General features: G+C 46.3%; 1 pseudogene; it reads left to right on the forward strand.

Moving 5' to 3' along the window:
* The first annotated feature begins 8,286 nt into the window (after window positions 1-8,286).
* Window positions 8,287-239,941, forward strand: LOC146796874 (extracellular calcium-sensing receptor-like; annotated as a pseudogene).
* The last annotated feature ends 48,417 nt before the right edge of the window (window positions 239,942-288,358 follow it).

Here is a 288,358-nt window from a genome sequence, read left to right on the forward strand (position 1 = left end):
AGTCCATACACAAGCAATAACATCTAACTAAAAGTAGGGTGTGGCCATGCATAAAGGGCATTTTCTTAAAGAAAGAATCAACATGAGTCTGGGTTTAAAGTACAGTAATGCTGATGTTTCCAGCATTAGCCATGTTTGATAGACAAAAGTAGCCTATGAAGGCTGTTTGAATAAATAAAATGATGGCACATGTTTGGAAAAGAGTAGAATCTTTTTTCTGTCTCTGGGTCAGTAGCAGGCTCTGTGTCATTTCAGAGCTCTATTAGAGGCAGCCATCTTAATCAGCCCTGCCTACCCATAATGTCCCCTTAACTATGTGTGCTGTGCACTCTATTACAATCAATGCTCTGTTCACACTGGAGGCAAGAACCATCAGCTGCCCCTTGGTGAAAGGCAGGCTGGCTTTTTGAAGCCACCATTCTGCTTTTCAATGAGGTGTAGATCAGGTTTCCCCTTCAAATGGGGGAAGTGATCCTCTCAGAGAAAGGTCCAGTGCATGCAAGGCGAGGCCGGTTAATCCATGGAACTCCCATGTTCTTCTCTCAAGGTGTGCCCTCAGGAGACACACTGGCTGAATATCATCTAATAAATAACACCTGAAGGGCTACTTTAACACTGGTGCAGGACGTGCATAAGCATGAACCACATTACACAGGGGGCCCCACAAATGCCTCTGGACCCTTCTGTAATACCATGGTGCCCCAAGGGCACACATTCCTTTCACACCCTTCAACATTGAGTTTAATACAGGCACTGGTAAGCTTAATTCTGTGTTTCTTTAATGCATTTCTGAGGTTCCTGCAAGGAATTATTTGGGTCATAATTTCAATAAACATGCATGTTAATCGTAAGTATGAACATTTAAAGAGTAAGAGCCATGTTAACCCGTTTGAGAGATAAACTTGGATCACCCTTCTTTAAATTCTGGAATGGCCTTATCTCTATTGCCAGAACTCTAAGAGTTATTACCTTTGAGGGAATATCATGCTCAGAAAGGTATGCTTCTCTTTTGAGGATTACAGCCATCTGACTGGCAAGCAGGCATTAATTACAATGTTCCACTTTGCTCCTGCTATTACCCTGACATTACCACCTGTAGGATGTGCCTGGAATGGAGGGTGAACCATCTAGGGACCAGCACAGGCGATTATTCAGAAACCTTGTCATTTGCTGTAGACCAACCTTCAGAGATAAAACCATATATAAGTGTTCATCATGCAAAATGACACAGGGTTAATCTTCATTTCACTTTATACACACTGGGCTCTTTTTACAGAACACGATGCCTCCATCCTCCACTGGTAACTGAGTAAGTGAGATTTATTTGCCTCAAAATGTTTTTTTACTAAGCTACATGCCTTCATCTGAATGAAGAGAAGGTGTGAATAATGCTGGGCCATAAAACTGTCTTTACAACTTGATAACGATTTAGCCGGGCTCCATTTAGTGAAGTGTGTTTCATTTTGCCAACCACATTTGCATGTCCAAGATAGGTAACAGAATTATTACATGGAAATAGATGAACTGCTCCATTAATTAGATCCACGTGGATTTCTTCTTTTGGGGGAAACAAGCCTGAGAAAGGAAGTGAGCAAACCCTCCATATGATCTAAATATGTCCCATCCACTTCACTACCTGTGAATGATATCTTAGGACATATGTCACGTTTGTGATAGAGAAACTCTCTGCCAAACTTCAAATCAGATCTTAGATTTAAAAAAAAAGTGCTCAGACAATATTTCAGTTGAAGTAGCATGAGATACATATCAATAAACTTTCTCCAAAGCAGTGCGGATGAAAACAGACATGACATCACAGATGATATTACGAATGACAACATTAATGACCTAGACAATGACATACAACACCATACAAAAATTCATATGTGACAAGACTTAGAGATATGAGGTTGTAGTACTACTTGGTGTTCCCACTGCCACTGTATAGAGGGAAGAGAGTTTATTATGCAAATAAAATAACATTACATACTTGTTGTCAAGGTTATCATAACAGAATAGTGGCTACAGTTTTACTACACTAACTCTAATCACCACTATAAACGATCCGACTACCTAAATATCATTCGCAGCATTTAATAAGGAGATACAGTTTATTGAATCCCAGCAGAACTTTTTAGATAAACGCCTACATTATTTGATGATGTTGAGCTACTTTTGATAAATATAAAAGTACATCATGTACAAGTAAACAATAACATTAGGTCAGGACTTCGTCCTTAATTGACTGCTGCAATACTGCGGTGGAGAACCTGTTGGATCTCTCTGCTGCATGTTATACCATTGACCATGAGGTGCTGATCAAATGTCTTAACGTGACTGAAATCAGGAATATAGGGTTAGAACGGTTTGAGCTCTCCATGTCCACCCTTTCAGACTCTTTTGCTCCTCCACTCCAAACATATCAGCCATTTGGTGTGGTGTGCTACAGGGCTCTTCCTTCTCACTGATATCTTTCAACATTTTTCTACAACCATTGTTTATTTATAAAGTTTTATATAGCGCTAGCTAGACCCGTGGGTATCAGAGTGCTTTACAAACACAAAGGAAAAGAAAAGATTGCATAACATCGCAGGACATGAGGATGCATAAATATATAAAAGCAAAGACATAATACTTATGTATCCAGTGAGGGAAGAAGGACGCAGGGGGCTGACACAGTCAGAAAACCATCATCCTTGAAGGTCAAAGTGAGTGGGGAGTCCATTAGTTTATTGATGCCTAGGATGGCTGCCAAGGTCGGTAAAGTATTGGTTCAGGAGAAAGAGTTTCAGGTCCTTTTTGACGCAAGAGAAGGAGGGGTTGCATCTGAGGTCGATAGGGAGTGCGTTCCACATCCTGGGTACGTTGCCAGAGAGGGAACGGCACTGGGTCGTTTTCTTTTTCAGTTTCGGAGGGATAAGAAGAGAGTTGGTGCTTCTTAGAGTTCTGGATTTTCCTGCTTTTACTAGTTTGCTGTTTAGATAGTTTGGTAATTGGGTGTGAAGGGCCTTGTGTGTGATGCAGGCCAGCTTGTAAATACATCTACCTTCCATGGGAAGCCAGTTCAGTGCGTTGAGGGTTGGTGAGGTGTGTTCAAATCGTTTTACACCAGTTATGAGTCGGGCTGCCATGTTAAGGACTGACCTTAGTGGGGCTAGGTGAGCTTTTGGTGACCCTGTTAGCATGGTGTTTCCATAGTCCAGTTTAGAAAGTACTAGGGATTGTACAATTGTTTTGATATTATCTTGAGGAATGAAAGGTTTAATTTTCTTGATGTGTTTTAGAGAGTAAAGCACACTTTTTACAGAGTTCTTGATGTGGCCCTTCATTGACAAGTTTTTGTCCAGTGACTTTACTGAGTCGGATAGGACGAGGGAGCAGTTTAGAGCATCAAGCTCCTTGATCCAGACATGAATTGGTTGGTGGTTACCTTTCGGAGAGAACAGTATTAATTCCGTTTTGTCCGGGTTCAGTTTTAAGTGGTTTGCGTTAAACCAGGTTTGGATCTTGGTTAGCTTGACATTGAGGTGTCGGACGTCACTGGGCGATTTGATTTTGTAGTATATTTGTGTGTCATCAGCATATGCGTAGTAATGAACCCCTGCTTGTTTCATTATAATTGCAAGGGGTTCCATGAAGAGATTGAAGTGGGATGGTGAGAGGAGCGATCCTTTCTGGACTCGAAGTTTGACTCATGTTGGTACAGAGAGGCAGGAGTTGATTTTAATCTGTTGTGAACGGTGCTGAAGGAAGGAAGTGAACCATTCTAGTACTGTGCCATCAATGCGACATCGGCTTTTCAGAGTCTCAAGTAAAGCTCGAAGGTTAATGTGTCAAACGCCCCTGATAAATCAATGAGGAAGAGGAGGCAGGCTTCACCTTCATCTAAGGATTTGTGGATATCATCTGCAATATTGAGCATCGCTGTTTCGGTGCTACAACTTTTCCTGAAACCCGACTGAAAGGTGTCCAGGAGGTTGAAGTCGTCAATATGTTTGTTAAGTTGTTGGAGAACGCACCCTGGTTTCTTGAGTATAGGTGTGATTTGTCATAGCTGAAGGGAGTCTGGGACACAACCTGATGTGAGAGAGGAGTTGATGATTTTTGTCCAGAAAGGGGCCATGATGTGGTTGAGTTTTTTTACTATTGTGGATGGGAGGGGGTACATAGTGTGGGAAGAAGGATTAAGCTTGCAATTATATTGAAGACTTCTATTTCCGACATGGGTTCGATGTTCGACCATTTAGCGTCATTTTCCAGCCGGAAGCAGGTCTGGATGCCCGAGGTAAGATTTTGATCTGTTTCGTCAGGGGTAGTTAAAGGGGGGCAGGTTGCAAGGGAGGGAGGATTTGATGTTTGGATGAAGGATTGCTCAATTTTTGTTACTTTATCTGTGAAGAAGCTGGAGAATTCTTCGCATCGATCTTTGGAGGCTTTTATTTCTTGTGGGGGTGTGCTGTTTGTTTGACTTTTGACAATGTTGAAGAGTTCTCTAGGTCTGTTCTTTGCCTGGTCTAGTTGGCTGCGGAAGAAAGTGGCCTTTTCTCTAAAAATGTGTTTTTTATGTGCTGACCGGGTTGATCGAAGTTGTGCTAGGTGAAGAGACGAAGGGTTTAGTCTCCAAGTCCGTTCTGATTGTCTGAGTTGTCTTCTTTTGTTATTAAAATCCACATTCAACCAAGATTTAGATTTGTTAGATCGCAAATGTTTGAGTTTGAGAGGTGCTACTTGATCTCACATCTCTGCCAATGTGGAATTAAAATGGGCTGTGAGGTCATCGGCCGTCTTATTGGAAGGCTGGGGTTGTAGATGGGCATGAACCCTGGATTCTGGTTCAGTTATGAGGACTCCTTTGATCTTCCTGGTCCAGTGCTTAGGTTTTTCAGGTTGTATTGGTTGGTTTCTGACATGTGAGTCAATATTAAACAGTATGAGGTGGTGGTCAGACCAGTCAATGGGAGAAATCGATCTCAAAGAGACCAGCTAATTTTTGGTGATGATCGTATCCAGAATTGCTCCTTTGATGTGTGTTGGCTCATTGCAGAGTTGTTTGAGCTTGGTAATTTCAAGCAGGTTGGAGAGGTTTTGGGTTGAAGTGTTCCAGTGGATATTGAAGTCACCCAGGAACACGTCTTCTGTGTCTGTTAGGGAGAAACAAGTTATTAGGTTGGTTAGTTCCTCAGCGAAGAGGGTACGTTCACCAGGAGGATGGTAGATGGTGTGAAATTTGATGGGCGTGGTTTTGGTGATGGGTTCAACAGTACTCAAGAGTCAGGTATTCTGTGGATTTAAATCTGGTAAGCTGTATTCCGTCTTTATGGATGATAGCTAGGCCGCCACCTGTTTTGATCAGTATGTCGTGTCTGATGAAGTTGTAGCCTGGGGGGAGTTGAGAAGGTCTAGGATGGGGGTAGAGTGGTCATTGAGCCAGGATTCTGTGCGGAATGCGATGTCTATTTCGTCCGCGAGTTTAACTTCAGGAATCTCTGTGGCGTGTTGTACTGCTGATCTATGGTTGAGGAGCATGCACAATAGAGGTCGGGGAAACTCAGTGGTGGTGTGTGCTGTATGTATAGAAGTGTATTGAGCAGGGGGTCTGGGCGAGAGGACAGGTCCAGGGATCCTATTAGTGCTCACTGAAACTGGGATAGCAAACAGGGCCGAGTTCTGGCTAATTTCGAGGAAAGAGTAGTTGATATCATCTGCTTCTCGGTCTGAAATGGGTAGGAGAGCTCGGTTGGGACAATGTGCCTGATTCCTCATAGGATTGGTGGGCCATGGGGTGCCAAGTGGGGCCATGGAAGAGGCTGTATGGGGGGAAGGTGTGTAGTTACCCGCATTGTGTGAACAAGGAGGCTTAATCCAGTTGGGAAGGCTTTGTTGTAGGTGTAGGTGTAGGATATCTGTCGCTAGGGAGTCTATATTTCTGCTCCATTCGGGTCAGTAGCAGGGAAAGTGTGCTGAAAGGGCATGTTTTCTTTGTCGGGAGCAGTGTATGACTAGGGTCTGTGGAAGGAGAGGGTATTAGATTGTGATATTGAGTGGCATCATTGGGGGTAGGAGTGGGGATAGATTGGACGTGAGGAGTCAGGTCGTTGTTGCTTCCGGTCAAGAGATTAGGAGGAGGTGTTGTGGGTCTTGGGTCCAAGGGAGGGGAGAGAGCAATGGTAAAGAGGAAGTCCGTGTCTAGGGGATTGGCAATGTGATTAGAAGTGGGTGCGGTTAGGGCAAGTGGTGGTGAGTCGGGGGAGTGAGCAGTGGCTAGGGGGAGGTCAGTGTCTGAGGAATTATCGATGGCGTTGGGTATGAAGATGGTTTGGGCAGGTGGAGTAGGGACAGTAGTGGAGTTGAGGATAATTTGCAAGGGTAGAGTCTGGTCTCCTGAAGTCGAGGGGGGATACCTGTAGTGGGTTCAGTCACAGAAAGAATGTCTTTTGAGTCCGATCTGCCTAGCTCAGGATCAGCCTTGTGGTGTTTATTACATGTGCATTTGCTGGACCTGGTGGTATAGTTTGAGGCCATTGTAGAGGGTGTTTGACGGCGGAGTGTGATGATAGGGGTAGTGAGATTATAATTAGTGATGGTGGATGTCCATGAGTTGTAGCGTGGGTCATCCGGGGAGGGAGATTGGGTCGGTCCCAGTTTTTTTGTCAGGGTGGGGGGGCATTGGGTTTGATGGTATTGATGAGTTAGAGAGGAGAGTAATGTTGGTAAGTGCCGATCAAAAATGGTGAGGTGCGGGTCAGTGGCCTGTATGAGAATGTTTCCTGTTCTGAAGATAGAAATTGTGAGTTCCCCTTTAAAGGTAGGGGTGACTGTTGTGGAGATTTTTTCGCATAAGGGACATTTACTGATTTGGTGACTTGAAAGTGAAGACGGAAGGTGTTTTTCCACTTAGTCGGGCAATTTGTGTAAAAGATTAAGTTAGTTTTCGTATTGCTGTTAGTAGCAGTGTGGTAGTTGTCTACTATAAGTGTTTTCCGGGTGTTGTTGTAAGGTACTTTGCTTTAGGTTCTTTTTAGCATTACTTGTCAGATTTTCTGGGTACTTTATGGACCATGAGTTGGGTTCATAACGCACGAGTTTAGAACTCCGGGTGGGGTTTGGTGGGTGCATATTTAATGGCTGAGAGTTCAGGCTGCATATGAATCTATGGGAGGAGAGGTTGGTTGCGCATTTGCGTCTTGTTGTTGTGAATTGTTGAACTAAATAATGAGAGAAGTGCCAATTATTGATCAATCCAAGATGGTTGCTATCTCCTTTGTCCATAGGTTGTCCCCTTTTTCTAATTCCATGGAGAGATATAAAAAGTCACTCCATGTATGAGTGTGTAGATAGGCGGATGGTGGCAATTGCAATTGCAGATTAACTTGAATTAGATAAAATAATCCGTCCATTGTTCAGAGGGGATTTACTTTCAGCAGAGTAGATTGAGAGGGCTTTTAATCGTATGCCCAAGCCAAGATGGCCACTGCAGAAATTCTCTCAGTCCTCTTTCTATTACAATGCTGCTCTTGTTGGATCTGATTAGGTGTTCAGGATGAAAAGCCTAGACCAATTCCGACAAGACACAGATTACAATCCAGCTGGAAGGAGGACTTCTCTGTTTGCTTTGAGACTGGTGGATTGTTTGGCAATGTGTGATTGTATTGCTGGGCCAGTGGTTCTGTTGAGAGCATTTACCTCTGTCTCTGACCTTCACAACGTGGTCAGATCTCTGTATTCTTTAATTCTGGAATCCTATGTTCATGAGATGGCTTTGTGGTATAGATGGATTCTAATATTGAGCTCTACTGGCTGTACTTTACTTGTCATTCCTGTTCTTTTTATTTTCTTCTCAGTGTACTCTGTGTCAAGTTGTATGGATTGAGTTTGCATTGGAATTTTGTGCCTCATATCCATCCTTAAATGTCAGAAATGATTCATGGATGTTAATAACATAGTTATCAATGACCCATCTACAGATTTGATGGTATAGAAAACACACCATCAATTTAAACAGAGAAAAGTGAAAACTTATAATTGTGAACATCCTCACAAACCTCATGTCCTCAGCCTATTTCCATCATGTTCAGAAAAGTTCAATTTCCTTACTATTTCTGTTTAAACTAAGACCCAACAGTACCTATGAAATCAGGAGTATGAACAGAACACAATGATAATGATAAGGGAGAACTTGTGGTTACATTTAAAATGATGCTTGAATCTCAGTTATTCACTGTTGCTATGTGTTTTAGGGCCAGTGCCATCTACAGACTGTGCAAAAGCTACGCACTATAGACAAGCATGATTAAGTCTCAACATGTTTCATCCTTCAAGATGTTCCTGACACATGTGATTATGCTACTACATCTGTGGAAAATGGTGTCCTTTGCTGCAGCCAACGGGCAACCACCTCTCTGTGGACTCTCCACACCAACCATGGAAAGCTATTACAAAGATGGAGATGTGACATTTGGTGTTCTGGCTCCTGTTCACTTGGAGACCATTATCTCTTCAACTAACTTCTTGTTCACAGAACCTCCTGCTTCCAGACGTTGCCAAAAGTAATTACTCATCCTTTGTAAATGGTGTCTACTGAACAACCTGCTGATTGATGCAGTGAGGTTCTTTGTCATAGAGCTAAGTGGAAAATAGCCAAAATAATGTATTTCTTGTCTTCTAATATATTTTCACATAAATATGTATGTTGAGCCTCTGAAAGCCAGTAGAAATGAGTAGACTATTTCCACTATGTATATCATATTGCCAAGTATTTAATCTAGGGAATTCTATATTCAGAATAGGTACTAAGTATGACTCCTCTAGACTCATTGGGATCACTTTGGGATCACTGTATCCTATCCAATTGACTCTTTCCAAAACATATTACAGAGTCTAGGGGGGGGTTCTTCCCTCTAGTGCCTCTGCCTGAAGGAGCGTGAGTCCCTTCCTCAATGGCTTCATATGCCATGCAGTATTCTGCCTTTTAGGGGTCCAGTTTTGTCTCTAGTTGGGGCAAATCATCTATCTTAGATACTAGTTCCTCTCTTTGAGAACAGAATACTCGTTAAACTCAAAACAGTTTTCTGCTGCTACAATCGGACCAATCCATAGCCTGGCTATTCAACCTACTGTTTCTGATCATGGTGAAAGCTTTTCTCAGAGGCATACCCTATAAATAAATAAATACACACGCACAAACACACACATACAACCCCCAAGGTACGTATAGGTGGAGTTAAGTAGAGAAAAACTTTACAAATGTTCCTTTTGATATTTTATCCTTCAACATTCTGGTGACCCAGCGATATTGTGATTTCGATACTTCTAGCCCACACTTTAAATGAGATAAAGAAATGTGGTGTATCAGTATCAGTATTAATGGATACAGAACACATAGGACCATATTTACAACCCTGGCACACAATACAGTGAAGCACCCAAAGCTGCTGTGCTACATTGCGTGACAGGGAGAGAGGAGGAACTTGCCATATCTACAGAGATTTGGCACTCTTTTTCCCTTTCCTTACCATCAGTGCATCAGGTTGCCATGCATCACACACACACATTTGAACCATAGTTCAAGAGTCTCTGCGTGAGCAGAACATCAGTGTAAGGGTAGACAAACTGTAAAACGTTTCCTACTTTGTACATGTGCTGTACAGTGCAGCACACAGGCCAAATCGGAAATAAAAGGAGAAATAAAGATATTTCTCTTTTTAACACTTGCTTCAAAGGGGTGTTACTTTTCTGTCTATTATTGTTAGTAGATAGGTTTTTGCATCAAAAGCTAGGTTGTAGCAAGGGAATGCCCATGTACCATCCATGGAATGCTTATCTGACGCGGAGTAATGCAAAAAGCTCTTTGCCATGCTTTGCCTTACAATTAGGTAACACATCAGCACAAAACAAGTCTTGCACTGTAAAGCAAATCCAACAAAAAACATTTTGCACAGGTTTGTGTCACTTTTGTGATGCAAACACAGTGCAAAAGTTTTGTAAATCTGGCCTAGAGTATTAGAGGTGAGAAAGGTGTAGATAGTGGATGACTAAAAGAGGATCATAATGAAGAGATTGTAACTGTTTGCTTTATTTACTGCAGTGATATAAGGAAACAAACATTTCGAGTGAAATCTTTGATGAAATTTAATGAAACAAGTTTGAAGTGATTTTTAACACAGTGCAATTCCTTTCAATTTACATACTTAGAGAAACAGACGTTTAACATAGAGAAGTAAAGCAATATGAGTCCAGACATTTTAAGCAAGGTAACAACGTTTCCCAATTAATAGTTGTATGGCAGACCATTTGCCTGGTGTACAGCAATTACGTTTTTTATTCACAGATCAAAGACATATATATTTTTTTCTACATATTTAGCCATCCACATTGGATCTTCATACTAGTAATAGAAAGAGTTTAAAATCTTTGCTGTTGAAATATATCGGCAGTCAATAAGCCGCTACAGTCAAGAGGGTTCTATGTGAGATGTTATTAAGGGACCGCTATCTGAACTACTTGATGATAAACTCCGCCTTATATATGACTGCTTCATGTCCATCGAGAGCGCTTTGAACAGCATCAGTAGGCCCTCCCGACAATATAATGAAGGGTGAAGTATAGAGAAGAGCTGTGTTATGCTCAAATCTAGGCGAGTACTAAAAAGGGTGGCACCTCTGGGGATGCGTGTGAAGGGGAATCTTGCAAGGTGGAGAGTGTTTATGTCACAGCTGCTGCTCTTCCTATGGTAGATCCTAGAGCCTGCTCAAACATTAAGCAGCCAGAGTTAGCCATGGTATCCACGAGAGAGCCTGTGAGTCACACTCATGAAGAACCCCTCCCTTCATTAACCTACCTCCTGGTGCTTGTCCCTATGTGGCCATCTTAGTCAATGTCCCCTGCTGAACCCCTGGCAAAACTGTGACCACCTCTCAAGTTAAGAATAAAGTAGTACATTGGATATATAGTAATGTGGGGAGTAGATGCAAGCTGCACAAATAAATCATCTTCATGCGGAGGGTAGGTGGACTAGGGCCACTACCCAGTCAATTCCAAGTGAACTGTATCAATAGCCTGCCATCACGCCCCCATTTAATTCTCGCTGGGGACTTTAATATGACATTCAGGCCTCTCAATATCGATGATATTGGGGTTACAGCAGATGAGGTCAAAGTGTGTCCATTCCCTGTTTGAAGATTGTCCCAATTAAAAGGTAGACGCAGGCTGCTTTACATTTGAAAGCCCTCACTATTGAATTGTGTTTCAGGACCACTAATAGCCACTCATAGCCATGGGAAAGGGAGCCCCCTGGTTTAATGAGAATCTGAGAGAAAATAAGCAAAGAATCCGCCTAGCGGAGGGGCAGTGGTGAAAAAACTATGACACAGCTAAACTAGCAATATATAAAACCCTACTTACCACCTATAAAAAAGCCATCCTAAACAGGAAAGCTGAATATTATGAGGCAAGAATCACAGAGGCGGCAAATAAACAAAAAGAAATGTTCTGAATACTAAAAGAACTTAGCCACAAAACTGAACCTGCATCGGCAACTGCAAGCATAGACTGCAACGCATTCCAGTCCTTCTTCTTTCAAAAAATGAAGGACATCATCTCAGAGATTGACAACACCCCTATCATTCAGAGCCCTCCAGTGCAGCATCAGGCGCCCTCCCAGCGTCGGAAGCAGCTCACCAAATTCCCTTACCTGGACTCAGCCACCCTAACCTCACTAATGAACCGCACCAAATCAGGCTCACCTGCAGACCCCTGCCCCCCGAGGATCTTTCGAATGGCCCTCCCAGGGATGGAAAGTCAGATTCTCAAGGTATTAAACCACTCCCTGGAGACGGGCTATCTACCATCCATTTTGAAAGAGGCCAGAGTAACCCCCTGCTAAAAAAAACCAGGAGCTGATGACACTAATTTAAAGAACTATAGGCCTATCTCCCAACTACCATTTTTAGCAAAGGTCAAAGAACAACACGTTCTGAAAACACTCTCGACCTTCTTGGAGGACAACCAGCTACTCCAAGCACAACAGGCGGGTTTCCGAGCCCACCACAGCATGAAGTTGGTGATGCTCTCTGTACTCAACGACCTCAGAACCATGGCCGACAACAAAATTCTGAGTGCCCTGATTTTATTAGACCTATCAGTGGCATTCGACATGATCAGCCATAAACAACTACTGACCCGTATCTCGAACTTGGGCATAGGTGGAGGAGCACACAAGTGGCTAGAATCATTCCTGTCAGGTAGGTCACAGAGGACGCAGCTGGGGGAGCAGGTATCGGATAGGGTCTTTCTCAACTGCGGAGTCCCCCAGGGCTCTGCACTATCCCTGCTCCTCTTTAATATATACATACAGCCCCTGGTAGCAGTCCTAGCCCACATGCACAGCCGTATCTTCAACTACACGGATGACACTCAACTCATCCTCAATATTGACAGCTCTAACTACTCCCAGGAGCTGGTGCAAAACATCCTATAATTTATAGTGAATTGGATGACAACAAATTCACTAAAGATCAACCCAGATAAAACTGAAATCCTGGTGATCCCAACAAAAAACAACCTTTGGAACGATCTCTTCTGGCCCCAAGACCTGGGCAACAGCCCCCCACCTGCACCAGTCGTGAAAAGTTTGGGCATCAAAATAGACTCCCAACTATCCATGGCCAACCAAGTCACAACAGTGGTCGGAACCTGTATAGGGCTCATGAGACAGCTACAGAAGCTTGTCCCTATCCTCGCAACAACATCTCTTCAGTTGATTGTATCAGCCACAATTGTCTCCCGACTGGAGTACGGGAATGCCCTCTATATCGGCCTCCCTCAAAACCTTATCCATAAACTACAAGTGGTGTTGAACGATGCAGCCAGGATGATATTCAGGCTCCCCAAAAGTGCTCACGCCACCCCTCTCCTATGTAAGCTACACTGGCTCCCCATTAAGCAAAGAGTGAAATTTAAAGGCCTCTGTATTCCCCATAAAGCAATCTATGGAAATGCCACCACATATATTAAAGACCGCCTCAAGAACTACGTTCCAGGCCGTACACTGAGATCCTCACAGGCCCGCTACCTGTCTATCCCACATTGCAAAACTGTATCCAAAGGGGGCAGAGCTTTCTCTTCCTTCTTCCAGCTGCCGGACTACCTTCGTATGGAACCGGCACTTCTCCCTTTCAAAACGCAACTCAAGACCCTCCTCTTTCAGGAGGCCTTGAATACCGTTTAACTATCCTTTCCCTCTGCTACCATTGACGCGACAGCCTATGGGCCTGACTTTTCCCTCCCTAGATGCGCTTTGAGACCTGTTGGTGATTTAGCGCTATTCAAAAATAAACTAACATAACAACGGGGCATGCACCTTTAATAACCATCTGACCAAAAATCATATTGACTATATACTTGTTGATTTAAGATTGTGATCCCCAGTTGATGACATGGAAGTGAAGGACAGATTGGAGAGTGGTCACAATCCCACAATGTCATCACTCTTAGATAAGTATCTAGTTGAAACCGCTACTTTAATTAGTAGCAATAATGTTGTACATACATCGGATAGGTGGCTGCAAAAGTGGCGCCAGATCAGCATGAAACCATAGATTCTGACAGATATTAGTAAAGAGGTGCAGGTGACACTACAGAAGGTTGAGATCAGTTTGGTTAAGGGGAGTTTTCCAATTAATTTTGCTGAGTTACATAAACAGCTTTGCATGTGATAGCAGCTCATCTCGCAATTTCCCCTACCCCTGCGAGAAGGACTCTTCACCAAAAGAGCAATCCTTGGTTTAATAGGGAGTGTAGGGAAGCAATATGTTCTCTGGCAAGGGATGTTAAAGTAAAAAAATGCAGTATAATCACTAACGCCAGGAAGAAGTACAAGCATACCTTGTTGAGGGCAAAGAAAGAGTGGGATGGAGAGAGATATCAGAGGCTTGCTTGACCAGAGACCAAACGCATTTCTGGAAGTTGAGTTCTAGAGGGGGTACAAACAAAGGATTAGATCCAGTAAACCATGTCCCAGCTGTGGAATGGGTCTTACATTTTACAGCTTTGTACCATGAGGAGGGAATTGATACCAGTGATGGTGCTTTGTTATGTAGAAGCCTCCCAAATTTCAGTATTCCACCGTTTATTAAGGAGGATGTTATAGGTTCCTTATCATCCTTTGCAAGATGGAGGGCGCCCGGTCCAGATGGTTTGCCTATTGATATGCTAGTACATGATAGTGACCCTTGGGCTGCTTACATAGTTGCTTTAGCTAATGCTATTGCAATGGGGGCCCTCATCCCAGAATCATGGCAGCAAGACGAAGTGATTCCGGTATTCAAAAAAGGGAATACGTCCCTACCGGCTAACTATTGGCTTATCAGCAGGGGTGGGCGGAATTTGCGAAATTTACTTTAATGTTAAAAATCTCCGCAAACACGCGGAAATATCGCGAAGACGCTGAAGTTTTTTTCCCGCCCGTTTGCGGTATTTTCTGCGTGATCGCGGCTCGCCAACTGACCCATGCGGTTGCTCACGGGCGCGAGATCTCAATCATTTCATAATCTCGTGGTGCATGATCGCGAGAAGAAAGACGTGATCGCACGACGAATGACGTGATTGCATGACAAATGACGTCAATGTGGGCGCGAACTGTCGCGAGACAGCGCAAATGGCTACCAACAATCCAACATCTCGTGGAGAATGCGACCAGATCGGGAAAACTTGTCGGCGAACGCGGGGATTCAGGTAAGGCGATCGCGCGCATATGAGAATGCATTTTTTTACAGCGTGAGCAAGAAAAAAAATTCCGGTGAGATGCGGATTGCGGAAATTTTGACATTTTCGCGTTCTCCGCGGAACACGAAAATGTCAAATTATCGCAATTTCCGTGAGCGGAACGGAATTTTAGCCCAGGCCTACTCATCAGCCTTTTAGATAGTATACAAAAGGTTTTCTGTTGCATGATTATATTAAAAATCCAAGGGGCATATTTACAACAACTTGCGATAAATATCGCAAAGCGCGCTTACCGCTATTTTTTTTATCGTCGGTTATCGCTGGATTTCAATGCCGAGATAGCGCTTTATTATCAATGCTTATCTCCGAGGCGATATGAAATCCAGCAATAGCGGCGAAAAGCGCCAATATCGCTTGAAAACCAGACATAAATTGTGTGAGATAATGAAATCTTTGTTTATACGCCCCTGTGACCTTAACCCTGCAATGCGCCTCCCATTATAGTCAACTTTTAAGCAGGTGTTAAAATCCTGCTATAAGGGGGCTTAGCGTGATTATTCTTGTCACTAAGCGGGTCTACTGCAGGCTTGTTAATACCGCGAATCCTTGTTAACAACTATTTCCATGTAGTTTTGCTCCGGAACGCCTACTTTGCATGTCATTAGCGATGGCATGCAGGGCGATAGAAAACGGGAGCAAACTCACGGAAACTAGCGCTAACAAGGCTTAGCATGAGCTTGTTAATAGTGCGATGTAAATATCACCGCTTTTCTGGCTTTTAAAGCCAGAAAAGCTGTGATATGGCCCTTGATAATATGCTCCCAAATATGGCTATCCAAAAGGGATATTATTAGCCCACTCCAGGCAGGATTTAGAGCTAAAACATCTACAGTAGATCAGGTCTTCCGGTTTGTTTTAATAAATTGGAAGATCATCTTGATTGGGAGAATGAACTTGATTGTTGCTTTTTTTGATCTCACATCTGTGTTTGACCTGGTACCAAGGCTAAGGCTCTGGCATGTTTTGCAGAAGATGGGTATGCCTCACTCCATTTTAGCTTTACTTATCAGGATCCGTGGGAACAATTCTGCTAAGTTTAGATGGGGTTCTAGGGTCAACTGACAGACAGGATTCCAGTAACAAGAGGTGTGAGACAAGGGTGTGTACTAGCCCCTACCCTCTTTTCTTTATACTTGAATAGGATGGTAGACTATCTTTCTGAGTGTTCAGCGGATGTTCCAACTATAGCAAATATTATGATCCATATATTGCTATTTAACCTCAAAGACCGGAGTGGCCTCCAAACACTACTGAACAAATGTAGTGCTTTTTGCCAGGATTAGGGTCTTGAAATCAATGTAGTCAAAAAACTAAATCCATGGCGTTTAGCACTATGAGAAAAGCCAAGGGTAATTTGAGGCTAGCAGTGAGTTTCCTGAAGAGGGTTGACTCATTTGATTATCTAGGAATCAAGCTTTCATTCACTATGTCCTGGTCCAAGCACATTGAACGGTCTGCTTAAAGCATACACAGATTACTGCAGCTATGTAAAAAGAGTATCACACATCCCTTACTAAACCAGAAAAAACAATCCTCTGGGTATATGAGGTAAATGATATTGGTGCTGTGCTATATGGCGCAGAATTGTGGGGTTTTGGGCATGTTTCTGTCCGGGAACATGGAATGTTTTCTTCCCTGGAGATGTCATCAGTGATGTTATCAGTGATGTCACTGACCATGTCTTGAGTGATGTAATATTTGAGGTCAGAAGCAGTGCACTGCAGGGGCATAAGATATAGTTAGCTCAGGTTTTGTACGACTGAAATTTGAGCCTAACTATAATGTCCCTGTAACCTCTTTTTTATGTGAATTTCTAAGGTGTTTTAGATTCTATTTCCTAACTATAATGTAAGCTTTGGTTTTCTAAATAAAAATCGCATTTGCAGAGTGGTGGAAAAGGGTGTGGGCCTCCGAGCAGCTCCCTGTAATCCCTCTGTGTCAGACTCTTTGGAGATAACATGAGGGGTTCCTGGCCCCCAAGGACTCACAGAATCCAACATAAACATGCAGTTTGTTGTGTATCAAAACAATTGTACTCTGTTTCTCTGCCTGCATCTCTGCGGGTAGAGAAACAGACAAAACCTCAACTCAAAGCAAGCGATAACGTTTACAGCTAACAGAAGAATATTTGCTCTGACTTGGTGGGAGATGTCAAAGCTCACGTCAAGTCAGAGCCAACCGCTATGAAATGGGGTTGGGCACCCCGGGACATAGCAGTAGCTTACCGTGGGGGGAGGAGGTTGCGGTCTCCAGAGCAAAAATTTGCTGCATGAGGGTGGCCTGCACGGCCCCCCTCCTTTCCTCTATCTGCCCCTGGGAGATGGTGGTCCCCAGGGCTCCAGGGGTCCATGCAGCCCCCGCATCATAATTATAAAAAATACACAGGGAGGTGGTGGTCCCCGGGACTTGGGGGTCAGCATGGCCCTCAAACATCATAATTTTAAAAAGGCCCGGGGAGGTTGTGGTCCCCTGCGCTTGGGGGTACGCACGGCCCACCGCCTTACCAATCCAATCCAAAATAGCTTTATTCGACAGATATGTCATCAAAGCATACTACATGATACATAAATTTGTTTACAAAAAGTTTAAACTAGTCATATGTACAATAAAAAGTACACAATTACAGATGTGATCAAAGGTGATAAAACTGTAAAAACCTTGCCATCATATTTCAATTCATCATCACCTATAACACAGGCCACCCTACATGTGGCCAGCACCTATGGTTCACACAATGGAAAAAAACAATAGGAGCCGCCAACAGCCTAAACAGAGAACATGCGATCTAATGGCCCAAGCCCAACTCAGAAACTTTGCCAAGGCAATAACAATGGTACTAGATGTATCAAAGTGTAATAGTCTTAGGGCAACCTCATTCCTTCTGGTGCCTAGAGATTTACAAATTGGCATCAGCCATGCTCGGCGTGGGGCAGCATAGGGTGGGCAAGCAAATAATAAGTGAGCTAAGGACTCTGGGTGAGTGAAACAGATGGGACAGGAGTCAGCTTCTAATTTTCCCCATCTTGCTGTGAATGATCTTACTGGCAATGAACCTACCCTGAATTGGAAGTAAAGCTTCCGATCATGAGGCTTGGTAATAGTGTCCCAATATTGCTCAAAACTCGGTGCTGGCTTAACAGCAAGGAAACTCCCTGTAAGGGAGGAAGTGTAACAATTCCTGTAAGTACCTTGGGCCATCCATTCCCAGTATTTAGCTTTTAAAACCGCTTTAGGGGGGAACGGAGTGCCTGACGGATTTTCCCATAGAGGGGCCATACCGAGACTAATCAGGGAAGCTCTAATTCCCCACAACCATTTAATCTTATGGAAATGATCAGCCCTGATTAGGTCCCTGAGGCCTGCAGCATAATTGGCCAGCTCTGGGGTACACCAGATTCTCCGCCAATGAAGCAAGGGACGCAGTCTTGCTATATTGGCCAGTGCCTTCATACCTAGGTCGTATATCAGTAGGCACACTGGAGTGCTTTGTGGGAAGCTAGTGATCTTAAGTAGGAACCTGTTTTCATCTATTGTTAGTTGTGAGAGGTTCTCAAAACCCCAAAGCTCGGCCCGTAAAGGGCAGAGCTGACCACTTTCAAGTCAAATATTTGAAGCGCTGGGCTTACTGGTTTAAAAAAAGAAGAAAACTCAAAATGCAAAACACGGGCTTGTTGCCGGTGTTTCAATAAAGCCAAATCGAGTTCCAGCTCAGGTCTCTCTGTAGGGTGACCCCCAGATATACAAAGTCCATGACTTGTTCTAACGGCCGGTTATTCAGCACGATGCCTCCTTTAACAACTTTATGTGGGTTAAAAGACATACATTTTTGACGCATTGATTTCCAAGCCCCTTAATCGACAAAACTCTTCGAAGAGGTTGAGGACTCGCTGCAGGCCACTTGGTGCTTTTGAGATGATTAACGTGTCTTCCGCAAACATTAAAATAAGGATTTTAACAACTGCTAGGATAGGGGCATCTGTAGGGCTAGACGCTAAAAAATCTGCAATCCCATTTATAAATAAAGAGAATAGTGTGTGAGCCATTACACACCCCTGTCGCACACCTCTCTCTATAGGAAAGGGAGTGGTAATTTCACCCTGAGCTTCCCACCTAATTTGGACAAAGTTATCCTCATGAATTCTGGCAATAAGGGTTAACAACTCCGGAGACATCCCCATCTCTTGAAGTACCGACCATCGTTTACTACGGGAGACGAGGTTGAAAGCTGATTTAAGTTCCACAAAGGTAGCATAAAGGCTGCCCTTGTTCAAGACCACCATCTTCCAGTAAAGCATGATGAATGGAAATACCTGGTCAATGGTACTAGTACATGCCCTGAGGCCTGCCTGTAGTGTGGATAAAATATCTGTCTCTCCCAACCAATCCTGCACTTTATTTAAAACTAAATGCCCCATTATCATTTGGAGTGAATCTATTAGTCTAATGGGCCTATAATTACCAGGCTGGGATTTATCTCCCTTTTTAAAAAACGGGAATAATCTCAGCCGCTTTCCAAGAATCAGGAACTGGAGCACCCTGAGTGATTGCTTTAGCCAACATCACAATGTATCGGCACCATTTAGATTTTTCATGCAGAAATATGTCAGCCTAGAGACCATCTGGGCCCGGTGCTTTACCCCCCATTACTGTCCCCAGGGCCATACTAACATCAGCCTCATCAAAAACTGTTCCTAAGTAGTACCAGCACAGGGGCTTCTCTACCTTCCCCTCATCTGCACTACATTCATATTGAGGCTTGAAGTGGGTGACCCATTGGTCCTGTGATACATGGTTTTGCGGCTGGGTCGGCTGGCCACCCCATCCCACTTAACTATGTTCCAGAACTGTTTAGGGTTTTTGCATGCTAGTTTAACATGCTAGTTTAAGGTCTTGCCACCAACCTCGTCCCAGGATTTTATCCCTTCGCTTGTGCTCTTCGATAATTCTGCCTTAGTAGCTGTAAATTGACGGGATTCCCCTCTTTAATCGTGGCTCCCATTTGCCTACTCACCTCTTTACATTCCGTTTTAAACCACTGGGGGCCTTTATTAGAACGAGCCCCCTTGGGATTATGGTGTCTAATGAAATGGGTACATGGCTTGGCACATGGTCAATCACCGACTCTAGGCCAGCTGAATTTGCCACGCATACTTCCAACTCAGTGATCTGCCTTTCAACAACCAAGGATATCAAAGCTAGAGCTTCGGGATGCTCAAGTATATTAACCCATTTTAAGCGTCTCATATTGTTTGTTGAGACCACATTACGAGTAAGCAAATGACTCCCTTGTTGCGTGTGTTCCCATTTTGGTAACAAATCAAAGGTCGCACACAGGAGTTTGTGGTCACTCTCTGGACGCTCTAACTACCGTATCCCTTAGGGCATGCCACAGCCGCAAGTTGGTTAATAAATAGTCTATGCGACTAGCAGAGTGGCCATTATTAAAGGTATTAGCTCCATGCCTGTCGGATAGAGATCTACCATTAGCTACCCGGAGTCCCTTCTCCAGGCATGTGGCATTGATTTGAATGGCCACATCAGACCATTTTTCTATTGGTGGCAAATCTAACTTTTGGATCCCCAAATGCTCATCTTCATCTGCAGTAAAGTCACAATGCTCGGAGGTCAGGGGCTCAAAAGTCACATTAAAATCTCCCGCAATCAGGATATTTGAGCCATGGGAATGAAGGTCTAATAAGTCGTTGAGAGCCGCTATAACTTCTGACTTCTTACCCTTTGAGCCCCTGGCGTAGACATTATAAACGTCCACAGCCCCTTGTTGGCCCCACTACAACCTGACCGCGAGTATATCACTGCTCTGTGTTTCAAGGACCTCGATGGCAAAGCTGATACCCAGATTCAGATTACCAAACCCCCTGATGGTCGACCCTTACCCCCACAAATTGCAGGAATGTAAAAGTTTAAATAACCTGAGCAATAGAGGGGGTCGGTTAGCCAGGTTTCCTGAAAAAGACAGACTTCAAAATGTTCAATAAAAGTGAACCAATCGGGGGAGGTGACCTTCGTCTTCAATCCTGCTACATTCCAGGACAGCATGGATGTTCCATGTGTAGTAGGAGGACCTAGCCTTTGGCCATTTGGGTTGTTAGTGAATTCACCATTAAGACCCGGCGATCCTACTGGTAAGGGGAATGCTACCCGAGAGTTACTGGCCTCCCAAATGGGATAAAAGAAGAGGGTTGTGTACCAGAAGAGAATAAAGGAGGGGTTTCCCTATCCAAAGGGGAAACAGAAAGACCGTCTAATTGGTTTCAGGCATTAATATACAGTCATTCGTTAGCCTCAAGGGAAGAAGAGCCCCTTAGCCGAGGCAATGTTTGTTCTGATGTTCGATGGCATGTGTTGTTCGGTATATACCGTCTAAATTGAATAGAGTAACCCTCTGGGGGACAAGTACGAAATTCCAGGGCAAGAAGATTTTCAGCCATATCACCCCCATTCAGTGTAATCTCAAAACAATCTAGTAGTTGAGCTCAGGAGGTGTGTCTGTAGGCCCTTGAAATATCTTCCCGAATTACAGACCGGCAGCCTCTAACATGGCGTATCCAATGTATGAACTTATTGGTCAAAGAATCAGTGTTTTCGGGGCCCTTACTTTGGTCATACTTGGGTACGTTAACCATGTAGACTTTATGCTGCAAATTAGGATTAGTGTGGGCAGGCGGTCATGCATTTAGATTCTGTGGAGAGCGATGTGTCAGGGGTAAACGGGTGGTTCTAGTGGCAAGTGGGTGTGCCTGATTTGGGAATACACTGTTACAATTTGCCTTGTGTTGACCAAGACTAGGGACTATTGGGCTCTCGGACCTGGGGAGTCCTGGCGCCACTGTACAAGACGTGGCAGCAGGGGCTGGCTGGATAGAGGATTTTTGATTGGGGGCCTTGCTTGCAGTAGGTACCTCATGCTTAGGGCAGACTGCCTGACGAGATCTAGGGTCAATATACACGGGGCGTGAAGGACAGGAGAAGTCCTTACTCAATAGTTGATTAACCATGGAGGTGAGGTCCTCAATCATAGTTCTCCTATCCTTAACCTCTAGTCTAAGAGTATTAATAAGACATAATGTGTCCTGAAAATCAGTACGAGAGCTTCGGCCTGGCTCTGGGGTACGTGTCTGGGGAGGCAGCATATGAAGAAGAAGGGGGGCACTGGGGCCCTGTTTCTGCGTCCCCCTCAAGCACCTCCTCCAGATGTGGATTATTATTATTATCTTCTCGCATTCACAACCCAATATGTAAACCACATATATTATTTTGCAGTTTATAAAATGTGTTATCTCATATTGCTTGGTTGTATTATATCGGAAATTTTGAAGATATATGTGGGTAGCACTGTTAGCTCATTTAAGCAACGCATACAGGAACATGTACAAGTAATCAAGAACAACGGTTTCAAATACCCCATGACCTATCATATGAGGGAGCACCATGGTGATGACTATAGAGTGTGGTTCCATGGCATTGATCGTATTCCAATACACCCACATGGTGGGAATCGTGAATTAGATCTACGTTGTAGAGAAGCTGTCTGGATATGCCATCTGAGATGTATTTAAATGGGACATAACACGGATGATGAAATGCACTATAATTTATAAATGAAAGGGTACTGTCACATCAACTCCTATTCAGTTAATGTAATTTGTCTTTGCCATATATGTACTGAATACATTTCGGTGTCCATTGACTACTGTTTCTTTGATCCAGAGTGTCTGTATTACAGTATATAAATCCCACTGTATGTATTTCTGTATAGATCGTTGACTTATTTACACAGTTACTTTCCTCTTAAGATTGGTCTTAAATCTGTCTTCTAACTTTCTGTTTGCTGGACATACGTCGGAATATAGTGGACTTCCTTGGAATGGTTTTCATTATACATGGGACCATTCCGTAACTTTTCTGACTTCATGAATTAGTACATCATGAGTGGACCCTCTTGCCCTTGTAAACAATATGTTGACCACGATCTGGGATATGAACCATGCATTCGTCAGTAACTTTTGCCTTGCTGTCACTTGGTGCCTAGTATTATCCGTTGCATTATGATGCATAAGGATTGCTGAACTCTCCTATGAAGTTGGACTGACTCGTATACATATAAAAAGTTTATACTTCTGCCTACTGACTTCTTACTCGGTCTCAAACATCAATACAGGATGATAGCATCGCATATTAGATCACTGTCTTGCTGACCTGTATATTTTTATATTTTTTCTACATTTGTATTCATAATATTCTTGTTTTGCACTGTCTCGAATTTGGTAAGGTACATTTTTTCGACTGAACGTTGCCATTACTAGTTTGCCCATACATAACTATGCAGTAATGATTTCTTTTATCATTTGTTGTTCGATCCTGACCCCTTTATATGATGGTGGTTTGTGTAGTTGCGCATATGTAGTCTTTTAGATTAGATCAGAGTTACATGAGGTATTATTCATGCATATGCACGCGTCTGTGAACAACATGGACAATTTTGATTCCTCATACGATTTTCCTAATTTGGATCTGGTTGCTTGTGTTGCACCATTACGATTACGTTGTAGTGTCCATTATACGTTATCTTTTTGGACGGTTCATTCATTTACATATTGACATACGCACTACAGGAATATAAATTGGACTCAATGGGTTCTATTTTTGTTTATCTGAAGGCTTGCCCCACAAGTAGCTCACTTATACTTGGATCTGTAAACTCAGACGGATCCATGAACTTTGTTCTTTATAAACCCCACTTCAATATGGCGGCTCTGGGTTCCTTCCAATACAGCTGTTCAGTTTTACTTGGGGGCTTGCGCGCCATGTGAAGATGTCACGCTATTTAGTATTAAGACACCGCGGTACCATTGCGGTTTGAACCACGGGCGGGAGGAGCACACCAGATATTATGCTTGGCTACACACCATTATTAAGTAGGTAATTGGATGTGGTTCTTGTACATGGGGTCAGTGCCATATGCTATGCGCAATGACCCGTGTTGTTGTGAACTTGCCCCAACGCTCGTTGTGTTATGGTCCAGCTTGAAGTTGCCCTAGGACGCCACGTTATCATCGCGGTTTCAACTGCGGGCGATAGAGATAAGCCAGTGACCATGCTGGTTCACATCGCCATTATAGATTAACTACCTTGAGGTGGACTCTTCTTATATCTAACGTTATACATTTGAAGAGCCTTTTGTTAGGCATGATCTCCAGGTTGGCAACCTATTGGCTTTGGAGCTCATTTGAGCTATAGCATACAAGATAGAGATACCGGGTGATACTCCTGTCACTCTTCCACCTGACCTTTCTGGCCTTGACGGAATGTAAATGGCACCTGACAATAATTTGGCTCTGCGGGGTGACCGATTTACACATAATTAGATCCTAACTGTTGTGCTTTTGAAACATATTCGTGATTTTGATGCGAACCCGTTTTCATTCACTTTCTTTGTTCTTTAGAGGTACGAGTGCATATATTAGGAGCAGTTCTAAAAGATGTGCAGGTTCCAATGTACCAGTACAATTTCTATACAACTGTGGCTATCACTTCACATTAATTTACAGACCTTCTTATGACTTTTGAAATTGGAAACTCATTAAATAATGACCAGATCCTGACTTTGGATCATCTATCTGATATACAGATGAGGTAGGCTTATTTTGAGCAAAGGGTTACACATTGTGTTCACTCATCAAAGATGAGGTTTATTATTATTTTTACGAATGGGTTTTCTCTCATTTTCGTTTGATACAGATATGAGACTGCTACTTTTGTTTAAAAAAAATCAATTTATAAGGCAACTACCATATGTACTTTTCCTTCCGGTCAACTTAGACTGACGAATGGTATGTGCTCACATCATTTTGGGTGTTTTGACACAGGGGTGCGCAATTTCTCACTTGGGCATCTGGGCACATCTTTGGTTCTTGGTTTGTGTTAAAAATGATGCACCAAACTTTCATGGCAATTGCGTAGCCCTAATGCGGTGTACTCTGCTAATTCAGATGTTGGTTTTTCATCTTACTTGAGTCCTGACTACAAAAGGCTCCAATACTGATTTACTGTGACTTTCATTCATTTGACCTATGCATAATTCATAATGCTTATGAGTTCTGTGGCAACTCAGACCCAGTGCATATGATCTTGATAAAGACGTTTTTGTTGATGTTTACAAAGAACTCCACTAGGGTCTTCAATCTGGATTCTATCTTGGTCACACTTTTTGCTTTGTCTCATTCTCTTTACTGCTGTCTATTTTTTCTCCTCCCTGTTCTGTTGCAACTGAATAAATGCTATCAAGGTTTTTGCTATTTGCTTTTGTTTCTGAATTTTGATTGTATGATTAATGTTTCTATATGTGTTAGATCTTGGGTATGGTCTTATATCAATGTCAGATATGTGTGTACTTCATGTGAACAGTTTTTGTAGATATGTGGTTTATTTGATGTTTTCTAAACACTTTATATATGTGTATATATCAATGTTTTATGTGTCGTATAGTTTATGTGTTGTAAATGTCGTTTTATGTGTTTTTAACTTACAGCCCTGAAGAAGTCCTATGCTACAGGACGAAACGCGTTGGCTGTTGCTTTTTCAAAGTTCAAAGTTCTTTTTAAGAACAAAATAATAAAGAAGAAATTGCCATGCCTTATTTAACAATAACTATTTAAATGGACTTGTTCACTTCAAAGTGGTGCAGCTCTGATCTAGTTTATCTGTCCTGAGGAAATATGAATTTTGTGATCAGTTATGTCCCCTATCGTAGACCCCAACGGCTCCATGTACATGCTATAAGTACATGTATGTTCCCTCCTGCTCCAGTTTTGAAGACGCAAATATATGTGCGTCCACCGTCAACATGTCCTCTTTCAGATCCACCATGAATGGGTCAGATATTCCTTTCCTAAGTATGAAAGGCCACCGACTTTATGTGGTTCACTTTCCACATTTTTACAGATTCAGGCAAGTAGGCCCGAATTCTGTCATCAAGCCTTTTCCTGCCTTCTGCCTCTGAAAGCTCCAGTCTGAGCCTGCATCTGTGACCATGAACTTTGTCTTACTCCCTGCGCGGCTAACGGTGCCTGATCCAGCCCGTCGCCTGCCAAAAACTGTATTTCACCTTCAAGATTATCTCCTCCGCCGCTCATCCGATGCATTCCTGTCTAGCTGTTTAGGTAAACATTCCTCCAGCTACCGTGCAAAGGGCCAGGCCTCGCTGTCCTCATGCAAGTAATTCATAGCCCTGTTACCATGGAATATTCCTACCCCCTCGCATCTAGTGTAGACACTTAGACGCTTGTACACGCACTAACAGTCAGTATAGTCAGTATAGAATAAGATTCTATCCTAAGAGACCTCTCTTTTTGGATAACACAGTTCTTCAAACATAGGATATTAGATATGATTTGGGATTAGGTTGACATAACCCCAGACTTCTGTCTCCACATGTAGAGCTAAATGTCAAGTCCCCTTCACCCTCTAGTTGCACGTCAATCACACGTCATGCGGCTGCGCGCGCATCTCTGCCAAATATTTCTGCTGACATTGCAGGATTCTCTTATGGATCCACCCACTTGTGACATCATGTATAATGACGTTTTCTAGTTACGCATGCATATTTTATTTTGTCTTATCAGTTGATACGCCTACTGCATCTGTTTCACTGTAATGCCTTTTCTATAAAAATGATTACCTGTCAATAATATATGCCCTTCCTTCCTGAACTTTCGTGGTGATGGAATAGAATGCCTACAATTCGAATTGTATTCCTTTGTATAGGAATAAAGCCTTTTTAAAACCTCTAATACCACGGATTCTGCCTCTCATTTTACTGAGTTGTTCTTAATAGACTTTACCGCATAAAAAATAGTACCGGTAACGAAATATTTACCACATAAATTGGCGCCCGAACAGGGACACTTTCTCATCTCACGCGCCGGCGGTGCGTTGCAGGCCCGGTCTCCTGCCACAGCTGAACGGACAAAAACGCGTACCCGCAGGATTTCCTGTATCTCCCTCCGGCCAAGCGGGGACGACTGAGGCTGCGATCAACACCCAGACGAGGCGGTGAGAAGTGCGAAGTATCCCGACCAGAGCCTAGCTGAGAGAGCAAGATCCGAGGTATACAGAAACCCGCCAGGTTCCGAAGTTCCAAGTCCAGTCCGGTCCAGTCCAGTTTCAGTTCCGTTCCGAGGCCTTCCGTTCCGAGCTACCCGGTGAGTACCATTACCGGGGAGGCATTTAACGTGCACATAGTCTGTGCCGGTCAAGACGGGTTTGGGTACACAAATCCGGTCTGCACTGTTTCAGCAGTGTATCTGTACTGTTTAGCAGTATATATAGTATGTTTTGCATATAAATAAATATAAATAAGTATTATCTAGTGTCAGTATTATGTCAGTAACTAGTTTTCTATTAGTTATCATTGTTCGTAAAACTGTTAAGTGTTAAATGTTTTGAAATACGTTCTATATACTGTGGTGTGAATGACTGTTCATTATTGTGTTTTTATAAAGTGTGTTCTAGTAATAAGGTCTAAGTCTAAAAATGCCGCTCTTTTCGAAACTAAGACAGATCAAAACTAGAAAAGGTGTACTCGAAGAAGCTGTTCCCATCCCACCAAGGGACACTCCAGGGTACTTTATGTATCATAAGCATGGCCTAGATGCCGTATTATTTCTTGATTTATGGGTGGACTACACCAAAGAATTACCAGAGAGTCAGAGATGGCCCGCAGCGGGGACCTGGGATGCAGATTGCATCATGCGAGTAGAAGAAGAATTATGGAAAAAGAAAGCCAGACAGTCACAGAAAGATGCCATTGAATTATGGCGTAAAGAATCATATAGACGTACGGAAAAAGCACTCAGAAAGGAAGAGAAAGGTAGAGAGAATTCAAATAAAACCCGAGAAAATCTATTACTTGAGGAAGGTACCCGAGTAAAATCAGAACAAGTAGACAGACAAAGAAACGCCGTTATGAATGGTATGTATCCACTTCTGGCCGAAGGGTTACCTAAGGCTACTCCGGAAATACCAAAAGACTTGCCACCTCCATTGTTTCCGATAAAAGCACATCCCAAGGGGCATCCCAGAACCGCAGAAGATGTTTTCCTTTCCTCTTATTTAGATGACGCAGCTCCCGAGTATGCTAATACCGCACCAAATAGACCGCTTACCGATGGTGCTCATCGCCAAGACCCTCCGTCTGTACCTCCGCAACAACAAGCTCCGACACACATTCCGACAAGCACATCTGTTTCTACAGCTTTTCCCGCAACGACGGTTGCTGTCTCACCTTCAACAAATCCTTTCACGTCCAGCACCCCAGACGGTGCTACAGGAGGTACGACAGACATTTTTTCTACGCCACCCAGAGGAAATAAATTTTCCCTTAGAGAATTAGCACACCAACGTACGCCCAAACTAGCAACTCCCGACATGCTTAAGGAACTTCTAGTAGATTGTAGATATGATCCTGTGCCCGGTAAACGGGACGAAATGCTGCTGTCATCATTACGTATTCGACGAGCTGCAATATATTTAACGAAGCTACCAGGAATGGCTACACATTTAGAAAATATATATCACTTTGTTCAGTCAGGACGAGGTCCTGAAAGTATTAGCAGAGCCATGGAGTACCAGAAAGCGGAGGTACAGGGACAACTGTTACGTTTCCTCATAAACTGTGTAATCAGAAATCAAGACCGGCCTGGGGTAAATCCGGAAGAAATGCAAAAACTTGTCACTTGGGGCCAGAATATATCAGAAGGGAGACATGATAAACAGTTATGTATAGTAGCTATGTACCGAAAGATCCGCAAAGAAGTAGAACGAATACACGAAGAAAGATTAGAGGTAGACGCAACTGACCTAAACAGAGAGGAGGAGGAGCAAGAATCAGAGCAATTAGACACGATAGCTTATGTAGGTAAAGGAAGATCCCATAATAATACCAGAGGTTTTAACGACCCAATACGTCTAATACGTCCGGAATATAATAGACATTTTCCAAATCCTATGCTAAATACAAAATCCCCTGAACACTTATTCCAAGCTGCTGATAAATTACTCCGAGATCGAAGGGGGTACCACGTGCTCGATTCCATGGACGAACAAGAATTAGCCAGGTCAGCAGTACAATGGGCTGACAGTCCCGGCGAATACAATGACGATGTACTTGCACACACGTTTCTGAATCTAGACCCATATGAACAGCGTTTAGCTAGTATATACATGATTCAACACCTCCTTATATTATATAAAAGCCAACACTCCGATCCAGGACCCTTACCTGACATATTGACAGAACTGCTCACGAATATATGGAGAGGGTCAGGTACTGATTTGATTAAGGAAATTCTAGAATCCCGAAACCAATATTTAAATTTCGTATGCCCAGAACACGTTCCAGTTCCCATCATGGGAAGAAAAATGTATCACATAGATAGACAGAACCCGTTACGCGAAGTACACCCAATTAGAGGTGCCGGTGATAATTTTACACGCGTGTTTGTGTACACGCCTATAACTAAACTGGAATTATTAGAAATGAAGAAAGTAGTACCCAGCCATGACAAGGACCCAGCAGGTTTCCACCGTGAGATAAAAGACATGTTACTCATGGGAGAGTATACCTACCCCGATATTATGAAAATATTAAAGGTCTTACTACCCGCCGGTGTTTATGAGAAACTTAAAGAAAAAGAATGGGAGGTGGGAGACCAAAAGATAGATTGGACAGCATTAGAAAACGAAGAAAAGGCCCGAGCTGCAGGAGCAGGGCTTGGGGAAAAGACTACAGCACTAGCAGGATTACTAATACAGGTACTGCCACGTTTATTAACTACGAAAAAGGAAGACTGGGGTGCAATCTCAGCCTGTAAACAAAAACCAGATGAAGACACTAGTGATTTCTATTCCCGATTTGAAAAATGTTTTAGTATAAATAGTGGCATAAAAGCAAGTAGTGAGTCATATCCACATCTGTTTGTGACAAAATTAGTTGAAAATTCTCTGCTACAAGTCAAGAATAGAGTATTGAAATTCGAAAGTACCTGGCAAGGTAATACCCCATCACAGATGCTACAGATGTTACAATATCACCACAATAGAATTAGAGAAGAACAAGAACACGAAAAAAGACGTATGAAAGATACAAAAATGAAAATGCTTGTTGCACAGTCAGTTCCAGCCGATAGTCATCAAAAGGGTGATTCCGCAAGTCCTGCGAAAGGGACATGCAACTATTGTAAACAACCAGGTCATTATATACACGATTGTCCAGTCCTGAAACATAATATTGCCACAGGTAGAACGCATGAGAGACCACGTCCACCTAGACAGGATCAGAATCAACAACAAATCCCTCAGAATGCACAACCTAGGTTAGCTCCGCAACAGGCAGCTCCACAACAGATCGTAGCACCACCACAAGCGCAGCCTATTGCTGCAACTCAAGCAACAACACAACAAATGTATCAGTATGCACAAACAGATTATCCCGATTATCAGCGATACTCATGAGATAGCCTAGAGAGGGAAGTTGGCTTACCCCTTATAGAGGTTCCTGTAGACCAAGAGGGACCTTATGTACATAGTGAACTATTAGGGGAAGACAGAAAGTTTTTACTTGATACAGGGGCAAGCAGAACAACTATAAGACGCAGTGAAGTTCCAGGGGCACCCCTCTCAGGCTCACAAAATATTTCCCTTGGATTCTCAGGAAAACCTATAATAAATGACGTAACACAACCTCTTCCACTTACAATCGGTCCATTAACACGTACTACAGATTTATTGCTTACTAAATCATGTCCAGAAAACTTGTTAGGTATAAAAACATTGAAAGCTCTAGGAGCCATAATATGTTGTTCTCCGGAAGGAGTACGACTATTTTTACGTGACTTTAAAGGTCACTACGTATCCAGAGACATGGATCACTGACTGCAGAATTTACCTACACATTTATGGGCACAAGGCCCCACTGATGTTGGTTGCATGAACATTACACCATATCGAGTCACACTAAAGACAGGAGTGGTACTACCACGAATGCGACAATACAAGTTACCACCAGATGCTGTAGTGGCTTTACTGCAAATCATTGACGAGCTCATTGCACAAGGAGTGGTTGTGGAAACTGACTCCAATATATGTAATTCCCCGATAATTCCGATCCTTAAAAGAACGGATCCAAAAGCACCACCAGTATATCGATTAGTTATTGATCTGCGCGAATTAAATAAATGCATTGTACCACAATACCCCGTGGTCCCAGACATCTCTTCATTATTGACAGCTATTGACTCAGAAGCAACGTTTTTCACTGTAATTGATCTCAAGAATGCTTTCTTTAGTGTCCCAATTGATCCAGAAAGTCAATATCTTTTCGGTTTTAGTTTAAATGGACGAAGTTTTAAATTCACACGCGCACCTCAAGGATTTACAGAAAGCCCCAGCATCTATAGCCAAGCACTGAAACGAGAACTTGACAGTATACACATGCCAGCTAACACTGCCTTGCTTCAATATGTCGATGATCTGCTGATCACCACCTGAAGCGAACCTGAATGTGAAACAGCGTCACTGACGGTTTTGAAATTTCTGGCTGACAAGGGGCACAAGGTGTCCCCTTCCAAGCTGCAATTCTGTGTCCAGCGAGTTGTTTATCTTGGGCACTCGCTGTCCAAGGAGGGAAGGCAGCTTACACCCGATCGCATCCAGTTAATTGCTAACATGCCACCACCCAAGACACAAAAGGAGGTGCGGGCTTTTATAGGCCTCACTTCATACTGTAGGCAGTGGATCCCTCAATATGCATTTCTAGCAAAACCACTCATCCAGTTGACAACACAGGAGGCAGCCACATCGACTGTCCTCCCTTGGACTCCAGAACATACACATGCCTTTGAAAGCTTAAAGAAAGCTTTATGTCAAGCACCTGTCCTAGCAACACCATGTTACAGTAAACAGTTTACACTCTTTGTTACAGAACGCGAAGGTACTGCTTTGTCAGTACTCACTCAGGAACAAGCAGGATCACACAAACCATGTGCTTATTTCTCTAGTACATTAGATCCAGTAGCTCAGGCACTTCCAGCGTGCCTGAAATCAGTGGCAGCAACAGCTTTAGCAATCAGACAAAGCGATGCCATAGTGTTAGGACATCAATTGACAGTACAAGTACCACACGCAGTAGAGGTTCTCTTGAACCGCACACAAACACAACACTTGACTATAGCGAGACTCACCGGTTACGAATTGACATTGTTTCAGCCACACATAGAAATCAGACGTTGTAATACGTTAAATCCTGCCACACTGTTACCAGTAGGCGGAACAGACCCATTGGCACATGATTGTGTCGAAGTCATTACTATCACGACGAAACCCAGACAAGACTTGACAGACATCCCTTTGTCAGACCCAGACTTGACATTATATGTAGATGGGTCATGTATGAGAACAAGTACAGGAGAGTTAGTGGCCGCTTACGCAGTCACAACAGACACTGAAGTCATTGAAACAAATTGTATTAACACTTTGTCAGCTCAAGCAGCAGAGCTCACCGCTCTGACACAAGCCTGTATTCAAGCCACAAATAAAAAAGTTAACATATACACAGATTCACGTTATGCATTCGGAGTCGTCCATGACTTCGGCGTACTGTGACGAGAGAGAGGTTATTTAACGTCTCACGGTGCCCACATCCAACACGGACCTCTCATTCAAGCCTTATTAGACGCGATTCATCTACCTACTGCAATATCGATTATGAAATGCAAAGCCCACACAAAAGTTACCGATATCATTTCTCAGGGTAATGACCTAGCTGACAGAACAGCTAAACAGACTGCTCAGAATCAGACTCACACAACTGACATGACAAAGACAATAGTCCCGACACCAACACATTGCATGACAGTTAAGGATCCCGCCCTTGATGTAATTGACATACAGACACATGCTACACCAGACGAAATAAAGAAATGGACTGAATTAGGAGGGATCCAAACAGATCAAGGATGGATGACGAAGGAAAAATCTATATGGTTTCTTCCCGACTCAATGGTCCAAGTCATCATTAACACAATACATAGTCCAGCGCACTTAGGAGAAAAAGCTATGCTAGACAGCATTCAACACATTTGGTTCAACAAACACTTGCGAGCCGCAGCTAAACAAAAAGTTCGTACCTGTATGATATGTTGTCAGTTTAACCCAGGTAAAAGCATTCCCGTAGAACAGGGTGGATTTCAGCCTCCTGATCACCCTTTTGAAGTCCTCCAGATGGATTATATCCAGATGGAACGATGTCGAGGATTCAAATATGTTCTCGTAGTTGTCTGTGCTCTTTCCCGTTGGACCGAAGCCTACCCGGTTTCAGATTACACTGCCCCGACTACTGCCAAACAGTTAGTTCGAGAATTCTTCCCACGGTACGGTTTACCACGTGTTGTCTACTCAGATAACGGCCAGCCGTTCTCGTCCGAACTAATGAAACACGTTTCCCTTCTATTAGGCTACAAATGGAAATTCCATTGTGTCCGACATCCTGAGGCGGCAGGTCTCGTGGAACGTCATAATCAAACTCTGAAAATTAGATTGTCCAAAATATGTAGAGAAAAAGGAGTCGATTGGATAGTAGCCTTACCAGTTGCGCTCTTTTACATGAGAATGGTAGCACATTCTCGAACAGGGCTATCCCCGTATGAGGTGATCTTCGGTAGACCACCAAATATGTGGGGGACGCCTATACCTCGTAAAATCACTGATGTTGACTGTAATATGCTGACAGATTACCTGGCTTCCTTGATGTCTGCACTACAATCTTGTCGTTCACAGGTATCCGCAGCTTTTCCCGACAATACTGAGGTAAAACCCCATGACGTGGTTCCTGGGGACTTGGTGTTGGTCAGGAATTTCGACCGGAAGACCCAACTGGATCCTAGGTGGAAGTCACCGAAGTTGGTTCTACTCACCACAAGGACAGCTGTGAAGATCGAGGGAAGGAAAGGGTGGTTGCACTCGAGTCATATCAAGAAATTTTATGGACTACCATCCAGTGTAGACAATCCACCCTGTATTCCCTCACAGACAGACTCAAAGCTCCCCTTGGCTGAATTAACAAAACCAGAACTGTATAAACTAAAATTGAGGTCTAGTAAGTCAGACAATTTGATTGTTTAAGTCCTCTCCAAGGTGAATCGGTTGCATTTGTCTCTGACATGTATCCTCTAGACCGGAATAGAGAAAGAAATCATCAAATACAGCTCAAGAAGCATGCGTATTGTAAATCATTTCGTAGTCACTGCACAGTAACATTATTAATTTTGTTTTTTCTAAGTCTTTTGATCATCATTGTCAGCATCCTATTGCACATGTATTATCCTATTCCTAAGCGTGCTTACAATATAACTGCAGAACATTCTTTTAGCGAATTACCCCCGCATGAATTGTCCTATAGATTTGCGCTGCGCAACAACACATTCATTAGTATGCTACATCATTCCCATCAAACCAGCAATGCCACAAATTGTTGGATATGTGGCCGACTCCCTCTCTATCAGAATTATAAGGGAGTTTTGCCCCTCTTTCCCTATCCGTTCACACACAATGGCTCCTGTGGAGCATGGTTTAGTTTGATTAATTCCCTAGATTCGAATTCCGCAGTTTATCAAGACAACTGGGTATGGGGAAACCTGAACTTAGTTTTGCTTAAAGTCTGCTACCCTAACAAGGAGGGACTTCCCAAAAGAACAGGAACTGATCTAGAAAATGAAGTATATGGATTAGGTAATTTTACACTTAACCTTATGATCCTGAACGTTGAATCAGAGGCTACACCGATCTTGCCCGCCATGCCCGTATTCCTAGTAAAAGGGGAACTATGTATAAGAAAGAATGGCTCCATACACATGGGCCATAGTAAATGCACCACTGTAATAAAATTCAGTGATCAAGGCAAGTCTACATTTAGAGCTTCTCGTCATTCCTACTTTATATGTGGCCAGACCGCATATATACGCCTACCTTTAGATTGGGATGGTACCTGTTACATAGCATTCCTTCTACCACCTGTTTTCCTAGCTCCTCCTGATTATCATAGAAATACCCATTTAGTACACAATAGACAGCAGAGAGATCTCCCAATTGTCGATTACACTGAAACAGCATGGGAAAAATACACAGATTTCAATAAAGGTTTCTTTCCCTATATAGGTACAGTCACTAATAGTAAGCTGATACGTAGATTAACCAGAACCCTTGAAGCAGTAGTGAACGAAACTATTTCCGCCTTAGGCAATTTAACAGAAGAGCAGTCTACTATGCGGATTGTTGTGCTTCAAAATCGTCTTGTCCTTGACGTCATCCTGGCCGATAGGGGCGGAGCTTGTAGGGTCATCGGATCAAGTTGCTGCATTTTCATACCAGAAAATTCGCCGTCAGTATATAAAGCCATAACTCGCCTTCATAAGATTGTAAGCCAGATACACCAGAGTCCAGGCACCTGGACTTGGTCCGGTTGGTTCTGGGGCGTGTTGTCAGCCTGGGGATGGAGAATGCTCTCCTTCCTAGGTATTGGCTTTCTCATACTATTCAGTTGCTGCTTATGTCTACAATGTGGGCCAGCGATTTGTGGTCTGTGTGCCACCTCGTGTATCCCACATCCAAGTTTTCGTTCGAGATCCCGGAAGAAGAAAGAAGAACAAATGATGCTATATGAACAGATCGATGGATTAATGAAGATCGATATCTCCTAAGGGTCCGAAGGGGACAAGGAGGGAATGAGGAAATATGAATTTTGTGATCAGTTATGTCCCCTATCGTAGACCCCAACGGCTCCATGTACATGCTATAAGTACATGTATGTTCCCTCCTGCTCCAGTTTTGAAGACGCAAATATATGTGCGTCCACCGTCAACATGTCCTCTTTCAGATCCACCATGAATGGGTCAGATATTCCTTTCCTAAGTATGAAAGGCCACCGACTTTATGTGGTTCACTTTCCACATTTTTACAGATTCAGGCAAGTAGGCCCGAATTCTGTCATCAAGCCTTTTCCTGCCTTCTGCCTCTGAAAGCTCCAGTCTGAGCCTGCATCTGTGACCATGAACTTTGTCTTACTCCCTGCGCGGCTAACGGTGCCTGATCCAGCCCGTCGCCTGCCAAAAACTGTATTTCACCTTCAAGATTATCTCCTCCGCCGCTCATCCGATGCATTCCTGTCTAGCTGTTTAGGTAAACATTCCTCCAGCTACCGTGCAAAGGGCCAGGCCTCGCTGTCCTCATGCAAGTAATTCATAGCCCTGTTACCATGGAATATTCCTACCCCCTCGCATCTAGTGTAGACACTTAGACGCTTGTACACGCACTAACAGTCAGTATAGTCAGTATAGAATAAGATTCTATCCTAAGAGACCTCTCTTTTTGGATAACACAGTTCTTCAAACATAGGATATTAGATATGATTTGGGATTAGGTTGACATAACCCCAGACTTCTGTCTCCACATGTAGAGCTAAATGTCAAGTCCCCTTCACCCTCTAGTTGCACGTCAATCACACGTCATGCGGCTGCGCGCGCATCTCTGCCAAATATTTCTGCTGACATTGCAGGATTCTCTTATGGATCCACCCACTTGTGACATCATGTATAATGACGTTTTCTAGTTACGCATGCATATTTTATTTTGTCTTATCAGTTGATACGCCTACTGCATCTGTTTCACTGTAATGCCTTTTCTATAAAAATGATTACCTGTCAATAATATATGCCCTTCCTTCCTGAACTTTCGTGGTGATGGAATAGAATGCCTACAATTCGAATTGTATTCCTTTGTATAGGAATAAAGCCTTTTTAAAACCTCTAATACCACGGATTCTGCCTCTCATTTTACTGAGTTGTTCTTAATAGACTTTACCGCATAAAAAATAGTACCGGTAACGAAATGTTTACCACAGTCCAACTGTGTGTGTTGTTGGCGTCCTTGGAGGCTTTCGTGGAGGAAAAGAAACTATATATATATATAGTAAAACCTGAGCCTAACTATAACATCCCTGTAATCTTTGGTTTTATATATATATATATATATATATATATATATTACCTACTGGCGGTCGCCAGTAGGTAGTTATAGTTAGGACCGTGTTTCCATAGGAAATCTCAAAATTCTATTTTGAATAACTTTGGCACCGGTTGACGAATCCTCGCGAAATTTTCAAAACTAATGGGGCGCTTCGCTCCGCTCCTACCCTGAAAGTCTCGGGGTGATTCGTCAAGTGGGGGCTGAGAAAAAAGGGGGGTCCCAAAACGCGTTTTCCCCATGCATTTTTCCATAGGACCTTTAGACACAGCTACAGCCCGAACGGCTGAACAGAATTACTTGTAATTTGGCAGAGAGGTAGTCCGCAGGTCAAGGATGTGCCTTTTGTAGGTCTGGTGTAAATCTGTTCAGTAGTTCCTGAGAAAATAGCACTTAAATCAATATATATATCTGTAAGCGCGCTCCGTGCGCTTACCGTAAGCTTACCGTACGCGTACGGTGCCGTGCGCAAGCTCAAATCTGATTGGTTGTCACATGACTGTAAACATTCGAATCGGACGAAATCAGGAAGTGTCGGCCACCATTTCGTGTGTTTCACACAGAAAAAAAAAGGGAGATAACGTGAAAAGGGGGCAAGGAAGAGAGTTAAAGACCCCCTAACATTTGAAAGGGGGTCAAAGAAGGACACAAAAGTACGAAAAAAACATTTATTAATTAAAAAAAAAAATCGCGGGGTACGCGTACGGTAAGCGTTTAGATATTAGGGGGCTCTAAAAAGAGCCGTTGTGTTTATGAAGTGATTTTTTAGTGGTACCTACAAGTAAGTACCGATGCAGAGTCTAAGGTTCAAGAGGAAGACTCTGTTCTCTTCATCAGTGAAGTGTACACCATCTCCTCTATAAATGTCTTGCATGTTGTAACGCAAGTTGTTGTGGTAAATGGAACCCATACCATAGTCTTGGGGGAAAGCAGAAACAGATTTGTTGACGTGCTTTCTTGCTTTGTCAATCTGTGGACAAAAATGATTGGACCAGTTCTATTTTTGCCTTTGGCATATGTTAGAATACGCAAATGCAGTTTTAGGGAAAAGTAAAAACAGTTGTGCAAAGGTCTCCTTCATAAGCATTTCCAGACCTACCCCAGTCAAAGTGCCTAGGTCATTGCCACCACAGTGCACTATTATGAGGTCAGGGTGTTGGATTTGCATGAAGGATTTCACCAATGGCATCAATTGGTGCCACTTTAACCCTCTCTGACCAATCCATTTAATGTCTACATTTTGCAAAGCAAGGTCTCTCACCATACCTGTTTTCTCTGCATACTTTTCACTCCAGAAGACATAGCTGTGCCCTACAATCCACACTGTGAACATCTTCAAAGGAGATCTGGATGCACTCAGGAGGTGTATTTCAGTAGAATGGGAAAAAGAAATGAAAGACAGTTTGGAAATGGAGGCATACATATTTTTTTAAAATAAAAATAACTCATTGGCTGTTTCGCACCATTCTACACTAAAAACTAGGCTGTATGTGTAAATTTATAGAAGCATGTTTTGTATTGGTACAGAAAAAGGTGTTACCAAAGAACATTACTATGGATTTGCTGTTAGGTTTGAAAAGTCAAGCACTCTTGCACTTTGAAAATGAAACATTGTGTGGTGAACTTCTGACCTGACTCCACACAGCAGTGTTCCATGAGCTGTTGCTATGGTAGCAGGCAGAAGTCAAGTTGAGGGAAGGTTACTAGGCAGAAGTCAAGTTGGGGGAAGGGTACTTTTGGAAAAGGGTTGGTTTTCAACCAATAGAAATGTGTGATTACATTTGAAAAAAGGGGGAAGCACTGAGATTTGAAATTAACATGTATATGTGTGGAAAAAGAGAGGGACACATTGCCATTATCTGGTTCTGCTGAGAGGAGAGAGGTGTACAGAACAGAGATCCTGGCTCTGATAATCTGCTGTTTGAGTGCCACATTTCTTTCACAACTAACTAATTTTAAAGGTGAGTTATGAGTTTGAGAGGGGATGTATGTGGTAAATTAAGAAATGAATAATAGAATTGGAATTCCTTTTGTTGAAGTTATGTTTATCATTTTGTGTTTTGGGAGAAATTTAAATGTAAGGAACATGTAAAATATTATGGACTATGTTTTCACCATAAATTAAGGTGTACTGGTATAAATGAGGAATACTGTTTTCTGCATAGAATCAGAAGATGACTCTGTGTGCAAAGAGGAATTGTTGTCAGAGATTTATTGCGTATTACTCTGGTAATTTTAGATTTGCATTAGTAGGAAAGGGGCAGCTATTTTTCTGCAGAAGCAGACTCTTAGCACACACCCAGCTGCTTACCCTGTAGAATCATGCATAGTATTCACAACTGAGTGGGGTTTGAGGTTGCAGTGAGTAATGCAAATACATTCAACATCACTAAGGCTGGTTGCCCTTGCTGGAGTGTAGTCATTCACCCAGGTTACACATGTTCCTGGTCTCAAAAAGCTATTTGGACATGTGCTGTTTTCAGAATCTGAAAAGTGGATTGAAAATGTGTCAGACTGTAAAAGTACTTATCACTTGCCAAAAAAAGAGTAGTAAGTGTGCTTTCAAATTGGCAAAGAAATTTCGTTTTCTGCCTAATATCAAACCATGACTCTGTGTGCAAAGAGGAATTGTTGACAGAGATTAATTGCGTATTACTCTGGTAATTTTACATTTGCATTAGTAGAAAAGGGGCAGCTATTTTTCTGCAGAAGCAGACTCTTAGCACACACCCAGCTGCTTACCCTGTAGAATCATGCATACTATTCACAACCGAGTGGGGTTTGAGGTTGCAGTGAGTAATGCAAATACATTCAGCATCACTAAGGCTGGTTGCCCTTGCTGGAGTGTAGTCATTCACCCAGGTTACACATGTTCCTGGTCTCAAAAACCTGTTTGGACATGTGCTGTTTTCAGAATCTGAAAAGTGGATTGAAAATGTGTCAGACTGTAAAAGTACTTATCACTTGCCAAAAAAAGAGTAGTAAGTGTGCTTTCAAATTGGCAAAGAAATTTCGTGTTCTGCTTAATATCAAACCATGACTCTGTGTGCGCACAGGAATTGTTTTTAGATATTTAATTTGTGATGGTTTTATTGTGATTTTCACTTGTAGGAAAGGGGTACATAGTATTTCAAGATTTGAAAAGATCATAAAAAATATAGTAATATATTTAAATAAAATAAAGGATTTTTTTTTAGTTTTTTTCAGGTATTACTGAAGAGCAGTGAACAAAATTTAAGATGCCTACAAAATCCAGACTAAGGAAAAACCACAAAAAAAATCTATATTTGAAGACAACTGGAGGACCTAAGTTAGTTGGAGATGCTCATGTTGGGAAAAAGAGAAAGTCTTCTGGTAAGCAGACAAAAGATTTTTTTTTAAATATCTTCAAAAAAAGGAAAAATGTACAAAATGTCTGTACTGGAAATAATGTTTTAAATAGAAAACAACAGGAAAAAATTGAGCATTTAGTTAATGCAAATATACCTTCAGAAACAATAAAGATTAACTTAAAAAGAAAAACAGCGTTTAAAGAGATTCGTAGAAAAATGTTTCAGAGAAGAGTTATGTCCAATTTGATAAAGGATGTGAAGAAATATAAGAAAAAAACAAGATTTTATAAGAGAAAAAAAGAAATTGAAGCCATTGTAGTAAAGGCTTTAGAATTAAAAAGGAAACTATTCATTTTAATTTTGAACAGGATGCGTACATTAGATAAAATGGTCAATGTACTGAAATCACAAAGCAAAAGGAAAAGACTAGTGAAAAGAACAAACTTTTGTAAAGTGTTTTTAGGAGAATGGATGCATAGTTCAAGTAGTGAACCTTTTTTTAATGAAGAGAGTTATCTTCAAAGTAATAGTTTGCTGCATGCAGTTGACACCAGAGGTCGTGCTTATGAAGTGAAAAATGGTTGTATAATGGAGAAGGAGAAAATGGTTCCAAGAGATGAGGAACAAGTGATGGCGGATGAGGTTATGGGGAGACGTCCTAAAGCCCAAGTGTATACTTGGAATTGTAGTAGTATTTGCACTGTGCGTCAGGAATCTATTGATAAATTTCGTGAGTTTCTAAGAGAATATAGTAAAAAAAAGTGTTAAACAGAAGATTAAGGTTCTTCAAAGTCTAGATCCATGCAGAGTGAGAGAGAATACTGGTTTGCAGGGACATTCTCTGGCTTGTCAATCTAGAAAAGTGTGTAAAAGTGTTTTTCATCATTTTAGGATGCTGGCTGTTCATCATACTGAAATGAGAAAGTTTGTGAGACGATTGTATTTTGCTAAAAGTCCAGCAATAAAGTTAGATGAATTGAATAGGGCTCTGTTCCGTGGATCGGTATCAGATGTAGAGAAGGTTACTGATGACATTCAGTTTAGTTACTTTGGTCCAGAACAAGACAGTGCAGGTAATGACACAGTTATTGAGGAAGATGTGCAAGAGAATGTAGAACCCTCTGTAAGTAAGAAATTTGATGATCAAATGACAAAATTTGCAATAATCTCTAATGAAAGACCAAATATTACTTGTATTTGTTGCCGCAAAACTCATTATAGAAAACAAACCAGGAATGTTGATCTCTACAGAAAAAGTGAAAATGAAGATAATTTTAAGTGAAAGGATTTTGCAACATATATATTTCTTGAAAATTGTTTTGAATTGGGTGAAGATCAGCGTATTTGTAAATACTGTTATAATAAGTTAGAAGAAAATAGAATGCCGACCAGAGCTGTACATAATAATTTAGAATTGGATGCTATTCCTGCCGAACTTTATGAATTAAATACATATGAGTCTATACTCATTCAATGTGTTCATCCGTTCCAGACCATAGTACGTATGGAGCCCAAAACTGGTAAATGACCTCCTTCAGATTTACTGAGAGGTTTAAAAGGTAGAGTGGTGTATTTGCCCTTGGATTTGAAAAAAAATATGGAAACTATTGATGCAGATACTTTGGAAAGTGAACCATTAGTTATTCTGGTTAATGGTGTACCTACAAAGAATAAGAAGATTTGGCAGGAGCTGGTAGATGTACGGAAAGTACAAAAAGCAAATTTGTATTTGAAAAGGAATAACAAATGGTATGAATCAATTTATATAGAAGAAGAAGAAGAAGATTTACAAGAAGCCACAGAAACACCAACTGGACAAATTGAAAAAGTGGACAAGTCAAAGGAAGAAGAAATTTATGAACATTTTAGCATACATCCTCTTCATTCAAAAGAAGTTATGGGAGACACTATTGATCTGTTTCAGATGAAGAAAGCAAAAGGAACTTCCGTGAGTGTATGGGAGGAGAGCTTGGAAGCTCGATGTTTTCCCCAGCTGTTTCCTACAGGAAAAGGAGGACGATACGATGAACGTCCAGAACAGATTCCAGCTTCTGAGTATCGGACTACAAGACTATATGCAGAAGACACAAGATTTCGACAAAGTATTCCTTATTTGTTCCATCTTTTATTTGAAAGCGACTTGTCTGCATTATCTTATGCAGTAAATCACATTTTAAAAAGTGGAGTACATTTTCAAAATGTGTCTGCTAAGGATTTTATGGAGAAAGTGCAGCACCGAGATGATCATTTGGAAACACAACTGATCAATCTGATGGCTTGTCAGCGTGGGACAAATGAATATTGGTACCGACGCCATGGTGAATTAAAATGCATGTTACGGAATTTAGGAACTCCAACATGGTTCCTTACCCTAAGCTGTGCCGAGTACGCTTGGGATGATTTACTGGATTTTCTACGAGAGGCAAATTCAAACATTAAAAACATCGAATACAAGACAGCAGGAGAACTGTGCTCATTGGATCCGGTTAATGTTTGCAGATATTTCAATCATAGATTTGAGGCCATGATGTGCTTCATCTGCAATAAAAAAAATCCACCTCTTGGAGAAGTTGTGGATTTCTTTTGGAGAAAAGAGTACCAAGCAAGAGGTGCTCCTCATATTCATATGCTGTTGTGGATCAAGGATGCCCCAAAGTTTGGAACAGATACTGATGAAGCAGTGTTATCTTTCATTGAAGAATATGCAACATGTGCTATACCAAAAAGCACAGAAGAGAAAAAGTTAAAGGAGCAAGTTTTACGTTTCCAAAGTCATCGGTGTGGAAAATACTGTCGACGGAAATACAAGAGCAAAGATAAATTCTACACTAAATGTCGATTTGGATTTCCTAGACCTGTTCTTTCAAAAGGAAGAGTAAACAGTTTTATGTCAGCTGTGAGACATACTATTACAAGAAAATCACCTAAGAATACCTACAACCTAAAAAGAAAAGAAGAATCAAAAAATATAAATGACTACAACCCAGTCATTTTATCCATGTGGAATGCTAACATGGATATACAGTATGTAGCTGACAATTCCATTGCTGTTGCTCGATATGTAACATCTTACATTACTAAATCAGAAAAAACTGAATTGAAAGAAATGTGGGAAGAGATTTCTCACGAGAAGACTGTCAGTAAGAAGCTGTACAGTTTCAGTTTAAAGATGTTATCGCATCGAGAAATTGGATCCTACGAATGTTCAGATAGGTTATCTTCTGCAAGTCTCTACTCGAAATCAAGAAGAATAATTTGGGCAAGTTTAGGCCTTGCAGCAATGAGAAATCGGGTACTGAAATCTGTTGGAGAAATTGAATATTTGGCCGAGAATGACCCAGAAAGTACAGATATTTTGAAATCAAACATGTTGGACACATATTACCCAAAGAGAAGTCATCATCTTGAGAACATGTGTCTCTATGAAGTGCTGCAGAACTACATTTATTCACGGAAAGCCACAGAAGACATCAACAATGGAAAATATAAAGTCATTGGTGAGGAAGGATGTTTGGTGAAGCAAACAAAAGGAAGTTTGATAAATCACAGGAAGCTGAGTTGCGACACTACTGACAAAAAGGAATTTTACTACTTGGCTCTTTTACAGCTGTTTAAACCATGGCGTTCAGAGAACGAACTACTGGGAGAATTTCAAAGCTATGAAGATTCCTTTAATGCTTGCAAAGACAGCATAGAATGCAGTACTTTCATAACTTATGTCCAAATGTTAAATGAAGAAATTGTACAGGAAACTACAATTGCAGCTGAAGTAGCTAGAGACAGTTCTCAAGACAGCCAAAGTTCTGGAACACTCAGTCAAGATCCCCTAGGACAACCGATCGTAGAAAATGAAGCTGCAATAGCTATGACTGAAGTGGAAACGGCTATGAATCAAGCTCAAGAAGAATTAATAGACTTACCAAATTTGGAAAGACAACTGAATGAAGAGCAGCAACAAATTTATGAAGAGATCAGAAATAGGCCTGGGTGGCAAATTCCGTTCCGCTCGCGGAATTTGCGGAATTTCAGTAATTTCGCGTTCCGCGGAGAACAAGAAATTGTCCAAAATCCTGCTTTCCGCGACTTCGCGAAATTTTTTCTTGTTCGCGCTCTCAAAATGCGTGTTCGCGAGATATTTCTCCCCGAGCACGCAAACAGCAACTGTGAACAGGAAAAAAGCATCGCGAACAAGCAATTCCGCGTGTTCGTGGAATTTCTGCATGTTCGCGGAGATTTTTTACCGTTTCGCAGAGATTTGCGTAACGCGATTACGCGAATTCCGCCCACCCCTAATCAGAAACAAAATTGATCACGGATTACTACATGAAAAAAAAGAGTGCTCATGCACATCATTTCAACCAATCAGGATGTATGTAAGCGGACAAGCTGGAACTGGAAAAAGTTTCTTAATAAAAGTCATCAGAAGCTACCTACAGCAAAAAACGGATTCAACTTTGTCTTGTGTGGTTACGGCTCCAACTGGGTTAGCAGCATATAACATAAAAGGAATCACCTTACATCGTTTGCTAATGTTACCAGTGGAGCATGAGAACAAAATACAATACCACAAGCTAACTGGAGAATCATGCTTGGAAGTTTCAAGAGTATTGAAGAAGATGCAAGTTCTCATTATTGATGAGGTGAGCATGGTATCAAACTTAATGCTTGCCTTTGTGCATTTAAGAATGCAGCAAATTCTAAGGAGAGACTATGACGTGTTATTTGGTGGAAAACATGTCATAGTTTTTGGGGATCTTCTACAGCTTACTCCAGTTAAAGGACAACCAGTGTTTAATACTGTGACACATGAAGACACAAAGAAGTCATTGGGAAGCATTGGTAATGCAAATATTTGGTCCTTCTTTGAGTACAAGGAACTTACTACTAATATGAGGCAAGCAAACGATGAAGAATATGGAAGTATTCTGAAAGATATCAGAATTGGACTACTCACTGAAGCTGGCACGAAAGCATTACAGAGTCGGTTGCTACATAATTTATTCCCAAAGGAAGAAATAGTTGCAGAGAAAATATACAAGAACATTGCAGAAAAGAAAAGTGTAATCTGCTTAATGCCAACTCTACGTGAATGCTCAATATTCAATGAGGAACTTTTGAAATTGGAAAAGGAAGAGATTAGGAAATTGGAAGCAGTGGACAAAATTCAGCATGAAAGAATTACTATTACATTAACAGGCAAACTGAAAAATAAATTGGATTCACTAGAGAAGAACATTTCCAAAACTGCTGGATTAGAAAAAAATCTATATGTTTGCATGAACTGTAGAGTATTTTTAAGGAGAAATTTGGATGTTGAAAAAGGTTTAGTGAATGGAGCTATGGGTTTTATTAATTACCAGAAAAAAGATGGAATTGAATGTTTAAAAATAAAATTTGATCAGACAGAAGTTATAGACATTTGTCGTTGTACAGTTCGTTTCATGCTTGTGAAAGACGTATATGTACGTAGGAAGCAGTTTCCGTTTTCTCTAGCATATGCTGTAACTATTCACAAGTCTCAAGGATTGACTGTAGATTGTGCTTTTGTGAACATTGGTTCAACTGTGTTCAAAGAAGGTATGGCTTATGTTGCTTTGTCACGAGTGAAAACATTATCTGGTTTATTTATGATAGACTTTGATGACTCAAAAGTTAGTGCTGATGCAAATTGTGTAAAGGAGTATAATAGATTAAGAAGAACCTATGCTCCTCATTTAGGTCAGTATCCTGTGTTGGAAAAACGTGTTGTTTCTCGAAAAAGGAGAATTGAGAATATCTGTAATGAGGATGTAGAGAGGAGAAAAAAAAAGAAGAGTGATGTAATTGCAAGCAAAAAGAAAAAGGAAAATGTTGAAGAGGTTGTTGGTTGTAATTTTGAAAATAGCTCTGGTGTCAACTGCTACGCTAATGTAGTGCTGAATGTTGTATTTTATCTTGAAAGTTTGCAAGAGCAGATAATAGTAAATCAGAGAAAAAGATTCTGTTCTGAGTTGAGTCTCCTTTTCGAAAAGCTGAGTAATGATAAAACTAAAATAGAAAGTGCTACTGAAATTATAAAACTTTTAGATGTATGTTCAGGATGTACACAGTTTTCTCAAAATGTACAGCAAGACGCACAGGAATTCTTGATGTATTTTCTTCAGGTACTGGAAGAAGAAGGGGTACAAATTGAAAATATGTTTGGTCTCTCTTATAAATGGGAACATAGTTGTGAAAACTGTTTCAATACATGTGGCTCTAATGTTGATTCTGAAAGGTTTATTTATTTAACATTGCCAGAGAGTAAAACAGTCACTTTTGCTAAATTAGTTAAAGATGCTAATCATAGCATGGAATGCGGTGAGTGTAAATCTGACATGTTTTCAACGTTAATTTTAAAGAAATACGGACAGTATGTAGTTTTAATGATGCAACGATGTAGAGCTGATGGTTCAAAATTGGATACTTTAATAAAGAAGTTTACAGGACAGCAATTATCAATTTCAGGAAAAACTTTTGTAACAGTTGCAATAATTTTCCATGATGGACCTACTGTAACTTCTGGTCATTACACAGTTTATCTAAAATGTAAAAAAGGCTGGACAATGTGTAATGATTGTCAATTGGTTTTTAAGCAACGTTTACCTTTTGATTTAGCAAATTCCTATCTAATCTTCCTGAAACCTAAATTTTAGAGAGAATTGGCAACATCTGTACAAAACAATTTTACCATTTTATTGGATTACCATTGGAATTTTCAAATAAAAAGATTTTTAAAATTACCATTTGGCCTAAAGGAAAGGTAACCAATTGTATTGTGGACTTATTTAATTCCTAATTAATCTTTCGGAAACCAAAATTTTAGAGAGAATCGGTAACATCTGTACAATTTAAATTTTGGAATTTTATTGGATTACCATTGGAAATTTAATCAAAAAAGATTTTTAAAATTACCATTTGGCCTAAAGGAAAGGTAACCAATTGTATTGTGGACTTATTTAATTCCTAATTAATCTTTCGGAATCCAAAATTTTAGAGAGAATCGGTAACATCTGTACAATTTAAATTTTGGAATTTTATTGGATTACCATTGGAAATTTAATCAAAAAAGAATTTTAAAATTATCATTTGGCCTAAAGGAAAGGTAACCAGATGTATTGTGGAGTTATTTGAGATATATTATTTTTGTGATTATGCTTCTGTAACAAAATTGTCAGACGGTATTTTTAGAAATAGTTATTGTTATTAGATGATATTTTTTTAGAATATTTTGCATTTCTATAATGTTATGTTTAAGTGAGAAGAGATTCTGGGCTTTTTTAAAACAATCTTTGAGATTGTTATTTTTTTTTTGCCCGCTGTTAAGTGATGAATGCAATTGCTTTCACGATTTATAGTGAAATGCAATATATTCTGAAAACAGCAAAAAAATGGCAAAAAATTGTTTTTGGAAAATATGTAAATACGTGTACTGTATTATAAAATGTTTTATTAAATATTAATACTTTTTTCTTTTTTTTCAGATTGGGAAAGAAAATTTTCGAAGAATAAAACCATTTTTTCAAGCAATTTCAATAAAATTTAAATTGATAATTAAATTTTATTTTTTTTTTTGTTTTTTTTTTTTGAAAAACCTTTATTTGTGCATATTAAAAGAACAAATACGGGCCTACAACCATCAGGCCGGCCACAAAACAGTTAAGCACTAAGACAAACACTACATCCCCTGTGCATCAATGATCAAGATTAACAACGAGTCAGGAGTTATACACTGGAAAGATCCTTGACACCAGGGGAAGGAGAAGTGGAGGTTAATTTTAAGGTTTTCAAAATAATTTTATCGAGAAAAAAGTCAGTAGAGGATAGAACCAAGGAGATTCGAGTCCGCACGATGGCTTCATCACACAGGAGGGCAGCAGCATCATTAAAACGGCCATAGAAAATCTCAGACAGTGAGGCGATGCAGTTATATAACAGGATAGTCACAGGAGTAAATACGCACCCCTCCAAAGCCGCCCCCACTCAATCCACCCCACACCCGGACCCCGAATCGGAAACAAGGACAGCGCAGAGAAATAGAAGAAAAAGGCCCATAGAACTAAAAAAAACAGTAAATTACCCCCCCACCCTACACCAATGCGGAGGCTACGGCCTGCCCCCCCCCCAGCATAGTGCCTGTCGCCCAATGAACCCGAAATATAGACAAGAGAGAAAGTAGGAATAAAGGAAAGAAAATAAGAAAACAAAGAAGAAAGCGGGGAGGAGCCCACGTAATCTCGGAGCGCCCGAAACCACCGGCCAACTACGTCTCCACACACTGAGAACCCACTACGCCCGAAGGCGATCGTGTGAAGATAACGTGTCACAACAATGTAATGGAGGCAGACAAATCGCGACGAGTGCGCACAACATGTGCAGACCGTCCCAGTCCCAGGCCAGCCCATCCGTGAATCCATGGTGATAGAAATCCATCTAGCCCTGGCCCGATCGCGGGCGCAAGATTAGACCAGCCCCCACATGAAGGCCCCGCAGCCCGTGGAGACAAAGACAATATGGCCGCTTGGAAGGAGATGGAGAAGTAGAGTCACAAAATGGCCGCCGATCATCTATTAAGGTCTCCTTGTGCACCATATAAAATCCAGACCTGGCCTGTAAAGTACAGGAGTTCCACATAAAAGAAGCCGTAGGCCACCGTGAACAGTTCCTCGAGGACGTCAGGTGTCGCTCGGCTGGATAATCTTGCGGGCGCGGTGAGGCAGGCAACAACAAAGCAGGCGGCAATGAACGGGGAAACAAAGTGTCTACAATTGAGCAGGAGATCGGTTGATCCTGGGTGCCGGGAAAGCCAGATGCAGACACCAGTGTAGCACGATTATTCCCAGTCGTTGCGTCCCCGCAAGAGGACAGAAGCACTGGCGGACCCACGTCTTGTTGAGAACAAACGGGGCGCTCACGACCCGCAGCCGACAGTATGGAGTCGATCCGCTCATTCAGCGTTTGCAAGCCAACACACAATTGCAGACGAAAGTCCCGCAGGGCCGCCAGAACGGAGCCGCATGTCAGCGGAAGCTGCGCCCCCACATCGGCAGCAATCCGGGACGGCACTGTGGAGCTGGAGTCTGGTAGAGGGAGGGCGAAGCGGGCAACAGGCGAGACCGGGGCATCACCCCCCAGCCGCAAGCAGGCAATCAACGCCATGGTTTACCGCTGAACGGTACGGTGGCCAGGGGGGGGTCGTAACAAGGAGGCAATTCCCCGCAGGTCCGCGCCGCAACAGGTGAAAGCCAACAGTCGCTTCCCCTCCCTCGGACTCTCTTTGCAGCCGACTAGGCAATAGAAGAAGGGGGTCTGCCGCCTTCCACACCGCGGGCCACGGAGCGGGGCAGGAGACCCGCCACACCGGGGCTTACCCTATAGCTCCAGCCGTCAGTTGACAGGTGAGGGAGGTGTCCGGGCGTCTCTCCCCCGGCTCGTCTGGCGACAGTCCGTGGTGTGAGGCGGGATCGGGGCTGCGGGGCTCAGATTTGCGCCGGGGGTCCAGTGACTGCGGCGCTTCCAGGGGGCCGGCCAAGGCCACAATGGAGCAGGGGTCCAGCGCGGAGAACAAAGGCACCAAGAGCTCCGGCATCCGGGCGGGCTCAGACTCCGGGAAAGCGGCGGCGCGGTCAGCGCGTCGTCGCGCACGTTTCACCTCGAAAATCGGCGAGGATAGGGATCAGGATGATAGTCCGAGGCCAAGGGCCGGCGGAGCCGGGCGCTCAAGCGTCTGCTCCGGTCGCCATCTTGGCTCCTCCCCCGATAATTAAATTTTTGGGTGGGTCAGGTAAGTCAGAAATTTGATGGTCCCTTTTTTCCACTTCTCCTCAAACAGATTTTCAGTATTTCGTTATTAATCCCTCAAGGACCTTGTAATGTGGTAATTGTTTTTTAAAAAAAATAAAAAATAAATACGCTTACCGTACGCGTACGGTAAAAAAAAAAAAAAAGTTTTTAAGAAAAAATTAAAAAAAGTTGAGAGGTAATGTTGGCTCTTAAAAGAGCCGTTGTGTTCATGCAGGGACAGAGGAAAGGAAGAATGGGAATATTAGCTGGTAGGATAAATGTGCTGATCTATTCTGTTGTTAATTAGGGGAACACTGGTCTCCCCACGAACAATTAGACCATGGCAATTTGAGCACCGCATTGTAACCCTCGCAAATCGATGGTTAGTTTCCAGAGGACCAGAAAAAGGTGAATCTCCCCCACAGATGAAGGGCTCAGCTGAGCTGCCGAAGATGGACTCGGCTGAGCTGCTGTGGATGTGCTTGGTCGACTTACTGAAGGGTTTCCTCCAGTATGTCGAGCATGTGTCCTAGGGTGTACATCCTCAAGGTGTCTTAACATAGTGTGATTCCCGGAGGAATACTTCTTGTTAGGATTACCTCTAGAAAGTACACGCTGGCAAAGCTTGCAAGTCACTAAAGCAGCATTTACTTTTTTTCTGGCCCTCAGGAAACGTAAAATACTCCCATATAAAAGAGCTCTTCTGTTTCCTCCTTCTCTGCCTGATGGTGGTGCTGCTAGCCTCACTCTCAGAAGAGGAGTGCTGGTCTGCCATCGTATCCCAAAGACAACTCAGCTCCTTCTCCTAAGGGATCACAAGCAGAAATGAGGGGAATGGGTGTGGTGTAGGAGAGTTCTAGAACTGAAAGTACTTTAAACCAATCAAAAGTTTTGTTTCTTGATCACATGACCCACCGTGCGCGTACGTTACGCTTACGTTACGCTTACGGAGCGCTTACGGTGCGCTTACGGTAAAAGTACGCATGCGCGTATAAAAGACACGCGCATGCGCGCATGCGCATAACAGGCACGCCCCAACACTTCCGCGTAACGTACGCGTGTAACGTATGCGCTTACGCGCCGCATACGCAGTACGCACGTCTACGTAAATTGCGTAACCATACGCAAAAAGAGTAGAAATATTACGTACATTACGCAAAATGTACGCTTACCGTAACCTTACCGTACGCGCATGTAAAAAAAAAAAAGAAAAAAGAATCACTATGTTATACTAATATAGCTTACCTGTTTGGTAAAAAAAAAATGAGAAAAAATAATATATTGCAGAATTTTTACAATTTAAGCATAGTGTTTAAAGAGAATATAAAGTAAAAATAAAAAGAGGTAAAAAACCTTGCAATAAAAAAAAAAATCACACGTTTAATATAAGAATTTGTATTTAAAAAACCATACAAAATCACTGAAAAAACCATGGGTTTCACACACGTTATAGGTAAGAATTAGCATTTAAAAAACCATACAAATTCACTGAAAAAAACATGGGTTTCACACACGTTATAGTTAGGAATTAGCATTTAAAAAACCTTGCAAATTCAGTGAAAAAACCATGGGTTTCACACACGTTATAGTTAGGAATTAGCATTTAAAACACCTTGCAAATTCAGTGAAAAAACCATAGGTTTCACACACGTTATAGTTAGCTGGACATTTCACTCGTAAAAAACCAATGAAATTCCCCCGTTATAGTTAGTTAAGCTAACTATAACTCGCGCACCCGCAATCCACTGCTGATGACGTCACATATTACATCACTCATGACATGGTCAGTGACATCACTCATGACATCACTGATGACATCTCAAATGACATCACTGATGACATCATCCAGTGAATGTGTATTTTTCTGAAAATTAAATATGTTTTATATATGTATATCTCACGGACGGTGGAAAAATAAATGGGTATATAAGTGTCTAAATGGATGATTTGTTTTTGAAAAATTGATTGTATAACTGACTGATTAAGTGTATCTTAGTGAATATATGGGTTACTGAGTAATGTTTAAATATGTAATTATCTGTATCAGTCTCTCACTCTGTGTATAAGTGGCTGCATGGGTTGGTGAGTAGCTACATGGGTGTTTATATAGGATATTAGGTGGTTTTTTGAGTATCAGTCTGAGTGTCTGCATGGTTCGGTGGGGGGTATTACGTAGTGCATAGGTGCATGAATGAGTGACTCACTGTTTGTATGTGTTGAAGACATCATGTGTACAGGACTGTATGGGTGGATGAGTGTGTGTATGGGTGTGTTAGTGAGTGAATGACTGTCTCAATAGTGTCTTAACGAGTAACTACATATGTTTTAAACTAGTATATGTGACTATTGGTGTATATAAGTGAGTATATGTGAGAGTGAGAGATTGAAAGAGTTCCTGTATGAATAAGTATGTGTTTCTATAAGTGATTGTATAAAAGACTAAGTATGTGTAAGTTTCCGTAGAAGTAAGTGTGGTGGTGTGTGTATAACTGTATATGCAAATAAATCTATGTTTGATTCTTTATTTTCATGAGTGAGTATGTGTGTCAGTAACTCTGTGGATGAGTGGCATTGTGTAGCAGGATGTATAGGTGTATGAGTACATATGATGAGTGAGTACATGTATGAGTGACTGTACAGGACTGTTCGTGAATGAGTGGATGTGTATGTGGATCTTAGAATTACTCAAGAGGTCGTTGTAACTGGTATTGGTATGTCCATTTTTTTGAAAATTTTAGTCTCTATTTTTGAATGTGTGTTTCAAAGGTTATATTAGGGTGAGAGGAGGTCTGCCACTCTGTCACAAGGATGATGTCATCAGTGATGTCATTTGAGATGTCATCAGTGATGTCATGAGTCATGTCACTGACCATGTCATGAGTGATGTAATATGTGACGTCATCAGCAGTGGATTGTGGGTGCGCGAGTTATAGTTAGCTTAACTAACTATAATGGGGGAATTTCATTGGTTTTTTACGAGTGAAATGTCAAGCTAACTATAACGTGTGTGAAACCTATGGTTTTTTCACTGAATATATATATAACCAAAGATTATATATAACCAAAGTTTACAGGGATGTTATAGTTAGGCTCAGGTTTTACTCATACAAAAACAGTGAAATTTAGCAGTTATAGCTGGCTGAGCTAACTATAACTCGCACCCCCATAATGCACTGCTTATGACCTCACATATTACATCACTCATGACATAGTCAGTGGCATCGCTGATGACATCATGCACAGAATCTCTGATGTATCCAGTGGCTGCGAGTGTTTTAAAAAAGTTTATGAGTGTTAAATATATATAGCTTTGGTGCTAGCAGCACTCTTATGGTTTGACACAACGTGATGACATTTGACTACCATGATTTTAATTGTCGTTTGACCCTAGCCTGAATGTACGACATCCTGGATATGCCATTTTTCCTTGAAGGTTTAATCTTGCAGTTTTAAAATGGGAGCTGTCACAGAGTAGAACAGCTTGCCAAGAACAGAATGTGTGGGATGTGCATTTGAAAGCATGAGAGAGATAGAGAGGTGTGGAATATACTTTCTGGTCTCAAAGAGCAGCGGTGCTCAAATGTGCATTGTGTTGTACATTGAGAGATGAAGTATGTGATGCTATAGGCAGTGGTGCACAAATGTGCATGGTGTTGTACATTGGGAAGTATTATAAAGTTCTTACTATTGGCATTGACATGCCCTCATCTCATCTTGAATCCTGACACTGTCTTGCTACAGCTTTCTGCTCACACATGCTCCTAGATTGCTCAAGTTGTCTATCCAAATTCAATGTTGTTTTGTTTTCTGCTGGATGGAAGCTTTCATAAGCTTCGCTGGGATAATGTGTGGGAAGTGTGCTTGGTGCCTTTTAGAGCAGAGATTGTTGTTGCCAGAGAAATGCGTGGAATGTACAGCTCTGTCTCAGAGTAAAAATACAGGGGCCTGGCCAACTTCTGTCTTGACCTTGACACAGACCAGTACGGTCAGCTCAGTTTTTCATTACAGAAGTAAGGGGGCGAGGTTTCTGCATCCTTCGCCTCACATTGAGTAAAAGGTATTAAAGGCGGAGGATCTTGGCAGGCAGTTTAGGAGCTCATTTGTGGGGCAGACGTGTCGTCACAAAAAAGAATCTGAGATTTGAGTCCTGATCCAGAGTCCCTGCCTGGATGTCAACGGGCTCCTCCAGCTTGAGTTGGCAAGGACGTCGAGTGAACGATTGGGTGAGGTGATTTGTTCCTTTGAGTATTGACTTTGTGATGTGTGAGTGACTTTGTATGCACATCCAAGTCCAGTGATTATGTGTGGGTGCCTGTGTGCGCATTCAAGTGTAATCATCTGATGTAATTAGTATATATATATCTTTCTGATTTCTTGAAGGACGTCCAGAATTATTTGCTGTTTTTGTATTCATATTATTATTCATACATTTAACAGATGCATTTGCCAAGTGTGTTATTATTGCTTGTATATATATATCTATATAAATATACACATTTGAAAGATGTTCATTTGACATCTGGGAAAGCCTTTCTGTTAGAGAGCATTGCATAAATAAAACCCATAGCCTTATTCTAAAAAGAGAGTATTTGATGTGTTTCATTTTGTAAAGTGAAATCCCTTTCTAGGGAGTGTATGTTCATTGCTTCGTCGTGTTTGAGCCATTGTGTGGGAGAGTGGTATTTTGGGAGGGCGAAGCCAGACAATACTAAGGTGCATTAGTGAATCAGTGGAGATATTAGGGCCTACCTTCTGTGAACGTCTGTATCAGTCTGTCAGTTGGTGTTTAAGTGGATGTGTGAGGTGGTGAGTGGGTATGTGAGTGGCTGTATTGGTGATTGGTTGATTGTCTGAGTACCTGTATGGGTGTATGAGTATCTGTGTGGGGGATGAGGGGGTGTGTGACTGCCTGCATGGATGAATGAGTGGATGAGTGAGTGAGTGGCTGTATAGGTTAGTGATTGTATATGTGAGGGGCTATATGGGTGAGGGTGTGTGTGTATGGATGTGTGGGTGAGTGGCTATGTCAGTGGTATATGGTTGACTAACTGGGTATGTGAAAGGCAGTGTAGGTGAGTGATGAAGAATATGAGTGACTGTATGGGTGAGTGAGTGAATGTGAGAGTGGCTGTATGGGTGAGTGTATGCTTCTGTCAGTGACTGTATAGGTGAGAGAGTACATTTTAGTATCGGTATGAGAAAGTGTGTGTGTGTTTAACTACATGGTCAAGTAAGTGGCTGTATGATTGAATGTATGGGTAAGTGAATCAGTGTATGAGTAGCTCTATGGGTGACTGACTCAGTTTGTACATGGTAGCATGGGTGCGTGAATAGCTATGTTAATGGCTGTCTGTTGGTACAATGTAATAGATATCTTGATGAGGTAATGCCTCATTGCCCTTAACTCATCTTCATGATGGATACTCATGTACAATGAAGACACTTCGAGTGTAATTAGGAGAAATGTGCCCTTCCGTCTGATATTTTCTATTTTTCTAAGCAAATCTCTCTTATCTTGAATGTAGGCTGGTAATTCCCTCATGTTCTTGTAAAAAGAAATCCAATAATCTTTATATTGGCTCAAACAGGCTTCCTATGGCTGATGTTATCGGTTTGCCTGGGGGAACCTCTGTGTTTTTATGCACCTTTGGGATAAGGTACAGAATCGGTGTCACTGGGTTGTCAACTTTTAGGAACTTATATTCCTCTTGGGAAATAAGGGCCAATCCCCTCCACCTTGCTAGATCTTTGTATAACTTAATTTTTATTTCTGCTAAATTACTGTTCGGTACCTATTGATAGCATTTATTATCCCTCAGTTGGGACATGGCTTGATCATTATACATGTCCAGTGGCCATAAAACTATGTTATCGCCCTTGTCGGATTGACATACCACGATTTCTTTTCTGATTTCTTATTTTTTTCATAAGAATTTTGTATTTTCTTTCTTGTTGCCTATTGCCTCTCAGGAAACCTTCACTGGATTGAATAGACAGAGCTTGCAGATATTTTACAACTGAGTCCGTAAATGCATCTATTGAGTCCCTGGGTGTTATAGGGACCAAGGGGCTCATTACGATGGCGGAGGGACCGCCACCGTCAGCCTTGTGGTGGCGGGCCCTCCGCCATCCGACAGCAATTATCCCCCACCAGATTATGATGGCGGGGGAATCCTCAGGGAAGCATGGTGAACGCAAAGACCACCCGCCACAGTTCCGCAAGGTGGTCCTTTTCTGCCCGCCTTGCGGAACGAAAACATAGAGCAGCATTGCGGCGGTGCCTGTAGGCATTACGATATCCCTTTTCGCCTGTCTTTTTGTGGCGGTCATCCCACCACGAAAAGACAGGCGGAAACGGATTTGGGGGCCTGTAGCGGGCCCCCCTTGTGTTCGGGGGAAATAACTGTGCACTGGGGGATACCCATGGTCCCCCCCTATATTTCAATGCACCAAGTGTCAGACACTGTGTGGTGCCTGTCATGTTGTGCAGTGAAATACAATTCATGCATTTTTGACACTGCGGCGTGTTAAATTGCAATGGCATCCTAATTTGGTATGCGGGACTACCGCATGTATTGCGGACGGTCTCTGTTTACCACAGGATGGCGGACGGACTCCATAGTTCGATCTTGGTTTAAATGGGGTCTTACATATCTAGGCCCATCAACTCAGCTGTTTCTCTCACAGTCCCTGGATGTGTCATTCCTATACACACTCCTTCTCCAGCTCATGTAGTTGGTGTAGAAGGTCCAGATCTTCAATTTCTAGTGACATGCCTTCCGTCACTTCTGTTTCTCTTACTGTTCCGCTCTTTGATTTTTTATGAAAGAATTTTTTCAATTTTATGTCCCTCACATATTTATAAAAATCTATGTGGGTCTGAGTGTAATTAAAGTTAGCTCTGGTGCAAAATGATAATCCCAATGAAAGTGTGTTTTTCTCTTCCTCCTTGAGTCTTAAATCTGTCAAATTGATGGCTGTTGTCAAGGTGTTTTCTATTTCTTATGATTCTTGTCCTTTGTTCTTGCCCCTGAGCGCAGCTCCATGCTTTCCCCTTCGTTTTTTCCTGTCCCTTGTAATTTTTTTCCCCTCCGGTGAGGTTTTTGTTGTATATTTTGAGTCTGTCCAAGCGTAAAAAACACAATTCGTCTATATTTGATGGGGGATCTTGAGCATATTTGTTCTTTCCTTTATTGGCAGTGCTGTTATCAGACTCAGTATCCGCTTATTTGGATTTTACTGTTCTTGGGTTTTATTCCGCTGTAGTGCTGGAGCAGGTATAATATTTTTGATTCGAAATACCCACTCCATTTTCGTATGTCAATATTAAAAAGACTAGGAATTAATTATAATAAATTATCGTTTGCTGTGTTTTGGACTAACCAACCTTATTAACAGAAAGAATACACGTGGGAATGCCTTTTGCATGGCTAAAATAATAAGTGAACTAAGCCTGTATGCATATTAAAATGATAAACGTTGCTTAAGTAAAGTTATTGTGATTTGCGCTTAAATAAACCAGCATTAATAGCTTTGAGTGTTGCATATGGCTAGATAAATGCACGCACATAAGGGTATTAGCAAGGGAATAACACTGTTTTATTCATTTCTATGTATTAATTACGATTTTGTGTTTCTTTTGCTTAAGTTGACTAATTTGGCCTACCAAAACATGGCTGCCGACTGAAGCCTGTTTTTGAGTATCTTACATCACCATTTGAACAATGAAGAAAAGCACCCGCACTGACACCGACCATGCCCCTTGTGTGACCTGTCAGACCATGCCCATGAAGACTACCCTGGGCATGTTGCCAATGCCCCTGAACATGAAGAAAAATTGTTACAAGAAGGAATCTGAACTCATGAACTGTATTCGTTCCTATCATTTGCAACAAAAAGATATTATGGACTTCGGTTCCCAAACAATCGATTTGGAACTTTACCCGTATGGGAAGACTGGCAAATGTTGCCGAACGAACTGAAAATGAACGTTAATGAACCAATCAGAATCCTGAGAAACGTCAAATGCTACATTCTATATGTAAATTTTTGTATAAATATTGGTAGACTAGAGAGGTAAAAGGAGCTCGTGATTCATCATTTCCAGTATCCTGAGGTTATGCTGACCGAGAGGACGGTGACTCTATATGAAAGAACAAGACTCTGACGATTTTGCTGAGGACCAGTTCTGACTTAGAAAACGACAATTAGCCAGAATAGGTAAATATGACAAAAGATGATATTACATTTAATGAGGATTTAACTTGCATTTGACTTAGATAAAAAGAAAATCATTATTTGAATTAATGTGTCGGGTGATTATTTCATTGAAATGTTTATTGAATAATTTTAGAGTGTTAAGGAATCACTATATCCTATCCTAACTAAATGATTCAATCGACCAGTTTAACAGCAGTTTGGTTCGGAACTGATGTCCCTTTGTAGGCGCGGATAGTTTGATTAGAATGAATGTTGGTGTTATGGGCCCCACCAGCGTATGATATGTGTGTGTGCGTGTGACTGGGAAATCATTCTGTCCGTGGAAGTAAGGGGAAATTGAGGAACTCGAACTGCACCAGTTTCTTGGTAACAGAATGATGGTTTTTATTGTTTAGGTTTAGTGATTTTGCGTATATATATATAGCTACCAGTTTTCCGGTAGCAAGACGATGATTTTGTTGTTTTGATGATTTGCGTGTATATAGCTTATTGATTATTGATTGGTATTGATATGTGTACTAACACTATATGTTGAAATTGTATCGAGTTCTATGTAGTGTGTACGGCTTCTGGGATGTAGGGAGTCGGTGACAGTTCCGTAGTAGGGCAGAGGCAAGCGCTACTCTCGGGAAAGGCAGAATTGTTGGCCCTGTATGCATACAGGGGAAACGTGTAACAATTGAAGTTGCGCGCCGCATTGTCTGGGTTCGATTTGGTGACATCGTTGTGTGTTGCCATTGGAGACATTTTCTAGGTAAGAGAAGTGTGTATGATAGCGAAGGTTACCTGTGAAGTTCTGGTCTTAGGTACCAGGGATCCTATTGGCATTCCGATAACGCTTATCACTAGAAAGGTAATAGGTACTCTCTGAGCTTGTTAGAAGGACAGGGCAGAGGTAAGTGCTGCTTTGTTAACGTGTGTTATAATTCTGTAGTAGGACAGACTGTTCGCTGTTCTCGGGAAAGACAGGATTCTGTGTGAATGTGCTACATTTTCTGGTGTGAAAGTGCGTGAATGAAAAAGGCATTCTGGTTAATTGCGAAACTCTGGTTTTATTTCTTAGGAGCATTACGTCTCCAACTATGTGTCTCAATTCTGGAGAAACAGTTAATTGATGCTTGATAGAAGGGTGAAGTAGAGGGATGTGCTACTTTATCAACGGAAGTAACGATTCCGTAGTAGGGCAGAGGTAAGCGCTGCTCTCGGGAAAGACGGAATTCTCGTGAGAAAGGTCTATTGCTACTCTTTGGTTAGCGAAGCGGACAATGGAGATGTTTATATGTTGTAACTAACAGAATCGTAGAAATTGAAACAAAGTCTACAGAGTAGTTTTTGTAAAGGAGGGGTAGACAAGTGACAGGAGACCGGAGCAGGAGCTGCTGCAGCGACTGCTGACGTCAGAAAGACCGCGCTGGGATTGAACAGTGGGTCAGAACAGCAGAAGCGCTCTGATTGGTGCGTTAGTGTGTGCCATGCAAGGATTGGAAGAAGTACAGGGTGACGTAGACGCTCCAGGAGTGGTGCGTTGGTGTGAGTCGCGCTGGGATTTGAGGATTGTAGAGTGACGTAGACGCTCCGGATTGGTGTGTTGGTGTGAGTCGCGCTGCAATTGGATAAGAGATCGTACAGTTGTAGAGAGGACTAGGGATTTACGGAAGACAGGAAAATTTATTACCACGCTGTAGAAAAGAAGAAGAAGTCATTGTTCAGTAAAATTAAGAGCTGGTTTGTGAAAGACAAAGAGATTGTGACGAGAGAAGGACAGTTACTTCCTCCGACGAAAACCCCCGCATCCTTCATGGTTGCGAAATATGGGTATCATACTTGCATTTGGTTAGACAATTGGGTAAAGTACACAAGGGAAGACAGAGTTTTAGCGTTCCCAGAACATGGCTCATTTAATCTGGCCATATTAGGAAATCTGCGGGAGCGGATGATGAGCTTAGAGCCCCGACCTAGGCCTACTCAATTCGAGGCATTGACTGAGTGGGAAGACGAGATGCATGAGCGAGAAAAGCAGAGAAGCGGTGGTAGATATAGGTATATGTTTGGACGACAGTATGATCGTGAAACTCATCATGATCGAATGAGAAGGTGGCGAGACGCTAGCATGACTGAAAGACTGTTTCCCGTAAGAACTATAGGGGAGACAGAAGGGAAAAAATGTGCAGAGAAAAAACACAATGTAGAATCTAGAAGGTACGGAGCAAATGAATCTGAGGACGATGTCCTAGATGACATGTTTTTCAAAAGTCCACCCCCGTACAGACAGGAGCCAGAGACAGGAATCCAAGGTACTCCCATGAGAGATACCCTGCAAATTATCAAAACAGAAGTCATGACACCAGAGGTGAAAAGAAGTAATTCCCTTAGGGAAAGAGAGAAAGAAATGGAAAACAGGGCTGAGAGTGAAAACTCAATGGAATTAGCAAAAACCACACTAGAACTAACAGAGAAAATAAGAGAATTGACCAAAAATCTAGAAGCAGTCACAGTTCCTGTAACAATAGGTCCCGTTATGCCCATTTTTAAGAAGCAGAAAGAAAGTGAACATGGCCTAACAGTCCCGTATGTGAGCAATAGACAGGTTGTTCAGCCAGAACCAACCCTAATGAGAACAAGAGAGAACCCGTGGAGACATACAATGTGCGAAGGTGAATTGAATGTGCCGACTAACCCGTTTTTGAGTCCCGATTGTATAGAAAGGAACAGAATGACCGGAGGATCAATACTAGAACCACAAAGAGTGAGAGAACAAGGGAGTGTAGAAAGATCCACCGGAATAACTTCAGATGAATTAAGCGAATGGCTGAAGGGCTTGCGGGGAAAGGAAAGAGAATCCCAAACAATTGATGTGGCCAAATTACGTATGGTACTCGAAGAATTGATAGTAGGGACGATCCCCACAGAAAAGCTGAAAAATTACCAGGATGAAGAGCTGTTGTTTCTGTGCAAAAGCGTTACTTGGAGAGCAAAGAACCTACATGACAGGCTAGAAGAAATAGCAAGCGAAATGGGAATTGACATGGACAGGGTAAAAGCTTTACAAAAGCCTTACCGAGTGGATTTCACTGAGAAAGACATTGAAAACATGAACACCACAGGCCGAATAGGGCAGATTAAGGATATAATCACTCTGTTGAGAAAATGGGGAGATGTAGAAAAATGGAAAGGTAGGTGGTATAGAAAGCGAGACGAAGCATCAGACAGAACTTTTCCAGCATTTCCTGTGAGAGAGAAAGAGAAGGTAGTGACAGAATTTCCCATGAGAGAGATTCCAGGAGGGGGTTATGTGCATGTCCCATGGACCAGACAGGACATTTTGTCATTTACAAATGACTTCCCTCGATTGAGAGAAAAGCCCGTCGAGTGGTACAGACAGGTAGACAGATTTGTGAAGTTGTCAAAAGTGCTATGGATTGACCTGAATAGCCTGTTTGATATAATAGTACCAGCAGACTTGTGGGCAGAAAGTAAAATAGTTATAGATTGGCCAACAAAAGAATACCCCAGAGATCCCAAAACAGGAGCACCAGACCCCGAGGTAATGAAGAAATATGAACAAGTCATGGTTTTCCTGAAAAACAAGGTACCTCCCAAAGAAACAGACTGGGTTAAGATGGACCGAACACAACAGGAAGTGAAAGAATCAGTTCATGCCTACTATGAAAGACTAATACTAGCTTTCAAGCAGTTTAGTGGAGATGAAAATCTGGGTGAAAAGGACCTGAGCCATTTTGTATATAGATTTGTATATGGTCTGCGTCCTGAAATCAGCGAGATGATCAAGCAGCATACAGTAGACTGGCAGTGCAAAAAGATCGATGAGATCCTGAGACATGCTAAATACTTTAGTGATGAGATTGAGGCAAAGCAACGAAAGCTGAAGGAAAAGGCAATGTGGGCACAAGTGAAAGTTGCAGAAAGACAGGAAGCTCAGTTAGTCGAACAAGCAAATAACCCAGGGAATAAACCAAGATTTGGCCCAGGAAAAGGGAAAGGTAACATAGAAGAAGCTAAGAAGAAGTTTCCATGCCACAATTGCGGTAGGTTAGGGCATTGGAAATCCGAGTGTAAATCTCCTCCGTGTGCTAATAATGAAAATCCATCATTTAATCCACAGGTGCAGAGTGAGGGCTGTGGCCAACAGCAGCAACAGCAGAAGGCTGTTTAACCACAGAATCAGGTGCCAAAACTGCCCTTACCACAGAGCAGAAATACTCAGAAGTACAGTCAAGATTCGGGATTCTACAATGAGGAACAGGTAAACAAACTGCAACGCGCGAGCGCTGTGTCACAATATTGGCTGCAAAAGGATGAAAGTGATTAAGAGCAGGATTTCTGATGGTGCCGAAGGGAGGAAGAAGAGTGCGTGCTTGGCGCAACTCTAGAAATAGACCAGACAGGACCATTTGTAGATGGGAAGGTTAATGATGAAAGCATTACTTTTCTAGTGGACACTGGAGCTACACGATCAACTGTCAGGTCAGCTGATGTAAAGAATCTTCCTCTCTCGGATGAAACAATCCAAGTAGTTGGTGTGTCTAACACACAGATTAGAACGTACCTTACAGAACCGGTAAAGGTTAGAATAGGGAAATTTTCAGACATGCACCGATTTGTGGTGTGTGATACCAGTCCTGTGAATTTGTTAGGTAGGGATTTGTTGTGCAAGATGAATTGCACCATATTCTGTACACCAGACGGAATAGCTTTTGAGACACCAGATGAGGATGTCCTGTATAAAATGACCATAGCTAACAGAGAGAATGATGTTGCTGAAACCTATGCAGTATTCAATCCTAATGAATTGCCCCCAGAATTAAAACAGACAGTGAAGGCAGCAGTCTGGGATTTCACTGGAGAGGATGTAGGTCTGATGAGAAATGTAGACCCGGTGAAGATCTCTGTAAAAGAAGGAGCTGTTTACCCAAACATTCCACAATACAGGTTGACACCGGAAATAATTGAAGGAGTAACACCCTTAATTGAGAAAATGATCCAGCAAGGAGTTCTGAGGGAAATATTGAGCAGTCCATGTAATTCACCTATAATGGGACTGAAGAAGCCTAATGGGAAGTTCAGAATAGTGCAGGATTTGAGAAAGATAAACAAAATTGTTGTGTCATGCTGTCCCATTGTGCCAAATCCGTCAGTGATTTCATATCAGATTCCCCATGATGTAGAATGGTACACAGTAATTGATTTGTGCCATGCTTTCTTTTCAATCCCGTTGCATCACGATAGCCAGCTGATTTTTGCATTTCGGTTTGGAGAGCGTATTTTGGCATGGTGCCGAATCCCACAGGGGTACACAGAGAGCCCCTCAATATTTAATCAGTTGCTGAAGAAATCTCTGGAAAGTCTAGCAATGCCTGAAAATTCAGTCTTAGTCCAGTACATCGATGACCTGCTTGTGGCATCGAAAACACGTGAAGCTTGTGAAACAGACACAATTGCTTTGCTGAATCATTTGGCAGATGGAGGATTAAAAGTATCTCCAGTCAAATTGCAATTCTGCAAGAAAGAAGTCCAGTACCTAGGACATAATATTGAGAAAGGGCTGAGGAAGGTGACAATAGACAGAATCAGAATCATCAGAGGAATGAGAGCCCCGATGACACAAAGAGAAGTGAGAATGTTCCTAGGAATGGTTGGCTATTGTCGTCAGTGGATAAGTAATTTTTCCCTGATTGCCAAGCCATTAATAAAATTGACAAAAAGTGAGGTAAAGGACCCCCTTGAATTAAACAAAGAAGAATTAGCAGCATTTAAAGGATTAAAGAACAGGCTTTGTGAAGCACCTGCCCTAGGTATGCCAGACTATGAGGAAGAGTTCGAGTTGTACTGCAGTGAGAGAAACGGATGTGCACTCTCAGTGTTAATTCAGAAACATGGAAGATTGAGGAGACCAGTTGCGTATTTCTCATCAATGCTGGACCCAGTAGCTGTGGGTTTGCCAGGATGTCTGAAAGCAGTAGCTGCAACATGCCAAAGCCTACAGCAAAGTGAGGGAATCGTAATGGGATATCCCTTGAGAGTATTTGTACCCCATGATGTGGCAATCCTTTTAACAAGGAGCCGGACACAGTTCATGTCCCATAGTCGGCTGACTAAGTATGAGAAAGTAATTCTGGGTGCATCAAATGTGAGTCTTGAGAGATGTGTGAAAGTGAATCCAGCCACTTTGTTGCCTGATGCTGTCAGAGTGGAGGTAAGAGATGATGTTGATCATGATTGCCTGGATGTGCTTGATTTTTGCACGAAACCCAGACCAGACATAAGAGATCTGCCATTACCAGAAAGTGATTATGTGTTTTTTGTGGATGGATCTTGTTTGAGAACGGATGAAGGAGTGTTGAGTGCAGCATATGCAGTATGTACAGTTTCAGGAGTAATAGAAGCATCACCCTTGAAAGGAGTTAAATCCGCTCAAGTAGCAGAAATAGTGGCATTGACAAAGGCATGCAAAATTGGGAGGAATGTGAGAGTGACTGTGATGACTGATAGCCAGTATGGCTTCGGAGTTGTCTACGACTTTGGCCAACTATGGCTACAGAGAGGTTTCCTGACCTCAAGTGGAACTCCCATTAAGAATGCAGAAGTGATTGGAAAATTGCTTGAAGCGATACAGATGCCCAAAGAACTGGCTGTTGTAAAATGTGCTGCTCACAGTCAAGGTAGTGATTACATCACTACAGGGAATCGTTTTGCCAATGATATGGCTCACTATTGTGCTCGAAATCAATATTCAATCAATCGGTCAAAGGAAAAGGAAATGTCTTCTTGCTCTTTAATGTTTACTAACGTTGTGGGAACATGGAATGAAGTGAGGCAGTTGCAGGATGAAGCAGGAGATGAAGAAATGAGGGAATGGGCAAAAGCAGGTTGTGCACCAAGGGAGAAAGACCATGTGTGGTTCTATAGGGATGGAAGACCAGTAATGCCTAATAGCATGATGTCAACCATGGCACGGATGTATCATGGCCAGGGACACCTAGGGAGAGATGCTATGATAAGAGCAGTTAAGCAAACCTGGTACAATGCAAAATTCAGGTTGATAGCCGAGAGTCTCTGTCAAAGATGCCTGATATGTCAGCAATACAATCCTGGAAGAAAAACAGTAGTGAGCCTAGGCACAATAGGCCGAGAGGGATGACCCTTCACTAGAATGCAGATAGATTTCATTGAAATGCCCCAAGTCAACAGGTTGAGGTATGTTTTGGTGATAGTCTGTCTATTCTCCAGGTGGGTGGAAGCATTCCCAACAAGAAGAAATGATGGGATAACAGTAGCCAAGCTATTGTTAAGAGAATTCATCCCAAGGTTCGGGTTCCCAGTGACCATTGAATCAGACAGAGGATGACACTTTTATAATGAAATCATGAAATTGATCTGTGAAGCATTAAGTGTACAGCAGAAACTGCATTGTGCCTACCGACCAGAGGCTTCTGGTGTGTTTGAACAAATGAATGGTACCATAAAAAACAGAATTGGTAAAATGTGTTTAGCCACAGGAATGAAATGGCCTGATGTCTTGCCTCTAGTCTTATGGATGATTAGGTCTACTCCAGACAGAACCACAGGTTTGAGTCCTTATGAAATCATTATGGGACGTGTCATGCGGCATGTGTTTGTACCAGTCAACAAGCTGATGACTATAACTGATGACATGGTTTTGGATTACTGTAAAGGCCTGGCTGACGCAGTCCATTCTGTGTTTCACCAGGTTGGAGCGGATGCCACTACACTTGAAAAGAAACCAGCCCATGATTTGAGCCCAGGGGACTGGGTGAGAATAAAAGTCCACAGAAGAAGGAATTGCTTGGTTCCAAGGCGGGGAAGGCCAAGGCAAGTGGTCCTGACCACAACAACTGCTGTAAAGTGCGCTGGACTGAAAAATTGGATTTCATGCAAGTCACACCTTGAGAGTTCCAAACCCAGGTGACAGGATTGGTAAAGAGTATTTTGATGATTCAGAATCGAGTGGTAAATCAGATAACGAAATTTCAAAGACAAAAAGAAATCCTGAAAGGGGGGAGAAATGGCCAAGATCAGTTCTAATTCCACAAGGAGAAATCCTGAGGAGAACACTGCAGAGTTCAGAGACAAGTTCAGATTCTGGAAAAGAGCCAGAAATCCCAACTACCAGTAACGAATACAAAAAGAAGGAAATAAAAGAAAAGAACATTCCAACAGAAGTGACATTTACACCAAATGAGAGAGTAGGAGAAGTTCCACCTGAAATAATCCTAGAAGGGACAGAAATAGAGAGAGAGGGACAGATTTCTGCGGAAACCCCCCGAGGAGGTATAGGGACAACCAACACTGAGTTAGGTGAAGGGACAAGTAGACAGCAAGAAGATTGCGTGCCGGAGACCCGAGGAGGGACATAAGTAGGGCAAACACAACAGGTGGAAAAGGAAACTGTTGGAGAAAAAGAAGCAACTGAAACAGAATCTGAAGAAAGTGAGAATGAGATACATGAAGGTCGAGTTCTGAGAAAGAGAACTTGGATCGAGGAGAAAAACAACAAAGAAGGCAAAACAAAAAGAAATGCTAAAGGAGACCTTTGGCCCATTAAGATAAAGAGACTGAGATATAGACTGACATGAGTTAATCAATCAAAAGCTGAGCAAGTGAACGAAGTGTCAAGTCAGAATCAAGCAAAAGAAGGAGAAACAGAGGTACCTGAAGAAAACAAAAGAACAAGAAAGCCAAACCAGAAATATAAGTCGCCAGAATGGACGTATGTGGCACTGCCTGAAAAAGGAGAAGAGGCAGACAGTCAAGGAAATCCAGAGGAGACTTTGCTGAAAGTGGTTGAAGAAGAAGAAACAGAGGGAATCCTGAGAGTTATCTTGTCCGATATTGGAGAAGAAGCGGATATTCAGGAACTTCTGTATTTTGAAGACGAGAAGGAAGTGAAAAACGATAAGATGCCAAACTGAGTAATTCCAAAGAAGGCATTTGTGGAAGAAAATAAGAGACTAAGAACTAGAAATTAAAAGGACTAAAATAACCTGTTAGGTGCTTAGTGCCTTAGGGTGGAAAAACCCAGTAGTGGAGTAGAAGAGGCTAAGTCAAAAGACACGGTCAATTTAACAAGATGGCTAACATAGAGGATAACAAGAATAGATGTACCTTCATGAAAAGATGGTGCAAGATGTGTTGTTGTTGTACAGGACTATTAATGGTTCTTTGGAGTGTACTTGCTCTACTGATCTCTTTCAAAGTAACTATAGATACATTAGGAGGGCATACTGAGAATATGACTAACATAGGGAAGAATTCCCAAAAGGTAGTTCCGACTAAAACTAGCAATGTACATATACACAAAGATAGGTCTATAACTGATTTTTCTAGCAATGTGTTTTCAAAATTATTGTATGAATACGTAAAGACAATGGACGTGAGGGATTGCTACGTTTGCATGCAATTACCTGCATCTGTTTCAGAAGGAGTGACTTATCATCACATTTCAGCTACGTATGGAATTTCATGTAGTGTGTTGATTAGTATATTTTATCAAGTAGGGAAATTAGACTATAATTTGTCAAACGTAGATAACATTCTTGGGCAATTGCCTATGAATAATGAATTGAATCCTGCTAAAGAAGCTAACGTTTTAGGTGAAATTTTCATAGAAACTAAGGAACTAACATTAGAATACATATTTAGAAACAATCTAACTTGCAGTTTGAAGAAAGAAGAGAAAACATTTCTAGACATGGTTGAGGAAAGGAGATTAAAAATGCACAGAAAAGCAGAAGGAAGTAAAATGAGTCAAACTGTGTGGGGCATTGATAAAGAAAAGGAGCTGAAAAATGAAGCCAGTCCAACAATTGCTATAGATACACCACAGAAAGGCAAACTATGTATTATGAGGAAGAGATCCCAGTATGATTATTATTTCATAGGGACAAGTGAGTGCCATGATACATACTTCATTGCAACTGGATGGGGATTTAGAGGTGGAAACGATCCAGTCTTTCCTGGATTGTACGACATTTGTGGGAACAAGGCTTACTATAGGTTTCCAGACCATTGGTATGGCACATGTTATGTTGGCCTGGTCTTTCCAAAAATCTTTCACATGGATAGAGTAGAAAACACTGGACAAAATAACCTACTAATGCGCAGTAGAAGGGAAACTTGGGCAGAAATTGTAGGTGATATTTTTGGAGCTTTGATACCAGCAGTGGGAATATCTTTGAATGCAAATAACATTCGGAAGCTGTCAACTGTAGTGGATCGCTTGTCAACAAGCACCGCTGGAGGGTTCTTATTGGTAAACACTGAAATGGTTGCCATGCGTGCTATGGTAATGCAAAATCGACTTGCCCTTGATATTCTATTGGCAAAAGAGGGTGGAGTCTGTGGAATGCTGAAAGTTCAATATTGTTGCACTTACATTCCTGACGAAAGCAAAGATCTAAAAGTCTACATCAAAAACGTTACTGAATTGCATGATGAAATAGTACCACTGGAAGCTGAAACTATCTGGACTAAAATTAGTAATAAAATGGCTGCTATTAAGAATTTTATAGTTAAAATAGGTAGTACCGTTATTGGTAAAATATTATTTCCAATAACGTGTGTGATTTTTGTAGTATTATTCTTAGACTAGGATGCATGTGTTGTAGATATAGAGGAAATAAAAAGAAAATTAGACGAGAAAATATAAAAAAGAGAGAAAAGAAACATGAAAGAGACTTACAAGAAATAGAATTAGAAGAATGGAGGGAGAGTATGTATAAAGAAGCAAAAAGAGAAGATGAAGAAGAAACTAGATTATAAAATCTGAGCAAGAAAACATTTTGAATTTCCGCATGGGTTTTGATTTTGTGTTGATAAAATCACCAAAGGGGGATTGCTGGAGCAGGTATAATATTTTTGATGCGAAATACCCTCTCCATTTTCGTATGTCAATATTAAAAAGACTAGGAATTAATTATAATAAATTATCGTTTGCTGTGTTTTGGACTAACCAACCTTATTAACATAAAGAATACACATGGGAATGCCTTTTGCATGGCTAAAATAATAAGTGAACTAAGCCTGTATGCATATTAAAATGATAAACGTTGCTTAAGTAAAGTTATTGTGATTTGCGCTTAAATAAACCAGCATTAATAGCTTTGAGTGTTGCATATGGCTAGATAAATGCACGCACATAAGGGTATTAGCAAGGGAATAACACTGTTTTATTCATTTCTATGTATTAATTACGATTTTGTGTTTCTTTTGCTTAAGTTGACTAATTTGGCCTACCAAAACATGGCTGCCGACTGAAGCCTGTTTTTGAGTATCTTACATCACCATTTGAACAATGAAGAAAAGCACCCGCACTGACACCGACCATGTCCCTTGTGTGACCTGTCAGACCATGCCCATGAAGACTACCCTGGGCATGTTGCCAATGCCCCTGAACATGAAGAAAAATTGTTACAAGAAGGAATCTGAACTCATGAACTGTATTCGTTCCTATCATAGACTATAGAGGTAAAAGGAGCTTGTGATTCATCATTTCCAGTATCCTGAGGTTATGCTGACGGAGAGGACGGTGACTCTATATGAAAGAACAAGACTCTGACGATTTTGCTGAGGACCAGTTCTGACTTAGAAAACGACAATTAGCCAGAATAGGTAAATATGACAAAAGATGATATTACATTTAATGAGGATTTAACTTGCATTTGACTTAGATAAAAAGAAAATCATTATTTGAATTAATGTGTCGGGTGATTATTTCATTGAAATGTTTATTGAATAATTTTAGAGTGTTAAGGAATCACTATATCCTATCCTAACTAAATCGACCAGTTTAACAGCAGTTTGGTTCGGAACTGATGCCCCTTTGTAGGCGCGGATAGTTTGATTAGAATGAATGTTGGTGTTATGGGCCCCACCAGCGTATGATATGTGTGTGTGTGCGTGTGACTGGGAAATCATTCTGTCCGTGGAAGTAAGGGGAAATTGAGGAACTCGAACTGCACCAGTAGCACGCTTCGGCATTACTTGCCTTGATCACACATCAAGGTGCCGATTACGATCCGTTAAAAACCGGGTACGAACCGTCGGACGGAGCATATTCTCCGTCCGACGCGTACCCGGTCGTAACAAAATACAAACATGTAAGTACGATTCACACGGAAACAACAGTTCCGTACGAATCGTAAAAAAACCAGACCGACTAAAATTTACATACAAATGTGATCTGGGAAAGCGCCGACGCGACGTCGGGACGCACGCAGCCTGCCATTCACGAACCAGGAAGTACGATTCGCACCGACGTTACCCCGCACGGAGAATATTTTCCGGCAGCCAAAAACTGCCGGGAAATCAGGACGACGTGAACAAGGAGAACCTGCACGCGACGGACAGACATGGACCCGAACCTACGTGTCCTCCCGGCCCTCATAGCAGTCGACCTCCTCTACAGGTTACGACGCAGACGCCGCAAAAGGTCAGAACAACAAAGGGAGGGGGGAAATGGGGGGGGCAGGAGCAGGGGCAGGCCACAAAACCCCCACCCAAGTCACACAGCACACATTCCCTGGACATACCTGACCCCCAGGCCCTGGTCACTACGATGGGGTGGGGGCGTGTCCAGCAAAGCCAGCGGATGCCACAACGGAAGTGGTTGACGATGCGAACCGGTAACACAACAATACAGGTACGTCCCGTACCCACGCCTTAAGAGCGTGGGTACGAGTCGTACCACGCCCACACCTACGTCACCCCAACAATGACGGGACGGCTTGTACCCACGTGGCAAAGGCCTGGGTACGGCCCGCACAAGCATTCCACAGCGTGGGTACGGATATGTACGGACCGTACCCCAACCCGCGAATGCATGGAGCGTACCCCCCACCCCAACAGTGTCAGTACGACTCGTACCCTCACCCGCGTATGTATGGAGCGTACCCCCATGCCAACAGTGTACGTACGGACCGTACCCCCACCCCGTATGCATGGAGCGTACCCCCACCCCAACCGTGTATGTACGGACCGTACCCTCACCCCGTATGTATGGAGCGTACCCCCCACCCCAACCGTGTATGTACGACCGTACCCTCACCCGCGTATGCATGGAGCGTACCTCCACCCCAACCGTGTATGTACGACTCGTACCCTCACCCGCATATGCATGGAGCGTACCCCCCATGCCAACAGTGTATGTACGGACCGTACCCTCACCCCGTATGCATGGAGCGTACCACTGAAGTACTCCAATTTTTGAGACTCCAGAGGTGCTAGGGGTAGCACCCTATGACTTCGAGTACTTCCTGATGTGGTATTATAAAAGTCTGCATGTCTTGATAATATCACAAAGAACTTGGCAACAGAAGCTGTAATATGAAAAGACATCTTTATTAAACTCAAATGAGTGAGACTACGTCGCACAGAAGCCTTAGCAACTGAATGAGGCAGTCTGCAGAACGAAAACCAGTGTTCTCTTTTATAATGCATATTATGCTCCGGGCAACACCGCCCTTCTCTTGCAGTTGGTCATTCACATACTTTACTTCAAAGAACAAACAGAGTCATGATTGCAATCTCACATTTCAGTTCAGCCAGCCCGCAATTATTTACCGAGCAAGGCTCAGATCCCACATCTGACCCCAATAAACATGAGCATCTCCTGTTTTGAGAAACAGGCCATAAGCAGGAACAAGCAGGTGCGAAAGTGATTAGCCGGAGGCTTGTGTGCGATGAAAGGACTTTATGGTGTGTCAAGCCCGGATGCTAATCACAGGTGGCCGGAGGAAGGGGAGCTCGTGAGACCGGACTGACCTGGGGCAGCGGAGACCAGCTGCCCAGGTCATGGAGAAGTCAAGCAGAAAGTACATGTATTCTAAAGGCCCGTACTTGCTTATGTGTTTGTCTATGTGAGGGCAACTTATTAAGATGGCCATCGCTCCAAGATGGAACCCACGGAGTCAATGTAGAATAACGTATACATAGTGCATTTGGCAATGGGACGTTATGCAAAGCGCTTGTAAATACCGCATTAACCATTTGCGGTTTGCTAATACATGAATAAACAGGGGTAGGGCCCTGTCTCCTACGTGGTCCCAAATACCAAAGTACGACAGACCCTCCTTTTGCCCTTACATAGGCAATCACTATACTCATACTGATCTTAGTCTAGGTCTATATTCACCAGATCATCAGGATGTTGCTGATGGAGCAAAATCCTAGTACTTGGACTCTCTCTCTGGACAGGTCTCCTTGAACACGAAGAAGCACAAAGGCCACATATGGCAGGACAAAATAAGGAATACCTCTATCTAGTGATGTTCACTACTAACTAGTGTCGATGCAGAAGCTGTATAGAAGAATCGCTTACGAATTCTAATCTTTTAACCTGCTCATGTTCAGGAAAAGGGTGAAAAGAGTGAAAAAAAAGACATAGGTTGGGAAGCGGGTGCAGAAGTCAATTGGGTAGAGAAAAACAATCCCACCCATAAATGACAACGTCATGTTTAAAACCCACTAGAAAACACGTTATTAAGAATATTTAGACAACGGGAGAAAGTAGCGACCACTATTACAAATGAAATATTTAGTAACATTTTAGGACTCCTATACATTTTGTATGTTCAGGTGAAACAGTGGTGACCCTCATCAATGCTCTGAGGTGAAAAGGGGGCACCTTTCCACAGAAAATGGATTTTATTCTGCTTATACTAGACAATGCCAGCAAAACAAACAGTCTTCGGACACCTAGTCTATACAATCACACGGAAACCTCTTGTGAAACCACCTATGCTCAGAGTCCGTTCAAAAAGCCTCTCTGGCAGGCTTCTATTGTCCATCAAATCTTCTTCTGTTGTTTTCTTTTGCATGGGCCTCTTCATTCAAGCCTTTCATGAAAAAAAAGAAAGTACTGCTCAGTTGGAGTGCCCTCCTGGCAAACACTCACAGCTCACGGTCTCAATGTTTCAAGGCAGTGCACCTGTGTCTTTCCTCTGCTGCAGACACTACAAATAATATGCTCTTCATTGGTCATGGGCACAGATCATCTTGTGCAGACCCGGGACCATTCTCAGGATCCAACACTCATCATTCGGTGTCAGAGGACGCTCAGGCTGCTCTTTCATGGGCACTGGAATGTAGTGCCTTCTGTCAATCTTGGATCCGCCGGTGCACTGCACTTCCATTGAAGCAAAGGAACAGAGGGGGTATGTGTGGCCAAAAACTCAGGCCAAGGGGCTCAAGGGACTGCACACTGTCAGAGGTTACCAGCACATGACAGGCGCTCTTTTGCACTGAAATTCCGGTTCTGTGGCAAAACCAGCTCCTCCATCTTTTCTGATGTTGAACGCCTTCTGATGAAGCAAGTGCGATGCTTTAAACAGTTCGTTGTATAACAAGGGGACTGTAAACAGGTGGCCTGTGGTCCTTCAAGGGAGTGGCCACACGCCATGGGACAATTTTGGTCCAGAATACACTGTCTTTCTCAGGAAGCAACACAAATAAAAGGCAGTAGGCAAAACAGTGCCTCTAAGCTTTTCAATTGGGTTTCCGTGTGAGAGCCTCCATCATCTAAGGGTAGATAACTACACGAGAATTCTATCTAAAATGGATGTCTTCACATATGGTGGCATTGTCTAATAGGGCAAACACATTTTTTTTCCTGAATGATTACATATAAATGTTTCTAAATTCCTTATCTAGGACATTTCAATAGAGAAATCACATGGTACAGATTATCATAGGCATGTAGAAACCTTTCATATCAGGTGCACTAGGCAATACACAGGCTAATAGTCAGATATAAAAACAAAAGACAAGAACTAGAGGGTCCTGATATTTGCATGATTAGAAACTTCTGATCCCACCGAAAATTAAAGCAGCAGGAACAAAAGGGTAAAAGCTACATTAAAAATAGACATTGAAAATCCGTCATGTTCAAAAGGGTAAACGTAAGATATCTCCTATTGGTATGGAAAACTTGTCTTACTATAATATTGAGTCAGTTAGCCAGTCTATCGCTATCCTGACAGTTAGGCTGGAAAACATTGAAGCAGGGCTAAGGAAAATTCTTGGAAACCAGTCTGGTCATACAAAAGGGAATTGTACATAATATGGGGGTTCCTGGTGCATCACTGCAGTCTGGAAGTATGTACCTGAACAATACACCTACAATAATAAATGGGCTGACTGATGAAAGGAATACGGAAAAGGGAATTGGAACTAGGACACAACTAAAATCCCCAATCACTAAGCATAATGCGACATTGGGCAGGGAAGAAACAAAAGCAATAAAAAATAAAAATCTATAGGAAGGACAAGAATTTACTTGGGTGGTAGTCAGGCATGTGACATCACCAAGAGTACGGATGATACACAAAAAGGCCAAAGTCACATACGTTTTAACTCTACCGCTGGCGACTACACCATATACGGTAATCTTAGGTAATGTTCCAGTTCCTTCTGCAGGGAAAAATGAAAACCTAGTTTCCTTTCAAGAAGCAAAGGCCATATGCTACTTAGGAGAAAGGACACCATTACCTAATGTAATATAGAAATTAAGCCACCTTTAGTCACAGATCTATAATTTCATCCTTAGGTCCAATCAAGGATACATAAATGTAGGGCTGCCTGTTCCTTTAAGGGAAGGGCAGTATAACGTGACAGGTGACAGGTGACATACTTTGATCCTGTAGATCTTTTAGTTTTCTTTAATACCATTATAGCCAATTTAGACATGCACTGGTAAAGTGCTGCCTCTCATGTTCACAGCATGAAAATATCATTAGCTGTGGAATTTAGTAACCAGAACAAGTTCAACCAACTATTGCGTAGCGATGGGCATCGTCATGACTATCTCCATGCAATATAGGTAAACTTGTAATAGCATAAAAAGCAGCAACAAAAACAACGAAAACATGCAAAAAATAATAAAAACGCACAAAAAATCAAGCCATCAGATATACTTGCTGTATATCAAGCACAAAAAAGCATAGACAAAACAATAGCATATGTAAAAAGCGGTGACACACAACACCATGTCATGTACTTTATGCACTGTAAAACTGCAACCCAAAACCCAATATTTGGGCCTGTTTAATTTGTCAGGTTTAAAATACTTACCCTCCTTTTTGACAGTAGATCACCAGGCAATGGAAATCTGCTGTCAAACATAACTCTACTGTTTCTCTTCTAACATACAGGACCAACAAGAACAATTCATGATAGAACCAAATACACAAAAATAAATTGCATTACTTAACTGTTACCCTCTTGTCAGTCCTTTCAACATCCAGCCACTCAAGTTTTACATTTCTGGAAATAAAAAATCGTTACACTGACACTCCATAGTAATTTGGCACCTACAATTTCCACTGTGAAAAAGAAGTTTTAATTGGCAATGCATTCTCACGTAGGCATGTAGCCTTGAAGAAATTTTAGAAAAAGGCTGCATCTTATTTTCTGTCTAAGACTTAATGAACACTTCGTTTTCTGTTAAATAAGAGCAACTATAGCAGGCATCATTCTATTTTCTTTTTTTTTTTAGAGCACCAATGTATCAGCAAAGCATTTAACATGATGTTTGGACTTTCAAAGAAACCCCTTTTCCCGGTGGAATTAAGTTCTTTAGTTTTAGTGATGCTATGGAGAAACCAGAAACCCCACCTTTAGAGGCCCGTGTAGCAAGGTCATTCTGCATTCCACAGAGGCAAGGCCCTAATTTAAAAGGTCATAAAAGTCAACATGGCAGCCTACTCATTGTTTACACTAAAGATAGCATCTCAGCAGCCTGACCGAGCCAGCCTCTGCAGCTCCCAACCCCCAGCTTCTGACACTCTGAATTCGTCAAAGCCAGAAGGCCTTCCTAATCCCTCATGACTTGCAATAATTCGCTCTATGTTGAAAAATAATTTCTCCTTTTTAGGCGCTAAAAAATTATCCCTATTCCCAGATTGTTAAACTACATGTACTGTGAATAATTCACAAAATTTAATAACACACATACCAGTTTTTAGAATAAATGCTTGTTGCAATCCTATGCAATGGTATACATTTCATCAACCTTAAGTGAATTGCATTCACAATGAGTTTTGATATTTTCTTCATCATTTAGTCATTTGCCTTTATTCAAGCTCTGTTCGTCCCTTTTACATTAGCATATGAAACTCAGTGCCTCCCTCCAGGTAATCACAATATTTTCACCCCTACTGCTAGAACCTGCAATCTCATCTTTCCCCTCCTACTTACTCAAACCAATACCGCATTCCTTTTCATTCCCTTCGTCAATACAACCTTCCTCACGTTACTCTTCATGTCTTTATTACTCCTCATCATCATCTCTCTTCCCTCCACGGCATTGTACTTTCCCAATTGTTCTTCTCCTTCCTACGTATTACCCAGTTCCTATAACCGTAGTTCTACATTTCTCCACCCCTCTATCATTACTCACTTCATCACGTACCTGCTCACAAACATCCTCTTTTTCCTTCATCAAAAAACAATTCTCCATTTCTTTTTCTCTATGTGGGTGCTAACTCCATTAAGGCCGTTTTTTATTAACATCAAATAGTTGCGGGTTGCGACACCATATTTTATTTAATTTCCCCAAGTTTTTAACAAGGTCTTGTTTTTCATAGCATGTTCAGTGGTATCGTGACAGACACAGCTAAAGTTAGAACCTTCAACCCTGATATTGAAACAAGCCTTTGTACTGGCACATTGACTCATTGAATCATAAGAAGGCACAACCTGTAAATATATATCAAAACCTAAACGTATGCATTTACTGAAGCCTGGGACACTTTAAACAGCACTCTGAATGAAAGAAAATGCAATTGAAACAGTCCTTTTTACCCAAATTCGACTTTGATATTTCAAGCATTAAAAAATGAATATCCTACAATTTTCTTGCATAATATGCATTACCAGAATGTCTATTACATAACCCATGAGTCAGGCATTGGAAATAATAACTTATACTTTATAAAAATGAGCTTGTTTGCGCCTGCGCCAAGGGAAAATTGTACGCGCGAATGCTTGTCATTTTAGTGATGCAACACAACTTAAATCAAATTTTAATGCTAGGAAGTCATAGTATGAGTATTAAGCTTTATAAATATCAAAAAACGATTTTGAAAAGCACTTATTTTTTAAAATAATTTTTCCCATGATTAATAATTTTCTTTTTAAAAAAAATCCCAATTATTCGTTTTTGTGATAATTCCATGTATAAAAAACAAGCTGCATCCCTTGCCTATCATTTTGGACACATTTAACTCACAAGCCTAAGCGCATAAGCCCAATTTGAAACGCGTCACATCTTTGCGCCACTTTCATTTAAAAAGACGGTTCTGCCAAATTTCACCCGTGTTCAACTGGGAAGGTGCTGGCTGAATGAACATTTCTATCAAATATACTGCAGCTGAAAAGTTTGCCTGTGAACATCTAATATAATGCATCTAAGGAAAATGCTGTAAATTTATTTACTTTTGCAAAAATAGATAATTTCGTTTTTGGGGCCTGATTTATATCTATCGAATGTGTTTCTAATTTTATCCTTTAAGCTTTTAACGGCAATTTTGTATATGGGCACAATTGCTCATTCTATAAATTAAAGAGCAACACATAGCTATTGTATCACATCACATTTCTGGATTTTTGTTTTAAGTTTCTACTTGATATTAATTAACCAGCAAACTACTTAACAGACTGGAAACATCAGAAGACCCACAAACACATATTGAGCTCATTTCAGACATAAACAGAAAGGGGTCAAACAGACAATACAGCGCGCTTTAGCCATTTTTCATAAATAGCGCCGTCGCAATTTACTTACAGAAGTTGCACTAATGATAAAAAAACCACAGACATTTAAACACACAGTTGACTTATAAATCAGTACGCATGACAGAAAGAAAGAACAGCTCACAGACTATACTTGAAACAAACCATTTGCAAATACTGCTGTAGGTCATATTTACAAGCAACGCTTTTCAATAGTGTTCCAAAAGGCTGCATGAACAGCCCCACAGACAGATGCATGTCCAAGAAGTAGTGAATGCGCTCAATTCACTAGCTCTGCCTAGCAGAACACCACACAAAATCGTTGTGCATATCCTCATTCATGAAACTGCGCAGAACTAAGGATCCTTGTTTTGTATTATGTCATATTTTAATTCCCTGGGGATACAAAATCACCAAGGAAGAAATATGTTTTTAAATCTAACCTATTTAGATATTTCCCACACTATGGTACCTTTCAAAACAAAAAGCAACACATTTTTCCATGTGAGCTTACAAAACAGGCATGCCAAAAATACTGCTGAAAACGCAAGTATTATAATCAAAACCAAATGGAGAAATATCTCCTCATTACCTGCCTACACAAATTGCAATTCGCATATCCAAACCTATACAAACCAAAAGCTGGCCAGCACAAATTTCGTAATTCCAAAGCTACATTTCCAAATTTGCTAAGATCAGGCATCTTATAGCTCACTAATCTAGCTTCAAACTTCAAGGGTTTATCTCTACCAATAAACTCGCAAATATGCGAGACCCTCAGTTTTGGTAATTGCAATGACCAAATCAGAAACCAAGAAACCAACCCCTCGGCTTTGGTAATTGCGATAACCAAATTAAAGACCCAAAGAACCAAATTGACTGGGAGCGACCCACTTATACTTAATTCTTATTCTTAATAATCAAAAGGTTATCCAAATTCTAATTGTCAAGTTCTACATGCCCAAACGTCTTTTATAATACTCACGCCAATTGGGTTCTTTTTCTCACCTTTTGAGTGACATCATGTGGAGGATCAAAATCAGGAAGAGCAGAAATATACCGGACTACATAATCAAAGAATCTCCAGAATCCCTGTGCACAGAGTACCTTCTTGGTAGAATCCCGTTCTGTCCTTCCAGTAGATTTCAGTCTCCTGACCAGATCACTCCCACAGAAAGTCACTTCTTTGATGAGGCCCCACGTTGGGCGCCAACTGAAGTACTCCAATTTTTGAGACTCCAGAGGTGCTAGGGGTAGCACCCTATGACTTCGAGTACTTCCTGATGTGGTATTATAAAAGTCTGCATGTCTTGATAATATCACAAAGAACTTGGCAACAGAAGCTGTAATATGAAAAGACATCTTTATTAAACTCAAATGAGTGAGACTACGTCGCACAGAAGCCTTAGCAACTGAATGAGGCAGTCTGCAGAACGAAAACCAGTGTTCTCTTTTATAATGCATATTATGCTCCGGGCAACACCGCCCTTCTCTTGCAGTTGGTCATTCACATATTTTACTTCAAAGAACAAACAGAGTCATGATTGCAATCTCACATTTCAGTTCAGCCAGCCCGCAATTATTTACCGAGCAAGGCTCAGATCCCACATCTGACCCCAATAAACATGAGCATCTCCTGTTTTGAGAAACAGGCCATAAGCAGGAACAAGCAGGTGCGAAAGTGATTAGCCGGAGGCTTGTGTGCGATGAAAGGACTTTATGGTGTGTCAAGCCCGGATGCTAATCACAGGTGGCCGGAGGAAGGGGAGCTCGTGAGACCGGACTGACCTGGGGCAGCGGAGACCAGCTGCCCAGGTCATGGAGAAGTCAAGCAGAAAGTACATGTATTCTAAAGGCCCGTACTTGCTTATGTGTTTGTCTATGTGAGGGCAACTTATTAAGATGGCCATCGCTCCAAGATGGAACCCACGGAGTCAATGTAGAATAACGTATACATAGTGCATTTGGCAATGGGACGTTATGCAAAGCGCTTGTAAATACCGCATTAACCATTTGCGGTTTGCTAATACATGAATAAACAGGGGTAGGGCCCTGTCTCCTACGTGGTCCCAAATACCAAAGTACGACACCCCCCACCCCAACCGTGTATGTACGACCGTACCCTCACCCGTGTATGCATGGAGCATACCTCCACCCCAACCGTGTATGTACGACTCGTACCCTCACCCGCATATGCATGGAGCGTACCCCCCATGCCAACAGTGTATGTACGGACCGTACCCTCACCCCGTATGCATGGAGTGTACCCCCCACCCCAACCGTGTATGTACGACCGTACCCTCACCCGCGTATGCATGGAGCGTACCTCCACCCCACCCGTGTATGTAAGACTCGTACCCTCACCCGCGTATGCATGGAGCGTACCCCCATGGCAACAGTGTATGTACGACCCGTACCCTCACCCGTTTATGCATGTAGCGTACCCCCCACCCCAACCGTGTATGTACGACCGTACCCTGACCCGCGTATGCATGGAGCGTACCTCCACCCCAACCGTGTATGTACGACTCGTACCCTCACCCGCGTATGCATGGAGCATACCCCCCATGCCAACAGTGTATGTACGGACGGTACCCTCACCCCGTATGCATGGAGCGTACCCCCACCCCAACCGTGTATGTACGACCGTACCCTCACCCGCGTATGCATGGAGCGTACCTCTACCCCAACTGTGTATGTACGACTCGTACCCTCACCCACGTATGCATGGAGCATACCCCCCACCCCAACCATGTATGTACGACCCGTACCCTCACCCGCGTATGCATGGAGCGTACCTCCCACCCCAACCGTGCATCTACGAACCGTACCCTCACCCGCGTATGCATGGAGCATACCCCCACCCCAACTGTGTATGTACGACCCGTACCCTCACCTGCGTATGCATGGAGCGTACCTCCACCCCAACCGTGTATGTACGACTCGTACCCTCACCCGCGTATGTATGGAGCGTACCCCCCATGCCAACAGTGTACGTACGGACCGTACCCCCACCCCGTATGCATGGAGCGTACCCCCACCCCAACCGTGTATGTACGACCGTACCCTCACCCGCGTATGCATGGAGCGTACCTCCACCCCAACCGTGTATGTACGACTCGTACCCTCACCCGCATATGCATGGAGCGTACCTCCACCCCAACCGTGTATGTACGACTCGTACCCTCACCCGCGTATGTATGGAGCGTACCCCCATGCCAACAGTGTACGTACAGACCGTACCCCCACCCCGTATGCATGGAGCGTACCCCCACCCCAACTGTGTATGTACGACTCGTACCCTCACCTGCGTATGTATGGAGCGAACACACACCCGTGTATATCCTAGGCGTACATATCCTGAAATAGGAGGGGTGGGTGCCTATCACTCCCAGCAGTGCCCAGACACAGGAGGGATGGGTGCAGAGTCCTCCCAGCAGTGCCCAGACGCAGGAGGGGTGGGTGCAGAGTCCCCCCAGCAGTGCCCAGACATAGGAGGGGTGGGTTCCTATCACACCCAGCAGTGCCCAGACACAGGAGGGGTGGGTGCAGAGTCCTCCCAGCAGTGCCCAGACGCAGGAGGGGTGGGTGCAGAGTCCTCCCAGCAGTGCCCAGACATGAGAGGGGTGGGTGCAGAGTCCTCCCAGCAGTGCCCAGACTTAGGAGGGGTGGGTGCAGAGTCCTCCCAGCAGTGCCCAGACATGAGAGGGGTGGGTGCAGAGTCCTCCCAGCAGTGCCCAGACATGAGAGGGGAGGGTGCAGAGTCCTCCCAGCAGTGCCCAGACATGAGAGGGGTGGGTGCAGAGTCCTCCCAGCAGTGCCCAGATGCAGGAGGGGTGGGTGCAGAGTCCTCCCAGCAGTGCCCAGACATGAGAGGGGTGGGTGCAGAGTCCTCCCAGCAGTGCCCAGACATGAGAGGGGTGGGTGCAGAGTCCTCCCAGCAGTGCCCAGACATAGGAGGGGTGGGTTCCTATCACTCCCAGCAGTTCCCAGACACAGGAGGGGTGGGTGCAGAGTCCTCCCAGCAGTGCCCAGACATGAGAGGGGTGGGTGCAGAGTCCTCCCAGCAGTGCCCAGACATGAGAGGGGTGGGTGCAGAGTCCTCCCAGCAGTGCCCAGACATGAGAGAGGTGGGTGCAGAGTCCTCCCAGCAGTGCCCAGACATGAGAGGGGTGGGTGCAGAGTCCTCCCAGCAGTGCCCAAACATGAGAGGGTTGGGTGCAGAGTCCTCACTGCAGTGCCCAGACGCAGGAGGGGTGGGTGCAGAGTCCTCCCAGCAGTGCCCAGACATGAGAGGGGTGGGTGCAGAGTCCTCCCAGCAGTGCCCAGACATGAGAGGGGTGGGTGCAGAGTCCTCCCAGCAGTGCCCCGACATGAGAGGGGTGGGTGCAGAGTCCTCCCAGCAGTGCCCAGACATAGGAGGGGTGGGTTCCTATCACTCCCAGCAGTGCCCAGACACAGGAGGGGTGGGTGCAGAGTCCTCCCAGCAGTGCCCAGACATGAGAGGGGTGGGTGCAGAGTCCTCCCAGCAGTGCCCAGACATGAGAGGGGTGGGTGCAGAGTCCTCCCAGCAGTGCCCAGACATGAGAGGGGTGGGTGCAGAGTCCTCCCAGCAGTGCCCAGACATGAGAGGGGTGGGTGCAGAGTCCTCCCAGCAGTGCCCAGACCTGAGAGGGGTGGGTGTAGAGTCCCCCAGCAGTGCCCAGACATAGGAGGGGTGGGTTCCTATCACTCCCAGCAGTGCCCAGACACAGGAGGGGTGGGTGCAGAGTCCTCCCAGCAGTGCCCAGACGCAGGAGGGGTGGGTGCAGAGTCCTCCCAGCAGTGCCCAGACATAGGAGGGGTGGGTTCCTATCACTCCCAGCAGTGCCCAGACACAGGAGGGGTGGGTGCCTAACACTCACAGCAGTGCCCCCGGAAATAAAAGGGTGGAGTACCCACAGATCCAATGCCCACAAATGTCAGTCAGGTGCACAAAGACCCTGCAGGGAAGATGTCAGGTTACACAGAGGAATGAACACACCTTGGTACGATGTCACCATGCAGTAACTGCTCACATGAACAAAGTGATGTAGCCAACAGCTTGTGATGGCACACAGATACCAGGATCCACCCTATGACCAGCACAAGACTACAATTCCCACACACCCAACACATAATCACCACCCAAAATAATCAGGCCGGTCCACCAACAGCAATACCAGACAGACAGTAGTGTACGAAGGATAAAAAAATTGCTTTATTCAGCATCCATAAATGTTTTGGTCCCTTGAAAGTCCAAAATGTACAATGCCCATAGGGCAATCCACAGTTCACATCCAGGTGCTGGACACAGTGGGACACGTGTCCCCTAGCTTGCCTGCACAGTCAGACTCCATCGTCTTCCAGAGGGGTGAGGGCATCATGTGGGGGGGAAGGACCAGGCACCGCAGGGACATGAGGGCGAAGGGTAGGCGTCGTGGGTGCAGGGTTGGAGAACTCCACCACAGGGGGTGGGGCAGGGCCAAAGGCGGAGGCCAGGATGGTGCTGTACACCTTAGCAAGGTCCTCCAGAGACTCCCCTGCACCCGAAGGAACCACAGGCCCCAAGGAGGGGGGGGGTCAGAGGGATGGGTCGCAGCGCCACTGGGGGAGGGTGTGGACGGGGGGGGACTCAACCACCCTGACCGGGGACTCCCTTGACCGCTTGCGGGGTGGTGTCACAGTGGGGCTCAGGGACAGAGCGGCCATGAAGGAGTCTTTGCCGGATATGTGGCCAGGAGAGCTGAGGGGAGGGTATTTGGAGGGAGTGGATTGGGTGGAATGCAGACTCCCACTCTGGCTGCGTGTCTTACGTTTGCCCCCGGACCCAGTGGGTGTGCCTATTTCACCCTGTGTGTGCGTGCCATGAGGTGTGCGTTTGACCTTCCCTGCTGGTGTGGTGCCTGTGTCTGTTGTGGTGGGTGCATGCTGACGTCTGGGTGTACGTGGGACAGGCATGGGAGTGGGAAGTGTGGATGGGGTAGGGGGTTGGACGAAGCGCTGCAGGAGACCCACTGCTGCAGTCAGTGTCGAGTCAATCGACCTCAGCAAGTTGCGTTGGTCAGCCTGCAATGAGTAAATGCCCTCCAAGTATGCCTCCATGTTGGTCAGCACTTGGCTGTGGCCATGGAGGACATTAAGGATCGCAGCCTGACCAACCTGCAACTGCCGCTGGATGTCCACAGACTCGGCATTGGCGGCAGCAGTGGAGACAGGGGCAGGGGGTATGGTGCCTGGCAGGAAGGAGACATGCGGTGACCGGGCACGCTGGGAAGGGACACGAGCAAGTGGGAGGCGGCTGATGGCAATGGAGGGGGCGGGGATAGATTTTGTGCCACTGTCAGCTGCTGGTGCAGCCTCTGCCCACTCGGAGAGATCATCCTCTGACCCGTCAGCTTCATATTCTGTCGTGCCAGTGGACAGGTTATCGGCCTCACTCTCCTCCGCTTCAGTTCCACTCAATGTGCCAGCCACGATGTCACCGCTGGCACTGGTGCTCGGTCCCTCCGCTCCGTCTGTGCTCATGTCTCCCTCCGTGTCCCCAGACGATGCTGTGGGCAAGGTGAAGAGACAGCAATTAATCATACACCTGTATACATATGTCACATGAGTCCAATCTACATAGGTCACAGTGCATAGCCTGAAAAGAAAGATCAGTAACATCTACAAAACAAGGTACAGATGTAGGGCATGCAACACACAGTTGGTTGACCCACCATGCCACTGAAAAACTATGGAGAGCATGACACAATAGCAAATGACATGAAATGTACTTTGACAGAGGAGCCAGGCCCTGGGGACAATCCCGCACTGCATCTGCACCACACAGCGTTTGCGAATATAGGGATGAGCAGGGACCAAATCCATGAACTTGAGGCACATGCTGCATAGGTAATACTGAAAACATGCCCACCATGACTGGCTCACTGCACCTTGAGTGTATGTGCAGACAAACATCACACACTGGCCAGACCTAGCAAGGAGATATCAGGTTTTGACATGTAGGCTTTGCCCGCACCAACCACCCCCTACATGAGACAATTTGTTGAGACACAGGAAGCACTTACATCTCTTAGTCTGGGTGAAATACGCATGGGCTGAATAAATGCAAGATTGGACACAAAATACCCAAGGTGCGCCTGTCCAAATAATTATGTACAAATGGGCATCATCAGATGATTGTGACAAGACACACAGGCACTGGCCACCGTGAGAATGAACAAGGAAAATCAGGTCAGGCTGTACAGTGGACACTTGTACTACATTTTACGTCAATATAGATTGGGCCAGGGTACAATGGCACAGAGCACAACCTATGCTGTAGACACAGAGATTGTCGACATGTTTGGATTACACACATGATACCTAGGAAAATATGCCCCAGGGGACAGTAGTGGCCACACAACTCCATGCTCCTGAATGGGAATGACTGCAACACACGCTACCATCCCTGCACTATGCGTATCGCACACTCATGCACATCATGTCACAGGCCACCACATAGGACATGCGTGCTGTAAGGCCTGACACTTGAGAGACTAACTCCCATGTCTGGACTCAGCATCAGTGCCAACTGACATGGAACCCACAAGTACTGAACTGGACATGGCACAGGCAAGGTCCCAAAACCTGTTACACACCACCCCCACACATGATGCTACAGGCATAGTACACGTGGAGAAAGTGCCAGCCTACATAACCTTGTGAAGGAGTGACTACACACAGACCAGAGAACACATTGCAAGGAGGGGAAGGGAGGCAGGAGAGCACCGCTATACTGTGGGTAACAGGATCTGCATAGCACCTTTAAACCCTGGCAGTGTATCCATGCAACTGTGCACTTACAAATGCTGGTGACACACAACAAACACACATGTACCTACCCCCTTCCTGCTGCTGCTTCTCCTGTAAGCGCCTGTCCAAGTCTGGAAATACCACCGCCAGCACACGCTTGTGGATGTGGGTCAGACAGTGGCGCCCGCGGTTCTTATGGGTCTCAGGTGAGTCCCCCAGCAGGACCCGTGCGATCCTCCGCGTCCAGCACCGGATATCCTGCCAGCGTTTCCTCACCTGGGCCAGGCGCCGCTTGCGACCCTCCGTCCTCCGCACGGCACTGACGGCGGTCAGCCAGATCTGCTTCTTGGCAGAGGCGCCTACCTGTTAGGATGAACAAGTGACACTACATCAATACACCTGCCACATGTCACAGAGACACATATAAGAACAAATTAGCTGGTTACAACAAGGCATGTTATGCAGCCAACGCATTGCACCTTTGTCATAGGGACATTCTCCTCTGGGGAAGGGCAAAAGCAGTACGTGCCATTGAAAGTACACAGGTGGAATGAGGGCAACGACACAATCAATGATCCAGGCTCACACTGTGCATCACACCCACCCCTCCTGCGTCTGGGCACTGCTGGGAGGACTCTGCACCCACCCCTCTCATGTCTGGGCACTGCTGGGAGGACTCTGCACCCACCCCTCTCATGTCTGGGCACTGCGAGGAGGACTCTGCACCCACCCCTCTCATGTCTGGGCACTGCTGGGAGGACTCTGCACCCACCCCTCTCATGTCTGGGCACTGCTGGGAGGACTCTGCACCCACCCCTCCTGCGTCTGGGCACTGCTAGGAGGACTCTGCACCCACCCCTCTCATGTCTGGGCACTGCTGGGAGGACTCTGCACCCACCCCTCTCATGTCTGGGCACTGCTGGGAGGACTCTGCACCCACCCCTCTCATGTCTGGGCACTGCTGGGAGGACTCTGCACCCACCCCTCCTGCGTCTGGGCGGCACCTCAAAGCAGTCACATGCCACAGGCCACTGACGCTACCTCAGCAGAGTACACAGACACACACAGGCACAGGACATTCACCTGCCATTGCCAAATGCAGCAACATACCTCACTCTGCACATGTGCCACTAGACGGGGGGGCTCACAGGTGTGGGGCTGGCTCTGCACGTCAGACACACAGCACTGCTCCCTGCTCACATCAGATGGGCAGGGTATATCCATCCCTCATGCAGCCCGGGTGCTACACTCCACATATGCACTCACCCACATGACAGGGGACTTACACACACACACCAATGTCCAGGGGACAAACACATCATTTGGACACTCTCAGCACATGTAAACTAAACAAACACACATCTGTGGGTACTGCCACCTGTCACACTGGGGGGACCACAGATTCACATGAGGACTGTAGTAACAACATTCCCAGGAGGATTAGACAGGCAGAATGTGTAATGCCACATGCAGTGATTGTCACAGTACACACAATGCAAGTGAGGAGAGCAGACATGCACCACAGCATGCTCTGGCTGGGAGACATCAGGCATTCCCCCCTCTGGGACCCCCCTACAGTACATAGCATGTGTGTCACACCTGGACACAATGCCAGAAGTCACAGTCACAAAAAAGGGACACAGTCTGTGCTAGTAGCCTCTGCACTCACCTGAAACCCTGGTCGCCCATACAGCAGGGGGTACTGTGGGAGGATCACATCCAGCAATGCCAGGTTCTCCTCCAGGGTGAAAGGCTGTGACCTCTCCACAGCCCTTGACATGGTTCCAGGGAATCAGTAGCAGCAGCTGGGTCGTAGAATCCAAAGATGTGCAGGCAAGTGCTCCCTCATGGGACCTGGCTGCCTTATATCTGCCTTGCTGGCCTGTTTCATGCACAGGAGTACAGAGTGATTGGTCACTCACATTTGCATACTATCTTTCCTCCAATCCCTTCAAACCTAGCACAGTCAGTGGGTTCTTATTGTGTTTTTTTCTTGAGCATGATGTCAACTCCAGAACCACTTTGCAACAAAGTAGATTCATTCAAACTGCCTACTGCTGTGCACCTGCAGAAAAAAATTCAAACTTTAAACTTGGTCTCCATGACAACCAGCATGCATGTAGGCCTCCATACTTGTCCCTCATGTGTCCCCTATGTAATTTTGAGTTTCACACACAGGTACGGTGCGTACCCGGGCCCTAGGGCACCCCAAATGCATAGCAACGGCCCGTACTGCCGTGTGTACGGTCCGTACCACTATGGGTGTTCTCGCGTATGCGTACCCATAGTGATACGGACCGTACACACGGCTGTACGCTCACTATCACTATGGGTGTTCTCGCGTATGCGTACCCATAGTGATAGTGAGCGTACAGGCGTGAGTACGGTCCGTATCACTATGGGTGTTCTCGCGTATGCGTACCCATAGTGATAGTGAGCGTACAGGCGTGTGTACGGTTCGTATCACTATGGGTACGCATACGCGAGAACACCCATAGTGATACAAACCATACACACGCCTGTACGCTCACTATCGCTATGGGTATGCATACGCGAGAACACCCATAGTGATACGGACCGTACTCATGCCTGTACGCTCACTATCACTATGGGTACGCATACGCGAGAACACCCATAGTGATAGTGAGCGTACAGCCGTGTGTACGGTTCGTATCACTATGGGTGTTCTCGCGTATGCGTACCCATAGTGATAGTGAGTGTACAGGCGTGAGTACGGTCCGTATCACTATGGGTACGCATACGCGAGAACACCCATAGTGATACAGACCGTACTCACGTGTGTACGCTCACTATCACTATGGGTACACATACGGCAGCACTCCCATGGTGATAGGGAACGTACACAGGCCCTCTGAGCGAATGTACGGTGCCTTTCACACATCACAGTGGTGACAGACCACACACAGGAAGGAATAGAGCTGATGTACTTGTCCATGGATGGACATCAAGGCATTGTCTGGGCAGTACTACATGTGTGGGGCACAGGTGTGAAAGGCTGTGATGTGGCACATTACTCCTGAGTCGAGGGGGCACCAAATGTATGATGAGATGTGTACAGATGTCATGTGTGACGGTGCAATGTGTGCCAGGCATTCCCTTCACTCCTTTGACATGTGTGCATGTCGTACTGCACACTTGGGATGAGCGTCACTGGCATGGCACAATCAACAACACACGCAAGTGTCCCCTGATGGCCGCTACAGGGGTTACCACACTAGACATGTGACTACCCACGGTACACGATGTGTCTATGTCATGTATGTGTGGTGTGTTCCCATTAGCTTGATGTTGGTGTTCCCTCAAGAGCATCAGCTGTTGCAGCAACCAACATGTGTCTGTGTGTAGATGGACATGGCACACTGTTAGGCACACCAGGCCCCATGTGGTATCGGATGTGAGGTGCGTATGTATGCATGGGACACGGAGTAGCCTATCAAGGACATGTCTGCATACTCTCAATGAATGTGTGGTGAGTCATTACATGTACACCTTATTGGCAAGGTGTGTGGGCTGCCCTAGTGTAATGTCATGTGACCTGTGGCTCTAGTGTTCCGCTACCTGTCTCTGAAATCGACATCCTACTTCTGCTGATGTGTTGATGTATGTCACTCCTGTGTTGCGTCTGGCTGTTCACTTACACTGGGACACAGCTAATCCCATGCCATGGCATGTGGAGGTTCACAATCTCCGTGTGTAGCTGGGTCTTGGTAGGAGTGTCACCTGGCAGCCATACGTGTCCAGGGCATGTGGCACATACCTGACTCCGTATGTAGCATATGTGTATTGTCAGATTAACATGTGCTCAGTACAAATAAATTGTTGTTGTAGTGCACTCACTCTTCCTTGTCACTTCCAAATTAATGCAGAGCGCCGCCTCTTCCCCGACCAATTCCGGACTTGGCTGACATGCGGGAGAATGACTGTATCCGCTGCTACCGCTTCCCCCAACCGTTGATTGAGGAGTTGACGGCAAGGCTGGCACCACACCTGCAACCGCTGCACAGGTATCCTACGGCACTGACACCCAAGCTGAAGGTAATGGCAGCCCTACATTTCTTTGCCACGGGTACCTTTCAAAATTCCATTGCCCATGTTGGTGGCATGTCCCAGAGCATGTTCAGCCGTGTGCTGCATGATTTTTTAGAGGCCATGTTGCTTCACCTGGATGAGTTCATCCATTTCCCAACTCCTGAAATGTTGACTGGTGTCAAGCGTGGCTTCTATGCCCTGGGAGGGATGCCCCATGTCATTGGGTCCATAGATGGGACACATGTGGCTTTGGTACCACCACAGGCACAGGAGGTAGCGTACAGGAATCGCAAGCACTACCACTCCATCAATGCCCTTGTGGTGTGTCTGTCCAACATGATGATTTCCCATGTCTGTGCTCGTTTTCCAGGATCAGCACATGATGCCTACATCATGAGGCGTAGCAGGGTGCCTGAAATGATGACGCAGCTGCGCAATGAACGAGCATGTGTTGTTGGTGGGTACACTCTTGCTGTCCTGTCTTTTGCGTAGACTTCCAGCCCGACCGCTTCCCCTGTCCTACTAATGTCCATGTTGTTTTCATGTAGGGGACGCTGGCTATCCCAACATGCCATGGCTGATCACACCTCTCCGCAACCCCATCACGCCGGCCCAGCTCCGCTACAACACCGCCCATGGCCGGACAAGGCGAGTGATAGAGAGGACATTTGGCTTCCTGAAGAGCCGATTCAGATGCCTCCACAAGACCGGCGGCGCCCTCCCATATGCCCCGGCGAAGGTCTGCAAAATCTTCATGGTGTGCTGCATGCTGCACAACATGGCAGTTGAGAAAGCTGTGCCACTCATCCCGGATCAAGATGATCAGGACCATCCACCCGTGGAGGACGAAGGACTTGGCAATGGGGCTAGTGATGTGGAGGAAGTGGTTCCGCAAGAGGACATCCGGAGTAGGCTCATACGTGACTTCTTTGCTTAGTGGTGTTCTGCTCGATTTTCCCGGTCTTCTTGTATTAACAAGTGATTGAATGTGACTTCAGTCTCTTACCATTCAAGCCTAAGGGTTAGAGTAGTGAATGGAGCCTATTTACTAGGCACTTCGACATGATTCTGTGCTCTTCCCCATAGATCAGGGCTTGCACATATAGCCTAGGGGATAGATTCGTTAGTATTAGGGATAACCTGTCCTGTAGTGAGGGTATTTCATGGAGCTGTGCTGAATTCAGGCCTGGTAGGCCTCAAACGGGAGAGACTCCATCTTTCTTTCTGCTTCGGCAGCTTGGGATGCTTCTAGGTCAAGAGTAATATTTTAGTTATGAGGTGTTATTTGCTTGGAGAGAACCGGTTCAGGCCGGCCCTTATCGAAGGATTGTATTTTTCTTCATGCCGAAGACACTACATCAGGCCGGCCGGCTGGGAACGTGTCCTTGGTACGGGGAGGTACAAGAATTTGGTGGGCGGCAGGTTACGGGCCGGAATTTTCCATGAGGAAATGCACCTCTATATTAGTGAAAGTCTGAGGCAGTTACATGTTCAGTCCGTAGGCGGCATCTAGCCGTTAGCAGTAAAGCTACTACTTATTCCAGGGAAGACAGACGCCATCTTGAAGGCGGAGAAGAACTGAGAGACAGATGCTTTCCTAACAGAATAGCCAGAGAGGAGAGAGTAGCCGATAAGGAAGAGGTCCCAGTGACTCGGAGAAGGGTGATTCCAGGCGAGCCGAGGCACAGACGAGAAGGGAACCTAGATGACCACTGAGTGCAGGCTACATACTACTAAGGTGATGTCGACCCTTTCTTAGTAGAGTGTACAACTTAATCTTTCACTTTTCTTTGCAGGTTATGTGTTATATCGTAATGTTATGTGATTGTGTATGTAATGAGTAATAAAGTATCCAGTTTGTAGTGAACCAACATGTGATGCGTGTTCTTGTATAAGAGGGTAGCCTATCCTTCTAGTCAGCTGTGGCTACATGAACAGATGTTAACCCTGATCAGGTAAGTGGTAACTGAATAAAGGAAAGAGGAGCCCCTCGAACCTGAGAACAGGCTATGTCCGAACTGGCAATCCTTGTGTGATCTGATGAATAGTGAGACTGATTCCCTTTTTGTATGTTATGGTGATCATAGGATGAACTGTCGTATGAGACTGCCGTCTAGGTAGAGAGGTCTGGATTCGTAGGGGATCGCGAGGCCGCCGATTGTGCTGATACTGTCGTATGGGCAGAGAGGTCTGGGTTCGTATGGGACCGCGAGGCCGCCACTTGTGATACTGTTGTATGGGCAGAGAGGTCTGGGTTCGTATGGGACCGCGAGGCCACCACCTGTGATACTGTCGTATGGGCAGAGAGGTCTGGATCCGTATGGGATCGCGAGGCCGCCGATTGTGCTGAGACTGCCGTCTGGGTAGAGAGGTCTGGGTTCGTATGGGACCGCGAGGCCGCCACTTGTGATACTGTCGTATGGGCAGAGAGGTCTGGGTTCGTATGGGACCGCGAGGCCGCCACCTGTGATACTGTCGTATGGGCAGAGAGGTCTGGATCCGTATGGGATCGCGAGGCCGCCGATTGTGCTGAGACTGCCGTCTGGGTAGAGAGGTCTGGGTTCGTATGGGACCGCGAGACCGCTGAGACTGCTGTCTGGGTAGAGAGGTCTGGGTTCGTATGGGACCGCGAGGCCGCCACCTGTGATACTGTCGTATGGGCAGAGAGGTCTGGATCCGTATGGGATCGCGAGGCCACCGATTGTGCTGAGACTGCCGTCTGGGTAGAGAGGTCTGGGTTCGTATGGGACCGTGAGGCCGCCACTTATGATACTGTCGTATGGGCAGAAAGGTCTGGATCCGTATGGGATCGCGAGGCCGCCGATTGTGAGGTCTTGGTATGCATAGTAGGAATCCCCTGTCCTTAGATGATAGATATATGTGGTTGCAGGATTGTAAATAGGTTCTAGGGAGGGGGTAACGTTCTGGCTGGGTTAGTGAGGCTCTGATGAGCGGGTTCTATCTGATCCGAAAACCCAAGCAGAACAAGTGGTGAGCACCAGTGTCTGAGTGTGCACGCATTGGTCCCCGTGTGGCATGTGTTGCGATGTATGTGTCCATCTGCATGTATGGCACGTGAGTCAGAGGTGTGTGTGGATGTGTCACTCGAGTGATGGTGCCAGTGATGTGTGTATTTCCTCAGTCATAATTGTGACCTAGCATGTTGTCATCCTTACATGTGTCGAGTACATGCACATGCAGGTGGCTGTGCTTTTTGTGACTGACTTCTTGTGTGTCTCTCTTCCCCAGGTACTTGCGCATGCCGTCTGCTGCTTGCATTGTTGTGGCACTGCTATTCCTCATGGACACGTCATCGTGTGCTGACTCAGCGTTACACGCACGGACAAGTTTGGAAGTCTCCTTAGGGTAAGGGATGCATCAGGGGTATATTTGGTGTGGCAGTTGTTCACGTTGTGTGCACAATGCCCCTGTCGATGTTTGGTTCCTCTGCAGACATGTAGCATCACCATGGGACACATTACATGTAGCTGGATACACATGAACAGATGGTCAGACTTGTTGCCAGTCAACTGTAATGGGATAGTGGATTGTGATGATGGCATCAATGTGTGTAACAATGCCCTCGGACACATACGGTTTGCATAGGCTTGACATGGTGTGGGACTTCCACATCAGAGGATCAATGGTGTATGGCAGCCTCTCTGTGAGCAGCAGGGGGTGTGGAGCTGTTACCCGGCACTTGTGTGCACGTTCCATGGATATCACGCATTTGTGGGGCAGAAGGGGGGTGCCAGTGTTGGACCCACATGTTCATCCACATGACCTGTGTATGTGTACTCCGAGTTGCCTCTGCATTCCGGAATACATGACTAATAAAGGTGTCCCTATGCCTCCAAGGTGCCTCTTCTCAGTCAATGCTGGTGTGTTGCCACGGTGCATATGACATGTCTGGCATGGTTTTCAGTCATAGTGGCTATTTGTCTATGTGTAGAGTGGCAAGTTGCAAGCTGTTTGTGTGGGATTGATGAGTACAGGCCCCAGCTAGGCCCGCAGGACACAAGGGTTCGCTCTCCTGTAAAGAAACCTATAAGGAAGTTGGCACGGAAACTGCAAAGTACAAAGACACGGTTTATTAACCCTTAAGGGTGGTCCTACAATCCATACAATACCCTTCAGTATTGCATAGAGTAACACAAAGAACTTGCATACACGGTCCCCTTTTATACACAACAGAGGGGCTCATAAGTGGGAGGGTACGACATGAGACGAGGAATGTTACCTTTTATGGACATTTGCAATACAAGATCGATATATGGGCGGAGCTGACATACTCCTTAAGCCCGCGAAAACATGGTCAAGCAAGGACTAACTGATAACAGATGTGGCCAAGTCTGGGCATGCGCCAGACGGACAAAATAACTATTTATAGACTGTTACTAGGCAGATTACAAGAGCAACTAACACAAAGATAAGACTCTTCTCGTGCTGAGCACGTGGAGACATGACAATACAAAATGGAGTCCAGACTTCAGTCAACATAACAAAAGGAACATGTGTAAGGGAGGAGAATTCATGTCTTTAGTAAATGCTTAATCACATCGAAGTTGCAATTTACAACAGACGACCCTTTCAGCATTTACTGAAGACGTCCGGCTTGTTAGAATAATCATCATATATATCGATTATCATCATTTCTTCTACTTCCTTAGCTAAACGTTTCTGATAAGTGACATTGGCAATAGCTTTCTTATCGGGGATACAAAATGATACACATACGGAACAGAGCAAGGGACCACATTGAACACAGATACAGCAAGAAAACAGAACTGCTATAATTATGCAGAGACCAGTCAAAACCTTCCAACCCCAAGCAGTGATCAATGCCCAAAACCATCCAGAAAAGGACCAAGTGCCGTTTTCTGTATGGATTTCAGCTGCAATTTTATGCAACCTATTAATTGCATTATAGACTGAAGGTGTGTGGTCAGGAATAAACACACAGCAACTGCTTCCGATAATTTTACAAGCTCCACCTCGATCAGCTAACATAACATCTAACACCATACGATTCTGCAATGCAACAATTCTGGTAATCTGTAATTCTTCCGTAAGATTCCCAAGAGCAGCAGCGGTTTGGTTTGTCACAGCCTCTACCACTCGTGTTAATCTTCGAACTTTCCTACTATTTAGGGCAGCTCCAACGAAGAAAAACAACCCTAGATTGAAGTCGATATACTGCTGTAAACTGGTGTCAGTCTGATCCACATCATCAATTGATAAAGTACGTTTATACCTATTTACAGTCACATTATTTAACAACTTTAAATCCTTATGATAGGATGCTGGTGCCAGAAATACAGGAGGTAACAAAAATGATACATAACACACTCCAGACCAACCGGCTGGCAAACGGTAATAACCTTTAGTTCCACACACAAAGTACGTATTATGGGATGCTAAGAAAGTACTGTTATTCAATCCATCGATGTTTAATATGGTAATACAATCGCTAACACCGACGGGAATATAACCCACACTTTGGACACACAGGTCCGCTTGAGCTTGTGCCACTTGAATCACAAATTTATCTTTTCCCACAGTGTCTCTGGTGTTCGTAAAAACATATGGAATCGATTCATTGTCTGGTCGATACTCTTCCCATTCCCAAATTGTCCCATTCGCTTGCGGATATCCATCTTTATCCTGATGACATTCTTTATTGAGTCTGAAGAGTAATCGTCCCACTGTGGGTTTCCGAGTGGCAAAAAGCAAAGTGTACCATGCCCTACAAGAGCCATTATGAGAGAAAGGAAGAGGTATGAATGGCGTTCCTCCCTTCTTCTGATGGGCTGGCATCATACCACATATCCAACAGTTCGTAGCATTAGTGGCAACATGGGTATGATGTAACATCTGGATGAAAGTGTTATTCAAATAGGACTGACGATGCTTCAATTCTTGATACGGAAGGGTATAGAAATAGTGCTCCGCAGGCACTGGAGTGGTCAACACAAGCAATTCCCGGGCAGGAGTCACGTTCTCCACAAACCATGTGGTTATCCCAACAATAGCTACTGTGAGCATAAAACCTGTTGCACAAAGGATCTTCTTTTTCTCCATGTCAAAATAGAAAATCAATATCTTCCTGAAACTAAAGGTTTGTCAGAACTCTTCCCCTTGGGCAGCGGTCGATTTCTTCACCAACGGGCCAAGACGGGTGTCACTACACTAATGCAAGGCTGATCCCCCCCCCTTGCCTCACTGGCTCTCCGTTTCACTAACCCAAGGGCCGTTCTGACAACATGTCCCGATACTGAAGGATTCACTTTCTTGGCCTCAGATGATATCGCCTTCCTCCAGGAGTCGCGTGGTCCGGAAAGAGCTCCTCAGCGTCGTTCGATTCCACAGCACGGCCTTTCTCTGTGGTCAGAATCTCTCGTTGATCAGTCAGTACAGCGGGCTCCACCAATCCGGGCGGTACTTTGCGGCAGTGCAGGGAATGGATCCAATTCTTTCTGTTGGAAACTCGCACAGCCGTCCTTGTTGCCAGTAAGACTTGCTCAGGGCCCACCCATCTCGGCTCCAGGCTGTTCGTCCTATCGAAGATTTTCAGCATGACATAGTCTCCAGGCCGGAGACTATGTCCTTCGCCGGTGGACCGATCAGGGAGCGCCTCCCGGACCTGTTGATGAATGGAAACCAAGTTATCCGTTAACTGTGCCAGATAATCATTCATCATTACACAAGGTACATCATACACAGTCTTAGGTTTTGGTGGACCCCAAATATTCATTGGACGTCCAAAGACAATCTCATACGGTGTAAGACCGATTCGAGAGTGCGGTACCGACCTAATTGACAACAATGCCAGCGGTAAAGCGTCTGGCCAAGTCAAAGACGTTGAAGCTTGAATTTTAGCGATCTTGAGCTTCAGTGTACCATTATACTTCTCGACTAGTCCTGCAGATTGAGGGTGGAATACTGCATGGAACTTCTGGGTGATGCCTAGACCCTTCAGAACATACTTTATAACGTCCGCTATAAAGTGGGGCCCGTTATCACTCCACAGAAGTCTACAAACGCCATATCGAGGGAAGAACTCCTTCAACAGCATCTTAGCGGTAGTCATTGCAGTATTGTCTTTCGTAGGGTAGGCCTCAACCCATTTGCTAAAGGCACACACCACTACTAGAACATACTTCAAATTGTTACAACGCTCGAGCTGAATGTAATCCATCTGTAAAACCTCAAAGGGTGCAGTAGGCGTTACGAACCCTCCTGCTGGGGTCCGAGTCCCCTTTCCTGGGTTGTACCTCAGGCAGATCATACAGGTCTGTACCACCCTCTTTGCCGTGCTAGCAATCTCTGGATGCTCCCAGACTTGGGTAAGCAATTTTACAATTGCGGAAGCTCCAACATGTGCTAGCCCATGTGCCATCTGAACCATAGGTTGTACAAAAGCTGTGGGTAATTTCCATCGATCCATCTGCTTATTTCTCCAGCAACCCTCATCATCCAATTCTCCCTCACTGGACCATTGCTCCCGTTCTTTATCAGAAGCAGTCCTCTGTATTTCTCGCACTTCTTCCTTCGCATCATGCCATCTTTCTACTTGTGACTTCACTACATACATGGCAGTAGCACCGGGCTGCATCGCAGTCTCCCGCGCCACCCGGTCTGCTAACGCATTCCCTTCTCCAACTTTATCGACTACTTTCCTATGGGCGCTACATTTAATAATAGCAATTTTCTTCGGATATGTCAATGCAGTTAAAAGATTATGAACTAACTCCCCATGCATTATTTGTACTCCATGCGACGTTAAGAACCCTCTTTCCTTCCAGAGCAGGCCGAAATCGTGCGCTACTCCGAAGGCATAGCGGCTATCTGTATAAACATTCACACACAATCCTGTACTGAGCTCACATGCTCGTGTTAATGCTATCAGTTCCGCTGCTTGAGCTGATTTCTGTGGTATGCGTGCTGTCTCCACTATTGTTTGCAATGTGGTAATCGCATACGCTGCCGAAGTCGTACCATCTGGTAGCTTCAGGCATGACCCATCCACCCACAGTTCTCCATCTACATCTGAAAAGGGCGTATCCTGGAGATCAATACGACCCTTTGTTTGTTCCTCGGTCACAAGGATACAATCATGTGCTTCTCGTGCCTCAGACCGAGTCTCGGGGTATGGCAACAATGTGGCAGGATTTAACGTCACGCACCTCTTCAACGTGATATGAGGAGCCAAAAGCGTCAGCTTATATCCCATTAAACGGGCACTGGTCAAATGCTGCGTCTTTGTCTGATTAAGCAGGGCATCAACAGCATGGGGGACTAATACCAACAGCTTATGAGATAACACAATTCCCTCGCTCTGGCGTATTGACACAGCTGTCGCCGCAACCGAGCGAAAACAACCAGGCAATGCTCGGGCAACAGGATCAAGTACAGCCGAAAAATATGCACAAGGGCGCTGCTTGTCGCCGTGCATCTGCACTAAAACTGATAACGCACATCCATCTTTCTCATGCACATACAGCGAAAAAGGCTTGGTATAATCAGGAGTCCCTAATACTGGTGCTGAACAGAGGGCCTGTCGCAGTTTCTGAAAGGCAGTGTCACACTCATTCGTCCAAAGAAGCGGGATAGGTGTATCTTTCGTCAAAAGAGCTAATAATGGCTTGGCTATGTACGAAAACCCTAATATCCACTGCCTACAAAACGAAACAAGACCCAAAAATGCGCGCACGTCCTTCTGCGTGGACGGCGTCGGCGTATCCAGAATCACTTGGACACGATCTGGTGTGAGTGCACGCCCCTCCTTAGACAAAAGGTGACCTAAATAAGTCACCTTTGGTCTACAGAATTGCAAATTCTTCCGAGAGACTTTGTGATTGTGGGAAGCCAAAAAGGAAAGCAAAGACAACGTACTCGTTTCACACAACTCCGGGGTGTCAGCCGCCAGCAAGATGTCATCGACATATTGAATGAGGGCGACACCCTCGGGCAGAACAAAGGAGTCCAATTGTCTTTTCAAAGCTTGACTGTAGATACTAGGGCTTTCCGTATAGCCCTGAGGTATCCTACAAAATCGGTAAGACCTATTATTGAGAGTGAACCCAAAAAGGTATCGACTATCGGGATGAATGGGAATTGAAAAGAAGGCATTTTTCAAATCAATAACTGAAAACGTGGTCGCCGTAGGTGGGACCAAAGTAAGCAACGTCGTGATATCCGAAACCACTGGGTACTGAGGTATCACAATCTTGTTTACTTCTCTCAAATCAATGATAAACCGATAGACTTTGGCATCCGTATCCTTTTTCAGAATGGGTAGAATCGGGCTATTACAAACATTATAGGGAACTTCTTCCACCACTCCCACCTTGATCAAATCCTGCACAATCTGTATAAGAGCCTCTTCCCCCTCCTGCGAAATACGATACTGGGGAAGGCGTGGTAACACCGCCCCCTCCTGGACACTAATGTGAACGGGCGGAATCACCATCTGTCCCACATCAGTATCCGAGGTGGCCCACAGAGCACGGGGGAGGGCAGCTAACACAGCATCTTCTGTAACCACACACATCCGTTCAGACAGGGGGTAATTGTCATTCAATATCACCCGCACTCCAGCAGGGGAACACCGGATCGTAGCTCTGAAGTGCTTCAGCATATCAAGGCCCATAATATTATCCGGCGTGTTCGGAGCTAACAAAAACGGACAGGGTGCAGAAAAGGAATTAACCCGAAATGCGAGGGGCTGCGAAAGAGGGCTTCGGGAGAGTGTTCCATCGAACCCTACCGATGTAACCATTAAGCCAGATGGGGGAGCCCTCGGAACCAATTGTTTAGACAGCGCACTACGAGTCGCTCCTGTGTCCACTAGAAACTGATCAGTGGAGCCCAAAACCTCAGCTGATACGTAAGGACCCCTCTGATCGACTGGCACCTCAACTGATTCTAACCCCCATCCAACGCATTCCTATGCATGCTGAGAATCATGGTACCCAGAACGGTCAATCCCCGACACTTGATACTGATTTTGTCGATCAAAAACATTAGACCTATCTCGTTGCTGCCCAGCAAGGTCAAAACGAGCGTGATCATTAGAATTCCCTCTAAAATTCGAGAAACCCCCTCTACCTCTCGGGCCACCCTGAGTGTGTCCCTGACCGTGCCCCTGCTGTGAAGCATGCAACGCTGGGCATTCTCTGGCCCAGTGCCCCGATTGCTTACAATACGCACATTGATTCCTATTCAGATCAGATCGGCCCGAGGGAGGACCATAAAATCCTCCCCTACCTCTATTTACACCCCGTCGGGGCGGACCATATACCTGTGCTAACATCACCTTCGTTTTTAAATCCTTCGATTTCTTTTCCTCCTGCCCCTTCGCTTCTAGCTCCTGGCGCTCATAGTACTGAGCTATAGTCAGGAGGGCTGTCGGGGTCGTAGTGGACCAAGAACTTTCACTCGCTTTGAGGCGAGCTGCAATTGCCGGTAATAGATTCACCACATATTTGTCAGCAAAAAGGTGCCGACCCGTATCATCCGTAAGAGACTGACCACTAAAATCATGGAACGTCTCCTCAAAGCGCGTAAAGAAATCTGCAACTGATTCATCGGCTTTCTGCTTACACGAGGCTAGCATATTCCAATCAATCTTTTTAGGAGGAATGATGGTCTTCAACTTAGTCAGAATAGCAGCGGGGAGGTCTAAGATAATCTGAGGTGATTTCTGCACGGGCTTTCTCTCCCTATCCTCATCCTCAAGTTCAGACCATCGAGCCTTAAAAGTGGCCACATCATCCACCTTCCGCACGGATCGCCACATATCTGGTGGTAGAATAAGCCCAAAGAACAAATCTATATCTGCTAAGGTCATAATACAAGAATTCAAGGCCCCCTCGACTTCTTCGTAAAAGGCCGCTGGATTCTTGCGGGGATCAGGCAACGCATTCTTTAATGCCATGACGTCAGCCCTGTGCCAGGGAGTATAAACCCAATTATACACAAAATATCCCTTAGCATCGGCGGAGGTAATATCCGAGCTAGTCCCCGCTCCTTTAGGAGGAACATACAAAGGCGCCGCCTCGCGCATTGGTTTAGCATGCACTGGATCGCTCTTATCTGATTGAGAGGTGGATGAATGGCCGCCTCCAGTACGCGAATCCGACCGCTTTTCCTCCTCAAGATGTTGGCGCGCTTTCTCTTTAAGGTCTGCTGCCGCATCCCGCAACGCAAACAGTCGCCGAACCGCCTCAGGCGCCTTAGAGGGAGAGAAGACACCATTACGCAATGCTTTAGAATCTAATACCACATCAGCAGGTTCAAAAACACTGGAATATTTCCGAAAAGCAGCAATCACTTCATCAGAAAAGTGTCCCAAGAAATACAACCTTTCTCTATCCTGCCACGACTCCCAAGAAGCCAACAGTTCATCAAGGGATAACTTGCCCTTACATGCACGATAGGAAAACTGTCGAAGCTCACCCATTCGCTCAGCCGATAACATGGACCACGAGTCTACCTTACTCGAACCCGATCCAGAATCTTGTGGCCTCGGGGCAGACGCGCCAACATACGGAGGCGGAGAACGATCTAATAAATAAAAATCATCGTCATGCTTATTAAGGACAGGATAGAGTGGCTGACGAACAGCATATTGACCCGAGACTTGTAACCTATGTTCTTTCTCTTGTTTCTCCGTCTGTTCTCTTTCCTCCCGACGCTTTGCTTCCTGCGCTCTCACATGATCATTCTTTCGTTGCTCTTTATCAAACAGCGCTTTCTCGCGTTTCTCTCGCTCACGCACTTCCTTCACCCACAGTCGCACACATTCAAACATGTCTTGACGCGCACGCCGTTTACACATACACTGTTCCACATACTCAATCTTGCGGATATCAAACGACCCATACAACGGCCACAGTAACTCAGGATCCTTCTTGGTATATTTCCTCCATACTGTGCTGTACATTATGGAGGAAAGACCGTGCTTCACATACATATCCCTATTAGGAGTCCCCTCTGGGGGAGCTGGAGCAGATTCCTCGAGGTTTAACCGGTTTCCAAAGCAGCAGCACCACTTACGGAGTGCGCTAAAAGCAGGCATGCTCAAAAATAATGCAGAATATGCAGTATTATCAAAAAAAATGGCACTTAAACGTTGTGCTGGTCAAAGTTACACAGTTCCGGAGAAATATCTCCACATTACCTGCCTATATGTGTTGCAACGCATATATTCTCACAATAATCAATACAAGATATGACCGGTCATCGCAAATCAAACTCAAATAGCCAACCCAGGCTTCAAAAACTCGGAGCAAGTACCGTACAACGGTTCTTACCAATCAAGAGTCCAGATTCCAACTGCCAAGCTCCGAAATTCGCCCAAACGGCTGTCACGGCAGAACCGACAGAAGAGGTCTCAGTCGAGGACCGGCGCCACCCAGATGGTCAGCTCGGAAGGGAAGGAAGAAAAACCTCGGGATGCCAGGACTAAAGTGCCTCTGGCAGTGATCACATCCCCGGCCAAATTCCTCACCTTCGTCGCGACCAATCCTTCGAGCATCCGAGTCGCCGATGAGCCCCACGTGACGGGCGCCAATTGATGAGTACAGGCCCCAGCTAGGCCCGCAGGACACAAGGGTTCGCTCTCCTGTAAAGAAACCTATAAGGAAGTTGGCACGGAAACTGCAAAGTACAAAGACACGGTTTATTAACCCTTAAGGGTGGTCCTACAATCCATACAATACCCTTCAGTATTGCATAGAGTAGCACAAAGAACTTGCATACACGGTCCCCTTTTATACACAACAGAGGGGCTCATAAGTGGGAGGGTACGACATGAGACGAGGAATGTTACCTTTTATGGACATTTGCAATACAAGATCGATATATGGGCGGAGCTGACATACTCCTTAAGCCCGCGAAAACATGGTCAAGCAAGGACTAACTGATAACAGATGTGGTCAAGTCTGGGCATGCGCCAGACGGACAAAAGAACTATTTATAGACTGTTACTAGGCAGATTACAAGAGCAACTAACACAAAGATAAGACTCTTCTCGTGCTGAGCACGTGGAGACATGACAATACAAAATGGAGTCCAGACTTCAGTCAACATAACAAAAGGAACATGTGTAAGGGAGGAGAATTCATGTCTTTAGTAAATGCTTAATCACATAGAAGTTGCAATTTACAACAGGATTGGACTCTGTATTGTGCATGATGTCCATGACTGTGTGGGTATTGTGACATGTGCCATCCCCATGCATCCAACGTTGGCCAGGCCACCATTCTCTGCATCCACAAGACTCAAGCTTGCAGGACATGGTCCTGCCACCTGTCTGCACTTACCTGGGTGCCCCCCAGGACACTCCACATGATCCCTGACCTCTGTGCATGACTGTTGCTGTACTCAATTAGTCTGTTGGCACGGTAGTGTGGCCACCCCCTCAGCTGGTTGGGCCCATCACGGGTGTGTATGGTGCTCCATGTCTGTCTTGCCTAATACATTGTGACCCATGTGTGTCCTGTGCCGGACTTAGGCCCCAGGGTGTGGATGGTTGAAGTCATTTGAGAACTCAGGCATGCTTAGACTTTACAAGACACATGTAAGGTAATAATGCAAGATGTAGGCATCATCTCTTAAGCGTGTTAGTTTTTATTTGTGTTGGGGTAGGTGTGGGGGGGGGGTATGACAAGAGGGGCTTTCTGGGTGTGTGGAATCCAAAGTTCACTGGGGGAGTTGGTGTCCTTGCCATTGAAAATCCTCAGGGTACATGCCACAGTCTTTGGCCACATTGGTCAGACAGTGACCAGCAAGTCCATGTGGCAGAGAATGTCATTTGCTGCTGTGCTGCTGTTGCTCCAGTGGGCCAGGTGCCAGGCCAGGTGTCCTGGGAGATGGTGCTGTTGCTCTGACCCTTACTGTCTTTTCCATGGACGACCCGCCCTCCTGCGGGAATCCTCAGAAGCAGGCCGTGACAATGCTTGGGAAGCTCCGTCGGATGTATCCTCCTCCTCCTTATCCCTCCCTGTGGGTGGTGATGTTCTTCGCCTGGTGGCACAGGAGTGAACGGTCAATTCCCGTGAACAGCGTCACGAGCTCAGCCTGTCTGTCCTCCATCCGCCCTTGGTGTCGCAGTAGACAGGCATGTTGCTCCGCATGTTGCTGGGCCTACTGGGTCTTGATCTCCTCGAGGGTCCCCTTCATCTCATTGAGGGTGGACACAACCTGGTTCATGCCCGTGGTGTCCTGCCGGTATGTGTCCATAATGCTTCTGACATGGGCATATACCGGTTCCGCAGCCAACTGGTCAGGCTCGCGCCTCCGCCGTCCTCCACTCCCACCACCCCTGCCCACTTGCGCCTGGCCTGCCATTGTGGGCACATCGGGTCTCCGGGACCCCTGAGGGGTGGCATTTGCGTTGTAGCCTGCCTCCTCCTGGGTGCCCGGTACACCGTGTCCCTCCTGGTCAGCCTGGCTGCGTTGTGGTGGTGGGGCAGGGATCCTGGGTGTCTCCTGGGATGTGGCAGGAGTGGGGGTGGTGGTTGGCCCAGTTGTACCTGACGCAGGTGCTGCAGGTGGTTGGACACCAGAGGGGCCAGGTTGGTCGGGGTCGTCCACAGAGTGGTGAGAGTCATCGCTGCCGGTGGGGTCGTCATCCCGCAGAGCCGGGTCCTGTGAGTCTTCCCCCGCAGTGTTGGGGGTGATCCACCACGTTGACCTGTGTGTGTGAGAGACGATGTTATTATTGTTCCATGCAACATCCATGTTTCATTAGTTTCAAAGTTTGCACATTTCCTCTGGGTATTTGGATATGTCTTGCATTCCACTCACAGTGCACTTGTGCATGAGTATGTCCCTTGTCCACAGCTTTTGAGACTTTACCTATGTGTGACACAGTCTTACTTGCTGCGTCTTATGTGACTGCAGTCAGCAGTGGAGTGGGCAGGTGTGGCAAGCCATGCATTGGCGCCTTCCGTGTTGCACTGTACGTGGGCACATGGAGTTGTTCCACACACTTATGTAATGCAGGTAGCTGTCGTTGTGCTCGTGCACAGGTTGAGACATGGTCCTGTGTTTTGCCATGGAGAAGAGAGGGGGATTCATGCACTGGCCACCCTTGTCTACATGCACGCAGTCCACCTGCTGACGAGCAGACATTCCCACACCACCCAAGGCTGGATTGTTCTCCCTGTGTATCCCTTTCTCACTCCCTCTCTGTCCCCCTCTCCCTCCCTCCCTGTGTCAGCCTCCTCCCTCTGTCCGTCTCCCTGTGTCTTCCTCCCTCTCTCTCCCCCCTCTCTCTCCCTCTGTGTGTCACCCTCTGTCACCTCAGCCCAGCTTCCTAGGCACACACTTTTTGCAGATCTTTGAATGGCCCTTGGCTTGTTCATGTGAGTGTGTTTGTGATCTCCAGGCACCCATTGGGTGTATTGTCTGTGTCTGCGCTGCTGCTGTGGTGGTGTGTGCTGCCACTCTTTCACAGTGTTGGCTGTTCATTGGCTGGTGTCATGTGCAAAAAGGTGCCTTCAAGCCCATGTCTTGATGCTAGGTGTGCGCCATTTGCAGGCAAGTCTTTCCTGTGTGGAGACACACTGTTTGTCTGGGTGTGACCTAGGCCATATGGGCAGAGGGCATTGTTGTCTGTTTCTGAGTTGCACTATGTTATTTTTGAGGCCCACACTCCCACCATCCGGGTTCCCGTGTCTTGTGTTGGTGTTTTCTGTGGCCTGTGACTTGGGATTGTCCAGCTGGGTGCATGTGGCATGGTGGCGCTAGTGGCATGTGCGTGTTTCTGGGGTGTGGTTGAGTCATGCGATAGCTTTGGGGTGGTTGCGTGCATGATTGTGAGTTGGGTTGTGGATGACGTTCCAACATGTGAGGTGAGTTGTTTGTGTACTCACCAGGCTCTCTGAGTCCTTCTACTCTGTCGACTGCCACCACCGGCAGTATGGCCATCACCCTCTCCTCCCAGGGCTGGTATTGTACGCGTCTGCGGGGCGGCCCTCCTCCAGTGATGTTGGCCTGGTTGTGGTCATCGGTCATTTTGGCTCGGACCCTCCTCCGCAGATCGTACCACCTGGCTTGGCATTCCTGCCTGGTCCTTCTGGTGGCCGCAACAGCATTCACAGCATCGATGATCCTCTGCCACATGGCTGTTTTGTCGGAGATGCTGGTCTGTCTGACCAATGTTCCAAAGAGGTGTGGCTCGACTCTGAGGATTTCATCAACAAGGACCTCCAACTCTTGGCTAGTGAACTTTGGATTCTTGTTAGTGGGCATGGTGAGGGGTGTGGGTGTGGATGGTTGTGGGGGGTGTCGGTGTGGATGGCTGTGGGTGTGTGGGTGTGGTTGTTTGTGTGTGTGTGTGAATGTGATGAGGGGGTGTTTGTGAAGGTGTGTGTGTGAAGGTGTGCAAGCGTAAGGTGTATTAAAGGTTCAAGTCTGGTGCTGTAGGTTGTCTGTGGGGTCTGGCAGCAGTTAGTCTGTTGCAAAGGCTCATGGTTTGTGTCTGTGGGCCCTTTTTATTGGTCCATTGGTGGGTGTGGCTGTGTTTGAAGTTTGGGTGAGTGTGTTATAAGGAGTGGTTGTGTTTTGGGCCTCTGTTTGGGATTTTGGCAGTTGCAGGTCAGTGAATGTGTTGTATTTGTGCTTGTTGGACATGTTTTGTGGCTTTGTGCCATTCGAATAGTGTATTCTTGTGTTGTTGTGCTTTGTCCTGGTTGTGTACGTGCGTTTTTTGTGTGTGTAGGGTGTGTACTTTGGCTATTTTGTTGTACAGTGCTGTCCTTGTGTTTGGCTTGGTACGACTCGTACATGCGTGATGTTGTGTGAAGGTGCTGGTGTTGGGGCCTGGGGTGCGCTCAGTACTTAGAATGTTGGGGTGGGGGTATGCTCCATATATACGCGGGTGAGGGTAGGAGTCGTACAGACACGGTTGGGGTGGGGGTACGCTCCATTCGTACGCGGGTGAGGGTACGGGTCGTACATATACGGTTGGGGTGGGGGTACGGGTCGTACATACACAGTTGGGGTGGGGGTACGGGTTGTACATACACGGTTGGGGTGGGGGTATGCTCCATATGTACGCGGGTGTGGGTACGGCCCGTACATACAAGGTTGGGGTGGGGGTACGCTCCATACATACGCGGGTGAGGGTAGGAGTCATACAGACACGGTTGGGGTGGGAGTACGCTCCATTCGAATGCGGGTGAGGGTACGGCTCGTACATACACGGTTGGGGTGGGGGTACGGGTCGTACATACACGGTTGGGGTGGGGGTACGCTCCATTCGTACGCGGGTGAGGGTACGAGTTGTACATACACGGTTGGGGTGGGGGTACAGGTCATACATACACGGTTGGGGTGGGGGTACGCTCCATACGTACGCGGGTGTGGGTATGGCCCGTACATACACGGTTGGGGTGGGGGTACGCTCCATACATACGCGGGTGAGGGTAGGAGTTGTACAGACACGGTTGGGGTGGGGGTACGCTCCATTCGTACGCGGGTGAGGGTACGGCTCGTACATACACGGTTGGGGTGGGGGTACGGGTCGTACATACACGGTTGGGGTGGGGGTACGCTCCATACGTACGCGGGTGAGGGTACGGGTCGTACATACACGGTTGGGGTGGGGGTACGCTCCATACATACGCGGGTGAGGGTAGGAGTCGTACAGACACGGTTGGGGTGGGAGTATGCTCCATTCGTACACGGGTGAGGGTACGGGTCGTACATACACGGTTGGGGTGGGGGTACGTGTCGTACATACACGGTTGGGGTGGGGGTACGCTCCATACATACGCGGGTTGATCACGTTACCCTTCCCCCTGTGTAAGTTCAGTTTGTGCATGAAACATTATGCCTTGGGCAGATATGAACAGCTTGGTACTGCCTTCCTGCACGAAGTTTGGTCGCTCCCGTTCACATATAGATGCGTGAGAGACAGCAAGGAGGTTTACTTAAAAGGAGAAGAGTGCACTTCCACCCCAGATCACTCTGTAGTGTGTAGGCACATTCAGTTGCATGGTGCTTGTAATATTCACGCTCCTAATTTAGCTTGCATCCTTAAAGGGATTCCGGTGCCAGTTATAACACCGTCTTTTACGCTGCTTGCTAATGGTAGTTATTTGCTTTTAAATAATGAAGCTTGCTGTGGGATGTTAGTGGGAATTCCTTACATAGTGACTGTATCGCAACGGGTAGTTTGCTGTAATAACGTCCTTTTCCCACCCCCACATGGCCGGCTCGATGTATCCATCTGGCCTTCCATTCCAACCTTGAAAGCAGAGTTCAACAAGATGAGCAGAATAAGGGCTCTATTGTCTCAAAAAGAAGTCGCATTGACTTCATCCCGTGAAACATTTGTCCTTCACGTAGCTAACACATGCACGGAGGTGCAAGCGCTTTTGAATACTGACCTCCCACTTCATTTTGGAACCTTGATTCAGACTATCTTTAATGCCTCGTCAACAAGCGGCCTGGCTCATTTTTTTAAAATTGTGGGCTCCGGCCTCGTGACCTCCTTTCAAACTATTTTTGGTGTGATCCCCGCATTTTTTCATTCTATTTTTTCCAGCGTCTTCGGAGGTCTCCCTTTGCTTCTCGCCCTCGTAGCTGGGGTACTTTTGTTGATCTGCGTGCTACGCTATGGCTGCAAAAGTTGCGTTACAAGACAGCATGCCACGGCTGCTCCATCTTCGTAACCGGATGCTTGAGTACTATGGCACCTTGCCTCTGGCAACCTTAAGCATCTCCTATGGATTGTCCTTCCGGTTTCCCTTCTTTACTTGTGTACAGCCTGTCTTTCACTGCCTAGATTGTCCATTCCAATGGGCTCTGGATTTGTGCCTGTCGAGCTCGGTGTCGCCGGCCCCGGATTATGATCGTCTTATGAGCCCCTTAGTGGCTCATGAGCTGGACTGTTCCGGAGTCAGGTTCATGACCTGTGGTGCGGCACATGGAGTCCTGGGTAATTGGGACATCGGAGAGGCTGCTATTGACTTCCTGGAGAGAAGTTATCTTGAACTTCCCGCCTGTTGCCCTCGGATAGTGCTGGATGCTCCAGTGGTCGAGGGTCACGTGTGTTCCTTCCCCCCTTACTGAACTGGATGGCAGATACTTTCGCGGAATGTTCCAATGATTTCCTCTTAGAAGCTGTTGCACCTTATTGTTCCTATACCTTGATGGATTGACTTTTTCCTTCATCATTTCAGGGTGCATCCATCGATGTTATTTTTTTTCCCCCTTCACATGGTTTTTTCCCCTAAAACATCATTTTTTCTTTTTCTTTTTTTTTCTTTCGAACTTTTCACTTACCTTATTTGGACTTACAGTTTATGCCCTTGGTTCTGTTCTATCTAACTTGAACTCTGCGTTCTTGATAGTGCGCCCCTAGTGGTTAGTGGTCCGATCAAGCGGGGGTGTAGTGAGTATTGCTAGCTCCCTATGTACAATACTAAGTTAGCACAACCGCGTCAGCTGTTAGAGAGCCATCTTGCCGCTTCTGTTGCTTTTGCACGCGACACTGTTGTTACATGTTATTACTTGAGAAATGCTTACTCGACTTTGCTTCACATGAGAACCGTCTGTTTTTTAACATCCTTAACAGTGAGCAGTGACCTTGGTCTGTACATCGTGTAAAGAACTAGTCTAGGTCACTAGACGGTGCATGTTGTTGTGTGCAGGTTGATCGTCCCACTATGTAGTCATAACATGCACGCAGCTGCAGATACCTGAAAGACGAGTGCCTTTAATATATCACAGTGCATCATGTTTTACATTCATTTGGAGGAAGAGCTGTTGCAGGAGGGAGCCTCGCTGATCCTGTGATGTGATTCCACTAAGCTGATCTATACGGTATGGGGTCCCCCATTCAAGCCTAGAGACCTTCTATTAGTCTAATAATAACCTATTAGTTTATTAGAGAAAGGAAGGTGGCTGATTCCACTGTCATTTTATTATGATTGCGCCTTTCATTTTCTATGGTATTGTAACAATGCTGATAGTTCTGATCTTGACCATTTGTCTGCTTATGTTAGCCAAGTTACTGCATCTTAGGACGCGAGGTTTATAAAATAAACTCTTTAAACTTTACTGTGTCTTTGTTATTCTGTTGTGGACTGATATAAGAATACGAACAGGTATTTCTGATTCCCACCATTCCTGAGAATATCCTAAGTCGCTTGTTCTGGGTTGTCTATACATTGGGACCGCCGAGCTAAATCTCGAATAACGAATGGGACACTAAGCTAGTCGGATAAGGGGTTCTGGTTTCTGAGGGGAGTTTTTGGTACACCACAATTCTCTGAGGTCCTGGTTTCCTGCGCATAGTTCTGTGCATAAGTAGAATCCCTGCAACAAGGATACTAAAAGGATATTATGTTGATTTTAGGCCTGTGATAGTTACTTGCCTAGTGGACTCTGTTATTAATGAATCAATACTTAATTTTAATTGTGAGCCCAGATGACCGCAGTGTAGGCTAGAGGTAACGGTCAGCAAAGCCCCATAGCCACGTGGCGTTGAGTTGAGGTGCACAGTTAGTCGCACCAGAAGCATTGAGACTGCATGAGCCTGTGATGATGCTTGGTGCGGATGGGCCGCACTGGGAGCAATGTGTCTTGCCTACTGGACTGCGTCATGTGCAATCGGGACTCTATGTGAATTGTGAGGCCTGCTGACTATAGTGTTGGCCAGAGGTAGCGGTGAGCAAGGGCCCACAGCCACGTGCATAGGTTGGTGGCCCCACCGGCCTGCGCAGTTCAGGTTCAGTGGCACCATGTGTCGCCGGCCTTCCATATGCAAATACCCCTCACTAATCGAAGGGAGTCTGGTGCTGTGGTCGCTGCCACGGACATGGGGTCACTGCCATTCAGGACTCAGGACACAGTTCCACATGTGGGATCGGCTTGTGTTGAACAGGGTTAGTGGCACCACGTGTCGCCAGCCTTCCATATGGAAATATGCCTCACGTATCGAAGGGAGTCTGGTGCTGTGGTCACTGCCTCAGGCTTGGGGTCACTGCCATTCAGGACTCAGAACACAGTTCCACATGTGGGATTGGCTTGTGTTGAACAGGGTTAGTGGCACACATGTCGCCGGTCTTCCACAGTGTAGGCCGGAAGCAGCAGTCATAAAAAGGCCCACAGCCACGTGACGTTGACCTGAGCTGCACATTGGGAGCATTAGGCTTGTTAACCCATTATAGTCTCTTACACAATTTGCATCGCTACTAATGTTGAATTGTGAACCGTGCTAACCCCAGTGTAGTCCGGAGGCAGCAGTCAGGATGGGCGCACAGCCACGTGGCATTGAGTTGAGCTGCACAGTTAGTGGCACCTGAAGCACTCAGCGTGTGCGAACCCTGCTATGATACGTGGTCCCGGCTGGCCGCACTGGCAGCAATGTCTTTTGTCTAATGAATTCTGCCTTATTAATGCCACGTGGCATTGATTTGTGGTGCACCTAGTTAGTGGTACCTTTGGCGCTCCGCATGTATGCAGCGTGTCATCATGCATGGTCCGGGCAGGCAGCACTGGGAGCAATGTGTCTTGCATACTGGACTGCGTCATCTGCAATCGTCACTCCATCTGAAATGTGAGGCCTACTGTCCGCAGTGTAGATCGAAGGCAGTAGTCTGTACAGACATAAGTCTGCGGTGCTGTGCCGCTGGGTTTGCAGGGGGCTGTGTCGAGGAGGCCTGCAGTCATGGCGGCAGCCACATGACAGGGTGAGGGCCACCGCTCTGGCAGACGCTTTGGCCTTCCCACAAGTGAACCACGTCCAGAGCCCCAGCATATTTATTCATACTCCTACACTGGAGTGCCGTACGTTAGACCAGCCCACTCCGCTTACGCTTCCAGGGGGTGACCACACAGCTTCATGACCGAGATCTTCCCCATTGCCTGAGGTAACATGGTTGCGTCCACTGTGCACAACACTACAAGTATCAGTAGTATATGTCCACATGGAGAGGTTGGTGCTTTGCATAGTGAGGTCTGTCCAGCACAAAACCGCTACACTTGGTGTTGTGTGCATTATTATTGATGGGTGACTTGCCTCCTTCACACATACTTGGTTCCCACATCTCCTAACATTCAGCTATTGTGCGGCTGAGCGGCCATGGTGTTTTGAGAAGGTCCGTGGTCTGGTTTTGCGCTGCCTCGGTGGTAGTAGGGGGGGTGGTCCGGGGGGAGGTCCTGGTGGTGGTGGCGATGGGTGGTGTGGCCTTGTTGGGTGTCGGAGCTGCATGATCAGTAGCTGTATCACATCTCGGTCTTTAGATGTGGCTGTGAGTTGGGTCCAATTCACGCTGTAGATAGTCGGCCTCAATAAACCAGTTAAAGACTGATGTTAATTTCTTACTGCTAACTCGGCTTATTGTCTGCTTTTTGGATTGCATTGCAGATTTGGCTGGTCGTTGAAAATATGGGGAAGTGGTGCTTTAGTTTTTTTTTGCATGGGAACGCCTACTTTGCATACCATTAGCGTTAGTTGTGGCTCTCATTTGTGGCGATTTTTTGGGCGGAAGGTATCGATGGAAAAGTGGTGAGATTGCAGTTTTGACCAGGTTGAGAATGGGATGAGAATTTAAAAACCCAGAAAAAAAGATAGGTTTAATGAACATTATAATTAGAAATTAGCATTTAAAAAACCTTTGAAATTCACTGAAAAAACCATAGGCTTCAGGCACGTTATAGTTAGAAATTAGCATTTAAAAAACCTTTGAAATTCACTGAAAAAAACATAGATTTCAGGCACGTTATAGTTAGAAATTAGCATTTAAAAAACCTTTGAAATTCACTGAAAACACATAGATTTCAGGCATGTTACAGTTAGAAATTAGCATTTAAAAAACCTTAGAAATTCACTGAAAAACCATAGGTTTCAGGGACGTTATAGTTAGTTGGACATTTCACTCATACAAAACCATAGAAATTCCCCCTTTATAGTTAGTTGAGCTAACTATAACTCGCACCCTGATGATGACGTCACATATTACATCATTCATGACATGGTCAGTGAAATTACTGATGACATCACTTATGACATCTCAAATGACATCACTGATGACATCATTCACGTGAAAATCTGATGCACGTCATCACACTCTAATATAACCCTATATTAAACCACTCTAAAATACAGAGTATCATTTTCGAAACCATCAACACACCAATACCAGTTAGTACATATCCACTCACTAATTCCTAGCTCTACACACACATCCACTCATTCACCCATACAGTCACTCATACATACAGTCAGCCATCAGCTTGTAAAATTATCTGGCCAAAATGCATACGGCCACAAAACGACAATTTTGATCAATTATTACATTCAACCAAATCATCAAGCAAAAAAGATTAAAAATGATATGCTATGTAAGGAAATACTAAATCTACGAAGTACAGAGCCAACTTGGAACATTATATTAACAGGAGATTTTAATTCCAACCTGATATATACTCCAGAGGAAGACGAGATACTAACTGAAGAGAACATGCATTGGAATGTCCCTCAGCAGTTAAATGGAGCAATAAAGAGCCGAAAGGACACCCTAGCCAAACATCTGGTAACGGAACTGGAGTACCTAGGCATGCGAGTTTTGAATGGCAGGACAGAGGAAGACAGACCCCCGGAAAAAACATATTATGGGACAAACACCCAATCAATATTGGACTTTACCATTGTTAATCTTCAACTGATCCCCCAATTACTTACTTTTTATATAGAATATACACCAATGATTGATCACGGGATGCAACATCTTAAACTCAACTCCTTTGCAGAAACATTTCAACCTGCCTGTTCCCTACAGGGCCAACTAGGTACACTCAACCTAAAACGTATATATTGGAATAGCTTGAACGATGAGAATTGGATCGCAATATTTGAGGTCATACTGAAAGAGTTGGAAAGTGTAACAATGGACAAAATTCAAGCCTGGTCCCTTTTTATAGAGAAATTACAGACAAAAATGAAATCACTTAAAATAGGGGCTAAGAGAGAAAACCTAAGAAAGAACTTGCCGTTGGAGCTACAAGAACTAAGAAGGGTGTTGCGAAGAAGCCAAAAAAATCTGCAACTAAACATTAAACATTAACGACAGGAGCTATCTGGAAACCTTTCTTGCTCAAAGAAAGTTATATAAAAAAAAGGTTTGGGAGCATAAAAGGGAGTCTAATGACGGATTCTGGATCAATTTATTTACCAGCACTAAGCTTCAGGACTCAAATAAATTTTGGAAAATTATAAACCAGCTAATAAGACCGCGAAACGTATTAACATCAAATATCCAAGAATCCGAATGGGCAATTTTTCTGTCGTTAAAATTTAAAGAAAACCCAATGAAGGCACTTGGGCAGCAATTCGTCTCGGGGGATTCCTATACGAATAATAGCAAAGATCAATGCCGTATTTATCCAACGACAATGGTCCCAAGGAATTCGGTACACTCCGCGACCACAGTTGGCGCCTACTCAGTGGAGGAGATAATCACCATTATTAGAATGGGTAAAAGTAACGGGGCACCGGGACCAAACAGTATCCCGCAAATTGCCTTTAAACAAGCACCAGAATTTTGGGCCCCATCGCTAGAAAAACTTTTTGCAGATGTTCAAAACCGTAATCGCATTCCTGAAAGTTGGAAAGGCTCTATCATCACGCCCATATATAAAGGAGGAGACAGAGCTAATCCTCTAAATTATCGCCTAATAACACTCCAGGATATAGAAGCTAAATACTTCGCATCACTCCTTCTAAAAGATCTGGTAAATTGGGCAGAAGACAAAGTAATGATCCCAATTAACCAGACTGGGTTCAGAGCTGGAATCGGAACTATGTCAAACATACTGTCAATAACAATGATAGCAGAAAAATGCCTGCACGCTAAACAGGATCTTAACCTCTGTTTTATTGACCTGCAGATGGCATTTGACAGTGTTGATCGCAAGCTACTATGGGCGAAGTTAAGAAGATGGGCCATACCGGAAGGGATACTTAGGGGCCTACTCCTGTTTTACTCTGAAACCTGGACACAAATCAAGCTAGGGGACGGGTCACATCTATCAAGAAAAGTCTATACATCGATCGGATTAAAACAGGGTTGCGTCCTAGCCCCACAACTATTTAACTTATTCATTTCTGACCTCTCAGGCAAATTAAACAACTGTAATGCTCATGCACCGAAACTTGGCAACCTCCAACTCACTCATATGGCTTATGCCGATGACATTGTGCTTCTGAGCCTAACCAAAGTGGGCCTGTCCAGACTATTAGCAGTAACATCGGAATTCCTGGAGGCAAATAACCTAGCTCTTAATCTGTCCAAGACAAAGATAATGTTAATAACCAACCGCAGATCTGCGCATCTTAATATTATGCTTGAAGGAAAACTCCTGGAAAGAGTATCAAATTACAAATATTTAGGATATTACATCGACGACAAACTGAACTTAAACGCCCAAAAAATATACATGACGCAAAGAGCAGGAGCCTTAATATTTGCTTTAAGTATACTTTCAAAAAAACTGGAAGGTCCTTCGTTTACTCCCCTATTGACGTGATGGCCACCAAAGTTCTTCCTACCCTAGCGTATGCTAGTGTAGCAATGCACGGCAAGGACGCAGTTATTTTAAACAACCTCATCACAAAAATATATAAGAAGGTCTTAAAACTACCAAGCTCAGCTTCACCTGCTCAGGTGCGTCTAGAATTTGGCGTAATGAATGAGTCACTGGGACGACTTTACACAAGCATCAGAGTATGGTATCGAATTAAAATGAATTCTACAAATAATACTATGAACCGATTTTTGTGGCAGGAACTAGAATGCCAACAAAACTCAGCCGCTAATAAAAATCTGACTTGGGCTTTTGAGCAAACATGCACCGCCAAACTTTGGGACAAAGATCTGCCATATATTTCCTTTAAACAGGCACTAAATAAGGGGGCTAAATTTCATTCATTAATTACAGACAAAGCCATCTTTTCAGACTGCTCCCATTCTTGGTCCGTGATTAACAGTTATAAAAAACTCACCCCGGCTGCCTATTTAGAAACAACATATTCGGTTTTCATCAAAAAGAGGCTAATGGCCGTGAGATTCGGTAAATTACCAACTCTGGCAGACGAACCGGTCTGGAAACGACCAGACTCAGATGTCTGTCGTCTATGTGGCACTACAAAAGAAAATTTAATCCACATTGTATGCCACTGTAAGACTCTGAACCAGGAGCGTACATACTTTTTAAAGAACATTTTTAGGGCCAAGAGACTACGTACCTGCAGGTCTGCCATAATTGGTGCTTTGGACTCAACATCCCCCATAATTAATTGCAAGGTGATAAAGTTCCTGATAGCTTTTGAAAAGCGTTTGAAAGCAATATTAAATCTCAAAACAAAAAGGCTTTTTATATTAATGATTGATTTCTGATGTACAATTGTTAAAGTTCTTGTTATCTTCAGAAATTCTGCTTTTTTAAACTATGAAATGTATCTGATGAGCATCAAGAGATACGATGAACTTATCAATAAATGGTACAAGAGACTGATGTTGGGACCGGAAGAACATTTGTTCCTACGCAGCTCCAACCCAGTGATTCCCACTTTTTACCACATTCCCAAATTGCACAAGGATAGCCGGTGTCCACCTGGTAGGCCAATCGTATCATCTCTCAACGGACTAACTGAACATTTATCAACCTTTATCGACCATTTTCTATTTCCTTTTGTTGCTCAGTTGGACTCGAATGTAAAGGATACGAAAGACTTTTTGAATAAGATCATGCATGTCAAATGGGATTGTACATATCAATTAATGGTACTAGACATCACTAGTCTGTACACTTGCATAGATCATGAGGATGGGGTGAAAGCTGTCAGGTATTATTTGGAAAAACGACAATTTAGATACTCTGAACATAATCAAATGTTGGTAGAATTTGTGGAGTTTTGTTTACGAAACAACATTTTTCTATTTGAAGAACAACATTACAAACAGCTGTCCGGTACGGCGATGGGCACCTGCTTCGCCCCCAGCTATGCGAATTTGTTCGTTGGCTGGTGGGAGGAGCGGGTGCCTAGAATCTACGAAAGTGACAATGATCTGGGCAGGGTAATAGAGTGGTATCGGTATATCGATGACCTTTTTATCGTGTGGCAGGGAACAGCAGAAACGGCACGAGGATATATAGACCAACTAAATCAGAATAATATAAACTTACACTTTACGGGAACAGTGAGTCCGGTGGCAGTGGACTACCTGGACCTGAAAGTGTTTGTGGAAGAAGGCAATATTCAAACAGCTCTCTTCCGAAAATCCACTGCAGGAAATTCTATATTATTTGCCACGAGCAGTCATCCCCCCAAACTTGTGAACAGCATACCATACGGAGAGGTGTTAAGGCTAAAAAGAAATAGCACCAAGGATACAGATTTTGAAAATGCACCTCAGAAAGCATAGTCAGATTTACTCAAAGGGGATATAACCTGGCAACATTAAAATCTACATTACAGAGGGTGAGAGGTATCCCAAGGGAATATCTGTTAAAAGATAAAAATAAACCGGTGGAAGATAAGGGCAAGTTTCGAATGATTACCCCTTACTCCACCGAAGCAAACCATCTAAAAAACATGCTCAAAAAGAATTGGCACATTCTAAAAACTGACAACACCATATGTGAGGATATTCCTCCCTTTCCTCTGGTGACTTTTAGAAAAGCAAGGTCACTTCGGGACATACTGGTGAGAAGCCACCTAGAAAAAATACCACGGAAAGGGGGCACCTTGAGGGAAATGATGGGCTTCTATCCATGCAATAAGTGCAAAGCTTGCGCTAATAGCAAAAGAGTCCTAACATACACCATTCCTGACATAGAAAAGACCAAGAAAATTACTAAATTTATAACGTGCAGTACTCCTTATGCTGTTTACTGTCTGGTCTGCCCATGCGGGCTACGCTACATAGGTAGCACTATTCATCAATTGAAGATTAGAATCCTTGAACACCTAAGGGCTATTGATAAGAATGATCAGATGTATCCCGTAGCGCGTCACTTTGCAGAAAAACATCAAAGCAATTGCAATTTGCTGCAATTTTATGGTCTGGACTATGTCCCAACAAGTGTCCGTGGGGGGGATAGAGTAAAGAAACTACGAAGACTTGAGTCACGTTTTATTATAGATCTACTGACCAAGTCTCCCCGTGGGCTAAATAGTGGGGAGGAACTGTCCGTTCACATAGGTACATAAGTGATCTGTGTGTGAATATATCTAACTGTTATCTGGTTCTAAAACTTCTTTGAATATTTCCGACGGCTGTTGGAAATACATGATGTGTCTGAAACAAGATTGAAAATAATTATAAATGTTGTCTGAATATGTCTTGCAATGTAAATCTAAAAACGAAAATTGGGGAAAAAAAAGTAAGTGAATGTATAACAGCTTGCAATATACAATCGAATGACATAATCCCTGTGATACACATATAGAGGGGATATGGGCCGATCCACAGCGTTATTTGAAAATTGACATGGACAGTTAAATGTATAAATTGTTGTTTTCGAACATTCATAAGGTGCAGGGAGTACAAATGTGCACCTACTACAAAATGGCGCTGATGTTAAAGCGATCGTTTTAGTCCTTTGTTTATTATTGTGGACATGGGAGACGTATGAAAACTTGCAAAATATAATCAAATGCAATAATCCCTGTGATACACATATACAGAGGTAATATGGGCCGATTCACGGCGTTATCAAGGCAATATGTGTTCGAAAACTGACATGTATAATTGAAATGCATGAACTGTTATTTTCTAAGATTGATAATGTGCAGGGAATACAAAGATGCACCTATTACAAAATGGCGCTGATGTTAGAGCGAACACTTTAGTCCTTTCTTAATTTTGTGGACATGGGGGAGGTTGAAAAACATGGCGTTTCCAATGTTTGGTAACATCGAAAAAGGCATCTCGCCGAAACGCGCCTGTTGCTGGTCATTTGATATAATAAATTGTGTTCAAACGCACCGTGAGTGCGACATCCTTTTTTACGAGCAAAAAGAGGGAACTGAGCGTGATATATCTATATATATATATATATATATATTATCTACTGGCGGTCACCAGTAGATAGTTATAGTTAGGACCGTGTTTCCATAGGAAATCCTCAACATTCTATTTGGAATAACTTTGGCGCCGGTTGACGAATCCTCGCAACATTTTCAAAATATGTGGGGCGCTCTGCTCCGCTCCTACCCTGAAAGTCTCGGGGGGATTCGTCAAGCAGGGGCTGAGAAAAAAGGGGGGTCCCACAACGCGTTTTCCCCATGCAATTTTCCATAGGGACCTTTAGTCCAAGGTACAGCCCGAACGGCTGAACAGAATTACTTGAAATTTGGCAGAGAGGTAGTCCTCAGCTCAGGGAAGTGCCTTTTGCAGGTCTGGTGTCAATCTGTTCAGTAGTTCCTGAGAAAATCAAAAGTAAAATCATATATATATGTGGGTGGAGCCTAACCACACATCTCATCCTGAGATCTGATTGGCTGTCAGCACTTCATCCAAGAAGTGTTGGCAGCCATCTTGGGACCAATATACATGATAGCACCTCATTAAAAAGCATTGCAGTTAATAAAAGGTTTTAAGACTTTAGTTACATTATAAATCATTTGTTGATGGTACCATACTCATTTTAGGAATTGTGGTATGTTCTAAGGTGATTTCACCATGTGAAAATGCCTTCTGCCGGGATATCATGATTGAGAGAAAAATATTTTCTCATGCTTTTCCCACAGAGGTTTGGAAGGTGATCTATAAGCTAAACTGAGAGCTTATTTTCTGTAAATTCACATTATCTTTCTCAGTCATGTGAGAATGAAGTCTGACATTCTCAGTAAAACATGTACATCCAACAAGGGCAGAGACTGTCAGTTGATTCCTTTGTGTTCTACTGCAGCTTCCCAGAGTGTTCCAAAGAACAACTAGAGTGCTAACAGTCCTACTTATGATAAACGTATGGCACACCAGAAGCCATCTTGCTTGGATTAAAGTGGTAACTCTTAAAACATTTTATTTAAAAAGGAACAAAATGAGGGGCTTCATTTTTCCATAAAAAGTATGATTAGTGCTGCAGAAAGAAAAATTAGGGCACATTTTGAGTGACTTCTCAAATCCTCTTCTATTTCATTAAAACATTCTGACATGCAGACTGAAACATGCACTTTCAATACCAGCAGCAGTTTTCCCTGGTGAGCAGTAGCTTTACTACAGTGATCTAATGAGCAAAAAGAGTGCTAACATTCTGAATTTATGGCAAATGTGTGACATATCTGAATGCCTTCTTGATGGAATCAAAGTAAATAACTGAAAGTATTTCCTACTGAGGAGACTGCAGTTAATGAGGAAATTAGGAAACTTTATAACAAATAAGTCTCCCAAGATGGCCACCAGAGACAAAAGAGCCCAAATGTAGCCCAAATATCACCCAGATGTAGCCCAAGTATAGCCCAATGACAGAATGTCCCAGAGTGTTCTTAAAAACAACTAGAGCGCTTACTGTCTTCATTATGACAAAAGTATGGCACACCTGAAGCCATCTTGATTGGAATAAATTGGTAACACTTAAAACATTTAATTTAAAAAGGAACACAATGAGAGGGTTCATTTTGCCATAGAAATTATGATTAATGCTGAAGAAAATGAGGGCACATTTTGAGTGACTTCTCAAATCCTCTTCTATTTCATTAAAAAATTCTGACATGCAGACTGAAACATGCACTTTTAATACCAGGAGCAGACTTCCATGGTGAACAGTAGTTTTACTACAGTGATCTAATGAGCAACTAGAGTGCTAACTTTCAGAATGTATGGCAAATGTGTGACATATCTGAATATCTTCATGATGGAATCAAAGTAAAAAACTGAAAGCATTTCCTACTGAGGAGACTGCAGTACATGAGGAAATTAGGAAACTTCATAACAAATAAATCTCCCAAGCTGGCCACCGGAGACAAAAGAGCCCAAATGTAGCCCAAAATCACCCAGATGTAGCCCAAATATAGCCCAATGACAGAAGAGTGCAAAACACTTATTATTTTGTGTTTTTGCAGTGTTATATAGTGCAGACTTGTCAGGTATTGGAGTGCTTTACATGAGCATTGGTTACATCACACAAGAACAAATTCATTTTGGTTGTAGACATGAGGAGACTAAGTGATTTGACCAGAATCACAGAATGTCGAGCTGAAGCAGAAACTCCAACCTGGTTCCCCAGTTGCAAAGTCTGCAGTTCTGGAAGTAACACCACATCCTCTCCCCTAAGTGCAACATTTAATCAAGTGGTCAACTGGATAAAAAAACATAAAGATAACAAATAATTTAAAAGTGCTTTGTCGCTATTTGAAAGCTCAGAAAATATGTCCTTATTTTAGTCTTTTAGAGCACTAACCATAATTTTGATGCCAATAAGACCCTCTCATATATGTAATTTCTAAAGGAAATGCTCTAGGTATTACGGTTTTGATTACATCAAGATGACGTCAGGCATTCCACACTTTTGTAATAAATATAGAATGTTAGCAATCTAGTTGTTCATTAGGATACTGTTGAGAGGCAGAGGCAAGGGGCACGGACTCTGAAAATTGAAGGCAGGTAGGAGGGTGCAAAGGCAACAATTTAACCACACTGAGCAGGCAGGAAGGGCCGTGGCAGCACAACAGACTATGGAGGGCAGTGGAAAGGGGGGCAGGGGCAACAAACCAACAATACATGACTTGCAAGAGAGGCTGTGGCAATGTAATAGACCATTGTGGGCAGAAGGAAGAGGCAATGGTAGTACAACCATACATGCCAACAGACCCGATTCAGCCAGGAAACGTCCAATGTTTTTAAGCTCAAATGGGCTTTATTTGATCTGTCTCCTGTCTACAATCTCCTCTTTTTCAATGTAACTCAAAGGGGAAAATCAATACCCCAGTTTTTTTTCAAAATCTCCCTCTTACCAAGTTCAAAATGTTCGCAAGTATGGTACATTGGACCATGGAAGGAAATGGGGTAGGGACATGGACTTGGATAACAGAGGACAGGAGGGACATGGAGAGGTGCACCAAACTGACCCTGCAGGGCAGGCATCAGGGTTTGCAGCAGCACAATACACCACACAGGGCAAGCGGGACGGGAGTGCAGCACAACAATCCATAGAAAGCAAGAGGAAGGGGACAGGACCATGCACATGGACAACAGAGAACAGAGGGGCAAGAAGCAATGGTAGCTAGCTGGCCATAATGGACAGACAGGAGAGAAAGCTGCAGCATAACAGACCATAAAGGGCAGGAGGGACGGATCAGGGGCATTACAATGGAACAGACAAGCCAGGAGGGAGGGAGTAGGGGTCTGCACATGTAAACAGAGGGCTGGGGGCAAGGGAGCAGGGCAGGAGCAGCAAGATAGCCATGGAGGTCAGGCAGGATGGGCACTAGAAGCAAGACACACCATGAAGAGCAACAGTGAGACTGTGATGGCATACACACAGACCATGGAGGGAAGGTGGGAGGGGGTCAGGGGCAGCTAACTGACCACACAGGGAAGGTGGGAGGGGCCATGGCAGCACAGAAGAGCATGCATGGCAAGTGGGAGGGTTAGTGGCAGCACAATGGATATGATGGGCAAGAAGGAGGGTGCAGGGGCATGCACAAAGGACGATGGAGGATAGAAGGGAGGGTCAGGACCTGTGCACAGACAAGAAAGTTCAGGGTAAGGGGCCTCACAACAGACCTCACGGGGCAGGCAGGAGGAGCAGTTGCAGCACAACAGACCAGGGAGGGCAGAAGGGTGTGGCAGTACAATGGACCATGTAGGACAGGAGGAAGAGGATAGGGGCATGGCATGTGGACAAACAGGGTGGAGGTGGCAGGGACAGGTTACAGTCATCTGACAATGCTAGGCAGGTGGGAGGGGAGTGGCAGCTCAACAGAACACTCAGAGTAGATAGGAGTGGCAGGTTCATGGAACATGGTGGGCAAAAAGGATGGAGCAGGGGCATGCACAAAGACATCGGAGGGCAGGGGGAAGGAGAATAGGGGCAACAAGGTAAGCACAGAGTTTAAGCAGGAGGTCAATGATGGGGCATAGAATTGGGCAATGGAGGGCAGGAGGAGTGGACTGGTACATCATACTAAATTGAGGGCAGTGGCAGCGCATCAGACCATGCATGGCAGGAGGGAGGAGGCTAGTCCATGGATTCACACAACAGAGGATAGGGAGGAGGGGGATGGGGCAGCAAGCTAACTGTTCAGAGAAGGCGGGTATTAGGAACTTTATTGTTTTTAAAACGTGTGTCTGTGCGAACTACTTAAAATATGAACAAGTATGCAGCATAATCTCACTTTTATTCAGGAAGAAGAGGACGTTTGTGACTGTGACTCCGGGCTCACTTGGCAGAAACACCCCCTGACCCTCCACCCCCTATCGCAAAATGTAATGCCCGTGAAAAGGGTAGGTGAACACAGTGTTATATAGAACATAGTCCTGAGAGCACGATTGAAAATGAAAACTAGATATAGTGTATGGTATAAACTATGCACCAAAAAGTGTGATATAAGATGACTTGGGCGTGAAATATAATATGGAATACATTGTGCGCAATGACAGATTCATTGGAGAGCGCGAGATAGCACAGGCACTAGCGCGTGCTATGCGATATGCGCCTTGGAGTGTAATATGCACAGGGCAGTGTTGTGTAACCTAACTAGTCTCTAAAGTTGTAATATAAAATATGTGCTGGGGAGTGTAACGTTGCATATGCACTGTGACAAAGATATGGATCCCAGATTGTAATATGTATGGCATAGCACTGTGCGTTATAACATAGGCATCGAGGAAGGCACGTTAGATGGGGCAATATAACCCGTGCGAAGACAAGTGTGGCATGACATATTCACGGGGTGGTGTTACAGTGCACATGGTCAAGAGAGTGTCATAGCATATGCACTAGCTGGTGGAATACAACACAGAGGTGTGTGGCACTCGGCAGGCAATGGTGGGTGTAACACAGCATTGGGCTCTGCCAGGAGCGCGCTGTGACTCTCAAGTGATGTTCGTCCCCTTTCCAGAGAGTAAAATAAAAAGTATTACACATCCGGCAGTGGATGTGTGTTTTATTAACCGTGAGGGGGGTTTCTTGCATAGTTTTGGTCGAATTTTTGTCAAATCCCCTTTGAATGGCTTGGTGTGCATGTGTATTAAATGTGCCCGTCAATAGCTACCCATGTTTGTATAAATAAACAACAAGGGTGTCTACCAGGATTAGGCACGGTAGGGCATCAGACATGCCAGAGCTTCACTAGTGGTGTAAATACATTCCACGTGGATTCATTGTATGCATAGTCGCCTTTTAATGAATATCACGCAAATCTTCATGGTGATAGGTATGTACGGTTTGTCCAGCATGTCCTAGGTGTGTCTATAAATATGTATTTTTTAAAAATAATAAAAAACAGTGGCCGGCCCTGGGGATTGGGGTCCAAAAAATATAATTAGGATGGGGTCATCAGGGCCAATAAATTAGAATAAGAAGGGGAACCACACAGCCCCCCTTCTTAAAAAATTAAAATAAATAAAAGACTGGCATCGTGCCGGAGGCCACGCCCCCTCCTTGCAGCACTCTGCAAACGCGCCCCCTGGCGAGTTGTAAGTTGGGGAATTAATTCCTCTTCAATACTGAGGGTCCCTGAGGGCCAACTAGCCCAACAGGCATCTCCAGTATGCGCCAGGGAGCTGCGCTGCAGACAGGTGTTCTGAGGCCAAGCCCCTTTTTACACCTCTCTGCAACGCAGCTCTGTGGCACTTACTGGAGGAACCTAGTGGTCTAGTTTGACCCTAGGGACCCTTAGGATTTAAGATGGCCACCAGAGACAAAAGAGCCCAAATGTAGCCCAAATATCACCCAGATGTAGCCCAAGTATTGCCCAATGACAGAATGTCCCAGAGTGTTCTTAAAAACAACTAGAGCGCTTACTGTCTTCATTATGACAAAAGTATGGCACACCTGAAGCCGTCTTGATTGGAATAAATTGGTAACACTTAAAACATTTAATTTAAAAAGGAACACAATGAGGGGGTTCATTTTGCCATAGAAATTATGATTAATTCTGAAGAAAGAAAATGAGGGCACATTTTGAGTGACTTCTCAAATCCTCTTCTATTTCATTAAAAAATTCTGACATGCAGACTGAAACATGCACTTTTAATACCAGGAGCAGATTTCCATGGTGAACAGTAGTTTTACTACAGTGATCTAATGAGCAACTAGAGTGCTAACTTTCAGAATTTATGGCAAATGTGTGACATATCTGAATATCTTCATGATGGAATCAAAGTAAAAAACTGAAAGCATTTCCTACTGAGGAGACTGCAGTACATGACGAAATTAGGAAACTTCATAACAAATAAATCTCCCAAGATGGCCACCGGAGACAAAAGAGCCCAAATGTAGCCCAAAATCACCCAGATGTAGCCCAAATATAGCCCAATGACAGAAGTGTGCAAAACACTTATTATTTTGTGTTTTTGCAGTGTTATATAGTGCAGACTTGTCAGGTATTGGAGTGCTTTACATGAGCATTGGTTACATCACACAAGAACAAATTCATTTTGGTTGTAGACATGGGGAGACTAAGTGATTTGACCAGAATCACAGAATGTCGAGCTGAAGCAGAAACTCCAACCTGGTTCCCCAGTTGCAAAGTCTGCAGTTCTGGAAGTAACACCACATCCTCTCCCCTAAGTGCAACATTTAATCAAGTGGTCAACTGGATAAAAAAACATAAAGATAACAAATAATTTAAAAGTGCTTTGTCGCTATTTGAAAGCTCAGAAAATATGTCCTTATTTTAGTCTTTTAGAGCACTAACCATAATTTTGATGCCAATAAGACCCTCTCATATATGTAATTTCTAAAGGAAATGCTCTAGGTATTACAGTTTTGATTACATCAAGATGACGTCAGGCGTTCCACACTTTTGTAATAAATATAGAATGTTAGCAATCTAGTTGTTCATTAGGATACTGTTGAGAGGCAGAGGCAAGGGGCACGGATTCTGAAAATTGAAGGCAGGTAGGAGGGTGCAAAGGCAACAATTTAACCACACTGAGCAGGCAGGAAGGGCCGTGGCAGCACAACAGACTATGGAGGGCAGTGGAAAGGGGGGCAGGGGCAACAAACCAACAATACAGGACTTGCAAGAGAGGCTGTGGCAATGTAATAGACCATTGTGGGCAGAAGGAAGAGGCAATGGTAGTACAACCATACATGCCAACAGACCCGATTCAGCCAGGAAACGTCCAATGTTTTTAAGCTCAAATGGGCTTTATTTGATCTGTCTCCTGTCTACAATCTCCTCTTTTTCAATGTAACTCAAAGGGGAAAATCAATACCCCAGTTTTTTTTCAAAATCTCCCTCTTACCAAGTTCAAAATGTTCGCAAGTATGGTACATTGGACCATGGAAGGAAATGGGGTAGGGACATGGACTTGGATAACAGAGGACAGGAGGGACATGGAGAGGTGCACCAAACTGACCCTGCAGGGCAGGCATCAGGGTTTGCAGCAGCACAATACACCACACAGGGCAAGCGGGACGGGAGTGCAGCACAACAATCCATAGAAAGCAAGAGGGAGGGGACAGGACCATGCACATGGACAACGAGAACAGAGGGGCAAGAGGCAATGGTAGCTAGCTGGCCATAATGGACAGACAGGAGAGAAAGCTGCAGCATAACAAACCATAAAGGGCAGGAGGGACGGATCAGGGGCATTACAATGGAACAGACAAGCCAGGAGGGAGGGAGTAGGGGTCTGCACATGTAAACAGAGGGCTGGGGGCAAGGGGGCAGGGCAGGAGCAGCAAGATAGCCATGGAGGTCAGGCAGGATGGGCACTAGAAGCAAGACACACCATGAAGAGCAACAGTGAGACTGTGATGGCATACACACAGACCACGGAGGGAAGGTGGGAGGGGGTCAGGGGCAGCTAACTGACCACACAGGGAAGGTGGGAGGGGCCATGGCAGCACAGAAGACCATGCATGGCAAGTGGGAGGGTTAGTGGCAGCACAATGGCTATGATGGGCAAGAAGGAGGGTGCAGGGGCATGCACAAAGGACGATGGAGGATAGAAGGGAGGGTCAGGACCTGTGCACAGACAAGAAAGTTCAGGGTAAGGGGCCTCACAACAGACCTCACGGGGCAGGCAGGAGGAGCAGTTGCAGCACAACAGACCAGGGAGGGCAGAAGGGTGTGGCAGTACAATGGACCATGTAGGACAGGAGGAAGAGGATAGGGGCATGGCATGTGGACAAACAGGGTGGAGGTGGCAGGGACAGGTTACAGTCATCTGACAATGCTAGGCAGGTGGGAGGGGAGTGGCAGCTCAACAGAACACTCAGAGTAGATAGGAGTGGCAGGTTCATGGAACATGGTGGGCAAAAAGGATGGAGCAGGGGCATGCACAAAGACATCGGAGGGCAGGGGGAAGGAGAATAGGGGCAACAAGCTAAGCACAGAGTTTAAGCAGGAGGTCAATGATGGGGCATAGAATTGGGCAATGGAGGGCAGGAGGAGTGGACTGGTACATCATACTAAATTGAGGGCAGTGGCAGCACATCAGACCATGCATGGCAGGAGGGAGGAGGCTAGTCCATGGATTCACACAACAGAGGATAGGGAGGAGGGGGATGGGGCAGCAAGCTAACTGTTCAGAGAAGGCGGGTATTAGGAACTTTATTGTTTTTAAAACGTGTGTCTGTGCGAACTACTTAAAATATGAACAAGTATGCAGCATAATCTCACTTTTATTCAGGAAGAAGAGGACGTTTGTGACTGTGACTCCGGGCTCACTTGGCAGAAACACCCCCTGACCCTCCACCCCCTATCGCAAAATGTAATGCCCGTGAAAAGGGTAGGTGAACACAGTGTTATATAGAACATAGTCCTGAGAGCACGATTGAAAATGAAAACTAGATATAGTGTATGGTATAAACTATGCACCAAAAAGTGTGATATAAGATGACTTGGGCGTGAAATATAATATGGAATACATTGTGCGCAATGACAGATTCATTGGAGAGCGCGAGATAGCACAGGCACTAGCGCGTGCTATGCGATATGCGCCTTGGAGTGTAATATGCACAGGGCAGTGTTGTGTAACCTAACTAGTCTCTAAAGTTGTAATATAAAATATGTGCTGGGGAGTGTAACGTTGCATATGCACTGTGACAAAGATATGGATCCCAGATTGTAATATGTATGGCATAGCACTGTGCGTTATAACATAGGCATCGAGGAAGGCACGTTAGATGGGGCAATATAACCCGTGCGAAGACAAGTGTGGCATGACATATTCACGGGGTGGTGTTACAGTGCACATGGGCAAGAGAGTGTCATAGCATATGCACTAGCTGGTGGAATACAACACAGAGGTGTGTGGCACTCGGCAGGCAATGGTGGGTGTAACACAGCATTGGGCTCTGCCAGGAGCGCGCTGTGACTCTCAAGTGATGTTCGTCCCCTTTCCAGAGAGTAAAATAAAAAGTATTACACATCCGGCAGTGGATGTGTGTTTTATTAACCGTGAGGGGGGTTTCTTGCATAGTTTTGGTCGAATTTTTGTCAAATCCCCTTTGAATGGCTTGGTGTGCATGTGTATTAAATGTGCCCGTCAATAGCTACCCATGTTTGTATAAATAAACGACAAGGGTGTCTACCGGGATTAGGCACGGTAGGGCATCAGACATGTCAGAGCTTCACTAGTGGTGTAAATACATTCCACGTGGATTCATTGTATGCATAGTCGCCTTTTAATGAATATCACGCAAATCTTCATGGTGATAGGTATGTACGGTTTGTCCAGCATGTCCTAGGTGTGTCTATAAATATATATTTTTTTAAAATAATAAAAAACAGTGGCCGGCCCTGGGGATTGGGGTCAAAAAAATATAATTAGGATGGGGTCATCAGGGCCAATAAATTAGAATAAGAAGGGGAACCACACAGCCCCCCTTCTTAAAAAATTAAAATAAATAAAAGACTGGCATCGTGCCGGAGGCCACGCCCCCTCCTTGCAGCACTCTGCAAACGCGCCCCCTGGTGAGTTGTAAGTTGGGGAATTAATTCCTCTTCAATACTGAGGGTCCCTGAGGGCCAACTAGCCCAACAGGCATCTCCAGTATGCGCCAGGGAGCTGCGCTGCAGACAGGTGTTCTGAGGCCAAGCCCCTTTTTACACCTCTCTGCAACGCAGCTCTGTGGCGCTTACTGGAGGTACCTAGTGGTCTAGTTTAACCCTAGGGACCCTTAGGATTCAAGGGGACTTAATCTCTCAACTTAGAACAGCCAAAGGGCGCGTTTACACAGTGGTGAAGGGAGGGGACGGGGCCCGAGGTGACGTGTGCAAACACGCACTATGGCACGTTTTAAATTGGGGATATAATTTCCCTTCAATACTGAGGGCCCCTGGGGGCTAACTAGCCCACCAAGTGCTTCCAGTAAGCGCCACTGAGCTGCATTGCAGAGAGGTGGTCCAGGCCGTGCCACTTTTTACACCTCTCTGCAACGCAGCTCTGTGGCACTTACTGGAGGTACCTAGTGGGGTAGTTGGACCCTAGGGACCCTCAGGATTCAAATGAACGTAATCTCCCAACTAAAAACGGACACAGGGCCTGTTTACACAGTGGTGAAGGGGGGGACGGGGCCTGAGTTAACGTGTGCAAAAGCGCCCTGTGGCCTGTTTTAAGAGGTAGTTTTAATCCCCCTGCCCTATTATATACTAGGGGCTTACAGAGGAGGTCATGCTAATCACAGGGGGACCCCAAAGCATAATGTTCCCGAGTGTATGTAGGTGTTTTCACTGTATTCTAAGTATCTTTTAACATAGCACTGGCTCTAGGACTGGTTAGTCAGACTCAGTTACCCCCAGTATCCGTCTGAAAAAGTTGAGGGTACAGGATGATTTTGCAACAACGATTCTTTCTGCTCTTCTTTTTGCACGTTATCCTTCTTCCTGCACTTTTCTTCGTCTTTGAGGACTTCTGTTGCTTCTTTCTGCACTTCTTTTTTTTCTTTCTGTGCATTTTTTCTTCTTTCTTCACATGTCATATCTCTGTAGACATAGTTAGAAATTAGCATTTAAAAAAACCTTTGAAATTCACAGAAAAAACCATAGGTTTCAGGCACGTTATAGTTAGGAATTAGCATTTAAAAAACCTCAGAAATTCACTGAAAAAACCATAGGTTTCAGGGGCGTTGTAGTTAGCTGGACTTTTCACTCGTACAAAACCATTGAAATTCCCCCGTTATAGTTAGCTCAGCTAACTATAACTTGCGCGCCCGCAATGCACTGCTGATGACGTCACATATTACATCACTCATGACATGGTCAGTGACATCACTCATGACATAACTGATGACATCTCAAATGACATCACTGATGACATCACTGATGACATCATCCAGTGAATGTTTGTTTTTCTGAAAATTAAATATGTTTTATATATGTATATCTAAACAATGATGGAAGAATAAATGGGTATATAAGTGTCTAAATGGATGATTTGTTTTTGAAAAATTGATTGTGTAACTGACTGATTAAGTGTATCATAGTAAATACATGGCTTAGTGAGTAATGTTTAAATATGTAAATATCTGTATCAGTCTCTCACTTTGTGTATAAGTGGCTGCATGGGTTGGTGAGTAGCTACATGGGTGTCTATATAGGTTATTAGTTGTTTTTTTGAGTATCAGTCTGAGTGTCTGCATGGTTCGGTGTGGGGTATTACGTAGTGCATAGGTGCATGAATGAGTGACTCACTGTTTGTATGTGTTGAAGACAGCATGTGTGCAGGACTGTATGGGTGGATGAGTGTGTGTATGGGTGTGTTAGTGAGTGAATGACTGTCTCAATAGTGTCTTTATGAGTAACTACATATGTTTTAAACTAGTATATGTGACTATTGGTGTATATAAGTGAGTATATGTGAGAGTGAGAGATTGAAAGAGTTCCTGTATGAATAAGTATGTGTTTCTATAAGTGATTGTTTAAAAGACTAAGTATGTGTAAGTTTCCGTAGAAGTAAGTGTGGTGGTGTGTGTATAACTGTATATGCAAGTAAATGTATGTTTGATTCTTTATTAGCATGAGTGACTATGTGTGTGAGTAACTCTATGGATGAGTGGCATTATGTAACAGGATGTATAGGTGTATGAGTACATATGATGAGTGAGTACATGTATGAGTGACTGTATAGGACTGTTGGTGAATGAGTGGATGTGTATGTGAACTGAATAATTAAGAGACAGAATTACCAACCTGGGGCCCACCGGAGGGCAGAGACAATATTATAATTGAAATTGGGAACAATATTAGTGTTGGAGAAACGGACCCCACCGAAGGGGATTAATTGGGACCACCGCTACCAGCATGCCTTTCACTGGAGAAAGCATGCTAGATGAAAAGAAGCGGAAGTCCGTATCTGAATTTCCAAATCACCCACCCTATGATTAAGATGCCGGAGGCATCGAAACGCGTCAGGGACATGAAGTTATCAGGTTGGAAATGCTGTCTGCTGTGAATAAAAAGGTTCGGATGAGCTGTTTCTTGTGGAGTGCGTCTCTGAAAAGCTTGGGGGTCTTTGGAGAAATGTTTGACACGGCTGCTCCGGTCGTGGGAGACTGCACCGCCGCTGACATCAGTCGAAGGTCTGTGCGGCTGCAAAACGCTATTGTAGCCGTCTTTCAGCACGAGGAACTGAATAATTAAGAGACAGAATTACCAACCTGGGGCCCACCGGAGGGCAGAGACAATATTATAATTGAAATTGGGAACAATATTAGTGTTGGAGAAACGGACCCCACCGAAGGGGATTAATTGGGACCACCGCTACCAGCATGCCTTTCACTGGAGAAAGCATGCTAGATGAAAAGAAGCGGAAGTCCGTATCTGAATTTCCAAATCACCCACCCTATGATTAAGATGCCGGAGGCATCGAAACGCGTCAGGGACATGAAGTTATCAGGTTGGAAATGCTGTCTGCTGTGAATAAAAAGGTTCGGATGAGCTGTTTCTTGTGGAGTGCGTCTCTGAAAAGCTTGGGGGTCTTTGGAGAAATATATATATATATATATATATATATATATATATATATATATATATATATATATATATATATGAAAAACAATGTGCTCAGAAGCATCGAGCGAGCACTCCACAGTACCTTCACCATTCGGTTGTGAAGCCTCGCTGCAGTTCCTTTCGTTAATTCCCAAAATCAAAGTCTGCCTCTGCCGACGCGTTTCGAGGCCAATACGCCTCTTCATCACAGGCTGGCAAACAAACACTGAGTAGTCGTCTCCTTTTTAGCCATGTTTTATTCAGTATGCATCCCTCAGTGGGCGTGGCCAGATTTATCAGCACAACAGTGTGCTGGGAGATGTAGTCCGTGTAATGGTATTAAAGTTATATCCTATCGTAGGTTCAGTGCTATATCACCAATTATCACAGTCATTGAAATACCTTTAGTAGGAAGGGGAATATGTAGAAGGGAGCTCCGTAGCAGATAGGCACTGTGCTGCACGGGTGCGGAATACTTCCATCCCACAGCCTCTCATATTTTGCGAGTGGTGCTCTGCTCCACGGCATGAGCGGCCGTGATATCCATGAAAAACAATGTGCTCAGAAGCATCGAGCGAGCACTCCACAGTACCTTCACCATTCGGTTGTGAAGCCTCGCTGCAGTTCCCTTCGTTAATTCCCAAAATCAAAGTCTGCCTCTGCCGACGCGTTTCGAGGCCAATACGCCTCTTCATCACAGGCTGGCAAACAAACACTGAGCAGTCGTCTCCTTTTTAGCCATGTTTTATTCAATATGCATCCCTCAGTGGGCGTGGCCAGATTTATCAGCACGACAGTGTGCTGGGAGATGTAGTCCGTGTAATGGTATTAAAGTTATATCCTATCGTAGTTTCAGTGCTATATCACCAATTATCACAGTCATTGAAATACCTTTAGTAGGAAGGGGAATATGTAGAAGGGAGCAGAGCAACAGTCAGTGTAGCAGGATCAATTTACATTAAGGAATGGAAGTGAGACACCACAATCTCAGAATGCTACTGGAGTGTTGTCAACGTTAGCATTATAATGAGCTTGACACATAATCTTCACTAAAACTATGGGCTCATTTGTGATCCATGATTCTGTGATGAATTATACGTCTAATTACTTAGTTACCTCAATCTGTCTACTTCTCTACGCCCAAGCTCTTGCACTCTTCTGCTCCTTAACGCTCTTTTCACATTTCGTCTCCACTTTCTTATCGATCTGTATTATGTTAGGCCTCTTACCTTCCGCAGCCTTATCAGTTAACTAATAATTCCATTCAAGCTCAATTCACCTCTCCATCTTCAGCCTCTCTTCTTTTCTTTTTACTCATATCTTGTTTCTTTTTACATTTTCCCTCTCCAAAATTTCAAAACAGTGATTGCAACTTATTAATGCATTCATCCTTACATGTCTCTCCTGGTTTCTCCAATTTCACCTGTTTTGAGGTAATATTCGGTATTATTGTTATAATATAAGAGCCTCCTCTTCTCTTCCTGAATTCCATAATAAGTTAAAGAAAAGGCTTTCAACTAACCAGCCTACCACAGACAGTGCTAGGAACACATACCTGCTCAGTGGCAGGATAGCTTAGAGTGTAACAGTATGCTTTACAACTACACACAACATAGCACAATGTTCAATAATGAATATTTTCCTATAATATAATTGTCACTTCAATTAGAAGGCCACAGTATGTATGGTACGAGTAGATTCTCAATGTTATAAATATACAATACATATACTGCTATCAAACATAAATAGAAAAACAAGGTACTACAGTACTAACTAAAGAGAACAGTGCAGTGAGTAGTGTGCAAAACAGAGCAATACAAGATTAAACTAGCTGTAGATAACACTGGGAAAAGCCTATGCTTTACTATGCTTAAGTATAAGTGTGATGAAGAATTATGAAATTAGATATTGATTACTCGGAAGCAACGGATATATATGAATAGGTTAGCTTACTTGACCCCTTTTCCCTTTTCGTTTTTGAGTTTGCAATTGTTAAAATGTAAGAAATGTTTTTATTGTTCTTTTATGATGCAAATGCGTCGAAATAAAGATTCAAATGAATGAAATGAAATAAGTGTGATGGTCCTATGATTGGAAAACAGTTGATTCGCTGGGAGCAGTGTCAATGCTTCAACTCCTGTGTCAGAGAACCTCAGCATGTGCGAATGATCACAATAACTTATAACATGCTGGGTTCATACTATTCTACTACAGTTCAGTGTTTTTGTACTGCTTCTTACCAGCTTCTACTTGCTTCGAGGCACTCCTTCACTCATTGGGTGCATTTTGAACTGTGAATTCAAGTAAAATGAGAATTTTTTTGCACTGCTAACTGTGACTACTTGAGATGTTTGAAAATGGGAAATGTTATTTTGCTGTTCAAGGGGTGATAGTCAATGCTAATCAATGCAATAAAACAGAATCCAAAATAGTCTCATGAACTTTTGTTTTCTGTCTCCAGGATTAATACAGAGTACTACCAATGTGTCCTTGCCATGGTGTTTGCCATTAGTCAGATCAATAGAAGTCCAGATCTCCTGCCTAACACCACCTTGGGTTTTCATATCTATGACTCGTGTTCCTCTGAGTTGGGAGCTATTGGAGGCACCTTGCAGCAGCTCTCAGGAGGGAAGGGGACAATCCCCAACTATGACTGTCATTGGAGCCCCAAGCTGGCCGGCTTCCTGGGAGATGGCCCAACAGCAGGAGCTCTGCCTATGGCCAGAATACTAGGAGTTAGTCGAATCCCCCAGGTATGACATGAACATGTATTATCTACTCTTCCTGTTGTTTCACTTTCATTGATGCTCATTCTCCAAGTTTTTTGGATAATTTGTATAACTACCCCAGCTAGTATATTCCAATTCTGACTGTGACTCACTTTCAGTTCCCATTGTAATGAGGCAGTCTGATGGTATTCTGCCTGGTCTGCTATTGTTTGTGTTACATGTTATTGTTACAAGCAATGTATATGAATATGTTCATTGAGGAAAACATATACATATTTGTACTTGAAGCATGACTGTAAATTCTATTCATGTCACCTCCGTGAAAAGTTTACATTCTATGCTACTGTTTAGGTGACCTTGAGGATGACCTACAGTTTCCACTGTCACTCAATGTGTCTGCCACTGCTCTCAAAATGAGTAATTCCTCATTTATATACATATTGTGGGGTCTCATGCATGGGGTTTTCTCCTGTTAACCTCTATGTAAATCCAGCATATCTGTAGTGCCTGTACATAAAGAGTTTTGTGTGGTGTTTTGCATGTAATCTAAGTGATTGCTTTAAAGCCTGCAGAATCCAGGACCGAGGACCATGGAGAAGTCTCTGGGAGTAGTACAGGATAGAAGCACTTTTATGAGTTGCAAAACGATTGCTGAAAAGGCAATGACTCACCTTCTCTCTGTAAGTAGAGTGGTCAGTTCCTTTCAGTCAGTTTGATAGGTTGTTTAGAATCTGGGGCCCAGTTAATAGTTTGCACAGTTTTCCTGCCTTCATCTAAAGTTCCTTGTTTAGGAATAGCTTCAGAGTTGTGAAGTAATGTAACTCAGTTCAGACTCTTGGTTCATATTACTTGGGAATGGTGCTTACCTGAGTATTCTGATACTGGGAATCAATGTAGATATTTAAAGGAAGGCAGAATGGGATCACAGAGCTTAAAGTTGACATGTAGTTTGCCTGCCTAATTTGGTACATTTTGCAATTTTTCTTGTTTTTTAACCAGACCCGTACATTTTTCTGTATTGTTCTACCATTAATCTTTTTGGTATTATGGGGAATCGAGATATTTGTGTAAATGACCAAAAGAGAATATGAAGTTTGGTTAGACGGGGTGATGGTGCTTGAGAAGAGCATTGTTTTGAGTGGCGTTAGCTGAGGTAAAAGTATATCAGGGAGACTAAGGTTCTCTTTTAGAGATTATGAGATGGCTCTGAGATTATGCTAACATTTCTGTCTGGAATTTGTAGCATATACTAGCAGAAAACTACAAATCTCGGAATCGTGTATATGGGGAAATGTGAAATGTGGTTGAAGAAGCAATGCATAACATTTGCCCAATTGTTACACACCCAGATCTCATTTCCCTTTATGAACAGAAGGTGAAGTTGTGGGGATTAAACTGTGAAAATATCACTGGCTTCTTTGAAGAGGGGAGGTCACTGGGATGGATATTATCCTAATGGCTCTTCGTCTAGATGGATGAGCTGTGGGGTGGTAGGGTGAAAAGATCAATTCCGCCTCTATTGGACGTGCTCTGGACTCAATTATGTGTCTGGCAGTCCACGGACCGCCAGACTCGTGGGGGTGCAGAGGCAATTGTCTCCCGGCCGCCCTATTACTATTAGGGCAGTTGGACCACAATTGCCCTGCAACAGTTGCCAGGAAACCGCTGTTCCCTGACGGCATTGTGGTGGTCCGGGTTCATCAATATGCTTGGCGGGACCGCCGTGGTCCCCCAATCATATTACGAGTTTCCTCTCTGCCACGGTTTTCATGGCGGTTTCTCCTCCATGAAAACTCTAGCAAAGAGGAAACAAAGGGCGCCCTATAGGCACCCTTGTGCCTCTGTTCCAGGGGGTACAACATACGCCCCCCTGTGTGCATGCACCCCACTTCCTGCACGGCATGACTTTTTCGTCCATGCCGTGCAGGAACTGTTGTTGGAGTTCGCATTGTGGGGCCCATTTTTAGAGGTACCGCTGTGGAAACGTTAAAAAAATACCAGCCAGATAGGAGAAAACTCCTAATCTGGTAGGTGGCCCAACCGTGGCTTTGGTGGTGTGGCAATGGTGCTGACCCATCACCACACCGCCAAAGTCATAATCAGGCTCTCTGTTAGCGGCCCTAGAGGCCTTCTTGCTGTGAGCATTGAAAGGGCATTTCCAGATAACCAACCCATCACCGCAAGCAAAGATCAGCAGTGCTGGATTACACATTCTGCGCAGCCACCTTTATAACACCATCACCTAGTACTCCATCCTTCTATGCTATGAAAGTGTCCATATACCCCAGGTCAGGTCCATAAAAAAAATAAAACATCTTTGCCCATACCACCTTAAGCCTTATTGGCTCAAAAGACCTGCCACAGAACTGGAGACGGGTCAAATAGAGCACAGAAGTTTCCATAAAGTACAATAATTGGAAATCACAAACACCTAACATGTGCAGGGACTTAATCTATAAAATCATTGACTGGGAACCATTTGCACAAAAATTACTCTCTGCTTTGGTCAGTAGCCAACAAGGCGCATCATACACAAAGTTCACAGCTCCTTTATGTCACTCATGTACAGCCAGATATTTACAAGTAAGAATAGGTCAATTTTTAAAAGCAGAAATGTTTGATTCCAAATCTTCGGTCAGCAATTAGGAGTCAAGCAATGGTAACCATCACTGTAAATGTGCTCTCTTCTCAACAGATAAGTTACGGTGCAGGACTCCCCATCCTGAGTGACAAAGCCCAGTTCCCATCCTTTCTCAGGACGGTGGCTAGTAGCTCTTCTCAGGTAGAAGCTATTGTTCATTTACTTCTCCACTTTCACTGGACATGGATTGGAATTATTGTCTCCAATAATGACTTTGGCCTGCAAGGAAGCCAGATGCTTAAGGAAGCAGCTGTCAGGAATGGGATATGTATTGAAATCTTTGAGACTCTCCCCACACAAGCCAGCAGGGCCTCCCTAGCTCATATCATTGACATTATACAAGCTTCCACTGCCAAAGTGATTGTCTGTTATGCCTTTACAGTGCATATGGCCCCTTTTCTGAATGAGATATCTCGTGAAAGGATTGCTGCAAAAATATGGATTGGAGTGACAAGTTGGATTCCTTCACCAGTGTTTTCCCAGACAGACCTCTGGGAAACATTGAACGGCACGCTGGGACTGACACTGCAGAGAGGAGAAATACCTGGGTTCAAAGAATTCCTCTACAGCATCAACCCATGGATGGGCTCTGAGGATATATTCCTAACGTCATTCTGGGAGCAGGTCTTCAATTGCAAATGGACAGATACATTGAAAGAAACAATTATTGGGAACATAACAGATCTGAAAGGGCTGTGCACTGGGAAAGAAAAGCTACAACTGCTCGATAGTTCTGTGTTTGAGGTGAATTATTTCTTATTTCCCTACTATGCATACAAAGCCACCTATGCCTTGGCCCAAGCTCTGCATGATCTGCTCCATTGTAAACCACAGGAAGGTCCCTTCACCAACAGGTCATGTGCAGATCCTAAAGGTTTTCAACCATGGCAGGTGAGTGCATTCACATATTGACACTTTCACTAGTTCTAATAGTAAAACTGGAGTATTATTGTGAATAACTTCAATGCATCAATCATGTCCTGAAAGACTCAGGGGCTTATTTACAAGCCCATGCCATAGCCGGTGCATCACTTTTTCTGATACACTTGTGGCTCAGAATGTGTAGAGCCATATCTATGAGGCAAAAAAGCCACTTTGTGTGGCTTTTCATTGCCTCATATATATAGAGTAAGGCACAGCAGCGCAAGTCTCTGCATTTTCTTAATCTGCATCAAAGAGGTGTTCCATGGGCGTTGCTTTTGGTTTTCCGATGCAACACCCATGGAAGTTGATGCACTCCCAGATTTACAAGGACCTGTAAACCTGGGAATGCGTCACAAGCCTACACCTCCCCAGGGGAGGTGTAATGAGGAGCAATAACTTTATTTCTCCTCCTTCCTTCCTCTTTGTATGTGTACTGCGTTATGTAGCACATATAGGAGGAAAAGCCTCCATTGATTGCTTTTTGTGTAGAAATGTGTCCCTTTCTGCACAAAAACAATAATTCTCACAACGCAAACACCCTTTCACCATGGTGCAAGGGAGCCTGAATGGGGGCAAGGCAGCTAATTGTGTGCCAGCGCAGTGGAAGATGACAGCAATTTGTCATATCTCATAGATATGGTGCATTCCTGCCCTTCTCTTTTGACGCAGGTCAGTGCAACAGAGTGACTTGCTGAGCTACCCTGCGTCAAAAACTCTTAATAATAATAATCTATTCTTGTAGAGCGTGAACACATCACCCCTTAACGTTTCAAGGCACTGGGGGCCGTCGGGGAGATTAAGTGAGCTATTGCCTAGAGTCACATGATGCTGAGCTGAGTTGCCACCAGGGATTGAACCGTGATTCCCTTGCTCCAGAGTCACCCACTCTGGCCGCTGTGCCACACCTCTCCCTCGTAAATGAGGCCCTCCATGTAGATCAAGTCAGGTTCTTCCCAAGTTCATCTTTAACTATTTCAATGTCATCTTCTGTTTGCAGATGTTGTACTACATAAAGAATGTTCATGGAAAGAGCTCTGCTGGCAGTGAAAAGCTATTTGATTCAAATGGAGACACCCACTCATTATTTGATGTGTTATATTGGCACATGACATCTAGTGACAGCAGCAGCTTTGTAAAAGTGGGGACCTACCATGGCCAAGCTCCTCAAGGTTTAAAGTTCATCATTAATGAGAGCGCCATCCTATGGGGTGGAAAACACACACAGGTGAGATCAATTTATAATTTTTTCACTGTATAGGAGCATGAATGAGCTTGTCTGGGAAGGGAGGAACCCGTTTTAAGACAACAGGACATTTAGAATATTAAGCTAAAGTATATATTATTTAGCTTGACTTGCCACCACTGACTGTGGCTTCTAAAGGGACTCCAAGCTCCATACTCACCCAAGCCAGCATGTGCCAAGGTAGAGGGGGTCAGGGGTCCCTTTCCACAGAGCTATATAGCGCTGCACTCATTCCCATTGTGTGGGATTTGCCACCACTGACTGTGGTCTCTAAGGGGACTCCAAGCCCCATACTCACCCATGCCAAGAAGCACCAACGTCAAGGAAGGAGGGGGGAAGAGTTGCTTTTCCACATCGCTGTATAGCGCCACACTCACTCCCTCTGTGTGGGACGCGCGTGGCCCAGGAGTGTGCCGGTCCTGTGCCCGTCATAGCTTAGAGGAGGACGGGCTATGGTACCCATCTAACAATGGTTTCAGGGCTATCTTTTTTCCCTACAGTAAGTGTCATTATTTTTACTTGCAACATACTTCTATTTGTAAAAGTGCAGCTTCATTGGATTTTGGCACAATTGGTAAGAGAAAATCCACTGAGAATTCGGCAGGAAAAATGAGTAAAAGCTCAAAATTCATTCCCACAGATCCAGCTGGTAAACTTCAAGCCGACACGACACTTGAAGTTATCATCACATTGACTGAGAAGGTTGAAACTCTTCTAGGGGTTTACAAAGTGAGATCCCAGAACCAAGGTCAAGTGGTTGGTAAGACTGCACCTTTGTTAAAAAGCCAAAACGCACACTGCCAAGTCATATTGAGAAATCTGCAGGCTTGGAGGGTTTATTTATTATTTATTTATTTGATGAGTTTTACATAGCGCTGGCTTGACCCGAAGGTGTCCGAGCGCTTTACATGAGGTTCCACAAAATTACATCAGTTTCAAGTTACTTGATTTGTTAGAAAACTATTACAAGAGCAAAGAAGATGAGATAAGTGAAGTATAGAGGGGAAGGGGGTAAGGGTAAAGGGGTAACAGGGAAATACAATGGAGAGATGAAGGAAAGTCTGCCAAAGTCCGGCTGTGTAGGTGACGGTAAAGGGGGAATTTCAAAACCCATCTCCTCTATAGCTATCAGGTAGCTCCACCGGGCATCGGCCAAATAGCTAGGTCTCAACGAGAAAACATTTAAAGAACACAGAGGACAAAATAAATGGTGCGTGGAAGGGTAATGGGGTAGGATAATGGGGTAGGAGGGAGAATATGATGGAGAGACGAAGGAAAGTCTGCCCAATGTCTAGCTGGGTAGGTGACGACCAAAGGGGGAAGTCTGCAGCCCATCGCCTCTATAGCTATCAGGTAGCTCCACCGGGCATCAGCCAGAAAGCTAGGTCTCCATAGTCGGGGGTAAGTTCACATTTTCTATGTCCTGATGGGTAGGCCGGATGGGGGAAAGGTTCGAGGACTGGTCAATGTCAAGTTTTTTGTCCCTTAGTAGTAGCACAACATGGAAGGGACCACTGTGGCAGCCATCTTGGGGTGAGGCAAGGGGTTCTGACCTTGGTGATACATTCAGCCGGTCCCCATCTTTATCTTTTGCTCAACAAGGGGGGGAATTTGTTGTGCAGAGGAGCAGCCATTTTAGGATCCAGCGGGGTGCCTCCGGTATCTCTCTCGGTTGATCATGAAGCTGACCACGGTCTTCCCTAGAGGCCGCAGCTGTTGCTGCTATTACCATCTATGTTGCGGCCACTACGCTGTAGGAACTGAAAGGGGGCCTTCCTTGGGGTGTTGCTTTTTTTGACCCATGGCGACGATCTTCTGCAGGCGCCATTTTGGGGTCAGGCACGTTAAATAAAGGCTCACAAATAGATTAGAATCCGTTGCCCTAAAAGACTAAGGAGGACAGTGTCGGGAGCCCCCAGCCTTGCGGGCTCACCATCGGGACTCCTGGCAATGTCAACAATGTCCCCTCTCACTGTCTTTCGTCTTGAGGTGAGTGTCTGCAATGGCGGGTGGGATCCTCATGGGATCGGTGTTATCTCCTTCCCGTGTTGTTGCGCTCCCCCTCCGTCCTGGCAGGCTTCTCACCGCGCCTCTGCCGTGTCACTCCTGGAGGGTAGCTGCTGTCTCTGTGCGCGAAGGTGTTGCGCTTCAACTGCTCTGCTTTCTTGGGATAGAAGAGCCCGGAGGAGCCAAATTTGTCACCCGGCTCATCTGTTAGCGTATTATTTACTACTGTCCTCCACCTCGTCTAAAGAGGGTGGTCGCTTCTCCTTCCGCCATGATGCTCACACCAGGCGAGCGCGCACAAGAGGGTTCCAAGTTTAGCATACCCCGGAAGGACACTATGGGAATTACTGAAGTACCGTACAATTCGGAACATCCACCAGTACTATTGGAGCCAGCAGTCCCATCTTTGAACATCTATTAGGTCCTTACTGAATGATGCAGTGGCCCGGAAGAGACACTAGTGCAAACTCGGGTAGAGGTTAAATGGGTGGGTCAAACTGTTATGGGGTCTTACTAGAGGGCATCTGGTGATGAGGATACAGCCACTTTGGTCAGAAGATTTCAGTCTGAAGTGGTTGATTTCTGAGTGCAACTAGTAGCCCTATCGGCTGAAGTAGTGAAACTAAGGAAATCTAAGTTGACGGAAACCCCTACCAAAGGAAGTATTTCCACTAATATCCCCAACCGCAGCTATACCACCATAATACATAAATGCAATAGGTGCAAATGTGGGAGAGACAAGCTTTCACACGGTCTATGGTGAATAACTTGGCTCAACACACCCCAAATTTCCAAATGTATTTAATAGCAAATAGATCCTCAGGGGCAGGTTATGTGTGGTCAAATACTCCACCAAAGACCAATATAACACACTCACTTGGATCCAGCGCATTTTACCCACACCAGGATAGAAGAAGGATTCATGGCAGAGTGGGGCGTAGAGTAGCAGCCACAGATATCGTCAGTGTCTATTTGACAAATGTGCTGGAGATAGATGCAGGGGCAAGACAAAATGAAGATTAATTGAAAAATAAATGCACTCACTTGATCAGACAGGTTTATTAATGCTGTTCTTTAATCCACTCCAACATTCCAATCAATCAATCATGGATTTGTTGAGGCCGACTACCCACCTGTGAGGTTCTCAAGGCGCTGGGGGGGGGGAGGTGCAGGTTCCAGTCCATTTGGGGTGAGTGGAATTCGAGTCAGCTGTTCAGGAATGCTGGTCCGGTGTTGTGGAGGGTTTTGTGCAGGCCTGGGCTAAAATTCCGTTCCGCTCGCGGGAATTGTGATAAAATGTCAAAATTTCCGCAATCCGCATTTTACTGGAAATTTTTTGCTTGCTCGCGCTGTAAAATAATACATTCTCGATGCGCGCGATCGCCTTACCTGAATCCCCGCATTCGCCGACAAGTTTTCCCGATCCAGTCACATTCTCCTCGAGATGTTGGATTGTTGGTAGCCATTTTGAAGTACTGGGTATTTAGACCCAGCGGTGCAGGGGCACACACCCTATGACTTCGGGGTTTCACCCTGTTCCGGACCTACAGAAACACAGAGTCTTCTGGGTGAAGTCAAAGAATCGTTTATTGGCTGCAGACCAATGACAGATATCCTAGAAGTACAACAGCGTGTATGTTCTCAGGAGACTGCTGAAAATCATAGGAACAGGCTACATCTTAAATAGGCCTTTTCTGGCCCCAAGCATACATTCCTGAGTTTTATGAAACGGCAATATACAAGGATATGTTACAAAGAAAAGGCAGAGTCATGATGACCATCCCACATTCCAGTTCGGCCAGCCCATAATGATTTACACAGTAAGGTTCAGATCCCATGTTTGAAGTAAATAGACCCCCCAATAAACATGAGCATCTCCTGTTTTGGGAAACAAGTAATAAAGCAAGAACAAGCAGGTGTAGAAGAGATTAGCCGGGGGATTGTGTAGAATGAAAGGGGTTTATGACGGGTCAAGCCCTGATACGAATCACAGGTGGACGAAGGAAGGGGAGCTCGTGAGACCGGTTTGACCCGGGGCAGCAGAGCCAGCTGCCCAGGTCACAGAGAAGTCAGAGGGAAAGCCCATGTACTGTGAGGCCCGTATTAACTCCATCATAGCCTATGTGAGGGCAACGACAAGATGGCCACTGCTTCCAAAATGGAACCCGCGTAGTTGAGCAGAATACGTGTACACAGTGCATTCATAGCTAGAACGACACATGAAGCACTCGTACGTGCCGCATTTACCATTTGCGGTTCGCTAATACCAAGACAGACAGGGGTAGGGCCCTGTCCCCTACGCGGTTCCGAATACCAAAGTACGACAGACCCTCCTTTTGCCCTTACATAGGCAATCACTATACTCATCTTAATCCGAGTCTAGGTCAATGTTCACGAAGTCATGGAGATGTTGCTGTAGCATCATCCTATTACTTAGCTCGTCCCTCGATACAGGTTTCCTTACACATAAGGTAGCACAGAGGCCACATACCGCAGGAGCACACTGTATGCATAGACAGAACAGGAAAAGAATGGCTAAGATTATTCCAATGACCATCAGAGCTTTCCAACCCCAGGCAGATATTAATTCCCAGAACCATCCCATCAGTGACCAATCTCCCTTATCCACGTGTATGGCTTCAGATATTTTATGGAGTTTGGAGATGGCTTGATACACTGTTGGAGCATTATCTGGTATGAAAATGCAGCAACTGGATTGGATGACCTTGCATACCCCACCGCGGTCTGCAAGAATAACGTCTAGAACCATGCGGTTCTGCAAAGTCATAAGGCGATCCGCTTGGAGCTCAGCTGTCAGATTACTAAGGGCACCAGCCGTTACATTGACGGTGGATTCAACCACACGAGTCAGCTGTCTCAGGTTCCTACTATTGACCATAGGTCCCCAAAACGGCAGGAAACCCAGGAAGAAGTCTCCTGCTTCCTGACCGGCAGTGTCCTCCTTACTAATCACACCTCTCACAACTCTGGTCTTGTGATAGTCAGAGGCGGCAGTAAATGTCGGCGGTAGCAAGTTCGCAATATAACATGTGCCCGAGAAATCAGGGGGCAACCATGTATATGCTCGATCATGACAGATGAAATATGTGCCCTTAGCAGCCAAAAATGCAGGGGAAAACTGTGACGGGAAAGTGTACGTTTCAGTACAGTCACTTCTTCCCAGTTGAGCTCTAGGGTTCTGACCATTACCCTGTAAGCAGAACCGACCCATGTGGGGTACGACCCAGATCGGGGATGAGATTTTTCGCTGTCTTTCACCCAGACTAATACTATACCCCGTCGCGTTCCATCCTACATAGGGTCTCAGCTCTTCTTTGGGAATAGATGAGTATGCATCAATATCTCTACTCATATCGGCAACTCCTTTCATCAAAGCCTTATTATTGGTGATGGGTCTGATGGAACGCGGTGGGCGAGGGGAGTATGTATCTAGAGCGTAGAGAAACATGGTTTGGAATGCCCATGACGATCCATTGTAACTGTACGGTAGCACCAGGTAGGGAATACCCTTGTTAATGGTATGTGGCATTAACCCACAGACCCAGCAATTGGTCGTATTCATTACCAGTTGGTGCTGGTGCAAGAGTTGGATAAACGAGTTATTTACAAACTCTGATCGTCTGGTCTGTTCGTGCTCAGGTAAAGGGTGAAAAGAGTGAGAGGAGGCAGTAGAAAGAAGTATAGGCTGTTGAGTGGGTGCAATGGGTTTTTGAGCAGAGAAAAACACACATCCTACAATAAACATCATGATACTACACAGTGTAAAAAAGCACAAAAAGACAAAACATTTACTTTTTACAATACTACACATTCTTGTTTTAGAGTTCATTTCCTCAATCGGTCTCTCCATCTTACAAAACTCCATCCTCTACTCGGGCCGCTCGCGGTGGATGAGTTTCTTCTGCTAAGGAGTACGCCTGTCAGTCCAGGGAAACGCCCTAGACCAACCAGAACCGTTGACCTAGCGTCTTCGGCCTGTACTCCAAAGTCTTGGCACCGCGACCCTGCGGCAGAACCCGGATGGTGGTTCGAAAAACAAAAATCAAGAAAGTCCTTCAGATGGGAGAGCAAAAAATGTCAAAAGGGAAATAATGAGGAAATCTTTATTTGTCTATGGGCCTAGGTCTCAAATTATAGCGGAGACGGCCAGGTGCTGTTTGGTCTTGAAAAAGAAGTTCAGACTCAGTGGTGTCCAGTCGATTCGATGGCGGCACAGCTTCCTGCAGAATATTGTCACTCTCTTGGACTGTGGCTGTGTCTTTTAAGCGGGCGTCACTGAATGGTACAAAGCGAGGTACAATGTCTGTCTCTGAGTCGGCGATACCCTCGTTGACCCACTGGTCATATGGCAGAGGCAAGGGAACTACCTTGCAGTGAGTACCATGAATCCAGTGCTTCTTCCCTTTCACTCGCACTGCTGATCTTGTCGAAAGAAGAACAAGATGAGGGCCGATCCAGCGAGGCTCGTCGTTGCCCTTGCGCTGGAAATTCCGGACCAGGACCCACGAGCCAGGGTTGATGGGGTGTCCAGGAGGTTCAGAGGCTTGGGGAAGAGTATCATGTACCTGTTGGTGCAAAACACGCAGTTTAACAGTCAAATCATACAGGTAATCGAGCAGTACTGGATGCTCTATCTCACTGAACTTCGCCGGTCTTGGCACACCCCATACGTTGGCCGGGCGGCCAAAGACGACCTCATAGGGACTAAGTCCCACTCGTGAGTGTATCGTCATTCTGGTGGACAAGAGTGCTAAAGGCAGAGCGTCAGGCCATTTAAGACCAGTGCTCGCCTGAATTTTGGCCAACTTGAGCTTTAAGGCTCCATTGTAGCGTTCTACTAGTCCAGCTGATTGGGGGTGATTTGCAGCGTGAAATTTCTGCCTTATGCCTAAACCTTCACATACATTCTTCATCACTTTACCCACGAACTCACTTCCATTATCACACCATACCATTCTCGGCATTCCAAACCTAGGGAAAAATTCCTTCACAAGGGCTTTGGCTGTGGATAGGGCAGTGTTATCTTTCAGAGGATAAGCCTCTACCCATTTGGAGAAAGCACAAACAACCACCAATACATATTTCAGGTTGTTGCATCTTTCCATGTGAATAAAGTCCAGCTGCAAAACTTCAAATGGACATGATGGGGGTGCAAAGTGACCGGCCGGAGTTGGGGTTCCCCTACCAGGGTTGTACTTCAAGCATACTATACAATTCTTGACCACATTCTCTGCACACTTGGGAATCCCAACATTCTGCCATACTGGAGCCAACAACTTACAGATACCTTTCGTACTGATATGTGCCATTCCATGCGCCATAGTAACCACTGGAAGCACATATGCATCAGGCAACAACCATCGCCTATGTTCTGTCAGGTCAATCCAACAACCATTCTCATCCAACTTACCCATACTCTCTCTCCACTTGCTTAACTCTTCTTCCGTAGCTTCAGCCTGAAGCGACTTCACACTCTCTATTGTGTTCTCGCACATTCCCATATCATTAACCCATCTTGCGGGGCCTGCAACATACATTCTAGTCTTCACATTCTGTGCGGTTTCTCTCGCGGTCTCATCAGCAAACGCATTCCCACGTCCAACATCATCTGTGACTTTCCGGTGCGCACTGCATTTCATGATCGCAACTTGCAAAGGTAGGGTCAGTGACTCAAGGAGATCATTCACCAACTTGCCATTCTGAATTTTAGCTCCATGCGACGTCAGGAACCCACGCTCTTTCCACAGTCGCCCAAAATTATGAGCCACGCCAAAGGCGTACTGGCTATCTGTGTATATATTCACTCTCATTCCTTCAGACAACACACATGCTCTCGTGAGGGCGATTAATTCTGCTGCTTGGGCCGAATTATGTGGCACTCGTGCAGTTTCCACGACCGTATGTAAAGTCGTGATAGCATATGCAGCAGTCGTGTCACCATTAGGGAGCTTGAAACATGACCCATCTACCCATAAAGTGCCATCACATTCAGTCAGGGGAGTATCTTTGAGATCTATTCTCCCTTTCGTCTCTTCTTCTGTTCTGAACAGACAGTCATGTTGCTCAATTTCATCTGAGTCTGCTGGAATCGGCAATAGTGTAGCTGGATTCAGCGTATTGCATCTTTTTATGTGTATGTGATTCGCTAACAGTGTGAGTTCATACCCTGATAATCGCGCACTAGTCAAGTGTTGCGTCTTGGTTCTATTTAATAATGTGTCTACAGCGTGTGGAACCATGACAATCAATGTGTTGTCCATTACTAGACCAGCAGATTGTCGGATAGACATCGCTGCAGCAGCTGTCGCTCTCAGACAGCTTGGCAATGCCCTCGCTACAGGGTCCAAGGTGGATGAAAAATATGCGCATGGGCGCGGTCTGTCGCCAAAAGGCTGTGTCAACACTGACAACGCACATCCATCTTTCTCGTGAACATACAATGTAAAAGGCTTGCTATAGTCAGGAGTACCCAACACAGGAGCTGAACACAACGCATTGCGCAATTCCACAAAACTTTTCTGGCACTCTTCAGACCATGGGATAGGATTCGGTGTGTCTTTGCATGTTAATGCTAATAAAGGTTTTGCCAACAAAGAAAAACTTGGGATCCAATGCCTACAGTATGAGGTAATGCCCAAGAAAGCACGCACTTCTCTCTGTGTCTTTGGCACACTCAACTGTGCAATGGCTTGAATTCTTTCTGGGGTCAGTTTCCTTCCCTCCTTCGATAAGAGATGACCTAAGTAGGTCACTTCTTGTCGACAATATTGCAGCTTAGAGAGAGACACTTTGTGATGGAATGCGGATAAATGGCGCAACAGTAACAATGTGGCTTCTTTACAGATCTTCTCAGTATCCGCGGCGATCAGTAAATCGTCCACGTACTGGATCAGGATAGCGCCACTAGGTAAAACAAGTGCATCAAGCTGCGCTTTCAAAGCTTGACTGTATATGGATGGACTCTCGCAGTAGCCCTGGGGAGCGCGTTTGAAGCGGAAGCTTCGGCCTCCCAGACTAAAACCAAAAATGTCTCTGCTCTCTTCTGCAATTGGGATACTAAAGAAAGCATTCTTTAAATCGATCACTGAAAACCATGCAGCAGAGGCTGGAATCATCGTTAACAAGGCAGTTATATCGGGGACAACCGGAAACTGAGGCACAACAATCTTATTAACCTCTCTAAGATCAATCACAAATCTGTAAACAGGTGGCTGTGAAGGGTCCGTTCGTTTTAAGACAGGTAAAATCGGGCTATTGCAAACGTTGCCTCTTGTCTCTTCAATCACACCCTTATTAATCAAGTCGCTGACAATGTCTAGCAATGCTTTCTGCCCTTCATTAGAGATCTTGTACTGGGGAATACGTGGCAGTCTGACATTAGCCTTTAAAGTCACCACATATGGTGGTATTTCCAAGAGGCCCACATCATTGGGACCAGTAGCCCAAAGGGCATCCGGAAGGGATGACAATTCAGGTGGCATCGTGTTTTTAGACAAATACATTGGGGAAACCACTTTCCTGCCTAATGTAAGTTGCACTCCTGAAGGAGAACAATACAGTGTAGCGTGCAATCTTTTCAACAAATCTAATCCCAGCAAATTCTCACCACAACCTGTTGTCAGGATCAGGGGCGCTTTCAGCTCGCAAGGTCCAACAGAAAGTGACATGGGACTAGAAATTGGGTTCCTAACTGGGGCGCCAGAAAAACCTACTGAAACATTTATATCGCCAGACAAAGGTGCGCCAGGGAGTTTTGAATGCATGATTGAACTCTTTGCAGCACCAGTGTCTAGCAGAAAAGGCTCCGTTACATTTGCTGTAGTCACCTCAACATACGGTCCACTCTGATCCACTGGCACTGAAACAACTCCCTCTCTCTGTCTATGGCTGTCCTAGTAACCATTATTCTCTGCATCGCCATCCTCCACATAATAATCATTATTGTAATACTGTGCCGTATTACCAGTCGCGTTAGCTTGCTGATCAAAACTATTAATGGCGCTTTGGGGCGGAAGAGGACGCGCGTTTTGGGGAACACTTCCACGCCCTCTGCCTCTAGGAGCTTGCTGACCACCTCTACCTCTGGCGCCATACGTATTACCATTCCGTTGCATCAATTTAGGGCAACTATATTTAAAATGACCTTCCTCTTTGCAGTATGAACATTGGTTGGGACCTACAGGGACACGTGGTTGATAATACCCATTCATTTGCTGATTAGTCTGAAACTGTTGGGGTTGGTGATAAACACCTTGGGGTTGTCCATAATTATTACCACCTCCACGTGGCGGATAGGCCTGCTGTAAAAGGACCTTTGTCTTTAGTTCCTTCGTTTTCTTCTCCGTTCTATCTTTCTCGTCTTTATCTCTGTTTTCATAATACTGTGCAGTAGCCAGTATTTGCGCTGAAGAGGAAACGGCCCAAGAACTCTCTGAATCTTTCAACTTTTTACACAGGTCAGGGAGTAAATTCTGCACAAACTTATCCACAAACAACCGTTGGCCACCCTCAGTACTCATATCTTGCCCACTGTGGTCAATAAACGTTTCCTCAAACCTAGTAAAGAAGTCTGACACTGTCTCATCTTTCTTCTGCTTGCATGCAGATAACTTGTCCCAATTTACGCGCATCGCAGGCATTAGTGTCTTCATATACGTGATGATTCTACCAGGCAATTCAGCTACTAAAGGTTCTGGTTTCGCACCACCCGTTTGTCTAGCATCAGCAGCAACAATGTTAGCCCATGTGTCCCCTAGTTCTGCATTGTGATCTACATTACGAATTGACCCCCATAGAGGCTGTGGAACAACATTACCAAACAACATGTCTATGTCGGCCAGATTCATAACGCATGACCCTGCCGTCTGTGACAACTCTTTATAATAACCTGCTGGGTTTTTACGGGGATCAGGCAATGTCTGCTTAAGTGCTAACACCTCAGAGCGCTTCCATGGAACATGCACCCAAACACGTTGGAAATGCGCTGGCACAGCGGGGTTATTGCCGACAGCTGCAACTGCTTCCTTCCATACCGGGGGAACTTCTCTCATAGGGTATTGTCGCGCTTTTGCCTTTTTCCCCACAAGGACCTCTTGTTCAAACAATGACTGTTGGCAATCGTCATTCCTTAAGGACAATACAACCGCAACTGCTTTATCTACTTCGCTGTCCACAATTATACCAGTTCCAAAATCGAACCTCACTCTACACAATTCCTGCGGGTTCGGATTTCTACCACTATCCTCCAATTCTTCACAGAGAATTTCGCACATTTTCTCAAATACATATCTCTGTTTCGGGGCATCCCATTGATGGAAAGTGTTAACAACCGATTCCACATCATACAGTGAAGGAAAAACGATCCATCTACGCGCCATGTGATCTATTACCTTTTTCTCATCGGGGTTAGGCAATTGGCTGCGCAACTGCTTACGCTGTACACCAGGAGTTGCACCAGATGACCCAAAGAGAGGCGACATTAATGTAGTAACCACATTAGCTAAGCGCTGTCGCGCTGAAGGGGAAGCTGAGGCGAGAACAGGGGGAAAAACAGAGGGAAGAAAAGAGGATGTAGAGACAGGTACTGGAGTGGTGGAAGGAAGAGTGTTAGGGGAGGCAGTTACTGGATTAAGCAAAGTCGCAGGAAGTGCGGGGTTAGTTGGAAGCACAACTGGCGGCGCTTGAGAAGACTGCGCTACAGGAATAGGAACTGGCTGCAAAGCAACTGGCGGTTGCGGCAAGGCTTGCAGTATATGCACTGGAGGCGGCATATTTACAAGCTGAGGAGGCGCCGTGGCAGTTTGAGCAGACGGGGGTGGCGAACTCAACAAATGTGACATCAGGGGATCTTTCTCCTTTTCTTCTGACTCATCCTGCTTAGAATATGGCAGAGCTGGGTAACATTTGTCAATCCCTAACTTACGCTGCCTGTGCAATTGCTCATTCATTTGCTCCTCTTCATTGTCTTTAAATTGTACAGCTGCTTGCATTACTGACATACCTCTCTCTCTCTTATTCTTTTTCGCTAGCTTAATTTCCTTCTGTTTGGCTTCCTTTCGCCATAAGCGGAAAGAGTCAAACATCGCCGGCCGGGCTTTCTTCTTAAACAATTTAATTTCCAGATTATCTAAAATATCGGTATCAAAACTACCATTTTGGGGCCATTTTAAAACACCGTCTCTCCTGGTGTAGTGGATCCACACTTCGTTATATGCAATGGGGCCTACGCCATGTTTCACATAGAGCTCATAAGTTGGAGTTCCAACCGGAGGAACCGGACATGATTCCTCTAGCTGGAAATCTTTTCCACAACCCAAACAGAATAATCTACCAAATAGTCCAGAACCAGGCATCTTCGCTCACTAGTCTAGATCCAAACGTCAAAGGATTATCGATTACGATATTCTCGTGAATACACGAGTCCTCTGGCTTTGGGGTTTGCAAACACCAAATCACCAATTACCAAATCAAACCAAACGATCCCGAGGGATACCAAAACAAATGGGAGACGCTCCACTTATACTTAACTGAATATTGCTGATCGATGACGTCACCAGAAGACTCTCTCGATTGTTTCGCTCTCTCAAACTCGTCAAGGGTCCAAAACAGGTCGATTAATCAGGGCAGCAGTCCTTCGTAGCCGTCGGGACGCGGAGAACCTCGCAGAAAAGACTTTCGGACCACGTCGACATGCAGGGGTCGATGAAGTGGCGGCCTTCCTCCGGAATTTCCACACGAAGCTCCTCACGAACCTCTGGCTTGGACTGGTACCGCTGAAATCGGCCCGAGTTGGGCGCCAAACTGAAGTACTGGGTATTTAGACCCAGCGGTGCAGGGGCACACACCCTATGACTTCGGGGTTTCACCCTGTTCCGGACCTACAGAAACACAGAGTCTTCTGGGTGAAGTCAAAGAATCGTTTATTGGCTGCAGACCAATGACAGATATCCTAGAAGTACAACAGCGTGTATGTTCTCAGGAGACTGCTGAAAATCATAGGAACAGGCTACATCTTAAATAGGCCTTTTCTGGCCCCAAGCATACATTCCTGAGTTTTATGAAACGGCAATATACAAGGATATGTTACAAAGAAAAGGCAGAGTCATGATGACCATCCCACATTCCAGTTCGGCCAGCCCATAATGATTTACACAGTAAGGTTCAGATCCCATGTTTGAAGTAAATAGACCCCCCAATAAACATGAGCATCTCCTGTTTTGGGAAACAAGTAATAAAGCAAGAACAAGCAGGTGTAGAAGAGATTAGCCGGGGGATTGTGTAGAATGAAAGGGGTTTATGACGGGTCAAGCCCTGATACGAATCACAGGTGGACGAAGGAAGGGGAGCTCGTGAGACCGGTTTGACCCGGGGCAGCAGAGCCAGCTGCCCAGGTCACAGAGAAGTCAGAGGGAAAGCCCATGTACTGTGAGGCCCGTATTAACTCCATCATAGCCTATGTGAGGGCAACGACAAGATGGCCACTGCTTCCAAAATGGAACCCGCGTAGTTGAGCAGAATACGTGTACACAGTGCATTCATAGCTAGAACGACACATGAAGCACTCGTACGTGCCGCATTTACCATTTGCGGTTCGCTAATACCAAGACAGACAGGGGTAGGGCCCTGTCCCCTACGCGGTTCCGAATACCAAAGTACGACAATTTGCGCTGTCTCGCGACAGTTCGCGCCCGCAGTGACGTCATTCATCGCGCGATCACGTCTTTCTTCTCGCGATCATGCACCGCGAGACAAGTGAAAACAAGATGGCCGCGCCCGCGCTCAACCACATGGGTAAGTTGGCGAGCCGCGACCATGCAGAAAATACCGTGAACGGGCAGGAAAAAAACTTCCGAATATTCGCGATATTTCCGCGTATTTGCAGAGATTTTTAACATTTTCGCGATAATTTGCGAAAGTGAATCTCGCAAATTCCGCCCACCCCTAGTTTTGTGCGCGTGGGTGAGACTCTTGAAGGTGATTCTAGCCACAATGATGAGCCAATGGAGTGTGCACAGATGCTGGGAGATGTGGCAGTGTCTTGGCAGGTTGAGGACCAGTCTTGCGGCGGTGTTCTGGATGTTTTGTAACTTGCAGGTGAGTTTTTTGCTTATTCCGGCGTAGAGTGCATTGCCGTAGTCAAGTCTGCTGGTGACGAGGGCGTGAGTGACGGTCTTTCTGTGCTCAAGGGGGATCCATTTGAAAGTCTTGCATAGGAAGCGGTGGGTGTGGAAGCAGGAGGATGCAACGGAGTTGATCTGGCTGTCCATTTTGAGTTCGGAGCCCAGGATGCTTCCGAGATTGCGTGCATGGTCCATGAGGGTGTGTGGGTTTCCGAGGACAGGGGGCTACCAGGTGTTGTTCCAGGCGTCGGGTGTGGGCCCATGATGAGTACTTCTGTTTTGTCAGTGTTGAGATGTAGGCAGGTGCTTTTCATGCATTTGGTGACTGCTTCCATGCCTTCTTGGAAGTTGTGCTTGGCTGCGTTGGGTTTGTTGGATAGGGAGAGGATGAGTTGGGTGTCGTCTGCGTATGAGACAATGTTGAGTCTCTATGTTCTGGCAATCGGGGTGAGCAGAGCCATGTAGACATTGAACAATGCGAGGCTGAGTGAGCATCCCTGGGGGACTCCGCAGGTGGTTGGTGTAGGGTCAGAGAGGAAAGGAGGGAGTCTGACCCCCTGCGTTCTGCCAGAGAGGAAAGAGTGGATCCAGTTGAGGGCCTTGCCCCGGATCCCCGCTTTGTGAAGTCTGTGTGTTAGGGTGTGGTGAGAGACTGTGTTGAAGGCCACTGAGAGATCGAGGAGGATGAGGGCTACTGTTTCTCCTCTGTCCAGGAGGGAGCGGATGTCGTCTGAAGCGGTGAGGAGGGAGGTGGCGAGTTGGCTGTTGATGGCTTTCTCGATGAATTTCGCTGGGAACGGGAGCAGGTAGATGAGTCTGTAGTTTTTGAGGTCGTGGAGTCTACTGAGGGCTTCTTTAGGAGTGGGTTGATCTTGGCATGCTTCCAGTAGTCGGGGAAGGAGGCGTTCGAGAGGGAGTGGTGGGTGGTGTGGCGAAGCATGGATGAGATGGTGTTGGCGGCTCTGTTGAAGATGTGGTGGGGGCAGGGGTCCGTGGGAGCCCCGGAGTGGATTGACTTCATCGTCTCCAGCGTGTCTTCAGTGGTGAGGGCTGTCCAGCTGTCAATCATTGGCTTCAGGGTGTCGGGGTGAATGGTGAGGGTTGAGTGTGTTGGCTGTCTTCGTCAAAGTTCTCATATATGTTCTTGACCTTGTGGTGGAAGAAGGTGCTGAGTTTGTCGCAGAGGTCTTGAGAGGGAGGGATGTCTGTAGACTCGCTGATGGGTTAGGCAAACTCCTTGATGATGCTGAAGAGCTCCTTGCTGTTGTGCAAGTGTGTGGAGATTCTGCCTTCGATCGCTGTTTTTCTCGTATTTCTGATGAACTGGTGGTGGGAAACAACCTTTACAACACAGTCATTACATCGCAATACCTTTACAATGCATTCATTACATCGCAACATCCTTTACATCGCATGCCATTTACAACGCAGCCATTACATCGCATGTCACTAGAACGAATGTCATTACAATGCATGTCACTACAATGCATGTCATTATAATGTAAAATAAGGTAAGTAATGGGGAATAGTAATTTTTACCCCTCCCCTATCCAACACTTACCCTACTATTGCACTCACTGGAGTGGGAATAGTAATTTTTACCGCTACACTATCCAACACTCACCTTACTGTTGCACTCACTGGAGTGGGAATAGTAGTTTTTACCCCTACACTAGCCAACACTTACCCTACTGTTGCACTCACTAGAGTGGGAATAGTAATTTTTACCCCTACACTATCCAACACTTACCCTGCTGTTGCCCTAAAAGTAATATGCGTTGTAATGGAATGCGTTGTAATGGAATGTGTTGTAATGGCATGCGTTGTAAATGCGTTGTAAATGTAGTTTCTAAAAATGCGTTGTGATGGCATGCGATGTAAAATCATGCATTGTAATGGATGCTGCGATGTAAAAACTGCGTTGTAAAGGCATGCATAGTAAATGTTTGCATTGTATCCGCATAGATTCCTCCAGGTCTTTTCGAGGCGGTGGAATGTGCATCTGGACTCTAGGAGTTTGGTGGTAAACCATCTGTTTTTCTTGGCACGTGTGTTGTTGTTCTTCTTAAGGGGTGCTATGGTGTTGGCGCTGTCGGAGATCCATCTGTGCAGAGTTCGGGCTGCGGTGTTGGGGGTCGTCGTCTTCCACGATGGTTGGGGTAGAGTTGCGGAGTGAGGAAGTGAGCTGGTCGTCTGTGATTTTGGTCCAGTTTCGTTGTGGGAGCAGGTGCTGGGGTCTGTGGGTGGTGGGTGTTCTGAAGGAAAAGTGGACGCATCAATGGTCTGTCCATGGGAGATCGGTGGTGTGGCTGAAAGTGATGGAGTTTCCTTTTGTGAAGAGGGGGTCTAGGGTGTGTCCTACTGAGCGCGTTGATTAGGTCACGATCTGGCGAAGTTTAATGTTGTGGAGGTTGTCCAGGAGGGATATGGTGTTGGGGTCTAGTTGGTTGTCAAGGTGGAAGTTGAGGTCCCCAGCAAGGTGTAGTTGGTGGATGCGATGGCTTGCAGCAAGATGATGTCTGTGATGGAGTTGGTAAATAGTCCGCGGGGTCCAGGGTGTCGCTTGATGAGGGTTCCTCAGAGGGTGGTGGTGGGGCTGGCCTGTATCTTGAAGTGTAAGTGTTCCATCAGTTATGTGGGCTCGTCGGGGAGTGTGCTCAGCCGGAGGGTGGACTTGTGGATGATGGCGATTCTACCTCCAGGGCGGCTGGGAGGGTTATTCCCGGAGATCTTGTATCCTTGGTAAATGTCGATGGTGATGTCTGGTCCCGAGGTGGTGTTGATCCAGGTTTGGTGACGAATGCGATGTCTGGGCTGGTGCTGTCGAGGAGATCCCAGATTTCGGTGGCGTGTTTGTGGATGGATCGTACATTGAGGAGGATGCATTGCAGGGTCTTCAGTGCGGTTGTGTTCTTGCGGGCAGGTTCTGCTGGATCCGTGGTCTTGTCGGTACTGCAGGTGTGCCGTAAGCGTTGACAGCTGAAAGGTCCTTGGGTGTCGGCTGGTGAGGCTAGCTAGCAGTTGTTGCGGCCTGGGTTGAGTGCGTGGCGTTCCACTGGGTTGTAGCGTAGGCGGTGCAGAGGTCCAGGGTTCCTGGTGCTGGTTGCAGTTGGGTCACGGACGGGCGCAGACGGGCTTGCCTTTGGATCCCCTTTGGCACACCAGTGGCAAGCCGCTGGTTAAGTAGGGGTCAGGATGGCTGGACAGCTGGGAGGCGGGAGAGGGGAGGAGAAGTGGCTCGGGCTGGTCGCGCTGGGGCGAAGGGCAACGGGGGAAGCAGCGGGATGAAAAATGGGGAAAGCAAGCAAAAAGAAGAGGGAGAATGAAAGTAGAAAAGTTGAAAAGAATAAAGGGTGAAACGGATCAGAAAGCAGAAGAAAAGTGAGTCAAAGAGTGAAAAAAGTTAAAGGGTAAAATGGATCAGAGAGCAGTAGAAAAGTGATACAAAGTGTGTAAAAAAGAGTTGAAGTTAAAGGGTGAAACGGAGCAGAAAGGAGAGGATGAAGGGGGCAGAGAGCGGGGTGAGAGAAGGAGTCAGAGGTCCACTGGACCACAATGGATGAGGCACAAGTATAACCTGCCGGTGGAGGAGGGCCTCGAACAACAAAGAGTATGGGAGTGCAGGGGCTCAAGAGGGCCTCACTTAATGGCAGAGCTGCGAGGATGGGAGAGCAGTTTCTCTGACAGTGAGTCAGTGGTCTTGCAGACATTGTAGAAGTGAATAGATTCCAGGATACTTCAGCAAGCAACAGTTATTATGTAGAAGTCAAACTAAGGCACTCACAGATGGTGGAGAGTCTAGTGGTTTTCAGGTGTACATAAAAACCCTCCCCTCAGCTTCTTTATCAAGTTAAAAATGTAGATCCCATGTCCACCCTCTCATGCAGCTAGCATCCGCCCTGCCACCCTAAGTTGCAGAGAGGAATTAGGGATATCAATGGTTGATTGCCTCAACCCAAGTCCATCCTGTATTACAGTGGGTAAGGCAACACGGGGTGGGGTCTTGTCTAAAGGCCCAGGTTTCGGGGTCCAGCTGGCTCCATGGGGAGCTTATCAAGGTGTCCTTTTCCACTGCTTTGCATCCTGAAATAGTCAAAAATTAAAAAAATATTAACATCTTGTGCTAGAACGTGGCAGGCCTGAAGTCTAAAATGATGACCTGGATTGGGGATAATTCATTGATCATTTTGGCATCTGTCTATTTCAAGAGACATGATGCTTGATCCCAGTGAGCAGTGTGAGCTATTTTAGTTTCTGTATTCTTGCCCACCATACAGGCTTAGGTCACCCTTCTGGTAGACTAACTACCTGGGTTCATTCATCACTGATTGCTGATATAGGGCCTCTTGAAACAGCCTCTTCTGAGATACAGGGTTTTTTCTTTACCGACAAGGTTGGCCAAATAATGTATATAAACAATAATTATAACAAAATATCTACGATTAACTGAAGACTGTGGGGGACTTTAACACTACTTTTGAGCCATTGGTGAGGATAAGGAATGTGGCCTTTCTGCCTTGGCGACACCTCCTGTGAAGCAATACACAGATCATGCTTATCAATTTCTTCACTTACTTTGTCCTATTGTTTATCTGCCTGTAATGGCTGTACCAGATCTGGCTACCAAGCTCACCACACTTACACCGGGCCAGGCCATACTAGTAGGATTGACTATGTTCTTGTCTCTCTGTCCCTAAGGAGGGCTGTAATAGATATAAAGGTGGTTGCAAGGATCGAAAGTTACCACAACGCCATTCCCTGCAAATTGGCAAACATTATAACTCATGTGGAGGATGCTCTGTTGGCCCTTAGCAGAAACATCAGGCATGCAAACAATAGGCATACACCGAAATGGGCTAAACCCAGCCTAATATTTTGGAAGAGAAAAACAAGGCCCTTACCACCTTCATCGAAGAGTTAGAAATCTCTTGAACCCTGAGACCAAACATTTATATATAGATACAGGGTCCTTTACATTGTCATGGGATAGTGTTTCCACTGGAATTAAAGGAGGTCCAAAACAACTTCCAAACCAAATAATACATGATTAAACAAAGATTGTAGGACTGCCAAAAAGGAGCTGCTCTCCGCTGTAAAAGGTGGAATCTGCGACCACATAAAAACCAAGAGGACCCAATATAAGGTAGTGCAGCTGAAGGCGTACAGGACTTGGGATGCCCAATTCTGGGACCTTCGAATGCGGTCACAACAAAAGACATAAAGACATTCTGGAAGCTAGTGGCCAATGAGTGCCATTGTGGAAAAGCAAGCTTGAATAACCATATACAGTCCCAGGTATTGTAGAAACACTTTTCAGATCTTTATGATACAGTAGATGAGGCTGACTCCACCATTTTGTTTCTTTAACTCAAAGGGTTTCTAGTCCTGAACCCAGTTTGACTATAGACCATGAGACCACAATGAGTGCAATCAAGAACATTGTCCCAGGCAAAGCTGCTGATCCGGATGGGATTCCTGAGAACCTCTTCAATGCTGACATCAAAAACTGAGTGGTATTCTTTAACAGGGTTGCAAATGCAGTAATAGAGGGTGCTGAGATACCTGCATGTTTGAAAGCAGTGGAGATCATACCCATCCGCAGAAAGGGCTCAAAGGACTTACAGGCCAATAAGCTGAATAGACATTTCCTGAAAAGTATTCTCCAGACAGTTACTGGGTTCACTTGAAACATGGATTGAAGATGCCAATTCCCTGTCACCCTTGCAGGGAAGGTTCAGAAAACAAATAAGCATCATAGATCAAGGGCCAGATGTACGACCATTTTTCGGTCGCTAACAGGAAATCGACCAGTCTGCGACCGCAAAATTGGTCCGTGCAATTTACAAACCCTAATTTTGTATGCCGGTATCCTATTACCGACTCGGAAAATAGGGTTTTCGACTCGCTATTAGGAAGGGGAGTGCCAAATGCATCCCTTCCTAATATCGAGTCACATTTCCATGTATTATTGTTTTGCAACCTCAATTGCGGTTGCAAAACATTAGCAGTTTACCACCTGTTTCAAAAAGTTGGTAAGCCGCTCGTAAACGGGAAGGGGGTCCACTGGGGACCCTTTCCCCTTTGTGAATGGAAGGAAAATATTTTGTAAGAGTAGGCAGTGGTCCCATGGACCACTGCCTACTCTTAAAAAACTGAAACAAAAACCTTTCATTTTTCTTTTTTAAATACATCCCATTTTCCTTTGAGGAAAACGTGCTGCATCTAAAAAAAAAAACTGCTTTCTTTAAAAAGCAGTCACATACATGGTGGTCTGTTGACCCCAGAAGGCCACCAACCCTGTAGGTGCTGGTGCTTCCCAATGGGGTTGCATATTGTGACCTGTCTTATTAATATTAATGAGGCAGGTCATTTGCGACCCCCATTGGAAATCTCAAAAATTGTCTGAGACACTGTTGTACATTACATTTTGCGATTCGCAAATTGCAAGTTGCAAAATGACACAATTTATGACTCACAAAATGTGTTTACATTCATGTCTATCTATTGGAAAATGGTGATCATCCAGAAAGCCCACCTGTAAGTAGATTTGTGGACCTAAAAACTGCATTCGGTTTAGTCCCTTGTGATAAGCTCAGGGAGACGCTAAAAAACAAGGGGATTCCTTTGTCAACGCTTGACAACCTAATCTAGCTACACTCGAACACTCACGCTCAAGTAAGGTGAGCTCACCCAGGAAATCAAGGTGAAGAGAGCGGTGTGGCAAGCCTTCCTTGTATCTGAATGATGTGGTGACTACTATAGAGCAGTGCAGTAATGACATTCCAATGATTGCAGGTCGCAGAATACCCACACTCTTATTTGAGGAAGATACTTTGCTGGTGTTGAAAACTTCAACATACATACATATTTTGTTGAACCAGTTCGCATGCTTTTGTAAAAATTGGCACTAGAAATAAACTTGGGAACAAACAAGTTTATGGCCATTGCTCCTCACAGGGCCTTCAAAGGGCCCAATATTTTGAGTGGCTACAACCTGTAAAAGGTGTCTGAATTTGACTATCTGGGCATCAGGCTCACCTCAAACATGTCATGGCTTCCCCAAATCAGTTAAAGTGGCATTAGTCTGTCACTAGACTACAGGGATTTTAAGGCTGTAGAATTCCTTGATAATGATGCAGATATCACCTGCACTTAACATTTCGCAGGCAAAGGCGGTAGTGAGTGCCCTATATGGAGCCGAATTGTGGAGTCATATTGAGTTATCATCTTTGTCCACAGCCAAGAATAATTTCCAAAAATCACTTCCATTATTCTGGTATACTGGTGCTATGTCCTTTGCGAGCATGACCAAACTTAAACCCATTGCATACTGGCAGAAACTGAGGTCAACCCCGGCGCTGGAAAATTATTACAGAGCCTTCAAAGAAATAGTTGACTTGGATGAGGCAAACAAGATAAAATGGCTAAGCAACCTTCAGGCATTACTGATACAATTGGGCTTGGACTACTATTGGGGCACTAAGCCCCATTTGACACCTTCAGCCAAGGCATGTGTAAAGGAATTGTACAGGGCCCACGCTTGGGGTTTGGAAGTTAGTGGCAAGAACTTAGGCACCCTTACTGTAGATTTTATGGATCTTAAGAATCAGTGTAAGTTTGAAGATTTCCTTGACTACATCTTGGCTGTTAGCTAGGTAACTTTATATTAAGTTTCGATTTGGTACCCTCCCTGTTAAGTCTTTCTGTAACAAGTGGAAGTATACTCATGATCAGAGCTATCCTGTATTTCCTGTTTGCCTACACGTGGACGAGACACCTGTACATTATGGGCCATTTTCACAAGGATCTTTTGCCGAGTCAACGGCACTTTATCGCAGCCAAAGTTGCGATAAACGTATCGCCCCAATCACAAGCTGCTGTTAACAGCCCACAGTTTACCTGTGATAGCAGCTGCAAAAAACATCGCCGCGGATGACCCCCACAACTATTGCTAATGAGATGCAGAGTAGGCGTTCCCGTGCCAAAAGCCGCAACATCACCACTCCACAACATTCACAACGAACAGCCAGAACGGCGATAAGAACATGAAACAGGCGATAAGGCGCGCTAGCACCAGGAAAATAACACCTGCTCTGACCTGGTGCTAGTCAGACCACAGCCTGGTCCACAAAAGGGAGACCAGCCCAGAGCCACACCTAAAGAACAACAGGTGCACCCTAGCAACTGAACATGCAGCCCGGAGGGCTGAACGGGAAACAACACCCGCCGCAACCACCCCCATGACCTCCCTCCCCGGCACCCCCGACCAAAGACATGCCACATCAGCTACACCCAATCACATACAAAATTATCCTCATGATGTTGCAGAATCACAACTGGTGACATGCATGTGTCGTCACATAAATGAGCATCACACATTTATTTCCAAAGCAACAAATTAAACTTTATTAAAATGAACACTGAAATGAAATGAAGACACATTGCGGCTCCCCTCGGGCCAATCCGTAGGTCACAGCCTGCAAGTCAAAAATCATGATGAGAAGGTGTGTCCTGCACACATCAAAGGACAGAGAGAGATCGAAGGGGAGAGAGAGGAAGAGAGGAAGTGAGAGAGAGAGAGAGAGAGAAGAAGAGAGGGGGAGAGATAGAGAGAGCGAGAGACACGAAGAGAGGGGGAGAGTGAGAGAAGAAGAGGGGGAGATATAGAGAGAGAGAAGAAGCGAGGGGGAAAGAGAGAGAGTAGAAGAGAGGGGGAGAGAGAGAGAAGAAGAGAGGGGGAGAGAGAGAGAGAGAGAGAAGAAGAGAGGGGAGAGAGAGAAGAAGAGAGGGAGGAGAGAGAGAGACAGAGAAGAAGAGAGGAGGAGACAGAGAGAAGAAGAGAGGAGGAGAGAGAGAGAGAGAGAGAGAGAGAGAGAGAGCGCCACCACTGCGCACCCAGGCCACACTGCTCACCTGCTGCCACTGGTGTGTCTCCAACCACTTGCTGGCATGTAGTGCTGTTCATTAGGTCACAGATCTGAGACAGACGAGTCATCTGAAACAGAGTCCAGATACATGATTGGCACAGTACACACAATTGCACAAGACAACATCGGCTGCCCGCCCATGCACACCCAGACAGAGGCACCCCAGCCCCTCCTGCCACCCATCGGATCATGCCAGCCCATGCACACCCAGGCCGCACTACTCACCTTCTGCCACCAGCATGCAGACAGGAGGTCCCACCACCTGCTGTTGCAAGCCACAAGTCCGGGGCTTGCAGACATGGCACACTCCATACCATGCAGCCCCGCTCCGCAGGCCACCAGGTACCACATTTGGTTCTGGGTCTTGATTACTCCATGGCAGACGACATACCATTGCACCTGGCCTCATCGCAGGCTGCACAACCACTCAGCCCCATGGCGGTAGGTCCACATTGCACGCTGACTCTGGCCTACATGGCGGTCCAGCAGGGCACACAAAACCTGAGTGGCCCAGACCGCCAGTACAGGGCATCATTACAGGCTGCACACCCGCTCAGCAGCTCAAGGTGCCCCTAACTCAGTGCACCCAAAGTCACCGTCCATTGGTGGCGTGACTGTGCCGGCCGCAATGCTCCAGGTGCCACTAACATTGTGCAACCCCAGTCAGCGCAACGTGATGGTAGGCCCGTGACGGCCGCAAGGCCTCGGGTGCCACTAACCCTGTGCAACCCCAGTCAGAGACCTGTGGTGGCTGGCCCGTGACAGCCACAAGACCTCGGGTGCCACTAACCCTATGCGCAACAACTCATCTGCCCTTTATCATTGAGAAGCATGGAGCATCTGTCATCCAATCAACACCGGCAGAGGGGAATGTGACGTTGTCGGCCCCTTATGTTGGCAGCGTCACATGCCCGTGACGCCTGTGCCGGATGGGTGTGGTGTGCATGCAAACCTTCCCTCAGGGAGTGGCTGTGACATGCTGACAACTAGACCAGTGACCTGCACACCACCAGTGAGTACGCCTGCGATGGGTAGCAATGAGGGCCCCCCACGGAGCGTAAGAGGATTGGTCTGGCCTGCCATACGCCAGACCAGTGCAGGGCTTGCAACAATGATTCATTGGATCTGGGGGTGGTTCAGTCCATGTCCGGAAATGGAAGTGACTGATGCGTGTGTACCTGTTGTAGTGTTCATGGGACCCGGTACATAATGTGCAATGTAGCACCCTCTGACTGGCATCGCACAGGCTGAGCATCATTGACGCAAGGGACATCACTGTCCCTGCATTCAGCCACACATTCATACATGAATGATGAAAGACATAACACAGCAGTGCATCACTGGATGTTTATTGCACATTCAGTGCAGTTCTGCAGCTGGAGCGGTACAGGGCAAAGCCGAGCACACAACACAATATCGGCTCGGGAGGTCCAGCCAGAGTCCATCCGGGGATGACAAGTACTGCGGAAGAGGTAGGGTACAGTCCGCAGTCTGGTTGCCGTCTCATTGGTCATCAAACAGTATATGGCAGTCCATGTCGCTGTCCAAAGTGAGTGCATTGGAGTGTCCTGGGGTCAGTGGAAGGTCATGTGGCCATGTGCGGCACCAAGCAGGAACAGGCCAGGTAGAGGAAATGAAAGCTAGTGCTTCCTTTTCACAAACCTATCCACGTCCTCGTCCCCAGATGTGTGCTCTGCCCCACCCGTGGGTGTTGCAGTACCGACTGTGGCACTGTGTGCCACGGACACATCAGGGGCTGGAGGAGGGTTGTCGGCCGCACTGTGTGGCAGTGACACATCAGGTGCCGGAGTGGATATGCCTGCTGCACTGTGGGGCACTGAAACACCAGGGGGCGGAGATGTGGATGGTGTGGGGTCAGCAGCTTTTATCTGCGCCACACCTTGTGGCAGCAATGCCATGATGATGATCTGCAGGGCATGGTAGATCCCAGCTACATTTCGCTGATGTACTGAGATGGCTGCCATCCTTTCTGCCTCCATCCACACCATGTCCTCCATAAACCTCCACATGTGCGCCAGCTCACGCCTGCTATCGCTGGAGCCCCTCTGAGCGGACAGGTGTTTTTCTCTCCACATCAGGACTCCAGTGATGTCAGTGAGGACTCTTTGAAGGCCATGGAGCGGCTCTAGTCACCCATGGATGGTGTCCAGTTCAGTAGCCATGAGGTCGAACACCACCCGCACCTGCTCAGCCATCTCCCTCTGGGCCTCCAGCACTCGGTGTTGGAAGGCCATGTGTTGTTCCTGGGGGTCTTGGAAGACTGGCGGGTCATGGGTACCATCCTGCTGGGTGGTTTGGGTGGTGGGTGGGGTCTCCTCGATGCAGCCGGTCAGCCCTGATCCTGGAGGTGAGTCACAGATGATGTAAATGATGTCTAGGAGGGCTTGGATGTTGGGGTTGTCCTCCACGTCATCAGTGAAGAGTGGCTGGGACTGCTCTGTAGGAGGTGTTGATGCTGGCTCTGCAATGTGAAGGGGAGATGGTGTATTGCAATGTGTCCACATGTATGTAGCCGCATGGGACATGTTGACATTCAGACAGCATGGCGTTGTACATTGTGACAGTCTATGGATCTGGGCGATGGCCCAGAGTCATTGAGGGTGTGCACTGTGCTCTGCTTGATTGTGCATGTGTGATATTGTGGCCATCACCACCCATCCCCCCAGTACCTGGTGGTCACTCACCCTGTTGCGGTTGTGTTGTGGCCTGTCAAGCAGTGTCCGGTCCCCCGACTCCGGCCACATTATCCAGAAGATGACTGTCGACACCAGCTCCTCCATGTCATCCAGCTCGAGCTGTGGCACTGGGCCCCCACCTCCAATCTGCATTTCTGCCTTCTGGTTGGCTGCGAGATTATCCTTGATCTTCCGCTTGATGTAATTCCATCGCCTCTTAACCTCGTCCATTGTCCTCTTGTGCTCTCCGACGGCATTCACCTTGTCCACGATGTCCCACCATTTTCCAGTTTTGGTGCCCTATGACACATTGGAGGTGACGAACAGTTGTTGATGGTGTTTCATCACCTCCGTGACTATGATCCTGTACGCCTGAGGACTGAACTTCGTCTTCCTCTTCTTCTTGTCCTTGCCCTTGCCTATCCCCGATGTCCCGGGCTGGTCGTCCGGGGTGCTTGTGTGGTTGCGCTGGGTCCTCTGCGCCTGCTCCGGCTGCCTCCATGGTGCTTGGGTGTTAGTCAGTTTGCGTTTGGGTGATTTTTCTACTTTTATGGTGATTTTTCCCGCTGGCCAGGTGTATGTTGCAGGCCTGGCACTGCTTATCGCTGATTTCCTTATCGCGCTTTGACCCATCCCAGGTTTTTTGGTGTTGTGGTTTGTGTTTTTATCTCCATCGAGGTGGTTGTATCACCGACATTGTCCGCGGTTTCGGCGGACTATTGCATGGTACCGCCTTGTTGTGAATTCCACATTGACACAGGCTTATTATCCCGCGATAGGCTGCGATGTGTAAAGTTGCGTTAACATTTTTTGGTGATGTTTAGCACATGTTCTTATGAATATACCCCTATATTTAATTTGCCCAGGCTATGACCACCCATGGAAACAGAGGTTAGTCCTAATTTGTAGGCAGCTTGGTACTAGACAGCGTTACACTGCATTGAGACTGCTGCAAGCTGATACCGAGGTGAAGATTGTGTTCGCCGTAGCTAAGTACTTGCACTAGAGCTGGATAATAAGGGCAAATATTATGATTTCAATGTAAGAAATTCTCTCTCAGAGGGGCATATTAGAAAGGGCTTTATCACCGCTTTAGCAGCACGTTTTGCCGCTAAAGTGGCGATTTTGTTATCGCCCTATCAGCAAGCTATCTTTCTGGCGATAGCGGCCGGTTTTCATAACGCCTTGCATGCCAGCTATGATTATCGCTAATGACATGCAAGGTGGGCGTTCCCAACTAGAAGCAACTGAAAACAGTCGCTAACACTACTTCCCCCTATTACCAACGCAGGCAAAGCGATAAAAAAAGTCGCGCTAAGCGCGATTATTGCTAGTATTTAACACCTGCTGAAAACCTGACTTACCTGTATTCCTCAATGGGAGGTGGATTTTCAGGCAAAGTCCACCATGGCGTTAATGCGTGAATATCGCTGGATTTCCAGCGATATTCAGGCATTTCGCCGCTATCGCTGGATATTTTATCACAGTGGAGATAAACATTGCTAATAGCATGTTTTCTCCGCTAAAATATCCAGCGATAGGCAGCGATAAAAATAAACGCGCTAAGCGCATTTTGCGATAAATATCACAAGTTCTTGCTAATATGCCCCAACGACTTTAGATGGGTCTCTTAAGGCCTTGACAATCTTGTCACTTTTTCTATATATACACGATGTTTACCCTTATGTATTATATAGAAGATTTCACTTCATACTTTATGTTTTGCACTGAATAGCCATCTCTGGTTACTTACATTTTGGAAAGATTGATGATTGACAGAACATAATGTATTTACTTTTTAGTGTAGAGGCCTGCCATCAGTTTTCTCATAACCACTTTCAGGCCACCCAATTAGATAGAAATTCAATTTCAGATATCCACCAGTAGGTCTGTGGGGATTCCAAGGGTGCTCTCCGTGAGTGTCATGGAGCACAAAGACTAAGGGATATCCAGTAAGTGTCCATGAAGTGAACCTGTCACTTTTACATAATGCTTTGAAATATCTGCCTTTATCTGGGAAGATGTGAATGGGAAGAGCAGAGGCAGTAGGCTTAGTTTACACTATGGAAATAAAACATGCGTATGTGAGTGTGCACAGAACATAAAGACTAAGAAATATTCAACTGTGTCCACCAAGTGACCCAGTCACCAGTACATAAAGTCTGTCTTTCTCTGGGAAGATGTGAATGGGAAGAGCCAGAAGAATAAGAAGAAAGGGAAGAAGTAATATACTACATAGTTTACAGCGCTGCACTGCCTTCTTGGCTGGGTTTGCGCTATAGAGATACCACATACATTCATACATACCAATATGACTACACCTTTAGAACCCTCTGTAAAGTCTAAGTGGAAAACCTGATATTACGGCACTGATCTTAACATGTTTTTAATTTGTGCACACGAGAATAGGTTATTTTAACATCTGTATCTTTATGGGATAACGTTTGGCACACTGCAGGACTGCCTCCCTTCTGACCTTATTGTTGAAGCTGTTCACATTCCATGTCAGGACCAGATATTCATTTGGATCATTAGGACCAGGCACAAAGGCCATATGTTATTGCCATATGGTAGATGAAAAACTGCCAGCTTTGACACATTCTGTTAACTGAAACAATATGAAAAAGCAATGCAAACTGAACAGAACCTACTTCTTAAACATCTCTCTTCCCTGCAGTTATGCAAAAATGCAAAAATGTGCTACAATGCGATCACTTGGACTTTGAAAGTCTGTATCAAGCCCTCTCTACTACCTACCTACCTACCTACCTTCCTTCCTTCCTTCCTTCCTTCCTCCCTCTCTTCCTCCCTTCCTTCCTTCCTTCCTTTTCCTTCCTTCCTTCCTTCCTTCCTTCCTTCTTTCTTCTCCGAAAAAGGGAGCGCCAGCCAGGAAAAAAACAATCAATAATTGCCAATGTTTGAACAAGAGGATGAGAAGAAACCTACTTTGAGGCAAGGAGGGGCTAAATAAAAAAATGCACATGACGCATGTAATAAATAAGTACTGTTCATCAAATTAATATTCCTAATATACATACTACAATGAACCTCAAGCATATTATTAAAATGATATCACATCCAGTCATGCAAGCCTTTGGCAAAGGCAAACTGGCTGGATGCACAAAATGGCTGCCAGCCACACGACCAAGCAACAACAGCAAGCAAGGAGGCAAAGGGAACAAAGAACACATGCATGCCTAAGACAAACACACACTGGCTGGATGCACAAAATGGCTGCTAGCAGAACTACATGGTCAAACAACAACAGCAAGCAAGGAAGCATGGGGATCAAAGAGAATACATTCAGTCCTAGGGACATACACTCCACAAAATGCCCCCCCCGGCCACATGGCATGAAGAACAAAAACAAATTAATGGTGGCCTATGTCAAACACACACGTACACACTGGGCAGATGAAGGAGGCACGGTAACACTGAAGAAAACATTGCCATTAATTCAGCAATACCAAAAATGAAAATTCCCTGAGCTATAAAAACGTTATAACACACATCCTCCCAAGGCATCGAATATTACCCCACATATATACTTTTTTAAAACAAAGAAAAGTGAAACACAAAAAAATAAAATTATTGATTTAATCCAATACCATCCCAGCCTAAATGATGTTTTAAAACAACATATACCACAGAAACAGTTGGTTCATGCACCCCCGACTAGCACTGGCCTGGGCCGACTGGACTGCCTTTTGGCAGACTAGGCCACACAGTAAAATAAGTAAGTATTGCAATTTAACAAACATGGAGAAAATGTGTGGAACTGTGCAACATTGTTCCTTTACAAAAGAAGACAAATTAATGCAAAAATAGAACTAGGACTCTACTGAAAATGCAGGCCACCTACCACAATAACTTTGAAATTTTTTACAAAAGTACAAAAATAAATGGTGCATGCCGTCTATCAAACAAACAACACCCTTATACAAGAATTGTTTAACTTAAGAGATCTCAAACACAACGTTTTTAAATCTAATGGTATATATGCAGCAGACAAGGAGAGAGATTCTTCTAGCTCCAAATCCAAATTAAAAGTGAACAGGAGATGGGCTAGCATTCGTGGTAGCCTGTTGAACCGGAACAGGAAGTTTGAATACCTGGGGCACTTCCTTCCTGCTGGAAGAAAAGTGCAAAAAAAGGCTTCTCACACAAAAAAGAACTCCAACAATCCATTGGAGATGAAAATCCACTTGAAAATCTCTTTAGCTGCTTCTCGAGCTCAAAAGCTACTCGAGTGGTGAGTTCAGGACCGCAATATGTACTATATTGGCAATCTCGGGTACAAACAGAAAAAAACTCAGCTTCGCGCCCCGAAGGTGGAATTCAGGAACTCCATGCTCCTCCGTGGAGCACGGACTGCCCAAATTCTGCAAGAGTTTACCGCCTGGCCTATTATATATTATTAAGGGAAGTGGGGGCTTTGCTATTGGTTCAATTGGCAAAGTCAAACTAGCAGTTTACAACTGTTCTTCGAGGCTGCGGTGGCAGGCTCGGAGCCGTTTGTAATTTGTCATATACAGTTGTGGCACAATCAGTGCTCCAGCTCTGGGTGGACACTCTAATTTAGATGCCTCAGACGTGGGTCCCGTGCTCTCCATGCCACTGGAATCAAGCTATCCTGGCTGAAGAGGGGTGGAACCCCGAAACCGGTCCTAGGATGCCTGGCAGTTCGGGCTGGACTGTTCTCATTGGGCAAAGGGTCAAGACTGATTTGCATATGGCTGGGTCCTAACTGGAATGGCATGGTGAGCATAAAAACAATGGATTTAGGCCCAGATCTCTGTACTGGGGTGAATGTATGACATTGTTCTGCATTCTGTCCATCAATGGTTCTTTTTGCATTTGTCACCCCGAGTGGGACGGGTATGCTCTGACATGGGTCCCGTGCTCGCCATGCCACTGGAATCAAGCTATCCTGGCTGAAGAGGGGTGAAACCCTGAAACCGGTCCTAGGATGCTTGTTTCCAGTCCAGTGAGGACCTAGCCTGGCAGTTCAGGCTGGACTGTTCCCATTGGGCACATGGTCAAGACTGATTTGCATATGGCTGGGTCCAAATTGGAATGGCATGGTGAGCAAAGAAACAATGGATTTAGGCCCAGATCTCTGTACTGGGGTGAATGTATGACATTGTTCTGCATTCTGTCCATCAATGGTTCTTTTTGCATTTGAATACCCTTAGCACCATAAACTAGGGACTTATAAGGATGTCAGCTTATGCCAATTGGGGTAGACAATTCAACATACATTTTGTAATGGGTTCGAATGCCGGCACTGAGGTCTAGTTAGCAGGCCACAGTGCACTCTCAGAGTTGAAAAACTAGCAGCATCAGTCCAAAACGTTGTGGGTGATCATGCAAAAAGAGGCATTTTCCTACAGAAATCTGCTGGGTATGCTTCCTTAAAGAGTAAGAAACAACAACCCCAGAGAGTACTATTTTAAAATGTGATACACATCCTCTCCCATCTGAGACTGGTCCAGCTCCCTGTGCTACAACTTGTTGGATTTAGATGAAATTCCAAGAAAACTGCCTTAGAATCACTTAATTGTTGCTCCACTTCAATTCTCTCAGTGATTCAAATGGAAATCACTAAAATAGTCAATGGTCTATGGATATCTGAAACTAAATTGGTTGCTGGTTTAATGGACTGTAGTTGGTATCAAGCTTGACCTGTTGATTTCAAAGACCAGCAAGAAATGGTAATTCCAGTGATTCCATAATACTGTAACGTGTCATTGTCCTAGGTGCCTGTCTCAGTCTGCAGTGAAAGTTGTTCTACAGGTTACAGGAAGTCCATTATCAAAGGACGCCCCAAGTGCTGTTTCTCCTGTGTACTCTGCTATGATGGGAGCATTGCCAACCAAACAGGTAGGTTCATTTGTACAGAACTATATCTTACATTGTCAGTAGTTATAGCTGGGAAGATGTCTACTGTGATTTGAATAGAGGGAGGCATTTTAACAAATTTCTATTCAATAACTAAAACATACAGAAACCATTGAATATCCCTGTTTGGGGATAAGAATAAAACATCATCAGGCCAGGAAACTGTGAATGATACAACTTCATAAGGGTGAATGCTTGAGATGCTATCCCTCTAAATATTTTTGGGAGGATAGAAAGGAATCCAAAGTGAGAAAAGGGCACAAAAGGGTATGTTTTAAACAAATGAACAGGCACTCAGATAGTGCCATACATGTGAATAATGATGGTACATTGTGTAGAGAAAGTTTGTACCTCATGAACTGACAGCTAGTTTACATCATTCTGGGTTTATAACAAGCATTGGCAAAGCCAATACTCTCACCTATGTTGCAACTAGTGGATTTGCCAGTGTCCTTTAGCCATGTTGTACAGGAGTTGGCTGCTATACAGCATTGCTAAGTGACATGGCATAGACTAGAGTTGTATAGAGCAGAATGAAGTGGAGTGGCGTAGAGGGGACTGGTATACAGCAGAGTCCATATGAGAGTGCAATGGAGGGTCGTAAAGTGGGGTGGAGTGGCGTAAAGTGGTGTGGAGTAGAATGGCACAGAGTAGAGTGTGCAGAGTAAAGTGGTGTAGCGTAAAGTGCAATGAAGTGAGGTGGAGTGGCATAGAACGGCATGGAGTGGAGTAATGTGAGTAGAGTGGAGTGGCATAAGAGTAGTGTAGATCATAGTGTGCAGAGTCATGCCACTCTACACACTGTGATCTAAATTGTGATTGTAAGCCACTCCACTCTATGTCACACCACTTCCCTCTATGACGCTACATGGTGTCATAGAGTCAAGTGGTGTGACATAGAGTGGAGTGGCTTACAATAGAGTGGCATAGAATAGAGTAGCACACAGTAGAGTAAAGTGAGTGCCATAGACTAGTGTGGTGTAGAGTGTCAGAAAATGGCTTGGAGTAATTGAGTGGCATAGAGTGGAGTGGCACAGTGTGCTGTAGAGTGGTGTAGAGTAGAGTGGCATAGAGTAGAGTAGCATATGAAAACGTGGCGTGGAGTAGGGTGATGTAGAGTGATGTAGAGTGGCATATGGTAATGTGACGTGGAGTAGGGTGATGTAAAGTGGCATTCAGTGGAGTTGCATGCAGTGGTGAAGAATAGAGTGGTGCAGAGCAGTGGCATTGTATGGAGTGTCATAGACTGGTGTAGTGTTGTAGAGTGTAGTAAAATGAAGTGAGTGGTGTAGAGTTGCATTGAGTAGAGTACATAGGGTAGAGTGGCATAGAGTGGAGTGGCATGCAGTTGAGTGGCATAAAGTGCTGTCGATTAAAGTAGCATAGAGTAGGATGGCAAATAGTGGAGTGGGGTAGAGTGGAGTGGCATAGAGTAGAGTTGTATGCAGCTGGGTGGAGTGGCCTAGAATGGCATGGAGTAGAGTGTCATTAAGCAGGGTGGAGTGGCATAGGGTGGCATAGAGTAGCATAAAGAAGCATGGTGTAGAGTAAAGTGGTATAGAGTAGAAAGGCATGGAAATATACTATCAAAGAGTTGAGTGGCCTTGAGTGGAGTGTCGTTATATGGAGTGGCATAGAGTGGGCTGGAGTAGAGGGCGATGGAGTAGATTGGAGTGTCATTTAGTAGAGTAGTGTAGAGTAGAATGAAGTGGGGTAGAGTGCTGTAGACTGGAGTGGCATAGAGTAGTGTAGAGTTGTGTAGAGTAGCAGAGTCTAGCGTACAGTAGAGTGGAGTGGTGTAGAGGAAAGTGAAGTGGAATAGAGCAGAGTGAAGTGGAGTAGAGTGCCATGGAGTGGGCTAGAGTGCAGTTGAGCTGCATATAGTGGAGTGGAGTGGCATTGAGTCAAGTGGTATAGAGTGGAGTGGAGTGGCGTAGAGGGGACTGGTATACAGCAGAGTCCATATGAGAGTGCAATGGAGGGTCGTAAAGTGGGATAGAGTGGAGTGGCGTAAAGTGGTGTGGAGTAGAATGGCATAGAGTAGAGTGTGCAGAGTAAAGTGGTGTAGCGTAAAGTGCAATGAAGTGAGGTGGAGTGGCATAGAATGGCATGGAGTGGAGTAATGTGAGTAGAGTGGAGTGGCATAAGAGTAGTGTAGATCATAGTGTGCAGAGTCATGCCACTCTACACACTGTGATCTAAATTGTGATTGTAAGCCACTCCACTCTATGTCACACCACTTCCCTCTATGACGCTACATGGTGTCATAGAGTGAAGTGGTGTGACATAGAGTGGAGTGGCTTACAATAGAGTGGCATAGAATAGAGTAGCACACAGTAGAGTAAAGTGAGTGCCATAGACTAGTGTGCTGTAGAGTGTCAGAAAATGGCTTGGAGAAATTGAGTGGCATAGAGTGGAGTGGCACAGTGTGCTGTAGAGTGGTGTAGAGTAGAGTGGCATAGAGTAGAGTAGCATATGAAAACGTGGCGTGGAGAAGGGTGATGTAGAGTGATGTAGAGTGGCATATGGTAATGTGACGTGGAGTAGGGTGATGTAAAGTGGCATTCAGTGGAGTTGCATGCAGTGGTGAAGAATAGAGTGGTGCAGAGCAGTGGCATTGTATGGAGTGTCATAGACTGGTGTAGTGTTGTAGAGTGTAGTAAAATGAAGTGAGTGGTGTAGAGTGGCATTGAGTAGAGTACATAGGGTAGAGTGGCATAAAGTGGAGTGGCATGCAGTTGAGTGGCATAAAGTGCTGTCGATTAAAGTAGCATAGAGTAGGATGGCAAATAGTGGAGTGGGGTAGAGTGGAGTGGCATAGAGTAGAGTTGTATGCAGCTGGGTGGAGTGGCCTAGAATGGCATGGAGTAGAGTGTCATTAAGCAGGGTGGAGTGGCATAGGGTGGCATAGAGTGGCATAAAGAAGCATGGTGTAGAGTAAAGTGGTATAGAGTAGAATGGCATTGAAATATACTATCAAAGAGTTGAGTGGCCTTGAGTGGAGTGTCGTTATATGGAGTGGCATAGAGTGGGCTGGAGTAGAGGGCGATGGAGTAGATTGGAGTGTCATTTAGTAGAGTAGTGTAGAGTAGAATGAAGTGGGGTAGATTGGAGTGTCATTTAGTAGAGTAGTGTAGAGTAGAATGAAGTGGGGTAGAGTGCTGTAGACTGGAGTGGCATAGAGTAGTGTAGAGTTGTGTAGAGTAGCAGAGTCTAGCGTACAGTAGAGTGGAGTGGTGTAGAGGAAAGTGAAGTGGCATAGAGCAGAGTGAAGTGGAGTAGAGTGCCATGCCATGGAGTGGGCTAGAGTGCAGTTGAGCTGCATATAGTGGAGCGGAGTGGCATTGAGTCAAGTGGTATAGAGTGGAGTGGAGTGGCATAGAGTGGAGTAACATAGAGAAGAGAGAAGTAGAGTAGTACAGTTGTGGGTGTAAGTAACTAAAGCATCGAAAGACACACAAGATAGGGTGAAAGCAACAGAAATAAGAAGATTGTAAAACATCAGAAAACTCGAAATTACTGAAAAGACATGCAAATACATGCAAAGTCATGACCTCATTATTTGTAAAGAAAACGCAATGTAAAAAAGCACAGCTTTTGAAAGCAAGAAAACCCACTGTAAAACTAAAGCACTTCTTTTGAAAGCATTTTTCAAAATACATGTGCATCTTTTGAAATCATTCATCAACTTGTTTTGTAATTACAGAGCATAATCTAATGTGCCTGAGGGGTGTCTCAATATTATTAAAGCATCTATAGAGACAGCATGTAGAGGGAAAGCAACATAAATAAGAATCCATATGCCAGTGTTAAAAGTAGGAGAGCACATTGCATGTCCATGAATAATATGGTAACGCTTATAAAAAAAAACAAGTGTATTGCTAAAAGATGAGGAAATACACATGTACTTGGTCCACCCTCCAGGGAGGAGCTAACAGAAGAAGGCAGGGTAGCCAATGGGAGCTAAGCAATTAAAAGATTTCAAATGAGAGGGACAATAAAAACAACACATGGTATGCCCTGGGTGGGTCGTAAGCGCACTCGACAGTAAACAATACGCTTCACAGAACAGTGCATGTGCTGTTTAGGTGAGCCCTAAAAAGGGTTCAGTGCCAAAGTAATATGCATGTATATGAACTCCTTCTAAGAAGAGGGTGATGGGGAAGCCAATGGCTTATGATTTAAAGTGAACAGGAGGGTCTTTTGACAAATAATTGTCAGCATGAACATGGAGAACATTACTCTCCTTGGACTTTCAAGGTTAGCATGGCTGAGGGTCACTAGTCTTTGACACAATGGCAGCACAGCATTGCCTATGTGTATGTTGTAGCTTCCTATAACTGTATAGTAGAATCTAGTTTGGATTATGAAACTAAACAACCACCAATTTTTGTTTTTTCAGACGTATATTTGTTAAACTGTGAGGATCGAGAAGGTGTTTTCACAAAGAAAATGTATGGCTTTTCTAAAAATATTAAAAATTCACCAAAAATACATCTACCTCCCAGAAATCTGAAGACTGGAGATATCTACCAGGTTTCTTTAAAAAATGTCCTCCACAAATCAGGGAAGATTTGGATTTCTCATGTTTTATGAAAGAAGGATGTTAAACAGATGTGAGACAGAAAAAACTTAGATAAGCGGACACACGTTGCATGTGGAACACATTCACAGTAAAATAATTGAGGTTTCTCAGTTGTCTCAGACACAGGCAAAGGGTTGAGAGAGGTGGTAGGACAGGCAGAGTCATGCAGTTAGTATTTGGGTCACAAGGACATTATTTTGTTAACTAGCTCCTATCATCTTAGTAGGCCCATTTATCCCAATGCCTAGATTCCACATATGAATTTATTACATGCCCTTTCATTTCCCGGACTAACTAAATTTGACAGAAGTTGCAACATCTAATTTATATACACTGCAAAATAACAAAAGTTGTGTTAGACTGGACTTGCCAAACATTTTATTCAATAAGTTTTTTGTAAATGTTTAATTGGAATTATATCAATCATAGAGCAGAGAACATTTAATACATAAATCCATGAATCCATATCAGGCAGACAGGAACTTCAAGTATAACAACTGTATCTAACTCCGCGAACAGTTATGCACATCCCCTGAGGTACATCTTGCATGCAATTCATGTTTCTAATTTCACAGGCAAAGAATCATAGCTCCGTCCTGTGAACAGCCGAGAGCATGCCCCTACACAGTCCTACCTTGAACTGTATTATTTGATTAATCGATTCCTGAACCATAGATCTCCTCCCACCTTCTCCAGATCTTCTCAAATTTGCTAAGGCAGCTCTGCTCTCATAATCCACCCTTTTGTCTCCCAGGACACCTGTCCATCTCCGTCAAAAAGTGCCCTTAAGTCTGCATATGCAGAGACACCCAGTGCCTTGCTATGCCCCTCTTTGTGACTATTAAACTCAGGATACCAAACAAAGGTTTTTTACTCTGAAGGTATACCTCAATTGGAATGCCAAAAATTACAAATTGTGGGATAAAGGGCATCTCACACATCAATATTATGTCCAGTTCTCTCAGTATACCTTTCTGGTAATCTTGGCGCCTACTGCAACTTCAAATTGTAAGCAGAAAAGTAGCTTCTTCTCTGACAGATTCTGGACTCTTTCCATCTTGTGGAATCAGTTTCTATCATAAACATTTTACATTGAACCAAATGAAACCTTTCATTGATGGCTTACTCTCTTGGATGCATCAGAGGCATTACCTGCCAAATACCTTCTTCTGAGCCCACCAAATGTAGTGCAGAATCCAAAATAATGACCTTCACAGAATCAGATCTTTAAAAGTCGCACTTTATTGATATATAGACCCCAGCAACCCACAACCAACAACTCGTCTGCCCTCTCACGCAGTGACATAAAATAATGCTGCCTCCTTAACAACAGGATAAAATACAACACAGTATATAACTACAATTCCAATATTACAAATGTAAATGCAGAATGATAGCATGACATGTTATACTACCAAACATAATGTAGCAAAATAATTGATGATCTAACACTATATGAGATCATACAAACCCTAATTATGAATAGAGATATACACAGTTAAAATAGTGTGTACAATGAGAAGGTAGAAGAAATTTACCCCACAATATAGTCCTTCCATTTTTTCCGGATGCATACAGGGCTTCACTTCTAATAGAACACACATAATTTTCTCTCACATCCCGTAATCGTGAGCATGAAGTACTTCCCATTCCACTGTTTGTTCCATTCACAAGTATACTGCATTTATTCTCTTATCTTATTCAAAACCTATACACATGCCCATCAACCATTAAGGTGTAGATTCCGATCCTGGAGAAACCGGGTACGAGCCGTCGGACGAAGCATTTTCTCCGTCCGACTCGTACCCGGTTAAAAAACATTACAAATATGCAAGTACGATTCGTATGGAAACACTATTTCCGTACGAATCGTACAAAACACCGACCGACGAAAATATACATAGAAATGTGATCCGGGAAAGCCCCGACGTGACGTCAGGACGCATTCAGGCTGCGTTTCACGAACTAGGAAGTACGATCCGTACCGACGTCACCCCGCGCGGATTATATTTTCCGGCTGCCAAAAACTGCCGGGAAATCAGGACGACGCACACAAGGAGCACCTGTACACGACGGACAGCCATGGACCCGAACCTACGTGTCATCCCGGCCCTCATAGCTGTCCACCTGCTCTACAGGAACCGCCGCAGATGCCGCAGAAGGTCAGAACAACACCCAGGGGCACAGGGGGGGGCAGGGGCAGGACACATAACCTCCACCCAAGTCACAAATCATACATGCCCTGGACATACCTGACCTTCAGGGCCTGGTCACTTCGAGGGGGTGGGGGCGTGTCCAGCAACGCCTGCGTCCGCCACAACGGAAGTGGATGTTGACGCGAACCGGCAACACAACAATTCTGGTACGTACCGTACCCACGCCTTAAGAGCGTGGGTACGGGTCGTACCACGCCCACCCCTACGTCAGCCCAACAATGGCGGTACGGCCCGTACCCACGTTCTAAAGGCCTGGGTACGGGCCGTACCAGCATTGTTGGGGTGATGTAGGGGTACGTGTGGTATGACCCGTACCCACATTCCAAAGACCTGGGCACGGGCTGTACCAGCATTGTTGGGGTTCCGTAGGGGTACGCACCGTATAAATATTGGATCTTCAGACCCTCGTGTCGTCTGGGATGCATTTAAGTGTAGTCTTCGTGGAGTGATTAAAAATAAGGCTGTACATCGTAGGAGGCTCTATGTCCAGGAGGTAACATCTATTGAAGCAGCGCTTCTGGAAGTGCAAGCAGAAATTAATGTTACGAACAAAGATCTTACAGATATTTATTCTCCCCTCCAAGAGAAGTTGGCTTCCCTTAAAGCGGGTTTATCCGACATATTAAATACACGTATCTTGCAAAAATGGGAAGCGAGTAAGCTGTCGCATTTTGAATATGGAGAGGGGGCTGGTAAACTGTTGGCCTGGAAGGCAAAGTCTGACAGAGCGCGTAACATTATTAGCGAGGTAACAACCACCCAGGGGACTGCTTCCTCCGACATAGAGATTAGAACCGCCTTTAAAAAAATTTTTCAGAACATCTATTTGGAGGACAAGAATATTGACTTAGCAGATATAGAGAGTTGGCTAAGGGGTATCTCTCTCCCAAGACTCTCGGATCTGCAACGCGATATGTTGGAAAAGGAGGTAACCAAGGAAGAGGTAGAAGCAGCAATTTGTGCTAGTAAGAGGGGGAAAGCTGCTGGTCTGGATGGCCTACCAGCAGAACTTTATAAGATCCTGGTAGAAGAAATTTCTCCCTTTCTTACAATATTATTTAACCATATCATAGTAGGAGGGGCCATACCACCAGCAACTTGGAATGAAGCTTCTATTACTCTTATATTAAAACCCGGTAAGCCTCCCGATGACTGTGGTTCTTATCGCCCCATATCCATTTTAAATGCAGACTACAAAATCTTTGCTTCCTTATTGGCTAGTAGAGTGGGTCAAGTCATACCCGCGTTAGTTCATCCTAACCAAAAGGGATTTATTAGAGGCCGCCAGCTCTTCGAGTTAACATACGATCTAATTGGGGCCATAGATATGGCCACCTTGAACGCAGCCCCGTTGGCCATTCTCACGCTCGACGCCACCAAGGCCTTCGATAGGGTCAATTGGTTGTACCTGTCGGGGGTCTTGGATAAGTTTGGCGTGGGGGGAAACTTTCAAAGGGCTGTACGGTTGTTATATAATTGTCCAACAGCTCGGGTACTTGTTAATGGAGGTCTCTCTGAATCATTTTCCATCTCTAGAGGGACCCGCCAGGGCTGTCCTCTTTCCCCTCTTTTATTTGACCTCTATATCGAACCTTTGGCTCAAAAAATTCGTGAGGAACCCCGTATCAAACCTTTTAGATATAGGGAATGGGAGAAGAAAGTCGCGTTGTACGCGGATGACCTCATGGTTATGACAGCAGACATCGATACTGCTTTCCCGGCAGTTATCAGTTTGGCAGCCGAATTTGGAAATGTTTCCGGTTACGAGGTAAATGCTGCCAAAACTGAAACATTGGAATGGAATGATGTCGGGAGCAGTTTTAGTAATGGTTCGAATAAATGCCTTCGATATTTGGGGTTAAATATTATTAAAGATATTACTTTGATCGCGTCCAATAATTTTGCCAGGATCGCAAAGGAATGTCGGAAACTGATGAGAGCTTGGGTGCATCTTCCTCTTACTCTAATTGGCAGAGTTAACTTAGTCAAAATGTCTATCCTTCCCAAAATCTCTTTTTTGTTTAACACAATCCCTCTTTATTTTGAACCTGCTTTGTTGTCTAAACTTCAGGGTGAGATCAGTTCTTTCATCTGGTGCAATAAAAATCCAAGGATAGCTTGGAAAAAGATAAGGCGTCGTAGGGAGAAGGGGGGCTTGGCAGGGCCCGATCTACAAATTTATGCCTGGGCTTTTCAGCTTTCCCATTCACGTATGCTCTTAAAAACTCCTGCAGGTGATGGGATTGGCACCCTGTTTTCCACTTTGTTGAAGAGCGAAGGAGCTGGGCAGTCAGGTTTTTTGTTTAAGTTTGGAGACCCTAAATTTTTCAAAAAGGTGAAGTTAAAGATTTTACAGGGCCTGGCAAGAACTTGGGCAAAAATTAAATCTTCTACTAAACTAGGGTATTATTCCAGCAGAGCTCCCCTCTGGGACCTTCCAGAGTCCCCAAACTGGCTAAGTGATGCACTTGCAGTACCACTCAGGGAATCAGGGATAGCTGTTTGGGGAGATCTTTTTGTGGAAGGGATCTTGATCCCCTGGGAGGATTTAGTTCGTAAAGTTGGGCCCAATCTCTCAAGATTTAAGTATTTACAAATAGTAAGTTGGTCCCAAGCAGTAACATCACGATCTACACGGCTTGATAAGTTTGTTCTAGGGGGAGGAAACTACTTGGAAACTCTTTTGGTTGATCAGACTCCTGCAAAAAAAGAGGTTTCACTATGGTATTCTTTAATATTGGATGAAATGGACGGCGAATTTGATCTCCCAAAACAGCTCTGGAGCTCTTCACTGCCAGCCTCCAATGTTGTAGACCTCTGGTTGAGGTCCTGTAAATTGTTGTGGGAATTAGTCACCTGTTCACTTTACATAGAGCTTATTATTCTCCACAAAGACTTTCGAAATTTTCTGCTGGAGGCCCGGTGGCTTGCCCGAGATGTGGACTTATGGAGGCGGCTGATACACATATGTTCTTTGAGTGTTCCCATTTAACTCCTTTTTGGGATGCAATTAGTATCAAACTCTCGGCCAGCCTGGGTCGCCCAATATTAATAGATCTGAAACTTGTAATTTTTGGAATAGCAGACAATTTACGATCTATGGCTGGTAACCTACTATTTTACGCAATGTTAGCGGCTCGAAGAGAAATTTGTAAACGTTGGAAAGAACCTACGCCACCATCTCTTTTTGAGTGGCGTAGTTCTTTGCTTCAGCTCTCTAAACTAGATATAGCTAGGGCCGGTAATCGTGACAGGAGAAAATACTGGAGGATGCTGGATGGGACTGCTTGAACTTGCTGGTTTTTTTTTTGTTTTTTTTTTTCTCCCAGCTCCGATGATTATTCTGCCATAGTGCCACCTTGCTGTTTTATTGATGGTCTCCCTCTCTCTCTTGCCCAGGCACACATATCCTTTTCAGCATGAATAACCACAAAGATGGTTAACTTCTGTCAGCTGGCTAGCAAGGGTTGAGCTGTTAGGGCGGCCGTGGTGGCTGTAGGGCTTCTATATTTGATCTCCCTCCGTTTGCCCTCCCAGCAATTGCTGCGCCAGCACAACGGTGCGCCCGTAGCTCCTGTTATCCAAGCAGCGGCTTTCAGTAGTCTGGAACCATGGCAGTAAATGAGGAATAAAAAAAAAAAAAAAAAAAAAAAAAAAAAAGAAAATATACATAGAAATGTGATCCGGGAAAGCCCCGACGAGACGTCAGGACGCATTCAGGCTGCGTTTCACGAACCAGGAAGTACGATCCGTACCGACGTCACCCCGCGCGGATTATATTTTCCGGCTGCCAAAAACTGCCGGGAAATCAGGACGACGCACACAAGGAGCACCTGTACACGACGGACAGCCATGGACCCGAACCTACGTGTCATCCCGGCCCTCATAGCTGTCCACCTGCTCTACAGGAACCGCCGCAGATGCCGCAGAAGGTCAGAACAACACCCAGGGGCAAAGGGGGGGGCAGGGGCAGGACACATAACCTCCACCCAAGTCACAAATCATACATGCCCTGGACATACCTGACCTTCAGGGCCTGGTCACTTCGAGGGGGTGGGGGCGTGTCCAGCAACGCCTGCATCCGCCACAACGGAAGTGGATGTTGACGCGAACCGGCAACACAACAATTCTGGTACATACCGTACCCACGCCTTAAGAGCGTGGGTACGGGTCGTACCACGCCCACCCCTACGTCAGCCCAACAATGGCGGTACGGCCCGTACCCACGTTCTAAAGGCCTGGGTACGGGCCGTACCAGCATTGTTGGGGTGATGTAGGGGTACGTGTGGTATGACCCGTACCCACATTCCAAAGACCTGGGCACGGGCTGTACCAGCATTGTTGGGGTTCCGTAGGGGTACGCACCGTACCCAGGCCTCCAGAGCGTTGGTACGGGCCATACCACACGTACCCCTACGTCACCACAACAATGCTGGTACGGCCCGTACCCAGGCCTTTGGAACTTTGAAAAGCAACATGAGTAACATCTAAAATACAAGGCATATATGTAGGCCCTGCAACACACAGTTGGTTGACCCACCATGCCACTGAGAAACAATGGAAAGCATGACACAACAGCAAATAACTTGATATCAAATTAGACAGAGGAGTCAGGCTCTGGGGACACTCAACCACAGCATCTGCACCACACAGCGTTGCCAAAAAAGGGATGAGCAGGAACCATGAAATTCAAATATTGACACATGCTGCAAAGGTAATACATTAAACCATGCCCAACATGACTGAGTCACTACACCTTGAGTGTATGTCCAGACAAACATCACACACAGGCCAGACCTGGCAAGGAGACTTCAGGTATTGACATTTAGGCCTTGCCCGCTCAAACCTCCCCTACCTGAGACAATGTGAGTGATCAGAGGAAGTACTTACACCTCTTATTGTACACAAGCTACCCCTCGTGCGCCTGTCCACAGATATCATTGACAAACTACCCTCATCAGATAGTTGTACCAACACACACAGGCACTGGCCACTGTGAGTTTGCACAAGCAAAATTGGGTCACCCTGTACAGTGGACACATGTAGCACAGTTTACGTAAATACAAATGAGGCCAGGGTACAATGCCACCGAGCCCAACCTATGCTGAAGACACAGAGAATGTCCACATTGTTGGATGACACACATGATATCTAGGAAAAGGTGCCCCAGGGGACTGTAGTGGCCACACTCCTCCATGCTCCTGGATGGATATGACTGCAACTGAAGCAACCGTCCCTGCACCATGCATCTCTCCCACTCATGCACATCATGTCAGAGGGCACAACATCGGAGACGCATGCTGTAAGGCAGTACACTTTTAAGACACACTCCTATGTCGGGAATCGGCATAAGTGCCAACTAACATGGACCCCACAATGACTGAACTGGACAGGGCAGAGGCAGGGTCCCAAAACCTGTTACACACCACCCCGACACATGATGCTGCAAGCAATGGGCACGTGGATAAACTGGCAGGCTAGATAACCTTGTGCAAGAGTGACTACCCACAGACCACGGAACACATGTCAAGGAGGGGAAGGGAGGAAGAACAGCACCGCTTTACTCTGGGGAACAGGATCTGCACTGCACATTTAAACCCTGGCAGTGCATCCATGCAACTGCGCACTTCCAAAAGCTGGTGACACACAACACAAACACATGTACCTACCCCCTTCCTGTTTCTCCTGTAGGCGCCTATCCAAGTCACGGAAGACCACCGCCAGCACACGCTTATGGATGTGGGTCAAGCGCCGGCGCCCACGGTTCTTGTGGCTCTCAGGTGAGTCCCCGAGCAGGACCTGTGCAATCCTCCTCGTCCAGCACCGGATATACTGCCAGCGTTTCCTCACCTGGGCTAGGCGCCGCTTCCGACCCTCCACCGACCTCACGGCACTGACGGCTTGCTTCCAGATCTCACCCTTGGAATGGACGCCTACCTGTGAGGATGCAAAAGTGAGAATACATCAATACACATGATAAATGTCACAGAGACACACATAATAACAATTTAGCAGTTTTGAAGAGGGCATAGTATGCATCCAACTCATTGCACCTTTGTCATAGGGACATTATCCTCTGGGGAAGGGCAAATGCAGTACGTGGCATTGAAAGTACACAGGTAGCATGAGGGCTACGACACAATCAATGATCCAGGATCACACTGTGCATCACAAGCTACACCAGGATTATGTACAGCACCTCAAAGCACTCACATGCCCCAGGCCACTGGCGCTACCTCAGCAGAGTAAACAGACACACACAGGCACAGGACATTCACCTGCCATTGGCAACAGCAGGTACAAACCTCACTCTGCACATTTGCCACTACACTGGGTGGTGTCACAGGTGTGGAGCTGGCTCAGCACGGCAGACACACAGCACAGCTCCCTGCTAACATCAGATGGCTAGGGTTCATGCATCCCTCATGCAGCTGGGGTGCAACACTCCACATATACACTCACCCACATGCCAGGGGACTTACACACACACCATTGTCCAGGGGACAAACACATCATTTGAACACTCTCACCACAGGTACACTACAGTCACACACATCTGTGGGTACAGTCACCTGTCACACTGGGGGGACCACAGAATCACAACAGGACTGTAGAAACGACATTCCCATGAGGATTAGGCAGGCTGAATGTGGCATGCACCATGCAGTGATTGTCACAGTAAACACTATGCAAGTGAGGAGTGCAGACATGCACTACAGCATTGCCTGCATGGGAGACATGAGGCATCCCACCCCTGGGACCCACTCTAAATAACATTGCATGTCAGTCACACCTGGACACAATGCCAGAAGTCACAGCCACTAAAAAGGGACACCGTCTAAGCTAGTGGACTCAGCACTCACCTGCTCCCCTGGTCGACCATACAGCATGGTGTACTGTGGGAGGATCACATCCAGCAATGCCACATTCTCCTCCAGGGTGAATGGCTGGGCCCTCTCCACAGACCTTGACATGGTGCCAGAGGAATCACGAGCAGCAACAGTGTTGTGGAATGAAAGGTTGTGCAGGCAAGTGCTCTCTCATGGGTCCTGGCAGCCTTATATCTGCCTTTCTGGGCTGTTTCATTTACAGGAGTACAGAGTGATTGGTCACTCACATTTTCATCCCACGTTTCCTCCAATCCCTTTACACCTACCCCAGTGAGTGCCTTTGCATGGTTTAAAAATTGAGCATGATGTCAAGTCAACAACCACTTTGCAACAAAGCATATGTCTCCAACCGACTATTGCTGGCCACCTGATGCAAAATTTAAACTTGAAACTGGGTCTCCATGACAACCAGCATGCATTTAGGCCCTTAGACTTGTCCCTCATGCGTCCCCAATGTAATTTCATGAGTCACACACAGGTACGGTGCGTTCCACGGCCCTAGGGCACCACTACTCCAGTGATACGGACCGTACACGCGTGTACTGTCCCTAACACTATGGGACTGCTCGCGAATGCGTACGCCATGGTGATACGGACCGTACACGCGTGTACGGTCCCTAACACTATGGGACTGCTCGCGTATGCGTACGCCATGGTGATACGGACCGTACACGCGTGTACGGTCCCTATTACGGTGGCGTACGCCTACGGCAGCACTCCCATAATGATAGGGACCCTGCACAAGCGTGTACGGTCCGTATTACTATGGCGTACGCCTACGGCAGCACTCCCATTGTGATAGGGACCATACACACGCACTCAGAGTGTATGTACGGTGCGTATCACACCTTACACTGGTGACAGGCAGCACACAGAAAGGAATTGAGGTGTCATACTTTGCCAAGGCTGCACATCAAGGCATTGTCTGTGCAGTTCTACATGTGTGGGGCATATGTGTGTCAGGCTGTGATGTGGCACATGACTCCTGAGGTGTGAAGCCTAAAGATGTGTGATGACCTGTGTACACATGTCATGTGTGATGGTGCACAATGTGCCACACATCCCCTTTACTCCTTTGACATGTGTGCATGAAGTACAGACTTGTTGCGCGATGCGTCACAGGCATGGCACAGTCACCAACACCCGCAATTGTCTCCTGATGGCAGGTACATGGATAATTACACCTGACATGTGACTACCCGCGTTGCACGATGTCACTATGTCATGTGTGTGACATGTGTTCCCATAAGCTTGCTGTTGGTGTACAGTCTAATGCATCTGCAGGTCCTGCAACCAAGAGGTGGCTTTGTGTATATGGGCATGGGACACTATTACGCACACCAGGCCACATGTGGAATACAACGTGACGTCTGTATGTATGCATCAAACAGGGACTTGCGAGACAAGGACATATATGCGTAGTCTCAATGTATGTGTGATCAGTCTTGACATGTACTCCTTAACGTCAAGGTGTGTGGTCTGTCCTTTTACTATGACATGTGACCTGTGCCTCTAGTGTTCCGCAACCGGTCTGCATGACACACATCCTTCTTCTGCACATATGTGGATGTCTGTGACTCCTGTAATGCGTCTGCCTGTTCACTTACACTGGCCCACAGCTAGTTTAATGGCATGGCATGTGGAGGTTCAGAATCCACGTTTGTAGCTGGCTCTTGGTAGGAGTGTCACCTGCCTGGCATACGTGTCCAGGGCATATTGCACAGACCTGTGTGTAGCATATGTGTATTGGCTGTTGAACATGTGCTCAGTACATTGACATTGTTGGTGTACTGTACTCACTCTTCGTTGTCCCTTCCAAATTACTGCAGGGCTCCGCCTCTCCCCCGACCAATTCCAGACTTGGCTGACCTGAGGGAACATGACTGTATACGCCGCTACCGCTTCCCCCGACCGTTGATTGAGAACTTGACGGCAAGGCTGGCACCACACCTCCAACCACTACACAGGTATCCTACAGCACTGACACCCAAGATGAAGTTGATGGCAGCCCTACATTTCTTTGCCACGGGTACCTTTCAACATACCATAGCTGATGTTGGTGGCATGTCCCAAACCATGTTCAGCCGTGTACTGCATGATGTTTTAGAGGCCATGTTGGTTCACCTGGATGAGTACATCAAGTTCCCAACTCCTGAGCAGTTGAGAGGTGTCAAGGGTGAGTTCTATGCCCTGGGAGGGATGCCCCATGTCATTGTGTCCATAGATGGTACACATGTGGCTTTGGTACCACCACAGGCACAGGAGGTAGCGTATAGGAACCGCAAGCATTACCACTCCATTAATGCCCTTGTGGTGTGTCTTGCCAACATGGTGATTACCCATGTCTGTGCTCGTTTTCCAGGATCAGCACACGATGCCTACATCATGAGACGTAACAGGGTGCCTGAAATGATGCTACAGCTGCGCCACAAACGAACATGTATTGTTGGTGGGTATACTCTGTCAGTCCTGTATTTAGCGTCATCTTCATGTCTTACTGCTTCTCCTGACCCACTTTTGTCCATGATGTTTCCATGTAGGGGACGCTGGCTATCCCAACATGCCATGGCTGATCACGCCTCTCCGCAACCCCAGCACGGCTGCCGAGCACCGCTACAACAACGCACATGGGCGGACCAGGCGAGTGATAGAGAGGACGTTTGGCCTCCTGAAGAGCCGATTCCATTGCCTACACAAAACCGGTGGCGCACTCCCATATGCACCGGTGAAGGTCTGCAAAATCTTCATCGTGTGCTGCATGCTGCACAACATGGAAGTGGAGAAAGCTGTGCCACTCATCCTGGATCCGGATGAGCAGGACCATCAACCCGTGGAGGATGAAGGCCTTGGTGATGAGGCAAGTGATGTGGAGGAGGAGGAGGAAGAGGACATCCGGAGTGGGCTCATACGCAACTTCTTTGCTTAGTGGTGAGTTCCAGGGTCTGAGTGTGCACGCAGTGGGCCTTGTGTGGCATGCGTTGCAATGTGTGTGTCCATCTGCATGTATGCTGAGTGAGTCAGAGGTGTGTTTGGATGTGTCACTTGAGTGATGGTGCAATAGAAGGATGTTTTTCCTGAGTCATCATTGTCACCTAGCATGTTGTCAACCTTATACGTGTCGAGTACATGCGCATGCATGCGGATGGGCTTCTTTTGGCTGACTTATTGTGTGTCTCTCATCCCCAGGTATTTGCGCATGCTGTCTGCTGGTGGCATTGTTGTGCTCCTGCTATTCCTCATGAAGACAGCAACGTGTGATGAAGCAGCGTAACATGCACAGACAAGTTTGTACATCTCCTTAGGGTAAGGGATGCCGCACGGCTCTTTGGGTGTGGTATTTTTCTTGAATGTGTTTGCACTGCTCCTGTTCATGTTTGTTTACTTTGCATACATGTACAATCACCATGGGCCACATGAGTCAGACATGGAGCTGGATTCACCTGAATTGATGGTCAAACTTGGTGACAGTCATCTGTATTGGGATAGTGGATTGTGATGAAGGCATCAATGTGTGTCACACTGCCCTCGGAAACATACGGGTTGCCCCGGGTTGACATGTTGTGGGACTTCCCCATTAGAGGCTCAATGGTGTATAGCAGCCTCTCCGTGAGCAGCAGGGGGTTTTAGCTGTAACCCGTCACTTGTGTGCCAGTTCTATGGATTTGCAGCATCTGTGGTGCAAAGGGGGGTGCCAGTGTAGGTCACACATTTTCATCCACATGACCTGTGTATGTGTTAACAGAGATGCATTTGCATTCCGACACACATGACTAATAAAGGTGTCCCTCTGCCTCCAAGGTGCCTCATCTCTGTCAATGCTGGTCTGTTGCCACTGTGCATGCGGCATGTCTGGCATAGTTATCAGAGATAGTGCCTATGAGTCTATGTGTAGAGTAGCAAGATGCAAGCAGTTTGTCAGGGCTTAGAATCAGTATAGTGCATGATGTACATGTCTGCGTAGGTATTGTGGCATGTCAGTCTCCACGACGGCCACTGTGCTGCATGTGCATCCATTGTGTGTGTGTGTGTGTGTGCCATGTCCAACGAGACATTCCTTCCTTAACATACACCTTTTGCATTGTTCCTTCTTGACATCATTGTCTTTGTGTGCAACTTGTGCCATTCTTTTCTTCACATGGCGCATGCTGCTGCAGGCACTGCAGCTAGGGCACACAGTGACCACGCACACGAGCTGGTGTTCATCATGGATTGCTTGGTCACATGTGCTATGCTGATCAGCAGCATCTGTGCCTCATGCTGCAGCACACTCTGCATTATGCACAAGATCCCCAGTTTCATCCACCTCAAGGCAAGACAGACCATCCCCCAGGTCAACTACATCTATCTGTGTCTAATCCTACCCTGCACTCTACGGACATGTACGTTACAACTCCCATGATACTTGTCCACATCCAGGGTGCATCTGCACAGCTCTGCTTCTACATCCGGCGACCAAGCCACATCAACGTCCAACCGACATGGTGGGAATGGATCACTGCCAGCTGCAGGATGGCCTTCTCAATCCTCGCACACACTCAGGATGCAGGCCACGACAACAACACAGCCTTGTGGCACTGTCATCCAAGACCCCAGTGTGCCATCTCCATGCATCCAACCTTGGCCTGGCCAACATTCTCCACATCCACCTGACCCAAGCATGCAGGACATGGTTCTGCCACCTGTCTACACATACCTGGGAGTATCACCCCAGGACACTCCACATGATCCCTGACCTCTGCGCAAGACTGTTGTTCTTCTCAATATGTCTGTCGGCACAGTTGTGCGGAAACCACCTCAGCTGGTTGGGCCCATCACGTGTGAGTATGGTGCTCCAGGTCTGTTTTGGATGATACATTGTGGGCCATGTGTGTCCTGTGCCAGACTCAGACCCCAGGGAGTGGATGGTTGTAGTTATTTAACAACTCAGCCATGGTTAGACTTTACGACACACACATGTGATGGAATAATGCAAAATGACGGAATGTTCTCTTGATTGTGATGATTTTTATTAGTGGTGGGGTACGTGTTGGGGGGGATGACAAGAGCTGCTTTCCGGGTGTGTAGAATCCAAAGTTCACTGGGGGAGTTGGTGTCCTTGCCATTGGAAATCATCAGAGTCCATGCCACGGTGTTTGTCAACATTGGTCAGACAGTGACCAGCAAGTCCATGTGGCAGAGAATGTCATTTGATGATGTGCTGCTGTTGGGCCAGAGGGCCAGGTGCCAGGCCAGGTGACCTGGGAGATGGTGATGTGGCGCTGACTCTCACGGTCTTTTGCGTGGACGACCCACCTTCCTGCGGGGACCCTCAGAAGCAGGCCGTGATGATGCTTGTGATGCTCCGTCGGATGATTCCTCCTCCTCCTGATCCCTCCCTGTGGCTGGTGGTGATGTTCGCCTGGTGGCACAGGGAGGGTTGCCCATGTTGTCAGAAATCCGACGGAGTGAACGGTTCATGTCCGTGTGCACCGCCAGGAGCTCAGCCAGTCTTGCCTCCATCCGTCCTTGGTGTCGCTGTTGACTGGCATATTGCTCGGCCTGCATGTTCTTTAACTCGTTGAGGGCCTCCACTACCTGGCTGATGCCCCTGGTGTCACACCGGTATGTGTCCAGGATGTTGCAGACGTGTGACATTACCGGTTCCTGAGCTAACTGGTCAGGTTCGCGCCTCCGCCGTCCTCCACTCCCACCACCCCTGCCCACTTGCGCCTGGCCTGCCGTTGTGGGCACATCAGGTCTCCGGGACCCCTGAGGGATGGCATTTGCGGTGTCGCCTGCCTCCTCCTGGGTGGCCGGAGTACCTTGTCCCTCCAGGTCAGACTGGCTGCGTTGTTGTGTGCGGGCAGGGCTCCTGGCTGTATCCTGGGATGTGGCAGACATGGGGGTGAGGGTTGGCACTGTTGTACTTGACGCAGGTGCTGCAGGGGCTTGGGCACCAGAGGGGCCAGGTTGGTCGGGGTCATCCACGGAGTGGTGAGAGTCGTCGCTGCCGGTAGGATCCTCTTCACGCGGAACCTAGTCCTGCGATTCTTCCCCCCCAGTGTTGGGGGGGATCGACCACGTTGACCTGTGTGTGGGAGGGACAATGTTAATTGTGTTACATGCGACATCCATGTTTCATTCATATTACAGTTGGCACAGTTCCTCTGGGTAGTTGGATATGTGTAGCATTCCTCTCACTGTGCACTTGTGCATGTGTATGTCCCTTGGCCACAGCTTTCAACACTTTACCTATGTGTGACACACTCTTAGTTGATGCATATTTTAGGAACGCAGTCAGCAGTGTAGTGAGCGGGCGTAGCGAGCCATGCAGAGGGGCATTCCATGTTGCACTGTACGTTGCCAAATGTTTTTTCCATACCATTAGAGAAGGCAGGTTGGTTACTAAAGCATTTGTGACTGGGTTCTAACAAACACAGTGAGTGGGTATACTGGGTGTGAGGTTAGGTTTGTGTCTGCAGCACGGATCGACTCGTGCACAGATTGACACATGGCCCAGTGTTTAGCAAAGTGATAAGGGGGGGTTCACGCACTGCCAAACCTTGTCTACATGCAGACAGTCCACCGGCTGACGAGCGGACATGGCCACACCACCCAAGGGTGATTTGGTCTCCCTCTGTCTCCCTTTCTCCCTCCCTCTGTCAGCCTCCTCCCTCTGTCCGTCTCCCTCTGTCCCCCTCTGTCTCCCTCCCTCTCTCCCCCTCTCCCTCCCTCTGTCTGTCTCCCTCTGTCTCCCTCTCTCCCTCCCTGTGTCAGCCTCCTCCCTCTGTCCGTCTCCCTCTGCCTCCCTCTCTCCCTCCCTGTGTCAGCCTCCTCCCTCTGTCCGTCTCCCTCTGTCTCCCTCTGGCTCCCTCTCTCCCTCCCTGTGTCAGCCTCCTCCCTCTGTCCGTCTCCCTCTGTCTCCCTTTCTCCCTCCCTCTGTCATCCTCCTCCCTCTGTCTCCCTTTGTCCCTCCCTCTGTCACCCTCCTCCCTCTGTCTGTCTCCCTCTGTCCCCCTCTGTCTCCCTCCCTCTCTCTCCCCCTCTCCCTCCCTCTGTCTGTCACCCTCTGTCACCTCAGCCAAGCTTCCTGGGCGCACACAGTTTGCAGGTCTTTCAAAGGCCATTGGCTTGTTCATGTGGCTTTGTTTCTAATCTCCAGGCACCCATTGGGCGGAGTGTCTGAGTCTGCGCTGCTGGTGTGGTGGTGTGTGCTGACACTCTTTGAGAGTGATGCCTCTTCATTAGCTGCTGTTATGTGCAACTTGTGCCGTCATACCCATGTCATCCTGCAACGCAGGCACCATTTGCAGGTGACACAGTACTGTGTGGGGTCACACTTTTTGTATGTCTATGCCCTAGGCCATATGGGCGGAGGGCATTGTTGTCTGCTTCTGAGTTGCTCAATGTTAATTTTGAGGCCCACCCTCCCAGCATCCGGGACTTCGTGTGTTGTGTTGGTGTTTTTTGTGGCCTGTGACTTGGCATGGCCTTGCTTGGTGCATGGGGCATGGAGCCGCTAGTGGCATGTGTGTGTTTTTGGAGTGTGGTTATGTCCGGTGTTGGCTTCGGGTGGTTGCGTGCATGATTTGGATTTTGGTTGTGGATGGCGTTCCCCCATGTGAGGTGAGTTGTTTGTGTACTCACCAGGCTCGGCGACTCCTTCTACTCTGTGTACTCCCACCGGCGACAGCGTGCCCATCACCTTCTCCTCCCAGGGATGGTAGTGTACCGGTCTGCGGGGCGGCCCTCCTCCAGTGATATTCCCCTGGTTGTGATCTTCGGTCATTTTGCGGCGAACCGTCCTACGCAGATCGTACCGCCTGGCTTGGCATTCATGCCTGGTCCTTCTGGTGGCCCCAACAGCATTCACCTTATTGACGATCCTCTGCCACATGGCTGATTTGTCGGCTATGCCGGTCTGTCTGACCAATGTTCCAAAGAGCCCTGGCTCGACTCTGATGATTTCGTCGACAAGGATCTCCAGCTCATCCTTTGTGAACTTTGGATTCTTGTTAGTGGGCATGATGTGGGGTGTGTGTGTGGATGGTTGTGGGTGTGTGAGTGTTGTTGTGAAGGTGTGTGTGTGAATGTGATGAGGGGGTGTTTGTGATGGTGGTTGTGTGAAGGGGTGCAAGTGTATGGTGTATTGATGGTTGTAGTATGGTGCAGTGCGTTGTCTCTGGGGTCTGGCAGTGGTGGTTCTGTTGCAAAGGATCATGGTTTGTGTGTGTTTGGCCTTTTTATTGGTCCATTGGTGGGTGTGGCTGTGTTTGAACTTTGGGTGGGTGTGTTATAAGGAGTGGTTGTGTTTTGGGCCTCTGTTTAGCTGTTTGGCAGTTGCAGGTCAGTGTATGGGATGTATTTGCGCTTGTTGGACATGTTTAGTGGTGTTGGGCGATTGGAATTGACTCTCCTTGTGTTGTTTTGCTTTCTCCTGGTTCAGTACGTGTGTTTTTGGCGTCTGTAAGGTGCGTACATCAGCCATGTTGTTGTTCAGTGCTGACCTTTGCTATGGCTTAGTACGACTCGTACATGCACGATGTTGGGTGAGGGTGCTGGTGTAGAGGCCTGGGGTAGGGCGCGTACAGACACGGGCAGGGTGTTGGTCCGCACCGTCCATCAGTGGTGGGGTTTCGGCCTGTACATACGGGGGTGGGGGTACGCTCCGTACATACACGGGTGGGGGTATGCTCCGTCCATACACGGGTGGGGGTAGGCTCCGTACATACACGGGTGGGGGTACGCACTGTACATACACTGGTGGGGTGGGGGTACACACCGTACATACACTGGTGGGGGAACGCACCATACATACACTGGTGGGGTGGGGGTACGCACTGTACATACACTGGTGGGGGTCCACACCATACATACACTGGTGGGGGTATGCTCCGTACATACGGGGGTGGGGGTACGCTCCGTACATACAGGGGTGGGGGTACGCTCCGTCCATACATGTGTGAGGGTACGCTCCGCACATACACTGGTGGGGGTACGCACCGTACATACACTGGTGTGGTGGGGGTACGCACCGTACATACACTGGTGGGGTGGGGGTACGCACCGTACATACACTGGTGGGGGTACGCTCCGTACATACAGGGGTGGGGGTACACTCCGTCAATACATGGGTGGGGGTACGCTCCGTACATACACTGGTGGGGGTACGCACCGTACATACACTGGTGGGGGTACGCACCGTACATACACTGGTGGGGTGGGGGTACACAACGTACATGCACTGGTGGGGGTCCGCACCGCACATACACTGGTGGGGGTACGCGCCGTTCATACGGGGGTGGGGGTAGGCTCCGTACATACGGGGGCTGGGGGGGTTGTTCGGCGCGTATGCGGGCACATGTCTCCATGGTTGCTATGGGAGTTCGCTCCGTACGGTGTTTTTTCCATACGGTTGAACAATCGGACAGACGGTACGGATCGTACTTGCGCGCTCGGACTTCATTTTTAAAATTCGTACGTAAAATCGTCCGGGGACGTGTCGGACACATTTTCCGACCCGAGGACGTATAGGGAAATGTTCCCAATGCCATTCGTATGTATTTTTTCTCATGCGAATCGTACTTGCCAGTTTGTACGGGACTTGTACGATTCGTACGGGAAAAAATCCAGATACGAATCGTACGGGTAAAATTTTTGACGGATCGGATTCGACCCCTAATTGTGTGCTTTGCTCCCAGTCCAAAACAGAGGCTACCCTTCTGACAAATGGCAAGCTAGCTAAAATGATAAACTTTCCCATCACTCAATTTAGATGAGTTGTTAAACAACTTCAATGCTGTAAAAGAATTTATACATTTACTAGAACTCTTTTCTCTACTCTTGGGATCCTTTACTTTGACATAATCACCAACATTCAGCATCACCTCCTTCACATCATGTTTTTGATCATAATTCTTTTTGTAACGTTAACTTAGATTTTTTCTAAGGCATTCTATGCCGTCTCTCTTGCCTCATCCATGCTTGGTTGCCATTGGTGAAAGGATTTCTCCCTTTTAAAATTTTGAAAGGTGCGTACCCAGTAACTGTGGGTGAAGTGCGATAAGTCCGCACAAGTTTTCAATGTCCACTTCTTACGACTTTAATCGCCAATTGTATATTCTCCAACAAAACTCGATTAAAGCTCTCCACAGTACCATTGCTGGAAAAATGATATACAGAGGTATATATACAGAGGTATATTTCAGTGAAATGCTATTCCTCACTAAGAACTGTCATCTCAAGGATAGACTACGGAAACGCTCTCTACCTTGGCCTACCCAAAACTCTTACTAACAGGCTGCAGGTCGTGATGAATGATGCTGCACGACTAATTTTTAGACTCCCAAGGAGAACTAAGGCCTCTCCCCTGTTACACAGCTTGCATTGGCTCCCCATTAAAGAGCGCGTGGAATTCAAAAACTTGCACAGCTCATAAGGCAATCTATGGTCAGGCACCAGCTTACATCACTGAGCGTCTGGCGGTGTACAGTCCAGTGAGAACACTTAGATCCTCAGACTCTCAGCTTTTGGTCTGCCCCCGTTACAAACTTGTAACTAAGGGAGGAAGAGCCTTCTCTGTATTAGTCCCTCAGCTATGGAACATACTGCCTGAGGTGATGCGCAGGGAGGGGAATCTCCTGCGATTTAGAAGGACGCTAAAAACATTGCTGTTTAAAAGAACCCTGGGAGTAAATTAAATAAAAAAGTGCCTCTCATTCTGTGTTTGCCGAGTTTGTCGTCTGTCACCATCGATTTCCGCGCGCCTAGAGACCTGTAGGTGATTGGGCGCGATATAAATCCAAAATAACAATAACAATAACAATAACAATAACAAGAAATCTTATAGTACACTTGAAACAAACTGAGGGCCATTATCACTCAATAGTTATTTGGGAATCCCTTCCCGTTAAAACCTTTCATTGAGAAACTTAACTACAACATCAGAATCAGCTTTTGCCACAACATAAATTTTTGGCCAAATCATGAATAAGTCATACAACACAATGATATACTTGTTAGCAAAAAACTTATCCAGGAGAGGTCCAAAAATGTCAAAGGATAACACTTCCTGTGGTCCATGTAGATGTGCTAATGGATTCAAAGGCGGTCTAAAAGTACTTAGACTCTTGTCAGCATTCATGCCTTCAACACAGTTGGGTACATACCATTCCATCTTGAGATTTAATTATTTTCTGGCACTTGATCATTTTTAAATGCAACTCATGATGCTGAAGGTGGACTAAATCTAAACCTACTGAAAAAAAACCTCATCATCTCCCTAAGATAGCTGATCCTTGGCTTCCCAAAACGAGTTAACTGCTACACTAAGCATTTTCTTTTCTGGCCAACCTTTCACCATAATTTAACATCGCATAATGTCACATCATTTTCATAACCACTAATCCATTCTTCTGTTGAAATGGCCTTGGAAAGTAATTTTGTCCGAAACAGCAACACACAAATTGTACCACTGGTCATCTGTCTTATCCCAATGCATTAATGGTGCTCTACTTAAAATGTATGTCACTTTATTTTTCACACCCTGCTAATACGGCACTTGTAACTAAAGTCCAATAACCTTAAGGATATTCTAGCGAGGCAGGGTGTAGCTTTTTCTAATCCAGAAATAGTTAATATTTTTGTTATTGGCTTGCGATCGATCTGGATCAAAAAATCTGACCCCCAAAAATATTGCCTGAACTTTTTAATACCTCATACGCATGCTAGCATTTCTCTTTCAATAATAAATAATTTTTCTTCAGCTGGAGAAAGGGATCACAAGGCACAAGAAATTGTGATCTCGTGACCATTCTTCTCAATCTTGAAAGTACTACACTCAAATCTTTCCCACTAGCCTCGCAGAGGTAGCAAACCCTTGTAGTGGAATGGCATTAGAAATTTCTTCTTTAATACTCTCAATACAATTTTGGTGTATACAATTCCATTAAAACTTGTTGGAACTTTTTAATAGCTGTCTCAATTTAAATGTTTATGGAGCAAATCCTTAACAAATTTTACACAGCATTCTGCTGGTCCTAGACATTATCTAAAATCATCCTTGGAAGTAGGAGCTGGCTCATTCTTGATGGCACGTACCAACTCCTTTTTAGGTGAAATCTCCTTTTCAGATATTTCATAACTCAAATATGTGATTGAATTCAATGCAAACTTACATTTTTTAAATTCTGCAGTAAGACCTTTATCACACAAGACTGATAACACCCTCCTTACTCTTAGATGATGTTCCAAGCGGTCTTTGTCCATAATAAGGATGTCATCTAGAAAGATAATGATGCCATAAAGATTGTTAAACAATTGATACATTTAGCACTGAAACACTGTGGCAGCAGATGCCAACTCAACTGGCATGCACCTGAAATGAAAACATCCATAAGGTGTGGTAAAAGCAGTCAGGGTTCTTATTTTGGATGTAGTACTACTTGGTGATATGGTGTAGCTAGGTCAAGAGACGCAAACCTTTCAAAATCCTTAGATAAAGTCAACATCTCAATGATTTTTGGAAGTGACAATTTATCCATAATGATGTTCTGATTCAAATCACATAAGTCAACGCAAATTCTAACTTTGCCATTGCCTTATCATACCACTACCAAAGGAGCCAACCACTCACTGGCCTCAACACTTTCAATAATACCTTCCTTAACCAATCTGTCCAATTTATCGTCAACCTTGTTTCTAATGCAAAAATGTATATTGCTAACTTTGCAGGTAACAGATGTATAATTTTCTTTTAGCATAATTTTATGTTGCAGCTCTCCCACCTTACCTGAAAATGCCTTAGAGTATTCATCACACATTTGTTGTGAGAAGTATTCTTCTTCATTTAATCACAGCACCTGTTATGGGCTACTAAAGTTTAAGGTAGTTTAAGATAATGCCTAAATTCCTCTGACCTAACGCCCCCTTCTCAGCCACATAATGCATCCCCTCTGATTCGTGCATTCTGAATTCAAGTTTGACCACCTTATACCCAACCATAGTCATCAGGTCTCCAGTAACATTTTACAGATAGCCATCTGTGGCAATTACCTCTTCACCTAGGGTTTCAATAAATATATCAAACCACACTGATGTATTAAGAATCATGAGGGAGGAACTATAATCAGCTGTAATATCAATCAAAGCTTCACCCAAAGTGATGGAGCATACAGATTTAGATCTCTTCCGGCATTCCTACTTATAAGACTTCAGATTCTAGACTCAAAACACAGTTTGCATCATAGTCACCCTCATTCTCCGAGGTGGACTCTGAACAAGTAGTAATAAAAGTGACAGTGGGTTTCGCTTATGGCAAACTTTAGCAGAATGTCCCGTGACACCACAATATGAAACTTTTTGCTTCCAAACTGAGCAATGTTTATTATGTACTAAGTGTTCTAGAGATCCATATATATATAACTCTCTTTTTGTGTTTTATGTGTAACTTCCACCGATTTTTTGCTCTTAGATACATTGGTAATGTGATCGGTATACTTCTTTGAACCAATTTTTATAGACACTGAAACTTTGCAGACTTGGTATTTCCTGTCTGTGCTCAACATGCAGCTTTAGCACATCTTTTTGACAGCTCTCCCTTCTTTGCTATGGCAATGGCTTCTTTCAAGGTAGTTTCACCATTGGCCTACAGGCTTTCCTGAACATTCATATCATTAGTCATTACAATTTAGTCTCGATTGAGATTGAGATCATAATGGAGACTTCCAAATTTACACGAAATGTCCAATTCTTTAGGTTCAATCACGTAATCCTCAATGAACTTCTGAGACTCTGTTTACTCTAAAAAAAGTTAAAAGGGTCAATTGCAATGGAAACTGATGGCATGTAGTAATTGTCTAAATCCTCCCAGGCATTTGAAAACACGTTAGTATACGATTCAGGTCCTGGTTTCTTTTCCATTTGCTCATAAATCCTTAACCTCTCAGCACCCAAAGTATGTAATAGAATTGGTTTTCTGTGAGGGAGTAAGGTCTTCTCCTATGCCATCTTCAATGGTAGAAATATAGCTTATGAAATACGCCTTCCACTGAGGGCATTTCATGACCGGTTCTCTTGGGTCTGGCAAAGCGATTTTGGAGACACACAAGTGAATCTTTGAGCACACATGTTAATATCACAGTTGCACTCGCCATAAATTGGAGAATACCACCGTATAAGTACCAGAGATGCTGATATTAAAAATATTAGTTCACAATTAAAGATACCACAACTGCTCTGAAAGTCATGGAGAATGTGTTCCTAATGCCTTGTGAGCTTGCAGCTGTGATACAACTTTGCCCTTATTAAGATGGTGGCACATTCGGGTCACGTACCGTGACCTCATGAATAGTGTTCCGCAAGGAATTATGGGGTGCAACAATGCTTAAGATTGCAATGCATGGAGAGGAGCAATGTACAGTGGGAGAGCATGAGCCAGGTAGGAGACAGGTGCTTGAAATGGCGTGTCGCCCATCAAATGATCAATGTAGTTAATGCTAGGGCCCACAAATTCCTTTGTATACATGTGTGCCAAAACTCTCTATGACTGCTTAAACTTCCACTGTAAATCCATTAGAGCATGCAATTCTGGTAGATTCGTAAATAATGACCTTCACATAATCAATTATTTAGGAGTCATACTTTATTAGCATAAAGATCTCAGCAAAGCACAACCAGCAACTTGTCTGCCATCTCCTGCTTCTTCCATCAAAACTTAATTCTCTATGTCATCACATTTTATAAACAGAATGCAATGACATAAATGAATGTTCACAACATAATCTTAGAGTTTCTGGCATATTCATAATTAACGTTTTCTATAAGGATAATAGTACTCAAGTGTGTTTGGCTGCTAGGCGTGTCTGAGCTGTGTGTATTTATAGACCTGTGTGTGTGCTACATCGTATTCCTCCTGTAGACACACAAAGGCCTTTACGTTCCCTTCCTCCACCAAATCCACAACATAAGAGATTCCAATCAGGTATTGACCTGTGGAATTCTGTAGTTTACTTATTTCTCAAAGCTTGGTTTCTATGGTATATCTCTCCTTCCATTTCAAATAAGCTGGAAACACCTATCCAGTCTTACTGTGGAGTTGTTCTTTAGACCAATATCCTGTCTTTCTATTGCTCGGATATGAGTTTACCTCAAATAAATGAAAAGACAAGAGGCGTTTTGCAAATCAGGAACAAGTTGCTTTAACTAAACGCTGCAGTTGGGAGAACCTGGTCAGAATGCATCTGCTCAAAATGTCTCAATGTTCAAAGTATTAGCCATCAAGTTATACAGTTCATGAGATACAATAAAATGTTCTCTACATTCCGAAAGATCTTAGTGATAAATCAATCATGTGTGCACATCTAATAAGGACACAGATGGCTCTCTACCATGGGGAAAGCTAATGTGGGCCTGTGTGTATGTGTCCAGATGTCCGGTGTGCGGACGCCTGGATCAATGCGTGTGATGTGCATGCCAGGTTCTGATTGGTTGAGTGTACGTATCTACATGTGGTATCTAGCTTTATCGTATTTCTGGGAAATGTGAGGCTTTGGCCAAACGGCTTTTCTTGGGGCTAATTACCTCTGACTTGTTTGTGGTGCAACTATCTATCTGTGGAATCATCAGGGTTTTCCCTGGGTGTGTGTTTGCCTGTAATGTATGGGGGACCCCACCTGTGACCTGTTAGTCACTAAGAGTGGGCATGGGTCCCACGACCTGCCTGACCATGTATTCTCGGACTCAGGATTGATGGGGAGGTCACCTTGGGTGAATCCGACACCAATGATATGAGTTTATTGGAACTCCTCAGAATAAAATGTCAACCACTGGTATAATTTTTATCAACATTATCAACATGGTGCATAGAGTTGTCATCTTGACATACAGGCACATGCATTAAACGAAAAAATTGCGATTCCTTATTTGTGAAAAATAAGGAATCGCAAATAATTAATCACAAATCGGAATGCAGAAAAAATCCTGCGAAAAAATATCGATTTGCAGAAAATCGCAAAAGCATTTTGCGAGACCGTATTTAGCGAACTCGCAAATAGCGATTTTGCTTTTAGCGATTTCTCTATTAGTGAAATCGCTGATAGCGAAATCACAAATAGCGAGGACGCACAGTTGATGCATAGTGATGACATCAGAACCAGGAAGTCAGCAGCTCTAGCCCCATTCAGTGCACAGTCACAGAGAGAGGAGGGAGCAGAGTGCAGGAGCTGAAAAGCACTAATACTAACACGTGGATAAACAGCTGTCCCAGGAGACAGTCAAACAGGTAGGAAGAGGAAAATTAAATTTTCTGAAAAGGAAATCGAGTCACTAATAGAGGATGTGTCAACCAGCCATGATAAGCTGTTTGGGAAATTGTCCCTGAAAGTTCCTGAGCAGGAGAAAAGGAAAATATGGAATCAGATCCAACGGAAAGTGAATGATGTTGGGGTGACACACCGCACCATTGACGAGTTAAAAAAAAAATGGTATGACCTGCGCAAAGCGAAATGATGCATCGCTGACAGGTGGAAGGAAGCAAGGAAGACAGGAGGGGGAACATCCGAACAGACTGGGAACACACCCGTGGAGGACATGGTGGAGGCAACACTCCAGCCTGATGTTGTTGTTGGTGTGACGCAGCTGGACACCACTGGAGCGGCTAACACAACTGAATGGTAAGATGCATGCAAGTGAACATCGTTATACATAAGTCAAGAATCACATCAGCTCAGTTCAGCACAAGTGTCCATAAGGCTAATCCAGTCCACATTTTACTATCATATTAAAGTGCATTATGGGAGATGCAGGCAGGTCAGGCAGGTACATTGGCAAACACACAGACATAAATTAACAAAAATAACAGAGTGAAACAGCAAAATATTTAATTGTAGGAATATGATGATTCATGTAACATTAAATCACAGACAGAAATTAATGCAGATTTGCACTGTTTAACATCACATATGCAGAATGAGAAGAGGCAGACGACAGTGACAGCATGGAGACACAGGGAGATACTGCTGTACATGAGACGGACACACCAGTGAAACCACAGCAACCATCAAAGGCACCTACAACATGCAGGGCAACAGTACCACCTCTAGTGACAATGGAAACTGAGGATGAGGCACATGAAACACCAGTGTCCAGCCTGGCTGAAGTAACACCCATGCCAACTCCCCAAGCACAGGTCCAGAGCAGCTCTGTCCAATTCCGGAGGCGAAGACCCAGGCCACATACCACTCGGCAGGAGGAAACACCAACTGATGTCTGGGGTGGGCTGGAGGGGCAGATGCTCCTCTTGCAGCGCCTGCAAGCGAAGAACATGCGCTTAGTACAGACTCAAATAGGGAAGATGTCAGGCAACATTGCAAGCCTGACAGATTGTGTGAGGGAACTGCCCAGGGTGATGAGGGAGGGACATGTGTCACAGAGGAGAGACCATCGCCAGCTAATGCAGCACATGCCCGATCGAATAGTAGGCTGGCCACCACAATAGCACTGCTGGCACGTAGGTCTGTGGCAATGCAGACCAAGATGTCCCATTGGAGTGGGGATGTGGCCAAGGCCCTGGGCCAGGTGACGGCTGCAGCGGAAATAATGCAGGCTCACATAGTTGGGTCTAATAATGCCACATTGGAAGAGGGAAGTGAGGAGGCCTCAAGCCTCAGCAGTATATCTATGCTTGTCCCCACAGCAAGTAGGCGCAATACACGCAGCAGTACACCCTCCGCTACCAACATGAGCGATGAAGATGCAGCATTCAAAAGATGCATGGGTGTGTGTGGGCGTAAGAAATAGGCTGGTATGGCCACAGACATTCCGTCACGGTGACAGAGGCATTTGGAACAGACTTTTGATTACTGATGTCATTTACATTTATGTCTTCATTTTTCCCATTCCTTGGTAACTGGGAACATGTCATGTGTAAACACTAAAGTCCCTATAATTTGTGATAAACATGAGTGTGGATAGCAATAGCTGTGTGTTCTTTCATCATTGCTCACCTGAGAAGAAGTTTTGTGTGATTTCCGTGCGTCTCCTGCATCCTTCTGCTGTGCTTGCCCCATGTGCAGCACGTGGATGTGGCCCTTGCTGGTTTTCGTCCTCTGAGTCGCTGTCAGATACCTCTATAGGAATGCCTTTCCTTGTGACAATGTTGTGTAAAATGGCACATGCAGCCACTATCCTGCAGCATTGTTCTTGGTTGTATTTTAATGCTCCACCTGTTTTGTGTAGGCATCTGAAGCGGCTCTTCAACAGCCCAGATGTCCGCTCAATTTTGTTCCTGGTGGAGATATGCGCAGCGTTGTACCTCTGCTCATTGGGTGTTGTTGGGTTTTCGGTATGGCGTTAGGATGTAATTCGCAAGGCGTATGCGCTGTCACCTACATGGGAGTAAGCAATGGGTCAGTGGCGGTAGTGTATTGGCATACATGCAATGTTGTGGGGAATTCATAACACATGTTTACCAAGCAGAGGTCCCTCTCCAAGTTCACCCCTGGACAGATGAGTGTTTAGGCTGCTCTGGCAGAATATGTAGGAATCAAGGGCGCTTCATGGGCTTTGTGCCACTATGTCAGTTATGATGTTTTTTCATTGCATACTACCTGTATGTTTAGGGAATAATAACATTTCCTATTCCTATATATGTATTCATTACCTGCAGGGGGACATATTGCTACATGGGTGGAATCTAAGACTTGTGGGAAGCGGGCTATTTGATAAAAATCCTGTTTGGTCTTGGTCAGGTCATTTGCGGTTGTGGGGAAGCTGATGTGGGAGTTGATCAGGGACATCATGGCATTGAGGAACGCTTTAAAGATACATGAAAGTGCGCTTTGAGACACACCTCCAGCTACTGCTATGACCCCCTGGAAACTGCCTGACACCAGTAGGTGCAGGCAGCATAGGACCTGCACATGTGAGGGGATTGCATTGGTCCTACGTGTCTGACGCTGCAATATGGGATCCAAATCAGTAATTAAATCAATGATCATTGCAGCATTGAGCCTATACTTGTGGTATATCTCCTCCTCTGTTTGTCCTAGCAATGTAATGCGGACTCTGAAAATTCGCTCCTGTATTCTCCTCCCTCTGTGTGCTGCAGCCTGGAGCCTCATCCTCCTCGCCATCAGATAAAGCGCAGCCATTGTGAAATGTTCAGGGGCATTCTGGTTGTGTTTAAGTAAGTTTCAGTTGGATTTCAGCTGTATGTAATTTGCAATAATGATTACCACCTGGTTGTGATCCTTCCTATTTTGCACTAGCTAAATTGCGATTATCTAGTCAATAGCAATTTGCGATTTTTCATGCATGAATTTGAGAATCTTTAATTGCGATTCCCTATTTGGGAGTCGCTATTACAGAATCGCAATCCTAGTCGCAGTTTTTTTTGGGGAATTCCTTATTTTACCGGAAACATGTGTTTTTGCTATATTAGCATTCATGCATTGCTGGGGGGGATTTTGCGATCGCTAATGGGCTATTTTAGCGATTCACAATTTTTGCGATTCTTTAAATGGATGATGCATGTGCCTGATAGTTCTTACTAGCACTGTCAAAGATCTGCTTGCTTTGATCTGAACATATATTGACATTGTCCCACAAAAGGAAGGTCAGAGTAACAATATCCAGCACCAGTCGTTGTGACGTAATGTGGCTACAATATTGTGATTAGGACTAGGTGCAATGGACCCAGGGCGTGACCCTCATATGTCTCGAAATGGTGGTATGCAACCCCCATTAACAAATTAAGCACAAATGGACCTGCACTCAAAACAACAAGTAGATATTCGGTAAAGGTAATTATTGTCCATAATCCAACACGAAGAAATAAAGTGATATCTTCCCAAATAAGAGAGCAATAGTCGTTGTTTTGATTGTAGAAAACGATTCCTTTTATTCTTTTATTTCATAGAAAATTCCTTTAAAAACACAGCACACAATGGACAAGACTGGAGACGTGTTTTGTCCCCCTTGGGACTTCCTCAGGGCTTGATAAGTGAAAGATATATATATCATATGTTCTCTGGGGTATAGTTCCTATATGAGTAATCGAGATAATAATGAAGCAAGTGGATAAGATATGTATCTCCCAAGAGTTTGTAGTGGTGTCCCTGCATTGAAATTGTTTTTATTGGCAACAATAATATTATTGTATGAGCGTGAATTATGACATATATTGGTATGATTATTGCTGATGTTGGCGATGCTGTGCGGGCAAAAGTTACGGTATACATTGACATTGCATTGACGGACATTGTTGAGGTTATGTGGGCACAGGCTGTGGCATACGTTCACATTGCATTGATATTGAAGTTGTCAGGCCTGCACATATCATATGATTAATTGCTATTGTATTCCCCCATCCCAACATTTCACAGATTGCAGTTGGGATGCCCAATAATAAGCCATTAAGTGTGGCTGCACCAATTCACTACTGTAGGTGGTTCACCACAGTATTTGTAGTGATATCATTGGTGTAGTCCCTTCCCAAAGCATTGCGCAAAGCTCCCTCTAAGACTGGAGAAACATACTTCCAGGTACTGGGAATGGCATATTCTGTCTTAAGTACAGGAGTTTAGGAAGGTTATCATAGAGATGATTGCTACTCACTATACATTTTATTCCTAATCTTCATCGCCACAATTAAAATAAAAACACAAAATCTAAATTCAAGCTCTCCTAAATAGCCAACATGTGCCAACATTGAAAAGCCAAAAGGTCACAGGGTTTTATCAGGGCTCAGTTTGGCATTTGATTCTCTAGATAGATACATGTGAAGTCTCTTGTTTGTTAAACACATGCAAAAACATGGAAGAACAAGGGTTGGCAGGGTCACAAAGCATTCCATATTTATTTATCTATTCAGTTATAATGTATTGAGTTTATATTTTGCTCAATTACTAATCAAAGCATAAGTGTGCTTTACTTTTGAGCAACAATTAAAAACCAAGGGCCTGATTTAGATCTTGGCGAACGGGTTACTCTGACTCAATAGTGATGGATATCCCGTCTGCCGAAATATGCATCCCATTATTTCCTATGGAATTTAGATTTCGGCGCACTGGCTATCGGTGACCCTTGTGACGGAGTAATCTGTCTGTCGAGACATAAATCAGGCCCAAAGACATTACCATTAAATATTCACTTCATATAAACAAATACATTGCCTAAATAAACATACACAAATTACACATATTAGACAAGTATGAAAATATTGCATTTGCAAATGACTAAGGGAGGGAAGGTAGCATACAGAGAATATATTCTATCTCAGTTTAAACACAAGGCATTAATTTTATTGTTTTTTCCCCAGAGTTATATATAGCACAAACTTGACCCGAAGGTATATGATTGCTTTACATGAGCACCAGTTGCGTTACAGACAGACACATTCATTTTTTTGTTAGGCACGGGGAGAATACGTGAATTGCCTAGAATCACAGGATATAGAGCGTCAATGACGAAACTTGAACCTGGTTGCCCAGAATCAAGGTCGACCGCTCTAGCTGTAAGGCCACATCCTCTACCCCCAAAAAAGTATTGGATGTTAGAACAACTGTTTGTCAAAGAATTGCAGAATAAAATTGTTGCTCCATTAATATCGTGGTGTGGGGTTTGAGGCTTTATGTTTTTCTAGGTATTCTTTTAGGTCTGAGATTGCCTGTAGGTTGGGTAAATATGGCGGTTAGTTCAAGTACAGAGCTTTGTAAGTTAATTAACCAACCCTGTTTAAACTTGACGGAGATTCAAACGAGGACCGATGTAAGTTGGAGACATTTGGGGTAAAATGGCTGAAGTTTCTTATTGATTGTAAAAGTGTGTCTATGGAGGGTACACATGTCTTGAGAGAACTAAGTGAGATTTGTGGTACACCGTTAACAATGGCATTGCCAAAATCCAAGCATTCCGCAACCAGTGCATTGACAGCAGAGACTGGTAGTCAACAGAAAAGGTCTAGGTTAATTTAGAGCACAGAGGTTGCAATTATCAGTTCTGACACTGATGATCATGTAAGAAAACCTCAAAAGAGATGAGTTCAGAGCTAAGACTAGGCACTTCATAGTGAAGGATGGGATTGAGGAGAAGCGCATGAGAAGCATGTGCGAAGAACCTGAGGAGCACCCAATCAAATGTGTGGCTATGTTTGAAAGTCAGGAGAAAAAACTATGATTTTGGGGGCTGATAATCCAGAAGTTGTTAAATGTTTTCTGAAATTTTAATCAAGATGGTGTATTGCATATTTTCACATACCTCTGGAGGTGATTGTGTCTTATTTTTGGCACACAGGGTGGAAATCTGGCCATACAGTATTTGCTTGAGCTGTTTTGACAAAAACTAGCAGACAATGTACAATTGTTTCTCACTCAGTTGTAGCATGCTGGAAACAAATAGCATCATTCTGCATTACTCCTCTTTATTTTGACATTACAGTGTTGTCCAAAAAGAATTTAAGATAAACAAGTTAAAAGAAGAAGAAAGGTCCTTACGTTCCGCTAATGGCAAGTACAAGTGTAATTGAACTGTACTACAGTGGTCTTCCATGATATAGGGTAATGATGGCTTGAAACCAACTACCTTCATAGAAGAACTTCTGGCAGCAGGAAATCTATCAAACTGCAAAGAAGACTTTCAAGTGCTAGTCTTTCCAGGTGTCTTACTGCTTAGATAAACACCTCACGGTCTGCACAGTATAAGGAATGGAGTGAGTGGTGGTCGATACCCACATACACCTCCTCAAGTTTATTTATTTATTTGAATAGTTATATAAAGCGCGAACAAGACTCATACGGGTGTGGAAATATGGATTTTTCTGATCAGTTATGTCCCCTATCTTGGACCCCAACGGTTTCATGTATAAATCACAAGTACATGTATGTTCCCTCCAGTTCCAGTTATGAAGACGCAAACACATGTGCGTCCACCGTCAACATGTCCTCTTTCAGATCCGCCATGAATGGGCCGGATATTCCATTCCTAAGTATGAAAGGCCACCGGCTTTATATGGTTCACTTATGCCATTTTACAGTCCAGGCGAGTAGGCCCTGATTCTGCCATCAAGCTTTTCTTGCCTTCTGCCTCTGAGAGCTCCAGTCTGAGCCTGCATCTGTGACCATGAACTTTGTCTCATTCCCTGCGCAGCTAACGGTGCCTGACATCAGCCTGTTGCCTGCCAAAAACTGTATTTTACCTTCGAAATTATCTGCTCCACTCCCTACCCAATGCATTCCTGTCTAGTAGTTTAAGTAAACATTCTTCCAGCTACCGAGCAAAAGGCCCGGCTTCTCTGTCTTCATGCAAGTAATTCATAGCCCTGTTACTATGGAAGATTTCTGCCCCCGCATCTAGTGTAGACACTTAGACGCTTGTACACGCACTAACAGTCAGTATAGTCAGTATAGAATAAGATTCTACTCTAAGAGACCTCTCTTTTGGATAACATAGTTCTTTAAACATAGGATGTTAGATATGATTTGGGATTAGGTTGACTTGACCCTCCAGACTTCTGTCGCCACATGTAGAGCTAAATGTCAAGTCCCCTTCACCCCCTAGTTGCACGTCAATCACACGTCATGCTGCTGCGCACGCATTTCTGCCAAGTATTTCTGCTGACATTGCGAAATTCTTTCATGGAACCACCCTATTATGACATCATACCTGATGACGTTCTTTAGTTACGCCCAGTTACACCCACTTTTGCTACGCATGTATGTTTTATCTTTACTATCAATTGTTACGCCTCCTGCATTTGCTTCACTGTAATGCCTATTGTATAAAAATGATTACTTGTCAATAAAGTAACGTCTTCACTTCCTGAACCTTCGTGGTGATGGAATATGGAGCTCCTCAATTTAAATTGATTCTGGAATAAAGCCCGTTCCGAACCTCTAATACCACGGATTCTGCCTCTTATTTTACTGAGCTATTATTATAGATTTTCCGCATCAAATTAAGTTCCGGTAATTAAATTATTTACCACATAAATGGCGCCCGAACAGGGACACTTTCTCATCTCACGCGCCGGCGGTGCGTTGCAGGCCCGGTCTCCTGTCACAGCTGGATGGACAACAACGCGTACCCACAGGATTTCCTGTATCTCCCTCCTGCCGAGCGGGGGTAACTGAGGCTGCGATCAACACCCAGACGAGGCGGTGAGAAGTGCGAAGTATCCCGACCAGAGCCTAGCTGAGAGAGCAAGATCCGAGGTATACAGAGGCCCACCAGTTTCCGAAGTTTCCGAAGTTTCGAGTCGAGTCCAGTCCGGTTCAAGTTCAGTTCAGTTCCGAGGCCTTCCGTTCCGAGCTACCCGGTGAGTACCATTATCGGGGAGGCGTTCTGACGTGCACATAGTTTGTGCCGGTCAAGACGGGTTTGGGTACACAAATCCGGTCTGCACTGTTTCAGCAGTGTATCTGTACTGTTTAGCAGTATATCAAGCATGTCTAGTATATAATTCAGATTTACCTAGTTAGTATCGAGTATTATGTTCAGTGACTAGTTCCCTAAATGACCATCATTGTTTATTCATTAAATGTTAAATGTTAAAATGTTTTAAATACGTTCCGTATATTGTGGTGTGAATGACTGTTCATTATTGTGTTTTATGGTATTAAACGTGTTCAAAATTAGGTATCAGATCAGTTCTCAATATGCCGCTCTTTTCGAAATTAAGACAGATCACAACTAGAAAAGGGGTACTCGAAGAAGCTGTTCCCATTCCTCCTAGGGACACTCCAGGGTACTTCATGTATCATAAACATGGCCTAGACGCCATATTATTTCTTGATCTATGGGTAGACTACACCAAGGAATTACCAGAAAGTCAGAGGTGGCCCGCAGCTGGGACCTGGGATGCAGATTGCATTATGAAAGTAGAAGAAGAATTATGGAAAAAGAAAGCTAGACAGTCACAGAAAGATGCCATTGAATTATGGCGTAAAGAATCATATAGACGCACAGAGAAAGCGCTCAGACAGGAAGAGAAAAGTAAGGAGAATTCAAATAAAGTTCGAGAAAGTGTATTAATTGAAGAAGGTACTCGAGTAAAGTCAGAACAAACAGACAGACAAAGAAATGCCCTTGTGAATGGTATGTATCCTCTTCTGGCCGAAGGATTACCTAAGGCTACTCCGGAGATACCGAAAGACTTGCCACCCCCATTGTTTCCGATAAAAGTACATCCCAAAGGGCATCCCAGATCCGCAGAAGATGTTTTTCTTTCCTCTTATTTAGACGACGCAGCTCCCGAGTATGCTAACGCTGCGCCACATAGACCGTCTGCCGAGGGGGTTCAACGCCCAGACCCTCCTCCATCTGTACCTCTGCAACAGCAAACCCCGACACAAGTTCCGGCAAGCACATCTGTTTCTACATCTGCATCCACACCTATGGTTGCTATATCACGTTCAACGAATCCTTTCACATCCAGCACCCCAGGTGGTGCTACCGGAGGTACATCAAGCATTTTTTCTACGCCACCCAGAACAAATAAACTTTCCTTTCAAGAATTAGCCCACCAACGTACGCCCAAACTAGTAACTCCCAACACGCTCAAGGAACTTCTAATAGATTGTAGATATGACCCTGTACCCGGAAAAGGGGACGAAATGATGCTGGCATCATTACGTATCCGACGAGCTGCAATATACTTAGGGAAGCTACCAGGAATGACTGCACATTTAGAAAATATATATCATTTTGTTCAGTCAGGGCGAGACCCTGAGAGTATTACCAGAGCCATGGAGTACCAAAAGGTGGAAATACAGGGGGAACTGTTACGTTTCCTCATAAACTGTGTGATCAGAAATCAAGATCAACCGGGGGTAAATCCGGAAGAAATGCAAATTCTTACCACATGGGGTAAGAATATATCAGAGGGGAGACACGATAAACGATCATGTATAGTAGCTATGAGCCGAAAGATCCGCAAAGAAATAGAACGAATACACGAGGAAAGATTAGCAGTAGACGAACCAGAACAAACCGAGGACGAGGAAGAATTAGAACTGCCCACAGGACAGTTAGAAACCATGGCCTATGTAGGTAGAGGAAGATCTTGCAATAATACTAGATGCTTTACTGATCCGATATGTCCGATACGTCCAGAAAATAACAGAAAATTCCAAACTCCTATAATAAATATAAGGTCCCCCGAACATTCATTCCAAGCCGCTGACAAATTACTCCGAGAACGAAGGGGTTATCATATACTCGATTCTATGGACGAACAAGAATTAGCCAGGTCAGCCGTACACTGGGTTGATAGTCCTGGAAAATATGGTGATGATACACTAGCACATACGTTTTTGAACCTCGCCCCAGATGAACAGCGTTTAGCTGGTATCTATATGATTCAACAACTCCTTATATTATATAAAAGCCAACACTCCGATCCTGGCCCCTTACCTGATATATTGACTGAATTACTCACGAATAAATGGAGAGGTTCCGGTACTAAGTTAATTAGAGAAATACTAGAATCTAGAAGGCAGTACATTCTTTTTGTATGTCCTGAACATGTCTCACTGCCCATCAAGGAAAGAACGACGTATTACATGGATAGACAAAATCCCTTACGCGAAGTGCACCCGATAAAGGGTGATGACAATGAGTTTAAACGTGTGTTTGTATACATACCCATATCCAAAATAGAACTATTAGAAATGAAGAAAGTGGTACCCAGTCATGACAAAGACCCAGCGGGTTTCCACCGTGAAATTAAAGATATGTTACTCATGGGAGAATATACCTACCCCGACATTATGACAATATTGAAGGTATTAATGCCTGCGGGCATTTACGAAAAACTCAAGGAAAAGGATTGGGAGGTGGGAGACCAGAAGATAGATTGGACAGCATTAGAAAACGAAGAAAAAGCTTGAGGTCCAGGTTCAGGGCTTGGGGAAAAGACCAAAACACTACCAGGTTTACTAGTACAGGTACTGCCACGTTTATTAACTACGAAAAAGGAAGACTGGGGTGCAATCTCAGCCTGTAAACAGAAATCAGATGAAGACACTAGTGATTTCTATTCCCGATTTGAGAAATGTTTTGGTATAAATAGTGGAATAAAAGCAAGTAGCGAGTCGTATCCACATCTGTTTGTGACAAAGTTAGTTGAAAATGCCTTGCCCCAAGTTAAGAATAGAATATTGAAGTTCGAGAGTACCTGGCAAGGTAACACTCCGTCACAAATGTTACAAATGCTACAGTACCATCACAATAGAATTAGAGAAGAACAAGAACATGAACATAGGCGCATGAAAGACACGAAAATGAAAATGCTAGTTTCCCAGACAGTGCCAGCTGACGGTCATAAGAAGGGTATAACACAGTCCAGTGTTTCAACAGGTCCTGTAAAAGGGACATGTAACTATTGTAAACAGCCAGGTCATTATGTACACGATTGTCCAGTCTTAAAACATAATATTGCCATAGGTAATACAAAAGAAAGACCACGACCACTTAGACAGGATCAGAACCAACAAGGAGCCCCGCAGCATGCACAGTCCATGCCAGCTCCGCAACAGTCTATGCCAGCTCCACCACCGCAGCCTATTGCTGCCACACAAACAACGACCCGACAGATGTATCAGACCGCACAGTATGACTATCCTGATTATCAACGATACTCATGAAACAGCCTAGAGAGGGAAGTTGGCTTACCCCTTATTGAGGTCCCTGTAGATCTAGAAGGACCTTATGTACACAGTGAACTGTTAGGTCAAGATAGAAAATTCTTACTTGATACAGGGGCAAGCCGAACAACAATAAAACGTAGTGAAGTTCCAGGGGCACCCCTCTCAGGCACACAGAATATTTCCCTTGGCTTTTCAGGAAAACCTATTATTAACGAAGTAACACAGCCTCTTCCACTTACGATCGGTCCCTTGACACGAACTACAGATTTATTGCTTACTAAATCATGTCCAGAAAACTTGTTAGGCATAAAAACTTTGAAAGCTCTAGGAGCTATAATATGTTGTTCTCCGGAAGGAGTAAGATTGTTTTTACGTGATTTCAAAGGGCACTACGTGTCCCGAGACATGGATCGCCGGCTGCAGACTTTACCGACACATTTATGGGCACAAGGCCCTACAGATGTTGGTTGCATGAACATTACACCATATCGAGTCACACTAAAGGCAGGAGTGGTACTTCCACGAATGCGACAATACAAGTTACCACCAGATGCTGTAGTGGCTTTACTGCAAATCATTGACGAGCTTATTACCCAAGGAGTGGTTGTGGAAACTGACTCCAATGTATGTAATTCACCGATAATTCCGATTCTTAAACGAACCGATCCAACATCCCCGCCAGTATATAGATTGGTTATTGATCTGCGCGAATTAAATAAATGCATAGTACCACAATACCCCGTAGTCCCAGACATTTCTTCATTACTGACAGCCATTGATTCCGAAGCAACATTCTTTACTGTAATTGATCTCAAGAATGCCTTTTTTAGCGTCCCAATAGATCCGGAAAGCCAATACTTGTTCGGATTTAGTTTAAATGGACGTAGCTTTAAATTCACACGCGCACCTCAAGGATTTACCGAAAGCCCCAGCATCTATAGCCAAGCACTGAAACGAGAACTTGACAGTATCCACATGCCAGTCAACACTGCCCTGCTTCAATATGTCGATGATCTGCTGATCACCGCTAGAAACGAACCTGAATGTGAAAAAGCCTCACTGACGGTTTTACAATTTTTGGCCGAAAAGGGGCACAAGGTGTCCCCTTCTAAGCTGCAATTCTGTGTCCAGCGAGTTGTTTACCTTGGTCACTCGCTGTCCAAGGAGGGAAGGCAGCTTACACCAGATCGCATCCAGCTAATTGCTAATATGCCAATACCCAAGACACAAAAGGAGGTGCGGGCTTTCATAGGCCTCACTTCATATTGTAGGCAGTGGATCCCTCAGTATGCATTTCTAGCAAAACCACTCATTCAATTGACAACACAGGAGACAAGCTTTTGAAAGCCTAAAGAAAGCCTTATGCCAAGCACCTGTTTTAGCAACACCATGTTACAATAAACAGTTTACACTCTTCGTTACAGAACGCGAAGGTACTGCCTTGTCAGTACTCACACAGGAACAAGCAGGATCACACAAACCATGTGCTTATTTTTCTAGTACATTAGATCCCGTAGCTCAGGCTTTGCCTGCGCGCCTAAAATCAGTGGCAGCAACAGCTTTAGCAATCAGACAAAGCGATGCCATAGTATTAGGACATCCATTGACAGTACAAGTACCACATGCAGTAGAGGTTCTCTTGAACCGCACACAAACACAACACTTGACTATAGCACGACTTACTGGTTACGAATTGACATTGTTTCAGCCACATATAGAAATCAGACGTTGTAGTACATTGAATCCTGCCACACTGTTACCAATAAACGGAACAGACCCACTAGCACATGATTGTATTGAAGTTATCACTATTACGACGAAACCCAGACAAGATTTGACAGACGTCCCATTGTCAGACCCAGACCTGACGTTGTATGTAGATGGTTCATGTATGAGAACAGGTACAGGAGAGCTAGTGGCCGCTTACGCAGTCACAACAGACACTGAAATCGTTGAAACAAATTGCATAAATACCTTGTCAGCTCAAGCAGCAGAGCTCATCGCTCTGACACAAGCCTGTATTCACCCACAAATAAAAAAGTCAACATATACACTGATTCACGTTATGCATTCGGAGTTGTACATGACTTCGGCGTGCTGTGGCGAGAGAGAGGTTATTTAACTTCTCACGGTGCCCACATTCAGCACGGACCCCTCATTCATGCCTTATTAGATGCAATACATCTACCCACTGCAATATCAATTATGAAATGTAAAGCTCATACGAAAGTTACTGATATCATTTCTCAAGGCAATGATCTAGCTGACAGAACAGCTAAACAGACTGCTCAAACTCAAACATCCGACATGACAAAGACAATAGTCCCGACACCAACATATTGCATGACGGTTAAGGATCCCGCTCTTGACGTAATTGACATACAGACACATGCTACACCAGACGAAATAAAGAAATGGACTGAATTAGGAGGGATTCAAACGGATCAAGGATGGATGACGAAGGAAAAATCTGTGTGGTTCCTTCCTGATTCAATGGTCCAAGTCGTTATTAACACTGTACATAGTCCAGCGCATCTAGGAGAAAAAGCTATGCTAGACAGCATCCAACACATTTGGTTCAACAAACATTTACGAGCAGCAGCTAAACAAAAAGTTCGTACCTGTATGATCTGTTGTCAGTTTAACCCAGGTAAAAGCATTCCCGTAGAACAGGGTGGATTTCAGCCTCCTGATCACCCTTTTGAAGTCCTCCAGATGGATTATATCCAGATGGAACGATGTCGAGGATTCAAATATGTTCTCGTAGTTGTCTGTGCTCTTTCCCGTTGGACAGAGGCATACCCGGTTTCAGATTACACTGCCCCGACTACTGCCAAACAGTTGGTTCGAGAATTCTTCCCACGGTACGGTTTACCACGTGTTGTCTACTCAGATAACGGCCAGCCGTTCTCATCCGAACTAATGAAACACGTTTCACTTTTGTTAGGCTATCAGTGGAAATTTCACTGTGTCCGACACCCCGAGGCAGCAGGTCTCGTGGAACGACATAACCAGACCCTGAAAATTAGATTGTCCAAAATTTGTAGAGAGAAAGGTGTCGACTGGGTAGTAGCCTTACCCGTTGCACTCTTTTACATGAGAATGGTAGCACACTCTCGAACAGGGCTATCCCCGTATGAGGTGATCTTTGGCAGACCACCAAATATGTGGGGGACGCCTATACCACGCAAAATAACTGATATTGACTGTAATATGCTGACAGATTACTTGGCTTCCTTGATGTCTGCACTACAATCTTGTCGTTCACAGGTAGCTGCAGCCTTTCCCGACAACACCAAGGTGAAACCCCATGACGTAATTCCAGGAGATTTAGTTTTAGTGAGGAACTTTGATCGGAAGTCTCAGCTGGATCCTAGGTGGAAGTCGCCTCAACTCGTATTACTAACGACGAGGACAGCCGTGAAGATCGAAGGTCGAAAAGGCTGGATACATTCAAGTCATATCAAGAAATTTCATGGACTACCGTCAGACGTAAACGACACACCTTGCGTGTCTTCACCGATTGACTCAAAACTTCCTTTGGTTGAACTGACTAACCATGAACAATATAAACTAAAACTTAGGTCTAACAAGTCAGGCAATTTGATTGTTTAAGTCCTCTCCAAGGTGAATCGGTCGAATTTGTCTCTGACATGTATCCCTTAGATAGACCTGTATAGAGAAAGAAACAGAAGGATAAAGTTGAAACGACATGCGTACTGTAAATCACTGCGTAGTCATTGCACAGTGACGTTATTAATTTTGTTTTTCTTAAGTCTTTTAATAATTACTGCAAGTATATTGTTGCACATATATTATCCTATTTCTAGACATGTTTATAATGTTACTGCTGAACATTCTTTTAGTGAATTACCTCCGCATGAATTGTCTTATAGATTTGCGCTGCGCAATAACACGTTTATTAGTATGTTACATCATTCCCATCAGGTTAGCAATGCTACAAATTGTTGGATATGTGGTCGACTCCCTCCCTATCAGAACTATAAAGGAATTCTACCTCTCTTTCCATACCCGTTCACACACAACGGCTCCTGTGGAGCATGGTTTAGTTTAATTAATTCCCTAGATTCGAATTCTGCAGTTTATCAAGACAACTGGGTATGGGGAAATCTGAACTTAGTTTTATTTAAAGTCTGTCACCCTAACAAGGAGGGACTTCCCAAAAGAACAGGAACTGATCTAGAAAATGAAGTATATGGATTAGGTAATTTTACGCTTAATCTCATGATCCTGAATGTCGAATCCGAAGCTACACCAATTTTGCCCACCATGTCAGTATTTCCAGTAAAAGGTGAATTATGTGTAAGAAAGAATGGTTCCATACATATGGGCCATAGTAGATGCACCACTGTGATAGAATTTAGTGATCAAGGCAAGTCTACAATTAGAGCTTCCCGCCATTCCTACTTCATATGTGGTCAGACGGCATACATACGTTTGCCACTAGATTGGGATGGTACCTGCTACATCGGATTGCTTTTGCCACCTGTTTTCCTAGCTCCTCCTGATTATCACAGAAATACTCATTTAGTACACAATAGAGAAAGGAGAGATCTCCCGATAGTCGATTACACTGAGACAGCATGGGAAAAATACACAGATTTCAATAAAGGTCTCTTTCCCTATATAGGTACAGTTACCAATAGTAAGCTGATACGTAGATTAACCAGAACCCTTGAAGCAGTAGTGAACGAAACTATTTCCGCTTTAGGCAATTTAACAGAAGAGCAGTCTGCTATGCGGATTGTTGTGCTTCAAAATCGTCTTGTCCTTGACGTCATCCTGGCCGATAGGGGCGGAGCTTGTAGGGTCATCGGATCAAGTTGCTGCATTTTCATACCAGAAAATTCGCCATCTGTATATAAAGCCATAACTCGCCTTCATAAGATTGTAAGCCAGATACACCAGAATCCAGGCACCTGGACTTGGTCCGGTTGGTTTTGGAGTGTATTATCTACCTTTGGATGGAAGGTCCTATCCTTCCTAGGTATTGGCTTTCTCATACTATTCAGTTGCTGTCTATGCCTACAATGTGGACCAGCGATTTGTGGTCTGTGTGCCACGTCGTGTATTCCACCACCAAGATTTCATTCATCCCAGAAGAAAAAAGAAGAACAAATGATGCTATATGAACAGATCAACGGATTGATGAAGATTGATATCTCTTGACGGGCAAGTAGGGGACAAGGAGGGAATGTGGAAATATGGATTTTTCTGATCAGTTATGTCCCCTATCTTGGACCCCAACGGTTTCATGTATAAATCACAAGTACATGTATGTTCCCTCCAGTTCCAGTTATGAAGACGCAAACACATGTGCGTCCACCGTCAACATGTCCTCTTTCAGATCCGCCATGAATGGGCCGGATATTCCATTCCTAAGTATGAAAGGCCACCGGCTTTATATGGTTCACTTATGCCATTTTACAGTCCAGGCGAGTAGGCCCTGATTCTGCCATCAAGCTTTTCTTGCCTTCTGCCTCTGAGAGCTCCAGTCTGAGCCTGCATCTGTGACCATGAACTTTGTCTCATTCCCTGCGCAGCTAACGGTGCCTGACATCAGCCTGTTGCCTGCCAAAAACTGTATTTTACCTTCGAAATTATCTGCTCCACTCCCTACCCAATGCATTCCTGTCTAGTAGTTTAAGTAACATTCTTCCAGCTACCGAGCAAAAGGCCCGGCTTCTCTGTCTTCATGCAAGTAATTCATAGCCCTGTTACTATGGAAGATTTCTGCCCCCGCATCTAGTGTAGACACTTAGACGCTTGTACACGCACTAACAGTCAGTATAGTCAGTATAGAATAAGATTCTACTCTAAGAGACCTCTCTTTTGGATAACATAGTTCTTTAAACATAGGATGTTAGATATGATTTGGGATTAGGTTGACTTGACCCTCCAGACTTCTGTCGCCACATGTAGAGCTAAATGTCAAGTCCCCTTCACCCCCTAGTTGCACGTCAATCACACGTCATGCTGCTGCGCACGCATTTCTGCCAAGTATTTCTGCTGACATTGCGAAATTCTTTCATGGAACCACCCTATTATGACATCATACCTGATGACGTTCTTTAGTTACGCCCAGTTACACCCACTTTTGCTACGCATGTATGTTTTATCTTTACTATCAATTGTTACGCCTCCTGCATTTGCTTCACTGTAATGCCTATTGTATAAAAATGATTACTTGTCAATAAAGTAACGTCTTCACTTCCTGAACCTTCGTGGTGATGGAATATGGAGCTCCTCAATTTAAATTGATTCTGGAATAAAGCCCGTTCCGAACCTCTAATACCACGGATTCTGCCTCTTATTTTACTGAGCTATTATTATAGATTTTCCGCATCAAATTAAGTTCCGGTAATTAAATTATTTACCACACGGGTATCAGTGCTCTGTACAGAATTGGCGAAAGCATGGGTACTAACACAATGTGACAGTAGGTGAAGTTACAACAAAGGGGAAACCGAACAGGTTAAGAGTTGGGGGTATCAGCTGTGCCCTAGACCGCGAAGAGAAAAACAGCATAAAATAAAACGCACCACAGAAGCGCCATAAGAATCAGGGAATTTAACAAAAACAAGAGCGAGATCACAAATTAATGCAGTTAAGGAGCCCTAGAGACCTAGAGCAGAACAGCGTAAAAGCATACAATAAAACGCATTAGTGTGGTACAACAATAATTAGGGTATTAATAAAAACAATAGCATGATCACAGGATGAATCTGTTAATGTTCGTTCAGGAGTAGTCATTTGACCAATTTTTTAAAGGATGTAATAGAAGGATTGGATCTGATCTCGGAGGGCAGGGAGTTCCAGATTCTCGGAGCAAGACCAGAGAAAGCACAGTTGTAAGATCTTTTCTTTTTGAATCTTGGAGGTTTGAAGAGAAGGGTGGACATACTTCTGAGGTTCTGGCTGGAGCCCGATAGTTCAATCTTATTTGCCAGGTAGTACGGGGTGTTGTAGTTTATGGCTTGAAGAAGATCAATCAGGTTTTCATGTTTGATGGTATCGAAGGCTGAGGACAGGTCCAGAAGGATTAGGAGACAAGGGACATTTTGGTCAAGGGCTCTCAAGGCGTCATCAACAATGTGCATTAGTGCCGTTTCAGTACTGTGCCCTGTTCTGAAACCTGACTGATAGGGTCAAGGAGTTGATATTTCTCAATGTGATTGCAGAGCTGCGAATGGATGCATTTTTCAAGCAATTTAGCTAGAGTCATACTGCTGGTTATAGGGCAGAAGTTGTTTGGATCTGATGGGTCCTCATTGGGCTTCTTAGGAATAGGAGTAACTTGCCCAACCTTTTGGCAGTCCGGAATCTTTCCCTGTAAGAGGGATTCATAAATGATTCTGGACCAAAGAGGGAGAATGGCTGAGTTTAAATCTTTATAAAGCTTAGTGGGTAAAGGATCACCGAAATGGTTGTAGGGCTTAAGGGATGCCATGTTGTGAAGGAGCTCTGTGAAACCTGGGAGGAGAAAAGCGTTCCAAGATGCGTTGTTTTTGAGAGAGCAGCCCAAAGGCGAGGTTATTGTCGAGGATTCTGCTAGTTCCGCTGATCCTCCAGAAAGTTTCTTAGGTAACAGATCTGGGGTGACAGGTAGCAGCTCCAACTCTATTTTCCTTGTTTTTCAGAGAAGTGAGCTGTGAAATCATCACTAGTAGGGAGCAGGGATATCGGAGTAGAGAATGGGTTGGAAGACTGGTTAGATTGTTCCTTGATTGTTCCTTGATGATTTCAAAGAGTTTTTTTAGTCTATTTTTGGCTCCATTTAATTGAGTTCTGAGTGGTCTGTTTTAGCCAGGCAAATGTGTTTATTGTAGGAACTTCTTGCTTTTCTAAGTTGAGTGAGATTTGTGGTGGAGGGCGGGTTTCTCCAGCATCTCTCAGAGAGTCTAAGATTGCGCCGTTCATCATTTAGGGAACCATTAAACCACGGTTTGGACAGTTTGACGGGAATCCTTTTGAGCTGCTTCATTGCAATAGAATCAAGAGTGTTAGACACCGTGTTAATGTAGTGATCAGAGAGATCATCAAGGTTGGTTATATGGGGGGGCTGTAGTCTATTTTTGGTGATTGAAGTTAGCATTTTGATGTTGAGGTCTCTCAAATTGCACGTCAGTTGTTTTGCTTTAAGGGGTTGACCCTGTCTACCTAAGCCCTCATCCAAGACGAGGAAGGGAATTTGAAAATGACCAGACCAGTCACAGGGTAGAATGTTGCCTATTTGCATCATGTTGTCTTTGGCAATGATAAGATTGAGAGAGGGGCCCTTATTGTGTGAAGGACCTTTACAGAGCTGTGAGAGGTTAAGATAAGAAAGGAAAGTCTTAAAGGAACAAACAATAGGATCATTTGTGTCATTCCAATGAAGATAAAGTCTCCGAGGAAGCTGTGACACAGTTGATCCGAGCTCGAGCTAATGACCTCCATGATTTACTCTAGGAAGACCAACTTGTCCCCAGGAGGATAATAGATCGAGTGCAACATACAGATCTTTTTTCCTTTATTCCAGATTTCAGTGACTAGCTGTACACAAGAGGATAACACAGCACATAGAGATTGTTTTACTGTGAGGTTGGAGCGATGAATGCAAGCAATGCACCCCCCCCCCCCCCCCCGATCACTTCTGAGAATAGAGTAGTCGGAGGGATTAAGATGTCAAGAACTGGGGAGGAGGTATCATTGAGCCAGATTTCAGTGATGATCAGAAGGTCCAGGTTTGCGCAATGATGAGATCTGAAATATCAGCTGCATGTTTTTACAGCTGATCTACAATAGAGTAGCATGGATTTGACGTGCAGATTGGAAGTGACCACTTCTTGATGAGAGGTGGTTATATAAAGTAAGTTTTCTTTGTTCATCGTTCTGTGCTTAAGACTTGGATCCCTGTCAGGGTCCGCAATGAAAGCGGGGATGTTGAGAGTAGAGTAGGAGGAGGAGACCGTCCTCGAGTCAGTGTAAGAGAAAAGTAGGGCGAGAATGTCCTCTTCAGATAGCTGAGGTTTAGGTCTGTGGGGCCTAGAGTAATGATTAGGTAAAGGCCTAGAGCTCCAGCTGGAACTAAGAGGGAAGCGGAAAGAGTAAAGAAAGTAGAACAAATTCTGTGAGTTCTAAATATCATTCCTCTGAGCGGGGGCGAGACCCAATGCTTCTCCATCCTCAAGGAGAACTGAAGTATGCTTTGCACCATCTCTTTGACAAATGAGAGATCATGCTTGAGGTCCGCAATAGTTTCCTAAAGGAAGAACTAATCATGCACTTATTCGCATTACTAGCAAGTGAAGGTAGGACTGATTCAGCAGTGCGAGGGGTAAAATAGGGTTGTGAAAGACCATCAGCACCATTATAGGGGGGGATAAAATCATGCTTGAGACAGGAATCGGAGCCTGGAGTGGGAATAGGGAAAGGCAGAGTGGAATTAGGAGAAGTTGAGGGTGAGGAATATAATAAGGGGGGGGTGAGTGTCGGTTATTGGTCAACGGGCAGGAGACCGCAACTAGGTTCCGGGCCCTGAAGTTGTAAGATCCAGGGCCTAAGGGAAAAATACCCATGCCGACCTGGGTGTTAGGGTTGGTAGGGTGCCCATTACCCCCTGTCGTTCGAGCAAGCAGTGGGTGATGCAGGGGACTGAAGATAAGAGGGAGGGCAAGGTAGAGGAGGAGCAGTGGTGGGGACAGCCACATGGTGGGTGTTATTCAGGGGTCTTCGACAGACCCCTCCTTGATGGACTGGAACCTGCACCCCCTCCACCCCCAGCACCTCTAGACCCTTACGGGTGAGTAGTTGTGTTTAACAAACGCCTTATTGATTGATTATAATCCAAAGCTTCATACAGAGGTTGCTATTGATGCTAGTTGTGTTCGGTTAGGTGCTATTCTCAAACAGCAGAGTGGACATCCAAATGCACTAAGGCATATTGTGGCATATGCCAGTAGAAGTTTGTCCCAGACAGACCATGCTTACTCACAACCGAAGAAAGAGAGTTTGAGTGTGATATGAGCTTGTAAATACTACCATGTGTTCCTGTATGGAAAACCTTTCACCTTGGTAACTAATGAACAAGGAGGAGATCTTATGATAGCCCAGCAGATGGGATGAAGGAAGTCTGATGCTCCCTATGACGTTGAACCCTTCTGAGTGGTATCCACCAAGTAACATTTGATGAATGTCCAGCATCCTGGGAAATCTGTAACTAGAGACTCGTCTTACTTTTGGCATTTAACTCATCGATCTCCTTATCGAAGTGATGAATGGAAGACTGAGTTTGGAAAACCACTAACTCTCGTTGTTTCTTTACTGTCTTTAAATATCTCTGACACTGAAGACAACAGCTATCAGTAACCAGATCAAGTTGTCTGATTAAAGCACCAACAAGACTAATTGAAGAGACGTAAATGTATGTGTATGTGTATATATCGAGAACGCCAACCAGCTCCCCTCCTTTACTTCCTCCTCAATGAGATCGCAAAATAGATGGGCACGAACTCCACTTTTAGGTATGCGATTTTTATTTCACGCTTCAGTAGTCATAACGCGTTTTGGTAACAGCCGTTACCTGGATCACCATCACATCATGGCGACTGTGCAACAGAAGCAAAATTGAAAAATAAGCATTTGTAGTGCTCTGTTTTCAATTTGTCATGAGTGATGTAATGTGTGACGTCATCAGCAGTGAATTGCGGGGGCACGAGTTATAGTTAGCCCAACTAACTATAACGGCTGAATTTCTCTGGTTTTGTACAAGTAAAATGTCCAACTAACTATAACGTCTCTGAAACCTGTGATTTTTTCAGTGAATTTCAAAGGTTTTTAAATGCTAATTTCTAACTATAACGTCCCTGAAACCTCTGGTTTTTGCAGTGAATTTCAAAGGTGTTTTAACTGCTATTCCTAACTTAAACATCCATGAAGCCTCTGTTTTTTTCAGTGAATTTGTAAGACTTTTTAAATACTAATTTTTTAATATGCCTTTATAGGTAGGACATGCAGAAAGATGAAGAAAGGTTCAGAAATAACCAACAGGAGGGCAGAAAGAGGCCTACTTTGATTGTACCTTATAAGAGACTCATACAAAGTTCCCTAATCCTTCTCCGAAGATGTCTTAAACCTCACTTTTCTCTTGCAGGTTCATTATTAATCGACTGCTCAGAATGTTAGGCCTACCAAATATAAAAGAGCAATCCCAAGCATATCACTGTTGTAAGTCTTACCAAGTTTGTGAAGGTATGCATGCGTGTCTATGCGTTTACTTAGTGACATGTTAAATTAAAATAAACATACAAACACTTGAATACCTGAGTTTCAAACAGCATACCCAGTAAATTTGTGTAAAAGAAGGTGTATGCATTTCTTTTTGCTCTCACATTACAGGGCACATGGGTATTCAATAGTTTATTTGAGGGGCTCTAAAACACATATATACATAAGACATGTCTGCCTGTGCAACCGAATGACAGAGCAGAACGGAGAAGATTTGACCACCTATTGGAGAAGTTACCCGCTGTTTAAGCTACAATCTTCAGATGCATTACGCATGTAAGAATACATATACAAGTAGACATATACCTCAGTCATGAGAGCACGCAGACCTTTAAACTTGACAGCTTGCACTTCCCATTTGGGTACAGAAGGAGGCAAGAGAAGTACAGAAACAGGCAAACGAGGTGCAGAAAGAAGCAAGATCAGTGCAGAAAGAACCAACAGAGGTGCAGAAGGAGTCAAGAGGGGTGCAGAAAGAGGCAAGAGGGGTGCCAAAACCTGCAGGAGAGGTGCAGAAAGAAGCAACAGAGGTGTGGAAGAATACAAGAGAACTGCAGAAAGAGGGAAGCGAGTTGCAGAAACAGGCAAAAGGGGTACAGAAACAGGGAACAGTTGGGTAGACTGAGGCAAGAGAGGTACAGAAAGCGGGCAGAGGGGTGCAAAAAGAGGCAAGAGGGATCAGAAATTTGGAACTGAGGTGCCAAAAGAAGCAAAAGCAGTGCAGAAAGAACCAACAGAGGTGCAAAAAGAGGCAAGAGGGGTGCAGAAATGGGGAGGAGAGGTACACAAAGAGGCAAGAGGGGTACGGAAGGAGGCAGTAGAGGTGCAGAATGAAGGAAGAGAAGTGCAGAAAGAAGCAAAGAGGCACGAAGGGTGCAGAAAGGGGCAAGGGAAGTGAAGAAAGAAGCAACAGAGGTACAGAAAGAGACAAGAGTGGTGCAGAAAGAAGGAAAGAAGGTGTAGAAAGAGGCAAGAAAATTGCACAAAGAGGGAAGATGGGTGCAGAAAGAGGCAAGAAAAGTGCAGAAAATAGCAAAAGAGGTGCAGAAAGAGGCAAGAGAACTGCAGAAATTGGCAAGAGAGGTGCTGAAAGAGGCACAAGAGGTGCACAAACATGCAAAGGGGGTACAGAAAGAGGCAAAAGGGGTGCAGAAAGAAGCAAGAGAAGTGCAGAAAGAATCAATATAGGTGTGTAAAGAGACAAGACGGGTGCAGAAAGAGGCAAGAGAGGTACAGAAAGAAACAACAGAGGTCCCGAAAGAGGCAAGAGAGGTGCAGAAACAGACAAGAAAGGTACAGAAAAAAGGGAACAGAGTGCAGAAAAAGGTAAGAGGGATACAGAAATTTACAAGAGAGTTACAGAAAGAAGCAAGAGCAGTGTAGAAAGAAGCAAGAGAAGTGCAGAAAGAAGCAAGAGAGGTAGAGAAATAGGGAAGAGGGGTGCAGAAAGAGGCATGAGGGATGCAGAAATTTGCAAAAGAGGTGCAGCTAGAAGCAAGAGCACTGCAGAAAGAACTAACATAGGTGTAAAAAGAGGCAAAGGGGTGCAGAAAGAGGTAGGAAAGCTTCACCAATTGGCAAGAGAGGTACAGAAAGAGGCAGGACGTGTGCAGAAACAAGCAGGAGAAGTGCTGCAAGAAGAAACAGAGGTGTGGAAAGAAACAAGAAAAGTGCAGAAAGAGGCAAGTGAGGTACAGAAAGAGGCAAAAGAGGTGCATAAAATGGCAGGAGAACAGCAGAAAAAGGCAAGAGGGATGCAAAAAAGAAGGAAGACAAGTGCAGAAAGAGACAACAGGGGTACAGAAAGAGACAACAGGGGTGCAAAAAGAAGCAAGAGAGGTGCAGTAAGAGGAGAGATAAGTGCAGAAAGAAACAAAAGAGGTGCACACAGAGGCAAGAGGGGTGCAGAAAGAGGCAAGAGCAGTGCAGAAAGATCCAAGAGATATGCAGAATGAGGCAAGGGATGTGCAGAAGGAGGCAAGGGAACTGCAGAAAGAGGCAAGAGAGTTGCAGAACCAGGCAAAAGGGGTTCAGAAAAAGGGAACAGGTGTGCAGGCAGAGACAAGAGAGGTGCAGAAAGAAGCAAGAACAGTGCAGAAAGAACCAACAGAGGTGCAGAAAGAGGCACAAGTGGTACAGAAAGAGGAACTGCTGTGCCTGAGGTCAGTTTAAAAGTAGTCCTGTGTGTGCAGAAAGAGGAAACACAGATGTTGAAAGAAGCAAGAGAGGTGCAGAAACTGGCAAGTGAGGTGCAGAAAGAAAAGCGAGAGAAGTGAGGAAAGAAGCTAGAGGGATACAGAAAGAGGCAGAAGGGGTGCAGAAAGAAGGAAGAGGAGTGCAGAAATAAGCAACAGAGGTGCAGAAAGAGGCAAGAGGACTACAGAAAGAGGGAAGAGGGGTGCAGAAAGAGGTACAAGGGATACAAAAAGAAGCAATAGAGATGCAGAAAGAAGCAAGAGAATTGCATAAAGAAGCAACAGAGATGCAGAAAGGGGAAAATGGGGTGGAGAAAGATTCAAGAGGGATACAGAAAGAAAAAAGAGAGGTGCAGAAAGAAACAAAAGAAGTGCAGAAAGAAGCAAGAGGAATGTAGAAAGAGGGAAGAAGGGTACAGAAAGAGGCATGAGGGGTACAGAAAGAAGCAAGAGTGGTGCAGAAAGAAACAAAATAACTGCAGAAAAAAGGAACAGAGGTGCAGAAAGAGGCAAGAGGAGTGCAGAAAGAGAAGAGGGGTGCAGAAAGAGGCACAAGTAGGAGTGCAGAGAGAAGCAAGAGAGGTACAGAAAGATGCTAGATAAGTGCAGAAAGAAGCAACAGAGAAGCAAAAAGAGGGAAGAGGAGTGGAGAAAGAGGCAAGAGAAGTACAGAAAGAAGCAACAGACATGCAGAAAGGGGGACGCGGGGTGAAGAAAGAGGCAAAAGGGGTGCAGAAAGAAGCAAGAGAGGTGCAGAAAAACAAAAGAAGTGCAGAAAGAAGGAACAGAGGTGCAGAAAGAGGCAGGAGTGCAGAAAGATGTAATGGGGTGTAGAAAGAGGCAAAAGAGGTGCAGAAAGAGGGAAGAAGAATGCAGAAAGAGACAAGAGGGGTGCAGAAAGAGGGAAGAGGGGTGTGAAAGAGGCACAAGAGGTGCAGAAAGAAGCAAGAGGGGTGCAGAAAGAAGCAAGAGAGGTGCAGAATGAAACAAAAGAAGTGCAGAAAGAAGTAACAGAAGTGCAGAAAGAGGCACGAGAGGCAAAGTAAGAAGTAAGAGTGGCTTGCACACCATTAGCACCACTTTAACATCCACATTTAGTAATAAGTAACAGGTGACCATTCTAGGTTTACAAAGGAACTTCCACCATGCTGTAACACTTGTCGGCACATTTCTGGTAACGTGAGAGCTGTTTCAGCTAGAAATAAGGCTTTCTTGGTTCAAATCTGTAGATTAGGCAGCAGATGATGAATTATGTGGCTAATGCAGAAAATGTATAATTGTGCAAAAGTTGGTGCAGCCAAACAGTCATATAATTCCAGTGGCCCTGCTCAAACCTCTGACTAGGTCCAGAAGTGCTCCTCAGTGATGTCTTATTTTCTTGTCTCATTGAGTTCATAGTTTAGCTTCTATGGAAAGGAGGAAAACCTGAGGTTACCATTCCACAACACAGACTACCTTGCCATATAATAACTCTCTGTAACACATAATCCCACTCTACATAATTCCTATACACTAAATACCACATACTTTCTATCCACATAATTTCACTGCACAACATACCACATAATTCCACTACACACAACCTACATCCACTCCACAAAACATTAATAAAACACTTTTAGATTTACAACGCTAATAGCTCTAAGGCTTACACATGCATTACAATTGCTTCTTCAACTCGTAGTCGCTTTTGTAGAGTGGTGGAGAAAGGGGGCTGGGCCACCAACCGTAGGACTTACAGGAGGTACCGGGAGGGTTACTTGGCCACCAAGGTCCCTCAGGAGTAAAGTGGACTTCATCCTCCAACCAGTTCTGTGCCAGGAGGTGCGTTTGCAGAGTGGTGGAGAAAGGTGAGCATGGTCTCCGAATACCTCTTAGCAATCCCAAAGTGTGGGATTTACTGGAGGGTTAGTTAGCCCCTAAGGTCAACCTCCTATTACCTCCAGTAAGATCCACACAGCAGGATTGCTAAGTTCTCATAGCAAAAGACACACAATTGATAGACGGAATGCAGAACAAATCAAAGTCAAGTACTCTGGGTTAAATCCATCATTCTTTTGCTCACCATGCCATCCCAGTTTAGACCTGGCCATATGCAAATCAGTCTTGACCCTGTGCCTCACGGGAACAGTCCAGCCTAAACTGCCAAGCCAGGTCCTCCCTGGACCGGAAACAAGCATCCTAGGACCGGTTTTGGGGTTTCACCCCACCTTCAGCCAGGATAGCTTGATTCCAGTGGCACAGTGAGCCCAGGACCCACGTCTGTGCATACCTGGTGCACTTAGGGCAAGAAAGCAAAAGACACACAATTGATGGACGGAATGCTGAACAAATCAAAACATTCGCCCCCTGTCAAGAGATCTGGGTTAAATCCATCATTCTTTTGCTCACCATGCCACCTCAGTTTAGACCTGGCCATATGCAAATCAGTATTGACCCTGTGCCTCATGGGAACAGTCCAGCACGAACTGCCAAGCCATGTCCTTCCTGGACCAGAAACAAGCATGCTAGGACCGGATTCGGGGTTTCACCCCTCTTCAGCCAGGATAGCTTGATGCAAGCCCGTCTGCACCTGTCAGCATCCTGGAAGCGGCCAGCACCAGCCACGATGTCTGTTTTCTGCTGGACCATACTGCCCCTCGGAAGTATAGCCGCAATGATCTTTTTCTGCTTCAACCACACCCTTACCTCCAGTCTAGCAGGTGGGAGGTGTTAGATTACCCCCCACTTGTGTGCATAAAATGCAGTTTTATTCTACGCCTAGGCATGGACGCACCCCTGCACTCTGTGTCTTTTTCCAGTGGCAGTGGGAAGCGGCCCATGTTTAAAACAGCCCTGATCAACACTCGATTACTAGGCAGACACCACCAGGATATTTTTGATCTCGTTTCCGATAAAAAAGGTCAATTTATTATCCATTACCGAGACCTGGCTCAATGATTTTTCAAACCCTATTATTGAGATGGTGATACCCGCTGGATATAAGATCTCCCGTGCAGATCACAAAGTCGGGAGGGGTGGGGGTGTTGCGGTCATCTTTAGGAACAAACGGGCCTTTCACTGTGAGGAGTCCTCTCAGTTAGGAGAGGGTGAAGTCCTTGATTTTAGTATCATTATCTATCCACACGTCTCGCTGGGTGGAACATTGGTTTATAGGCCCCCGGGTCCTGCAGGGACTTTTCTCAAAACATTTGGCGGATGTTATCATTCCCCGCGCTTTATGGTTCATGCCCTATCTCTTCCTGGGAGATCTCAATATTCATTTGGATCAAGATGAAGTTGGGGACACCAGGGAATTCATTGACACTCTTAACTTTTCTAAGCTTACTCAATGGGTCAGGGCACCGACGCACTCAGGTGGCAATATCCTTGATCTTATTTGTTCCAATATCCCTATTAAGGTGGAGGATCCTCTACCAGTGCCATGGTCCGATCACTTTTTAACATACTTCTCCTGGTTTCTGGATGGCAATGTTCCCCCAAGCATTGACGGTCAAGCTCGGTCTTCGCCCAAAATTGACCCAATGACTCTCAGCTGTGCTCTAACTGAGTCCAGACCAGAAGCCTCTGATAATTTGGAGGATGCTCTTGAAAGCTTCTCCAGTTGGATCAAGAGGGCGGTGGCTTGTTTTTCTCCTATGGCCCTCCGCAAGTTATCCAAGGATTCCCCATCTGAGCCGTGGTGTTCGCATGAGCTTAGATTACAGATACAACATTGCAAAAAGTTAGAATGGCTATTGCGGCTGGACTACTGTCCCTCTACAAAGCTGAACCTTAGGAAAGCCAAGAAGCTGTATTATACCTCTATAGCTCAAGCCAAAAGCCTTTACTATGCTGGTCGTATCGGTCTAGCCAGGAACAATTCTAAAGAAATCTTTTCTTTTGTCCAGAACTTTATGGCCCCTAGGGCAGAATCCGTCACTCTCCCCTCGTCTAACACTTGGTGTGAGGAACTCTCAAATTTCTTTATTGATACAATTGGCTCCATCCAGGCGTCCTTTATTTTAGGCAATCACTCAATGGCCAGGCCCTCGCCTCCGGAGGCTTTCTCACCCATTGATCTTCCTGAGTCACTGAAGATTCTTAAAGCCTTGAAGTCAGGCTCCCTGACTGATCCCTGTGCAGCCAGACTTCTGGCCTTGGTCGCAGAGACAGTAAACCCTGAAGTCAACAGACTCATCAATCTGTCCCTTCAGGAGGCCTACGTTAGGATAGGATAGGATAGGATAGGATAATCATTTATATAGCGCAACGAATGCCGAAGCGTTCTCAGTATGGAAGCAGGCCAAGATTCTGCCCCTTGTAAAAAAAAATCACTGGATCCGTTTAACCCAGCCAACTACCGCCCTATCTCCCTTCTCCCAACCATGGCAAAAGCATTTGAAAAAGTGGTCAATAAACAACTTACAGACTTTGTTGAGGGCGCTGGCCAACTTCATCCAGCTCAATCTGGATTCAGAGCCTCCTATAGCACTGAGTCGGCCATGGTGGAAGTCTCGGAAGCTATTTGGGAATGTTTGGATTCGGGCGGTAGGGCAGCTCTTATTTTGTTAGATCTCTCGCCAACATTTGACACTGTCCCCCACTCTCTTCTGCTTACCTGCCTCGCGGATATGGGGATCTCAGGTACTGCCTTGAGTTAGCTGAAATCCTTTTTGAAGGGGCACACTCAACAGGTCTGGCTTCCCCCGCTCTCCTTTGCACCTCAGGAGGTGACTACTGGGGTGCCGCAGGGATCCTCCTTGAGCCCCCTGCTTTTTAATCTGTATGTCACCCCTTTGATTTACTTGGCTAAAGAGCTGGGAGCCAAAATTATAGTTTACGCTGATGATTCTCAGCTTCTTTATTCCTGTGGAAAATCAGAATGCTCCACATCCCTGGCCAAAAATGTTCTGGCAGCAGTCTTTCAATGGCTTTCCTCAGCACAGCTCAAATGCAATGAGGACAAGTCTGAAATTCTTCTCTATGGGACCTTTCCCCCTCAGTTCAGAGAAACTTTAGGGCCAGCGGAATCTCCCCTGCCAGCATCAACGGGGTAACTTGCTAAGAAACTTGAAGTTTGGTTTGAGGAGAATCTTACCTTTTCCACCCAGATTAAGACGCTAGCGGGGAACTGCTTTGGGATACTCAAAACCCTTAGGAAATTTCTACCGCTTCTCACCAGAGTAACGAGGGAAATGGTGACTCGGGCCCTTATACTTTCTCGGCTCGACTATGTTAACGCTCTGTACGCCGGCTTGCCGGGCTACCTTCTCAATAAATTACAGGTTGTCCAAAATGCAGCGGCGAGACTTGTTTTTAACATACCAATGAGAAGCATTGTAAGACAGCATCTGCGCACACTCCACTGGCTGCCTGTGGCCGAACGAGTCAAGTTTAAAGCTGTGACCCTGGTCCATCATGCTCTGCATGTCTGCGGCCCCACCTATTTACAGAAGTGGTTCCTGTTCTACACCCCTGCCAGACACCTTTGTTCATCATCCCAGCTCTTGGCTCACATCCCTCGCTTCCAGCTCATAAGAGTGGGGGGCAGATCACTTGCTGTCAGAGCTGCCACGGCTTGGAACTCACTCCCTCTGGCTCTCCGCAGTATTCAAGACTTTTGTCTATTAAAAAAAAAAGAAAATTAAACCTTATCTTTTTGTCTAATTTCTGCCACTCTCCCTCTCTCCAGGCTCGCGCCGGGACACTCCTTGGGGTATCTGTGCGTGTTAGAAGTCAATATAACATAACATAACATAACATAACATAACATAACATAACATAACACTCTGCAAACGCACCTCCTGGTACGTTCTGGGTTGGGGAATTAAGACCCCTTGAATCCTGAGGGTCCCCGGGGGCCAACTAGCCACCAGGTGCCTCCAGTAAGTCACATGCAGCTGGATTGCTGAGAGTGGTCTGAGGTCACGCCCCCTTTTTACACCACTCTGCAAACTCACCTCCTAGCGCACTGCTGCTCGGGGGATGAAGTCCTCTTTAGTCCTGAGGTCCTCAGGACACAAGAGGACCTCATCACCCCACTAGCAGTGTGCCAAGAGGCACGTTTGCAGAGTTGTGTAAAAAAGGGCGTGGCCTCGGACCAACTCTCAGCAATCCCACTGTGTGGGGCTTACTGGAGGTACCTGGTGGGCTAGTTGGCCCCCAGGTACCCTCAGGATTCCATTGGACTTAATCCCCCAACTTAGAACACCATGAGGCGTGTTTGCACAGTAGTGCAGGGAGGGGGCAGGGCCTCCCGTGAGACACAAGCTTTTTTAAAAATTGCTTTTTGGAATGGGGGTTGCGTGGCCAACCATCCCTTAATTATTTTAAGGCCCTGGGGACCCCATCCCTCAAGGTCTGAGCATTTTTTATTTAAACAAAAAAAACAGGAAGGGGCCGCATGGCCCCCCCTCTTGAGGCCAGTTTTGGCTTCTGGGACCCCATCCCCCAGGGTCTAGCCTTATTTATCTATTTATTTTTTAAATACAAAGGGGAGGGGGGCAGAGTGGCCCCCCTTCCCTGGGCCACTATTAGCGCCAAGGAACCCCATTCCCTGGGGCCTGGCCTCCTCTGTCACCAAGTCACAAGATGGCTGCCAACATATTCTTCTTTGGAGTGTTGGCAGCCAATCAGAATTAAGGTTGTGCTCGAGAGGATTTGTGAATCTTCCTCGGTGCTCAGATATCAATATATATATTTTTTTAATTTCTAAAGAACTACTGAACGGATTTACACATTTTATTTTTTTAATTTCTAAAGAACTACTGAACGGATTTACACCATTAAAAAAAAGCACGCTTTCCGGACCAAGACCTACCTTTTTCCCAAATTAGGTGTAATTCCGATCAGCAGTTCGGGCTGTAGCTTTGTCTAAAGTTTCCTATGGAAATTAACATGGGGAAAACGCGTTTTGGGACCCCCCCTTTTTTGGCAGCCCCTGCTTGATGAATCACCCCCAAACTTTTAAGACAGGAGCTGACCTGAGCTGGTCATTAGTTTGGAAAATTCCTTGAAGATTTGTTAAATGGCACCAAATATATTAGCAAAGAAAAAAACGCGTTTTGAATAGAAACAAGGTCCTAACTATAACTACCTATGTTGATCAGTAAAGAAAAATGTTACATTTTTATTTAACAGAGGAGGAGATGTAGTGTCTTGCGAGTTTTATGACTGAACCCTTTTGGTTCCTACCAGACTCCATAGAGTTGTGACATCAGTGTTAGACCGGAGCGCAAAGAAAGTTTGGTTTGGGATGTTGAGTCCACAGTTACATGCAGAAGAATAAAGACATGTAATATAAGCTCCATATGTGGTGTAGTCATTGCCAGGTACCCAGCCTAGGGTAGATGCTACAGCTATGAGGCTGCCTCAGAAAACAAAAGGTATGTGGACTTTGTGGCAACAGACATCTTCCCTCCTGTACTATTCAATCAGGGTGTAGCTTTAGGGTAGGTGTTTGGAGTGTTACACCTCACTAATAAATGTATTTTGTAGTAAATAGTTGGGTATGGGTGCTTTAAGTCGGGTATGGTGAGGTGTTTGTCGCCATTCACTTGGGATTTTTACATACACATGCAGACAATAACAGACACACATTGGCTGTCAAAGTATGAGCCTGGGCTTTCGCGAGACGGGGCAGCTCCAGACACAAGCTGTGTTTGAAGACTAGAGGGAGAACATGGCAGCCGGCGAGTAGCGGGTCGCAGAGGCTCCGGCAGGTAAGGAGCACAAACGCATTAAAAAATGTACCCCAAGGCTTAACGATGGTGTAATTATATCCCGGAATTGGACACCAGAGAATACAATTCTAAAGTGGTGGTTGCGAAATCCTCTGACCCGAAAATTTGGATCTTTTCAGTTCAGCTCTCATCCGTGTTAACTGCATGCCTGCCAACATCACAGTGTTTGCCGGATGGTGTCTGTGTGGTGAAAGCTGCTGCTGGGAGCCTCAGCGCAAAGTGGCGGAGCTGGAGGCGGTGGAGAAAAGCATCCCAGGGCAGTTGACGCTGCGGTGCTGTTCGGAGAAGCCGCAGCCACTGGATTTATAGGCAGGCTGGGAGCGGCTCTGGTTTCGCACAGCTTGTGAACTGGGTCGTGGGTGGAGCACCGTGGCTGGGCTCCCCTTCCAGGGCGGGAGACACAGGGCCAGCAAAGTTACGGCACTGGAGGGACTACAATCTCAGAGACTGAGCCAGAATCAGAGGCAGCAGGTGCTGCAGAAGGCCACGGAGGGGGAGCCAGGAGTGGAAAGTTTGTGCAGAGTCACTCGAGTGAGAGAGGGAGGTAATATAGAGCTGCGAAGGGATACAGAATTAAAACTGGACTGTAGGTCAACAGATCTGGGGTGGGTACGATCTATATATTCTTTAAGGAGCTCAAAACTAAGTACACATATGGTGGACTCCCAAGACGGCGAAGCCACACAAAACCTTGAGGCACACCAACCCAGAAATCACAAAAAACTTCCATCACAAAATAAATCAACTAAGAAAGACCTAGGGGCAGGCAAACTTAAGGTTTCTTGTAAAAAGACAAGTGTATCTTTGGCTTGACAGACCCCCAAATTAACTCCTTCTTTAAAGAAGCTATTTTAAAGCTATCCCCCAGTACGTTAATATTAAAACTAATAGATGAGATCCATGCATACGACCCCCAGCGAGTCTCTGAATAATATCCCTACCTATAATAGGTTTCATCCACTCATGGCTGAGGGAAGACTACAGGAAGAGAATGGCTTACAGGTCTCAGTAATGGTCGACAAAGCAGTGAAACCCACGGTGGCAGCAGAGGTAGAGTAGAGAGCCATGGGCAGTCCCAAAAAAGCAGATGCAACACAGGGGCCCCTGGGTGAAACTCAAGCCAGACAAGCCAGGGACAACTTGGAAGAGCCTGAAGCAGTACAAACACAGACTGGTGATACTGTTAACTACATTCAGTCACAATCAATGTGTGATTTACTACAAGCCCTCGCGAAGGAAGTGAGAGATAGATTTGCGACTTCGGAAAGTAACCAAACGTTCATGTGAAAAACTAGAACTTAAGTTGGACTCACTTGCTGTTAGGACTAAGGGGAGAAAACTAAAAGAGTTTGTAGTACCGCTAATAAAACAAGCCACTTTGTTTGAGTGCTCGGAGGAGGCTCTTATGGCAGATATACAAAGAGTACATAGAGACCCTTTCAGGCTCAATCCCAACAAAACGAGACATAGAAAATGTTTTGTGCATTTTCTAACATACAGTTTATAAGAGGAAATTCTCAATAAAGCTCTTAAACTGAGGGGCAAATTATCAACGGCCAGCGATAATTGTCGCTGGCCGTGCTTAGCGATAATAATATTATCACAGGCTATCTCTGGAATTTTTCGCCCTGGTAGCACGTTATTAACAACGCGTTTCTCCAGGGGGATAAAAAGTCCAGAGATAGCGAGGTTATTGCCCTTTTGCAGGGAACATTGCTGGTTTTCCAGTGATGTTCCCTGCAAAACGGTGATAACCTTGCTGATACGACCCACAGGGTCGTATCAGCATAACCCAATCCACCCCCTATGTTAGGGATGGCTAAGTTTGGATGTTAGCAGACGTTAGATTTTGGCGAAAATGTCAGTTTTTGCCAAAATCTAACGTCTGCTAAAATCATGTGGGCTGCCTTGTAAATATCGTGATGTAAACATCAGCGATATTTGCTAGGTAGTCCATCCGGGGTATGCCCAGTAATGCCCACTTTGCATCTCATTGGAGATGCAAAGGGAGGCATTGGGAAAAAGGGTGCTAACATGTGATTATGCATGTTAGCACCCTCTTGTAAATAGGGCGCTGGTTTTATCTCCGCTTTTTTGGCTTTGTAAGCCAAAAAAGTGGAGATAAGGACCTTGTAAATATGCCCCTGAATTCTTTATTTGCAAAAGATGTAACATTCCAAATACGATCAGATGTATCAGCAATTATGGCCTCTAGGCAATGGGAGCTGGGGAAATTACTTGATCCTCTAAAAAAATTGGGTGCAACAGCACAATTAAAATTCCCAGCATCGTTGAAAGTAATGCTGAGATTCAGGTCCAACGAGACCAGTGTGCTGATGAGGTTGCCTGCCTGTGTGAATTGTGTGACCCCATATGACAGGTGGGGGCTGTTCAGAGGACAATACTGCTGCACTAACAGAACCCACCACCAATGTTCATTTTGCGACACCATGGTGTGAGGATGGGGCGCTGCTAAGAGGAACGGCTGCTAGTGAGTTGTGGCCCCTGGAGTGGGTACCAAGTTTATTCTGCCAGGAGTCGGTACCAAGTTTCTCCTGCCTGAGTCTGGAAGCAACTGAAACCCACCCATGGATGAAGAAGTCTTAATGCCAAATCAGAGAACAGCTGTGGATGTCCTGCTCCACTCACACAGTTCAGAACCCTGCTAATCACAGGGCCTGGAAAATGTGCCAAGGGAATCCGAACTGACATCCAAATGAGTGTGGATAAAACTGGTACTGGGCCATTGGACTCTGGGGGAATTTGTCCTTACTGAAACAAACAGTGTCGGGACACATGAACCTTTGCTAAAAGCCCTCATAGAACATCTATGACTTGAACTCAGTAGAAAATCTTATCTTGGATTGGGCAGAAGTTGACTTGGGTAACATTAGCAGGCATGCCTTAAAAAGTCTGTATAATATTTGCAGTGCATCACATTGTACTTTGTACTCAATTAGGCAATCATTTATTGCGTATTTGAGCTGTGAGACTATGCTCATCTAATACCAGTCACCCCCACCCCCAAGAAGCATTGGACTGTGCTGAAGGGAATGCCTCAACCACCACTGTAAGACCCCAGTAACTCTTTCTCCCCATGGCTATAATGTAACTTCCCCTGAGTGATGCCCTTTTTTTCTCTTGTACAGTACCATACTGAAGTGACTGCAGGGTGGAATTACAGTGCCATCAAAACACCTATAATTAATTAATAAATAAGTACATTTGGAACTGGGCACTTAGGACTTGAGGGAAACAAACATTTTGGCTGTTATTATGGCAAAGTAGAGGAAGCCCTCAAATTGACTGAGGATGCCAATTGTGTGTAAGACCTAATTTTAGATCTAGATGTATGCTCTGCCATTTTTGCCAAAGATTCCACTGTGCCATTCCCCCACTCAATCCAATTATCGTCAACATTGTGGCAGCCATCAACAGACGTCATCTTGGTGACTGTTCTACCATTGTGATGATGACTTGAAACTTGAGGAAAACTATTACATGGCCCAATGCATGCAGAATGCTGTGGATCCACCGTCTCTCTCACTAATGTACGGCAGTGATCGGGGGATCGCAGGGATTCTCCAGGCCCTGTGGATATAGATAATGACATGTTTTAAAATATCCTGGATGTGTATGTAGCCACAGTCTACCGCAGGCCTGTAGCTCCGCAAGTACAGGGTCATCCTCTGTACTACCTTCATGCATGGGGAGTACCTGTGCAAACAAGGAAATCATAACCAAGGGCGTTACGGGTGCTGAATGAGTGATGAAGAACATTGATCCTCAATCTGGGCCACTTGGAAATCCAACTGCTCTACTGACATCATACGGTGTGTGTGGTGGTCAAATTGTGGAATGAAGTTCTCTCAAACCTTGCCGAAGACATGGGTGTATCTCCATCTTTGAGCTGGCAGTGCCTTTCATCTTTGCTACACCATTGTACTTTCCCTATCTGTTATTGTCAGAGTTGGGTATTAGGTTTCCAATGACTGATCCTGGCATGATGTGTTCCTGGTGCTTATCAACAGGTTTAATTAATTCTCAAATGTACACAGGATTCATCTCCCACTGTACTGAAAAAGAATCTGTTAATTAGAGTAACGATCGAAATCAGGAAATAAACCAAATTCATTAGTTCATTACATTAATATATTGCATATTAAGTTGATTATATCAAGTAGCATGGTCCAGTTCATCTACTTAGGGGCGGATTACGATGGCAGGATTGTTGCAGTGCTTGGGATCACCCGCCAGTAAGGCGGCTGTCCTGCTAAGCTAATTATGATACACCCGCCACTATGGCGAGCGCATCCAGGGCCCTTCACAATGTGGACGGTGCTGCTGGCTGCAGCACCGTTCACAATGTGAAACTGACACGTAGAGTATTTCCCTGCACTACGTGGCAGGCACCACACGGTGTCTGCCACTTTGTGCAGGGAAATGCAGGGGGTACCATGGGTACCCCCGTGTACAAACACCTTCCCCCAAACAGGGGGAAATCTATTCTCTGCCAGCCTTTCCATGGTGGTTCCCCCACCATGGAAAGGCTGGCTGAGACCAGAATTGTGACCTGACGGAAGGTGCCTGCTAGGCACCGCCACCATTCACATCCATCTGTCTGCTTTGCCAGGCAATCGTGACAATTGCCTGTGGCGGAAGCGTGGTGGGCGGTCTTTGCGCCCACCACGCTTGTGGAACGATTCCCCCTGCCATTGTGATGTTGCAGGGGGAACTTGCCAGTCAGATGGCGGAGGGCATGCCACCGCACGGCTGGCGGTGGTGGGCCTTCCGCAATCCTAATGAGCCCCTTGGTGAGGCAAATTAGTCTAATCCTGCAAATCAGGAACATAATACTAACTGAAACAGCAAAGTGCCTCATTCAAAAGAAATAACGCCAACAAATATATATCACTGAAATTGACATACATAATTGCAATCCCTCCTGGAGCATGTATTACCATACCTTTTGCGGGAGTCTCAGTTTCAGTTACCCATGGTGTTCACAGCATAAAGATTAAGCACAAGTACCAGATACACAGGGTTACTGCCACCCTGTAATAATGATGGATGGCTGGGATAATTTCCTAAATCTGTAAGTTTTTAGTACACTTAAAACTAGTCCTTCTAGATGTCATTACAGTTAAATGTCATGGAGAGGTCTCATCAAAGCAAAGGACAAATGTCTGTACTTGTTTAGCAGTGGACTCTAACATATTGTTGAGTTATTTTTTAAATATTCGATCTGCTATTATTCTTAGATTCCTTGGAATGTATGATGTGTCCAGATGACCACTGGTCAAGCAATGAAAAAGACAGATGCATTCCGAAGAAGATTGACTTTTTGTCATACAAGGAGCCCCTGGGGGTAATCTTGGCTGTTATCTCAATCTTTCTCTTCCTCAATGCTACTGTTATCTTGTGTATATTCATGAGATATCAGCACACTCCAGTGGTGCGAGCCAATAACCTTAATCTCAGCTACATTCTCCTTGTGTCCCTCATGCTGTGCTTCCTCTGTTCCTTGGTTTTCATCGGTCTGCCCAGCAGAGTGACCTGCATGGTCCGTCAAGTGATCTTTGCCATATCCTTCTCAACTGCTGTTTCCTGTGTGATGGCAAAAACAATCACAGTGGTCATTGCCTTTAGGGCCACCAAACCCAATAGCAACTTGAGGAGATGGATTGGCAACAGGACTTCTTTATCTATTGTACTAACTGCCACCTTCATAGAGCTGAGCCTTGGTGTTATCTGGCAGTGGACATGGCCCTCTTTCCCAGAACTTAACAACAGTGTTAACAATTGGAAGATTGAAGCTGAATGCAACGAGGGTTCAATACAAATGTTCTATTGCATGCTGGCCTTAATGGGATTTTTGGCATGTGTGAGTTTTGGGATTGCTTTTTTAGCCCGGAATTTGCCTGACACCTTCAATGAAGCCAAGTTCATCACCTTCAGCATGTTGGTGTTTGTCAGTGTCTGGCTCTCTTTCATCCCAGCCTATCTCAGCACGAAAGGAAAATACCTGGTAGCAACTGAGATTTTTGCCATCTTGTCCTCTGGTGCTGGTGTTTTATACTGCATTTTTGCTCCAAAGATGTAAATCATCTTTCTAAAACCAGAGAGGAATAGAAAGGATTGTGTGGTCAGAAGGTCAGCACAGCCTAAAAGAACTAAAACAAAGATTGTTTTAATAAAGAGGAGGATGTATTAGTAGTTATACATTATAATGATGAATCAAAAAGTCCTTAGTTTGAAACTGTAAGACTTCATTCAGCTTCTTCATCGATTAATAAAGTTGGCCATGTATTTATCATAACTCATCATGTATATATAGTAATATAATTTCCTAATACCTTCTCTGTTGATTTTCAACTCAGAATCTTTGGCGACTGACCATACTTCCATAGTTTTAATATAACTCATTTGTAGTAATCTGTTACAGCACTATCTATGTTTTACAATTTTATCCATGGGTTATCATATGCACTCTGGATCCCTGACATAATAGCGAGAACAAAAATATTGTGTTACCAAAATATCGGGACATAAATATCGATGTAAAAAGTATCAACCTATCTACATAATGGTAAGTACTAAAATATCGCGAAAAAACATATCATTAAAAATATCGAAGTACGAAATATTGTTTTTTTATATGTATAAAAAATAATGTCAAAAAAATAAATTAATACATCTAACTTAAAAATATATTTAGAATTATTTGTAAATGTTAACAATTATAAGTAATAAATGTAATGTAAAAAAAAATAAACATACATATATAAAATATAATATATATATTTACTTTATAATAATTTTTTATAATTTATTTTAACTAATTATAAAATGTTACAAATATATTAAAAATAATGAATAAATATACATATATACGTACACCTGTAACTTAAAAATAAATAAAAAATGTGTGTTTTAAATTAAAACATTAAAATATTTATTCTTTTTTAAAAGTACATTTTACACAACATTGGTGCCGATCACGATCCGGCAAAAACCGGGTACGAACCGTCGGACGGAGCATATTCTCCGTCCGACGCGTACCCGGTCGTCAAAATATACAAACATGGAATTACGATTCGCACGGGTACACCATTACCGTACGAATCGTAAAAAAGACCGACCGAACAAAAAACACCTACCAATGCGATCCGGGAAAGCGCCGACCTGACGTCGGGACGCACGCAGCCAGCCATTCACGACCCAGGAATCACGATTCGCACCGACGTCACCCCGCACGGTGAATATTTTGCGGCAGCCAAAAACTGCCGGGAAATCAGGACGACGCGAACAAGGACCACCAGTACGCGACGGACAGACGGCGACGCGAACAAGGAGGACCAGTACGTGACGGACACACAGGACGACGCCACCAAGGAGGACCCGTACGCGACAGGACGACGCGATCAAGGAGGACCCGTACGCGACAGGACGACGCGAGCAAGGAGGACCAGTACGCGACGGACAGACATGGACCCGAACCTACGAGTCATCCCTGCCCTCATAGCAGTACACCTCCTCTACAGGTTACGACGCAGACGCCGCAGAAGGTCAGAATAACTAAGGGAGGGGGGAAAGTGGGGTGGGGTGGGGGTGGCACGACCAGGGCAGGCCACAAAACAACCACATGAGTGACACACTACACATGGCCTGGACATACCTGACTCCCATGCCCTGGTCACCACGAGGGGGTGGGGGCGTGTCCTGATAATCCAGCGACCGCCACAACGGAAGTCCGTCACCACGCGAACCGGCAACACAACCAGACAGGTACGTCCCGTACCCACGCCTGAAGAGCGTGGGTACGAGTCGGACCACGCCCACACACGTCACCCCAACAATGGCGGGACGGATCGCACCCACGTGGCAAAGGCCTGGGTACGGGCCGCACAAACATCACATAGCGTGGGGACGGATATGTACGGACCCTACCCCCACCCCGTATGCAAGGAGCGTACCCCCCAGCCCAACAGTGCAAGTACGACCCGTACCCCCACCCGCGGACGTACGGAGCGTACCCCCAGCCCAACAGTGTAAGTACGACCCGTACCCCCACCCGCGTATGCATGGAGCGTACCCCCCATGCCAACAGTGTAAGTACGACTCGAACCCCCACCCACGAATGCAAGGAGCGTACCCCCCAGCCCAACAGTGTAAGTACGACCCGTACCCCCACCCGCGGACGTACGGAGCGTACCCCCAGCCCAACAGTGTAAGTACGACCCGTACCCCCACCCGCGTATGCATGGAGCGTACCCCCCATGCCAACAGTGTAAGTACGACTCGAACCCCCACCCACGAATGCAAGGAGCGTACCCCCCAGCCCAACAGTGTAAGTACGACCCGTACCCCCACCCGCGGACGTACGGAGCGTACCCCCAGCCCAACAGTGTAAGTACGACCCGTACCCCCACCCGCGTATGCATGGAGCGTACCCCCCATGCCAACAGTGTAAGTACGACTCGAACCCCCACCCACGAATGCAAGGAGCGTACCCCCCAGCCCAACAGTGTAAGTACGACCCGTACCCCCACCCGCGGACGTACGGAGCGTACCCCCAGCCCAACAGTGTAAGTACGACCCGTACCCCCACCCGCGGACGCACGGAGCGTACCCCCAGCCCAACAGTGCAAGTACGACCCGTACCCCCACCCGCGGACGTACGGAGCGTACCCCCAGCCCAACAGTGTAAGTACGACCCGTACCCCCACCCGCGTATGCATGGAGCGTACCCCCCATGCCAACAGTGTAAGTACGACTCGAACCCCCACCCATGAATGCAAGGAGCGTACCCCCCAGCCCAACAGTGTAAGTACGACCCGTACCCCCACCCGCGGACGTACGGAGCGTACCCCCAGCCCAACAGTGTAAGTACGACCCGTACCCCCACCCGCGTATGCATGGAGCGTACCCCCCATGCCAACAGTGTAAGTACGACTCGAACCCCCACCCACGAATGCAAGGAGCGTACCCCCCAGCCCAACAGTGTAAGTACGACCCGTACCCCCACCCGCGGACGTACGGAGCGTACCCCCAGCCCAACAGTGTAAGTACGACCCGTACCCCCACCCGCGTATGCATGGAGCGTACCCCCCATGCCAACAGTGTAAGTACGACTCGAACCCCCACCCACGAATGCAAGGAGCGTACCCCCCAGCCCAACAGTGTAAGTACGACCCGTACCCCCACCCGCGGACGTACGGAGCGTACCCCCAGCCCAACAGTGTAAGTACGACCCGTACCCCCACCCGCAGACGCACGGAGCGTACCCCCAGCCCAACAGTGTAAGTACGACCCGTACCCCCACCCGCGGACGTACGGAGCGTACCCCCAGCCCAACAGTGTAAGTACGACCCGTACCCCCACCCGCGGACGCACGGAGCGTACCCCCAGACCAACAGTGTAAGTACGACCCGTACCCCCACCCGCGGACGTACGGAGCGTACCCCCAGCCCAACAGTGTAAGTACGACCCGTACCCCCACCCGCGTATGCATGGAGCGTACCCCCCATGCCAACAGTGTAAGTACGACTCGAACCCCCACCCACGAATGCAAGGAGCGTACCCCCCAGCCCAACAGTGTAAGTACGACCCGTACCCCCACCCGCGGACGTACGGAGCGTACCCCCAGCCCAACAGTGTAAGTACGACCCGTACCCCCACCCGCGGACGCACGGAGCGTACCCCCAGCCCAACAGTGTAAGTACGACCCGTACCCCCACCCGCGGACGTACGGAGCGTACCCCCAGCCCAACAGTGTAAGTACGACCCGTACCCCCACCCGCGGACGTACGGAGCGTACCCCCAGCCCAACAGTGTAAGTACGACCCGTACCCCCACCCGCGGACGCACGGAGCGTACCCCCAGCCCAACAGTGTAAGTACGACCCGTACCCCCACCCGCGGACGTACGGAGCGTACCCCCAGCCCAACAGTGTAAGTACGACCCGTACCCCCACCCGCGGACGCACGGAGCGTACCCCCAGCCCAACAGTGCAAGTACGACCCGTACCCCCACCCGCGGACGTACGGAGCGTACCCCCACCACACCAGTGTCAGTAGACTCGTACCCTCACCTCTAATGCAGTGTGCGTAACCCCACCGTGTATGTGCCAAGCGCACATATCCAGAAATCGGAGGTGTGTGTGCAGAGTCCACCCAGCAGTGCCCTGAGACAGGAGGGGTGGGTGCCCATCACTCCCAGCAGTGCCCAGAGACAGGAGGGGTGTGTGCAGAGTCCTCCCAGCAGTGCCCTGAGACAGGAGGGGTGGGTGTGGAGTCCTCCCAGCAGTGCCCTGAGACAGGAGGGGTGGGTGCAGAGTCCTCCCAGCAGTGCCCTGACACAGGAGGGGTGGGTGCAGAGACCTCCCAGCAGTGCCCTGAGACAGGAGGGGTGGGTGGTGAGTCCTCCCAGCAGTGCCCAGAGACAGGAGGGGTGGGTGCAGAGTCCTCCCAGCAGTGTCCAGACCCAGGAGGGGTGGGTGGTGAGTCCTCCCAGCAGTGCCCAGAGACAGGAGGGGTGTGTGCAGAGTCCTCCCAGCAGTGTCCAGACCCAGGAGGGGTGTGTGCAGAGTCCTCCCAGCAGTGTCCAGACCCAGGAGGGGTGGGTGCAGAGTCCTCCCAGCAGTGCCCAGAGACAGGAGGGGTGTGTGCAGAGTCCTCCCAGCAGTGTCCAGACCCAGGAGTGGTGGGTGCAGAGTCCTCCCAGCAGTGCCCAGAGACAGGAGGGGTGTGTGCAGAGTCCTCCCAGCAGTGTCCAGACCCAGGAGGGGTGTGTGCAGAGTCCTCCCAGCAGTGCCCAGAGACAGGAGGGGTGTGTGCAGAGACCTCCCAGCAGTGTCCAGACCCAGGAGGGGTGGGTGGTGAGTCCTCCCAGCAGTGCCCAGAGACAGGAGGGGTGTGTGCAGAGTCCTCCCAGCAGTGTCCAGACCCAGGAGGGGTGGGTGCAGAGTCCTCCCAGCAGTGCCCAGAGACAGGAGGGGTGTGTGCACAGTCCTCCCAGCAGTGTCCAGACCCAGGAGGGGTGGGTGGTGAGTCCTCCCAGCAGTGCCCAGAGACAGGAGGGGTGTGTGCAGAGTCCTCCCAGCAGTGTCCAGACCCAGGAGGGGTGGGTGCAGAGTCCTCCCAGCAGTGCCCAGAGACAGGAGGGGTGTGTGCAGAGTCCTCCCAGCAGTGTCCAGACCCAGGAGGGGTGGGTGCAGAGTCCTCCCAGCAGTGTCCACACCCAGGAGGGGTGTAACACATGTGTGTGATGCCACAATTACCCACATCCATACTGCCTACAAGGGAACATGTCCCCATGAACTCATGTCAACTGACTCCACACACAAGTACAGTGATCACCAAGGATGCCACGATTGTTGCAGGTGGAGACATGGCCATGCATGCATGGCCAAAGTAGAAGGGCTCCGTCACACACACAGCTCATGTAGACACAGCTCTGCGCTAAACATTGGGAACACCCTGCAGGGAAGAAACTGGGTACACAGAGGAAGGAATACACCCTGGGACAATTGAACCATGCAGTAACTGCTGACATGACCTAAGGAAGTTAGCCAACACCTTGTGATGGCACACAGATCCTAGGGTGGCCCCAAAGAGCAGAACACTACTACAAATCCCACACACCCAAAGCCTTAAACACCACCCAAAACAATGTAGCAGCCCCACCAACACCAATACCACCATAGCAGGAGTGTGATAATGAAAAAAGAAAATAAAGCTTTAATCAGCATGAGCACAATGTCCGTGGATCAACGGCAGTTCAAAGTCAACAAAGGCCATAGGGCAGTCAATTATTCCCAGCTGCATGGGGGACACAGTGGGATGTGTGTCCCCTACCTTGCCTGCACAGTCAAATGCCATCGTCTTCCATACTGGTGAGGGCATCAGGGGGGGGGAAGCAACAGGCACCGCAGGGACATCAGGGCAAAGGGGCGGCGTTGTGGGTGCAGGGATGGAGGACTCAACCACAGGGGGTGTGTCATGGCCAAAGGCGGAGGCCAGGATGGCACTACACACCTTAGCAAGGTCCTCCAGGGAGTCCCCTGCACCCGAAGTGACCTCAGGCCCCAAGGAGGGGGGGGGTTCAGAGGGATGGGTTGCAGCGCCACCGGGGGAGGGTGGAGACAGGGGGGGAGACTCAACCACCCTGACCGAGGACTTCCTTGACCGCTTGCGTGGTGGCGTAACTGTGGGGCTCAGGGACAGAGCGGCCATGAAGGAGTCCTTGGGGGAGATGTGGCCAGGAGAGCTGAGGGGAGGGGATTTGGAGGGAGTGGATTGTGTGGAATGCGGACTCCCACTCTGGCTGCGTATCACACGTTTGCCCCCCGACCCAGTGGGTGTGCCTATCTCACCCTGTGTGTGCGTGTCAGGAGGAGTGCGGTGGACCTTCCCTGCTGGTGTGGTGCCTGTGTCTGTTGTGGTGGGTGCATGCCGACGTCTGGGTGTACGTGGGACAGGCATGGAAGTGGGAAGTGTGGATGGGGCAGGGGTAGGTGGGGGGAGGTCGCGCTGCAGGAGACCCACTGCTGCAGTCAGTGTGGAGTCTAGGGACCTCAGCAAGTTGCGTCGCTCAGCCTGCAAAGAATGAATGCCCTCCAAGAATGCCTCGATGTTGGTGAGGGTTTTCCCGTGGGAATGGAGGACATTCAGGATCGCAGCCTGACCAACCTGCATTTGCCGCTGGATGTCCATGGACTCAGCATTGGCGGCAGCAGTGGAGACAGGGGCAGGGGGTGCGGTGCCTGGCAGGAAGGAGACATGCGGTGACCGGGCACGCTGGGAAGGGACACGAGCAAGTGGGAGGCGGTTGGTGGGAACTGAGGGGGCGGTGGCAGGTGTTGTTCCACTGTCAGCTGCTGGTGCAGCCTCCGCCAACTCTGAGACATCCTCCTCGGACCTGTCAGCTTCGTAGTCTGATGTGCCAGTCGACAGGTCCTCGGCCACACTATCCTCCGCCTCTGTCCCACTCGATGTGCCAGCCCCGATGTCACGGCTGCCACTGGTGCTCGGTCCCTCCGCCTGGTCCGTGTCCATGTCTCCCTCTGTGTCCCCCGACGATGCTGTGGGCAGGGTGGAGAGACAGAAATTAATCAGACACCTGTACACATCTGTCACATGAGTCCAATCTACATAGTCAACATTGCATAGCCTGAAGAGGCAGATCCCTAACATCTGCAAAACAAGGTACCGATGTAGGGCATGAAACACAGTTGGTTGAGCCACCATGCCACTGAAATACCATGGAGAGCATGAGACAATAGCTGATGACAGGAAACGGAGTCTGACATAGCACCCAGGCCCTGGGGACAATCCTGCACTGCCTCTGCACCACACAGCGTTTGTGAAAATACCTATGACCAGGGACAATATCCATGAACTTGAGACACATGCTGCATAGGTAATGCTGCAAACATGCCCAACATAACTCGGTCACTGCACCTTGCGTGTGTGTCCAGTAACATCACACACTGTCCAGACCCAGCAATTAGGAATCAGGATTTGACACATAGGCATTGCCCGCCCCAAGCAACCCCCACACGATGCTAATTGCTGAGACACAGGTGGCACCAACATCTCATAGTCTGGGTGATAAACACAGTGGCAGGCAAAAGGCAAGATTGGACGCAAAACAGCAAAGGTGCGCCTGTACAAATAATGAGGTACCAGTGCCCATCCTCAGATGAGTATAACAAGACACACAGGCACTGGCAACTGTGAGTATGAAGAGGGACAATCAGGTCAGGCTGCACAGTGGACACCTGTACATAATAGCACGTCTATATACATGGTGACAGGGGACAATGGCACAGAGCACAACCTACGCTGTAGACAGTGAGAGTGTCCACGTTGATGATGACACAAACAACACTGAGGATAAGGTGCCCCAGGGGACAGTATTGGGCACGCAACTACATGCTACTGAATGGCTGAATGGGAATGACTGCTACACACGTCACCATCCCTGCACTATGCGTAGCGCACACTCATGCACATCATGTCACAGGCCACTACATAGGACATGCGCGCTGTAAGGCATGACACATGAGAGACCAACTCCCATGTCTGGAGCCAGCATCAGTGCCAACTGACATGGAACCCACATGCAGTGAACTTGACAGTTCACAGGCAAGGTCCCACAACCTGTTACCCACCACCACCACCCATGATGCTACAGTCATTGTTCTCGTGGACAAAGCGCCAGCCTACATTACCTTGTGAAGGAGTGACTACACACAGACCAGGGAACACATTGCAAGGAGGGGAAGGGTGGCAGGGGCGCAGCGCTACACTTGGGCAAACTGGATGGGCACAGCACCTTTAAACCCTGCCAGTGAATTAATGCCACTGTGCCCTTACAAATGCCGGTGACACACAACAAACGCACATGTACCTACCCCCTTCCGCCTGCTGCATCGCCTGTAAGCGCCTCTCCAGGTCTGGAAAGACCACCGGCAGCACACGCCTGTGGAGGTGGGTCAGACGGCGGCGGCCGCGGTTCTTGTGGCTCTCAGGTGAGTCCCCCAGCAGGAGCCGTGCAATCCTCCGCGTCCAGCACCGGATATCCTGCCAGCGTTTCCTCACCTGGGACAGGCTCCGCCTCCGACCATCCACACGCCTCACGGCACTGACGGCGGTCAGCCAGATCTGCTCCTTGGCAGAGGCGCCTACCTGTGAGGAAGTACAAGTGACACCACATCAATACACCAGCCACATGTCACAGAGAGACATATGTGAACATAATAGCTGGTTACTACATGGCATGTAATGCAGCCAACGCATTGCACCTCTGTCATAGGGACATCATCCTCTGGTGAGGGAAAAGGCAGTACGTGCCATAGTGGGTACTCAGGTGGAATGATGGCAATGTCACAATCAATGATCAAGGCTCACACTGTGCATCACACCCACCCCTCCTGTCTCAGGGCACTGCTGGGAGGACTCCACACCCACCCCTCCTGTCTCAGGGCACTGCTGTTAGTGATAGGTCCCCACCCCTCCTGTCTCAGGGCACTGCTGGGAGGACTCCACACCCACCCCTCCTGTCTCAGGGCACTGCTGGGAGGACTCCACACCCACCCCTCCTGTCTCAGGGCACTGCTGGGAGGACTCCACACCCACCCCTCCTGTCTCAGGGCACTGCTGGAAGGACTCCACACCCACCCCTCCTGTCTCAGGGCACTGCTGGAAGGACTCCACACCCACCCCTCCTGTCTCAGGGCACTGCTGGGAGACATCAGGCACCCCCCCCCTGGTACCCCCCCGACAGTACATGGCATGTGTGTCACACCGGGTCACAATGCCTGAAGACACAGTCACAACATAGGGACAGTCTGTGGCAGTGGCCTATGCACTCACCTGATACCCTGGTCGCCCATACAGCATGGGGTACTGTGGGAGGATCACATCCAGCAGAGCCATGTTCTCCTCCAGGGTGAATGGCTGTGTCCTCTCCACAGCCCTTGACATGGTTCCAGGGAATCAGTAGCAGCAGCTTGGTCGACAAATGCAAAGATGTGCAGGCAAGTAATCCCTCATGGGACCTGGCTGCCTTATATGTGGCCTTCTGCCCAGTCTCATGCACAGGAGTACAGAGTGATTGGTCACTCACATTTGCATCCTATGTTTCCACCAATCCCTTCAAACCTAGCAGTCTGTGGGTTCTCTATCGGTTTCATTCTCCTGCATGATGTCAGCCCCACAAACACATTGCAACAAAGTAGAAGAATTCCAACTGACTTCTGCTGTGCACCTTCCAGAACAAAATCGAAATTTGAACCTGGTCGCCATGACAACCAGCATGCATGTAGGCCTTAATACATGTCCCCTATGTAATTAGGAGAATCACACACAGGTACGGTGCGTTTCCGGGCCCTAGGGCACCCCAAATGCATGGCAACGGCCCGTACATGCATGCCTACGTTCAAAATCACTATGGGTCTGCACGCGTATGCGTACACGTAGTGGTACGGACCGTACACACGCATGTACGCTCACTATCACTATGGGTCTGCACGCGTATGCGTACACGTAGTGGTACGGACCGTACACACGCATGTACGCTCACTATCACTATGGGTCTGCACGCGTATGCGTACACGTAGTGGTACGGACCGTACAAATGCCTGTACGCTCACTATCACTATGGTTCTGCACGCGTATGCGTACTCGTTGTGGTACGGACCGTACAAATGCCTGTACGCTCACTATCACTATGGTTCTGCACGCGTATGCGTACTCGTTGTGGTACGGTCCGTACCACTACGTGTACGCATACGTGTGCAGACCCATAGTGATAGTGAGCGTAGATGCGAGTGTACGGTCCGTACCACTACGTGTACGCATACGCGTGCAGACCCGTAGTGATAGTGAGCGTACATGCGAGTGTACGGTCCGTACCACTACGTGTACGCATACGCGTGCAGACCCATAGTGATAGTGAGCGTAGATGCGAGTGTACGGTCCGTACCACTACGGGTACGCATACGCGTGCAGACCCATAGTGATAGGGCCGTACACTCGCATCTACGCTCTCTATCACTATGGGTCTGCACGCGTATGCGTACCCGTAGTGGTACGGACCGTACACTCGCATCTACGCTCGCCATCACGATGGGTACACATACGGCAGCACTCCCACAGTGATTTGGGAACATGCACAGGCCCTCTCAGCAGCAGTACGGCGGATTTTACACATCACTGTGGTGATAGGCGACACACATGTCGGAATAGGGCGGACATACTTGTCCATGGATGGACATACTTGTCCAGGAATAGACACCAAGGCATCGTCTGTGCATTACCACATGTGTGGGGCACAGGTGTCACAGGCTGTGATGTGGAACATGCCTCCTGAGTGGAGAAGGCACCAGATGTATGATGAGATGTGTACATGTGTACTGTGTGAGGGTGCAATGTGTGCCAGGCATGCCCTTGACTCCTTTGACATGTGTGCATGTGGGACTGCGCACTTGGGATGAGCGTCACTGGCATGGCACGGACACCAACACACGGAAGTGTCCCATGATGCCCGGTACAGGGGTCATGACACATGACTCATCACCACCCACAGTGCACAATGTGACTATGCCATATATGTGTCCGGGAGTTACATCGGGTTGATGTTGTAGCACCCTCAAAAGCTGCAGCCGTTGCAGCAACCAACATGTGGCTGTGTGTAGATTGTCATTGCACACTGTTCCCAACACCATGCCACATGTGTTACCGGATGTGAGGTGCACATGTATGCAAGGGACACGGAGTAGCGTGACAAGGCCATGTCAGCAAACTCACAAGGAATGTGTGGGGAGTCATGACATGTGCACCTTCATGGCAAGGTGTGTGGGCTGGACTAGTGTAATGTCATGTGACCTGTGGCTCAAGTGTTCCGCTGCCAGTATCTGCAATCAGCATCACACTTCTGCTGATGTGTGGGTGTATGTCACTCCTGTCTTGCGTCGGGCAGTGCACTTGCACTGGGACACAGCTATTTTCATGGCGTGGCATGGGGAGGTTCTCAATCACCGTGTGTAGCTGGGTCTTGGAAGGAGCGTCACCTTGCATCCATACGTGTCCTGGGCATGTAGCACATGCCTGACTCCCTATGAGGCATGTGTGTATTGCCAGATTTACATGTGCTCAGTAGACATGAGTTGTTCTCGTAGTGCACTCACTCTTCCTTGTCACTTCCAAATTACTGCAGAGCGCCTCCTGTTGCCCGAAGAATTCCAGACTTGGCCACCATGCAGGAGAATGACACGATCCGGCTCTACCGGTTCACCCAACCGTTGATTCTGGAGCTGACGGCGAGACTGGAACCACACCTGCAACCGCAGCACAGGTATCCTACGGCACTGACACCCCAGCTGAAGGTAATGGCTGCCCTACATTTCCTTGCCACGGGTACCTTCCAATATACCATAGCTCATGTTGGTGGCATGTCCCAGAGCATGTTCAGCGGTGTGCTGCATGATTTCTTGGAGGCCATGTTGATTCACCTGGATGACTTCATCAAGTTCCCAACCCCTGAACAGATGACTGAGGTCAAGCGTGGTTTCTATGCCCTGGGAGGGATGCCCCATGTCATTGGGTCCATAGATGGGACACATGTAGGTTTGGTACCACCACACGCACGGGAGGTGGCGTACCGCAATCGGAAGCACTACCACTCCATCAATGCCCTTGTGGTGTGTCTGTCCAACATGGTGATTTCGCATGTCTGTGCTCGTTTTCCAGGATCAGCACACGATGCCTACATCATGAGGCGTAGCGGGATGCCTGATATGATGATGCAGCTGCGCAACGAACGGGCATGTGTTGTTGGTGGGTACAGTCTGTCTGATCTGTATTCTGTTTGGCCGAGCAGCACTACCGCTTCGCCAGTTCTAACGATATCCATGTGCTTTCCATTTAGGGGACGCTGGCTATCCCAACATGCCTTGGCTGCTGACACCTCTCCGCAACCCCATCACGCCGGCCCAGCTCCGCTACAACACCGCCCATGGCCGGACAAGGCGAGTGATAAAGAGGACGTTTGGCATGCTGAAGAGCCGATTTCGGTGCCTCCACAAGACCGGCGGTGCACTCCCTTATGCCCCGGCGAAGGTCTGCAAAATCTTCATGGTCTGCTGCATGCTGCACAACATGGCAGTTGAGAGAGCTGTGCCACTCATCCTGGATCAAGATGACGAGGACCATCCACCCGTGGAGGACGAAGGGCTTGGCAATGGGGCTAGTGATGTGGAGGATGTGGAGCCGCAAGAGGACATCCGGACTCGGCTCATACGCGACTTCTTTGCTTAGTGGTGAGTACCAGGGTCTGAGTGTGCACGCATTGGTCCCCGTGTGGCATGCGTTGTGATGTGTGTCTCCACCTGCATGTATGGCACGTGGGTCAGAGGTGTGTGTGGGTGTGTCACTGGAGTGATGGTGGCAGTGATGGTAGTATTTCCCCAGGCATAATTGTGACCTAGCATGTTGTCATACATACATGTGTCGAGTGAATGCACATGCAAGTGGCTGAGCTTCTTGTGGCTGACTTCTTGTGTGTCTCTCTTCCCCAGGTACCTGCGCATGCCGTTTGCTGGTTGCATTGTTGTGGCACTGATATTCCTCATGGACATGGCATCGTGGGCTGACTCAGCGTTACAGGCACGGACACGTTTGGAAGTCTCCATGGGGTAAGGGATGCATCTGGGGTGTATTGGGTGTGGCAGTTGTTCACGATGTGTGCACACTGCCCCGGTCGGGGTTTGGGTCCTCTGCAGACATGTGGCATCCCCATGGGACACGACATGCAGCTGGGTACACCTGAATAGATGGGCTGCCTGGTTGTCAGTCATCAGTGATGGGATAGTGGATTGTGATGAAGGCATCAATGTGTGTGACACTGCCCTCGGACACATACGGTTAACATTGTCTTGACATGGCGTGGGACTTCCACATCAAGGGATGTATGGTGTATGGCGGTCTCTCCGTGAGCAGCTGTGGGTATTTAGCTGTTATCCGACACTTGTGTGCCAGTTCCATGCCTATCACGCATTTGTGCTGCAGAAGGGGGGTGCCAGTGTTGGAGCCACATGTTACTCCACATGGTGTGTTCATGTGTACTTCAAGTTGCCTCTGCAATCCCAAACACATGACTATTAAAGGTGTCCCTATGCCTCCAAGGTGCCTCTTCTCAGTCAATGCTGGTGTGTTGGCACGGTGCATCCTGCATGTCTGGCATGGTATTCCCTGATTGTGGCTATGTGTCAATGTGTCGAGTGGCAAGATGCAAGCTGTGTGTGTGTGCTGAGACTGTGTAATGGGCATGATGTCCATGACTGTGTGGGTATTGTGACATGTGCCATCCCCATGCATCCAACGTTGTCCATGACCCCATTCTCTGCATCCACCGGACTCAAGCTTGCAGGACATGGTTCTGCCACCTGTCTACACGTACCTGGGTGCCCCCCAGGACACGGGCCAGGATCCCTGACCTCTGCGCATGACTGTTGCTGTACTCAATGTGTCTGTCAGCACGGTTGTTCGGCCACCCCCTCAGCTGGTTCTGACCATCACGGGTGTGTATGGTGCTCCATGTCTGTCTTGCCTAGAAAACTGTGACCCATGTGTCCTGTGCCAGACTCAGGCCCCAGGGTGTGGATGGTTGAAGTGAACAGATGACTCAGGCATGTTTAGACTGTACAAGTCACATGTTAGGTAATAATGCTACCAGCAGGCATCTACTCTTAATAGTGTGATTTATTATTGGGGGGGGGGGGCCAAGTGAGGGGCTTTCCGGGATTAGGGAATCCAAAGTTCAGTAGGGGAGTTGGTGTCCTTGCCATTGGAAATCCTCAGAGTCCATGCCACAGTCTTTGTCAACATTGGTCAGCCAGTGACCAGCAGGGCCATGTGGCAGAGAATGTCTCTTGATGCTGTGATGCTGTTGCTCCAGTGGGCCAGGTGCCAGGCCAGGTGTCCTGGGAGATGGTGATGTAGCAGCCACCCTCACGGTCCTTTCCGTGGACGACCCGGCTTCCTGCGGGGAACCTCAGCAGCAGGCCGTGACGACGTCTGGGATGCTCCGTCGGATGTTTCCTCCTCCTCCTCATGATCCCTCCCTGTGGGTGGTGATGTTCTCCGCCTTCTGGCACAGGGAGGGTCGGCCATGGTGTTGGCCATCCGACGGAGTTCAGCGTGAATCCCCTGGGACGCCGTCACTTGCTGAGCCTGTCTGTCCTCCATCCTCCGTTGGTGTAGCTGTAGACAGGCTATTAGCTCCGCATGTTGCTGGGCCTGCTGGACCTTGATCCCCTCGAGGACGGACACAACCTGGGCCATGCCCGTGGTGTCCTGCCGGTATGAGTCCAGGATGTTACGGACATGGGAAAATACCGGATCCCCAGCCAACTGGTCAGGCTCGCGCCTCCGCCGTCCTCCACTCCCACCACCCCTGCCCACTTGCGTCTGGCCTGCACTTGTGGGCACATGGGGTCTCCGGGACCCCTGAGGGGTGGCATTGGCGTTGTCGCCTGCCTCCTCCTGGGTGCCCGGGACACCGTGTCCCTCCTGGCGAGCCTGGCTGCATTGTGGTGTTGGGGCAGGGATCCTGGGTGTCTCCTGGGATGTGGCAGGAGTGGGGGTGGTGGTTGGCACGGTTGTACCTGACGCAGGTGCTGCAGGTGGTTGGACACCAGAGGGGCCAGGTCGGTCGGGGTCGTCCGCAGAGTGGTGAGAGTGGTCGCTGCCGGTGGGATCGGTCTCCTGCAGATCCGGGTCCTGTGAGTGTTCCCCCCCAGTGTTGGGGGGTGCAGCACGACGTTGACCTGTGTGTGAGAGAGACAATGTTAAGTTTGATCCATGCAACATCCATGTTTTATCCGTTACAAAGTTGGCACATTTCCTCTTGGAATTTGGATCTGTCTTGCATTCCACTCACAGTGCACTTGTGCATGTGTGTGTCCCTTGGGCACCAATTTGGCCCCTTTAACTATGTGTGGCACAGTCTTACTTGCTGCGTCAAGTGTGACTGCAGTCAGCAGTGGAGTGTGCATGTGTGCCGAGCTATGCATTTGCGCCTTCCTTGTAGCACTGTACATGTGCACATGGAGTGGATCCACACACTCATATGATGCAGGTGGCTGTCCTTGTGCTCGTGTACAGGTTGTAACATGGCCCTGCGTTTTGCCATGATGAAGAGGGGGGGTTCTGGCACTGGCCACCCTTGTCTACATGCACGCAGTCCACCTGCTGACGGGCAGACATTCCCACACACCAAAGGACTGATTTGCTCTCCCTGTGTCTCCCTCCTTCTCTGTCCCCCTCTCCCTCCCTCTCTGTCCCCCTCTCCCTCCCTCTGTGTGTCAGCCTCCTCCCTCTGTCCATCTTCCTGTGTCTCCCTCTCTCTCTGTCCCCCTCTCCCTCCCTCTCTGTCCCCCTCTCCCTCCCTCTATGTGTCAGCCTCCTCCCTCTGTCCGTCTCCCTCCCTCTCAGTCCCCCTCTCCCTCCCTCTGTGTCCCCCTCTCCCTCCCTCCGTGTGTCACCCTCTGTCACCTTGGCCCAGCTTCCTGGGCACACACTGTTAGCAGATCTTTGAGTGGCCCTTGGCCTGTTGATGTGAGTTTGTTTCTGATCTCCAGGCACCCATTTTGTCTGCTGTGTGTCTGTGCGCTGCTGCTGTGGTGGTGTGTGCTGCCACTCTTTCACACTGTTGGCTGTTCATTAGCTGCTGGCATGTGCAAAACAGTGCCTTCACCCCCATGTGTTGATGCAAGGCGTCCGCCATTTGCTGGCAAGTCATTCCTGTGTTGGGACACAGTGTTTGTCTGGCTGTGACCTAGGCCATATGGGCAGAGGGCATTGTTGTCTACTTTGGAGTCGCACTATGTGATTCTTGGTGCCCAGCCTCCCGCCATCCGGGTTACCGTGTCATGTGTTGTTGTCTTCTGTGGCCTGTGACTTGACATTGTCCAGCTGGGTGCATGGGGCATGGTGGCAGCAGTGGCATGTGCCTGCTCATGGAGTGTGGTTGAGTAATGCGATGGCTTGTGGTGGTTGCGTGCCTGTTATTAATTTTGGTTGTGGTTGCAGTTCCCCCCATGTGAGGTGCGTTGTTTGTGTACTCACCCGGGTCTCGGAGTCCTTCTACTCCTTCAACTGCCTCCACCGGCAGTATGGCCATCACCCTCTCCTCCCAGGGATGGTACTGTACGGCTCTGCGGGAGGGCCCTCCTCCGGTGGCGTTGGCCTGGTCGTGTTCCTCCTGCCTCTTGGCTCTGACCCTCCTCCGCAGATCGTACCACCTGTTCTGGCAATCCTGCTTGGTCCTCCTGGTGTCCGCAACAGCATTCACAGCATCGACGATGGTCTGCCACATGGCTGTTTTGGCTGCCTGGCTGGTGCTTCTGACCAATGTTCCAAAGATCTGTGGCTCGACTCTGAGGATTTGATCAACAAGGACCTCCAACTCTCGGTGACTGAACTTTGGATTCTTGGTAGTGGGCATGGTGAGGGGTGTGGGTGGGGATGGTGTGGGTGTGGGGGGGGTGTGGATGTTGGGGGGGGGTGTGGATGGTTGTGTGTGTGTGTGAATGTGATGAGAGGGTGTTTGTGAGGGTGGTCGTTTGAAGGTGTGCAAGTGTAAGGTGTGGTGTAGCTTGTAGTCTGGTTCTGTGGTGTCTGGCAGCAGTGAGTCTGTTGGAAAGGCTCATGGTTTGTGTGTGTGGGCCCTTTTTATTGGTCCATGGGTGGGTGTGGCAGTTTTTGAATTTTGGGTGGGTGTGTTATAAGGAGTGGTGGTGTATTGGGCCTCTGTTTGTTTTTGGCAGTTGCAGGTCAGTGATTGTGTTATTTAAGTGGTTGTTGGCCATGTTTAGTGGCTGTGTGCCTTTCGACTGGTGTATTCTTGTGTTGTTTTATTGTGTCCTGGTTGTGTACGTGCGTTTTGAGCGTGTGTACGGTGTGTACATGGGCCATTTGGTTGTACGATTTTGTCCTTGTGTGTGGCTTTGTAAGACTCGTACATGCGGTTGTGATGTTGGGGCATGGGGTGCGCTCCGTACTTAGGAGGTTGTGTTGGGGGTGCGCCAGGAACGTCCAGGGGTGGGGGTACGACTGGAACGTACTGGGGTGTGGGTACACGGGGGGTACGACACGTCCAGGGGTGGGGGGTGTACATTGACGGTGGTACGACACGTACAGGGGTGGGGGGGTGTACATTGACGGTGGTACGACACGTACTGGGGTGGGGGTACGACTGGAACGTACTGGGGTGTAGGTTCACGGTGGTACGACACGTCCAGGGGTGGGGGGGTGTACATTGACGGTGGTGCGACACGTACTGGGGTGGGGGTACGACTGGAACGTACTGGGGTGTAGGTTCACGGTGGTACGACACGTCCAGGGGTGGGGGTACGACTGGAACGTACTTGGGTGTAGGTACACGGGGGTACGACACGTACTGGGGTGGGGGGGTGTACATTGACGGTGGTACGACACGTACTGGGGTGGGGGTACGACTGGAACGTACTGGGGTGTAGGTTCACGGTGGTACGACACGTACAGGGGTGGGGGGGTGTACATTGACGGTGGTACGACACGTACTGGGGTGGGGGTACGACTGGAACGTACTGGGGTGTAGGTTCACGGTGGTACGACACGTCCAGGGGTGGGGGTACGACTGGAACGTACTGGGGTGTAGGTTCACGGTGGTACGACACGTCCAGGGGTGGGGGTTCGACTGGAACGTACTTGGGTGTAGGTACACGGGGGTACGACACGTACTGGGGTGGGGGGGTGTACATTGACGGTGGTACGACACGTACTGGGGTGGGGGTACGACTCGAACGTACTGGGGTGTAGGTTCACGGTGGTACGACACGTACAGGGGTGGGGGGGTGTACATTGACGGTGGTACGACACGTACTGGGGTGGGGGTACGACTGGAACGTACTGGGGTGTAGGTTCACGGTGGTACGACACGTCCAGGGGTGGGGGTACGACTGGAACGTACTGGGGTGTAGGTTCACGGTGGTACGACACGTCCAGGGGTGGGGGTACGACTGGAACGTACTGGGGTGTGGGCACACGGGGGGTACGACACGTACTGGGGTGGGGGGGTGTACATTGACGGTGGTACGACACGTACAGGGGTGGGGGGGTGTACATTGACGGTGGTACGACACGTACTGGGGTGGGGGTACGACTGGAACTTACTTGGGTGTAGGTACACGGGGGGTACGACACGTACTGGGGTGGGGGGGTGTACATTGACGGTGGTACGACACGTACAGGGGTGGGGGGGTGTACATTGACGGTGGTACGACACGTACAGGGGTGGGGGGGTGTACATTGACGGTGGTACGACACGTACTGGGGTGGGGGTACGACTGGAACGTACTGGGGTGTAGGTTCACGGTGGTACGACACGTCCAGGGGTGGGGGGGTGTACATTAACGGTGGGGCGACATGTACTGGGGTGGGGGTACGACTGGAACGTACTGGGGTGTAGGTTCACGGTGGTACGACACGTCCAGGGGTGGGGGTACGACTGGAACGTACTGGGGTGTGGGTACACGGGGGGTACGACACGTACTGGGGTGGGGGGGTGTACATTGACGGTGGTACGACACGTACTGGGGTGGGGGTACGACTGGAACGTACTGGGGTGTAGGTTCACGGTGGTACGACACGTCCAGGGGTGGGGGTACGACTGGAACGTACTTGGGTGTAGGTACACGGGGGTACGACACGTACTGGGGTGGGGGGGTGTACATTGACGGTGGTACGACACGTACAGGGGTGGGGGGTGTACATTGACGGTGGTACGACACGTACTGGGGTGGGGGTACGACTGGAACGTACTGGGGTGTACCTAGACGGGTGGGGGTGTACATACACGGGGGGTACGTGTCGGACGTACGGGGGCTGGGGGGAGTGTTGGGCGCGTATGCGGGCACATGTCTCCATGGTTGCTATAGGTGTTCGGTGCGGACGGTGTTTTTTCCATACGGTTGTACGCTCGGACGCACGGGATGGATCGTGATTCCTCGGTCGGACTTGGCTTTTCACGTTTGTAAGGTGAATCGTCCGAGGACGTGTCGGGCACATTTTCCGACCCGAGGACTTGTGGGGAAATATTCCCAGTGCGGTTCGTATGGACTTTTTACCATGCGAATCGTGATTGCCAGTTCGTACGGCACTTGTACGATTCGTACGGTAAAAAGACCCGATACGAGTCGCACGGGGATATTTTTTGCCGGATCGTGATCGGCACCATTGAGTGCAACAGTGGGGAAAGTGTTGGATAGCATAGGGGAAAAAATAACTATTCCCATTCCAGCGAGTACAACAGTAGGGAAAGTGTTGGATAGCGGAGGGGAATAATTTACTATTCCCACTCCAATAATTGCAACAGTAGGGAAAGTGTTGGATAGCGTAGAGATAAAATTTACTATTCCCACCCCAGCAAGTGCAATAGTAGGGAAAGTGTTGGATAGCGTAGGGGTAAAAATTACTATTCCCACTCCAGAGAGTGCAACAGTAGGGAAAGTGTTGGATAGCGGAGAGGAATATTTTACTTTTCCCACTCTAATGAATGCAACAGTAGGGAAACTGTTGGATAGCAGAGGGGAATCATTTACTATTCCCACTCCAATTAATGCAACAATAGGGAAAATGTTGGATAGCGGAGGGAAATAATTTACTATTCTCACTCCAGCAAGTGCAACCGTAGGGAAAGTGTTGGATAGCGGAGAGATACAAATTAATTTTCCCACTCCAGTGAGTGCAACAGTAGGGAAAGTGTTGGATAGCGGAGGGGTAAAAATTACTATTCCCACTCCAGCGAGTGCAACAGTAGGCAAAGTTTTGGATTGCGGAGGGATAAAAATTACTATTCCCACTCCAGCGAGTGCAACAGTAGGGAAAGTGTAGGATGGCGGAGGGGTAAAAATTACTATTCCCGATCCAGCGGATGCAAAAGTAGGGAAAGTGTTGGATAGCGGAGCGGTAAAAATTACTATTCCCATTCCAGAGAGTGCAACAGTAGGGAAAACGTTGGATAGCGGGAGGGTAACATTCACTATTCCCACTCCAGTGAGTGCACCAGTAGGGAAAGCGTTGGATAGCATAGGGGTAAAAATTACTATTCCCACTCCAGAGAGTGCAACAGTAGGGAAAGTGTTGGATAGCGGAGGGGTAAAAATTATTATTCCCACAAAAAAAAATCAAATTTTAAAACAAACAAAATGTCTGCTACAATACAGAATTAAATTAAAAAAAAAAAAACATACATAGAAATATCAAAATTTACAAAACATAGAAACATAATATAATGTAGCAAAAATGTAAACTTCACATAAAAATATTACTTTTTAAAAAAAAAAATACAACTATCTTGTAATAAAATGTAATTTTAATCCAAAAATTATAAATTACATAAAAGTAATATTTTTCTTTCCTACCCTATAACACAAAACAATTTACAACACACATCTAAATGTAAAAAAAGTGAACCTCCATAATTAACACAATTAATTAACAATTACACAAATATTAATATTTAAAAAACACATTTAAATGGTGAAAATGACATAAAAACTAAACAATTAACAAAAATATTTAGCAATTAATAAATGAAAATTAATAATCAAGTAAGGTTTAATTAATTTAAACTAAATTACTTTCCATCCTATACCCCAATAAACACCCAAAAACCCACCTAAAAATTATTTACACAATTTACATAACTAATTTTACATTAATAAAATAATATCAATTAACAACAAATCATTAATTAATTTAAAAACATTTACTTCCCACCATTTACCACTATTAACGCGACAACTCACACATCAAAATTATTACACGGTTGACAAAATTAAAATTTTATTAATTAATTAGCATCAATTAGCAAGGAATTAATTACTGAAAAATAAATTACCTCCCACCATATTACCCTAGAAATGCCACCATCAATTCCGTAAAAAATTACACAATTAACATAATTAATTAACAATTAAATAATTATTAACAATTATCAATCCAAATATAAATATTTATTCATAAATTAATTCACAGCACTATAATATAATAATTAATAAGTAATATAAAAAAATTATTAATACATTTATTAAAATCAAATTACTTCCCACCCTACTCCCTATTAACCTACAACCCGCTCCTAAAAACATAATTACAAATTAATTAATAAGCATTAACACATTAATAAATAATTAATAATACAGTACTTCCGACAATTAACAATATAAAATATTAAATACATAAATATTAAATATGAAAAAATATGAATATTTTAATTGTAATTAAATTACTTCCTAACCTATTCCCCTATAAACCCACAACCCACTCCTAAAACAATGACACAATTAACATATTTACCAATTAATTAATCAATAAAAATTAACAACCAACTATTAATTAATTAATACTAACTTAATTACCATAATTAACTCTATAAAATCAAGATTAAATCAATACTAATAAATAAAAATTTATTTTCAATTTATTATTACTTCTCACCCTATTCCCCTTTCAACCCACAACCCACAACAGAACTAAAACGCTAAATTTAATTAAAATAAAATTAATAACTTCTAAAAATATAACACATACATTAAATAAAAGTGCAATACTTAGACAAAAAAGATAGCTCATACATTTAAAATACACACTAAAATACATAACACTAACTAAAACAACAATTTTTTTAACAACTTAGGGGCCGATTCCGATCCTGGAAAAATGTTCTCCGTACGAATCGTATCCGGATTTTTTTCCGTCCGAATCGTACAAGTACCGTACAAACTGGCAAGTACGATTCGCATGGGAAAAAATACATACGAATCGCATTGGGAAAATTCCCCCACGCGTCCTCGGGTCGGCAAAAGTGTCCGACACGTCCCCGGACGATTTTACGTACGAATCGGAAAAATGAAGTCCGAGCGCGCAAGTACGATCCATCCTGTCCGTCCGATTGTACAACTGTATGGAAAAAACACCGCACGGAGCGAACCTCAATAGCCACCATGGAGACATGTGCCCGCATACGCGCCGTCCCCCCCCATTCCCCCGTATGTATGCGCCGTCTCCCCCATCCCCCCATGGATGGACGCGCCATACCCCCAGCCCCCCCGCGGATGGACGTGCCGTACCCCCAGCCCCCCCGCGGATGGACGCGCCGTACCCCCAGCCCCCCCGCGGATGGATGCGCCGTACCACCAGCCCCCCTCCGTGTATGTCCGGTGCGGACCCCCACCCCACCCCCCGAATGTACAGTGCAGACCCCCACCCCGTATGTACAGAGCGTACCCCCACCCCCCGAATATACAGAGCGTACCCCCACCCCGTATGTATGGACCGTACCCCCACCCCCGAATGTATGGTGCGGACCCCCACCCCACCCCCCGAATGTATGGTGTGGACCCCCACCCCTGAATGTATGGAGCGTACCCCCACCCCACCCCCCGAATGTACGGAGTGTACCCCCACCCCCCGAATGTACGGAGTGTACCCCCACCCCCGTATGTACGGCGCGGACCCCCACCCCACCCCCAAATTTACGGAGCATACCCCCACCCCCGTATGTACGGCGCAGACCCCCACCCCACTCCCCGAATGTACGGAGCGTACCCCCACCCCCTGAATGTACGGAGCGTACCCCCACCCCCGTATGTACGGTGCGGACCCCCACCCCCCGAATGTACGGAGCGTACCCCCACCCCCGAATGTACGGAGCGTACCCCCACCCCCCGAATGTACGGAGCGTACCCCCACCCCCACCCCCGTATGTACGGCTAGGACCCCAGCGCTACGCGCTGGGGGTCCGCGCCTTACATACGGGGGTGGGGGTACGCTCCGTACATTCGGGGGCTGGGGGTACGCTCCGTACATTTGGGGGGTGGGGTGGGGGTCCGCACCGTACATTCGGGGGGTGGGGTGGGGGTCCGCACCATACATTCAGGGGTGGGGGTACGCTTCGTACATTCGGGGGTGGGGGTCCACACCATACATTCGGGGGTTGGGGTGGGGTTCCGCACCGTACATTCGGGGGTGGGGGTATGCTCCGTACATACGGGGGTGAGGGTACGCTCCATACATTCGGGGGGTGGGGTGGGGGTCCGCACCATACATTCGGGGGTGGGGGTGCGCTCTGTACATTGGGGGGCTGGGGGGGACGGCGCGTACATACGGGGGGCTGGGGGGACGGCGCGTACATACGGGGGCTGGGGGACGGCACGTACATACGGGGGGCTGGGGGGACGGCGCGTACATATGGGGGGCTGGGGGGTACGGCGCGTACCGGGCCCCCAATTCCACTCGCATCGCGGCGTACTTCACTTTTCCGGCTCTTTTTGGGTGCCGTAAAAATGTTGCCGTCCGGACTGCTGTCGGGTCGAATCGTACTTCCTGGTTCGTGAAACGGCACTTTCCCGGATCACATTTGTATGTATATTTTCGTCGGTCGGTGTTTTTTACGATTCGTACGGAAATGGTGTTTCCGTGCGAATCGTACTTGTGAAAATGTTTTTTTCCCGGGTACGAGTCGGACGGAGAAAACGCTCCGACCGACGGTTCGTACCCGGTTTTTACAGGATTGGAAACGGCACCTATATTTTTGCAAACGATATTAATGACTTCGACATTTTGGAAAACGATATTTCTGACCTTAAACTCGATATTCTTGACCACGATATTCTGACAGTCGATATTTTTGTATCACGATATTTTGCACTCGATATTAGTGCGAGTCGACATTTCCTACTCGATATTCTGACTGTTTACCATGCACTCTTTCCAAGGTATCAAATTGCATCATGCCTTGTTTTATAATTTAGAAGTCCCTGTTCTTTTCATTGTACCTCCACCTGTCTGAACTTCTACAGATTCTTTCATCTTTTCTTTGTGAACAGACACATTGCGGTTTAATATCACTATCCATCCACCACACTCTAATCATACCCATATTATGTGGTAGTTGTCCTAACCCTGTAGCCCTTATTTGAAGTTTCTCTTGATTCTAAAAAGAGCTTGTGGCAAGATTTAGGGGCCGATTCCGATCCTGGAGAAACCGGGTACGAACCGTCGGACGGAGCATTTTCTCCGTCCGACTCGTACCCGGCCAAAAAACATTACAAAAATGCAAGTACGATTCGCATGGAAACACTATTTCCATGCGAATCGTACAAAACACCGACCGACGAAAATATACATACAAATGTGATCCGGGAAAGCGCCGACGTGACGTCGGGATGCATTCAGGCTGCGTTTCACGAACCAGGAAGTACGATCCGCACCGACGTCCCCCCGCACGGATTATACTCTCCGGCTGCCAAAAACTGCCGGGAAATCAGGACGACGCGCACAAGGAGCACCTGTACACGACGGACAGCCATGGACCCGAACCTACGTGTCATCCCAGCCCTCATAGCAGTCCACCTGCTCTACAGGAACCGACGCAGACGCCGCAGAAAGTCAGAACAACACCCAGGGGCAAAGGGGGGGCAGGGGCAGGACACATAACCCCCATCCAAGTCCAATATCAGACATGCCCTGGACATACCTGACCTGCAGGACCTGGTCACCTCAAGGGGGTGGGGGCGTGTCCAGCAACGCAAGCGTCCGCCACAACGGAAGTGGATGTTGACGCAAACCGGCAACACAACAATTCCGGTACGTACCGTACCCAGCTCTTAAGAGCGTGGGTACGGGTCGTACAACGCCCACCCCTACGTCAAGCCCAACAATGGCGGTACGGCCCGTACCCACGTTCTACAGGCCTGGATATGGGCCGTACCAGCATTGTTGGGGTGATATAGGGGTACACGTGGTACGACCCGTACCCACGCTCTGAAGGCCTGGGTACGGTGCGTACCCCTATGGCACCCCATTGGGGGTCTGCTCCGTACCCAGGCCTTAAAAGCGTGGGTACGGGTCGTACCACGCGTACCCCTACGTCACTCCAACAATAGCGGTACGGCCCGTACCCACGCTCTCCAGGCCTGGGTACGGTGCGGACGCCCAATGGGGTGCCGTAGGGGTACGCACTGTACCCAGCCCTTCAGAGCGTGGGTACGGGTTGTACCACGCGTACCCCTACATCACCCCAACAATGCTGGTACGGCCCGTACCCAGGCCTTTAGAACGTGGGTACGGGCCACACCGCCATTGTTGGAGTGACATAGGGGTTCCTCGTGGTATGATCCCGTACCCACGCTCTTAAGGCCTGGGTATGATGCAGACCCCTACTGCACCCCAACAATGGTGGTACGCACCGTACCCACGTTCCAAAGGCATGGGTACAGGCCGTACCCAGGCCTGCAGATCGTGGGTACGGGAATGTACGGAGAGTACCCCCACCCGTGTATGTATGGAGCGTACCCCCACCCGTGTATGAATGGAGCGTACCCACACCCCACCAGTGTATGTACGGAGCGTATCCCCACCCGTGTATGAATGGAACGTACCCACACCCCACCAGTGTATGTACGGAGCGTACCCCCACCCGTTTATGAATGGAGCGTACCCCCACCCATGTATGTCCCGAGCGTACATGCCCAGACACAGGAGGGGTGGGTGGAGAGTCCTCCCAGCAGTGCCCAGACACAGGAGGGGTGGGTGCAGAGTCCTCCCAGCAGTGCCCAGACATAGGAGGGGTGGGTGCCTATCACTCCCAGCAGTGCCCAGGCATAGGAGGGGTGGGTGCCTATCACTCCCAGCAGTGCCCAGACACAGGAGGGGTGGGTGCAGAGTCCTCCCAGCAGTGCCCAGACACAGGAGGGGTGGGTGCAGAGTCCTCCCAGCAGTGCCCAGACACAGGAGGGGTGGGTGCAGCGTCCTCCCAGCAGTGCCCAGACATAGGAGGGGTGGGTGCCTATCACTCCCAGCAGTGCCCAGACATAGGAGAGGTGGGTTCCCATCACTCCCAGCAGTGCCCAGACACAGGAGGGGTGGGTGCAGAGTCCTCCCAGCAGTGCCCAGACATAGGAGGGGTGGGTGCCTATCACTCCCAGCAGTGCCCAGACATAGGAGGGGTGGATGCCTATCACTCCCAGCAGTGCCCAGACACAGGAGGGGTGGGTGCAGAGTTCTCCCAGCAGTACCCAGACACAGGAGGGGTGGGTGCCTATCACTCCCAGCAGTGTCCAGACATAGGAAGGGTGGGTGCCTATCACTCCCAGCAGTGCCCAGACACAGGAGGGGCGGGTGCAGAGTCCTCCCAGCAGTGTCCAGACATAGGAGGGGTGGGTGCCTATCACTCCCAGCAGTGCCCAGACATAGGAGGGGTGGGTTCCCATCACTCCCAGCAGTGCCCAGACACAAGAGGGGTGGGTGCAGAGTCCTCCCAGCAGTGCCCAGACATAGGAGGGGTGGGTGCCTATCACTCCCAGCAGTGCCCAGACATGGGAGGGGTGGGTGCCTATCACTCCCAGCAGTGCCCAGACACAGGAGGGGTGGGTGCAGAATCCTCCCAGCAATGCCCAGACACAGGAGGGGTGGGTGCAGAGTCCTCCCAGCAGTGCCCAGACATAGGAGGGGTGGGTGCCTATCACTCCCAGCAGTGCCCAGACATAGGAGGGGTGGGTGCCTATCACTCCCAGCAGTGCCCAGACACAGGAGGGGTGGGTGCAGAGTCCTCCCAGCAGTGCCCATGGAAAGAAAAGGGTGGAGTACCCACAGATACAATGGCCACAAATGTCAGTCCGGTGCCCAAAGATCCTGCAGAACACATAACACATGTGTGCGAGGCTGGGAGTACACACATGCATAGTGTGTAAAAGGGAACATGTCCACATGAAGTAATGTCAATAAACTCCATACACAAGTACAGTGACCACCAAGGATGGCACTAATGATGCAGGTGGAGACATTGCCCAGCATGCATGGCCAAAGTTGAACGGATCCGTCACACACCAAGGAAATGTAGACACAGCTCAGCACAACATATTGGAAACACCCTGCAGGGAAGATGTCAGGGTCCACAGAGGAAGGGACACACCTTGGGACAATTTTACCATACAGTAAGAACACACATGACCAAAGATTATTTGCAGAGCCCTTGTGATGGCACACAGATACCAGGGTCCACCCCATGAGCAGCACACCACAACATTTCCCAGACACCTAACACATTATCACCACCCCAAATCATGGAGCAGCACCACCAACAGCAATACCAGAAAAGCAGTAGTGTACAAAGGAAAAATAAAACATTGCTTTATTCAGCATGAAAAGAAAAAATTGTTAATAAAAGTTCAATATGTACAAGGCCCATAGGGCAGTCCATAGTCCAATTCCTAGTGGGGGACACATAGGGACGCGTGTCCTCTAGCTTGCCTGCACAGTTCATACCTCCTTTGCTTCCACAGGGGGGGGCATCATGTGGGGGGGAAGAACCAGGCACCGCAGGGACAGGAGGGGCAAGGGTAGGTGTTGTGGGTGCAGGGACGGAGGACTCCACCACAGGGGGTGGGGCAGCGCCAAAGGTGGTGGTGAGAATGGCGCTGCACACGGTTGCAAGGTCCCCCAGCATCTCCCCTGCACCCGAAGGAACCACAGGCCCATAAGGAGGGGGGGGTCGGAGGGATGGGTCGCAGCGCTACTGGGGGAGGGTGTGGACAGGGGGGGACTCAACCACCCTGACCGGGGACTCCTTTGACCGCTTGCGGGGTGGTGTCACTTTGGGGCTCAGGGACAGAGCGGCCATGAAGGAATCTTTGTTGGAATCTTGGCCAGGAGAGCTGAGGGGAGTGGATTCGGGGGGAGTGGGTTGTGAGGAATGTGGACTCCCACTGTGGCTGCGTGTCTTCCGTTTGCCCCCCGACCCAGTGGGTGTGCCTACTTCACCCTGTGTGTGCGTGAGAGGAGGTGTGCGCTTGGCCTTCCCTGGTGGTGTGGTGCCTGTGTCTGGTGGGGTGCGTGCATGGTGACGTCTGGGTGTGCGTGGGACAGGCATGGGAGTGGGAAGTGTGGATGGTGCAGGGGTGCGGGGGACGCAGCGCTGCAGGAGATCCACTGCTGCAGTCAGTGTCGAGTCTATGGACCTCAGCAACTGGCGTTGGTCAGACTGCGCAGCTGAGATGCCCTCCATGTATGCCTCCATCTGGGTGAGCACACGGGTGTGGCCATGGAGGACATTAAGCATCGCAGTCTGACCAACCTGCAACTGGCGCAGGATGTCCACAGACTCGGCATTCGCGGCAGCAGTGGAGACAGGGGCAGGGGGTGCGGTGCCTGGCAAGAAGGAGACACGTGGTGACCTAGCACGGCGGGAAGGGACCCGAGCAAGTGGGAGGCCGGTGATGGTAATGGAGGGGGCGGGTAGAGAATGAGTGCTGCTTTCAGCTGTGGGAGCTGCCTCTGCCCCCTCTGGGAGCTCAGCCTCGGACCCGTCAGCGTCATAGTCGGTGGTGGGACTGGACAGGTCCTCCGCCTCACTCCCCTCGGCCTCCGTGCCACTCGATGCGCCAGACAAGACAGCACTGGTGCTCGATCCCTCCTCACGGTCCGTGCCAGTGTCTCCCTCGGAGTCCCCCGACGATGCTGTGGGCAAGGTGAAGAGACAGGAAATAATCAGACATCTGTATACATATGTCACATGAGTCAAATCTACATAGGTCACACTGCACAGCCTGAAAAGCAACATGAGTAACATCTACAATACAAGGTACATATGTAGGCCCTGCAACACACAGTTGGTTGACCCACCATGCCACTGAGAAACAATGGAGAACATGACACAACAGCAAATTACTTGATATCAAATTGGACAGAGGAGCCAGGCTCTTGGGACAATCGTGCACAGCATCCGCACCACACAGTGTTGCCAAAAATGGGATGAGCAGGAACCATGTCTATTAACTTTTTGCACATGCTGCAAAGCTAATACATTAAACCATGGCCAACATGACTGGGTCACTGCACCTTGAGTGTATGTCCAGACAAACATCACACACAGGCCAGACTAAGCAAGGAGACTTCAGATTTTTACATGTAGGCCTTGCCCGCACAAACCACCCCCTACCTGAGACAATGTGATTGAGACAGAGGAAGTACTTACACCTCTTACTCTGGGATAAAAACACATGGCCTGCACTAAATCCTGATTGTACACAAACTACCCCTGGTGCGCCTGTACACATATATCATTGACAATCAACCATCATCAGATTGTCGTACCAAGACACACAGGCACTGCCCACTGTGAGTATAAACAAGCAAAATTGGGTCACACTGTACAGTGGACACATGTAGCACAGTTTACGTAAATACAGATGAGGCCAGGGTACAATGCCACAGAGCCCAACCTATGCTGAAGACACAGAGAATGTCCACATTGATGGATGACACACATGATACCTAGGAAAAGGAGCCCCAGGGCACGGTAGTGGCCACACTCCTCCATGGTCCTGGATGGATATGACTGCAACTGAAGCCACCGTCCCTGCTTTATGCATTACTCCCACTCATGCACATCATGTCAGAGGGCACAACATTGGACATGCATGCTGTTAGGCAGTACACTTTTAAGACACACTCCTATGTCGGGACTCACCATCAGTGCTAACTGACATGGACCCCACAATGACTGAACTGGCCAGGGCACAGCAAGGTCCCAAAACATGTTACACACCACCCCCACACATGATGCTGCAAGCATTGGGCACTTGGATTAACTGCCAGCCTAGATAACCTTGTGCAAGAGTGACTACACACAGACCAGGGAACACATGGCAAGGAGGGGAAGGGAGGAAGAACAGCACCGGTGTACTTTGGGGAACAGGTCATGCACTGCACATTTAAACCCTGGCAGTGTATCCATGCAACTGCGCACTTCCAAAAGCTGGTGACACACAGCAAACACACATGTACCTACCCCCTTCCTGCTGCTGCTTCTCCCGTAAGCGCCTATCCAAGTCGGGGAAGACCACTGCCAGCACACGCTTATGGATGTGGGTCAGACGCCGCCGCCCACGGTTCTTGTGGCTCTCAGGTGAGTCCCCCAGCAGGACCCGTGCGATCCTCCTCGTCCAGCACCGGATATCCTGACAGTGTTTCCTCACCTGGGCTAGGCGCCGCTTCCGACTCTCCGTCTTCCTCACGGCACTGACGGCTTGCTTCCATATCTCCCCCTTGGCATGGACGCCTACCTGTGAGGATGCAAAGGTGAGAATACTTTAATACACCTGAGTAATGACACAGAGACACACATATTAATAATTTGTCTTGTTTGAACAGGCCATGTTATGCAGGCAACTCATTGCACGTTTGTCATAGGGACATTATCCTCTGGGGAAGGCCAAATGCACTACGTGGCATTGAAAGTACACATGTGGCATGAGGGGTGCCACACAACCAATGATCCTGGATCACACTGTGCATCACAAGCTACACCAGGATTATGTACAGCACCTCAAAGCAGTCACATGCCTCAGCCCACTGACGCAACCTCAGCAGAGTACACAGACACACACAGGCACAGGACAATCACCTGCCATTGCCAACTGCGGGTACAAACCTCACTCTGCCCATGTGCCACTAGACTGGGGGGTGTCACAGGTGTGGGGCTGGCTCTGCACGGCAGTCACACAGCACTGCTCCCTGCTCACATCAGATGGGCAGGGTATATCCATCCCTCATGCAGCTGGCGTGCAACACTCCACATATGCAATCACCCACATGACAGGGGACACACACACACACACCAATGTCCAGGTGATGAACACATCATTTGGACACTCTCAGCACAGGTACACTAAACAAACACACATCTATGGGTACTGTCACCTGTCACACTGGGAGGACCACAGAATCACATCAGGACTGTAGAAACAACATTCCCAGGAGGAGTAGCCAGGCTGAATGTGGCATGCACCATGCATTGATTGTCACAGTAAGCACTATGCAAGTGAGGAGTGCACACAGGAACTACAGCATGCTCTGCATGGGAGACATGAGGCATTCCCCACCCTGGGACCCACTCTAAACAACATTGCATGTCTGTCACACATGGACACAATGCCAGAAGTCACAGTCACAAAAAAGGGGCACAGTCTAAGCTAGTGGAGTCAGCACCCACCTGCTCCCCTGGTCGATCATACAGCATGGTGTACTGTGGGAGGATCACATCCACCAACGCCAAATTCTCCTCCATGGTGAATGGCTGGGCCCTCTCCACAGACCTGGACATGGTGCCAGAGGAATCACGAGCAGCAGCATTGTAGAGGAATGAAAGGATGTGCAGGCAAGTGCTCTCTCATGGGACCTGGCTGCCTTATATCTGCCTTGCTGGCCTGTTTCATTTACAGGAGTACAGAGTGATTGGTCAGTCACATTAGCATCCTACGTTTCCTCCAATCCCTTTAAACCTACCCCAGTGAGTGGCTTTGCATGGTTTAAAAATTGAGCATGATGTCAAGTCAACAACCACTTTGCAACAAAGTATATTGTTTCCAACCGACTTCTGCTGGCCACCTGATGCAAAAATGCAAACTTTAAACTCGGTCTCCATGACAACCAGCATGCATTTTGGCCCTTATACTTGTCCCTCATGTGTCCCCTATGTTATTTCAATATTTACACACAGGTACTGTGCGTTCTACGGCCCTAGGGCACCCCAAATGCAGTGAAACGGACCGTACAGGCATGTGTGGGGTCCCTATCACTATCGGAGTGCTGGCGTATGCGTACGCCATAGTGATGTGGAAATATGGATTTTTCTGATCAGTTATGTCCCCTATCTTGGACCCCAACGGTTTCATGTATGAATCACAAGTACATGTATGCTCCCTCCAGTTCCAGTTATGAAGACGCAAACACATGTGCGTCCACCGTCAACATGTCCTCTTTCAGATCCGCCATGAATGGGCCGGATATTCCATTCCTAAGTATGAAAGGCCACCGGCTTTATATGGTTCACTTATGCCATTTTACAGTCCAGGCAAGTAGGCCCTGATTCTGTCATCAAGCTTTTCTTTCCTTCTGCCTCTGAAAGATCCAGTCTGAGCCTGCATCTGTGACCATGAACTTCGTCTCATTCCCTGCGCGGCTCACGGTGCCTGACATCAGCCTGTTGCCTGCCAAAAAAACTGTATTTCACCTTCGAAATTATCTGCTCCGCTCCCTGCCCAATGCATTCCTGTCTAGTAGTTTAAGTAAACATTCTTCCAGCTACCGAGCAAAAGGCCCGGCTTCTCTGTCTTTATGCAAGTAATTCATAGCCCTATTACTATGGAAGATTTCAGCCCTCGCATCTAGTGTAGACACTTAGACGCTTGTACACGCACTCACAGTCAGTATAGAATAAGATTCTACTCTAAGAGACCTCTCTTTTGGATAACATAGTTCTTTAAACATAGGATGTTAGATATGATTTGGGATTAGGTTGACTTGACCCTCCAGACTCCTGTCGCCACATGTAGAGCTAAATGTCAAGTCCCCTTCACCCCCTAGTTGCACGTCAATCATACGTCATGCTGCTGCGCGCGCATTTCTGCCAAGTATTTCTGCTGACATTGTGAAATTCTTTCATGGAACCACCCTATTATGACATCATACCTGATGACGTTCTTTAGTTACACCCAGTTACGCCCACTTTTGCTACGCATGTATGTTTTATCTTTACTATCAATTGTTACGCCTCCTGCATTTGCTTCACTGTAATGCCTATTGTATAAAAGTGATTACTTATCAATAAAGTAAGGTACTTCACTTCCTGAACCTCCGTGGTGATGGAACTTGGAGTCCACGATTCGAATCGTCCATTGGAATAAAGCCCATTCCGAACCTCTAATACCACGGATTTTGCCTCTTATTTTACTGAGCTATTTTTATTATTTTTCTGTATCAAATTAAGTCCCGGTAATTAAATTATTTACCACAGTGATACGGACCGTACACACGTGTGTACAGTCCCTATCACTATGGGAGTGCTGGCGTATGCGTACGCCATAGTAATACGGACCCTACACACGCGTGTACGGTCCGTATTACTATGGCATACGCATACGCCAGCACTCCCATAGTGATAGGGACCCTACACACGCGTGTACGGTCCGTATTACTATGGCGTACGCATACGCCAGCACTCCCATTGTGATAGGGACCGTACACACGCCCTCAGTGCGTATGTACGGTGCGTTTCACACCTGACAGTGGTGACAGGCGGCACACAGACAGGAATAGAGCTGTCATACTTGGCCAAGGCTGGACATCAAAGGCATTGTCTGTGCAGTACTACATGTGTCGGGGACAGGTGTGTCAGGCTGTGATGTGGCACATTACTCCTGAGGTGTGAAGCAAATAACTGTATGATGAGCTGTGTACACATGTCATGTGTGATGGTGCACTATGTGCCACACATCCCCTTCACTCCTTTGACATGTGTGCATGTACTACAGACTTGTTGAGCCATGCGTCACTGGCATGGCACAGTCACCGACACTCGCAACTGTCCCCTGATGCCAGGTACACGGAATGTTACACCTGAGATGTGAATGCCCGCGTTGCACGCTGTAACTATGTCATGTGTTCCCATAGGTTTGCTGTAGGTGTTTGGTCAAATGCATCTGCAGTTGCTGCAACCAACATGTGTCTGTGTGTAGATGGGCATGGCACACTGTTATGCACACCAGCCCACATGTGTAATCCGACGTAAGGTGTGTATGTATGCATCGACACGGAGTTTCAAAACAAGGACATATCTGCATACTCTCAATGTATGTGTGATCAGTCTTGACATGTACTCCTTCATGGCAAGGTGTGTGGTCTGTCCTTTTTATATGACAGGTGACCTGTGCCTCTAGTGTTCTGCAGCCTGTCTGTATGATTAACATACTTATTCTGCACAAATGCGGATGTCTGGCACTCCTGTGATGCGTCTGCCTGTTCACTCACACTGGCCCACCGCTAGTTTCAAGCCATGTCATGTTGAGCTTGAGAATCCACGTTTGTGGCTGGCTCTTGGTAGGAGTGTCACCTGCCTGGCATACGTGTCCAGGGCATATTGCACAGACCTGACTCTGTATGTAGCATATGTGTATTGACAGTTGAACATGTGCTCAGTACATTGACATTGGTGGTGTACTGTACTCACTCTTCGTTGTCCCTTCAAAGTCACTGCAGGGCTCCGCCTCTCCATCAACCAATTCCAGACTTGGCTGACCTGAGGGAACATGACTGTATACGCCGCTACCGCTTCCCCCAACAGTTGATTGAGGACTTGACGACACGGCTGTCACCACACCTCCAACCGCTACACAGGTATCCTACTGCACTGACACCCAAGATGAAGGTGATGGCAGCCCTACATTTCTTTGCCACGGGTACCTTTCAACATACCATTGCTCATGTTGGTCGCATGTCCCAAACAATGTTCAGCCGTGTTCTGCATGATTTTTTAGAGGCCATGTTGGATCACCTGGATGAGTTCATTAAATTCCCAACTCCTGAGCAGTTGACAGGTGTCCAGCGTGAGTTCTATGCCCTGGGAGGGATGCCCCATGTCATTGGGTCCATAGATGGAACACATGTGGCTTTGGTACCACCACAGGCACAGGAGGTAGCGTATAGGAACCGCAAGCATTACCACTCCATTAATGCCCTTGTGGTGTGTCTTGTCAACATGGTGATTTCACACGTCTGTGCTCGTTTTCCAGGATCAGCACACGATGCCTACATCATGAGGCGTAGCAGGGTGCCTGAAATGATGCTGCAGCTGCGCAACGAACGAGCATGTATTGTTGGTGGGTATACTCTGGCAGTCCTGTATTTAACGTCATCTTCCTGTCTTACTGCTTCTCCTGACCCACTTTTGTCCATGATGTTTCCATGTAGGGGACGCTGGCTATCCCAAAATGCCATGGCTGATCACGCCTCTCCGCAACCCCAGCACGGCTGCTGAGCACCGCTACAACAACGCCCATGGGCGGACCAGGTGAGTGATAGAGAGGCCTCCTGAAGAGCCGATTCCGTTGCCTCCACAAGACCGGTGGCGCACTCCCATATGCACCAGTGAAGGTCTGCAAGATCTTCCTCGTGTGCTGCATGCTGCACAACATGGCAGTGGAGAAAGCTGTGCCACTTATCCTGGATCCAGATGAGCAGGACCATCCACCCGTGGAGGATGAAGGGCTTGGTCATGAGGCAAGTGATGTGGAGGAGGAGGAGGCGGTAGAGGACATCCGGAGTCGGCTCATACGCAACTTCTTTGCTTAGTGGTGCGTTCCAGTGTCTGAGTGTGCACGCATTGGGCCGTGTGTGGCATGTGTTGCAATGTGTGTGTCCATCTGCATGTCTGCCAAGTGAGTCAGAGGTGTGTTTGGATGTGTCACTCGAGTGATGGTGCAATAGAAGAATGTTTTTCCAGAGTCATCATTGTCACCTAGCATGTTAATAACCTTATACGTGTCGAGTACATGCACATGCATGCGGATGTGCTTCTTTTGGCTGACTTCTGGTGTGTCTCTCATCCACAGGTACTTGCGCATGCTGTCTGCTGGTGGCATTGTTGTGCTCCTGCTATTCCTCATGAACACAGCAACATGTGCTGAATCAGCATTACATGCACGGACAAGTTTGAAAATCTCCTTAGGGTAAGGGATGCAGCACGGCTTTTTGGGAGTGGTATTTGTTTTGAATGTGTGTGCACTGCTCCTGTTCATGTTTGGATACTTTACATACATGTAGAATCACCATGGGGCACATGACATGGAGCTGAATTCACCTGAATTGATGGTCAGACTTGGTGACAGTCATCTGTAATGGGATTGTGGATTGTGATGAAGCCATCAATGTGTGTAACACTGCCCTCGGAAACATACGGGTTGCACCGGGTTGACATGGTGTGTGAATTCCCCATTAGAGGCTCAATGGTGTATAGCAACCTCTCCGTGAGCAGCAGGGGGTGTTTAGCTGTAACCCGTCACTTGTGTGCCAGTTCTATGGATTTCCTGCATCTGTGGTGCAAAGGGGGGTGCCAGTGTTGGTCCCACGTGTTCATCCACATGACCTGTGTATGTGTTGACAGAGTTGCATTAGCATTCCGACACACATGACTAATAAAGGTGTCCCTCTGCCTCCAAGGTGCCTCATCTCTGTCAATGGTGGTCTGTTGCCACTGTGCATGCGGCATGTCTGGCATAGTTCTCAGAGATGGTGCATATGAGTCTATGTGTAGAGTAGCAAGATGCAAGCTGTTTGTCAGGGATTAGAATCTGTATTGTGCATGATGTCCATGGCTGTGTAGGTATTGTGGCATGTCAGTCTCCACGACGGCCACTGTGCTGCATGTGCATCCATTGTGTGTGTGTGTGCCATGTTGAACCAGACATTCCTTCCTTGACATACACCTTTTGCATAGTTCCTTCCTGAGATCCTTGTCTTTGTGTGCTACTTGTGGCATTGTTTTCTTGACATGGCGCATGCTGCTGCAGGCCCTGCAGCAAGGGCACCCAGTGTCCACGCAAACGAGCTGGTGTTCATCATGGATTGCTTGCTGACATGTGCTATGCTGATCAGCAGCATCTGTGCCTCATGCTGCAGCACACTCTGCATTATGCACAAGATCCCCAGTTCCATCCACCTCAAGGCAAGAGAGACCATCCCCCAGGTCAACTACGACATCCGTGTCTAATCCTACCCTGCAGTCTACAGACATGTGCGTTACAACTCCCATGATACTTGTCCACATCCAGGGTGCATCTGCACAGCTCTGCTTCTACATCCGGCGACCAGGCCACATCAACGTCCAACAGAGATGGGGGGAATGGATCACTGCCAGCTGTAGGATGACCTTCTCAATCCACGCACACACTCAGGATGCAGCCCACAACACAACCTTGTGGCACTGTGATCCAACACCCCATTGTGCCATCTCCATGCATCCAACCTTGGCCGGCCCACCATTCTCCACATCCACCTGACTCAAGCATGCAGGACATGGTTCTGCCACGTGTCTACACATACCTGGGAGTAGCACCCCAGGACACTCCACATGATCCCTGACCTCTGCGCATGACTGTTGCTCTTCTAAATAGGTCTGTAGGCACAGTTGTGCGGGTACCCCCTCAGCTGGTTGGGCCCATCACGGGTGAGTATGGTGCTCCATGTATGTATTGGATGATACATTGTGACCCATGTGTGTCCTGTGCCAGACTCAGACCCCAGGGTATGGATGGTTGGAGTTACTTCTGAAATCAGGCATGGTTTGACTTTACAACACACACGTGTAGTGGAATAATGCAAAATGACGGCATCATCTCGTGATTGTGATGATTTTTATTTGTGGTGGGGTACGTGTTTGGGGGGATGACAAGAGGTGCTTGGCAGGAGTGTAGAATCCAAAGTTCACAGGGGGAGTTGGTATCCTTGCCATTGGAAGTCATCAGAGTCTATGCCACAGTCTTTGTCAACATTGGTCAGACAGTGACCAGCAAGGCCATGTGGCAGAGAATGTAATTTGCTGATGTGCTGCTGTTGGGCCAGAGGGCCAGGTCCCAGGCCAGGTGACCTGGGAGATGGTGATGTTCCGCTGACTCTCACGGTCTTTTGCGTAGACGACCCACCTTCCTGCGGGGACCCTCCGAAGCAGGCCGTGACGATGCTTGTGATGCTCCGTTGGATGAATCCTCCTCCTCCTGATCCCTCCCTGTGGGTGGTGATGTTCTTCGCCTGGTGGCACAGGGAGGGTTGCCCATGTTTTCGGCAATCCGACGGAGTACACGGGTCATGTCCATTTGCACCGCCACGAGCTCAGCCTGTCTTGCCTCCATCCGTCCTCAGTGTCGCTGTTGACAGGCATGTTGCTCGGCCTGCAGGGTCTTCATCTCCTCGAGGGTCCCTTGATGTCTGTGAGGGTGGACGCAATCTGGACCATGCCCCTGGCGTCACGCCGGTATGTGTCCAGGATGTTGCTGACGTGTGACGTTACCGGTTCCTGAGCCAACTGGTCAGGTTCGCGCCTCCGCCGTCCTCCACTCCCACCACCCCTGCCCACTTGCGCCTGGCCTGCCGTTGTGGGCACATCGGGTCTCCGGGACCTCTGAGGGATGGCATTTGCGGTGTCGCCTGCCTCCTCCTGGGTGCCCGGAGAACCTTGTCCCTCCTGGACAGACTGGCTGTGTTGTTGTGTGCGGGCAGGGCTCCTGGGTGTCTCCTGGGATGTGGCAGGAATGGGGGTGGTGGTTGGCACAGTTGTACCTGACGCAGGTGCTGCAGGTGGTTGGACACCAGAGGGGCCAGGTTGGTCTGGGTCATCCACGGAGTGGTGAGAGTCGTCGGTGCCGGTGGGGTCCTCTTCACGCAGAGCCTGGTCCTGTGAGTCTTCCCCCCCAGTGTTGGGGGGAGATCGACGGCATTGACCTGTGTGTGAGAGAGACAATGTTAATTGTGTTACATGCGACATCCATGTTTCATTCATTTTTGAGTTTGCACAGTTCCTCTGGGTGGTTGGATTTGGCTTGTATTCCTCTCACAGTGCACTTGTGCATGGGTATGTCCCTTGGCCACAGCTTTCAACACTTTACCTATGTGTGACACAATCTTAGTTGATGCATCTTTTTGGAATGCAGTCAGCAGTGTAGTGAGCGGGCGTAGCAAGCCATGCAGAGCCGCCTTACGTGTTGCACTGTACGTGGCCAAATGGTGTTTTTTCCATGCTATTTGAGAATGCAGGTAGGTAACTTAAGCATTTGTGACAGGGTTCTGACAAACACAGTGGGTGGGTATACTGGGTGTAAGGTTAGGTTTGTGCCTGCAGCACGGATGTACTCGTGCACAGATTGACACATGGCCCAGTGTTTATCAAAGGTTGAAGGGGGGGTTCACGCACTGCCAAACCTTGTCTACATGCACACAGTCCACCTGCTGACGAGCGGACATGGCCACACCACCCAAGGGTGATTAGGTCTCCCTCTGTCTCACTTTCTCCCTCCCTCTGTCAGCCTCCTCCCTCTGTCTGTCTCCCTCTGTCAACCTCCTCCCTCTGTCCGTCTCCCTCTGTCTCCCTTTCTCCCTCCCTCTGTCAGCCTCCTCCCTCTGTCCGTCTCCCTCTGTCAACCTCCTCCCTCTGTCCGTCTCCCTCTGTCTCCCTTTCTCCCTCCCTCTGTCAGCCTCCTCCCTCTGTCCGTCTCCCTCTGTCTCCCTTTCGCCCTCCCTCAGTCAGCCTCCTCCCTCTGTCCGTCTCCCTCTGTCTCCCTTTCTCCCTCCCTCTGTCAGCCTCCTCCCTCTGTCCATCTCCCTCTGTCAACCTCCTCCCTCTGTCCGTCTCCTTCTGTCTCCCTTTCTCCCTCCCTCTGTCAGCCTCCTCCCTCTGTTCGTCTCCCTCTGTCAACCTCCTCCCTCTGTCCGTCTCCCTCTGTCTCCCTTTCTCCCTTCCTCTGTCAGCCTCCTCCCTCTGTCCGTCTCCCTCTGTCTCCCTTTCTCCCTCCCTCTGTCAGCCTCCTCCCTCTGTCCGTCTCCCTCTGTCTCCCTTTCTCCCTCCCTCTGTCAGCCTTCTCCCTCTGTCCGTCTCCCTCTGTCTCCCTTTCTCCCTCCCTCTGTCAGCCTCCTCCCTCTCTCTGTCTGTCTCCCTGTGTCCACCTCTGTCTCCCTCCCTCTCTCTCCCCCTCTCCCTCTCTCTGTGTGTCACCCTCTGTCACCTCAGCCCAGCTTCCTGGGCACACACAGTTTGCAGGTCTTTCAAAGGCCATTGGCTTGTTCATGTGTGTTTGTTTCTTATTTCGGGGCACCCATTGGGCGGAGTGTCTGAGTCTGCGCTGCTGCTGTGGCGGTGTGTGCTGACACTCTTTCGGAGTGATGCGTCTTCATTAGCTGCTGTTATGTGCAAATTGTGCCTTCATACCCATGTCATCCTGCAACGCGGCCACCATTTGCAGGCATCACAGTACTGTGTGGGGACACGCTGTTTGTATGGCTGTGCCCTAGGCCATATTGGCTGAGGGCATTGTTGTGTGCTTCAGAGTTGCTCTATGTTAGTTTTGAGGCCCACCCTCCCGGCATCAGGGATATCCTGTCTTTTGTTGGTGTTTTGTGTGGCCTGTGACTTGGCATGGCCTTGCTTGGGGCATGGGGCATGGAGGCGCTAGTGGCATGTGTGTGTTTTTGGAGTGTGGTTGTGTCCGGTGCTGGCTTTGGGGGGGTTGCGTGCATGATTGGTATTTTGGTTGTGTATGGCGTTCCGCCCATGTGAGGTGAGTTGTTTGTGTACTCACCAGGCTCTCGGACTCCTTCTACTCCGTCTACTCCCACCGGCGGCAGTGTGGCCATTACCTTCTCCTCCCAGGGATGGTAGTGTACCGGTCTGTGGGGCGGCCCTCCTCCAGTGATGTTCCCCTGGTTGTGATCGTCCGTCATTTTGTGGCGGACCGTCCTCCGCAGATCATACCACCTGGCTTGGCACTCATGCCTGGTCCTTCTGGTGGACCCAACAGCATTCACAGAGTTGACAATCCTCTCCCACATGGCTGATTTTTCGGATATACTGGTCCGTCTGACCAATGTTCCAAAGAGCTGTGGCTCGACTCTGACGATTTCGTCGACAAGGACCTCCAGCTCCTCCTTTGTGAACTTTGGATTCTTGTTAGTGGGCATGGTGTGGGGTGTGGGTGTGGATGGTTGTGGGGGTGTGGGTGTGGATGGTTGTGGGGGTGTGAGTGTGGTTGTGAAGGTGTGTGTGTGTGAATGTGATGAGGGGGTGTTTGTGATGGTGGTTGTGTGAAGGAGTGCAAGTGTAAGGTGTATTGATGGATGTAGTATGCTGCAGTGTGTTGTCTCTGTGGTCTGGCAGTAGTGGATCTGTTGCAAAGGATCATGGTTTGTGTGTGTTGGGCCTTTTTATTGGTCCATTTGTGGGTGTGGCTGTGTTTGAACTTTGGGTGGGTGTGTTATAAGGAGTGGTTGTGTTTTGGGCCTCTGTTTAGCTGTTTGGCAGTTGCAGGTCAGTGTATAGGATGTATTTGGACTTGTTGGACATGTTTTGTGGTGTTGTGTGCATCGAATTGACTCTCCTTCTGTTGTTTTGGTTTGTCCTCGTTCAGTACGAGTGTTTTTTGCATCTGTACGGTGCGTACATGGGCCATGTTGTTGTACAGTGCTGTCCTTTGCTATGGCTTAGTACGACTCGTACATGCGCGATGTTGGGTGAGGGTGCTGGTGTAGGGGCCTGGGGTAGGGTGCGTACAGACACGGGCAGGGTGTTGGTCCGCACCGTCCATCGGTGGTGGTGTTTCGCATGGTACATACAAGGGGGGCTGGGTGTAGGGTCCGTACATACACGGGTGGGGGTACGCTCCATACATACACGGGTGGGGAGTTGGTACGCTCCATGCATACACAGGTGGGGGTACGCTGCGTACATACACGGGTGGGGGTACGCTCCGTACATACACTGGTGGGGTGTGGGTACGCTCCAATCATACACGGGTGTGAGTACGCTCTGTACATACACTGGTGGGGTGCTGGTACGCTCCATTCATACATGGGTGGGGGTACGCTCCGTACATACACTGGTGGGGTGTTGGTATGCTCCATACATACACGGGTGGGGAGAGGCTCCGTACATACACTGGTGGGGTGTTGGTATGCTCCGTACATACACGGGTGGGGGTACGCTCCATACATACACTGGTGGGGGTACGCTCCGTACATACACGGGTGGGGGTACGCTCCGTACATACACTGGTGAGGTGTGGGTATGCTCCATACATACACGGGTGGGGGTACGCTCCGTACATACACTGTTTGGGTGTTGGTACGCTCCGTACATACACGGGTGGGGGTACGCTCCGTACATACACTGGTGGGGCGTGGGTACGCTCCATGTATACACGGGTGGGGGTACGCTCCGTACATACACTGGTGGGGTGTGGGTACGCTCCATTCATACACGGGTGGGGGTACGCTCCGTACATACACTGGTGGGGGTTCGGCGCGTACATCCGCGGCCGGGGGGCGTTTGGCGCGTACATGGGGGGGCTGGGGGGGGTGTTCGGCGCGTACATACGAGAGCTGAGGGGGTGTTCTGCGCGTACATACGGGGTCTGGGGTGGGGTGTTCAGCGCGTATGCGGGCACATGTCTCCATGGTTGCTATAGGAGTTCTGTCCGTACGGTGTTTTTTCCATACGGTTGTAAAATTGAAAGGACGGGACTGATCGTACTTGCGCGGTCGGACTTCATTTTTCCGATTCGTATGGTAAATCGTCCGGGGATGTGTCGGACACATTTTCTGACCTGAGGACGTGTGGTGAGATTTTCCCAATGCGATTCGTATGGACTTTTTCCCATGCGAATCGTACTTGGCAGTTTGTACGCTACTTGTACGATTCGTACGGTAAAAAATCCGGATACGATTCGTACGGGGGATATTTTTCCAGGATCGGAATCGGCCCCTTAGTTGTTGAACTGGTTTTTGAATATCTGCATTATATCCAAATGTAGTATTGCCATGCCCTCTGATATTTCTGAGTGCATAGTCACACAAAAAAGGACAAAATACAGCTGAACGTGGTGTGGAATTTACTATTCGTAATTACACAACTTTGAATGCTAAGGAATTACCTTACAAATACCGCTTCAAGTGGTCTAGGGACCCCTGGGTGGTGTTAGTACAGCATTGTGAGTTTTAGCATCCTCGTGGACAGAGTCTACAATTACCTTAGTATGTGTTGTCCTAAAAATAAGAGGCAATCAATTAACTAATTAGAGCTAAAATCCTTGAGGTGGTATAAGAAGAGTTAATACTTTCATCTCAGAAAATTTGAAAAAGTGTACTTGAAAGAACTTAGAAAAGATAGAAGAGGCAGAAATATGTTAACTGGTGAGTTTATTGTAGTACAGCTGTTCCCAATTGTCACTTCAGCTCCCTCAGTCCAACAGCAGCTGTTTCTCGCTGAGGTACCACAACATTCTAAATACACTCCCTTAAGGTTCCATGGCTAATTCATTGTTCTAAGGATTACAGGAGGACAAGGGGCAAACTAACTATAACTACATTTAAGTATATAAACATAGGTATTAAAATAAGTGGAAGGCAAGTTATAACAGTGCTCTATCATATATCCTCCATAAAGATATATCCTTGCTATCCTCCACCTCAGGCAGGCAGTTTCATTGATGATACACGCCTAACATGCTGCTGTGCAGGATCACACAGAGCTCAAACTTAATGTGCATCCTTTAGACAGCTGCACCAGGAAATGGACAAAGGGACTGCAACAGAGATGTTTTGATTTCTTATCCATGTTACAAATGTTTCAGGAAACAAAGAACACTCACGCTACTGAGAAAGTCTGATTCCAGCAAGCAAAGTGTTAGGCTGGGGGAAGCGGCTGATTCTATAATCATTCCATAGGTTAAAGGCCATATTGAGGGGTACAATTACTGCAAACTGGATGCCACAGTCCAGTACAATAGCTAAGCTAGACATCACACACACACCTTTGCACTGTGGCTGCCTGAAAGAGCTCCAGGGCTGGCGAAGAGGTAAACAGCACCATACGTTGGTAGACATGGCGCTGCTCTGTTACTGCCTCATAGTGCAGCACAGAAACTTTGTTCGCTGTGCAGTGCTGCGCTACAAATAAGTAAACCTCCACTTCTGCTCCTGCTCATTACTACAGTTCCTCAGTCCCTGCACCACCCAGCTTTTGCGGCTGGCTGACCTTCAGTGTGTATGTATATCTTCTTGTCTTAGGATTTGCAGAGTTGCTAGGAGAGAGTGTATGCAACACCATCACCATCTTCCTGCTAAGAACATACCTGCCTTCTGCTTACAGAGAATCACAGGGCTGAGGAAAGAGCAGAAGATAAAGATGATGGGGTCCTTCAGAGCCAGTGACTAGTACTACACCATGTCCTGTTAACCCACTGGCAAACTTCTCCATGCAAACATCTTTTTGCAAACCTAGAGCTGTGCCAGCAGTATCAAATATTGCATGAGGTGTTCAATGGCAACATGTGCTAAAATCATTACTGCAACTATCTCAGTTTCTGCACAAGGGATACGATTTAGCACACACAAGTGGGTTTTCAGTGACCCTGTGCCCTGCAGTTCTGATAATGTAAAAAAAGGCACTCTGGTTTCCCCAAATTGGGAGTGGTGGAAAGTGGTAGAAAGTGGGTGCAATCTAAGGGATAGCCATCCTTAGGGTCAGCCTAATTCCTTCCATTAAATATGCAGTATTTTTGCAAACTTCACTTTCAAAAAGTGGCAGATATCTTTAGGGCCGAACTGAGAATGAAAACCAGCCTTGGCAAATAAGTGGGACTAGCCCCTGGGGTCTGCTGGTGGGAAACACTGCTGCAAAACCGACCCCCAATAACAAAAACACCCCCAACTGGTCCAAAACCAGCCCCCGCCCTTCCGGCCCACCGATAAAATGCCCGTTGACTGCTACGGCCACTCCGGCCCTGGATATCTTAGTGGGTTAAAGCACCTGCAGCATGGAGAAGAGCAATTGGTATCCAGCCTGTCAGCCTATCCAGCCTGTCCAACAGTATTTTCTAAAAAAACTATCCCAAGTGATTAATACTGGCTTGAGAGCAGCAGCCTCCCATGTACCTCCTTATCGCTGTCTAGTAAGAGTAGGAGTTCTTTGCGCACCTCTGGGCCCTGGTACCTCTTTGATATTTCTTACAGCAGCGGTTTCTGAGCAAGAGCATTGGGGCTCCACCCCCTTTACATTCACCCCCCAGGGTCGACCATTACCAAAGTCAAAGCAAACTGTTTACATCTGTATGAAAAAAATAATGTACACTCGTCTTTTGCTTTGGGCCGGGGCTTCCTTCACTGTGATGATGAGTCTCATGACACACTGCCTCCTGCTGCTCGTGGGTGACCCAAGAGTCTAGAGTATTTGCCAGGCTGAATATCTCACAACCCTGAGGCATGTGAGGTCATCAGCTTGGAAAAGACACTGCATAAAAGACCAGTCTCCACTCCCTGATGACGTGGGGGTAAGATTAGCCCAGGTTGTTCAAAACTGAAGCCCTGTAGAACTGGGGCTTAATGTCAGTCAGGGAGTGGAGAGGATGGTCACCCCACCCTTTTCCTAATCATAAATGAATAAGCTTGAAACTTGAAAGGGAGGAGTGGGTGAGAAGCTGAGAAATTGAGTTTGCGAAGTTTGTCATCGGGACTTTTGAACACACACTGCACAGACTTGAGGTGTCTGCTTCCCATGCTGTAGTTAATTTGCAGGGTCGTGTGAACAACACTGGACGCCATGATTTGAGCTCCAGTGTCTGTGTGTGTCACTAGGCCTTCAGTGACAGCCAGGAGCTGAGGAGCATAGAAGTTGGTGCACACTGCTGGTGCGTGTCCGCGTCACCTTGAACCTTCCCTGAACTGTGAGTTTATGACAGTCTCGACGGTTCCCCGCAGCCCCCAACCCTGTGAGTGGACCTTGGCAATAAGTACGAGTTAAGAAAAACAAGCATTTGCAATGCAATAGGTCTCACATTTATGCAAGTTTAAGCTATTAGGATTGTAAATGACAATGTGTTTTATTTATGTTTCAAAAACCAAAACATATATAAAAGGCATTGTCATTTGCAATGCCAATAGCTCAAACTAGAGTAAATGCGAGACCTGTTGCATTGCAAATGGTTGTTTCCATTTCAAATTATGCCAGCAGTAGCATAATAGGCAAAGCAATTTCTTTCACGAAGGAAAGGTGCAGTACCATGGACACCTGGTAACAGCTTGTGGTACTGCGCCCTTTTCATGGTGAAAGGAATTTCTTTTTTTATTATGCTACTGCTGGCATACTTTGTAATGAAAAAAATAAAGAATTTACATGACTGTTTGTCAAAGTTGCATTTAATTTTTTATGTTTTGTCGGTCTTCTTTTTTGGACAATGTTCTATTGGCGTTGCAGATGCTAATAATTTTTTTTCGTTTCAAAGTTTGACAGCAGTAGCATAATACGCAAAGAAATTTCTTTCACAAATGAAAGGGCGCAGTACCACAGGCGGTTACTAGGTGTCCCATGAAAGAAATTAAATTCTAGGGACACCTAGTAACAGCCTGTGGTAGTGCGCCCTTTTCTTCATGAAGGGAATTTCTTTGTTTACTATGCTACTGCTGCCATACTTTGAAATGGAAAAAAATGAAACAATTTACATGACTGGTTGTCAAAGTGGCATTTAATTTTACACGTTTTGACGGTCTTCTTTTTTGGACAATGTTATCAACTATGTCCGTCCATGCCTCGAAGTCACTAATCATGCCATCCAATATATGGGACATGTACCATGAATGACAGAATCCATGGAAACAGGGATACTGCCAGCATGAAGTAAAATGGAGGCTACTCCCAAAACAGCAGCAGGGCAGGAAGGTAAATAAGCATTTGCAATCCTATGAACTAGCAATAATGTAAATGTGAGCGACTGACATTGCAGATGCTAATCGTTTTTTTTTTCATTTCAAATTATGCCAGCAGTAGCATAATACGCAAAGAAATGTATTTCACGAAGGAAAGGGCGCTGTACCACAGGCTGTTACTAGATGTCCCTGGGACACCTATAAAAGAAATTCTAGGGACACCTAGGGTGCCTATTCCGATCCGTTAAAAATATTCCCCGTACGAATCGTATCCGGATTTTTTAGCGTACGAATCGTACAAGTCCCGTACAAACTGGCAAGTACGATCCGTATGTTAAAAAATCCATACGAATCGCATTGGGAAAATTCCCCGACACGTCCTCGGGTCGGAAAAAGTGTCCAACGCGTCCCCGGACAGTTTTACGTACGAATCAGGAAACTGAAGTCCGAGCGCGCAAGTACGATCCGTCCCGTCCGTCCGAATGCACAACCGTATGGAAAAAACACTGTACGGAGCGAACTCCCATGGCAAGCATGGAGACGTCCAAACATGTGCCCGCATACGCACCGAACATCGTCCCAGCCCACCCCCCAAGTACGCGCCGTACCCCCAGCCCCCCCATGTACGCGCCATACCCCCAGAACCCCCTGTCCGCGCCGTACCCCCACCCTACCCCCGTAGGTACGGTGTATACCACCACCCCCCCATATGTACGGGGCGTACCAACACCCCCTCGTATGTACGGTGCGTACCATCCCCACCCGTATGTACGGTGCGTACCCCTCGTATGTACGGTGCGTACCACCACTCCCCGTATGTATGGAGCGTACCACCACCACCCCCGTATGTACGGTGCGTACCCCCCGCATGTACACGCAGTACCCCCAGCCCCCGTATGTACGTGCCGTACCCCCAGCCCCCCCGTACGCGCTGTACCCCCACCCCACCCCCGTAGGCACGGAGCGTACCCCCACCCTGTAGCTACGGAGCGTACCCCCACCCCGTGTAGGTACGGAGCATACCCCCACCCCGTGTAGGTACGGAGCGTACCCCCACCCAACCCAGTAGGTACGGAGCGTACCCCCACCCCCGTATGTACGGTGCGGACCCCCAGCGTGTAGCGCTGGGGGTCCGCAGCGTACCTACGGGGGTGGGGGTACGCTCCATACCTAAGGGGTGGGGGTACGCACCGTCCATAGGGGGGCGGGGGTATGCACCGTCCATAGGGGGTGTGGTGGTATTCACCGTCCATAGGGGGTGGGGGTACGCACCGTCTATAGGGGGGGTGGGGGTATGCACCATCCATACGGGGGTGGGGGTACACACCGTACCCCCAGCACCCCGTATGTACGTGCTGTACCCCCAGCCCCCCCGTATGTACACGCCGTACCCTCGGTTCACGTATGTACGGCATGTACCCCCAGGCCCCTACACCCTGCACGTGCCTGTATGCACCCTACCCCAGGCCCCTACCCCAGCACCCTCACCCAGCCTTGTGCATGTACGAGTCGTACCAAGCCATAGCAAATGTGAGCACTGTACAACAACATGGCCGATGTACGCACCTCACAGACACGAAAAACACACGTACTGAACCAGGACACTGCAAAACACCACAAGGAGAGTCAATTTGAATCGCACAACACCACAAAACACGTCCAACAAGCCCAAATACATCCAATACACTGACCTGCAACAGCCAAACAGGTAAACAGAGGCCCAAAACACAACCACTCCTTATAACACACCCACCCAAAGTTCAAACACAGCCACACCCACA

The sequence above is a fragment of the Triturus cristatus genome, chromosome 10, assembly GCF_964204655.1.
Source record: "Triturus cristatus chromosome 10, aTriCri1.1, whole genome shotgun sequence".
Classification (NCBI taxonomy): domain Eukaryota; kingdom Metazoa; phylum Chordata; class Amphibia; order Caudata; family Salamandridae; genus Triturus; species Triturus cristatus.